Source organism: Falco punctatus (genome assembly GCF_963210335.1).
Source record: "Falco punctatus genome assembly, chromosome: 4".
In the NCBI taxonomy this organism is placed as follows: domain Eukaryota; kingdom Metazoa; phylum Chordata; class Aves; order Falconiformes; family Falconidae; genus Falco; species Falco punctatus.
In genome coordinates this window covers 2,536,750-2,825,107 of record NC_137583.1, presented here as the reverse complement: position 1 = coordinate 2,825,107, position 288,358 = coordinate 2,536,750, and the positions used below count along the sequence as shown (strand labels likewise).

Here is a 288,358-nt window from a genome sequence, read left to right as displayed (position 1 = left end):
AGAGCATGAGCCTGGCTGTGATGTCCCTTCTTTGAGCATCTAGGCTGCTTTGCATTTAATATTTCCACACAACCTCTGGCTGTCTGGGTGAGTCACACGGCTGCTGTCAGCTCCTGCTCTCCTTCCACCTTATTTTATGGCGAGTTGAGTGGGGTAATAGCAAGAAGACGGTTGGATTATAGCTCTCCCTGCTCACCCAGACCAGGTGGCTTGGAGAAAAGAGGAATATATATAATATAGGCAGGGATATGGTGATTTATTCTGTGCAACGAGTATCTACTCTTAGCTGGGAGTCTCTTTAGCTGCTTCTGGGCAGCTCTGCCTCTCACAACAGGCTGTAGCTACCAGGACAACTAAGTACAGCAGCTCCTTGGAATTTGGTTATAAGCAGTATTAAAATTTAACAGAATACTTAGCTTTGATCCGGTCCTGCAACATTTCATGTAGGACTCAGTTTCACCAAAGAGGCTTGTCTCTAGCTGGGGTGGAGAGCAGCAGTGTGGAAGGGTTTGATGTCTGGGCATGAGAGGTGACTGCTGCTAGCACAGGAGTAAAAAACAGTCAGGAAAAAGAAACAGATCTTAACAGAGATCCCCTGCCACGTCTATGTGCAATCCCAGGAAAAATGAACTTAGACCTTGTCAAAGTATAGAGGGCCCCAACAGAAACTGGGAAGTGCCCCACGTATATATATATATATTTAACATTTAGTCACAAAATCTTAAATACTAGAAGAACGGTTCAAAAAGAACGCCATTCACCTTTAGGACCACACAAATGGTGGGTGAGGAAAGCCAATGTCTATTTGCATGGAGTACATAGCAACATATCCCAGTAAAATAGCCTTGTACTAGAAGTACCAAGTCACTCGTGCAGGATGCTTCTAAGGAAAACTGAAAAGATTTCCCTGTAATATACGGCAGCACAATCATTCTCTGATTACGGCTGGTGACTCAACTCTGCTCAAAGATATGTGACTGTTTTAACTCAGCTATAGATCGTTCCATTGTTGACAAATTAAAAATTGCCAGTTGACTTATAAAACCATTTGTCTCAGCCATGTCCTGTGGCTGTGACTACCACAGGATCTTAGGCTCTATGCATAGCCTCTGATGTATCTGTTTTTATTCTCCTTTCTGATCCATTTCCAGCCTGTTTAAGCTTTTCCCAAATGAAAGTTATCATTACATTTTACCAATGTTTACGTATTATTTTGGAACACTGATAATTTTTACTAAATTGAATTGTTATACAGAATATGAAAGTCTGTGCCTGCTGAAAAAGATAGTTTGGCAAATCCAGCCCACTTTCCTTGAATGATGTTTTGATGAAAGAAGTACTAACACTGTTGAAATGTCATTTTCTTACAGAAATATCCTATTATTACTATTTATTATGGCAGAATAGGCCTAAACATATGAATAAGGCAAGGCATGCCGGGAGACTTAATATCTTCTTTTATTAGACCAGATGATGCATCTGGAAAGGAGTCAAAGATTGTTTCTGTTTCAGACCTGAAGCAGGAGCTGCGCATTCCAAAACCTGACTTGTTTACCAATAATAGCAGCTGGTATAATAAAAAATATTGACATTTCCTCCAAAGCTTGCATGGATTTTTATTTCATAGTTTGCAAAGGCTTGCTGCTTTGAATTTTTCCTATTTTTTTAGTTGAATTAGAAGAGAATAGGCATTTAAAAAATTCAGAATATGATTTTCAAAATTTGACAATTTTGTTCCATTTAGAAATATAGCTGAAGTTTTGAAATCTTGTTATCCTTCAAAGCAGAAGATCTTAAGTCCTGCTCCTTTCACCTCATTACCTGATTTCATAGTGGAAGAATCTCTAATACTGTCTTTGATGTATCTTTACTGGAAACTAGGTCCACGCTAATGGTCCAGGCTATAGATAATGGTGTTAGCTCTGTTAAAAGAGCTGAGTCCAACAGCATGGAGATGGGATAACGCTCAATCTCCTGGAAGGAATGTTCTTGCTCAGGTTGATCAGAGCGACACCAGATGAGCGCCAGGAAATGCATAGTGGGCAGTTAGGCCATGCAGCCTGTTTTCTCCTAAGGCACCAGGTAAGACCTTTGAACACAGTGACCCAAGCTCATCCATAATGTTCTCCTATCAGTGGTGTTATACAAAGTCAGTCTCACCCTTTTATGGAGAGTATTAAGATGAAAGAAAGCTGGAGAAGCTTTAGAAAAAGAACACCTAGCAGGCTTGTTTGTTTAATTCAGTAATGCTTTCTTAAACTTGCCACTTAATGAGAGTTTGCTGACATGTTGTTGTATAATGGAGTTGTAATGCAGTAGTGGGATGCTGTGTTTGAAATAGCGAGTTGCAGCACTGTAATGAAAGGATGCTTTTGCTGTGGTAGGGGACTGTTTGTGCAGTGGTGGGATGAGAAACACCCTATTTGCTTAATGGTAGGGTGCTGTTTGTGTAGTGATACAACTGCTTTGGCAATGGAGGAGATTGCAGAGCGCCGACAAGGTTTGAGAAGCACTGGCAAGATTTGAGGAATCCCAGCTGCCAAGTGACTTTGTTGTTCTTCTCATTCTTTTCACTGACACATGGAGAGAGACAGCCTAACCTTTTGTTCCAGTTGCATTTTTTACATTTTATGTTGTTTTGTATTATGTTTAACAAACTACTGACATCTGGAGTCACAGCAGTCCTTGGCCTTGAAGCACTGTTTCCATTACAACTTAGACCCCCCTCTTTGCCTTTTTATTTGCACAATAATACAACACCCTAATTCTGCATCCCTCTGTGCAATAGCTTAGTCGTGTGAAACCACAATCACTTTATGTTCTCCCCAGTCCTCTGGTCCTTTCATTTATTTTTCCATTTGCATAATGGATTGACAATGCCTTACTTTCAGCTAGCTTCTGTCTTTTCAAGAACTGAATTTAGAAAATACTGTAATGTATATGACAGGATAGATGGAACCCCCAAGAAAGAGATTTCTATTTTGCCCGTTTTGGTGCAGTCATGTCCCATTCCTTGGACCTGATCCAGCTAAATTTGGTATCCCTGTGTTGTACAGTTTGGGAAACTGAGGCACTGAGGTATTAAGAAGACGTGGAAAAGTGTACAGCAGAGTCCCTGTCCCTTAGTTCTTGTTCAGATTCTTATCCTTACAGCCAGTTTTCCTTTCCCAGGGACATCTGGTCACATTTGAGTTCTGCTTTGATAGGAACGGCAGAATCAGCATATCCTTACATGAGTTCTCCAGCAAATGTAATATCAACGATTTCTTGTTATGGTTTTTTAAAATAATTTTTAAATAATATAAAACTCTAATAACTTTGACTTACTGTTTTCAAATAAGCTCTGAATTTTAGATCTATGACTTGGGATTTTTAATTAGCACAAAAATTAGGCTTAAGGAGTCAGCAACCTATGAATTTGCATAGGGTAAACTAATTAAGTCATTGTAAACCTAAAAACCAGGATCCTGGAAAGAAATTTGCTGAGGAGGTCAGACTTGAAGAAGTTCAGGCATTTTCATGGAGGAGAAGCTGTGTTTTGGGCACAGCTAGGAAGGCAGGAGAAGGAGCTGTCTGTCACCAAGCACAAGGCCATGCTATGTAGCATATTCTATACAGGGTCAGCTCTCCATTAACCCTGCTGGCTGCCAAGCTGTGAAGGAAATGACAACAGCCAGTGGCTGCCAGGATGGTGCAGTGCAGGGACTACTGTGTGTGCCACAGTGGCCAGGAAGGCCAGATCCCCTGGGCGTACGCGTGCTCTGCTTGAACACATAGCCCCACGCATATCTGTGGATCTGATATCCAAAGCCTCAGAAAAAGACTGTTTTTCATGCATTACACAGAAGTCTTCATTCCCTTTTGGACTCTCAGTGTGTCAAAATAGATGATTCAAAGAAGAAATAGAGTAAAGCCATTTTGTCAGATGAAGAGATGTGAAATTCTGGTTCTTGGGGTTGTGTTCTCATCTTCCCTGAAATGACGTGATACAGAGAAGGATTTGGCCATTAGTTTGAAGGGCCTGAATTAGTTCTACCCACTAATTTCCCTGGAAGCAATAAGTCTCTGTCACCCTTGACATTGGCATAAACTGGTGCATGGCGTCTTCATCCCTTGTAGATTGCTAACACTAAGTCAGCTAGGTCAGATTCAGATTTTAATTATATATCCAGCATTTTGACTTCCCTCAATTTTAACAGCAGGAGCTCTGTGGGACTGGTGAATGCACACAGGCTTTACAACCCAAGGTAAATTACACCTGTTCTAAATACAGGTCAGAAATGTGGAGGTTAGACAATATAGTTCTCCCAGGTTGGAAATGGAGACAGTCAGTCAGAGTGATCTAGGGCAGATGAGAGCAAAGATCAAGTGTACCTCAGAGTAATGCACTCAGCACGTATCTCTTGTATCTAGCAAGTAGCACTGAAGACACAGATCTCTTTAAAGGATAAACCACTACTTATGTTCTCCCACAAATACAGCTAATGAAACCTCACTGTTTCTTTCTTCTTCTGTTTCTTTTTTTCCCCTACAGCTGCATTTTGTGAATAGTTCTGAATTCATTTTTGCTACTTGCAATATGTTCTCCCAATTAGAATAACACAATCATTTAGATTGGAAAGACCCTTAAACCTAACACTACCAACTTCACCTCAAAACCATGTCCCTAAGCGCCACGCCTACACGTTATTTAAATTCCCCCAGGGATGGTAACTCAACCACTCCCCTGGGCAGCCTGTTCCAATGATTGAAAACACTTTTGGTGAAGAAACACTTCCTCATATCCAGTCTAAACCTCCCCTGTCACAACTTGAGGCCATTTGCACTTGTCCTATTGCTTGTTACCTGGGAGAAGAGACAGACCCTCGCCTGCCTACAGCGCCTGTCAGGCAGTTGTAGAGAGCGATAAAGTCTCTCCACAGCCTCCTTTTCCTCAGGCCAAATCCCCCCCGTTCCCTCAGCTGCTCTCATAAGACTTGTGCCCCAGCCCCTTCCCCAGCTCCGCTGCCCGTCTCTGGACACGCTCCAGCCCCTCAATGTCTGTCTTGCAGTGAGGGGCCCAAAACCCAACACAGGATTCGAGGGGCGGCCGCACCAGCGCCGAGCGCAGGGGGACGGTCACTGCCCTGGTCCTGCTGGCCGCACTGTTTCAGATACCAGCCAGGATGCTGTTGGCCTCCTTGGCCACCCGGCACACTGCTGGCTCATGTTCAGGTGGCTGTTGACCAACCCCCCAGGCCCTTTCCCCCCAGGCAGTTCCCAGCCCCCTGCCCCGGGGCTGTAGCGCTGCCTGGGGTTGTTGCGACAAACAAAAAAAGTGCAGGATCTGGCACTGAGCAGTGTTGAACCTCACACTGTTGACCTTGGCCCATCAGTCCATCCTGTCCAGATCCCTCTGCAGAGCCTTCTTACCCCCAGGCAGATCAACACTCCCACCCAACTTGGTGTCCCTGCAAACTGACTGAGGGTGCACTGGATCCCCTCATCCAGGTCACTGATAACGATACTAACCAGGACTGGCCCCAGCCCTGAGCCCTGGGGAACACCGCTTGTGACCAGCCACCAACTGGCTTTATCACCATTCACCACCACACTTTGGGCCTGGACAGCCAGCCAGCTTTTACCCAGTGAAGCATATGCCTGTCCAAGGCCTGAACAGCCAATTTCTCCAGGAGAATGCTGCAGAAAATGGTGTCACATGCTTAACTAAAGCACGTGTACTGCAAAGGTCTCACATAAAATGAGGCAGCTTCATTTTATGGTAAATTCATCCTTTCCTGTACTGCTATCAAATAATACTCCTGGTGGCTTTGATATTGACTCACTGTTAACAGGCAGAAGTGAGTCAAGAAAAAAACAAAACACAAAACCCCAAAACCATTTTCATGTATTGTGTCAGGAAGCGTAAGTGTTACCATGCGACTGCAACAGTGATGCTGGCAGTTTGACCATAGCCTATTTGAGAAGAATTATTTTTAATCTAGCAGACTAGGAAATAAAAATTAACTCATGCAATTTAAAATTGCATATGAGTTTATCATAATAGTCCCTCTGGTCCTATAAATTTAATAGAATTTTCTGACCAATCACAAGAACATAAGATTGGTGGAATGAAAGATGTAAAAAGACCTCAGTGTCTAAGAAACTATGCTCCTCCATGCCTATTCCATAGGAAAACAGGGAAAATAAAAGCATGACGATTTTATTTAACTAAATTTTCAAAATAGGTAATAACTTTTGAGGTTTAACATATTTTGATTTTGTTAATAGAGGAATACCCATAAATAGAAACTGTATTAGATTTCATTGCATTTATTTTATACTGGGTTTGGGGCTTTTGCCATTCTTTTTCTGTTTGCAATAGTCACCATATTTTCCCTCCCTAATGAAATTCAGGTGAGCAAAGAGCAGTTAATTACTCTTTGGCAGATAAATAGCTGCCTTTTTTTTCAAATATGGTAAGGTTTTATGTACAGAATTTCACTCCCAAATTGGTAGTGACAGAAACTAAACCATAAATGCAGCTGAAAGCACTCTTTGCCAACGGAGTGAATATATTGTAGTCTTGGTCTATTTTGGTGCCTGTTGGTTATGATCGTAACACAGACTTGCCAGACAGATGTACCCACTCTCACATCTAATCAGTTGTGTGTGCAGAAACAAACAGAAAATCCCTAACAAAATAAAAAAAAACCAAGGCTGGAGTAGTGGTCCTGGCTTTCTAACTAAAACAACAACTGCAAAGCACATTTTCCCTAATTGTGTCATTATAATTTGTAATTATTCTGAAATTGCATCTTGTGGCTATCACCTTGGTTTGAGGTAGCAATCTTTTCTGGTTTTGTAGGCTGGTGAGTTACAAGCATTTTTTTCTGAAATAATGACAGATGGCAAGCAAATGAGGGATAAACTAACCTGCTAAATAATATGACATGAAATTTAGCATTTAAATTCCCATCTGGAATGCCTTTACACTCAAATAGTCTTCCAGGGTTTGGGTGTGGATTTACTCAGTGTTGCACATTTCTGAGCCTGTAATGTAATTTTGAGTCCCTGGCAATAGGCTTGAGGAGCACACATGACTGCTCAACTGACACCAAAACCTCAGGGACCACAGAAGGTAGCAATTACATACCCTCACAGGGTGCTCATTGCTTGGGGCTTTTAGACAATATTATTACAGAAAGCTGCAAAGCACACTGCTTAATGGCTGTTTCCTGAAAGCTATCAGCCCTGATACTGTTATCACATTCTCATTCCTGCAGTCCCTGAAATTCCATGACTTACTATTCCCTTTTCCTTGACTGTAAGCAATTTAGACACACTTTAAAATAACACAGATCCTGGTAACTTTTCTCATAAATCCATTATCCTCTATGCTAATCTAATCAACGTGTATATTGACATATGTATGAGCTCCAAATGGCTTCATGGAAATCATAAACAAATACTCAAGACATCAACTGCTGAGTGATTCTGGATTATACCAATGGTAACATGCAAAAACCCCTAAAAATACCATTTTTAATGGAAATGGAAAGCATTTATAGATACAGTGATTCAAAGTATTATCATCTGACAGCCTCTCATTATTAGTACTAGTACCCAGGGCTTTGTTTCTGTAGATTTCAAACTTTTAAACACTGATTTATATATCAAAATTGTATTTCTTATGTGCAGTACTTTTCTTTTGGTAACACAGTAGGTTCAGACCTCTTCCTTCTAGGTTTTGGGTTTGTTGGTTTGGTTTTTTTTCATAACACTGGCAGCATTCCCTAAGCTATATGCTGCCATCAGGACTGACTGACTGGAAAAAAAAAAACAGTACACTGTATTTAACATGCACACATGCACACATGCACAGTGAGATTCATGCACAGAGCACGTCTTGCTTAGCCAGGTGTTTCTATATTGAACTAGCAAACAGTAAGCATAGTGGACTAAAACCCATTTAGGATTATCCGCTAGCAGAACTCCAAAATCCACTAGCACTTAGCATAAAAAAGGTGGTTCTAATACCTGATTTGTGATTTGTTTTAATTAGGTTGGACTTGGTAGTGTGTTTACATTTCGGATTTACTGTGGGAGATACTTGCACAGTGTCCAAGGTGTTGCTTTTTCTATTGTCATATTTTGTACAGAAAAGTAAAAATTAATAAATATCAGCTCAAACACCTCTGTTAGAAATATTGTATCTACATTAAATTATAAACCTGCAAAGTTCTTCAGGGCCAATTCTTCTAGCTTTTGAAATGTAATTTTTTAATTGGCTTAATAACTAAGATTTTACCATTAGCATCACATGATCAGTCAGCATTATATATAGATATAAAAGTGATATTCTTAATAGCATGTATTTGACATGGCTGTACCTTCATTTAGGTATCTTACATACATGTTTTCATCATACTTGGAAATTTTTGAAGGTCTGTGTGACTGCCAGGCTCTCCTTAGTGTTGCTGCAACAGTTACTGATGAGAATATTTTCAGCGGAGTTAATAATTTGCCAAGGAAAGGTAAGAGCCCACATCTGAGAACCCGAGACCAGACCTACAGCCTCATACATGATTGTCCCTAAAAAGAGACAGTGATTTACATGCACCCCTTCCTTAATCCCAGGACTAGTGAAGGGTGTCAGACTTCCAGTTCCTGAGTGTGTTTTTTACTAGTTTAAGCTGTCTCAAATGATTGTTTATATCTTTTTCTTATTTTACCTTTGTCCTTACTCCCCCTGATGCTGTTTCCTACACAGCAGCTGGTGAAGGACACAGCTGTATTGTCTTTATGAGGACAGAGAACTCCCTAGGGCCAAGTCTTTCCCACATTGACTATTAAGGCAAAGTCTTATCTTTAGGCTTCCTATAAAATGTCTAATTTGTAGATAAATAAATGAACAGAATATACCCTTTCTGTCTGCAGGATAATGTTTTAGTAAAGAATAAATAAAATTGGGATGATAGAGGCTGTATGCTTGGGTACTAATGGAAGGTTCATTCCCACTACGGAGCTCAAAGGAGTGAGGAATACAGTTCCCACGGGTGAGGATTCACGGCCATGTGTTGCATGTGGGACCAGTGGCCGGCAACTGCTCTCAGTTCTGCAGGGGTTCTGCCATTCATCAACTGAGAGGCTTCGACAAACCAGTCAGGATGGTTTGTGACCCAATTTTCAGGGTTGTGAAACTGAGATCTAATGCTTGTTCATGTGCCTTACAGGGAAGTTAGAGGATTCTTCCATTTCTAGGAGTGCTTTAAGATGTAAGGTGTGCTACAAAGTATTAATTCTGGTTAAGGGGGGATTAATATGACCGTCTTCTAGAGTCAGCTCCACTAACAGTGTCAGGTTGCTATACCGGTGCAAAACAACATGCTGAACAGCCTGCCCCAGTCATCTCTGAGGCAAACCTCTGCTGTAATTTTTTTCTAGAGCTCCTGTGAAGAATGACTCGGAGTCAGTTTACTGCTAGGTTCAACAGTGTGCTTGAAACCACTCAACGCACTGCATAATGCCTGCTGAGTTTTGAGAGCCCTTGTTTATTCTCCTGAGGGATAACTGTGATTTTTATATCTATTTCAAGAGCATAATTTGTGAATATCAAAGCAGTACGTACTACTGTGATTTAGATTCTCCCCTAGTTAAATCCACTGATTTTAAGGAAACTGTGTCAAGTTACAGCAAGATGAGCTCTCTACTCTGTTTAATCAGAAACTTTCTGAGAAAGTGTTACTTACAGGTAAACATTTCTGTATGCAGGGTCGGTAAAATCCTGTTCACAACTTTATGTGGACACTGGATGTCCATTGATTTATTTTGTACCTAGGACCTGCATTTCTTGTCCAGCTCACTCTCTCTGTTTGAAGCGGAAGACTTTCCCTCCTAAAAATGAACCAAGCAGGGCACTGACATTGACTTGTCACTGGAGTATTCAACAAGTCCCCTCATCTACCTGCTTTCTTTTCTTTCCATTATTATTACAGGAGATGATGTGAAACTGTCTAGAGAACTGGAAGAATATTGCAGCAAGACAGGAAGAATATTGCAAACAGCTACTTAAAATGTATCATGTGCTTAAATATAAATAGCATTAACTGTTGCTGAACTATGAAGAGTAGATATAATGCTAACTGTTTACGTAATGCTATGTTCAACTCTTAAGTGTGTTTCAGAAGGGCCTAAAAGTTAAATAAGACTAATTTTCATTTGGATTGCAAATTTATCCAAGTCCACCATAGGAATAAAGCTTATATGACCTTAAAAACAGAATCCTGGTGGCTGGTTTCTTTATAGATGCAATTGAAGCTTCCTTTACTGTGTAAGTGGTAAGACTGCAAGCCAATGTGACCTCCAAAATACGTAAATGAAAACGGAAAGTTAACACTTTCACAGAATAATAACGTGTCCATCCATTGATTCTTAATAGGGTATACTGCTCTTTCTACCCCTGAACAGCTGTGCCTGAAATGGGGTGGAGGACAGAGGGGACAGGAGGGGGCTGGCAGTTCGCTAGGAGGACCCAGGTGCTACACCTAGCCTAGAGGCACGGGTTGTCCAGCCAGCCAAGAGGGAAGTAGCGGTTCCTGTGAGACACAGCCGCTTCAAGCCTTGCTTTCCTACCCCAGCTACAAGCACCCTCTAGGAACAGGAGAAGGAAGTAGGTGTCCTACTGGTTTTTTAAACTATCTATGTTTTTTGAACTTGCACTAACAAGGCGTTTCAACGTCTAATTACGGACTGTAACAAAAAGGTATTCTTTCTGGTAGCTTTTAAATCTGCTTTCTGCTATTTGCCTTGGTTGCCCCCTGATTACATTATGGGAATGCTTATTTTTTGTCTCACTTGATCTCCACACCACCTGTAATTTTACTGATATGTCACACTTCTTTTTTCCCTTTTTTTCCAAGACTTTCCCAATCCTAGTTTATGACTTGTTCTCGCATGGAAGCCAAACCATATCTTTCACCATCATCGCCCTTCTTGTTAGCTGTTGTTGGCTACATTAATAGCATGAGTTTCGTCATGACTTCCATGGGCAAACAAGCCTCATTTTTAACTCACTTCTTAGCTCAAGCTGGTAAAGTACGTGCAGTGAGAATCAGATTAAGCCACAAAACCTAAGTAGACCTTGAACAGTGAGGGCAAGGGTGTAAGGACTTGAAGAGCTGCTTGCTAACAGTCCCTCATGTTTCCATTAGATGCCATTAAAGCCAAAATATTGCATGAGGAAGCAGTGTCATATGATTCATCGTTGGTGCATTTCTGCTGCTGCTAGCAGAGTTCAGTGAAACCCCACCATGTACTTCCACAGGGTATTCCACAGTGATTATTGGACTGAAGAAGTTTATTCTATAGTTTCAGTCTTAATAACAAACATGGCAACATATGGTGACAAAAATGACAAATGCTATGTTAAAGACCTTTCATGTCCCCATAGTTTTTCAACAGCATCTACAAGCAATAGCTTTAAAATAAGCCATATCAGTGTCTCAGCTCATTATCTGCTTAAGGACTGAAATTAATTCAGCCTGTAAATTAAAATCCTCAAGACAGTAGGATTTATGAATTAACCATCTTGCTAGCAAAATGGGCCTGTGTCACCAGACCTTTTGGACCCCATGCCTCTCTGAAAACAAAGCCTCTCCACTGTCCCTACAACTGCTAGCTGCTCAGCTAATCCAATCTTCAGCAAATCACTTCTTGGCAGAAGCTCTTGTGCCTCTCCCATACTCTCACCCTCAAGAAATCTGGGAGTGTTTTAAACTTCAAAATCCTTCCAGAAAGCCTGCTTCCTTGTAGCCCAGCATTTCACTGAGTAGTAGCTTTGTGCATCTGCATTTGTTTTTATACCTTTACCTTTTCTTCCTGACACAGCAGCCTGTAGCTGCAAATTAGTTCCCTTAATTTGTATATATATCACCTTGTTAGGGGCAATTATTAGAAATGGATGTTAGTGCACAGAACAAGAGCAGAACCCAGGCATTGCTTTCTGTCAAGTGTCGCTTCAGGAGATGTCAGAGACCTCAGCAACAAACTGCTGCATGATCTGCACTGGACTTTTGCTGGATGCCTTGAGCAAGAGCAACACTATTTTCTTCTTTCCTGCTTTTGCTTTTAGTACCACAGCAGAATAAACCTCTTCCTGCCTTCTCCACATGAGGTCAAAAGCTAGGTCTAACCTAAAGCTCCACTGACTGCAAGAAGGTTTCAGTCTTGTTGCAAAAGCATTTAATACATTAAAAAGATAGTGTAGCCATTTCTTTAAAAGGGCACTGGTGTTTGAGGCATGCACAGAACACAAAATGCTAGACTAAATGATCATGATTGAAGGATTCTTTTCAAAGATGTTTATAGATTTACTGCTTAACTATAGTTGTGCAGGTTAATGAAACATTGCTTTGTGTCAGTGGCTGTGAGAAGCATGTGTTAGCTGAAGTGCATATGGTACCCACATGAGATCATACAGCACAAAAGAATGTTTCTGTCCTTGATGAGTTTCTTATTGAAGGCTGGAGACTCATGGGTCCATTTTCTTTTGTCTCATTCTCCTCACAGGCACAGCTAAGACCTACAGCAACACACTTTTTAAAAAGTGTGCGTAATGAAGATTTTAAAAGCACTGAAGTATGCAACAGTCTAGAATGGGCTAATTTTCAATGACATGATGACTCAAGAACGGAAAAGGTATTCAAGCAGCTGAGTCTGCGCTCCTAAAGCACTTCTGGCTACCTGTCTCAGAGCACTATGAAAGCCACATACATATGGAGAGGTGTGTTTTGCAGCATGAGCTGAAAAAAAAGCTTAGGCACAGATCAAAAAAGGAGGAAGATTTTCAATGAACAATGGAGCAGAGCAAGGAGCTTTCCTAAGGCAGCTTGCCTGCAGCACAAACAGCTCATTCCTGCCCTACTCCTTGCCTGCACCAGCACTCGCTGCTCAGAGGAGCCACACAGTGTTAAGTTCCATGACACTTGGAGGAGACATATCCTCCTTGTCCCCTGTAATTTAATTTGAGGGGTTTCAGTCCCTTTTTGTGCAATATCATTCTCCTCTGCATAGCTCAGCTGGGGGGCCACAATTAACAGAATACCTTACAAACTGAAGCAGACCATAGGGAAATAAACCAGGCTAGCCATGCTTTGCGTCAAGTCTCTTGCAGCTGGGATCGGAGTTAAGGACTTGAGGAAGAAAGACTTCTGTAATTATTTTTTCCCAAGGAAAATGCATTCTTCGTCAGGGTTAAATATTTTTCTCCTTTTTTAATTCCCTGCCCCCAAATTGGCTCATCCATCACTAGAATCAATATGAATGCAAAGATTTTGGTTGGATTTGTTGCCATGGAAACCACTTCTCCTCTCTGATATCCCTCACAGGCTTTCCAGACCTTTTCTTGCCTTTAAATTACCATTCTGTCCTACATTCTGAACACACTATATTTTAATTCCACGTTGTGAACTTCATTTGAAAATAAACTGTGCACAATCACAGCAAAACCAACAGCCAAAAGATAAACCCTTCCCTGCTGGAAAACTGAAGTAGCTGTCTGAGTGAGTACCAGCCAGGGTCCCCAAATGGCCGCTCAGGACAGTAAGGCTAAAACCCTCTCCCTTGGAGGGCTGTCACTATGCAAGTTATGACTTCCACGAGACAGGCTTTATGTTTCTCTTTTCTCTCGGGAGCTGCTTTGTTGCCCAGAGAAAGGCTCATTTTGTGATTAAGGCAGTAAGGCATGAAATTAAGATCCAGACCAGCTAGAGTTACTCACATAAATAAAGTCTGCAGGATTTAATCTTTTGAGCCCCTTATCCTATTTCCTGGTGTCACAAATGGCTAGTCAAGTCACTTAGCTTTTTGCTAGCTTGGCTGTATAGAACACAAAGGTAGTCCATACATAGCTACCTATCAAATATGTAGAGAGACTGAGATACTGCAGAAGACACCAGGATCAGATAGAAAGCTTTTTATAAATATAAACCTGCTGTTCCTTGTAGTGCATTCATAACCAGCTGTCATGTTCAGGTTCCAAGCTAGCTGCACATTTCAATAGTAGATAATACAAAACTCTTAAATTTTTGTGCCAATTTAGAAGTTATATTGTAGGAAATTTTCCTAGAAAGCCCAAGATGTTTAGGGACACACAGTTCCTATTTAAAGCCAATGCAATCTGTGTTCTTAACATCATGGATACTTACAAAAACATCTACTCAGTAAGGAATCACCATCTAAAGCAATGTAATGCAAGAGAGAAGGAAGAAATGGAATATAAAAAAAGTAGTTTGTAGTAGTATGGAGACTTCAGGAGCTGTCAGAAAAATACAGTGTGAGAGGAGTTGGGGAAATAATTTAATTTTCAGTTTCTCTTTGCTTTGTTGTCCCCCTGTGTTACCCCCGCTAGACAGTTGCTTTCACTCAGCATAATTTGCTGTTGGTTGCTATTCATTTACATTATCAATGCTTTCAGTATAAAGGATTTAGCATCTTCCAAAATGGTGCTATATAAAGCAGGTGCTATATAAAGCAGGTGTTATATAAAGCATTATGAATCTGAAGTGGTCTTATCTGCTTACGGAGTCTGCAAGTCATCTCTGAGCGACATACCTGCACTACCCAGCAAAGTCTGTTCTGGGTCAAATTTATTTTTTTTTTTTTAGACCTGGGCAGGTCATCTTGTTTGCTTTTTGAGCTCCCTTTAACAAATCTAACTACAGCTTCTAACTGAAACCTTTTCAAAACAAAAGATCAAAATCAAACATTATGGCTTTGCCAGAATTCAATTCCTCTAAACTGTGGAAGAAAATATAATGTACTTGCCAAACGTTATGCAAAATTTACAAGTATCTTTAGAATAAGCAAGACACTAACAGGCAGATCATCTATTTAAAGTGTTTTGCCTCTCAATAGTTCTTGTACTCTGCCAGATGTGGTAAGGTCACAGCTAGAGCAGAGCTACTCCTAGGGGGGATGAGGAACTCAGGCAGAGGCAAGTGTATCTATTCCAGACAACAGCAGCTGCCTAAAAGCTAGATCTGTAACAGCTAGTTCAGTGGAAAGCTCAGCCACTGAGTCCCCTCCACCGTTCTGCTAGGAGCTATCTCGAGCGCTGACCTGAACCTGGCCCCGCTCTCAACAGCCTCATGACACCACACCAAACTTTCTTTGTACTTTAGTCTTTAAAGAAAGTTCTCTACTTTATCTAGAACATTCATAACTACAAATTACATGATGCTACTTGATTGGCAGCTGGCTAAGACCCAATGTGTGCTGCCAAGGGTTGTGGCTGAAAGACCTGGTTTGCATTCTTGCTCATAGAGTCCTAAAATAGGCACAATTTCCCCGCAAATAAACTCCAGCCTGGGGCCTGTAGAAGGTTTGCTGGCAATATGACTGGAGGATGCTTTAGCACTGGATCATTATCTTTTAAATAGTTGAAATCAGAAGTCTAACTAGCCTGTTAATCCTCTGAATTAATACTTTGGGAGAAAGAAACAAGCTGCAATTAGCAAGTCAGCAAGCTGCAGACATTTATTTTCTATGTATAAAACCATGAGGTTAAAACAACTAAAGTCAAGAATTCCTTTTTTTGGAGGAAAAAAAAAAGTAACAAGACATTAGCTTCAAATTCTGTGTTGTCTGTTGGAAGCATTATACTTTTCATGTCCTCCTGCTGAGTATTTGTTAACTATTGTTTAGTGCTTCTAAACTTATTTATTGGGTCAGTGATATGTGGTGCAGAAAGAAAGTGGGTTTGGCTCTTTCACTCTATAGTGAATATAAAGTGTGAAAAAAACAAAGTCACCCTGCTTGAACTTCTCGTTGGAAATTTATAGAGGACTTCTGCCTACATTTGCCTATTGGTTGACCCATAAAAGCATGGATCATCCTGAAGTAATGATAAGAAAATAAATCAGAAAAAAAAAAAACAAAAAAAAAAAAAACACCAAACTAGGAGAGGTGGGGGGAAGATAGCAGCAAATGCAAAAAGATTATTCTCCAAATAGAAGACAAAGTCTGTTCCAGTTATTTTTGTAAGGGATTGATTGCAATTTGCATCCTGCTCAACCAGCATCTGCCATCAGCAGTGCTCAGTAGCCTTTTTTTTTTTTTTTTTACTTTGTATTTTCCCTGTGAATATTGCATGATGAAATTTCCTTCCCAAATCCTTGCACAGTGATCATCCATCCTTCTCCTTAAACCTGAATATACCTTGCTACAAGGTACAAGTGATCTGCAGCTTGTATTCCAACCGTCACACAGTTATGGCCTCAGGTTGCTTTACCATGATGACCCCTCAGAGCTTGCTTGTATAGAATGTTATTGGTAAATTCTATTCACTATTATATATATTTATATATATAATAATACATTTGGGAATACATTTGGGATATGGGAGTTCTGTGAGACAGAATAGCATCTTCCAGTATCCTCTGCACTGAAAGAAAGACAACAGATGGGGAGTAAGAGAGAATAAATCCTTCTGAATCACATTTTTGCCTTCTCCACATTGCATACCAAGTTTACAGAGACACATCTGGAGTTAACAGAGAACAAAACACCGCTGTAGGACCTTCCAAAAATACCCCTAAGTCCTTCATGACAAAAGGGACATTGTTACATGGAAACTGCAGCAAGTCACCCATACAACCAAACAAAAATACAGTTTGACTGAAAGTGATGTTTGCATTTTCCATTCACTGTTGACAAGCAACATCAATCCCACAGCACTCAAATTGCCAGGAAACTATCTCCTCGCAGGGCAAACAGGGACAGAAAAGCATCATCCTGCCAATAGATTTGCTGTTCCTGTGCAGTTTGTTTTTTTAACTCTTCTTGCTTTCATAGAGTAATTAGGTACAGATGTTGTTTTTGTTTATCCATTTGCCTTTTAGTCTTGCTCAATATATTTTGATGACTGGCAAAGGGAAGTTCATATTTTATCAGTCATTAACGAAGGCGAACCTGTAATTTCTTTACCCACAACCCCCAGCATGAGGCATAATGTGCAGAAAGCTCCTTTGCCCACCTTTACTTGCTCAAACGCCAAAGAATTCTAGTTAGATAACAACATTGAAAACCTTCACAGATTTATCTTGAGAATTATATTGCTGGAAATTTATACTGCCTTGAAATTGCTGGCGAGAAAAGAAAACCACACAGTCGGTGTAAGTCAGCAGGTGTTAGATCAGTGCCTAATCTGTAAAACAGAAGGGTGTCTTCAAGCCACTTCCAACACTGGCTGCTAAATTAGAGAAATGGAGCTGGATTTAAGCAAATACTGCTCACAAGTGGTTATCCAAAGAGCCTGGCTGTGGAGAGACTGCTGCACTCAATTAAAAGGCAGTAAGCAAAAGTCCTGATAACCAGAACACAGTGCAGAACTAATTTCAGTCACTTACAGTCAGGTAATAACTGTGTTTATTTTAAATGGTAGCTGAAAATGTGAACAAACCTGATATCCTACCCATTTAAATGAATTGTGCTGCTGGGCAAACATTGCTTTATTCAGAAGAAGGAGTAGGAGATAAAAAACAGGCAGGGGGGCAATAAGCAGTATTAGCAAGAGTGACTGGTAGTATGACAGCAGGGATTTTACTAATGTAAGCAGAATATTATACCAAAGGAAGATAGCAGTATTCTGTGTACAAGACTGCAGTTCAGCTGACTACAAGCATGTATAGTTGCAAATTCAGTTTAGCTATGGCAAGTAAGCTAGTAAGCTTCAGGTAACTGTGTTTTGAAATGCTAAATAGTAAAGCAAAGAGTTTATGGACAGGAAGACTCAAAAGGACAGAGCAAATTGCAGCTTGATAGGAAAGGACACTAAGGTGTAAATTTTTCCATTAACATTAATGGGACTCTCCTGTCTAATTCTGCACACACTGAACCAGTACAGTTGAAGAAAGAAATAGTATTTGTAATTAGGTTTTCCTAGTAGGAATAATAAAAAAAACCCAACAAAACCCAAAAAAACCCACCTCAACTAAAAAACCAAACCTGAAATAAAATTAAAGCAAAAAAAGACAAATAGAGTGTTTCTAAACTTCCCTCATGACACAGAAGCAATGTTTATACAAAGGAACAGAAGACAAAGGTACAGGATTCTCTGTTTAAATAAAGAAAATTCACTGTCCCAAACAGTCAGGTCTATGGAAAATCTGGTACACAAAACAACTCTAGAAGCTGTTCCAAGAGGTGTTCTAGAAGAATATATTTTAAACTGCATTTCAGTTCAATTATGTACCAAAAGTATATACCACTTGTCAACTCTTGTATCAACTCAGCTGCAAACAGGAGCAGTAAAGAAATAATTGCGGAAGAACTGGCATTCTGCCCTAAGCGATGGTTTATATCAGCTAGAACTCAGACATGGGTAGCAACTGAAATAATATCTATTTAATGCAGCTAAACAGCTCTTCCTTGGTGTTCTGGCCACAGTTAAGGGAAGTGCAGAAATGCCGTGGGTAAGTCTCAGAGGTTTCTAATTCAAGCCCTAACTCAGACATAGTTGTATATCAGGGGTAGAGATGTGCTTGACTGGCATGTGGTTGGTTTTTTTTATCTCCTAGGAATTACATGTGCATCTGATGTCACTGTTCACAGCATATCTGACATTGCTCTGCTTTGCAGAGATGAAACCCTGAACTTGAGTTTCTACACATTCCTGAGGGGGCCTCTCCAAGCCAGCCTACGTACCTCTCCACGCTTCATCGGATTGTTCAGGCACAAGTATTTAAGGAGTGAATAAGGGGTGAATGTGCCAGTTGGTGTTCCCTTTAGTGTCAGTCACTATTATATGTGACTTTAACTAGTGTTAGCAGCTTAATATGGTTTAGGTTAATGAGCCATTCAGTGAGATCCAGCTTTCCAGTTTGTTGGGTTGATGAATTAATCACCATTACTTACAGCCCCTTGTTTGCATTGGAAGGCTGCCTGCTCCCCATAGAGGATCTGGAGAGCTGTCTACACTGTGTCATCATGGCTTTAAACTGTTTCCCAGGAACACGTAGATACATATGAATTACTGATACACACCAGCTCATATCTATTAAACACAACAAAATAATTCTTGCTCATCAAACTAACTTTCTTTGTAGAAAACTTCTGAAATTGCAGTGCAAGGCTTAGCAGCACAGTTTCAAATTCAGTATAGTATTCTTTCAGGTGGCTCTTTCCCTTTATTTTCCCCTGCCTCGCTCTCCTTTATTGAGTGCATTCCTCTCTCCTGTTTAATTTCTTCTCTAGTGGAAACAAACAATCCAACAAAGACGCACCCTCAAATACTTCAAATAGACCTGGTTTTGTTCTCCTTTTTTGTATATTCTGAGAAATCAAATACTGGAAAACTGTTAGATATAGCACAACACAGAAATCCCACAGAAAGTTAATATGAACCTTGTACATTAAAAGGAGGAAAGATAGAAAATCATCATTGGGCATCAAACTTTGGGAAAGTCTATTAAATTTATAATAATCTGAAAGATATGAGAAGTTTTAGAGCTGGACAGAAGAATCTAAGGAGTGGAATGCACTTCCAATAGAAAGTGAACTTCACCCTTGCCAACAGGTTTCCTCTTTTCCTCCTTCAAGCTCTCACTCCTTTCCACTGCCAGTAGTCTCCATCACAGTAACTGCTGATTATCTTCCAGACAACAAAAAACAAACTGAGGCAGTGCCACTCCATAGGCTTATAGCGAGTGCTTTTGAGATATCAGCAAACATCCTGCACGTTTCTGTGCTGCAGGAAGGCTAGAAAGCTGCCTCCCCTCAAGCAGAGCAGCTGCCTACCTTCAGGCACAGGGATCTCATGCTCAGACGCAGAGGGATAGTAAGCTCTAACTGCAGGCAGGTGAATACCTCCACCACACTGTGTTATCACTGAGAGAAACCTTTTCTTTCAGTAAGCCCGTATGTTCATATGTGATCAAACCAATTTGAATACTGAGGTTCCCCATTTAGACCTGGCCTACAGCCAGGGCGCACGGAGCATGGTCACCGAGGCTTCTTTCTCAGTGGTCTTGGGCTGGTCTGGATACACCAGACATATTCGCAATGGCAACATTATTTGGAATAGTTGCAGGAATTTCTGGCTTATCCTGTTAGGAACACACCAATATCCCTAAGACATGGCACTGAAAAATAACAGTTTATACGTATTGCTTCAAATCACATATGCATTAAGCTGAAACTACCTAGCCTTCACATAGTTTTACCCAAAAGATTTTTTGGGGTTTTTTTGGTCTTAGTAGAGCTTCTACTAGAAAGTTTCATGTATAGCTGTTGTCTGTGTCTTTCTGTTGTTCTAGAGAGGCAGCACTCAACATTCAGAGCATCGGTGCGCAGCAAGGTCCAGCTGCTCCCAAAGAGCTGGGAGCCACAGGGACAGCACAGCCAGCCAGGCAGGAGCCCCGCCACCCCCACAGTACCTGAGCAAGACAAGCAGGGCAGACCTGGGGATAGCATCCTGTCAGCCAAGAGACCAGGGAACCAGGTACATTCATGGTGAGGAGACAGGTCTGAGATCAAGCTGGGAAGTGAGCTTACCAGCAAAGAGCAACAGCTCCGTTGACTGGCACAGGCATTCCCAGACCGAGCTGGGAATTCATACTACTACAAGCTACAGCCACTATGCCTAAGCTGAGCTTAAATAGAATCATAGAATCATTTAGGTTAGGAAAGACCCTTAAGATCATCAAGTCCAACTGTTAAGCTAACACTGCCAAGTCCACCACTACACCATGTCCCACGTCACAGGGCTGCTGAGCCCGTGGGCAGAGGATGTGTGTGGAGGCTCCAGGTGAAGCTGGACAGGGCCATTAAAGCCTGAAGTGTATTGGCATAGGGAATAGTTTCTCCTTTCTCTGCACAGCTTAGGAAAAATGTGTAATAAATGTATTACTTAATTCAGGTGAAAATTTAAATGCTACTTTACATTAACGTACAATAAAATTCTAAGAACCCCCCTACCTTTCTAATTGAGGAAGATTGTGTTTGCTGGCTTGACAATTTACTTAGGGATAGGCAGTGAAAAGTGGTGTTTTCTGTGGGAGATGAAGGAGGATGCAGGAAACAGTTCTAGTGAAAGTTCCATCAGAGACTCAGCTAAAGGAAAAGGGAGATTTTAAAAATTTCTGTCTGAAACTGGTGCTTAAATCGTACTGTCCCTTCAGGACTGTAAACTGAGATATTTTTTATTTTATAGTATATCATTCAAGTTGCCACAAGATGAACTTTAATTGAACCGCTAGTGACTCTGCAGTATTTTAAGTGTTAGAGGTATTGTAATATATGCTGAACTCTGTATGGGTTCAGAGAGAATAGAATGGATGCTGCCTGGGGCAAGGCTGTTTCTCATGGCATGAAACAATTGTTCTTATGGTTCCTATTTTTGAGTACAATTTTCCTCTCTTCCATAAAAGGCTCTCTTGAACAAATTCAGACTCTGAACAAGTACATGAAATAGAGTTACAGAGGGCAGGATTTTGGATTAAGTGACCTGTGTTCTCTGAGAGCAGGCTGTACGTTAACTGGCAGCAGCCATGGCAATTGCATAGGCAAGTGTCATCAGTAAAAACAATAAAAGTGTTAGGTTATTACTCTCGTGCCAAAGACATTTCTCATTCATATATGCAGCAAAAATAATGCAAGATGCTACTTCTGAAACAAATGAGGGCACTGATTTGACTAAATGTAATAATCTTCATGAGAGGAATCACCCAGGACCCCTTTATAGTCAGTGGAAACCTAGTTTAAGTAGTCTCATAGAGCCTAGGAGCCACTTCATACCATCCTGATTTATGTCTAAAATAGGTCCAAAGAAAACCTGCCCTGAAAAAGACCATATATACCTTGCAAAGAAAGCCTTGTTGACTATCTGATACAGAAATATTCATGTTGTAAAACTGAGACAAATCTTACTCAGACTGGCCAAGACAATTTATTAATTTATTTCAGTAAATGAAAGAGGTCAGTTGTGACTCGACCTAATGGCACAACTGGCGCCAAGTCAAGCTGTGCTGACAGTAGATAACAGCTGCTGAAGCAATAGTTAGACCAGTATCAAGAGATAAATCCTTTGCTTTGTATCAATTGCATGTGATGAATATTCAGGTGGAAAAATAAAAGCAACCAAAGGTAAGGGAACATTTGTCTTACAGCAGTTCTTTCCTGAAATGGAAAAAGCCATGGCTGTATGGTCATAAGCAACTGCAAGACATCCTGCACCTAAACACTGAAGATTTTTCTGTGGTGCTAAGATGTGACAATTTATAGTTTTCTTAAAAATGCTATAGAACAGAAGTCCCTGGTCTGTTACAAGACTTATAAATCTGTTTAATAAATATTTAGACATATTTACACTGCCTAAGACAACACCATCCCTCAAAAATCAAAATGCATTCTGAATTTAACCTTACTTAATAACAAGTGGGAAGATGTTTTAAAAATTCTTCATGACTAATGTCGATCTACCTGGGCATTTCGTGTTGTCCAGCCAAACAGTAAACCATTAGGGGAGAAAGTACATGTTTGTAGTGGCAGGGAAAAAATATGTATCAATGTTACAGTTTGGTGTTTTTTTTTTTTTTCAGAAAATGCATTTTGAATGATATTAACACAGAGAAACGCTTACTACAAGCATGTCAACATTCTCAACTGCAGTCTTTAAATGTTGTTCTTTATCAGATATTTTACTCACAAATATTCCCCTCCTATCTTCAGATCATTTGTGTAAGATTTCTGTAAGCAGAGTAATTGTAACTGAAAATGACAATTATGAGATAAAATTCACTGTAGCAAACATATTTGATTCTAGAAAAACCCTACTGCTACTCATCATAACTGGGAAAGGACAGTTTGCTCTGCCCTACTACCCAAAGAGATGCTTGAAATTAATGTACAAGTTTGCACAATAGTAGCAACATAACCAACCCCCAGTGGCATTAACTATAAACAAAATAAGACAGTTATATGCAGAACTGAAGAAAGGGACATGAAGTTGGGGGAAATACATTTTGTTCAACAAATGTTCCCTAAACTTGGTAATATTTATCCTTTGGCATTGCTAAGCGTCAGCACACTGAGAAGTCAATAAACAAAGATGATCCTCCCCCACAGACTCTCCAGCTACCCACAGACATCTTCACTCGTTCTCAAAAGAAGGCTCCACATACCACTGAAAGGATACTATTGCACGTCAAAATGATGAATCTAGAACAAGTGTGTGGGAAAGTATTTTAACTTGGGTAAATGCTGTCAAACAGTAGGACACAGGTAAATCAGCTGTCAAATAGAGCAAGCATTTCTTGCTGGAGAGCAGTCACACACCCTTTCAAGCAATGGAAGTGGCTTCTGAGAGATACTTGCGTTGTTCTTTCCACATCATACCAGCAAATATTTCTGCCTGCTCTGTTCCTTGTATCCACAAGTTCCAAGAACCGTGGAATTTTTAAGCCTATATATGCACTTATGTGCGCACACACACACAGGGTCTGTGTTTTACACGCATGCCTAGACGCTGTCTCATATATACACACACACGCAGGTCTAGCCAGGAGCTGTTCTTTCGGCCACTGTGGCTGTAGCTAGAAGGTCTAAATTAGCATTGAGCCAGAATGGGCTATTACTGCTTCTGGCAGCAAGAATTAGACAGACTTTGAAAGCTCAAGGCACAACCACCACTCGTTTGATACACTATGTCAGTTAGTGCAAAAATCACTGTGAATTATGGGAGAAGAAGAAGATTCCTCCTGCTTTTTATTTTCTCAGTATTACTTTTGTTTGACACACCAGTTCATGCTGTGTAACGATGGGAAGGTATGTTCCCTGCTTGTTTTTCTATCTTTTCTCCTTATTTACTAAGTCAAAAGCTCAGGACATCATCTTAAGGGCACTTTCTGCATAAAGGCTATTCCCTTGGAATACCACCTGAAACACACATCCAGGTGAGGCGCTCTGTGTTACCCCGAGCCGCTGCCTGTTTCTGACCCCTTTGGATTGTATTTACCTTATTGGTTCCTTGCAGAACCACTGTTACATATAGTGCTCTGCACTATATGACCTATACGTACTGGTGTGAGAATGGAGGCATTCAGAGAAAAAAATGCTTTCCCTTTTCCTTTACTTCAAATACTTAAATAAGTCACCACGGGTTTGACATAGCCATAAACCCCAAATCCTCACTCAGTTTTTTAAAGGATTCTATGTGAATAAATCCTTCTATTTACATGTAGGGGTGGATGCAACCCCACTCGATCTGTAAGGGTGTAGTGTCCTGGGCTACTTAACTCAGTCCAAGGAGGGATATAAGTCCATTTCTGCCCTTTAGCCTCTGTCTTCTACTTCCCTTCACGGTGTTGAAACCACCTAAAATCCCATGGCTTCTCTCACACTTCAAAGAGAAGCCATAACAACTCTGTAATCCCTGGCTGGCTTAGGGAAGGGAATGGACTTCAGGAGGCAGTGAAGCATCCTAAGTGCCTAAGGCACAGTTTACCTGAGCAAAGTCACGACTGCGATACAGCACCTTGAGCCACTCACATGAAGGATGGTGTACAAATCAGTTATTCTATGCACATCACAAATTAAATCAAAGGTTATTTTAGTTATTTAGAAAATAAACTGACAGAATACGATTGGAATGTGTTTTTGTTAAGTTTTGTTTAAAGAACTGAGAGCCTTTAGTATTCTTCCCACGGGTGAAAAAACCCCAACTTATTTATAAAGCAAAATTTTCCAGTTGGAAAACATGTGCATATATACATGCAGATGCACACATGCCTGCTTACATTTATATGTATTTATACATACATATGCGTACACATTCATGGAAACATTTGCTAGAAGCATCAAAAATGGATTTGATTATGCAAAATTCTGAACATCCGCTAAAATTATTGAGTGTCTGTAACTTCCGTTGCCTTCAAGAGGGGAATAAAGATATTCAGCAGCTGCATGTAGGATGCAGCCTGCTGCCACTACTGCATAAAGCTTTAAGAAATGCGTCAATATACAGATCCCACAGTTTCTGCTGAAAGTGGTGAGAAAATCAATTCTAGACCAAAAGGACTAGAGGCAAAAGGATAAGATGAAATGTGACTGACAGAGAGATAGCATCCAGTAATGCTCAGTCAAGTGAAAAGGCAAAAGAACACAGGAATAGTAAAACCTATCCTTTTTTTGTTTTAATTGGGAGGGGACTTAACAGGCAGTTTTGGTGCTCTAGGCAGCCCGGGCTGGGCAAAGCCTATAAATGTTAACTCTGTTCTATTTTGAAGCAAAACATGCAAAACATATATAGGGCTCTTTATATCTAACACTACGCCACACAAGAATTGGACTCTGATTTCCTGTGACGTTAGGATGAAATGAGGCTGTCAAATCAAGTCAAAATGAAACAGCATGGAAATATTCTTCTGCTTTCTGGTGCTTAGGTGGTTTTTTAAGTGAATGTCCTGTGCCTTTGCTTCTTACTGTATTTTGCCCTGCATTGCCCTATTGTTTGTGGTCTTTAATATTAAAAATACTGGCTACCTCTGAAAGTGTAAAAGGCAAGGCTTTTTCCCTCGATCTAATTCATGCTCTGAAAAGGAATTGAAGTCCCAGAAAGGAGAAGGAACCTAAGACACTGGCATTTCAATCTCAACTGTACAGCTTGCCTTCCTTCTCCACAGCTTCAGTTTACCCATCCGTGAAACACATTGTCTGTGGCATCCCCTAAGGGCCTATGAGATTGGAGGATTTAATGCACACTAATGTATTTGGCTGAAAGGCTGAAATAACTCCATAATTACAAACTATTGTTACTGCCAGAATCAAAGTTGAAACATCTGAAAATCATGAGAGATGGAATGGGAAATCCCATTTTTTGTAGCTTTTTTCCTTCTCTAGTACTTTCAGCAGTTAGGAATGACTGAGGAAAAGAAGCAAGTGACAAAGACCTGATCAGTGTTAGATGATATCAAGCTGAAGAAGGAAAAAAATCGACCCACCCTCCATGATGGAAAATCTTGTCTTCTGAAGGCACTGTATCACAGTAAGCCCACATACCCTGACCACTGGCAGTTCACAGTCAAAATAATTTGGTTCTTCTTTTTTTTTCCTGTTCATTTGACTTTTCAATCACATTTCTTAGTGGTGATTTCAGAGGTAACAAGTGAGGAAGGCAACCTCTCATTCACGTCTGATAGCAATGAAATTGGCTCCTTAGTAAAGCATGCTCTTTTAAGGGATTGCCTGCTCTTTATGGCTCCTGAGGCTCTGAGGCAGCTTCCATCCCATGCAGATGAGTGCTGCAGGGAAGGCCAGAATAACAAAGGAAAGAATTAGGAAAGCTTAAGCATTACAGATGCAAGATGGAGAGAGCTGGAAGCAAAGCCAGAACAGCTTAGGAGGCAGGCAGCAGAAGAGAAAGCTTTGAATGTAAATCCTGTTAACTTTTACAGTAGAAGCAGTGGCCCTTTACATAGGAGTCAGCAAAGGAAATGCACAGAAATCTTCCTCTGTGTAGGTTAATTTAGTGTTCTAAGGATCACATGTTGAGGCCTTCACACCATGTGTGGCTTTCAAACCAGAATGCTTAATAGGCAGTCAGTGACTTAGGAATAGGAAACTCCCCAAAACCATAAAAGACTTAAAGTTTTAAACCAGGGATTTAATTTCTGTGTAACCATTGGCTTATAATCAGCCAAACAGCACCAGTCTCCTTGAATGGGTTCCACAGTCTGACCTAGTAGGACAGTCTTGGGGACATACACAACTGAAAGCAGCGAAATGCTGCTGGAAGCACTAGTGTGTTTCACATACTCACAAAACACTGTGCTGCACTCATGCCAGGGCAAAGCCAAGTTAAATGGGGGTTGGTATTCTGAGCGATACCAGCGCTGCCTGCTATGACATTGCCATCTGTTAGATGGTCTTTACCAGTTTTACAGTTCTCGGGTTTGCAGGTACTCTGCTGTAACGGTTTAGTCTACTGTAAAAAGGTGGAGGAGCTACAGAAAGCAAAGTAAAGCTCCTAAGGGTCCTCGTATAAAAGAAAAATACTCCCCGAACCCCCAGTTAAACCTATGGCACCTGCTGGGCACCAGAATTTGTGGTGTTCCTGGGCAATAGCTATTGTGAGCTCAGAGTTCCCACTCACAGCTATGGAAGTTCTGCTCATGAGCAGACGAGAATAGGAAAGGCAGTGTGCATGGGAGAAGGTACTTTCTTTTCCTGTCTTGTCTGTCCATAGCAAGATGGGATGTGCTATGTCTGTTGAGCGTATTTGTCCCTACAGGGCTCTCTTAGTTCTTGCTTTCTTTGCTGCAGGTGAAGAAAATGCTTCTTGATTGATGCTTTGCCCCAGACTTGTGTGCATGGCAGTTGTGGAAGTATGGGAGAAGTTGGCAGTGCCAGGGCAAACATTTGCTGTTTATTAATTCTCTTAAGTATTAGGGCATTTAAAGGAAATCCAGGAAATGTTTTTTAGATTAGTAAGTAAGGATAAATGAAATTGAAATGTGGAAGGAAAGGAGTTAATTTAGGTTTAGCAAGATGCCCTTAGAAACCTTATAGTATGATTTGTTTTCAGTAATTACTAGCATCAGTCTCTGACCATCCCCATGTCCCAAATCATACCCACCTGATTTTCTCCTGCCACCTCAGCTGGATTGGGTAGTTGCTACTGTTTGTTCTGAACAGTTCTTATCTGAGATGTCTGTGTGAGTGAAGTTATGCAAATGTAAGTTCTCCAAACGTTTGGCCTTACAGCAGTTAAGAAGAAAGCCACTGCTGGGGCGCAGTTTAATGAGATGTTAATAGAGTAGTGGGTGAATGTAAGTATAAGTGCAGCAGGGATTGTGCTGAGAAGTTCAGTTGACAAAAGAATTGTAAAAAAGTGGACCTTTCTGAACTGAATCAAAGGTTGAAATGAAAATTTTTGTTCACTGATGAAGGTATCATTAAGTAGCCATGTTTTCAAATAGATGCTTGCTGTGGAGAATAGCGTCCTGCTCTGTTCTTCAGTGTCTAGATTTCATAGTCACAAAGAAAAGGGATGAGGTGAACAAAGTCACGGTGTGGCTATGAAAGACAGATTGAAGTAGGAGTTATTCGGTATTAGAATGCTATACGACTTTCTAAAGCAGCAGCTTGTCACTTCATTTAATGCAGAATGAACTGAAAAGCACAGCAATTTGAAAGAGTCAAGGAGTTACCCTTGTAAAAAAATACAGGACTTGATTGACAAGCTTGCTTCTATACAACTGCTGTACTGTTTGAACATCAAACTTTACAAGCTCCATCAGTCCATGCGCAAATTGGGTAACTGTATCTACACAGTCATTTTAACACAGTTCACCTACCACTTCCCCATCCCTACCCAGTCATAGTGGAAGTTGCAAGAGGGAACACCAAGCAGGTACAAAAAGCAGGGCATAATTTTATCTTTGAGAGCTGTTAGGCACATGTGGGGGGCTTTGGTGATGGGGTCATGACACTGCTGTCATGTCTGGGACCTGATGGCACCTTGGGACCTGTGCTGCTTTAGCTGCTTCAGTCTGACAGTGTAACACTGATATTCTTACAGCTTCCAAAGTGCTCAAAACAGCCTGGGCAAGGATCTGTGTGATGTTTCCTTTTCAGAGGTGGAAAGCTGTTAACAACTTCAGTGCTTTTCCCAGCCCAGGTCTTTAGGTGTCCAGTCCCATACAGCCCCCTGGAACTTTTTTAAGCTTTTTTTTTTTTTTAGGGAGATTTTGACTGTAACCATGAAACATCATAGCACTGCAAGAACTAAGATAAAGGATACTGGTCTGAAGAAAGGAATAGATGTGGAGTGAGGAACCCAGGCTAGAAAATGAGCCAGTACTTGTAACAAAAAGGGAACTGCTCTAACCTCTTCGAGGTGACGGCGTCACCTTATGTCATGTGGTACCACTAGCTAGGATGCAGCTCAGGGTCGGGGCTGAATGACACCAGTACCCTTGAATCCTTTGCCTGCAGCGAGTGCCTCAATGTTCCTTCCTCCTGCCCCAGGAGACAGCCCTGCCTTGCCATCTGTATCCATGGGCCACCAAATACATTTCCAGAGACATCTCACCTGAGGAGAGCGATGCGGAGATGTCGGTGTTTAATTGTGCTTTCTGTGGAGCAAAGCTCAGTGAGCTGATGGTGGAGATGGTGACAGACACCACCAGGCACGGAGGAGCAGAGAGGTTACCCTTCCTGGGTGGCTGACTTCTGTCTAGGGTAAATGTCTGTAGTGGTGGGTCCACGTGGGGCACACACAGCTGTAGTCTCAGCAAGGACAAATTCCTGAAAGAGAAAACAAATGGAGAATAAAGCTGGATAAAAATGCAACTGACACCACATGAAGCTAATCACCCTCTGCAGCTGTTGTAGCTTGGAAGGCAACCAAATAAAAGGCTTTTAAGAGGTTTTACTTTTGGCATTTTCCTCCTCTAACACTAACCTGCTTCTGAAAGGAGGCCCCACTTTCTGTCAATCAGAAGGAAAAAAAAAATAGGTCTGTGAGCATATGTGCAAAGCAGGTATCTAATTTACATGCAAAATCAATATAATTGCAAATGCAAATTGAATCATTGCTGCTGAAGGTAGCTGAATTTAATCCTATGTATACACACATAAATATGTGTGATTTTGGAAAAATCTTTACAGTGCCCAGTCTGACCTTTTGAATATGTCAAGAGACCCCTTGGCCTGACTATCCCTTCAGTCTATGAACAGCAACCCATGGCAGACCTATATACATACACACACCAATACACACCCTAAATATATTTATATGCTTTGCTACCCAGAATCAGACCAAAGATCTCTCAAATCCAGTGGATATTTAAGACAGATACCTAAAATCAGTTTGGTACATCTTGAGCTGAAGGTTGTAAGAATCCAGTTTGTTCAATGGTCAGCAAATTTTCATTAGGAATTTAGCTAGTCCATTTGTGGCTCTATGAGGAGTCCTGTCCCAGCCTGCTCAGCCTCCCACAGCAGCAAGTGCCACTGCGGAGTTCTGCATTGTAGGAAATGGTCCTTTGGGTTCTCTGAACAGGGCACCCACTTTTTTGTCCCATTTGCCACTTTCCAGTCTTCTGACAGTTACTCAGCAGCATCATGCAATCCGTAAAACCATCTTATCAATACAAACCCTCCAGTGTGAGATAATTCCTTAAACAAGGAATCTCCCTACAAGCCTTGTTAGGAAAGGCTTGAGTCTGAGAACCTCAGGGAATGCCTCTTCAGTGAACAGCAGTGAACAGGGGGGCTTTAGCTTTTCTGTAATGGTTACTTTTACCCTTAACCTTTAGCCATAGTGGAAATTAGTCGCTAGTCACTGCGGCGAACGAAGAGACGGGACGCAGCTTGATGCAAGCAAATGTCAATTTATTGTACAGAAGCACGAGGTTTTACAGACTTTCAGAAGCTGCGCGTTTTAAACAGATTGGTTCTTGAAGCTAAGCCTTGCATACTAGGCAATCCCTGATTGGTGGTTAACTGCCAGCAATTAACAACAAGGTGTTATCTTTCCTTGGCGCCATCCGTTTCCCACTCCCCTGTGCTCTGTAAACATGCCTCATCATGTTAATTGTTGTCTAGACAAGCTCGAGCTCATCCCCCTCAGCTAACTGATCGCCACGCACGGTCCTAGTTTGCAGACCGCTCCTGCATCTCCCCCTTCCTGTTGCACAAAAAGAACCTTTGAAACCGAACAAGTAAAAACAATGTATAAGTAATAGAACAAATAAAAACCCAACTGAGACATTTTATCAATGTCAAAATAACCCACTGTCTCTGTTCCGTACAATTATACAATTTCCCCTTTTTGTTTTTGAACAGCTAGTACCAGGTTTGCCATGTTCTGCAGGGCCCTTGCAAACATGACAGCAACCAAGGTAACAGCAAACAAGCAATACTGCCAATTGAGTGAATGGATGCCAAAAAGGCTGAAATTTTCTCAGATTTTGATAACATGTTGCTGCAATGGGGCGCCTAAAATCCATTCAGCACATACCATCAAAATCCTCACAGCCGTGTCCTTGAAGCAACAACAAAAAGCAGTGGAAATTTTGACTCACATTCTTAACTGCCTACCAAACAAGGTGATTTAACTCTTTAATGCTTTCCCTGCTGTTACTCTGGGTAAGATAAGAACCGCTGCGACACGTTCCCATCATAGCCTCCTACTACATTAGCATCTACAGAAAGACAATTATCGACATTCAAAGTGTAAACAATATCATCTTTTGGATTAACATTATACATAGGTGGAAGGGCACACCAAACAAGAACTGGTTCAGTCAAAAAGTTCGAAACATAGCATGCCTTCTCTGAACATACCTCTGGGGTCATTCCCTTCATTCCCTCTCTTTTTTATGCAAAGAGAAACACTTTTACCGTAACAAAGAAGCCCCTATTTACATCTCTGAGCCCGGACACAAACCGCAGCTGTATGCGCCACCAGGCTCAGGGCAGAAATCATTCATGCAGTTACACAGCTATATATCACTACAAGCATGCAGACACCTATTAAACACTAGATAACCATGTTTATCTTTCCTGTTCTCCTTCACAATACCTAGCTGTTCTCTCATCTCTTGTTAGGTCAAATATTCTCCAGTTTCCTCTCCTGTATATCTCTTCAGACATTCTCTATCCTCCCCTTTTTTGCTTAATTGCGAGGAGGCAAAGGGTGTGTGTAGCTGGGTGACCATGACCTGCTTTACGTTACAATCAACTAAACACTGAATACAGGAAAAAAAAAGCATGGGAGACATAAGGCAAACATCAATAAGGTGGTTAAAGATAATTATAATAAATCCTGTAATACTTTTGAGTCATGGCCCAAAGTTTCCCAGCCGTGAGAAGAGACCAAAGGCATCCCGCCCCTGGCTCTGTTGCAGATCTTTGTTTTAAGGCTTTTGAGTTTTGTATACTTTTGTAAATTAATTCACAGTGGTCACTCAGATTCACGTAACACATCCTATCAAAGTCTTCACACTTGTGTCCCTGTGCTAATAATAAAAATCAATAGCAACTCGGTTCTGTAGCAACATATGATGGACAGAATCAACATCTGTTAATAAGCCAGAAAAAAAAGAACAGTATTTGTAGTATTACTTTGTTTAGCAAGCTAGCAGCCTAATTTACTAAGCAAGTTAAGAGCGTGTACTATTCTTACAGAAGAGATTAGAGAAGCAAAAATCTGTTATGCTGCATTCCAGAACTCAGCCTGAGAATTACAGTCTGCTGTGAGTTCTGCGTTACAATCATTTGACACATGTTGGGGTTGCGATTGTGAAAGTCGCCCATTTACAATTTTCATTGGCATTATCACAGCTAGTTGTTTTAAAAGCAACCCTTGAGCTTCCTGGTGTTCGACTTGTTGCAAAATATTCTGAAGCCGATCAATAGAGTTAGTATTACAGTTAGTGACTCTCTAGGACCCTGCAAGACTGTGGCAAGACTCCCGCATCCTGACTGCCTTAATAGCCATCTCATTCATTTGCAAACAGTTGTCCCTGGGATACCTTGCCTGAGTCACAGAATCGGCACAGTTAATTGCTCCAGCTAACTGCTCATAGTTAACAGCAATTCCCCGATTAAGGTTTTCAATCAAGGCCACTACACATAGCTCACAAAAATCAAATAACCACATCATATACTGTATCAGTTAGTACCATACAAAGCAATGACTTCCAATCATGCAGTGTGAGCGTATAAGGCTCTGCCATCACTTCAAGAAGGAACATAGCAAATGTATTATGAATCCTCCCTTCCCGCACTGCTTTGCTTAACTCTTTAACAGCCTCGTATTGCACAGGCTGCCACTCTGCAGGTTGATTTGTCTGACAAAATACTGAACATGCCATAGCGACTCCCAAAACCCATCACTGAAGTGTTTCCCACTTGCATTCCTGCCACCAATCCCTCAGACTCCCTTTCACCCTCCCCAAAAATACAATCAATGCATCAGGAGAGACGAGGGGGTGGGGGAAAGGTCTAGCTCCTTTTCCAGATCTATAGGACCTGGATCAAAAGGTTTATCAGTGTCAATGGAATCACTGTCCACGTTGTCTTGTTCCCGTGCTTGCTCCTGTGTTGTGAGGGTCGCTGCAATCAGTGACAGAAGCTTTGGGGGCAGAGGAGGCGTGGACAGAATCGCCATCGTTGACGGTGTCTTGAGAAGGGTCGCGTTGTCGGTGGAATTTACAGCTTCCTCTGGTTTAGCACCGTTAGTAGAATTAGTCCACACTTGGCAAAGAGTAGTCAGAATTTGCCACCAAGATGCTAAATGCATTCCCGACACGGAGTTCCCCTCCGCGGCAGCATCATACAACTGGCTGCTGTATGTGCACACTTTCATTCTTTCAAAGTCACTAAAGTTTCTTGGCTGCTCACCTGTCTCGATGAATACAGGTGTTATCCTCGGGGTTTAGGTTGTCCGCCTGGTCCAGACAGCCAGACGATCGTTCACAGCCAAGCCGTCTCCTCCGGAACGCAGCCCTCTTCCACGAGCTGTCTTTTTTCCGTCCTTATTCTTCCAAGGCTTCGGAACACCACCATAGGGGTCACCATTAGAGGAGACTGAGGCACGGACTCCCGGATCTGACTAGAAGACCCTTCATGAGTCCATAAACGTCTCTTTCTGGGGACGAAGCCTGGTTCCCCATTACGGATTTCCCACAGCTCACCTCTCAACTCCGGAGGGATTTCTGGCCGGCTCCTGCTTCCTTTCAGCAGATCATTCAAAGTTCTGTGGGATTCGCTGCATGTCGCTCAGATAGGCGATTCGAGAGCCCTTCACGTCAGATCCTTAAACGCATCACGTCGGGGTCACCAATTTGCGGCGAATGAAGAGACGGGACGCAGCTTGATGCAAGCAAATGTCAATTTATTGTACAGAAGCACGAGGTTTTACAGACTTTCAGAAGCTGCGCGTTTTAAACAGATTGGTTCTTGAAGCTAAGCCTTGCATACTAGGCAATCCCCGATTGGTGGTTAACTGCCAGCAATTAACAACAAGGTGTTACCTTTCCTTGGCGCCATCCGTCTCCCACGCCCCTGTGCTCTGTAAACACGCCTCATCATGTTAATTGTTGTCTAGACAAGCTCGAGCTCATCCCCCTCAGCTAACTGATCGCCACGCACGGTCCTAGTTTGCAGACCGCTCCTGCAAGTCACAACCAAGTAAGCAAGACTCATGATCAAACAAAGAAAACAAATCTCATGCTCTCAACCAGTGAGTGGATTCAGTTTGGGAATAAGCTTTCTCCCAAGGATCCTCATAGTCCTCTTTCTCAACTTCAATACTAGGACATGGTCATTCTGCTTCTAAAATGTCTCTTCAAACAATTGTGCAAAGGTATATTCAACCACAAAACTTCACAGCAACCCTGATTCCACGTGATAAATGTCCCGAGCAGAGTTCTTGTCAAAAAACCCAACTATAAAACAAAGTATATATTTTTATTTATATATATATATATGTATAGTGGGGATGCCTTTAGACAGTCACAGAAAAAATTGTTAGTTTTTATGGTTTAAACTACTTTGGTTTTCTTGTTTTCTTTTTAAAATGGATTATGCTCAGAAAACTTCTTAGGGTGCAACAAACAGTCCAAGGTTTTTCCTTTACCACAGCACACTGTCTTGACAAAGTCAAGATGCTTTGCAGTGCTACCCTTCCCCTCATATCCTTACAACTTCTTGATGTCCCAGCGCAAAGTCAGGAAACACCTGCCATGGTAAAGCGACAAGCTGGTCTCTGCTGGACTCTGCGTGTGACCTGCGTGTGCACTGCTGTGCTTTGCTGAGCTTCCCTGACCCAGTCCCCGCTGCCTGGCCACCCCAGGCAGCACTCGCCTGCATGCAGAGGCCGTGGCCTACCTTGTCCATCTAGCACTGCTCCACTCAGCATCCTGGGCAAGGATGGGCCTTTAACATGCATTGGCAAAGAGGTAAAGAAAGAGTAGAGAGAACGTCCTTCACAAAGCACCAATTCCTCAAAAGGGCTGCAGCACTCTTCCTGATATTGCTGAGATATTTTCCTAGTCTTCCAAAGGGCATGCTTGACCTTTCTGCCCCTCTTCCCCTCTCAGTTTTTAGGCAAAAAAACCGTGATGTAATTAAGACTTATCATTTGTGAAATGATAATTGTAAAACCACGAATCAATTAACAACCTTAAGGAACAACACCCATTAATTTAGTTTTGGGTCTATGGTTACTTTGTGCCTGGAGGCTGAGGATGTGAAGCCATTCATAACAGGATCAGTGCTAAATAGCACCAATTTTGCTTGGTGTTTACCCCTATCTAATTTAAAGAGTTCTTTAGAAATTAAGAATCATGCACCAAGAGTGTATTACAAAGGCAGCTGGTCATGTTCATCCCAGTATTCAAGCTGGAGTTATCGTTACTTTGCAAAAATTTTTAGAGAGTCCTTATACTCCAGTCCAAAGGAGGGTATTTTATCCTTAAGTGCTGGGCTCACACATTGCAGAATAGATTTTACTGAACAGAGGAGACCAGCTGTAACACCACAGCTCAGCATCAGAGACAGTATCAATGAATGCGTGTGTGTATGAACAAAGCTGTGTTGACACTCCTGAAATTATAGACGTAGGGCACTTCCAGAAAATAAGAACAGGTTTCCTGCAGCAACTTCTTGTGACTTAAAACAGGAAGCTAACTGATTGTGCTCCTCTGTAGTTTATGAATACTAGTGTGTAACTTGTAGAGCCATTTACCCTAGCTGTAGGCTTTGCTAAGGAGCCCAGCATTGTATTATGCTCACATGATACATGCAGCTCTGCATGGGTGCATCCGCATTGCTGTGCAGTTTTATAACTATGTAGTAGAAAACTTCAGAGACTCTGTGTAAACTTTCTTCTACTGCTCGTGGACCTATTGCTGTGTAACAGTATGGCTCAGAGTAAGGCTGGCCGGACTAGACGTGTGGGTGAGCTACTCTTTCATTTTCAGGGTTGAGGCTGTGGGTCTTGGCTGAGACACGGTTGCACACTGGAAGATTAACAGGTATAAGAGTAAAGGCCCTGCAGTCAGTACTGGCTCAGCCACGCTCCCAGCAGTTCCACTGGGACTCTGGAAGTTGCAGATACCAGGCTTCACTCTACAGTTACCAGGATAATACCTAGGAGTATCCATTAGTTCTTTAAAATTCACACAGCCTCCATGGAGGAGAGCTAGGAGTTCAGGTTCCTGCATTACCTACCGGCTGAGCACTCCACTCAGTACTTAACATACAAAAATGAAAGGAGTCTATTTACTACAAAAAACCAGAGAGTGTCTGTTTGCTACCATCAAACACATTTATTGATTGACAAATATATAAATTGAAAATCAAAATTTAATTTAGCTTGAGGAGCACAAGTGCACGTTTTCAATGCATGAGAAATACTAGTATAAATCAAACTTAAAACTGAACCCTGCTATTACTTGAAAATAGCTATCCAATATCTATTTGTTCTACCGTCAAGAAGCAGAAGGCAAACAAATGTGCCTCAGATAAATAAGGACATTCCTAATTATTTTCCTGTAAATAGTGTATTTCACTGCTATGCAAGTAGCTTGTTCAATAAAACAAAGAAGTGCAATAATTCAGAGCTCATTTGTTTATTTATTTTGGACTTATAAGCAGTATTTTGCAAAAATTATGGTAGGCTTTCATTTGTCAGGTTACCTGCATAGTCTCTTGAGTTAAAAACTTATTAGTATTAAAAAATGTCCAGAAAACATTAAACAATGCTTCTGAATGCAAATCATTTCATGAATATGTAAATCATGCTTCAATGTGACACTTAGCTTATCTGAGGAACACTGATAGACTAAAAAAAATTAAACTCCATCAAGGATGAGGACAATTTAATTTAATACTTTCCTAATGCTGAAGACAAAACTCTGAATTTTAATGGCTGTATAATACATTTCAATTCATAGATAAAACAAAATATCCATAACTCGCCATAAACAGAGTCAAGGGCAAATAGCTAGGGAAAAAGAAAAAAAAAATCAAGATCAAGGCAAGGAGCAGATCTAAACGAGGTTGGCACCCTCATTTCCAACAGTAAATAAACCAACTTTGCCTTTCGTGTCCCACCATGGTCTTTGGTGCTGAAACATGCTCAGCAGTTGCTGAGGCCTCCAGAGCACTGGGTGATTCTGCACGAGACTGCCCCAGTCAGAGCTCTGCTCTCCCAGACTGCTGCCCTGACCCGGTCAGAAGCTTTTCTGCTGGTGCAGCTACACTGCCTTGTTGCGAGGAGGCGGTCAGTGTGCTGCTCCTGCGCACAGACGAGCAGCAGCTTGAATCTAAAAGCTGTGCAATTGCATTAATGCAGTACAGGGCTCGAGCTAATAAGCCCAGTGCTTGGCAAGTGTAATTAGCTTGGATCCATGCTATGCTAACAGCAGCAACTCGGATTCCAATTACATCAGCGAATGTTCCCATCTGCCTCAAAGGCCGCTTAAATGTGCCTGTGTTGTCAAGCTCTGGCTTAGGTAGTTCAGGGAAAACCTGCTCTTGTAACTGCTTTGGGTTCCTAAGTATATTCAGTGCCAGAGCTTGTACAAGTCAGTAATCAGCACTCAGTCTGCTCCTTCTCTCTCCTCCCACCTTCCTCTGCCAATTGTATTACAACAATTTATAGGGTAGCAGTAAGGTTATCATCACAGATACTAATCAAATGCCGCAATCGGAAGAAGGAGAAAACTATCACACCAGGTAAGGAGGCAACAAGTCATCTAGATTAGGAGTATCAGTTTGGTCTGTTAGTTTGGAAATCGTGAGAGTGGATTTGTTTTCCTGAAGCTGGACACGGGCACTGCTTCAAACAGCTGAATGAATGTATTCTCCCAGGACAAACTGTTTTGGAACACAGGGGTAGTCGGCGATTAGCCCAACAGATCATAGCCTGCCTGTCAGACAGACTGACTTCAGAAAAAGAAGGGGGTGGAGGGAAAGAAAAACCTATACTCTTAAATTATTTTTCAGAAACTAATGGATCAGAACCAACTCAAGCTCAACTTCTCTCTCACTTACGTCCGCTTCATTGTCCAATATGCTCCTGTAGGAAGCAACTTCTGAGGCTTTCACATCCACAGAATCACTTTGGAAGTATCAGAAATGACATTTTCCTAGTCAATTCGTGTTGAACTGAGCCAGGTTCTTAACTTGGTCTTGGTGGATTATTTCTGTGCTCAAAGGCATTTGTATCTTTCTCAATTTACCGCTAGCTATGTAATTCTCTAATTCTCTTCATTTCATCTTGGGAGTCACTGCAGAGACACAGTAAGATGCAGATATATTTGCAAGAATTGACAGGAATAAAGGTCAGATAAGCAACGAAATGTCCTTTCTAGCTCCAAAAGACAGCTGAAACCTGATCTACATAGAACATTCACACAGAGGGCATATATTTAAACCAGATTATAGTCATGCCTAAAATAAATGAAAGCAAATTCAGACTACTTCCACCCTCAAATGAGCGTGTCCACAGAAGGCCCTAGCCTTGTGTAATCACTATGGAGCTCAAATACAGGAGCAAGTATGCTGACCAACAGTAAGCAACCAGGTTGATTTTCCTGATCTGGGGCTGCTATGAAGTAAAAGCCACCACAACCACCAAAAAACAGCTTCATGTTCTCTCACTGAGGTTTTATATAGCTGCATCTGCAAGCTCTGCATGGTTGTGAGAACTGGGGACTAAATGACTTGATTTTCTGTTTCTTGGCTTTTTTTGTAGCTATTTGTCTCTGAACACTGGCATCACATTATCATCTTGATCTGGACTTGTACCAGTGCCTGCAAAAGGCATAGCAGAACAAAGAAACAGGCCCAATAAGGTACGTACAGCTGGTGTTGGGTTATTACCCTAGACTGATACAGAAGTTGCAAACAAAGAGTCTTTCCAAAGATGTCCTGAAACATGACAGTGGCCGCTAATGGGAAAGTGTGATAGACAATTTTCCTCTTCATTAATTTTCCACATTGGTGTTTGGCAAATAAAAAGTGGAAATTCAACACATTAATCAAATCTTTGTGCTGAACATGTCAATTTAAGCTAGAGTAACACTTGCTGTGAATGAAATCAGAATCCACTGCCTTTTAGCACTCAATATTTTGTGCTTGGATTTCAGACCAAGTCACTGATCTTTTCCCTGGTACTGTATGAAGGTGCTTTGGTGCTAAACTGAACACGTGCAGATGTTCCTGTTTCTCTATTACCCCTTTGCTTTGGTGTTATAAATGCTTTTTGGTGTCTGTTACATTGACTTAACTTGTACAAAGGACAAACTTTAGATGCTCTAAGCAAAAGACACAAAAGGTAGCAATGCTGGTTCCCATCTCTAAAACGCAAGGGTCTTTACACTGATATTTTAGAGAGAGCTTCAGCAGCAAACAGGTGGAACTTGGAACTGAGCAAGGGATTCTTATTCAAACATGATCAAATAGCTCCATGCAATCAGAACATATAAACTGAACGCTGTGTTTGTGTAGATGGGAATGAATCAGAATGTTCAGGTGGTGAAATTAAGTCAGTGTAATATTTGGACTGGAGGATTGCTAAACAGAAACGTGCACAGCCTCCTGACACCTTCACCTTCCACAAGGGACTGCTGTCTCAGGTCTTGTCTGGTACCTAAGGAAACGAGAGGGAATGAATCCCACGGCAGCTCAGGTAATTTCCTAGACATGTGCCACTGTATAATGACTCAAAGCCAGGTCAGATAAGTGTACACCAGCGTGTAATATACAGCAAGATGTCTGAGGTGGATGGGAATATATTTCTTTTTCAACCTCAGTGTACCTGAATACTTTTCTCACAAAACACCATGAAGTCATTTAACAGTTTCAGAATTACAGACTGGTCAGGGTTGGAAGGGACCTCTGGACATCGTGTTGTCCAACCCCCTGCTAAAGTCTGTTCACCTACAGCAGGTTGCATGGGATTGTGTCCAGGCAGATTTTGAACGTCTCCAGGGAAGGAGACTCCGCAACCTCTCTGAGACCCCTGATCCAGTGCCATGTCACCCTCAAGTTGTTTTTCCTGATTTTTCAGAAGGAACTTCTTGTATCTCAGTTTGTGTCCATTGCCCCTTGTCCTGTCACTGGGGACTACTGAAAAGAGCCTGGCCCTGTCCTCTTGACACTCACCTTAAGATATTTGTAGGCATTGATAAGCTCCCCTCTCAGCCTTCTCTTCTCCAGGCTAGACAGGCTCCTCTCTCAGACTTTCTTCATAAGGGAGATGCTTCAGTCCCCTCATCATCTTCATAGCCCTCATCATCTTTGCAGTCCTCTGCTGGACCCTCTCCAGTAGTTCCCTGTCTCTCAGACTAGGGAGCCCAGCACTGGACACAGCACTCCAGATGTGCCTCACCCGGGCGGAGCAGAGGGGTAGGATCCCCTCCCTCTCCCTGCTGGCCACGCTCCTCCTCATGCACCGCAGGGTCCCACCGCCCCTTGGCCACACGGGCACACTGCTGCCACACGAGTAACTTGCTGCCCACCAGCGCTCCCAGGTCCTTCTCTGCAGAGCTGTTTTCCAGCAGGTCAGCCCCAGCCTGTGCTGGTGCCTGGGGTTGTTCCTCCCCAGGTGCCGGACCTTACACTTGCGCTTATTGAACTTAAGTAGATTCTTCACCCAACTCTCCAGCCTGTCCAGGTCTCACTAAATGACAGCACAGCCTTCTGGCAAATCAGCCACTCCTCCCAGTTTGGTATGCTCAGCAAACTTGCCAAGGGTACGCTCAGTCCCCTCATCCAGGTCACTGATGGATAAGTTGAGCAGGACTGGGCCCGGCACTGACCCCTGAACACTGCCAGCTACAAACCTCCAGCTCGGCTCCGCGCCGCTGATCACAGCTCCCCGAGCTCTGCTAGTCAGCCAGTTCTCAGCCCGTCCCACGGCTCACTCCTCTAGTCCTCTTCCTGAGAGTGCGTGTGAGGACGTTGTGGAAGACGGTGTCAGAAGCCTTGCTGAGATCAAGGTAGACAACATCCACTGCTCTCCCCTTGCCTACCCAGTCAGTCATTCCATCGTAGGAGACTATCAGGTTGGTCGGGCACGATCTCCCCATCGCATCATGCATCTTCTTCATTCTGGGAGTTATCCAGTGGCATTTCCTTCCTTGTCCTATCTTGTTTAAAATCTCAGCACAAACAGGACATTGAAAATTAATACAAAAGCTAACATTTTTATTCTCAGCATGCCTTAGTCATATGGTAATTGTACTTTTAGAAAAAGTTACACAAGAGCCTTAAAAGCAAAATGAAATTGGAAGTTTTTCCAATTGATAAGCTAGCATTTTCCTTTGCATTCATTTCAGTATAAGTGGAAAAAGACTTCATATGTATTGCTTTCAGTCTAGGTGACCAGAAAGCTTACACAGATAAAAGCTTATTGCTTTAAAATTACATTGCAGGTATATCTGATATTAGGTTGTGGGGGGTTTTTTTCAGTACGCTTTCTGTTGATTTAGTCAAGTCATTCTGAATCCTGCTTTTGATCCTGTAAATGTTGTGTCTTGAAGAGGAAAGACATGCATTTTCTCTCTAAATTATATGGCAGTGAAGAGCATTTTTAAAAATTATTTTTTGTCAAGGGCGATATCAGCCTATGAAAATTTTGGCAGGCCATGTATTAACCATATACCATAAAGTCACCTATTAATAATATGAATAAAGTTATGTGAGTATGAAGTCTCTTCCATCCTCGATAGAGACAAAGCCATCCTTATTTGTGGAAGTTCCTGCTGAAGCAGCTGAGATAAGTAGTCAATCTTCATAGCTTGTGACAACGTATAAATAATTAGTACAGCAAAAGCTGTTTATTTGGATCTGTGGGCCAAAGGAACATGTGTTGATTTATTACCTTTTTTTACGCTAAGAGCCACAAAATAAAGACATGGTGCAGAATGGCTCAAACAGTTTTTGAAATGAAAAACATGCTGATTACACTTGTGAGCAAACCTTTCCCTCAAAGCACCAACCTGTACAGTAATGCAGGTAGATTAAGGAAAGGCAGGAGAAAAAAAAAAGAATCCTGGAAGGATAATTGCTGAAGCATAGTGACAACCAAAAAAAAGCTCCCTCTTTGCTGAACCCCATGTATTTCAGAAACTGGTCAACTCAGGAGATTATTTTTTTTCCCCATTTTCTACAGTAGACCATCATCAGGCAAAACACATGCTAAATCTGCTACCTGGCAGAAGAAAACTAACCCTGCTGTTTGGAGAGATAGACACCAAGCTTAGAAAAGCTTTTACGAGTTTGAATCAGCCAAGATGCTCATGCAGTAATACAAACTTTTTTGACCTAGTATCAAAGACAAAATACATTTCAGGACCAAATTCCGGAGAAGTAGCTTCACCAGTCACCATATCACATGCAGTTAGAATTATACCAAATTGATTGTTGAGGGATTTGAGAACTAGGTGAGTGCAGGCAACAAAAAGGTACCGCTGGAATGAAACACGGGGCATTTTGGTGCTCATCAAATGCACGCCAGACTTAACTGAAGGACTTTGCTCTGTTTATCTCTTAAGACCACGCTTCCATGTTTTGTCTAGCTTTTCCTTTATAAAATCATCTCTTTAAAATGGGTCAACTGGACAAGACTCTGACCTAATAAATGCAGTATAAGTCTAATGCTTTTTAAAATCACTTTGGAAGAGTAGCTTGGATTTACACCAGCATGGCATCAAAGCAAGGATACAGCGCATGGTATTGGACATGGTAGTATTCTACAATAAACAAAGCACTACAGATATTTGTATAATCCAAAACCTATTCAAGATATTTTGGTATAGCGTTTCATGGCAGATAATTTAAAGAATTAAGACTGGCAAGTCAAATCATACACCACAACTAAAAAAATACCTCTACAAAAGGCATAAAATTTAATCAAATACTGGATGAGAAGTTTGTCTGAACTGAGGTACATCTTTCTCATTAGTCCATGCTTAAGAGAAAAAAGCATGCTACCTACAGAGCATCTACCAGTGTGTTTACATAAATGACTTCATTCTACTGCTACAGCAATTTATTTCTCACATGGCATTCCTGTATAACTCTAACTATAGAAGGATTCTTGTAAAATTAGTGAGAAACTGAGTGCTCTGAGGTTTGGTGGTTTTTTTTTTTTCTTTTTAGTCCTATTGCCATTTGTTGAAGAATGAATCCTGATTCAGATCAATCTAGGTGATGGAGAATGAAAGGGGGGAAAAAAAAAAAAAAAAAGAATGCATCACAGAAATAATTTTGAAAGCATAACCTGAGTAAGCAGTCCAGAACCCCTGAGACCATATTTTTATTCCCTTGGAGTATTGCCATTATAGTAGAAAGTATATATTTTGTGGATGCATATATAGTCCAGGGAGGGCAGAAGGAGGACAGGATTCAAGGTTTTAAAGTGAGAAATTGCATGTAAAATTGCAAACAGGTTATCTACACCAGCTGGATAATGCTTAGAAAAACCTTTGACTTTCTCAAATCCAAAGCATTAAAGAAATAGTCTGTAAAGGTGGCCAAAGATGATAGCTTACTAATTTCCTAGAGATATTTTTAGGATGATAGATTGAGACGTTTTACAGAAAAAGTGAGAGAGAGACTTTAGTTTCATTTGCAGTCATGCTGGGTTGTTATCTAAGGAGAAACAATACCTCATATGTGTAGCTTAGCTCTTCTCCTAATAAAACTGAAAATTAGAGACCTGAAGGCCACCACAGCAGAAGGGGTTTAATTTCATTATTAGATACAAATCCAAGTGCATTAGTAATTGCTTTTCATATGGTTGTTTCAGAATTAAACAAGTATAAAAAGAGAATGGCCTTGTAAAAGGTTTTAATTAAGAAGGCAAAGCATGAAAGAGGAGACTGGAAAGCAAATTTTGCTGAGTTCTCTGAAAAGAAGGAGTAGAACGTACATACCCTCAACAAAATGATCAAAGCAGAAAGGAAGCACTCTTTTACTGCGCTCTAAGTTGAAGTCACAAAGCATAAAGCCCTGGAAGAGTATGGGTCACAGGATAACCACGACAAACAGCATTTTAAGTCACTACCCTTGAGAGCTGCTGAAGGACTACAACCCTTCAAAGTCTCTGCAAAATTACAATATACTGCTCACTGTCATGACAGCGACAAAATGCAAAATTATCTTCAAACGATATAGCAAAAGCAGCAAAGGAATGTAAGATGGGTAATGCTGGATCTGAATATGATAGTGTGAAGCCCAGTATCCACAGCCTTTCTGACTGTTTAACAGAGAATTTGCGTCCAAAATGCCTCTGGCTCCAGTAAAGTTGTCCTAGTTTCTCCTTCAAGAACGTAGCCTCAGTTTATATATATATATATATATATATATATATAAAAGAATGCAGATTGTTGTTTCAGAAAATTAGTCTCTGAAAAATAAACAAAGCCATTTAAAGAGGTACTTGCTGATTTTACTTCTGGTGTTTCTAATGTATTCAGGGAAACAAATCAAGAAGTACTTTTCTTTCAGTTACCAAGTATCTGCTCTGTACAGCTCCTCCACTCCGAAATACCGAAACGCGTTCCCTTTTTAATAACCCTACGTGTACCCACAGCTCCTTGCAAATCCATTAATGTCAGTTTCAGCTGTTGAATAGCCAGTGGTGCTGTAACTAGTCTTACTAACATCACATAGATAATTAACCTCCAGGCTAGGAAAGCGCCTACATTTCCCCCCGCACACAGAGAGGCTGTTTTGAGCATAATTTAACAGAACATACATTTAAACCTGCTGTATTTTAACTCCTATCACCCTACAATTAATTTTGTGATTTCTGCCCATCTTCTGAGGGATGAATACATTTAGAATACAAAGTGATATCCTTCATTTGCCGTGGTTAAAAAGCTTTTGGAATGATGATGAATTAGCACATTGAACATACATCTGGGGATGATGAAGTGAGCTGCAAAAATTGCATAGAGAATTTTCTCTGTGCCAGTCTCCTCTCAGCTTTTCAGAAAACCTCACACCAGCAAATTCAGTGAGACTTTAACCAGTGCCTTCATCTCCACTGATCAATAATTCCTTATGGTGGTACCTCCCTTTTTAGGTTATTGATATAAACAAAGGGAACTGACCTCATTTGGTATCTGCTGGCATTTTCCTTGTTAAATAAGAATCTCTTTTGATGATAACCTAGTCTAGAACAATTCAACTTGAAGGAATTATTCAACTTCTGCTGAAAGCTCAGTGTAAAAATGGTAAGAGAAGTTGTATTTGTTTACCCACATCTAGTAACTGCACAAAAGTTCAAAGAACCCTTTCAGACACAAAGTTTGTCAGGATGGAGAAAAGTCCTCCCTTTTAGACTCAAAGAAGCACATTATATAAATATATATAACCGAACAAAACTGAAAAACACACAGCATGATCCTCTGTCCTATAGACAGACTGGAATCAGAGAAAGTTTAGGCTCTAGAAACTGTTATTAGATGTTAATGGCATCACTTAGCAGCCTTTTTGTTGCAGGGGAAGTTCTTTTCCATTGGTCTTTTTAATTTTGGTTCAAAATACTATCACTTTCATCTATATATGGAATATAAGAATTGCTTGCATACCTGAATTCCTAAACCTCCACCACCCACCCCCCCAAAAAAAAAAAAAAAAAAAAAATCTTGATTTCTAGTCAGTTTGATGGAAATTATACAAAAAATACACCTACATGAGTCAGATTTTTGTTTTGGAAAAAAAGTAAATTTTTCTTTTAACCTCAGATTTTTCCAGAAATTTCCATCCTAAAAAACTAGTCTGGTGTCTGTGTAATTAGAGCAGACTTGTGTAGCTTGAAATAAGGATAAGCCTGGACTCAGGAAACCTTTACTCTCTTGCTGGTGGTTCATATCTTACCCAGCTTAGACTGTCTGTACAATGAAGGGAGAGAGGATGCAGTTGAGTTTTATGCACTATAGGTTGATTCCCCCCCCGCCCCCCCCCCCCCCCCCCCCCCCCATTTACAAGTTACATTACATGATGTTTTTAACTATAACAGTACTCAAAACAAGAAATACTCCTACTTTTGGAATTTACTTCATTTCCCTCCTATGCTGATGTGTAGGAGAATTACACACTTGACATGCGACTGAGGGTGCAACTTCCCTGTATTGATTCAGCGCACCCAGAGATGACAGATGCTGATGAGATGGCACTGCTGAGGACAAGAGCAATGTGTAGATTCATACACTTCTCCCTCTCTGCTTCACTGTGTAAATTACTTTATAAATTAAAACAACTTTTAAACAACTGAAACATTAAGAAATAATGTTTATGTGCTTGATCTCCATTATAATATTTTGGAAGGCCTTATAAACTACTGCCTTTGCAAATAAAATGTGAATCACAGATATTGATCTTTAGTATTTATTTAGCACATGCAGTATGTTCTTTTTACTAGTCTGGAAAACAGACTGTGATTCTGAGTTGGAAGATACATAGATAAGGACTGTCAGCAGAAGAGAAGTCAAATCAGTGGAATCCACACAGCATATATCAAAAACAGCATTTGAAATCACTAACACAGAGCTTATTTAGCCACAGAAATTATTCCAATTTAATCTCTGTGTAGGAATAAAAACAAAGAGACTTCATTCCAGCTCTGAATATGGGCGTGTAAAATTACTATGTTACTAGAGAATGGTATGTTAAGACATAAAGCACTTTGGGATTGTTTATGTGGTGAAATGAACATAAGGTCCATTGTCCTTTCTCTATGACTTTAGCTCATACATTTGAATTATTTGTCCGATATTTTGCTACACTCTTCAAAATCCTTTGAAAGGAAGAACATTGTTGGAATATGCCAGATAATAATAGAATCACTAGCAACAGTCAGTGAAAGGGTTGCGGGTAGGCAGGAATAGAAAAATACCATTGTCTAATTATTAAATCTATTCACCAGACTTGGGAAGATGTCAGAATACTTTAAAAAACCTTCATCCTAACAGCAGTGCTGTAATTAGGGAGCTGCTGTAAGAATTGGAGAGAGAAGACAACAAAATGAGACTCACAGATGCTGGTGAAAAGGTCCATTTTAGGCTACCAAATACTTTTCCCCAACGTTCCCCAGCAGGGTTTCACAACTGCCTTGGTGGGAGCGGCTGCACAATGGACCAGAAAGAATTAGGAGAGGAGACCTCAGAAAAAGAAATATTTCAGAAAACTTAGATAGAGCTCAACCTGTTTCGAAGAGAAAGTAAGTAGGAGGCAGAGCATTATATTAGCTTTCTTGCAAGCAGAAAGAGTTCCTCAGGTAGCAAAGAAGTTTCTTCTGCCCTCCCATCAGGGTGAGGTTTTTTTTTCCCAGAAAAGAGGTAAACAATGATAAGATTCAGCAGTAGCAATCAGTTTGTCAGTGATCGCATTGATTAATTCCCAAGCCTTTCCAGGCTTCATGGTATACCATGAGTTTGGCATTTATGCTATAATTCCTAAAGCCCATCTACTGAAGCTAAGTGATTACATGGGAATCTCAGCTTTCATTAAAGGCTTTAAATTAATTTCTAACCATGATAATTGCAATTTTAAAAGTTTGCAAGCCCGATCTTTAGAAGTTGCACCCCCAACAAGTCAAATAATATCTTTAATAATATTAGCATCTAATTTCTGAGACATGCATGTTGGGGATTCAGTTCAGGATTTTAAAATTCAGATACTGATGCTCTTTTGCTGGATGACCCCATCTAAGATAATCTATTTTTTTTCCCTATGTCTAAATTTAAATTGAATTAAAGAATAGCAATTATAGAATTTATTTTTATTTTGGAAACAGTTTCATGCTTGTAAGTCTATTCACGATACTTAAAAAAAAATCAGTTAAAGCTAAATATAAATCAAAGAACCTTCTATAAGCATATAGATTATTGTGATGTCCTAGACAATATGTTACAGAGTGGCTGAATAGAATGCACTACTTTTTTAGTTTTAACTTCTACAATGTGCCTGCCACAGAAAGGAGTGCCCGAACACAAACGTGTATGACCATTAAAGGGCTTAAGACTGAATTCTGGCTCACAGGTCTGCCAGGTTACTGGTATAACCATGTGCAAGTTGCTGCTCATTCTTCAGCTTGAAAATGGAGTCACCTTTGTCTCGATTCCTGTTTAATCATTACAGTAATTTTAATCATTATATCATACATTCTCAGGGAAAAGTACTTTCTCCTGTCCATGCATGGCAGCTAAGAGGACATTAGTCCTTAGATATAGCTGCCATGCAAAGTGTAGAAATATGCTTGTATGGGCATTTCTATACATGTTACATTTGCTGATACAGGAACTGAATTCAGATTCACACATAATTTTGCCAGAAAGAAAAAAAAAAAGAAACCGGGGAGACTAGGTAGTGACTCAAGAGCCCATTCCTTGAATATTAACCATGATTTTGAATAATGCTTTTACAGTCTTCCAAAACTTTGTTTGCTATTGCTTAGAGCAAATATTTACAGAAATAATAGTAAGATCTGCTGGGAACAGCACAAAATATTCTCAGCATGATACTGCAAGAGCAGTAGGAACTTCCTCAAAGCATTTTTGTATGTACTTCCAGCTAAAGACAGATTGTTTACACTGGAAACAGCCTCATTTAAGATTTCAAAGAAAATTCATCATCACAAGGCAAAGCAGAAGAAATACTCACTTAAGCCTCCAATAAGCAGGCAAATGTCTCTATTTGTGTGCAGTTAGACGAGCACCCTATGCTGCATCATTCAGAAGGGCAGTGCCCAATGCATAACCCAGGGATGAAGCATTTATTATGGCAGTCTGGGCTGTAAATTAGACATCTTGCAGTACATGCAAATGGAAGGTAGAGAATTCCTGTTCCTGACACCCCTGGAACAAAGACACCACCCCCCATGCAATGAAGAACAGAAAAAGAAGTATTGAGAGAAGAATCAAATGCCACCCACCAGAGCAGCAGTTCCGCAGTTCTGCCGATCATGGGGAAACCTTCAGTGTGGTTTTGGCAGCGAACTATTGTGTTTTGGGACTGCGATGTTTGGGATTCTTGTTGTGGTCCCTTAGCCTTCTCCACTGGTCAGGGGAAATCACCATTTGCATTTCTGAATGCGAGTAGGCCACATTTCACAGGCCCTGCGTGGCTTTCACGAGGTCCAGGAAAGCTGGTTGGTAAAAAATGGGGACAGCTCTCAAAGTATATCAAAGTTATCAAAACACAAGGCCCAAGACCTAAGCGCAAAATAGGACTCTTAACAGGTTTGAGGACACTTTTCTACGGTGATTCTATCATTCCAATTCAAAGCCAGAACACAGACGGTTTCCAAATTTGCTGATCTTTTTCAGTCTGCCCGTTTCCATTCCTACCTTACTTATCAGTTATTCTGGTTAAGAAATTGATCCTTTGTCAGCTTTTCATGTGTGCCCTAAATAAGTTTTGTCCTCGTGGTGTTTGAAGTAATTAGGCTGAAAGTATTGTATGCTTTTCCGTGGGTCTCTGAGGGTGAGAGCTGCTGAAACCACCTAGCACAGTACATTTGGTAGGGCACATGGTCCACCGCTTTAAGGATGGTATTTTAGTGCAAAGGCTTCAGACAGAAAGTGTGATTCTGGAAATATTAAATATAAGCCTTTGGATATGACAACTGTGCATGTCCCTCAAAGTGGCAAAGAACGTAGGGCCCACTGTGCACCCATCATGATAATTTATAGACTGAAATTTTTTCTTTAAGAAAATGATTACTTTGAGGTTGACAGTTTCTAACTTCATTAGAAGTTGCAGCTGCTGCTGTCATTATTCTGATTAGTTACCTTGAATTGCTTTGCAAAAGACAATTATCATTACAGCTTCTCTATCACAAGGAGGAAGTGGCTCCTCATGGCAGAACTGAATTGGAAAACAAACTAGAGCATGAAATAAGAGGAAGAGAGCGAGTGTGTCAGATACTAGAGAGAAGCTGATCACACCTTCCTGGACTCAAGTATTTTAAATAGAGGCTATCACACTGAAAGGCAGGAAACAGTAGAACAACTGATGCAAGTAACCACTAATAGATGCTAATGCTAATCAAGTGAATGATCCTGTAGCTGGTAAGAAGGATTTATTTCTGATAAATTCCCTTTCTTTTGAACCCCCCACCAAAAAGAAAAAACGCTGTGAAGTACCTGTGGAGCTGCAGTGCTTTATCAGATCCCTGCATATTCTGCCCAGCTAGGACTTTGTGAATAAAACTGGACAATATCCAGATGCCTTTTCACCTAGGTCTTCACGAAGGAAACGGGAGGAGGTACATGGCAAGAAGGATACACGATCCGTGAAGCAAAAGGCTGTAGCTATCAGCAGTACATCTGTCACTGTGCATTTGTTTCCTCCTTGCCTTGTCCTTCTTATGCCTCATACTCTCCATCAAATCTGCATGCCTGAACCTGCTCCTCCATTCATTTCTTCTTCCCACTCCCAGTGTTTGACTCTGAGACAAAAAGGAAGAAGGAGATGCCTGGTTTCGTGAGGTTAGCATCTGTGTTGGAATAGAGATAACAATGAGTTATTTCAGTGGGAAGAGACACATAGTGAGAAGCTGAGCCATCGAGAGTATCAAGCCCCTTAATTCTTTGTGGCAAAGGCATGTTTTCTACTGGTGATATTAAAAAGCCAGCAATGCACATCTGGCCTTTGGCAAGAAAACTTCCCTGGACTGTAAGTTCCCGTAGGTGGAGACGAAGCTGTATGCCCAGTTCTGTGCCTCTCATCTTTCACCTGGACTCCTCCTTGCTAGGAGTAGGACCAGGCCTTCAGTATGACTTTGCAGTTCTTGGCTGTCACAATGGCTGTGGTTGTCACAGTGTGAACTAGAGTGCGTCTCTTTCCTGCCTCAGGCTATAGAGGACCACAAGCCTCCGTGAAGCAGGAGCGTAGAAGTGGCACAAAGCCATTCATTTCATCCCTGCATATCCATTTTGATGGGCAAGAGGTCTAGGCCTGGATGGGAATTTTGATGGAAGTGAAAAGAGAACATAAAGACAGGGGTTCTGTGGGTGAGCACAAAGAAAGATGGCATCATGGTCTGGGCAGTTATTGTGGACTACAATTTTACTGGACCCGCTTTTAAAACTCTTTTGTCTTCTCCTTTGCAGACATTGGAAGAGGTTTATTAATGAAGTAGGAGGAGATTATAGTAATTGGGGAGACATGAGGCTATAACACTCGACAACTGAGCACTTGGAAAGGAAGAATTGACTGTTATTTAGGTAAGAAGGTAGAAAGAACACTGTCATGGCATGAGTATATGAAGAGAGACAAAAATGGAAAAGATCACCTCTTTTGATGACATTTAATTGACTGACATGATTAACGTGTGATTAGGGACAAGAATAACAGAAGAAGTTTAAGAGGTTTATTCTCTAGGCTAGAGACTTGTGACACGTTCAGGTACTTCAGATGACATACTGGAAAAATGGAACATTACATCTGTGCAGAAAGGGTATAAGAGGAGGCAGCATATAGATCTAGAGATGTCATCGATTTAACAGTTACATATTCTATGTTAATTTAAAGTAAGAAGTATGCAAAATAGGAAGTTTTTGGTGTGGAGCATGCCCCCATGCTGTGGTCATTCCAGCTGATTTGCACATCAAAGAGACCCATCCAATCAAACAAAAAAACTGCAGCAGACTGCCACAGCATGTCATGAAATGCTGTAAACTACCAACATCACAAGCTGCTGCTTCACATCCAAGCACAATCAGAGGGAGAAATAGAGCTCCAGTCTTTACATTTTGGTCAACAAGTGCTTTTTGTTTGATGTTGCATCCCCAGAAGAGAGAGAAAAATACAAACAACTCATGACTTGCGTTTTGCTGTTTTAAGTACCTGATGCAGAAGTGCTCAGCAAACACCATAAACCTGTTGGTGAAAAATTGCTCAAATATCTCCCAAACGAGTATTAGCAACACATGATATACATCTGAAAGTCAAGTGACTTCTACAATTTTTCCAATTTTTCTTTTCTTTTATTATTTTTATATATATACAGATAATATATATAATTTCTACAACTTTAAATTAATATTTGAAATGGCCAATTCCAGCACAATTATCCTTCTTCAGATGAAATTCTGATCATTCATATTCCAAGTGGCAAACACTTCTCATCAAAGTGCATCTTTGGTCTGCTTTCAGCTGCTCCGACCCCAAGCTGACCAAGTTAGTTTTTGACATTGACATCATCTTTGATTAATGTTGATCTTATCTTCCACATTGCTTATGATTTCTCTAGCTACTTCCTTTCAATCTAGTCATTCAATTTCAACTCAAAGGAGTCAATTCAATTTCTATCCGACAATTTAATTCTTGTCTTAGCATCTAATTGATACCAAGCCGATGGAATTCTACAATTTGAAGCTAGCCTGCAGCTTTCTGATATCACAAAAAATACCCTGGTCCCAAAACTTCATTTGTTGTGCCTCTGACTGTATCATTTTGGAACAAACCCATTTTTTTATTTCCAGCAGGTTCCACAGCTCAGTCATACCTGTCTCAACCTGCCTTTCTTTTTCTGTCTTGCATATGCAACATTGCTGTATCTCAGTTTAATAGATGTGATTTTGTGTTGGGGTTGCAAGGCACCGAACTCACAGCCTGAAACAGTACTAGTCCTCAGTGGCTCACAATTAAAATCAGATGAAGAGCAAGCATGGAAGACAGCACAGCAGAGCAAAATCAGAGCTTGAGGCAGAATAAGACTGACCTAAGTAACTTTTTCAGTGAGGGCTGACCTCACTGATGCTATCCCCTCTCTTGATCTAGGCTTAATGCTTCCTCAGTCCCTACTTTGCTCTAACCCGACACTCTTTTGCCTCCTGGTGCTACCTCAGCCTCTCCCTCAGGCCCTGACAATGCCTTCTCACAGTTTCTATCCTGATACAGAGTTCATACTGAGAAAGTTCAGTAGTTTTTTTCTTCCCTTTCTGTGCTCCACCTTTAATGGGTGTGTGCCTTATTAATGAAAAATACCTCACCAGCTAGGAACTGAGACCACAGACAACTCTGCTTCTCAATCTTCTGTGGATATTATGAACAACGAAAAAAAAAAAAAAAAAGCATTACAAATCACTTTCAGGTTGCAAAGTCAAGCACTAAACAAAGAGGAAGTGCTGGAATTAAACTTGCCTGCAAAACTTTAATTTGGCCCTTTTGTGCATAAGTATTGTGATATAGACTTTAATTACATGAACACAGACTATTTTTTCCACATCTAAATGCATAGATGTGCAAATTCTCAAGCAGTTGACTTGATTACAAGTATGCATAATATAAAAGTTCAATAGTCTATTGATATTTAGTCAGATTGCAGAAATTCCACATATTCATTGCAGCAGCTGACTATATTAGGATACTACGCCAAGAGCTGAACAAATGAAATCAGATTACTGCAAATGACAAGGAACAAATAGCCAGGAAAAAAAAAAAAAAAGTAGGGCCACAGGAAAAAACAACATGGTGAATACTAGACAACTGAATTAGATTCAGCTGAAACAAAACAAGAATTCTAAAGCAGCCCGCCAATAATATTTAATCTTTCCTCTAGTACCAGTAAAACAGACTAATCAACACAGTGGCCACTTTATATTGGATAACTCCAAAGACTAAACCATAAAAATGGGGTCAAAGTATACGTTTGAAATACACACAAAAAATTAGAGCCGACATGTTGGCCTGTAGGTCTTCTTCTGGCTGAAAGAAAAAAAATAGAAAAAGGTTAATTTCAAGGTTAGAACTAACCTTGTTCTGTTTTTTTTCTCCAGAGCCCAAAGCAGAGCTCATGGCCAACATGTCACCTCTAATATTCTTTGCTATCTTAACTGTGAGTTTTATATTAACCTTTTCTCTTAAATTTTGCAGTCAAAATGCTAATGCACTGTAGATTTTGTTGCAGTGTGAAGAAGCTTGGCTTGATCTTTAAATCACTGGTCAACTAAGCACAGAGGCTGGAAAATGTTGATGGCAATGCTACCGCGTTTTTGCACTTCACAGGGAGTAAAGCAGGGCAGAGCTGAACTGATATGAGCTACCTCTGGACAGTAACAGAAGCAAAGCAGGGAAAGGCTTTATTATTGATCGATCTTTGTTTTTAATATCCGAGGGAAACACTTCGAGATACAGGAACATTTTCAGTTACTACCCGACAGGTGGATAGAGTTCTTTTTTGCTAGGTGCCGCATATATTATGCTCAGTAATTAATGCCAAAGTCTGGCCCTCTCTCAGTTTGCTGGAGAAAAGTTCGAGACCAGACCTCAAGATCTGGCCTGGCAAATTCTATACATTGTATAAATAATAGGATAAGATTGATTGAATCTTCAATCCAATTATGAACAAATCAGCTTTTCCCTTAATGTATTTCTTTCCTCTCAGTTCTTTTGTCACTTGAATCCCTCAGTTTATTCTCCCCAGCTTGCCCTGTTCACCCTACTTCCAGAAACAACCCCAGTGCTAGGAGGAGTCTTTTGGAAAAGTGCCGTGTTCCGGGGAAGTCATTGTATGCCCCTTTCCCAGGCATCTGCCTGCCAGCTTTGTACCTTCACCTAACCCGAAGTATTTCTGTGGGGGAAACTCCGAAGCGATAAGGCACACTGGTGCGTACGGCTTCTTCTGGAGGACAGGGGATGCTGGCTCAGCGGCTTACACAGAAGAGAAAGGGAACTACTCTCTAGTTTTATAGTCCAAATGAAAGTATACAGTAGGTTCTGCCTGCACACTAGCATAGAACATGGGTGAAGGTGGAGAACAAAGATTTCACAATTTGGTAGGAGCAAATTAGAAATATTCTGTAGGAGTGAGAAGAGAAAATTGTCCAAGTAGCATATGAAGGTAGCTTTAAAATACACTCTCTCCCATTAAACTCATCTGCCCCTACTCATACATTGGGACAAATTCTATTTATTCAATTTTCACTCTGTTCATATGATGATAAAACCTGAAATCAATCAGTGAGAGGCAATATCAGTTATCTTGCTGCTGCTCCAAAGTAGTTTCAAGCACCAGGAACAAATTAAAATTACATGTTGTAGCTGCATGGCTCGTATGAGTTCAGTTCCTGGCCATGTGATCTTCACACCAAATTCTTTTCATAACCAGTCTTCATAAAACCTGGAGAGGACACTACCTCCCTGAATATGCCGTTATACTGTACTGGGCTATGCTGAAGAAATGGGAGAGGGTTTTTGGGCGGCCCAGCAGTGTTGATTTCAGCGGCTCCAGCTACCTCAGGTTATTTTAATTCTGTTCATTCCTGGTCACATCCCTTTCAATCAGCAGGCATGCTCAAAGAGCTACTTCCAACTTAAAAGCTGCAAGTTGCTCTGACTTGGTTCACTGATATTAGAATCTAGCAAGGGTTTTAGTAGAGGTCCGTTGTGTTTTACTGAAGGTTTCTTCTATACTGTATCTTCAGTTATGTGAGGATATGTGGGAGTCTTTGTTTTCATTTCACACACAGAGCTCCCCATATCCCACCTCATTCAAAATCTGATATCCAGAGTGTCAATTTGAAAAGCATGGTGTCACTGAACCTTTTCCTTTAACAAGTGTCACTAGCATTTCCCATGGCATTTTACAGTACATCACACTGGCCTGAAACATTGCTTGAGCCAGCACCACTCATCTCTCATGACAGTATGCTGTGCTGTATATAAAAATTCAAAATATAATGCTGCGTGCATACCTGAGCCAGACAAACGGTTTGCTGTTGGAGTGTCTGCCTGCCTGAGTTTTCAAAGCATGGTGTGGGGTGCTCAGTCTTTATTTCAAATTGCTGAACTGAGATGTTAGCTAATTTTTCTGTTACATGAGAAAGTCATGGAGAATTTCATGTTGCAAATACTTCGCATGGCTTACAGACTACAGTGTACAAATATAGTCCACAGGAAAAAAATCCCACAGGGCGAAGCTGTCAAAAGCAGTGTCAATCCCCTGCTAGTAGCAGAGCCGTGTATGGGGAATGCCAAGGGCATAGCTGCGCCGCCATGTGCTACTAGGGGATTTTATCTGGTGCAATTAAAGCCAGGAAGAAAAGTGATGGTTAGGAAACAAACATTAAATTTTGCTATCTAACAATGTTCTTATCTTGTACAGAAATATCTCCTGGCTGTCCTTATGAAGCCTTACAGCTATGCTCTCTCTTGAAATGTCATGTGTTGGGAAGAGCAGCGTAAATCAGCTAACAGTAATCCACTGACAAACAGATTCTTTCTTTATAGGTGACAAAGCAAGAGCAGAAATTCCAGAAATGCAGCTGTATAACAGAAGAATCAGGTCCATGACATGGACGTAGAGCTAGATCTGTTCCATAAGCAGTCTGACACTCGTGAGTTTCTATGGTTTGAACCACAAATTTATGGCCCTTGGAAGGATTTTTTTTTTTTTTTTTTAAGGAAGTGCAGTGAAGAATTTCTTAAGGTTACAGAAGATGGGATGACTGTAAGCTTTTGCTACAGAGCTTCAGTTCTAACATATGTTTCTAGTAACTGAAAATTCACTACAGCAAAAGATCTCCAGCATTCAGTGGACAGATCTGTTTCAGTTAGGAGCAATCCTCTGTTCACATGTAAAGATCATTGCAGCAAATGGCATGGTGGCAATTAAAGACCATTAAAGACCTCTAGGAGCAAGCTGGCTGCAGACTTATGTCACAGCAGTTCCAAAGACTCACCAGCTCAAATTCCAAAGCACCATCCATAATGCAAAAAGAAAAAATGGATGCTCCTTTGATCACACTTTCCTTAAAAAGTGAAAAAATTAAAGCAGAATTAGCTTCCAATTTATTTCTTAGGTTGGTGACTTGTATTGTCCTGTTTCATTTGAGAGGGAACATCTGATATTATAACTGCCGCCTCTGATCATTTTCAATTCATGAATCACCAGGTAGGGAACAAAACGTTCATTGTTCTAGCAGCAGAAGAAGCCAACGGGGAAGATATTGTCTCTGCAGAGGAAGAGTGTGCAGAAGTAGCTTGGGTCTGTTCACTGCAATTTGCAAATCCCTTCATGTTTTCCAGTAAAAGGGTGTCTGTGTAGCAAATAGGGCTGAATTTAAAGACTTTGGGTTAAAAGGATGAAGATTACAACTTAAGTATGCCTGCGTGCTGTTAATCGTCACCTATGACTCAAATCTCCTGGCTTGTCCGTGATTCCAAGATTTCATCATGTGTGCCCAAGGGCTGACATACAGTCTTTTCTACATATTGCAGCAGGAAACCTATTTTATTATTGTTCCAAGACAACAGTTCACAGAGCTTTTCTAACTAGCAAAGGATGACATTTTTATGGGATTAACAGTTGCAATAAAATACACCCCCAGCTCTAAAACTCAGTTAAGAGGGCACCAAAAACGAGATGTGACAAAAGAAAATATGAGATCTTAAAAAGATGAAGGAAAAGGGCTGTTAATTAACTTAGCTTCAACTTTACCCTTCCAGAGTTTCATTCAACGTTGAGAGCAGTATGTTACTCTTGTGTAAGTGGAAGGTAGGCTGCAGTGATTACTTTGCCTGCAGTATACACTTCATGAGACTAGGACAAGTTACTACAGTCCAGAGCTGAATCACAATTTCACTGTGACCTAGCAATGACTGTTTGGAATAGTCTCCTCCATGAAGAGCACGTCTAGCTACAAGTATACGGCACCTTCAGTTTCTATTTGCACATCACTCTTGGTAAGAACAGCATAGTAACTAATAATATTCCTACATGGAAATAACTTGAAAGATTTATTTTTGAAAGCAGCAAAGTGGTCTTGTTTTCAATAGCATTCAGATGAGGACACGTCAAGGGCTGCAGACCAACTATTCCATAAAATATACTATGAACACAGACAGTTATGTTTCTTTTCAAGCCTTATATTTAGCTGCAGTACATACTAGATGGATCTCCTTATACCTCTCCCAACAAAACACCAACAAAGTTGTTCATTATTATCTTTTCTAAAGAAAGCAGCAAGTCTGATTTCTATCCCAGTCATATCACAGTGCAAGTGCCTTAAAGCTAACGTGAAGGGTTGCCTAGCAACAGCACAAGGCCTGCTGGGATCATCCTGCTACTGATTTTTGCATTGATATTTTGATTCCCAAGGATGCTTTGTAATAATGAAAGACACTATTAACCCTGTTTCCTTACCTCAGAATTTAATTAATGCTTTTACTGGTGTGAAAGTCACTGCTTTCCAAAATGTCTAACTATTTTGTCAGCTCTTAGGGAAACAAAAAAATTTGGGAGCAACACGTAGCAATGGGTCCATCAAAAGAACCACAGCTTTCCAACAAACAGCAGCTGCAGATCTTATCGATCCTCTTAATTCTACACAAAAGTCACTATTTGCAATGAAACTGTTGCTGGGTGTGACAAGAACAATTACATGCAATCTCCGCTGGTGGCTTTTGGAAAGTCTGTACTAACAACCAGTATGTGTAATAGTTGTGATCTGCATTTACTAGCTAAACAGAAGGCTGTTAAAAAAAGAATTATCACAACTCAGGGTATCCAAAACCAAACAAACAAGAAGTTGAACTAATTGGACAGCAAACAATACACTTACTTGGAGGAGGAAAGACTACACATTATTAAGCATTTAAGGTTAAGGGGATTGTTCCAAGAACACCTAAACTCAGTGGTGAAGTTGGCTTTTATCAGTATTTCCTCACAGTAAGCCTACAATCAGTGTAAGGCCCGAGAACTGCATATTGACATACAAATGGATTTACCTTAAATCTAGACTGAAGGCAAGAACAGAAATAATTTCTGTGTTTAAGAAAGCAGAATACTATTCTTGGGCTAAGTAGTAGCAAATCATGTTCCATCCTGCCTCAGTCCTAATGCAGCGCTGTCTCAAAGATGCTCATACCTTATTGAAAAGCCATCACTGAGTTAAGGAGGACACTTTATTCCTCTTTGTTTCTGCTGGAATGAATAGAAAAGTCACAGATGTTGAGACAAGAAGTATTTTTCTACCATTAATATCAAAATGTAAAACATGGGCAAAAATCCTGGTGCTCTCAGCTCCCATAGCCAACACAATAAGCACCAATGGGTTTCAGACAGAGACAGGTAAGTTATACATCTGCAAATAACCAGCAAGATGTGAAGTAGATCTTAGCACTGTGTCTTAACTTGTGCCATCTTCTAGTGACTGTTCTCGGAAGAAGCAGGCTCATTTGAGAAGTCAGGAGGCTTCTTTCTTTTTTGGAAGGTTAGAATCTGGTGATGTGCATCTCTTTCATCAACTACGAATTTTAAGTCCCTGTAACTGACAGCAGGTACTTGAATCCATGCACAGACAGGGCCTGAGAGCTAGGTATAGTATCTGAGTCCCCATGATAAGATCACTTGCTAGAGCTCCAACACAACATGCCAAAGGTAAAAGTTCATGTTACTTTGTGCTACCCCCTTGAATGCGGTTCCTGGGTGGCTACCATGCTCCTGACCCAAGACTAAGGCTAGGGATTAAAAAAAAAATAAAAATCACCAACATGTCCCTCTACAAGCTGACGTCAGATTGTGTGATTTAGACAGTATTGCAAACCCAAAAGCCCCAAAGATCTAGTCCAGATTGGCTTTGCAGTAGCAATGATGTAAGTTTGTTTGATGGGAAATAGAAGGAGGCTATCCCCTCATTCCACATGGGGATCAACTAGTTCCCATGGAGAATGACTGGCCATCCATGACCTTAAACCTGAACCACAGACACCGAAGTCATGATCTCCACACACAGGTTTCAGGCTCCCTCTCCTCAAATTCTGAAATTCATGGCAGGTTTTCCTTTCTGCCTTCCCACGCGGCGAGTAGGCCCATGGTGCCAAACGTTTTGGCTAGCTTTAGGGAAGGCGAGCAATCTCCCAGGTTGCAACCTGCAGCCCAAAGAAATCAACTGGCACTGTTCCCTCTATTTTCATAACAGAAGCAGCTCTCTTTAACAAATCAATTCCAAACAGAACAAGCTGTTTGACAATTATCAGTCTGAACAAATATTTCCAGCCACACGCAAAACACCGTGGCAAAAAAAGCAAACTTCCAATAAACAGAAAATAAATGATTGTTCTAAAATGACAGCTTTCATGCTGTTTATCCCTAAGGATCCTCAGAGCTTATGTAGTATGAAATAAATTTGCCACTGGTTAAAAATGCAAATTCTTTAAATACATAAGACCCTAATGAAAAGGCTTGTAACATTTCCCTTTTCCTGATTCCCACTTTTCTCTTTTTATCTTCCTAGAAGACGACATTGATTATAATTACAGTGGAGACTAAAATTTATGCCTGATTTTGTGTTTAAAAACTTATTTAGAAAGTAAAAAGGGCTCTTCGTGTGCGCATGATTGGGTGTATGCATGTGCTTCTACATGTATGCATATATGAATTGTTTCATGGCTTTTAAAGAATTTTCTTTTAATGCACTGAGTACCTTTCATATTTAAATGCACATAATTTTTAGAGAGCACACAGAAGAGAGTCTGCCTATGGAAACTGGAGTGAAAAGCTGCTTTGAGATTCCTCGTCTCTTTAATGCTTTCAAGATGCACAGTAATGCAAAACACGGGGACTGCCTGCCTGCCTAGTCAAGCAAGGAGGGCTGCAGGATCAGTGCCATAGTCCATCACTTTCTGCTCACGAGTAGCAGGAGCTTGTGATCAGCACTGCAGGGTCAGCTGCTGTCAGGTCAGAGCATGCTACGAGTAACGCTCAGCCTCCACGGCCCCGCAGGCACAGAAGGCAAGCTCAGGTCTGAAGGAACATGCTGTAGCACAAACCTCAGGCTTGCAAGGGGACCAAATGTTTGCTACTTAAGTGAACTGATTTCAGATTTTTTTATTTTTTTTTCAACAATGATTTCAAATTCAGCACGTTGCTTCTAGAGGTGAAGAACTAAAAGTGAAACTAACAGATAAACGAATAGTTTACTCCAGCGAGGGGAGATGTGTGGAAAGGCAGCAGTTTGGACCCCTCACACGTCAGTCCTCTACACCCAAACACAAACAAGCTCAGCTCCCTGCTTCACTTCACAGAGTGTCTACTTCTGTACAAAGGAACACGCACATGTGGATTTTATGGATACTGGATTAGACTTGAAAGCACTTGTTGCTCTCTCCCCTGACAATTATTCCTTTCTTTCCTTACAGATGCCATCAGCGCAGACCCTGCGGGCAGGCTGTGAGCGCTTTAACAAACAGCCACGGCACACATGCAAATTAAGTGTGCAACACACCAGCACCACCAAGACACTCACAGGTCGAGTAGCAGGTGCAACGTGCTGGACTTCGAACATCCACGCCACCAAGTCATACATACACAAGTCCAGCAGAGCCAGCACGTGCACCGCGTTTAGGCAGAGGTCTGGCACTATCAGGACACACCAGCCTTACTTATGTACGAGACAACAAATACATGATCCTGCCTGCTGTGATAATCCCAGTGTTACAGCAACATGGTAGACTTTGCTGGGTATCCTGAGATTATGTCTGCATCTGCCCCAACACATTACGATCTTTAGATGTACAACTAGTAGAACTCCACTGCATAGTTTCTTGGATCAGAGAGCAGATGATCCAGGTCCTACTCCCATTGCTCCTGTTCACTTGCTCTACAGCTGTGTGAATAGTAGTTCACATATCATTCTTTCTTGGAAAAACAAAACCATCCTTATTGCATACCGAGCTTCCCTTCTCACACTTAGCCAGGTCACATTCTCTTGGAATATATCTCAGCAAAGTAACTAAAATGGCTATTAGTTTGTTGTTTGTTTGTTTGTTTTAAATTATTATTCTCCTTTTCAGTTCACAGGGACCAAAATAACGGTGACTGCCATGCTTCTGCCTGGTGAAATGTCCTTTGACAGAGCAGTGCTGCGGGCGTACTGTGTGACACGGGTGCCATGCAGTGACCTAGAGACTTTTGGGATGTCAGATCGTTTGAGATGAAGCACTCAGAGCAGGGTATAAACTGTGTCCAGACCACTGGAGTAGTTTCTGGAAAAAGCTCTCCTGTGGTCTATGCCTGGGTCTCCTTTTGAATGGCAGCACTGAGCTCCTAGCAGATGGAATCCCAGGAGGAAGCAGGCAAGCAGTATTGACAGTCAGTTCTAGGGGACAGGGCTTGCCCTTGTTCTTGAAACTCACCTCAGACTCCTAATCCTGTCATATGTAAGGATGGAAGATTAGAAGACAAGACTGCCTTTGGGATCCTTTCCTAGCAGCAAAGCTGTAGGTACAGGCAATGAGTAGTTAGCTAGTTCATAGTGCAGAAGCTGCAGTCACACTGAACTCTGTTAGCCCACTCATGTTCTTGTTCCCACCCTTTTTGGTAATTATGCCCAATTCATTCAAGCAAAGGCTAATGATGAGAGAAAATTAGTTCTTATTCTTCTCATTTCATAATTAATGCTTTCTACTATCCTCGTCAGTAGGCGTCTATCACGGAATATCCTATACTTTGCTTTGCCCTAATAAATTAAGTAAATTACTGTTCTGCTCTAGTATGGACAACCCTACAGTGATGTATACAGCTAGTCTGAAGGCACAACAAGTAGCTGAATGACATCAGAAGTTTTCAGTACATTTTGGGTGACCATCTGTGCAGAATGTAATATTGTAGATGGTAGTCTCCTCTGGAGCGAGGAGAGCCAGGGTCCAGAGAACCCTTTATTAAGGAGGAGCTCAATTTTTTCTTTGAAGTTGGCAACCTAGATCCTTCTCTGTCTCTTTATGTTTTAGTGAAATTAGTCTATCAAGAACATTGTTTTTTATAGTGATATGTCTTGCAATCATTTTCTGTCTTTCCATCTTTTTCTAAAAACTTACTAGTTCTTGCAATCAAATGGACAAGCACCAGCATCACAAACAGTGGAAGTGTACCATCGCCTTCCTTTAGTTATGACAGATACAGAAGTATCAAAGGAGCTCTTGAATTAAACCCCATTTGAATGTTTATTTGAACTGCACTTTGTATTAACTTTAGACATTCTTCTTGGCCGTATGATTTAGTTTTAAGTAGTCCCGTGAGGAACAGGGAGTTGGATTTTATTATCCTTAGGTGTCCCTTCCAACTTGAGATATCCTATGATTCTCTTCTATGATTTACCTTTTTATAACTTCTTCACATGTGAACTTTGACTTGGTTGTCTAAATTTGCTCTGAGCATGTGGTTCATGCTGACTCTGAGATTATAAATCTAGCAACCAAACTAAAGCCTTAGTCAGACACTGCCCAAGGAGCCCGATAGGGAAGAAACAAAACACTTGAAAATACGAACCACAGTCACATTTCATTGCTAGATATGACTACATTAATGACAAAGGAATTTGAAAAAGTAAAATAATTTAAACCAAACTAGACCATTTGTAGCTCAGTCCACGTTTTTATGTATCCCTTGCGTATTAGAACTGGAGATGGTGAGAAGCCTTTTTAATTTTTTTTTCTTCTCCTAGAAGTGCTTTATGTATGTAAAAAATAAGAAGGAAGAGTTATTCAGTGGAACAGATATCCCCATTCCCCTACTGATACTATTGCATTGATTGAAACTGGTAGTAAATTAACATAAAAATATCTATTGCAAAGATGATAGTAATTCTAGGGATGTGATTTCCAAGGAGTTTGTTCCAGGGTTGGCTTTGATACCACAAAAGGATTCCAGAATTTCTCATGACTGGAAGCTTTTAATACTTTTTCCATGTCTGTTTCCGTATGTCAAACAGGACAGTGAAGCTTTTCAGTCTGTGAGTAGATTAAATTCTGTAAATATAGCATCTTTTTGAGGTTGGCTCTTCTCTCCTTGGCTACTTATTTTTGGGAACCTTATAGGAATTTAAAGTCTTAAGCCCTTTGTTTCTCTAACATATCTGCTTGAGCTTTACAGGATACAGTAAAGATTACTGAGGGCACAATGAGAAAGTAAGTGTCAAAATCTCATAAGACACATTTCCTTAGGAATCCAAGATAAAGACAATTATGTATCTTCTCAAATATTTTTAGAAAAACCCCTGGTTGGAGAACTTGGGAGGATACAACTTTGCAAGCTGGCCTCTGGGCTCAGCTAGGAAGTGTTCATGCAGGTTTTCTCGGGCTCTTTCTCCTCTTCCCACATCTCATTGTTTCTGTGCCAAAACAAAAGAACCAGATACCTATTTTTATAGTAGGTTGTTCTAGCTAAATACATCCATCATCTTCTGAAGACAGATGTGGGTGAACCTTCTCTTTTCATTCAAAACCAGGCTGCATTTTGCAAATACAATTTGTAGTTCAGGCAGAGACCAGCGAAGCTGACTCTATTCATGCTGCTGTCAGCTGCACACAAGATACTTAAGAGGCTTCAAGTTTCCTGACTTGCCCCTCCAGTTTCTAGTGTGGATTCACAGAAAAAATGCAGAGGGAACTGTGCAGCCTGCTTCTACTTCTTGGAAGTCTGTGTGATAGATTTGTCTAAGTTATTTCTGCTGAAAGCATCTATAAATACCTTGCATAACACCTCAAGTGTATTATGGAATTATTTGGAGTTTTGCCTGATTAGAAGAAATAAGTAAAAGCTCTGAGAAAGAAGCTCAAGATTTTACATAGTAATAAAGACCAATAATTGAAGGGCTATGGATCTATTCATGTACTTAAAATTAAGAACATACTCAAGTGTCTGCTCAGCTGGAGATACTTTGCCTGTGAAATAACGTCGGTCCTTATTTTCGCAATACAAAAAAGGCCACAAAACGTTTCATCTCACACAAAGTGTGTGTTAGATCAGAACTTTTTGTTATTATCAAATAATATATTTGCCAGTGTTCTCACAAAAACACTTGTTCATTCATTGTGTTTGGATGCCCTTCCTTTTCTCTTCATATCCAAGGTCTGGAAGGAATTTTTCAGTAGGTGCCTAGAGAAAAAAAGCAATTGTATGCCAGAGAACAGACTAGAGCATCCTTGGAGCAAAAGCGTCAAATTATAGTTTGTAAGTTGTGTAAGCTGTATGCACTTCCATGCCTAATGTCTGAAAGAGCTTATCAGGGTTTTGAATACACTATAGGGACAGCTACTCCTGCTTAGCCACTAAACAAAAAATGCAGCTAAACACCATTCAGTACTGGTTTTTGAAGGGCGAGGGGATAATAATAGGGAGCATCCCTCTTGTCATAGGTAAATGCACATTCCTTGTAACTAATGCAAGCCAGAACAAGCGACAGCTTTATTGGAAACTGTTTTCATGTTCAGGTCTTGCACTAAGGAATGCTCTACATTTCTTCTGGAACATGGAAGGAAATAGAACCATCATCTTGCTCAAGTTAGTTATGTCCATCCTTCACTATGTTCTCTTATGGATTCATTTTATGTATATATAACCATCTCTTCACTTCCAGATATCTAATAGAGTGCTCTCTTTGGGTGGTTCGGTTGCATACTTGCTTGCATGACTACCACGCCAAAAAAATATAAAGCCAAAAGAAGATACTTCCCTTATGCTGATTTCAATGTATTTTACCTAAGGCCTTGAGAATCAAAGTGCGTTCACCAGTGTGATTTACAGGCGAGGCAAGAAGGATATGTGCATGGCATCTTAGGCTACCATATATTCGGTTTTAGATGTGAATTGATTTACTACAGTAATAGATAGGCTAGCTTTTCTTCTAGTCTATCATAAGCTCTATCGCACATACACATCAAGACTGATGAGATGCTGGGTGAAGTGTTTCACTAAACTGGAATAGCTAACTCTGAACCATAAAAAGCTTGTGTACTGTTCTGTGTACATGGTATTTATACTACTTGTTGCAATGGGACAACAGCTCTGTGAAGCTCAGTTTTGCTTTTCCTCTGGAGTTGTAGGTGGCTGATGGTTTAGTTTGGTATACATACACTTAGGGGTGGACTCATGGCATGTCTTTGAAAACCTCTTACAGTTTCTTTTTAACCAGCAGAGTTAAAGCTCCTGACATTCCTTCTTTTTCACCTGTGTCTGATTCAGACATCAGAGTGGTATTGCAGGAGAAGATTTCAATCTGAGATAAAAGGATTAGATTTTACTCCTTTCCAGGAAACCTCAGTCTTTGATTCTCCTTTGCTGCAAAGTCAGTGCAACAGTAGAAGCTTTTATCACCTTGGGTAGTGAGCTGCTGTTCTACTTGGGATCTAAGTTATATTGGGTTTTGGTAAGGTGCCTACCTACCGGAATAGCTTCAGAAGTTACAGCTTTGCATTATATACCACAAACCCAGGAAATTTTCTCAGTTGAAAAGTTCTCTGCTAAAAATCCACAGACTGCCTTGACCTTTTGTAAATGGGGACCCTTAGGAAAAGCTGATGTGATGCCCACTAAAGTCACTGAATAATACCTGTGGGCTTTGGTGGATGTTTGTTAAGTCTAGCAATTGCAGAGGTGTCCTGCAAAGATGTAGAGATATCAGCTCCATCACACTGGTGCAGGAAGATGCCATATTATTCATAATCTATGGATGATGGTAAGAGAAATGTGTGTGTGTGGGTTCTGTATAGCCAAAGACGTTACAAATCTAAGCTAATCAAAAACTTCAAGCATTAATGACATCTGAAGAACATGATGGCTAGATTTACTCATCATCAGAGTTTTCTGAAGAAACGACCATTGTTTAACTATGGCCCAATACACATTTTCTAAACAAATGTGGAGAGCTTAACTACTCATCAACATGGTGAGTAAGAACTCTCATACTTTGCATGACTTCAGGCCAGAGTTCAAGAGCTAAAGAGCTATAGCAAGCAAAGAGGTGATGTTCCCAGCCTTTGTGAAGGCAGCACTGCCAGCTCTGCCTGGCACCCGGGACGTGCCCACAGAGACCACAGGGCACGACCACCAGCCTCTCGCAGGACTGCCTCCCTCCCAGCCCAGGGAGCACCATGCTTTCCTGGTGTCGGCGCTTAGTGTCAACCTGAACGATGTGTTATATACAGTATCTTAAACACGCTCAAAACACGTTATACTGATGTATATATAAACCCAGTTTTGTTTTCAGAGCAATAGGTTTTGGCTTCCCTCGCTACTACCCTCGTTAGAAAGGATGCCCGAGGCCGCAGTACAGAAGCCAGCAGTTCCTCAGCCAGACAATCCAGCTGCTCCCAGTCACTTGAGAGTCGAACATCTGTTACTTGGCAACTGGGGAGGCAGTTTGGGAGCCTACCACCCCTGCCACTCTCCTCTTGCAAACCTGTCACGAACCAGCCACGCTGTGCAAGTAATCCTTTCCAAAGCAGAAGGTTAGTGTAAGAAGATTATACATTTCCAGAAATAAAACTTTACTTCAACACTTCTCTAAACCATAGCTAGGGAATGTTTAGTATATCATTTTCTCCACAACCACGGGATACTTAATGCAACAACCGATCAGTCAAAAGCTGTTGCTAGGTCAGAGACACAGCCTGGGTAAAACATCAAAGTACCAGTGCACTCCTCTCTTGTCAACAGTTAGGCCTGCTTGCTTTTCCAGTTCAAATAGACCATGTCTGCATGGGGGTTCTGTTCTCTTGGAGGAACTAGTCCCCAAAGCCTTGAATTATCCATTTGCACACATTACATAGGCTCTCCGTGTTACATACCGAAGGATTTAAGGATCGGCTCACTCTGCATCTTTGTTTCCAGATACAGCAGGTAGTTATGACCTTGTGTTAATTTCTGCATTTACTCTTGGTGCTTTGTTGCTAGTTTCCTTCACCCTTAGCCTCGTGTGTTTTGAAAAGCATCTTTCTCAGTCCTCAACTCTATTTCTAGCTATGATTTAGAGGTGCAATTGAAGATCCTACCAACAGAATCATGACTTAGACTAACTGCTTTGGTTCTCTTGAAAAAAGGGCAAACCATCTTTACTTTGCATTGTGCAATTTTCTTCATGGGAAGAGGCACTGTGCACATTAAGTCATTTGGGTGGACTTTTTTGATCATCACATCAACTATAACTTCTGTTTTATACTTTCTTTTATTCTAGTTTTAATAACAGTTATTTTTCCTAAAGCAAAATAGATTTTGCTTGGCATTTTTGAACAATTCTGACAATTTTGAAGATTTCTCGAGATTCAAAGAACATTTATATAGGGAGGAGAGGTTTAAACCTGTTGAACATGTTACTAGATGAACCTTATTTTAAAATAACAGCCTTTTTGAAACAAACTATCATCATCAATAAGCAACGTATTTCCTGGGAGTTCCGTAATTCCTCGTACTAACAGCTGCTTCCCATGTGACTGAAGCTTGGCACATTCTGACATTTTATTATTGACTTGATATGCAGGACAAATCACAACCTTTCTTTTCCAAGTAGGACAGCCAGGTTTAAATACTCAGTCTCCTCTTCCCCCTAGATATCATCATCTACTTGGACAGAAAGATATTTATGTTCACTTCCTATGGAGAAAAAAAAAAAAAAAAGTATAACGAAATAAGCAATGACAGTAAGGAGTATGAAAACCCCAAAACATCTGCTCAACTATTTCATGAGCATTAACAATAGATTAACAACACATCTTAATTCTATGGACGGCTAATACAAGCAGACGAGTCTACTTTGAAAATAGGTATGTACGGCCTTAAGATATCAGTGCGTTACAATAGTGCATCAAGTCAGGAGAGCAGCCAGTTACATAGAAGAAACAATTAGTGCATAGGTTATCATCTTGTAAACAGAAGAACCAGACAACACGTAGCCAACCCCAGCGACTTACATGGTTTAATTATTCCTCTGACTTTATTGCTATGAACTATGCTGACTAAAACTTGAGTTAGATAAGGAGGCTACTAAATCTAGCGCTCTTTAGGCTCAAAATGAGGAAGAATGCAAAATTATTTTCCATTTAATTAATGTGTGTAAATGACCATACTTGGCACCTGAAGGCTGCTGCTACACACCTCCCATAATTTTTCCAGTGTTCATGGCCACCGTCTTTGGGATTTAAACCTGCTTCAACTGCATTTCTCAGCTGCAGCTGAGGTATGGTCCTAGGTTGTATTTCCTCCAAAAAAACTTTGGGCCCAAGTGCTCAGACTACTTCTGAGACTTCCTATCCCAGCCAAAACAGTACATTTGCAATCCTACTTTCATATGTGAATTTGAATTTTGTACTTTAGTGTGAGGGAAGAAGATGTTTCTGTGGTCTACACAATTTAGCTGCAGAAATTAACCTGCCTCATTGCAATAGGGGGCTTTTATGTTCTGCACGTGCGGTGTAGGCTTAGTTACCTAACTCTGTATTCAGGTTAACTATTATATCTCCTCTGAGCTCTCTGGCAAAGACTTCTGCAGTTAAGGGAGCATGGCTTACTTACTTTGTGTTGTCAGAAATTCATAGAAGATCCAACACAAACTCCTAAATGCTTCTAGGGTACAGCTGGTTGTTCCTATTGTGGCAGCTCAAGATTTAACCTATAGGCTGCAGTGGAGATGAATCAGTAAAACTGTGCATTATGCAGAAAGGGGTGCAAGTATTAATAGAGAGACAGCAAGCATTCTTTAATGAAGGCTTGCTTTGTTACTTTGGCCTTCAGAAATTAATAACTTCAGTTTTGGAAAACTAAAAAACTAGAACTAAAAAGCCAGTGGTAACAAGTGTGGCAAAATGAAAGGAAATGCAGTATCAGAAAATTATTTTCTCTTAGTTTTTCTGATGTCACCTTGAATCTTCCTGCATAAATCCTTAAAGCTTGTCTAGCATGTAAATGAGTTGGGTGGATGATGGTTTACCATCAGTAATGCTTTGAGCCTTTTAAACACATTAACAGTTAATGATTTCTAATTATGGTTTCTGTAGCAATTAAATTATTGGCTTCTTTTCAAGTATTGAATTAGGATTTTTGCTTCTCTTCTCCATGCTGACACACATTTGGTGTACTGGTAGGTAGCCTGAATACTGCAGCGGTGGCATTTATACATACAGAATGGCTCCTGTAACAGAGCTGGGAATGTATCGATGAAGTGAGAGTATTTGTTGCTGGAAAGCGATAAGTATTAGTTTTCTGTAAGACCTGCCACAAAGCAGGCCATTTAATCTCAAGTCAATTGCAATTTAAAATCTCAATGATTTTTAAAAAAATAATCAATACTTCTAATAGCAAAGAAATTTTATTTATGAGAAAGACTTTGAAGATCTATAAATGCTCCTTCCTATAATTAGGTTATGAGATGTAGCCACAACCGTATTACTTTACACTCTAAGATTATAGAAGAGTAATCAACTGTTAGATTAGTTTAGCAAGGGAAGTAATACACATTATCACTGGGGCCTTTAAATCAGCCTCACCATCTTTCTAAAGCATGCGTTAAAAGCTGTTAGACTTACTGAAGCAATCATTGCATGAAATATCTGGTTTGTGGTAGGCAGAGGCCAGGTGACGATTGCAACTGTCTTTTAATGGGAATCTATGGAAGATTTACGATAAGAAGGGAAGAAACCCCTCAAGTATTGCCGGTGAAAACTGCATGTAACTGCCTACACAGCAAAGCAGTGCTAACACTATCCCAGGTTGAGACACCCAAGGTTTCTGCAAACAGCTCTAACTTAAGCACTAATGTGAACGAGACATTAGAGGACTGATGGCACAGTGGTGAAAATGTGGGCTCAAACAAAGTGAAAAAACAAAATTTCTTTGGGTCATTAGACAGGTGAGCTTTTATTGATCCAGCATCCTTTTACCTAAGCAAAATTTGCATCTTATGTCAGAGCCAGGAGACTGGCTGAGCATGTTCTGGTATCACTAAATTTTCAACAGTTTAGTGTACCAAGACATGAAGATACCTAAACAGGTCACCACCAAAGGCTTGATTGTCAGGCAGCCTAAAGGGACTATGGCCTTCAGCTGTACAAAATAAAGTTACAGGTTGGTACAGGCTTCAGACAGCAAGCAGAAGTAAACTAAGGATTTAAATTCTACCATAATACACAGTCAATAGTTTAGTTTGGAGGTTTTCACTAAAGAAGTTCCAGAACAGGAGAAAAGGTGGCTACAATCTGTTTTCTTGTACCAGGAAGAGCAGCTCCAATTTGAAGTGTTACAACACAAACAACACAAAATGTTTTACCAAAAACAATATTTGTGCTCTGGAAGAGCCCAGTGTTCTATCTACGATTGCCAGCCTCTCACTGATAAGAGCTGTGTGAAATCTTCATCTAAACCCACAAATAACTTGAAACTTGTAATAATAATAATAAATCAGGCTAAATGCTTGCTTTCTGGACTGTTGTCAGGCATTCAGGGCCTAGACTTGCCTGGTTTTCCGTTTAAACATCGTGCTGCATAACCTCACATTTATTGTGCTGTGTCTCAGCACGTTTCCCATTTTATCACATCAGAGTGACAGGACAATTAGATATGAACACATGTGAGGACAAATACATTTCAACAAAACAAGAAACCAGCCAAAACCTCCCACCTATATTTACACTTCTGATACTCAGATAGATTTTAAAGGGGCAGTGTATTTTTCCATAGGTGTACACGGCAAAGCTCTAAAAATAGTATATTTCATATCCTAATGCCTGTCATTTTCTGCTTTTAACTGGAAATGGGATACATAAACACAGGAGACCTGTCCTTATCAGATTTGAAGCAACTCAGAAAAGTTCCAGTAAGTTCTTAAAGTGCTCACAGCTTCTGGGCTCACTGACCCTGGGCTACTCCTGAATGCACTCTGGGTATAGAGCAGATCTCACCCACGTGAGAATCATCAGAATCAAACCTTGAAGCAGCAAGTATAAGCTTTCGATTTTTGTGTTTAATGAAAAATAAAAAAGAAAACCAGAGTAGGAGATGTTTCAGTCCTGGCAACATTAAAGAGAAATAAAACAAGGATGGATAGGGAATTACCATATTTCCACCCAGCACATGCATACACACATGGCCATCTGTTCATATGCACACTCACACATACCTGTACATATGCATCCATAGGTATCTACAGAAAGTGCAGCTCAGTCCCCCACTCTTCCACAGCCTTGGTCCAAGCAGTGAAAGCCTACAAGCCATTTGCAAACCTAGCCCTCCATGGAAAAGGTTTTGTTCCATTTGTACAGCATTGTGGAACTGCCAGCCTGTCAGCCTCACCTCTGTGCCCGAGAGGATAACGGGCCAGACCCTCCCAGCAGCTCTGCCAAGGCCCATGGAGCACAGGGAGGAGATCCAAGACAGCCAGCATGGCTTCACCAAGGGCAAGTCCTACCTGACCAACCTAGTGACCTTCTGTGATGAAATGACTACATCAGTAGACAAAGAGCAACCTACAGATGTCATCTATCTAGACTTCTGTAAGGCCTTTGACACAGTCCCCCACAACATCCTTCTTAGCTGGAGAGATCAGGACTTGATGGTTGGATAAGGAATTGGCTGGGTGGTCACATCCAGAGAGAAGCTGTCAGCAACTCAATGTCTGGCTGGAGATTAGTGACAAGTGGTGTCCTTCAGGGGTCCGTACTGGGACCAATACTGTTTAATATCTTTGTCAGTGACACAGACAGGAGGATCGAGTGCACCCTCAGCAAGTTAGCAGGCAAGACCAAGCTGAGTGGTGCAGTTGACATGACTAACAGACCATTCAGGGGGATCTGGACAAGCTGGAGAGGTGGGCCCACGCGAACCGCATGAGGTTCAACAAGACCAGGTGCAAGGTCCTGCTCCTGGGTCAGGGTAACCCCTGGCATCAATAAAGGCTGGGGGAGGAAGGGACTGAGAAGCCCTGTGAAGGACACGGGGGTACTGGTGGATGAAAAGCTGGACATGAGCCGGCAATGTCTGCTCACAGCCAGAAAGCCAACCGTGTCCTGGGCTGCGTCAGAAGAAGAGTGGCCAGCAGGTTGGTTCTGCCCCAGGAAGACCCCACCTGGGGTGCTGTGTTCAGCTCTGGAACCCTCACCACTGGGAAGGCACGGACCTTTTGGAGCAGGTCCAGAGAAAGGCTACAAAAAGCAGTCAGAGGGATGGAACCCTCTCCTGTGAGGCAAGGCTGAGAGACCTGAGGCTGGTCAGCCTGGAGAACAGAGGGGTCTGGGTGGACCTTATAGCACCTTCCAGTACCTAAAGGGGGCTTATAAGAGTGTTTGGGGCAGTCTTTTTAGTAGGGCCTGTTGCAATAGGACAAGGAGTAACGTTTTAAACTAAAGGACAGTAGAGTAGATTCAGAATAGATAAGAAAGATTTTAATATTTTTTATTATGAGGGTGGTAAAACACCGGAACGGGTTGCCCGGAGGGGTTGTAGATACCCCATCCCTGGAAACATTCCAGGCCAGGGGGAATGGGGCTCTGAGCAATCTGGTCTAGTTGAACATGTCCCTGCCCAGGGAAGGGGGGTTGCACTAGATGGCCTTTAAAGGTCTCTTCCCACCCAAACCATTCTGCGATCCTGTGGCTCATTGTGCACAATAAGCTCATGATCTATGGATCTGACTGGACTTCTGACATTGCAGTGCAAGTTTAATAATCATAATAATCTCAGTCTACATGAGCACAAGTTTAATTTTGCACAAGAAATTGATCACCTGTTAACTACTTTGGGCTGAGGGCAGAGTTTGTAGCTCCACCTGCGTTCAGGAGAGCTCTCACTTGCAAACATTTTGCAGCCCACTGCAGACACAAAATTGAGCTTAGCTCAGAAGCACGATCTCACCATTTTGCTTTAAGAACCCTGCTAGATTAAGCAGGAAGAGTTTCATGAAATCTCTTAAGCAGATTTTCATGAAGTCGCCAGAAACTTTTCATGGAAAGCCTTTTAGACTACTCACCCTGCAAATTTCTTTTTCATCTGGATTTATGAGAGCTATGAAAATACATATATATGCATGAGGACAGGTATTGCTAACAGAGCGAGCAAAGCCACCGCTTAAAGTAGCAAGTAGCCTCATCTTGGTAGGAACCTTGGTTCCTTCCTGGCTTCATAATCCCAGCTCAGGGCATGTTTAGGAGAAATCTGTTTAGATAGAGCCGAAATGCTTTAAGCTACTTGCCCAGACCCAGGGCTCTGGCGTCACTACCAAGCTGATACAAGAAGCTAGATAAAAATCTCGGGTAGCACAATACACACCCCAGAACTCACAACTGAGCTACCTTCCCTGAGAGAAGATCAAGGACAAACCCCACTCAGTTGCATAAAGCCCTTTAAATAAGGCCTCCTAGGGTGAATGTGAGCTGGGCAATTCACACCCCAAAAAAATTTGTAAGTTAGTAAAAACTGTTTTAAGGAACAAGTCAGGCTGGACATTAGCATAGACCTGCCTTTCTGTTTTGTAGAACCAGGGTTTGTATTTACACCAGAAATTAAGCAATTTTCCAATCTAATGGATGTCACCTGCTTACACCAGACCTGAGGAGACCAAGCTTAAGACAAGGAGTCTGTCTCATGCTTCTTTTGCATCATTAAGACTTCAACCAGAGCGATGTCCCACATGGAACAACCCATCCTCTTTAAAATTTTGCACAGTGAGAATGGCAAAATAATGCAAAGCAGTTGATCCCTTTCCTAGAAGGGCTGTTAGTAAGGAGCTTCGTTACTGCTTCAAGCAGGTAACTTGGTAATGGCATTCATGGCCATTAGTTTGAGCCAGCTGTGCTTTGTAATACTTGCAGGCAAATGCACCAACAATCGGCCAATATAATCAAGCTTCTAATTAGGAAAGTAACCAAGATACCTTGAAATAGGCCACAACCACCTGTTACAAATTGATTTTTATTTTATTTTTGTTACTGTTTTAATCAAACTACAGTGAGGTGCAGTAAAAGAGAGAACCCTTTTAATGCCCTAGGGAGGAAGCTGTCAAAGTGAAGCAAGTTATTAATATATTTATGACTAAATGAGGCCAATATTATCTAGTGAATAAAACAGGACACCTCTGTGGTGTTGAGACGATCAGGGCTCCACTGCATCGTGTCTCTACTGCCGCGCAAAGACTTGTGTTTACCACCACCCTCAAGCCCCCAGCAGTTAAGTGTTCAAAAGAGAGTATCATAGAACACTGGGGGTGGGGGGTGGTAGAATAAAAAGCGTCACTAATATTTGACTCCTTTCAGAGGAGTTTGCCAGCAGCCTTTGCTTTTCCAGGTTAAATAGCTGAATCTCTCCCCACCTGGGGCAGAGGGTGATACCACATGCAATTCACGAGTCACAAAGCACATTTCTGCTCCGATTCACAAGACTGCAACGTGTGGATCTTACTCGGTTCTCAGCATTCCTTTATCATCACGTTCATCACAAACCTAAATTTGAAACAGAGCCTAACGTACGGGTGTAAATGCTGTTTTTCTAAAGAGTACCACATCAATCCAAATAGTTTCTTTAAAGGGCATCTCATTACCATGAGCTGACAGAATCTTAGTAATGAGAATTAATATTAAATATCAGTGGGGATATTTCAGGATAGCATGAGAGCCCCATCTTTGATGGCAGCCATCACCCATACGGGGGGGGGGGATACAAGTTGGGGTTTTGCCTGGGGAGAGAGGTCAGTGTCTTACATTTCTTATTAGTGAGGTTTTGGAAATCTGGAAGTGTCCGAGGACACTTTCTGCCCATTTCAGTGTATGATAAAGAGCGCATGGGGAAAATGAAGGGCCCTTCCTGACACTTATTAAAAGGGTTAAGCTCTTTATGTATCATCGGGGAACCGTTCATTGATTTCAGAGATGAGCTGGGTAATGGAATTCAGAGCTTTTCAGTTGTAACCACTAAGTCAACTGCAGGTCGTTAATGACAAAGGGAGACTTGCCTCGTTGCACTTTGGCAGTATATGTGAAGCTACCTTACATCGCGAATAGAAATCTCACCACGACCTCATTTTGTATCACCGCTTCAAAGAGTCCGAAACTACAATTTCTAGGATGGTCCTTCAGATTTCTAGTGATATCAGAATTCAGGAGGAACAAGCACCCAGATAAAGCTGTCCCAGGAAATAGTTTGCTACATGCCAAACCCATCTCTAGTAGGGCTGAAGTTAAAGGAGAAAAAGCTGTATGACTCAGTCAACTAATTATGTAATGAAAATTTTGTACAGTGCCTTGACATTCTGTTCTACTGTATGACATGTGAAAATTATCCAGCTTATGATAGCAAGTACATATTTTAGTAGTACTTACTGGGGTTTCTAGCTGTATTTGGTACTAGATATATTTTAGGAGAAATTAGTAAATCTGTTTAAATTTTACCAGTGGCTGCAGCCTCCGTGCAAACATTTCATGACTTTTTTTACACCAAGAGTAAAGAAGTAAAAAAAAAAAAGTAAAAGAGTGGAAGATAGCTACTTTGCCCCTGCTAAATTGGAAGAGGTAGGGACAGCTGTCCAATCTGTGTGAAAGTGAGCACAATCAGGGGTTTTGTACAGGTTATCCAGAATGTAGAGGGTGGTAGAATCGTAAGAAATGTGTTCAGCAGCAATCAAGATGTCACTGTGCCTCAAGGAAGGATCAGACGTACCTAGATAATTTAAAACCTAATCTAAATTATTCTTGCAGTCTTTCAGCAATGGAGATTCTCTACTGGTGTAATTTTAGTGCTTCTCTACCCTCCCTAGCATCTTGAGAAGATGCTTATCTATCTCTATTAAAAGCACCCACGCTCAATTTATCCATTTTGCTGATTTGTGACTCAAGATGTCCATTCAGGAACTCAACCACATTACTTGCCGTTCTGTCCTCAGATGAGTCCCTTCTCTGAGGCATTTTATGTATGAAGCTTATAATGGCAGCATTCTTGGTCCCTGGGCTAAATTATCCTTTGGCAGATTACTGACCTTCAACTTCTTGTCACTCTTGGACAAGTGGGAGTTGAGGAGAGGGCTGGATTCTATTGACTTTTAACCAGACTCAAACACTCAGCTTCCATGCTCTCTGTTGAAATTCTCAAATGTGTATGTACACGGGACAAAAATAGTCACAACTGACATTTGCCTTGCTTCCAAGCCCAGAACAACTCACGCAAAATAAGATTCTAGAAAAGAAATCCTGAAAAAGTCAAGGTGATGGATTCAATGTTGATTTGTCACCCCTAACGGTTTACTGAAAAAAAATTAAACCTAGTTGTCTTTTACGCCACGTAACACTTGAAATGTCAATGGCGTCTTCATGGGACAGCTAATATGGCAACTTCTGTATTATTTTGCTCTCTTTTTGCTGAGGAATCCAGAGTTTAACAGGCTACACACTGTTTTCTAATGGAAGTATAAATATTTGTACTGCCAAAGTACTTTGAGCTTTGTTAGAGTGACATCCAGTGGCACATAAAGCTTTCTTGCTTGTGGCGGCTTGTAGCGGATAAGTCTCTGTGTCGCATCTTTTAAAATATTTCTTTTCATGATCATGTAAGTAATTGAGGCATTAGAAGGAAATGCATCAGCTGAAGTCTTCAGACCGGGTGCCTGAAGTAGAATATGTAAATTGATTTTTAACGTATCTATATAAATGACCTGCTAGTGCAGAGGAAAGCAGAGCACTGCGCTTTGCTATGGAATCTGTGGACACCCAAAACTCCTGAAGAGCATGGATCTAGCACCCACTTCTGAAATTTCAAGCTCGCTGGTTTCAGAGACCACTTCAAGACAGTCATGTCACAAAATTCCTAACTGTATGAATTTATTTAACAACTGGATACCCTGCTGGGAATTGCAGAATTAAAACCTGACAAAACATTATCTCTTCAGGGACAGCATTTTTAATCCAGCTGTTCTGACATAAAAGACATTAAAACCTCAAAAATAGATCCCTGTACATGTTTTCCCTCAAGTCCTGCAAAAAGGAACCTAACAGAGCAAGTCAGGGGGTAGACTTAAAGGAGGGTTCAATGTCACAGGAAAAAAAGTGCTGGTGATTGCAAGCCAAGCTAATATTTATGAGTAGAAGGCAGCCACCATGTTTTGAGCAGCTGGGAAAGCCCACCTAAATTAATTTTTGCAGGTCAAAAAACCAAGGCTACACAAAACCAGTCCAAAGGCGTCTTTGCTTTTGTTGACACAGGGCACACAAACACGAAAGGCTCAAATTTAAGGTATAAGTCACATGAAAGAAAGGAGGTATTAGACCAATTTGGACACATTTTCCCATTCCAATAAAAATTGTAGCCTGTACTGCTCCTGCTTCTTCTGCACTCTTGTGTTTAAGATTTACTCATGGTCTTATTTAGTGACTATGAACAGACATGCCCCATTAGATCGTAATTTAAACATCCTTCTGTACACCAGGATGACAGAACCATGCTTTCTCCAGCAAATATTTTGCATTTGTGTCAAATTTTGCATTTGTATTGAGAATGTACTTCATCTGAGCCCAGACCTTCAGTGTAAACTGGCAGTCCAAAGAGCAACATAAGGACAGAAGAGGAGTATCTAGCTCAGTAGGCAAGACTGGCAGAGGTGACCCCATATTCACATACTGCCAACTTCTCTGATCTTTGTAATCAACTTCTCTCATTGAGAAGGTATTAAATCAGAGGAAACTACATCCTTCCTAGGTTTATGGGAGGACAATTTCCTCCTAGTTCAGTCTCCAAATGCTCTGAAAACATTTTTGCCAAGCAGCTAGAGAAACCAAAATGAGTCCTATACTTTGAGCAAGGACCCAGTTTTAAGGTCATAATGGAAAATGAGATGAAACAAATCCAATTGCACCTTGGCAGCAGCTGGAGACTCAGTCTACCATAGCAGAGGACTGATACATCTGCTGAACTGCATGGTGCTACTGAGAGGGAGGTCACTGAGGACCTAATCCTTAATGCAATTTCTTTTGTGGGGAGGAGAGGAAAAGTGTGCATGAGGTGAGCCCTAGGCCACATGAGCATACATCAGGCAGGAGAAAAGTTGAACATTTTGAGTATTGGCTTTACCCAAGAAAAAAGCCACTGAAGTGCAGAGACAGTTTGTATCAGAATAATTGGTGAGATAAACCCCTGAAAAGTAACAAAAGAGACCAACATATTTCTGTCTTCCTCCCTCCTTCCCCACACTGTTCTTAGCACAATGTAGGGAAAATGTAGAAAAGGTATCGGGGGCTCATAGACCTGTTCAGAATCGTTTAGGTTGGAAAAGACCTTTAAGATAGAGTCCAACCACTAACCCAGGACTGCCAAGCCCACCACCGAACCATGTCCCTAAACACCACATCTGTGTGTCTTTTAAACACCTCCAGGGATGGTGACGCCACCACCTCCCTGGGCAGCCTGTTCCCATGCTCGGCCACCCTTTCCGTGAAGACATTTTTCCTGACATCCCATCTAAACCTCCCCTGGCGCAACCTGAGGCCATTTCCTCTTGTCCTGTCACTTGTCACCTGGGAGAAGAGACCGACCCCCCCTGCCCACAGCCCCTGTCAGGTTGTTGCAGGGAGCGATAAGGTCCCCCCTGAGCCCCCTCCTCTCCCGGCTGAACACCCCCCGTTCCCTCAGCTGCTCCTCACAGGACTTGTGCCCCAGCCCCTTCCCCAGCTCCGCTGCCCGTCTCTGGACACGCTCCAGCCCCTCAATGTCTGTCTTGCAGTGAGGGGCCCAAAACCCAACACAGGATTCGAGGGGCGGCCGCACCAGCGCCGAGCGCAGGGGGACGGTCACTGCCCTGGTCCTGCTGGCCGCACTGTTTCAGATACCAGCCAGGATGCTGTTGGCCTCCTTGGCCACCCGGCACACTGCTGGCTCATGTTCAGGTGGCTGTTGACCAACCCCCCAGGCCCTTTCCCCCCAGGCAGTTCCCAGCCCCCTGCCCCGGGGCTGTAGCGCTGCCTGGGGTTGTTGCGACAAACGAAAAAAGTGCAGGACCTGGCACTGAGCAGCGTTGAACCTCACACTGTTGACCTTGGCCCATCAGTCCATCCTGTCCAGATCCCTCTGCAGAGCCTTCTTACCCCCAGGCAGATCAACACTCCCACCCAACTTGGTGTCCCTGCAAACTGACTGAGGGTGCACTGGATCCCCTCATCCAGGTCACTGATAACGATACTAACCAGGACTGGCCCCAGCCCTGAGCCCTGGGGAACACCGCTTGTGACCAGCCACCAACTGGCTTTATCACCATTCACCACCACGCTTTGGGCCTGGACAGCCAGCCAGCTTTTACCCAAAAGATAAGGTCTCAGTGCTGACAAATTTACAGCAGTTAAGTCCTAGAGTGCAGTATTTCCTTTCTTCTGGTAAATACGACCAACAGAGGAAAGGAACTACAAAGAGAGCTTTAAAGGCAAAGTAGTTATGCTTATGAGCATGTTGCCAAGCAAATTGGTTTCAATGAATAAGGTCATTGCTGATAGTTGCTTGGTTAATTTATAATTTCTGACATATTCACAAGTGTTCACATCTCATTCTTCTTGGCTTGCAGTTTATTCATAATATTTGCTACACAACATTACTCATGTGGTGGGAGATCAGCTGCAAAGAGACTCTAGCTGTAGACCAACCTCTTCATCCTGACAAAAAAAAAATAATCATAAATCCAGTGCAAGCCAAGATTTTGTGCTAGAACACTAATGGGCAGAACACGCCCTGGCTTCTAGCACTTTCATAACCTGCCACCATTCCTTCAGCATGCAGGCCTAACCAAAAAAAAAAATCTGAATTATAAGATGCCTAGGTAAGGTACTGTGCAGCATGCAGCAGTTCCACAGTAGTTAAGAGCTTCCTCTGCAAATTTTCTTACTGTAGCAGGAAAAGCACTACTGTGTACGCCAGCATCCCACAAGGAATCTGTAGCATAAATGGAGACTTGATTGAGTTGTCACTGTGTTCTGCATTACATACACAAAAGTATAGACATACATTACAAGAACAGAAACCTCTCCCCTTTATATACACTTTTATGTCTACAACCACTCCAGTCCCTTTCCCAGTGACAGCAGAACTCACCTCCAGCCTCCATCAGTCTGCAGCAAAGCTGCGCTGTATCAGCGGAAAGAAACTATCGCTGGGAAAACAGGTTCGGGATAACGTGACCCGGCTGGTGCTTTATGCACTGTCCTTTGTATCCTGCAAGTGTGCAACACAAACAGCTTAACATACAGTACAAAATTTGCTTTAAAAGACAAAATTGCTAAAGCAATTTTAAACATCTTTCAGGAGCAAAGGTTGCTCAGACAAACCTGGTTTGGACATGTGCCCCAAAAATAACCACGTCAGACTCAGAATTTACATCTACATGAAGAAGGTTAATGAACGAGACAAATTGTACTGCACAAGAAACAAATGCCAAATATTGCTTTTACCTTCTTCTTGTGAGTCAGTGACTGCTGTGGGAATGGGGGTACGAAAATAGTCCCACATACTTGGTGCAGTTGGAACATTCCAAAATGCCGTGAAGCTGCCAGTCTGCATGTCAGAATCGATGTGCAAGCTTGTCAGGAGAAAGGCAGGGTAAATTTGGAGCTTTAAATAGGCACCATCTTTTACAGTTGTTTATTAGCAGTAATGGAAGGAAGGCCTCCTTATGACTGCAAATCAGGCTCTTTATTCAGAACTGCACTGTAATTGCCTTTTCATGTGGAATTTGTAAGGAATACATATTTATTTACATCTGAAGAAGAAAAATCCTAGTCAGAGGTGACAAACCAATTCAGATTATTTGAAGATGCTCAGGGCTCCAGTCCAAAGATAAACCTGGAAGCATTAACAAGGTTTGGGGGAAGCGAGCAAGTGAGAAAGCAGAACAAGTTTTAACTGATATTGACAGCAGCTCAATGTAGCTGCACTGAAGAATCACATAATCCCTAGGGAAAACCCTGAGGATCCAAGCTCAGTTTTTAATCAGCGGTTGGAAAGGACTCATAAATTAAAGCTGAAGGACTTTGACAGACCACCAAAGGTCCAGCTGCTTGAATGAGAAACCTCCCACTAACTTTAATGGTGTCTCAGTTGAAGCCTCAATGTGAATTGCTCCTTGCTTGACATTTTTTTTTTTAACCAGTGTCCTGCCCAGTGGCTTTTCTCCTCTCAAACAGCTACTTTCCAGGTCTGTTCACAAAGAATTAAAGATACTGAACGCTTCACTTTACATACATACGCACACAATTAAATACACATCTATACCTTGTTCCCATTTTCCTTTGCCCGCTTATTAAGTACATCTCATCACCTTACATCTGTATACAAAACTGTGTCTACAGATACTAATTAAACCTTCTTCTAATTTAGTAAGAGGTAGGAGGTTTGCTTCAACCATTAATTCTTTGATTCCCAGACCCTCAATGAAGCATCTAGGAACCATAGTCATGGTTGAGGTTTGGCTGATAATGGCGACGTTTTAGTTGCACAAATTGTGTGTTCTGAGATATTCTTCAAAAGTCTTTGACAGGATTTAGACAGTGCCAGAATAACGTGAGAACTAAAAAATTCAAATTTGAATTTGACTTTCAAGGTTCAAGTAACTAGACCTGAGCAACAGATCCATACACCTAATTTATGTTGAAAGGGTGACCTGGAAACGAAACTGGGTTTACCAGGAAACTGGCTGTTGTGGTTTTTTGTTTTGTTTTGTTTTGTTTGTTTTTAAATGAAATATGGTTCATCTTAGAGCCACTAAGGATCCCTAAGACTTTCCTACAAATCTTCCCAAAGGTCTGAAGCAACTCTTACATTATTACATTTAGGAATATAACAACTTGAAAATCCAAATTAAGTTCCCTTCCACCTTGGTTGATACAGCCTAAAATTCACTTGTTACAGCTACTAACCAGAAAGCTGTGGTCTTGCAGTGTCCGTGAACTGCTGTAGACATCAACATTTGTAAGCATCTATGGGTATGTACAAACCTGAACCCAGTAATTGCTTTGGGATAAAACTAAATACGTTTAGGATGCAATTGATTCCATCAATTTTATATTTAGTACACATGAGAATTTTTGAGGACTACAAATAATGCTGTTGTCTCTGCATGTAATTTTTTACTCTTTGAGGGTTTGGGGAAGTGGAAATAAAAGAAAAATCTGCAACATTTAACACTGGTTAACACTTCCAGTTGACACCTGCATTTCAGGCATGCACAGCCATAGAAGCCAGGGTCTCTGGCAGCGTGCTTCGAAAAGGTACAGTTAGGAAGCACCAAGTAGCTCCTCACGCCCACAGAGTAGCTACAGAACCTACCTCCACGGCTTAGTGCAATGTGTGTCATACCACAAGTATTTACAAATACCTCCGTATTGTGGCCTTAAGATAGTTGTGAGAACTATTCATCAAAACTCTGATGAAGGTTAGTCGTGTTATGATCTAGAGCATCTCTCTGGCACAGGTACGAGCTTAAACACTTGAGTGATCACACAGGTAGTATTTCCCCATATGTTTTCAAGAAGCCACATCACTACTGACTCTTTGGTAAGTCACTTCCTTGCTTGATATTTTTTCACCAGAAAGCACGACACCCATATTTTCTTTGTCCTCTGTTTCACATGGAAATTACAATTTAACTCTGCTTCATAGAAAACTACATGAAGAGTTTTTTCTTGATAACACTACAACAACCATTCAAGGTAATAATTTGGATATGGCAGCAATGCTTTTCAGACACCAAGAAAAAAACCTCACTGCACACACCTGCTTTCTCTTTTGCGCAGGATATGTTGTCAGTCATCAGTTTTCCTTATACCACACATTATTTTCCATTATTTTCTCCATTTATACCGTTGCAGTTTCACTGACAACTCTAACACCACAATAGCAGCTTCAGTGTGAACCTTCGGGTATATTTAATGAAAAAAAGAAATTTTCTCGTGGCTCCTCTGTAAAGACTATAAATCCATTTTTGCGTGATGGTCAGGGTTAAGGAAACCTCTCCTGGCTCCACGTGCCCGGTTCAGTTGCCGAGCCATGGGGACAAACTGATTTTATGTTAGCACGTGCTGCCACCTAATGGGATGGAAGACAAATCTTTTGACAAAAAGACTCGGGACTGCATTAAAAAAAAAATAAATAAAAATTCCAACTGCAAGAAGCACTTGCAAATCTAATTACCTGAAATGGTGCATATCACGTGTGTGTAAAGAACCGGGAAAAGCTGGTGATAGAATTGACCTTTCGTTGCTTGCTGCGAACAGCAGCTCCGCAGATGAGTTGTAGAGATAAACACGGAGGTTCATCAAGTTTAAACCTATTGTAACCAAAAGGTGTCCCCAGCGCTCCGCAGGAATGCTGTGAAAAGGTACCTTTCTGGAGCACCTTGGAGCCAAGGAGCCTGCTGTCACCCCACACCTCAAGTCCCACCGAGTCCCAGCTCCACCGAGAAAGGGAACCTTTCCCGGGGACCCCGACACCATCGCACAGCACAGCGGGAGACCCCAGGCAGCACAGCCTCCCCTCCGAGGGCAGCTCTGAGGTGGGAGTTTCAGCTGAGGGAAAGCCAGGGTCTAAGTCAGAGGTTTCTGACTTCATTATTTCCACCTGAACAGGAAGAAACAGTCTCTCAGTGTCAGGCAATCACACGTAAATGAAGAATAGTAGCTGCCACCAGAAAGCAGCTTAGGAAGAGCACCAACTTTACTATGTTTAAGTGTTCCTCAGACAGTTCTGTCAGTCCATGAAGTCACCACAGTGGCTTTTATTTAGTAACCAATCCAGAGATGCAGTACCAAATTCACTGCCCTCAAAGGTTAAAAAGACGAAGGAACTGATCCTTTTAAAATAAAAGTCTGTGAACAGGGTGTGCAACTCTTCCCTCAGATTCTCAGTTCAAATCAGTACCCAAATCTTGGCCCCTTTTGCTGTATTACACTGGAATCACTAGTTTATATTTTAAGAGTGGCTTTAGAAGGAAGATCTGGAAACCGCCTTGCACTGTTAGCACCCACCCCTCGGGATTCATACGGGTCTGGGGAGGCTGAGCAGTTGCGCATTATGCCTCTCAAGCTTTTCAGCCTTCTCCAAAACCTTTCTAAGAGAATCCCAGACAATTTTCTCCTTTTTGTGTCTGCTTGTGCAAATTCTCACATCTTCTTCAGGCCAAATGTGCAAGTATATAATCCACAGGACGTTTTGGATATAGTCAGAAATTGGTGGTTTTAGAAGTCTTCACTAGTCTTGCTGCTGCCCTCTGGATGACCAAGCACAGGTATTCCTCTGAACGGGGACTCATCAACACCTGAGGCCAAATTTACTGGTATGTTCAGATTTATTCATTATTTAGTTTCAAGGTGGGGCCAAGAGCCCTGTAATGCTGGCTGGAGCCTGGCTCCGGGGCTGTGCTGAGGTGTAAGGCCATCAACCCTAGGAGAAGGGTGCACACCATTCCTGCTGTACCTTTGCTGCTGGGTAGAGTAGCTGGTACAGTCAGAGGAATTTGTCAAAGGCTTTGTCAAAATCCATAGCACATTTTCCTTATTACAATCACACTTTTTTAATAAAGGTGAGAAACAGCCTTTAAGAAAAGAGCTTCATTTCCTCTGTGGCAGGCTGCTGCACAATAGGGTAGAACATCAGGTTGATTCATCACTGCATCATGTACTAAAGCAAGTGGTTTTCACTGTACATGGGCCACTGATGTAAGAATCATGGAATCATAGACTGGTTTGGGCTGGAAGGGACCTTAAAGATCACCCAGTTCCACCCCCTGCCCTGGACAGGGCCACCTCCCCCCAGCCCAGGCTGCTCCCAGCCCCGTCCAGCCTGGCCTTGGGCACTGCCAGGGATGGGGCACCCACAGCTGCTCTGGGCAGCCTGGGCCAGCGCCTCGCCGCCCTCACGGGGAAGATTTCTTTCTGATAGCTCATCTATACCTACTGCCTTTGAATTTAAAGCCATTCCCCCTTGTTATGTCGCTACCTGCCCTTGTAGATAGTCCCTCCCCAGCTTCCCTGTGGCCCCCTTAGGTACTGGCAGGTGCTGTAAGGTCTCCCCGGAGCCTTCCCTTCTCCAGGCTGAACAGCCCCAACTTTCAGCCCATCTTCACAGGCGAGCTGCTCCAGCCCTCTGGTCATCTTCGTGGCCTTCTGTGGACTCGCTCCAACAGGTCCGTGTCCTTCTTGTGTTGGGAGCCCCAGAGCTGGATGCAGCGCTGTGGATGTTTTGAAGGGCATAAAAGCATAAAATCATAGTACAGAAGATCATCCAAGGGACAGAGCATTGGCCTGTGACTGAGGCTGTGGTTAGAAGGTTGTTTTAATCCAGCGTAACGTGTATCGCAGCTGGAAGATGTAATTCACCTTCCTGTGGTGCCTCCCTTCAGCACCAGCATTTGCATGGCCAGGCAGTAAGCTGGAGATGTCAAACTGACCACAGGTTTCTCCTGGTGGCATTTCTGAGGTGGCTCTAACACTCCAGCGGCACAAAGCAGGCCAAGCAAAACACCGCCAGAAGTGGAGAGGGGATGGGGCACGGGGAGGAAAGCGGCAGCAGGTCTGCACTTTTCCGTGGCAACATGGATTTCTTTTAAGTAACGGTGACATTAAGTTGTGAGGTCAGGAAACTTGAGGTTGTTTCAGCCAGATTTACTGGATGAGCTCAAACAAGTTGCAAAATTTTCTGTTGTTTCTAAGTTCCCCATTTAAGATCAAAGGACATATGTCTGCCCTAACAGGGTAGTTGTGATTGTTTGATTTGTTAGGTGAGAGTCATATAGAATGTTTAATATAAACCGAAATACACAGAATAGGTTTTGCCCGTTTCCTTTAATTTTTGAAAACAGGTAAGTAAACGAAATCTTGTGCCCTTCAAAACCAAACAGAATCTTTCTTTGTGTAAAATGTTACATAAACCTTAGTGGTTGTTCATTTTATTGTATTATTTTTAATAATATTGCAGATATTTCAGAAAAGGGCAATATTGTTTCTACTGCATAAAAAAATCATCATGATATAATTGTTTTTTGCATTTTCCCCTTCATATTGTTTTTAAAAAAACCAAACAAACCCAAAACACAAATGCTATTAGGAAATTTACCCTCCCACATCCCTCCCCACAAAAGAAAAATATTTTTTAAAAAATCAGTAAAGTGTTAAACAAGTCAGATATTAAATGCACACATTTACAAGCACAGCACATTAGTAATACTGTGTAATACTTTAGACCATGCCAAACCACATGTATGTGTATAAAGCTACAGGTGAAATGGTTCATAGCAGCAGAATAGGAAGCATGTTCCATACAAAGTACATAGTTCCTGTGGGGCTATTTGGATGAGTAGAGCAGTTCAAGGTACACTGAGCAGATACAACGCACAGGTCAAGTCTGCTGCCACAGGAGCGTGTGTTGCGGTTCAGAGGGCAATCTTGGCTGGGATTTTCATGTTGCGACAAATGGATGGCCAGCTGAGTGGTGTGGGTTCCACCTCTTGGCACACTCTATTGCAAATATTCATGAGGAGCCCTGATTGCTGAAGATAACTTCATTGAAATCAAGGCCAGGTTAACCTAACAGTGCATCTACATTTGCACGTCCTTCACTGGTAAGAAAATCAGTGCTGCCTGGGAGGGAACACACTCCACCCCAAGGCTCGTATGTGGCTTTGGGGCCTTAGTTCTGCAACTCTCATGCGTGGAGAGAGAGACCAGAAAGTGACACTGGGTTAGAAATATTTATGACTCATTAGAACTTCCAAAAATGTTAATTTCCAGGTTTTGGAGTGGGCATTTTCCCAGTGTGCACGTGTAGCTTTCAGTTGCTTTGCTGTATATAACTCAATCTGTGATTTCAGTTCTGGGAACATTTCTCTTCCAGAACTATCATTTTCCAAGGGGACTGTGATTTTCATTGGTAACCTCCAGTTCTGGATGCCAAGCTGAAGGCTCCCTCTGAGGGAGGCCAGCATTTACAAGATGAAAGTTCTGTACCTTCGTAAAGGCAGGCTCCTTCAGAATATCCTTTCCTAAGCACCTAATGATGGAGACAGGTAAAGGCAAGCAGGACTTAAAATATTTTGAAGTAAAACTGTGGTAGAGCTCTCTCTTAGCCTTCCACCTTACCATACAAAAATTAGAAAAACATAAAAAGACAAGAAAAAATAGAAAAAGATAAAAAATATTAAATAGATCGATTAGATTTAATGATGTGACTTGAGACAAAGTGATTCTATGAAAATGCTTTTTAAGAGGTAACGATAAAATCTCAAAGAAAGCTGACTACCTGTCCAGTTCCACGTAATATTAAGATATACTTAGTGACTTCTAGTGAAATCTTTTCCTTTGTAGAAGCCCAGCAGCCACTTCTGTCTCTTTAACAACTCCAGCTGCTGGTATCTGAGCTTTGGTGATTTTGAATTGCAGAGAAGACAGCAGATTTTATGACATTTCTTTTGAGCTGCCTTGGGCTGCCTCTCTCCATCAAATACTGTGCAATGTAGTACAGTATTGCTCCACAGGTTTCTCATACAACCATTACTAAATAAAAAAGAAAAAAAAAAAAAAAAAGTGTTCCAGAACAAATAGTAGTGTTTGGAATATTGGCAGGGGTAAAAAAAAAAACAAACAACAAACGACCCAAGAGACGGCCTAGAGATTTTGATACTGGGACCACCATTTGCATACCTCATAGTAACAACTATCCATCAGTTGAATTTACATACAAAATCTGTTTTAAAATGGAGGGAGTCAGTTCATACAACTGATGGAATAAAAAGATCTGATATCACAAACCCAGTACTGCTCCCTTTGTGAAACAGAGAAGTCACAACATCCCTGTCTTAATTCCTTCGCTGACATACATAAATGACCTCCGGGAACTCTTGTAGAGATTAAGGACCAAATACTCCAGCCTTCCCCCAAATGAGCTCCTGTTCTGCCCTCAGTGCAAACCTCAATACCATGCAGGGCAGAAGAATCAGTGCCTAATCTGAGAGTACTGACAAGTACCCCAAAGGTGGGAAAAGATATATAGTGCTACACGTTGTCAGTACAGGATCCTTGATCTCTTTTGAGGGGAACAAAGAGCTGTACAGACAGACAGAACGGCAAACAGATCAAGAGACAGAGGGGACAAGGTACTCAGAGCTCTAAACCTGCTCTTTCTTTCCTCAGAACATCTCCACATACATAAAGTGACTTTGATCTCATGTTGTACAAGCACAGATGAACGCATTTCACTTTGGGGGATGGGAAGAGTCAACCAAAATGAAGTACCGGCCACCCAGACACTTAAGAAAATGAAAAAGTTTCAGGGGTCTCCTGAAGCAGTACACATCATCTTAGAGACCATTAACGTACAAGAGCAGAAAAATTCATAGCTCGTAAGAAATATTCTCTACCCAATCTCCAGAAAAATGGTGACGTAGCAGGGGTCCCCTCCCAGCACGTTTTTGGCCCCGGTGGAGCGGAGCGGGGTGGAGGCATGGGGTAAGCGCGGCTGAGGTGGCGCTGGCGGCTGGTTCCACCGAACCCCCCTGGGAGAAAAACTTTGCCCCGTGCAGGCCTGGGCAGGGGGTGGCACACGGCCTGGTGCGAAACCCACCAGCCCCGGCCGGAAAGGCGTCCCCGGTCTCGGCGGGCTTTGGATACAGCCCACGTTTAGGCAGTAATAGGTGGCAGCAGTTACAAGTCATCCCCCCACCATCTCACAGTCCTTTCCAATACGAACAAAAAACCATCCTGGTCCCCTTTATATACATACATTAAAAGCTGAAATGGTCTGAAACGCTTACAGATTAGAATGCATATATCTATACAACATTACACCTGCCAGAAATCACAGTAGAAAAGTTTTACAGCACATTATACAGGTCCCTCTAACTTCTAAAAAAAACCATTTACCGAAATCACCATATTACAAGAAATCATTACTAACATACTATATAATACTATTTCTTTTTCTTTTACATAATCATTACTTATATAGTAATTTTAGAAAATCACTTTTAAACAAGTATACAATATTCACTTTAAAATTAACTGGTTAATAATTTTTGTGCAAAACAAGCGAGCCTCTATAATTAAGTGAATGTATTTATTTATTTATTTATTTATAAAAAAAAAAAGAAAAAAAAGATAGTTCATTCAGAAATGTGTCTCCTTTTCTGTAATGGTTGAAATGTTGCCGTCTCCTTTCAGTTTGGCATCGCAGTCATTTATTGCTGCAATGTAGGCTCCTCCTCCAAGTTTCCCTCTCATTTTCAGATCTGAGCTAGGTGTAATCAACTTCCTGAATTTCTAGAAAATTTGAGAAAAGGGAAATCATTATCTTTTTATTTGCCACAGACACGCATTTCTTAAACAGACTGGCTATAAACCCCTTTTCTCTTGCATGTCTGTTTCTCATGGTCCTGTTACAGGTACACCCGTAAAACCACATGCCATGCCATACAATTCTTTACAACTGCGCCAGACCAGATGCTAGACAATGAAGATGAAGACAAAGTGAATTTTCACGCTGCTTTTGAGTAGCATCCCTTTCCATAAAGACACTCAGCACAACACTTTGGGTAAGGCCTGTTATATGGGTATATTTTGTTTCTCATGGTATAGTCAAACGATTACGGACATTGGGGGGGGGGGGGGGGGGGGGGTGGGGAATTAAACCAGAGACTGCCAAAGTGTATTAAGCTACAATAAAGAACAAAAGAAAAATATATCTGTTCCTCTGAGGACTTCCTCTTTTCTAGCAATAACATCAGCAGTGACTTTGCTGCTTCCAGCTTGGGGAGCAGAGGTATTGGTGAAAGTTGGCTTCCTGAGAAGCTGCCAAATGTATAATTAAAAAACCCCTCTTGTCATTCATGTATGGAGAAGATAATGACCTGTCCGCAGTGCTTCAGACTATAAACAAAGGCTGTTTACCTGCAGAGACAGGGTAAGGTTGATGCATTAAGGAAATATTTATTGTTAAGATTTGTGTAAAACTTCCTTTCTTTGACATGCTAAGAAAACTGTATTATGGGTAATTCGGTTTTTGTTTATATACCCACAGCAAAGATTTCCTAGGTAGTCTCCAGGCCATATTTAATCAGCTTAATGGAGTTATTTCAATATGGACTGCCATCAGCCAGCACAACAAACGGCATGTCACCTTCTGCATTCCAGACAGCAGTACCTACTGCACCGAGATACCCTCAGGCACACGCAGATGTCACACCCTTCCACTGTGAGTGGGGGATAATCGTGGAAGTGTGGGTATGCACTGTGAGACAGGTCCTTCAAAAGTGCTGGGTAAATCAACGAGCCTCAGGCACCCTGGACACAGAAGTTCCTACTGTCTTGTTCTTCACGCTGGCCTTATCCCAGAGAACACCAGAAAGCATGAGAAAGCATGAAAGGGACCGAGTAAAGTCCCTTCCATGCATGTACTGAGACAGGAGGAGGAAACACTGGGATACCCACTTTTACTGACTACTATCTAAGGAACTCCAGATGACAGAACTAGGCTTTTCTGTAAGATGAGAAATCCTAAACAGCTGAATAAGGTTTATATTGTTGTTTCTTTCATCTTCACTGTCTTTCTTTGGAGAAACGGTCATATATTTAATAATCTTAACCTCAGCCTAGACGTGAGCTCACATGATACCACATGTTAGTAAGTGGCACTGGATGTTTCTTTTTGCCTGTCTGTCTCAGAGAACTGTTATCAGGAAAACTGTCCAGAAGACCTGTGTGAGTGTTTGCTACCCAGCTGCTGGAGGAACAGCATGGCAGCATGGACATCAGTCACCAAAGCCATGGAAAGAAGGTAGCCGACCTGCATGGATGGCTGGTTTCTTGAGGGATTTAGCCGATGTTACGGACATTTTAAGCTACAACTTGAGTAGGAACAGAGCATCTTAAAGTTATAGTATCAGTTAGTTTAACACAGGCTAAAGTCAGTGAAGGAAAAAAAAAAAAAATCAGAAGAAAACAGAGAAGAAAATACAGAAAATCCCTTTTTCCACCAGTGACTGAGAGGCCTAACCCGAGCTGCCACTGGAACGGGTATGTGGCATTGCTTTTTTGATTAAGTTGTGCTTAGTCTCATGCAGGTGAGGATTCACACTCCCTTCCCATTTCTTTTTTCAGTACCATCAACCTGAAAATCTGTCTTACCTCTATGAAAGTGCCTTCTGACTTCCACAACTTAATGCACATCCACAAAGGGATACAGATCATGGAAGAGAGAGCCATCATCCATCCTATGCCATAGCCCCAGTCAGGGTATATATATACATTGTTGTATTTCAAAGGCTTGTATTTCACCAGGAAAAAGATGAAGATTCCCTGAAATAAGCAGAGAAACATACTAGCAGTATTTGAAAAAACACTGCCTATGTAACAAGAAAATGATTGACTGTTTAGGCAAGGCCAGTTTCGCTAAAGATGGAAATTGGAGGTAAGCTTTTCAGTCAGAGCAAAAAAACAACCAGCAATATCTTCTTTCATGTACTGCTTAAATAACACGTCTCAGTAGCTTCCACAGAAATGAACAACCTTTCAGGTTTAAATCCTATTTACCTCTCGATGACAATAAAACCTGCACTTTGACGGCAAACAGTACCTGGGCAGGAAAGATTAAGTTTTGCTGCTGTGAACCTGCTGTGATTAAGTAACACAAGCTGCGTTCTCTCCAACCTGTCATGATGAAAAAGGAAAGCCAAAATTTTCAAAGTTGCCTTAATACACTGTCTATATCTGCAGTTCTGCAGGCCAACTCTTTCATCCTCACAAAAACTCAAATATATCTGTCTAAATTTGACAGGTTTCAAGCAGTTTGGACAACTTCAGTTTATGAAATAGAGAAAAGCTACTATGTACTTTTCTCTAAAGTGGTGAAAAAGAGTGTACAAGAGCAAGTGATATTAAGTTCATTTCAGCATTGGTGAAAATGAGTCAGAAAGTTTCCCAAGTTTGCAAATGAACTGGAAGAGTTCAAGGGAACCTGGATCTCCAGGTGCGCCAGCATCTGTGGGTTTGCAGTTGCTGTCATTTATGTATTGGGCAACCGGAAGGTTTTAGTCTGTAACCCTCAAGCACTTGTGCATCAAATTTATGGCCAATCTGGTCATGCTCCTGTTGTAATTTTATCCCTGTTATGTAGCCACAGCAGTTTGCCAGAGTTTGCACCAGTACTGCTAGCTTCTGGTAAGGCAAATTCCTTCCCCTTCTTCATATGAGATGTTCTATTGGCCTCTTCTGCTTTTGCTAGAAGAAAAAATGTCCTGTCTTCTTTGAAAAATGTCTACTTACCCAAAGACGGAAGGAAGTAGGAGGCTGGAGCAGCAAGGAAACCAGCACAAGTCTGGAGGAGCTTGAGTTAGACTGGGTAGACACAAGGTATACTAGCAACGCAGTGAAAAAAAAAAAGCCTCCATTGTACTGGCAATTGTTCATTTAGGGCCCTGAGTTAATTTTTTTTTCCAATTAGAAGGTTTCTCACAGTTCACAGAACATTTAATGATTTTTACAGATCCTGCAGAGTGGGTTTTTTGATTAAAACACATGCTACAAATCAACAGGCATTTTTTTCAACAATTGTGAACTACTAGCAGCAGCAAAATTCTAATAATATGCACAGAAAACCCTCTTTATGTCTAAAACAAGTTATTTGGATATTCTATACTTACTGCACAAATACCTGGAGTTAAGACCATCCAGCACCATTTAATCAATGACAGTGGTTTGTACCCAATCATATCTTCAATGTTTTCGTAAAAGCGATTGCTGCCTGCCCCAAAAAAAAACCAACAAAAAAAAACAAAAACCAAAGGAAAAGATGTAGGATGTACATGTAAGAGGCTGTATAGGTTAGTATTTAAAAGTCAGGAAAAAAACATAGGTTCTGACAGAGTTGCGGGCTGAAGCTGCTGTTGCCCTGACACAGACATCTGTCGTATGCTCCACACTTGTGGCAGAGATTGCTGCCCTCGTCTGTGTCTGAGCAATGTGGACAGAGCAGGGGTGGGTGGGCTGTCAGACAGAGATGGCTTCTGGTCAGCAAGTCCGGGCAAGCCCAGTTAAAGAGTACATATATATCTAGATATATGCATGCTGGTTTGGGTAGATAGCTGGGGACATGTGTGAACTGAAGTTCATGTGTTGTTTTACAAAGTAAAATTGTCAGTCACTTGTGTGCAAAAAAACGCTGGAAGATGTCACCGTGAGCACACCCCGCACTGGGATGGTTTTCTCTTGACTTTGCTGACCGACACAAATGGCAGAGCTAGGGACACTGCTGTGTCCCTTCTGGGTTAAGAAGGCATGAACGCCAGCTTCCCTGGATTTATCCGTGAGCGTTGAAAGTGGAAGGGAACACGCCCTGCACAGATGCTTTGTAAGAGAAGGAAGACTTAGTGCCAGCCCGCCTCCCTAAGGCAGCTGAGGCTTTCCTTGGGGAGGGGGGGTGGAGGTCCGTCTCAACAAGGACGAAGGGGGGAAAAAATCTTTTCCACTATCTTTGTTATTTAGAGTGGAAAAAAAGACATTTCTGACTTATGGTAGGGCAGGGGGATGTGGAGGGCGCTGCTCCATAAGGGTACAAGGCTTTCACATTGCTTTTATGCAAATAGAAAACTTTCATAAAAACTGAAAACTGCAGCAATTTTCAGAAACTCACCATAAACCCAGCCTATGCAGACACATTCAAATATAGCAACAAAAAGAAGACACATGCCACTAGCTGCATAAGAGTCAAATAACTGAAAGACGTACATCCCACCCTGAAAGACAAAAACAGAAAGAGGAAAAAAAATACTGTGTTGGCACCAGTAGGAGTATTTCGTAGCAAATCTGGCTTTAATTACACAGTCAGTCTCTTGGTTCCCTGGCAATCTTCCTACTAAAGTTCATTTCTTCTTGAACAAAGAATATTAATTTCTCAGTGATGTCTTATTGTGAAAGATTTTTGTCTTCCATAGCACTTAAGATTATTCCCTATGCCAGCTGAATACTGTGCATTTGCTTTTAGGTAGCAAATCCTGGAGTGGAGAGAACTGCAACTGTTTTGTTTCCAAAATGCTCTCCCAACTCCATGCTTTTTTTCAACTTCATTTGTTATCACATCAAGCTGTGGATGTCTACAGGTGCTTTTGGTCTCCAGATCACTGTGCATGAAAATTTTTAATTCTGTCTGTGCTATTAATATGTAAAAGAATTAGTTAAAATGTGAAGAAAGAAGGGAAAATGTAGCTACTAGAATCACCCTTCAATGACATGGGGACTGTAAAATGAGTAAAGTGACCTGTAAAGTTTAAACATAGCTCACAGCCTTTAAGCCACATTACTGAAATAAGTAATTATTATCTGACACACCAAAAATTAAAATAAATAAATAAATAAGTAAATAAATCACCCTGACTCCAAGCAAGCTTTTTAGAAGTGTTTTCCTAACAAATTAAAAATTGTTCTCCAAATGGCTTTAAAATAGCAACTTCTGCACTTCCGGAAAGGAGAGCAGCCAAAACTTAGCAGTGCCTTAAGCTGGCGCAGCATCTGTACGCAATGCACACAATGCTATCAGTGTGCTGTAATTCTCTGCATTCAACGGTGCCACAACACCAACCAGTATGAAAACGGTAAATGTGTTTAAGATGCCCTCACTTACTGTTTGACTATGACTCAACTATATCAAATGTCACATATATTAAAGACATTAATTTTTTTCTTCTTTTCCCGTATTTTTTCTCTTGCTTACAGTAGTCAGAGCTGTTCGGAGAACTGGCTGGCTTTCTAGAGCCTTTGCCTTCAGGCAAGATGGGAAGAAAACCTATGAAGTCCATTAAATAACATTATGGATAACCTGACTAATAAAATTATATGAATAATATTACACCACTTTCTATGCAAGATACTTCATCTTTTATGACATATGCATTCAATATTGAAATAATAATGAGGAGGAAATTCACAAAAGATCATTTCAGTAGAAAGGAATCCTAAGACTTCCCTCTTTGCAGAAAGCTATGTGAAGGAAATAAGGGTTTGAGATCATCTCTTCAGTTGAAATATAATGCTATTTGGGTAGTACATATGATCCATTACATCTCAGACAATTTCTGCAAATGGAAGAGAACCCTAAAAACATAAAGAAAACTAAATAAAAAACAATACCTAGGATTTCCCCCTTTTTTCTCTGCATTAACTGACTGGAGGTAAGTTAAGATAGCCTCTGTGAACTTGAAATCCTGGCTACATTTCACAGAACAGAAGAATGTTCTAAGGTTATTGTATATAAAACTGCATTGATGTTTAAGAATTTGGGGCAAAATCAATGCTTTTACCATATATATGAAAGAGATTTTTTTCCTATAAGATAAAATATCTTTTATGAATAAGCCAAAGCCTGAATAAAATCCAGGAATGTGTATTTAGGAATGCAAGAGAGGGTAGGACAGCGTTGGGATATCTATTTACCCTCGGAAGTCTCACTCAGGCATAATGCTTTGCTGCCTTGCTGAACGACCGTGGAGTGGAGGTTCTCCACCCCTATGCCAGTTCTGCATTGGATGACAGCCACTTAGATTGCCTAGTTGGTATAATTAAGTCACATCTCTCAGTAATAACTTATGTCTCTCTAGTGATACTGAGAAAAAAGTGTTTCTCTGTCCTTTAAGGTTTCTGTTCAGCAAAAAGTTATAGTAAAAGCACTGTGGAATGTCAGCCCTCCCAGACTGGAATGAATAAGTTGAAGGAATTTTTTTTTAATTAAATGAGATTTTTTTCCTTGTAATGCAGGTTCTTTTTTGATTATTAACTACACTGCTTTTAATCAGCTCTGCCAGCTGACTGCTTTCCAAAATCTCACAAGTGAACATCTTTATTGCAACGAGCTCATGGTGAGGTTCAGCAAATACCTGAGCAACCTGGAAACTAAGCAACTAAGAAAATACAATGTAAGGAAAACAAGTCCGCAAAACTCCTGCAAGAATATTCCTGTCATTTTGGAAAACTTCCTTCCCCTTCACTCTTCATGCTTATATTTCTTTTAGCCTGTACGTCTTGACATATCTCTCACTGCTCTGCTCAACACTTGCACTGTGGGAGGAATTATTCCAAAACTTCCCCATTTTACATAGCAAAGACAATTTATCTTACTGAGAGTACGAACGTTTACAAGCAAATTGATCCCTATAGGTTGCTCTGCTCCAATGCTCTACTTATAGGGACACACATCTGGAAGGAACTCCTAATCAGCCAGTGTAAATGCCTCTGTTCTCACAGGGAACTGTGTCACATAAGAGCTTTCATAAACTAACTGACAATCTGAATTCCAGTTTAGAGCCAGAACTGTTGTTCTTGGAAAACCTCCTAGAACCTCACTGTACTGATGGACAGATAGGTTTCTTAAATTTTCAGCCTAACTATTCATGGCCAGCTTATACACCCTGGATTGGCGATGAGGGAGGAGCCATTCTTTTTGCAGAAATAGTTTATGATTATACTCACTGATATATCTATGATGCATTTACAAAAAGCAATCATACACTCTTGCTAACGTTATCATTTTGCTACTTTCTGGTGTCATTGGCTCTATACTCCTAGGATCACCCTCACTGCTCTTCCTTTGCACGCTCTTCCCACCTGGATACAAGTACCCAAAGTCATACGAAATATTACAGTGGGACTACTACCTTGTCCTGTCACGGGACAACCTCTCAATTGGAAATACCTTCCTGAAACATCTAAGAAACATAGATTTATGTCTACAGCGTATTTGTAGTGCTTAGTTTCACATCCAGATACTTCTCTTCCCTAAAGTTTACTACTATATGGATGACTTTATACTTTGTGCTGCTACAGTCTACCCTATCTTTAATACTCTGGTCATCAAGTCCTTTCTCACCATCATGCCTTCTTCTGTGACCCAGGAACATCAGAGTTAATAAAGCCTGATTTGGACTTAAATCTTACATATAACTGTGAGCCCTTATTCTTCATGCAGTCATTAGGCTACAGCTTTTTAGTGAATTCTCTGGTTTTTAATAAAGACTGAACTTACGCATTGTTCTTCTGAACAGTAAGGACACCCCTACACCTTGTCTATCTGGCTGCCAACTTCCGTGAATGATGAACCTTCATGAAAAAAGTATTTATCTTTGAAACTTCTGTTAAATTGACTGAAATCTGCCAATAGGTTCAAAATTGCAAAATGAAGGAGGACTACATCGCCAGAAAGCTAGCTGTGTGTAGCCAATGACTATATGTGACTTGTTTTCACAGCAAGTCAACTACTTGATACTAGATAAAACTGCTACCAAGTGCTGTGTATCTTCAGTGAGAATCTCATTTCAGCTACTGTCTCTTTTAACACCAATAGTCGTCATCTCCTCTTTGCCCAGTTACTTGTTCCAGTCCTTTTCTTTTGAATAAAATCAATAATTTTTCTTGTGGAGAATTTTCAGTTCCTTCACTGCAATATATAAAACTTCTGCTCAACTGCATTTGCTTCATACAGTGTCATATCTATTATCAGAAGAAGAGATCTGATTAGTCTGGCATAAACTAAAATAAACATTAAAACTTTCGCGTTGTCCTAGTCTCCACCTTGCTTCCCACCTTTAGTTATTCTTTGCTTGAAAGGATATATAAAGCTAATATATTCTGATCAGTTTATTTATTCTATTTGTTGTAAAAACTTGCATACTGAGGACAACAGATCGATATGCTTACAATTGCGTAACACCTTTTTTGGGTGAAATTTGCTTATTTTCAGTAACAGTCATTTGCAAAGCACATAGTCTAAGGACTGTGGCTCTCTGTAGGGGGAATTTAAGCGACCTCAGGGGAGCTCCTGAAGCCCTGGGAGGCTGCCTCACTGGGACACCCAGCCTGAGATTGCTGCACGGCAGAGACACGTCGTGGCCCTGCATGGTTAATACAGCCAGGCTTCCCTGGAAAAACATTCCTCAGATGTGTAATTCTACAGCTCCTCAGACATGAAACTTTCCTTTCTCGCTCCCTGATATGGGGAGGCTCTAATGGCCCAGCAAGCAGAAAAATATGGGCAGAGAAAATTATGGGTTCTGCCCCTCTTCTTTCTGAGGGGTAAAGTGAAGGGGAGGAAGACTGTTGATGTAACTTATTCTGTAAAGCACTAAACTCCTGCCAAGTACCAAAGGAACCCAGAGACCCTCCCCAACCTGATACCAAACGCAGTAGTGGCAGACACGTTGTGCCATGAACTGATGGGATGGACTGACACCCTCAGGATTTTTTGCTTTAGAACATCCCAAAGCAAACACCCTGGTTTGGGGGTGGGGGTGGGGGGAAGTATCTTTTTTATTTCACACACACACACACACACACTCTTACTGAAGCAATTTCTGCTCAGAGATTGGCTGTATCGATTGACTTGGTCTATTGATAGAAAAATGAAAGATGTTTTAGTTATCTATTTTCACTTCATCTTTTTTATGGATCTAATAATACAAAATGTAGTTTTTTTCAGGGTGGTCTGCCCAGAGTAAGCAACCAGAAACTGTGACCAGTATATCTGGTTGGCTGGTGCTAAGCAGATGGAATTTCCTTGGCAACATAACTTTTATTAAAATATTACCTAAGCTCAACTGAAAAATATTAGGATACATTTCCATTTCAAAAGTTACACAGTAGTTGAAAAGAAAAGTCTCTCAAATATTTTGTAGTCATATTCATGACAGTGAAATTTGTCTATGACAAATGTTCTCATGTTTTATCTGTTACAATTATAAACAGGAACTCATTTCCTTTTTTCTGCAGTAGCACAACAAAGCACATCTTACCTCCGTTAACATTATTAGGCCAATGAAGTATGACACAATGGATAGGCCAAGAATCAACAGTTCTCTTCTGTAGCCCCTTCGGAATATCTTTGGGTACATATCTACAACAGCCGTCACGAGGCTTTCAACACACACGAACTAGAACAAATGATAGGAAAGGACAAATGAAATATGTGTCTCATCTGCTGTTGGGATTTGGATTTGCTACCAAACACTTCAAATATCCTTCTATGTTCTCATCACAGAGACTGAATGATCCCTGAAGACACTTTATAAGCAGAAGCTCAAACTGAGAGGAACATTATTTCAGAATTACAAAGTATGGATTTCCATTCAACTACTAAATTCAAATAGTTGAATCCACTAATATTATCTCAGAAGGTATTTGCCCTGTAGCAGATGGATTACATAAATACTAAAACTTTCAAATGTGCTTTGAATGGGACTTAAATGATGTCCAAACTGTTCATAGGATTGCAGCAGATCTTCACCCTAAGCATCCTGCACCTTGTCACTCAAAGGAGTGATACGCAGTGCCATGTACCTTCAAGCGCTGCTAAATGAACTGCAGGGTTTTTTGAGAAGTTCTTCCTATTTTACAGAAGAGGGAAGTTCCATAGAGCTATTAAGTGCCCAAGCCAACCAAGTACATCTCATGAAGGATGGAAGGAACATTCTTACTAACTTTAAAAATCAGCAGAAAGCAAGAGCCCTGAGCTTCTGAGTCAGGGCTCTGAAGCAAAGTTTCTAAAATAGGCACCAAATTTAATGCCCCAAAGTAGACAATATAAAGCCTGCTTCCTTGGAACATGTCAAGAGTGAAATTCAGGAATTGTTCATTTTTAAAGACCTTAAAAAAAGTCAGATCAGGAAAAAGAGCAGTTATGAAAACATTACGTTTAATGATTGGAAATGTCACGCAATATAAGCACTGAAGAGCTTTATTCGCAGTTTATAAACAAAAACTTTCTGAAACAAATCATGCTGAGAGCTGAACTGCATGCTAAAAATGCTAGCTACTTTACATTTTTCATCAAACGGCTTTCACAATTTTTATGGTCACATAGAAAGGACAACTTCTATACTGTCACTTTGCTGCAGAACATGACTACACATCTCTTGCTATGTTATCTTGAAGTATAAATACACTGTAGGAACTTACGTTATCACTATCAGATATTCAGTTTCAAAATTCATTGCAAAGTGCTTTAAAAATTGGAAAAGAAGACAGACTGGTATTTCACTGAACCGTGAATTTTAATCACCCATACTTAAGTTCAAACTGATTTCCATGTTAATAGTGAAAGCTGTAGTCAGGCTGAATCAGTGTTCGCAGTAAATCATAGCAGAATCTCTCACACCATGTAAATAAGATTTAAAATAAGGAACCTGAATCAATGGTTTTAAGCAAGAAATTAAGTTAGAGTTCATTCTTTCCTCAGATTACATGCTGTTTATATCAAGGATGCTGATATATAGATTCTAGGGAATCCACAAAATACTTGTTTCATACCTGGCTATCTAATCCAAGGAATATGAGCATCATGAAGAACAGAGTTGCCCACAGAGGAGAAAGAGGCATCATGGTAACAGCTTTAGGGTAAGCAATGAATGCAAGCCCTGGTCCTGAAAAGGAAGAAATGAAAGGAAATAGTTTGTACGTGTGTACTGAGTCTGGCTGAGATGGAGTTAACTTTCTTCATGACAGCCTGTACAGTGCTATGTTTTGGATTTCTGGGTAGAAGAACATTGCCAACACCAACATTGCGGCTACTGCTGAGCAGTGCTTGCACAGTATCACTTATTAAACTGTTTTTATCTGGACCCACCAGTTTTTTCCCTTTTTCTCTTTCTGTTCCCTTCCCCATCCCACTGGGGTGGGCGAGTGAGTGAACAGGAGTGCGAATGCTTAGCTGCTGGCGAGGGACAAACCGCCACAACTTGGTTCTCCTTTTATGGCAGACCAGAGGAGCTAAATACAAGATTGGCAACCTTAACAAACCCTACACCTCTAATAGTCTAAATATTTGGTGATGAGGCTAATTAGTAACGAAGACTTCCCTGGCACATCAACTCTTCCTATATCCTGTCCAAATGTTTGAAGGTCGAAACTTCTGTTAAGACATCACCACACTTTATGTTCTCCTTCTTCTTTGTGTGGATATATGACAAGATAACAAATAAATAACATGCAGTCTTGTGATTGCCTTACATAACTTAACATATTCTGGAATCTTTTTTTTTTTTCCCCAAGATGGTATGTATCTGACAATTTGTGCAAGAATGCAGTCAGTGGTAGGAGCTGCATCTTGGAAACCATACATGGTGCGAGCTAAATGTCTACTGGTTTGTTCAAAATCTGCTCTGCGTTTTTGAGTCCTGCTGCTGGTACATAACATTAATTCATTAGCTGCGTATTTACAGAAATCTTTACATTAGAACATTTTTGCAATAGCACTGGTAACTTCTCCAATCTGCTAAAATACCATCTCACCTAGCTCATATTTTCTTGTTCTTATTTACCGGTGCCCATTTTTCAGCTGCTGCAGACTCCCATGCTTAACAGTTTTTATTGAAGTTAGCCAGCTTTTAAAGCAGGGGTACAAAGGCAGTATCATAAGGCTGACAAGAGTACCTCTGTGCTCCTGCTGCTACAACTTCAGTGAAGACCTGTGAACATGCTATTGTTTTTTATTTAATGTGGTATTTACAAGCTCCTATAATTTCCAGAGTTTCTATAGTCTTTTAACCTTTTCCTATATAGTTTCTATAATAGTATTGGTGCCAGTTGTCTTGAGGGCTTTAAGAAAAGAGAAATATTTTCCGTGACAGCATTGGTGAAGCTCTACTTGCTCTGCGGTTTTCCTGCTAACCTTGACTAACTTCATGGGATTCATTTCTCCTCAACTGTTCAGCATTATACTGCTTTTCTTTCTGGGCAGCACTCCTGTTCTTTTTGTTCTGTTGAGTTTTAAGTGATGCTTAAAGATGTTACATCCACAAAGTTGTTAAAGAGCAATTAACTTTCATTGGATGCCTAACTCCAAGGGACAGTAATGAACATTAGATGGTTAACTTCTTGTAGAGCTGGGCCTTCGTGCCTTTCTCGACTCAAAACAAGAACTTTTATACTTAATCAACCAGAGTGAATGTGTCTCAGTGTATGTCCCTGGGAGAAAAACTTGCTGACATTAGGAGATGGCATTAGCCATCTGACTGTTGGAGATCTGTATCTGGATACTATACATTAAGCAAGACTTCAGAGGACTTCCAAACATTTCTCCTAAACAGTCGGTTTCTCAACTCTTTAATAGATATATCTTTTTTTTATTATTTTTTTTCCTTCTTTTTTTTCAGAAGGAACAAGTATTTCTGTGGATTGTCTAATTTAAAGAAAACAGTGCTCCTTTCATAATACTCAAGGGGCATAACTGAGCAACATAGCTCTTCTAAACAATCTTCTGGATGCTCAGCTGGAGTAAGTTTGTGTTACAATAGCTCCTTAACTTGATGAATTTGGTGCTATGCACTTAATATTTTTCACACATGAACGTATGACCATCAAAATAGCTGAGAACTCTGCCTCTAGCAGTTATTCTGATGAGTCAGGTAACAGGTTTTTAAGAGGAGCTTTGTAAAACTATTTGCAAAACTGTCAACTTATCCATAAGACATGGCACAGACTATGTATTCTGACAGCAACTTCTGGGCATTTTTTTTTTAACTCAGAAAACTGCTTTTGGAACTTACCTGACTCTGCAACTTCTGCAATGGGCACGCCTTGTTCATAAGCCATAAATCCAAGAACTGAAAAGATAGCAAAACCAGCAACAAAGCTTGTGCCACTGTTCAAGCAGCAGAGCATGATGCAGTCTCTGAAAATATAAATAAAAAACAGTGTAGTTGATCTCCAGAGCCTGGGTTTCTTTCATCTGCTGAGCCATAGGACTCATAGCAGAACCCCAAGCTGCAGGAATGGACATTAAATTGCTCATTAAGAGTAAGCTCCCAACTGATATTATGCCTGAGAGGAAATCAGTCAGGCGTAAGCATTTGCAGGAAGGTGCCATCATAATACCCTCGCTTGTGTTTTAACTGATTCAATTACCAACCTGTTGCTACTCACTTACTGTTTTCCAATAGAATCTTTAAAAAACATGAAAAAATACCATAAGAATGGTGTTAAAAAACATTTTTTCTACAGTAGTTGTAATAATGTATTCTAGAGGATATGAACTTATTTACAAACTATATAAAAATAGTAGTACTTTGTTTCCTGGAAAGAAGTCCTATGTTCGGATCTTAGTTAATTCTATTCCAATTACAGTGTATTGGCAATATATATCCATATAAAACTCCAGTTTGGTTCATAAACTTTTTTTAAGAAGCTATAGTAATGAAAAGCACCATACATAATCTAAGTAGTGTGTACATGCCTAAAAATGTGCCTAACAAGTAGGCAAAGACAGTGCAGGGACAGTGATCTCTCAGACCTATGTATCTTACACATCAAACAATGACAATTACAAGGCTGAGCTGAGGAAATGTTTCTTTCCCCAGATTGGAAATGTCACAATATTAAATTACTTAAAAAAAAAAAAGGGGGGGGGGGGAAATACTCTTGCAGAAAGGTGCGACCTTTCCCCAGAGCTCAGTGAAATATCATTGTTCACGCCGCTTTCAGGCAGCACTTCAGGCTTGACAGATGGTGAGGTAGGAATGATCTATCATGACAGGCAGGCTTTTAAAACTGTTTGCTGTGAGAGATACTTGCATACTTGAGAAAATAATAAGCTAATGTAGATGCCTGCAAGTAAATCAGGGTTCTAAACCACTGAAACACCAGGCAAGCCTGTAGTTCTGCCAGGGCTGTACCTTAGTCTCGTTTACTCCCATCCTACTACAGCTTCGAAGCACATTTTTGTGCAAGCTATCTACAGCAAGAACTGCCTCTGTAAAATCCAACAGGTTCTGAATCCAAATCCTCAGTAACAATTCCAATCTTTGTCACAGACATGTAGTGACTTTTTGAGATTCAGAGACAATTCATATTTTTGAATTCCGAGCATACATTCCACAAAACTCCTTTGGCAAGCTCTCTGTCCTGCTGCTTGTTTTGTGTGTTGTTTTTATCCTGTAACTTTATCTCGTATATTAAGTTGAAAGCGATGTGAACATTCCAGCATCTCATTCCTTCCCTAATGAGTCCTGCACTGTTGCCACCTCTGTTCAAAGCTCCCCCTGTTCCTGCCGCTGACTCGCTGCAGCGCTGGGCACACATATTCCCAACGGAGGACTCGGGTGTACGTGGCCATTCTGCAAAGGGATCAGCTCAACTATGGCCACTGGGCTACGGGAGGCTTTAGTTCGCTCATTACCTTATCTACAGTTGATTTTAACTACTGTTTTGAGAATGGCTTGATGTTTTCAGAACCATTTCATAGTAAAAAAAAATCTGCATGGCACATAATCTATAATAAAGTACCAAAATCTGTCCAGAAATAGAAAAGGATGAATGCGCGCATTTGTAGATCAAGACTCGAACATGGAGAAGTCCGGTGACATTCACACTTTCATGCATGGGCTCTCTCTAACACTGTTCATTAGCAAGGGTAAATAGGTCCCTTAAAATACTTTCTGAAAATTCTGAAAATGCTCATAATTCTAACCTGTTATTTATTTGCTTTTCATAAGAAATTGCTTCCTGCAGTTCTGCACAGCCACGCGAGTTATACACTTTGGCAGCTTTAAAGAAAAACAGCAATCTAAAAGAAAGCAACCAGGAGCACGGAGTTCTTTGTGCTTTGCTGAGAAATAAAAAAAAGATCATCTTCTGAACCATTCTTCTCAGTGTCTTTCAGCACTAAAGTAGCTCTGGAGAGATTCTTACCCCAGCCTATCTCACCTAAGGAACTGGTGAGTTCAGTGCCGAGAAATCAAAACAAAGTGTGATGAAACCCTGTAGATAAGTGATGTGAGAAAGATGTCGGGTTTAATCCATTGTGGGGGGGAAAAAAGGAGATAGTACTGTGGTGGGACGGACCTGGCGGCTCACCAGTCGTATGATGCCTCCGTTTGGAACAGTCTGTTTTCTGCAGATAAGATTCATTTTAGGCAATTCACAGGCTTCAACAGGCTTTAAATACCGTCTGAACAAAAAGGGGTTTTTTTCTGGTGGATGGTGTGGTACCAGCCATTGAGAGCTGCTGCTTCCTAATCATGAGCAAAAGGCTTGAGGTGGAGACACAACGTCCCCTGTGCACCTCCAGAGCCCCTGGCAGTTTCTGCTGCTGCCTCTCGAAGGCAGGTCCTAGGGCCGGGCTGGGGGGGTTTAAGCTGGACAACGCTGCACCACTAGACCAGCCCCGAGAGAAAAACCATTCCTCCCCTGGCACGGAGGACCCACAGACCACAGCGCCACCGTACAGACACTTAAGAGCAGGCATGCACCTCTCCAAGGAACCGGGCAGAAGTGAACCCAGGGGGATTCTCACCACCTCCAGCCGGTGAGGTACCTGTTCTCAGTAACACAGCCACAGCTCCAGCATTTGCTTCCTCAGACCGTCACAGACTGAACACTCAGTTCTCTGGGGTCCTCACAGTGTTTCCTGTCCTAATAAAAATATAACCTCGGATTTTAATTTCCATCCTTCCTTTTTCTTTGGAGGAATTCTACTAACCCCTCAACTCCTTCTGTTTTTTTCCCTTAGACAGAAGTGTGTAACCTGCAGTTCAGTCTTTTTTCTCCTCCTCTGGGAAGGAAAACTGAAAGTGGGATCTGGGTCCATTGATTGTGAAAACCATGAATTTTAAAACACAAATGCTCAAGAACCACTGGAAGGAGAACATGAAGATTATCTAACTTTCCACCAACTTTTAATAAGCATCCTTGGTAGGAAGGAATCAGAGCCTGACTGAAGCCCAAACTGATTTCAAATGAAAGGAATACTTCAGATTTTTAGGAAAATTTCACATTCTTCCGAATTAATGTCTTGCCAGTCACTTGAATAATTCAAGACATGCATCCCTTATCCTCCCCCTGCCTGACAGGCAGGATGCTGCTGAAAATTCATTCTGCCTTCTTTAGGGAGCTGCTTTGATTAAAGAGAAGGGCCCACAGAGCCTTTTGCATCCCTCTGATTACTTCCTTGCCATTATGGATTCCCTCGAGACCAATTCCCATTCCTTTTTTCCTTTTGGACTAGAAGTTTGATAAAAGACACATCTTCATTTCTTAAAAGTTCTGTCCATTTGTTGACAGTGTGTGAAATTACTCATTTATCTTCCGTACCACAGCAGCAACATGGCAGCTAACTCCTGATTTGTACAAGTTGCAATTGTTTTATTTGGTCTGAGAAAGTTTTTAAATGAAGATGCTGAAACCATGTATGGTTCTAGATTATTTCTTAGGAAATGGTCAGGTTTCTGCAGTGCCTGAGTGGCTGGTCCAAGTTACATGTGTTATATAACATCCATAGGATAAAGCACAATTAACTGCTTAGTGAGTTACACATTCATAATTAGTGCAGAATTAATTGGGTATTAATGGGGCTCACACATAACAGTTGTCCTGCTGAGGTGCAGCCCCGAGCACAAAGGAGTGGTGTGAAACCCAGCGGCATTTCGCCGGGTGGTCAAATGTGCAGTGCCCGGCAGGGAGCCGCACCAGTTCTGCCAAGCCACAGCACATGAAGCAGGAACAAGAACATTTCCCTCCTGTCTGCTGGGGTTGTCTGAAACGAATCCATCCCTTCAGGTCTGAATGGATTAGGAATTCGTACCTTGCTAAAAATTAGAGGAAACATCAGTACACCTTTCTTTTCTTTATATGGGGAAAACATTGACTGCTGATGGTGCTGCCAGTACATTCATCACTTTTGATATAAACTGTTGTAAATCCAGGGAGGATCTGTATGAATGTATTACAACAAAAGATAAGTAAAGATAATAAAAATTCGTTTCCTATTAAAAGGCGTGAAGTGACTTGTTTGCAAATCATTTATAACGTTAAGGAAATAGATCAGGTTGCTAATAAGAAAAACCCATATGCAGTTTAGATTTTCCCATTTCCCACTGAAATACCTCATATCATTATTTTCCACTGCAACTTTCCCTTTGAAAAAATATTTTAGCAAAACAGAGTGCAAAAAGAGTGGAAGTACATGTTACAATCAGACAATGCACTGTGGGTATTGTGAGAGGCAAATTCATGGCTTGATTTTAATTTTTTGAAGTACTAATTAGAATACAAATCTAATTCTGTTTTCCACTGCACAGCTGCTTTATATGTCTTGCTCTGTTAACAGCCCTGTTTAACTCAGCCGCTTTTCTGCAGTTAACTTCTGTCCTACTCCGTTCCTCAGATTCCTTGAGAACCATACTTCGGGACACAATAAAATCTGACCTATTCAGGAAATCTGTGAAAACATTTTGTTAGAGGAACTGTGAATCTTGGATTCAGTAAAAAGTATTTTGTTGCAGCATCTTGCTCGGGAGCTCTCAAAGACAGCTGCTGATGGGTTTTACCGGCTGTGCTGCTAGGGTCAGAGGGAAAGGAAAATTACATGAGCTCTCTGATCACACAGCAAATCTCCTGCTTTTTGTAATGAGTTACAAAACCACAGTAAAAAGATCGCTGCGGTCCTTGAGGCAGTGGCAGAATAGCTCCTAGATGGGATGCAACTGGAAAGCAATAAAATTAAATAAGAGAGAAATGGGGCAGCACCTTTGTTAAAGCATCCCTTATGCTAATTAGGGCAAACTTATTACCCACTGTTCTGTAGAGGCATTCATTACCCACTGCTGGGGTATCTTTTGTCATTATTCTGAAAATTATGTCAGTCAGCACTGAAGGTTTTAGGGGACTCGCACTACTTTACAGCAAAACATTTGGAATTTCGGCTGTCACAGCCAGGCAAAAAAGTAATTTATGTTGCTGCTAAGTTACTTTGCATATTTAGATGGCAAAGTACCCTTAGCTGCTGCTGAATAGCTTTGCAGATGTTCAGGTGGTGGACACACTCATGTGTCTATAGTTTCCAGTATCCCAGTTCCCTCGCTGGAGGGCCCTACTGGTTGGTGTTTCTCTGACAGAAGAGGAAATTGTTGCCAAGATGTTCAAAGAAGACATTTCCTAAAACTGTCTCCTGAACTCCCCAAGTAAAACTGTAACTCAGAATTTAAATAGTTACACTTTGAGGGGTTTGGGGGTGGTGTCTTTGGGGTTCTTTGCTTTTGGACAGTATTGTTTCCTTTGTTGAAAAATGAAATTTTAGTTCTCTGTCTGGAGACCATAATGGAGTCAGTACAATCAAACTGTCATTTACTGTCTTGTAATAAAGGCTGTTGAATAGTAGGAAAACTAATTCAATAACTCCTGATGCCAGAAGAAAAAAGTAGTGCTCATATTCCTGCCCAAGCCAGTAAAATGGAATGAGGATCTTGTGTGAGTCATATCCTTTCGACATTGATTCAGGGAAGATTGAAACTTACTGAAGTCATTAGCAATTTTCTTACTGATTTCTATAAAGATAAGCAATGAAATGTGATCCATTTCTACTGTGCTTTAGCTAGCAGCAAGTAGACTATGGGAAAAAGCAACATTCAGAGCATAGACCGAACGCAGGTGAGTTTTAATAACAGTTTTTTGTAGGAATTCTTTTAAAGCAGATATACGTTACATAGTCAAATATTACACACATATGCAATTATACTTGTATGAAATGCTGTATATTATACATGCAGCTGTGTATACCTGTGTGTACTGAGTAGCTTGTGGCTGTGCAAGGGTCAGATATGATCAAAATGGATGAAAACACCAAATTTTGGAAAGAGTTCCTCTGAAGCAATTATAAGAAAGACGATCAGAGGGCTGGAGCAGCTCTCCTGTGCAGACAGGCTGAGGGAGTTGGGGTTGCTCAGCCTGGAGAAGGGAAGGCTCCGGGGAGACACTGTAGCACCGGCCAGTACCTAAGGGGGCTTGCAAGGAAGATGGGGACAGACTTCTTACTAGGGCCTGTAGCAACAGGACAAGGGAGAATGGTTTTAAATTAAAAGAGGGCATATTTAGATGAGCTATTAGGAACAAATTCTTCACTGTGAGGGTGGTGAGGTGCTGGCACGGGCTGCCCAGAGCAGCTGTGGGTGCCCCATCCCTGGCAGGGCTCAGGGCCAGGCTGGATGGGGTTGGGAGCAACCTGGGCTGGTGGGAGATGGCCATGCCCAGGGCAGGGGGTGGAACTGGGTGATCTTTAAGGTCCCTTCCAGCCTAAACCAGCCTGGGTTTCTACAAATCTATGATTATAGATCTCTCTCCTACAAAAACATGTGCATGTGCTTATGATTACTCATGCAAATACCTAAAGGAAAAGGGAAGTACTTCCCAGTGACACTAAGCACGTGGACACGTCCATTGGTGAAACTAAATGTAAAAATAAAGCATGGAAGGTATTACCTGTAGCAGTTATTATTATAGTTGTTGTAACTTCCCAGGGCTGTCAAGCACCCCAAGCAGATCGCGTAAGAGAAAAATATCTGTGTGCCGGCATCCACCCACACCTGCAGACAAAAGAAATGGAGTGGTTAAAAAAGGTCAGGAAGGAAATCACCTTTATGCATTTATTTGCTGCAGATTTGCAGAAGCAACTGTATAGGGTATTTGGGACACCTTTTATAAGTCACAACCTTAAAAAAAATACACTGTGACTTAAATTCCCCCCTCCTTCCCAGTGGTATAAACAAGGAGTAACTCAGCTGGTCTTTACAGGTTCAACCTAATCAAAGTAGAAATAGAGACAGAATTTCTCAAGAACAACCTCACCCAGTATAAATTCTTTAATGGTTTTATTAAACTACAATCTGTTAGAAATTGGAATCTAAGCAGAATCATCTGCATTCATCTAATTCACATTTGATAAGTATTTATTCAAATTTAAAAAGTTTAGTGTGAAAAAATACTCTAAACACAAAATATGCCATTCATAGATAATATACAAATTAAGCTGGGGAAAGAGAAGAAACAATTTATCCATGCAAAGGTGTTTCTTGAGCAGTACATAATGGCCCCAGTTAGGCACGAGGACATGTTTTTTCTGGTCACTGTACAATTAATAAATGAAAGTTCTGTAAAGCTTAACAACTAAGTAGCTTTATACTATCACTATGGTAACATTTTGTATCCTAAAGTGAAAAAAAAAATATAGTCTAAATCAGAGGGGAGGGGAAAAAAAAAAAAAAAAAAAAGTATAAGCTGATACAGTGAGATTATTCTCCTCACAGCAATCTCAGAATTGAACTAATATAAAATGCAAATTTTTTTACTTTAAATATACTCCCAACAAAACAGTTTATTTTGTTCAGCAAGAGTCTGTATGTGTTATTACTGGAGGTAAATACATTCTTTTAACTCCTGCTTTTGCCATGAGAGCCATGTGAAGAACCCACATCTACCCAGCTAGACTATTCTTTCCAATCCAGTAAATTCTGACTCCTGGTTTTCTGGGATAAATGAGCTCTGTATGTTTGGGTTTTTTAAAGCAGAGCAACCAAAGTGCTTTTCAGAGAAGTAACAAAACACTGACTACATAACCAGAAGTAATAACTCCGTAGCCATTAGCTACTCTGAGACAGGGAAGAGGTAATACAGATAATTATTCCATGACTAATAATAGCAATAGTAATAATTGTAATCAAATACTCATAAATACATGAAGGGGATGCATTTGTCTTACATGCGATCAAGTGAGACCTCAGTCTCTGCAGTTGTTGAGAGTGTTTCTGTTTAGGAGTAACATTAAGATCACATTTGATTTGCATCAGTGGCTTAAATGCTTTCACTGCTGTCATACTGAATAAGACACAGCTGGTTACGTCTCGAAGTTTCACCACTTGGTAAGGAAAGAACCGCACCAAGAAAGCCTTTTGACAGACAGGCTCTTTAACAAGATCAGAAGCTCCCAAAAAGCTGCAAGTAGCATAGGTCAACTGAAAATGCACGGTCTTCTTAAGCACAAACAAAAGCTAGGAAACTGGATCAGGACATGCAGAATCTGCGGTTTCCTTCCATTTCAGTTTTTGCACAACCTACTGTTGCAATGCATTGTATAGCACTTAGACAAGCAACAGCCTTTCCTGTTGGCATACGCCAGCTCCACAGAAGTCTGATTATTCCCTGTACAGCAAGTCCTAGGGGAAATCGGGGCAAAGAAGAATTGTACTCTGAAGTGAGAACCTCCAGAGCTGCTTGAGAAGCGGAACAGAGAGCATATCCCTCTGGAGGTCCCGTGTACCTAGCTAGAAAAACGGATAAAATTCTGGCCATAAGTGATATTATTTCCTTCAAAGAAGTCTCCTCTAAAGACCGTGACATCTAAGTGATTCACCACAAAAAGTCACAAATACTTTATGAGAAACATGCTCTGTAAGCAAAAGTTGAATCAGAGTGAAGAGCCCTTTGTTTTTGTTGCACTATATGACATCAACCTAGAAATTCCATCAGAACCGCTGTTAATGTTTGAACAGGAAGGAAGGAATGTTATTTACTGAACGGAGTAACAGAATCAGCACAGCTTCTTTTGGGTTCCGTACTCAGAGAACCAGTGACATTTAATTTGTGATGACCATTAATATTTCAATTGCAGGTTTCTGAAATGGCAAAAACATCTACCACTGATCGAGGAAGTGGCAAATAGGGAATTAAAGGTAGAAACCACAGGCAGATTTTGGGTAGCTGGAAAAAACATGAGAGATGGGCAAACTGTTGCATGTTTGTCACAAGTCTAGACATGTCACCATGTTAAAGCTATGCAGTTGATATTACAGACCAGTTCTTCACGTTCTTGCCCCAACAGCTAGTGACCATTGGACATTTAGCGTCAGACTGCAGTACTTGTTTGTAGCTGGAGAATTTGTTGAGGTACACAAATGGTTTATTAGTCTAAGTCACACCCAGGCTTAGTCGGTCATAAACTGTACCTCAGGGGAAGTTGTTCTCATTAAAACTTCTAGTGGGTGCTGATGGGCTTTTGTAGATACCACCCACCAACCCAGGTGTCAGCTATCTGGCTTACGGCAACAAAAGCATTATGAATTATTTCTGAGTGCTAAATTTGCAGCGTCTGGCTTAGACTAGAAGTTGTAACATTTTCCAAGTACATGGAACAAATGTAGCACAATGCTGCAGAACAATGAAATACTGAAGGATAGAGACAAAGAAAACACTGCCAGTAAGCTGCAAACCAAGGGTTCTGGAGCCAGCAGCTGGTGAAAGGCTGGGACAAAAGGAGTACGCTTTTTTTCTGAAATGAGATAGGACTTGATACGTTTCTGGCATAAGTAAATTCCAGAGGAAAGGACGTGTACCAGAAAACATCCTGTTCATGCTTTATAAACTTTGCACCTTGAAAAATCTTTTGGTTAGAAATAATTAAGTCAATTTAGTGGTATGCACTCATAAATTTGGAGATTGAAAATGCCTTATAGTTTTCTATTAGCTCCTACTTTAAAAGATGGAACTAAGTTTTTCTTCTTACTTTTTTTTTTATCTCGTGTTTAAAATGTTTCCATGCCAAAACAAGATTAAACCTAAAGCACAAAACCTTTGTTTATTATACCTTAAAATTTTAAAAATCCAAATATAAAAAAAAGACAGAACCTCTATACCTATTGTGCTCCCATTTTTGCACCCATTTTGCACCATTGCAACCACTGCCCGGCCATGCTAGGCTCAGCACTACTTCAAAATGAGGAGAATGCTCAGAGCACAGGAGCACCACCACTGCTCTGACTCCTGCACGGGAATAATTCCTGCTGGCTACGAAGAAGGGGCTGTTCAATGAGTCCATGAGATGAAGCTCTGTTTCCAAAGGGAGAAGATAAATCAAACAAGCCTCAACTCTGTGGCACTGCCTGCTTTCTCCAAGTAGAAATGAGGCACGACAGTGAGAGACTGAGAGTCTCTCTGCTTCCCATTTTCCGAGTGGGAAGGGAAACAGGCAGAGCTGTCTGTGCCCTGATCCCCGTTTTGAGGATTTCTCACACTTCTCTGATTCACACCATTAGCTCACAAGTGTGGTCTCAGCTGCGTCCTGCTGATACCTAACTTATGTTGGTACAAACACAATTCCACAAAATGGAATAAACAAGAACGTTCTTTACTAAAAACAGAAAGCACTTTTTTTTGCAAAGTCCAGCTCTCAAAAGCTAGCAATACCTAGATATTAAGTCTGCCTGGGTAATCTTAATTTGACCTTCTTGTGTTTAGGTCTAGGACACAATCTTCTTTTACATGACTATTCATCTCTCTGCCCAGGGAGATGAATTGAGCTCGTCAAACAGAGAATCCTGTTGTCTGGAGGATCCTTTGCCTCTTTTGTTGCCGTGACTGTACCGCACGTAATGAATGAAGAAGCATAAAGAAGAAGGGGGATGTGCTGTAGTGAAGACAACAGAATACTGCTCTAGAGAATTAGGTTCTTTTCATGCCTCTGCTATAAAGTTTCTATGTGACATTATGTCCATAAATCACTCAAACCAACCCTTTCTCAAATGTTCATTAACTGGGTAATCCTCATTTAATGGGTGCCTGAAGTGAAGTACAAAATTACTGAGAATTCACAGTTGCAACTAAGGTGAATGAAAGACATGTCTGGAACAAGCGGAAAAAACCCACAGCATAAAAAGCCAGGTCTACAACTTCGGATTTTAAATCCCCAAAAGACCAATGGCGTCTCGGTTTAGCTTCACTATATATCACCCTATATCAGTGAGATGAGGTTATGCCATACATTGAAAACAAAATAACTGAGGTTTATGAAGCATGTGGACAGCGCAGAAATAAGTCACTTTGAAAGGCTGAGGCATTTTTTGTGATGAACAAGGTCTGAACAATATGCAGTATATTTACAGGGCCAAGCAACGCGTGAAAAGTCTGAAACAAAATGTTGCATAACTGTCCTGAAATGAGCTTAGCTGGAGCTGTGCCTGAATAAGGCAGAGGCCTTGGGGAAAACCTGTTATGTGTTGAAATTGATTATTTCCATAATGCATGGAATAAAAAAGAACATTGCTTACCTGAAGGACTAACATTAGATTCCAGGTTTTTCTCTAACTGTGTACCTTCCCTTCACTTCCCATATTCTCTGTATATATTTTCTATACACTGCTACACAGCTATTATGGAATCTTCCCGTTACTGCAGGAAATATAGGATAAACTGACTGGCACTTCCACAAACCTTTTGAGTCATGACAAACAGCTGAATGTAACTCATAAGGTGTAAAATTGTTTCATGGCTGGGGAACATGCAGCTATTTTCAGCCTGACCCTCCTGAAAGACATGTCGTTCAAAAAAATATATGTTGTCACCTGAAAAGCTTCCTTTTACACCTCAGCTAAAGGAAGCTATTAATGAAATTTCACTATTCTGCCGTGTTGTGCGTATCTCTAGGAGGAATGCAAGGTGCCTAAAATGCATGTTGAGGACATTTTGAGCCGAAGTGGGAGCGGTCTGTTAAAAATGTGATACTTGGAAATCATGTTTGTGGCAGGTTACATGTTCAAACCCACAGCCAAGCATCTCACCCCTCAGCACCTGGGCCCTGGAGGAAGACAGGACCTGGTCAGCCTACATTGCCTCTGCCTGTGAGGATCAAGTCTGTGGGCTGAGTAGAGAAGCTCTTGGGACAAACACCAGTTTATGGTTTAATTATTCAGTTTGTTGCTCAGATACTGGTAAAAAAGCAGAAAAGCAAACAAAAGAGAATATGATTTTTCATAAACGGCCCAGTGCAGCACTAAATCACCTCAGCCACTTCCTATGCTTATTCCTTGTTCAAATACCCATTGTGTTGTGTGCGTACGGGTACATCTTCACAAGCACCCTGCACGTGGTAACAGCGGCCCTCTAACTGTTGACTCACAGATCTGCCATGATTGAAAGGTGATTTTTTTCTCTCTACTTTAAGTCAACAGATGAGAATAACCAATGTGTAACACTAGTGCTATTGTCACAGTAGCATGAAGTAGGGAAGACCATACATGGGCCTGAACGATACGATGGAATTTAATACCAAAAAAACCCAGAAAAGCTCTAAAGAGCAGGCAGTGTCAACACAATAAAGTGTATGCCTAACAACACACAAGGAAAAGTAATAAATATGACTAAAGCTATGACAGAGTAAGGCTCATGGCATTTTTCCAGATGGGAACCCGCTACTGTCATTGTCATTACAACTAGTGCTGACCTAAGGGCTATACGTGACCTAGCGCAGGGGAGGTGCCATGATCTCCTCCCAGTGGCACTGCTCTCACACGTACAGAATCAACAAGCATGTTGAGGTAGTAGCTGTGGGTTCTTGATACTAGTCTGGACTGACACGTAGGCTTTAGGTGCCTGTGTATTCCAGTTTCAGAGACTGGTGGTGTGTGTAAAGAAAAACACACGTCACTCTTTCTTTTTTTGCAGTCTTCTAAATGATATTTCACAGATTTCTTAATGGTACTGAATCACTGTGATACCTTGCTCCAGGTGAAGGGTTCAGAGAGTTTTCAATGTAATGTCTCATCTAAAAGGACCGCAACATCCATGTTTCTCCGTACATAATTAGGACAACAATCAAGCACTATGAGGATTCTTCCATTAAACAAAATGTGTATATTGTTTATCTGTCTTTCCATGACCTCTCCTGTTGTCTACAGTTAACAGATCTGTTAAAAATGATAAACATGTAAGGGCTCCTACTATTTGTACCCACACACTTAAGTTTGCTTCCTTGAGTGTTTCTATTAAAATCAAGGGAATTGATTTCACATTAGTGTCTGAGTACTGGCTGACATATGCATCCCAGTGGTGTAGTTCCATAAATGCACTTTTTTTTTACATTCTTAACAGTGAGATTGAACCACCTCTTCAGCTGCAAAGCTCAAAGCATCCTTAAACACAGAGTGGTTAATGACAATTCCATGATGAAACACTCTGTCTGAGAATATGGGGGATCTCATAGGCCAGTTAAACGCTGTGCTCACTCTTTAAAACATGATGTTCCAAATGTTGATAATAATTTATTTTCCATTTTGTTATCAGAGAATAAGCAATCACTTTAGAATTTTATTTTAATTTAAATTATTCACTACTTTTTGATGAATCTCAGCAGTGTTTGTATTTTAAAAAGCAGTGTGCCTTTGGTTTCAAATAAGAATTTTAAAAGTATAGGCTTTGCTGTCAGGATATAATAAATGAATTTCAAAGTAAAGGCATAGAACAGCTGCAGATTTTTATAACAGGAAGAATGCTTGAATCAAATAACCTGTTGCCAAATAGACTTGAAAAGAGCATTACTGGAGTTTAAGTCCCACATGTCATGACAAGTTTAATGTTCATGTGCCAGTGTCCATCACAATATGTGGGGAGGGTGTGGAAAACGTCAAAAAAATCACGTCAGCTACAGAACTTCTCTAGCTGTACTAGATCACAAGGTTTAGCATTTTCAAGTTGGCTTCTAAAGCCCATGCTTTGTGAGTCTATATTCATAAAGCACCCAACCCAGCTGGGAGCCAGCTAACCTACCTGGATATTTCATGTACTGTAAAAGGCAGACAAATTCAATAAATGGAGAAGGCCACAAGAGGACTAAATGAAGATCAGAGGAAAAACGAACAAAAAACCCCAAAAGAACAACCCAAACAGAAATCCATGTGCAATGTAGAAAAAAAGAAAAGAAGATGGACAGCAAACAGAGACTGAAAACCAGTCATGGAGTTCGCACAGGGTGGTCAGGGTAAAGATCTTAGCTTTGTAGGAAAAAAATACTGTACATTCTTTCATTACTATATAGGTTTAGATGTGACAGGACTATAAGAACCTGCAGGCATGGTTTAGTGGTGGGCTTGGCAGTCCTGGGTGAACCGCTGGCCTTGATGATCTGAAAGGTCTTTTCCTACCTAAATAATTCTACGATTCTATAAAAATGTTGGGTCTTAACCCACTGCAGACATGAAGGAATTAACCACGTGCGTAATTATGAGCACTAATAGAAGCTTTTGGAGAATCAAACTACTTCAAAAGAATCTGCCAGCCAGCACCCCCAACACAGGCTTCCTTCCCCCCCGGTCAGACAGAGCTTCTACGGGACTGCGGCCTTCAGCAATGGCAGCTGCACTGCCACAACAGGTCAGAACAGGTCCAATACCTTCTGACATAAAACTGTAGGAAACCCCAAAATATATGCTTAGCAAGATATGATGAAAAAAATGCAGTTTCTAATGATTTGGGGGAAAAGCCAAAGTCCCTATTTCACCCCATCCTTTCACCTCAGATAGTCTAAGTACTTCTTTTCTATCAGTTCATCATTAAACCCTGTTTTCAGTTACTAGCTAACATACCCGACTGAACAGGAGATGAAATTGAAAACCAAGCTGACCCTTCTGCTGTAACCCCCAGAAAAACAGCAGGTGCTCACACCATGAACCTACAACTCGGAGGACAACTGGACAGACAGGTGCTACCAAGATACTCTGACCTTGTCGTGGGGCCAGACTGGAACCTTTCTCTCATCTGGTAACGCACCTTGGCTTCACACTAACACTACCAAAGAGATGCGATACACGTGAACACGTGGTACATGTGAAATGAACCTACCTCAGCTATGTTAAACAAAACAAACCATGCTCAGACCTAACGGAATGCTTTTCCTGCAGCCAAATCCTGCCTGTGCTGAGGCTCCTGACGGTCACGGTGCTGCTGTAGCAAACAGAACAGGGCCACTGGACTCTGCTGCTCAGAATAATACTTCAATATTAAGAACACAGAGCACATACTCTCTGTCACAAGGAAGTGCCATATAGCCTGAAGTTTCCTAGGCAGGGAGCTTTAACATTTTTTTTATTTACAAGACTGATTTTTCCAGTCTTAGTTCCTATGTCTCAAATAAATACAATCATTAATTTCTGAAGATACTAGGAAACTAAGGTTTATTCTACTGATTGAGGTGTGCCTACACAGTGTAGGTTAATGTGCAACTATAAGAATAATTTCCAGAACATTTCTTAAATTGCCATTTATTACATTCCTCAGTTAAATTTTAATATATTTATGAATGTATCTTCTAAGAAAAATGCTAAAATAGGCAGTAGCAGAGGACTGAGCATTCTACCTCTGATTTTATTCCAGTTAAAGTAATTTTTTTTCCAGCCTTCTCATTACGAAGAACATTCAACACCATCACAAACTATTATGTTTGGCTGGTAGCAGAGAACACCAGGAGAAGCAGACTGCTGTATAGGCTGGGTATATATATGTATCACTGGATACACTGGAAAGAAAGCAACAAAGTGTATGTGTGGCTTTTTTTTTCTTTTTTTTTTTTTTTCTTTTAACACTTTCTGTGTTCCTCACACACGAAAGATGAAAAATGCTCTACATTCATATGACACCCCACAAGAAAAGACAGAGATTCATTTTGGGGTATTTTAGGTTTCATTGCAGAGTGCTTTGCTAAATGAATAGAGAAGAGGCTGGAGCATCTACATCTGCCCCAGAGGCCACGCTGAACAGCAACACGCAGTATCTTTAGACACCTAGGTTACACCTAGGTTATACCTAGGTCACTGCCATCAACTGAAATCTCTGTTTAAAGGCATAAAAAAGAGAATTAACTGGTTTTCATTTACTCTGTAATCACTCTCTTGTAATCAACTGATTTTTTGTCTTCAATAGCAGCTGGCACAAAAATCTGCTGAATGTCTGTGCTATGCAACTATGCAAAATACATATTTCAGTTCAAAGTACTGTTCTACTCTCAAAAACAACCCAAACACTTAGAAGATGCAGACATTCAAAGTGAATAAATCCATTCCTTGGATCCATTCTGCTCTTTTCCTGATGAGCAGTACACTGATAATGTATCTTATTCTTACGAATCCTACAGGCAAAATCAAACAGGGGAGAATAAACTTTATTATTTTAATTTCCCCACATAATCAACAGTTATTATAGCTGCATAGTTTTTCATGTTTGACTATAAAATAACAAAAAATACTGATTTTCTTCTCTTGGTATATGTTTAGTTTTTTAAAGAAATCTACAAATCTTTTCAACAGAATTAATTAAAAGATGACACGTGTCTTTAGAAATAAAAAGAAATTTCGCAAAATTAAACTAGTTAGTCCCAGGGGTCACAATGAAAAGCTTTTTGCTGACTAGAAAAATACAGCTCCTTGCTTGAAACTGAAATCCTGGAACAAACGGAACAAAACACACTGCTAGAATGCAATTTTAAAGTGACTTCTCTGAGTAGAAGATTAACTAAAGACACAGATCAAAGTTTCTGAGAATTTACATGATGACCTTCACGATAAATCATTCTGAAAGTTGCTGCCTCAGCAAATATGCTTTCAATAGTAGTTCAACATACTTTTGGTACACTTACATTCCATTAAACAGTGTCCTTTAAAATTTTCCATGTCTGAAGTTATCAGTCTACATTTATTGAACTTACGCTAAAAGTGTGATGTGGAAAAAGAAGGTTATAAATCAGACTGTTCCCTGAAAATATGCCTGCCCTCAGGCTACTTGAAAGCCACAGCTGTCTGTTCCAACAGTCCTTGATGTAAGAAGAGTTTAGCATGATGTTTTACAAGAGAAGCACAGCTCCTGTAGGCTTATGCAGGTAGCAAGAACAGTACTGAAATGTCCCCTCTTCTCATCACGAAGCCTCAGTCAGCTCCAGGGGATCATGGCTGGCAGCAAGGCCAGGGCCCTCGTGTTCGGGAAAGTAAAGTAAAAAACCTGCTGGATCCAAGCACGCTGGCACCAACTGTGTTACCTAAAGTAAATAAGCTCTTTAGCCCCTGCCCCCTGTCCCCAAACGCCTTCTTTGGGAAAAAAAAAAGAAATTATCTTGCTACCCTCTCAACTTAATGGGAAATGTCATTAAATGGAAAACTAAACCAAAACAAAATATGTACTGTGTATTGTGAAGAGGCAGGGAAAAAGGAAAAAGGAAAAAAAAAAAAAAGGAAAAAAAAAAAGGAAAAAAAGTTGAGTTTTGGATACAGGACTTGGTTTGTTTCTGAAGTTTACTACCCAGGGGTTTTTAAACAACACAGCTTCTGAAAGCAGAGCCTTCATTAGAGCAGGAAAACACAACTTAAACGGCCAGGCAGAAAATGGCTGAATTAAGCTCTTTTTTGCCTCTCTTTAATGGTAGTGATTCTCAAAAGATTAAAAGTAGGTTAGGCGAATAATAAACCAGCTATGTTTCTAGTGTCTACCTGACAACAGCTTTTGTAGCAGTGAATAATTACATGAAAATCCCTTCCTCTCCGCCCCTCGGGATGGCTGCGGGTTGCTAGGCTGTCCCGCTCCCACCTCCCGCTAATGCTGCGCACGGGCGGGTGAATGCAGGGGATTCATCCTGAGAATGGTGAGCTGGGGGGGAAGGCCCTAAATGCCTGCAGGTCTTTTTATTCATTGCTGCCTTTGGAGACCAACACTATAGCTCAGCTTACACATATTTAAATGCTAATGTCCCAAGGCATAACTGTTAGCCAAGTACCACCCTGTTAAAATAGAACAGGACCTTCCTCAATAGGGGAGCCACACCAGTAGTATGTTTCTGTGTTGCCAGCCAGTGTTGAAAGTCAGGTGCTGGAGCAAAGCATGCTGAGGTTCCTTCTGGGACTCAGAGGAAGAATTCTTTCACTCACTCTGACTGCTTTTCATGACTCAAATAATGTTTGTTATGAGACTGGTTTACCTTCCTGAACTCCTTAACCCAAAACTTAGGAGAGATCTTGACTGCCTTGGCATGATTCCAAAACTAGCAGCCACGAGGTCCTGCTGTACTTCCCTGTCTGTATAATCATGAGCACCCTCATACAGGTTAGGGTATATGTTCGTTAAAAATTAATGTTATCTGAAAATCCCTCTCCTCTGCAGATTGCTAGCTGAGATAACCAGGGGCGTGAATGTGCATTTCAGGGTGGGTGGGTGGGTGGTGTTGTGGGAAGGGCAGTGAAACAAGTGCAAGGCTTCGTGGGTTTTTTAAAAAGTGTCTTTGATTTCCAAACTCCGATTTCAGTCTTCTGAGCCTGCAATTCACTTTGATTATGGACTTGTTGGTTGAAACCCTCCACGTTACCTCAGACGGCAACAGTGCTGTGGGAGACGGGAAAGAGACCAGTGGTTTGGATTCGCTGCCCAGTCAGCGTATTCTGACACAGGAGTCAAACACACAAACTAGCACCTCAATTAAGAGAAATCCCAACCTGGCAAGAACGCACGTGCTAAACATATTGCATTTTGCATCCTTATTTTACTATTGTCTTACCAACCGTCTCCTTGGCTAATTGCTGAGAACAGCCAGCAGCACACACCCCTGCCCCACACATCTACACAACTCTGCTTCCAAATTGAATGCCATTACAGAAACAACAGGAGGTAACAAGTCCCAGCAGTAAATCTGTTATTTCATTATTTCATTAATCTGCAGTACAGTAAACTAATATATTAAAAGAGCAACGCCTGCCTCCTACCTCACTCACAGTCTGAAAGGTACAAGGCTGATACATTTAATGCTGGGATGCTTGATTGTCTGCTTCCATTTCTAACCTTTACATTATCTCCATCTCTAATTGGCACCTCAGACCTCAAGAGGGCTCTGAATTCCAGGACACCGAATACTCAGGTGACCAGTTTTCCACAGTGACGGACCTGAAAGCCTGTTGTTTCTGCAGTTGTCACCACAAGGACACCTTGGAGACCTGGAGGCTCAGAAGAACGCCTGGGCAACTAGGAGTGGTAATGGAGGTAAAAGCATTCTGTAACCTCCGGGTTGTTCCACTGCCTTTCCACCCCCGACTTCACTCTGAAACAGCAATGCCTATGGGCAGCGCTGCCTGCAAGTGATGTAAAAGACTATTCCGGCTGTGAAAGTAGCTTTCCAGGTTACGTGCAGAGATTTGGTGTGTCACAAAGTCACATCACAAAGAGCAATTAGAGGTGTGTAAAACAGCATTATTAAGGCATAAGCCTTTGGAGCTGCTCTCTCCAACCAGTATTTGGATAACTATTACCTTGTCCTGACCATCCAAGAAATGTAAAGGTATGAAAGAAATAATAGATGGCTATCTGATATTCCTCCTCTTAAAGACCTTTGATTTAATAGCACTTATTGTCTTGCTTGATTTCTTCTGTGCAGATATGCAAAATCCCAGGAATAATTTTCATAGGACTTTTCCCCATATTTAGAAAGACTAAAAAAATCTAACACAAGAACAAATATTTGGCCAGGCCTATCTTTATCTGAAAGTCAATGCTAACATTCCAAGTTTGCCCAAAGGAAATATCCCATCTACAATAGTAATTATGAGTCCAAGATTTTCTCTAAACTATCTTTAAGATAAAACTTGCATGTTTTCATCTACAGCCAATAGTTACAACAGTTGCCTAGAATACATTTAAGGGGAAAGTTATCTCAGTATAGAATTTTCCTTTGAAATATATGCCAGCTTTCCATTATTTTAGCTCTGGAGCATAAGGTAAGGAGAAGGCTGACAGTGTAAGATACACAGAGTATTCAAGAGATATGACTCCTATAAAAACATTTACGTCCCTATGATGAACGTGATTTCGGGGGGGAAAAAAGGTCACTGAGTAGCTGGAACAGTTCTTTTATGTCTGAGTGGCATGACATGAAAATTGTCTTCAGTACATTGGTAGCTTAAATTTGCAAATCTGGCAGGCTGGAAACCTTTTTTAAAAGGTATTGATAAGAGGCAAAAATATCATAAAATCCCAGTATCTCTTGGGAGCAGAAACTGCTTTTTCACTGACTCATTTCTTGTAACTGCTTACCAAACGTACAGAGAATTCAGATCAGCAGGAGGCTCTGCATCATTCCTCTGTGATGAAGCCTGCTTGTATCGACAGTTCTTGGTTAATGAGGATTGTGCAGTGTTCTAGAAGGTAAAGTCATTGACTGATAGAGCTTCCACATACTCTGGTTGTGCTGTGTAGCTCTCCTGTAGCATGCCTTAAAAGCATAAAAAAATTTGCCTTCTCATACACTTGCACTATATAAAGCTTCATGCATTGGCAAACAAAAGAAATTTTTTTTTTTCATTCCGGACATGATACAAAAAAGCACAAAAAAAAGCTATTGGCTTTCTTTCGCTTTTCAATAGAGAGTGTATTTTTCTTGTCCTAGAGATACCAGACTTTACCAGGTCTTTTCAGGGGCATGTTTGGAAGTTGGGGCATGCTTAATGTCATTTCCTGTAAATTATAAATAAAGATGCTAAATTTTTTAAAACAAATGCAGGAAGTGCAGTTAACTAATTTCTAAAATGAGGGTGTTGATCAGTGTTCCTCTTTACTGACTAAGACACTATCACCAAATGCTCTCAGAACGAGATATTTGGCTGCTCCCACATACACTATAATGCTCATGGGCAGTCAGAAGTGTTTCAAAATATTTATGCCCAATTGCACTGAGGCACTGATGAGAGAGCTCGTCCTGACTAATTTCTGAAGTATTCTGAATCCAGACCAAGGTGGTTTTAAGGTCTTTTTTTCTTCAAATACTACATTTGTATAACATTGCCAGAAACCAGGGCTCTGGAGCTGGTTTCATTTTTAGGTTTTCCAAGGGGAGGAGGAGGCAGGAGTTCTAGCAAACGTAGCAGGTTTCCATATCCTCTCAGCAAGCTGATCATTTCAAGATACCTAATTGCTATTACAGAGATGCTTGACTGTAATATCAGAGTGACAAAACAAATCCTTCTCTGATAGCTTTTTGTTTACTCCTGTTACTTTTGTAAGATTCACCATCCTTGAAACCTGAGGGACACTGGAGACATTTAAACATAGTATTCAGCCCTGATTGCAAATACGCTAAAAAAGCGTAAATGTATCTGTCATGATTCATTATTCAAAAAATTCACTTCATTCAGAAATTAAAAGAAAACTATACTTAGGTCATATAACATTAGATTAAATGTTATCTAATCCAACTTCTTTAAAAACAATAATTCTCAAGGATTCTTCTTAAAAATCTTCTTAAGAATACTTAACCTTAGAAACTATTAACGAAGTATCTAAAAAGAACAGTTTGAAACAGAAGAAAACACAGTTATGGAAGCATAAGAATTATTTGATCTTAAATTCTTCCTTTTATTGAAGACAGCCTAAACCTCATGCTAAACTAAGTTTTCCACAAGGGAATCTCCACTCAATTCTGCAATTTAGACACTGTCCAAGTACCCAAAGATGAATGCTAAAATGATACACAAACACTGACTGAAGCAAAGTTTGACTGAGTAGTAAAATGTTAGGTATTGTGTATGTGGCTTTAAACAGTTATTGCTGTACAATGACGACCCAAAAGTTTCAGAGGTATTGATGAAGTAACACAGTGCCATGTATTAGTCATACCCAGTAATAAATAAAACACTAAATATTACTAAAAATAACTGACAATCATATCAAACTGTGTATGAACCACTCTTAAAATAGAGGCCAGATTTCTTGAAAGAAGTATTTCCTCATCTTTGAATACTATACAAACTGCCAAAAAGCCTTTTCGTTTGTATAAACCTGCAGCTCAGAGACAGGCAGAACTGACTGTAAAAATCACACCTTAAAGGTTATTTTCAAATAACACTATTTTTAATTTGGGCAGAAGTGGAACCATCGTGGTACCGAGAACATCGCAGCAGCATACTTGTGTTCTGTTCCATTGTCAGTGTTCATACCCCAGGCAGTTCCACAGCAAGGTTGTGCAGTACGGCTGTAACGGAGTCAAATCCATACCAGTTTGTTAAGCAGCCTCACAACCAAATAAAATTTTAAAACCACAATGACTATATGCTATATAGGCTGCAACTATTCTATCCGTGCAAAGAGGGCTGAATCCAGCTGTGCTGTGGAAGGAGAAGGTGTGCAGGCATGCCTGAACCAGAACAAAACTGAAATGCTGCTACCAGGAGCAGGTAAAAAGATGCCTGACAGTCCCTCTCCCCGTTCAGTAAAACGGTGCCTAATATGAGGCCCGAAAGATACTCCCAGAGTGGATTCAATTTACGATAAGAAAACAGAGCTTCTGCCTGTAGACTAAACTATCTGAACCACCGAAGCAGGCACCACGTCAAAAGCACCACTTTGCCCAGAAAAGCTGACACTATATTGGGAGTTTTTTCATGATTCTTGTTTCAGCCAATCCAGCTCCTGCCAACTAGCGATTATAATACAGTTATGATGCCAAAGGCCGCCTGCCACCTAGGTTAGAGTCTAATGAGGGTGTTTAAATTAAGAATGTACTTTCCTGAGTTCTCCTGTAGCCAAAGGAGAGAGATTGGCCCCTCCTCGAAAGTTACTCAATCATTAAGTGGGATAAATTACCCTTCAGAGGAGCCTGTTTTCCCTGTTACTTACTGGGAGAATTAAAAGCACTACATTAAGTTTCTTCAGTAGGGGACTGAATAGCAAACGGAGCAAACTCTGACCTTCAGGAGTCCCCAGGGATTTTCAGTGGGACCTGTGGGAACTGAAGATTCCAGACCACGATGAGTCCTGGAGGTTCTACCTGAGTTGTATATTTAGCCTCTAACATCTGCTTCGTAAAGTAAAAATTTATCTGTTTAAGAAAAATTTACATTTAGCACCATACAGTGTTTAAAAAAAGTAAAAGGAAAGGAAATTCAAAACACAAGGAAAAGAATGTGCTACCTCACTACTGAATACTTTAAAAATTTACAGTTCATTTTAAACAGGTAAAGTTTCTGCAGTATTAGGGACAAAATTTAACCGAAGTTTTTCCATTGATTTCCAGGAGCCAAGTTTTGACCTTGCTAGTTTTTATAGAATTGGAATTTGTGAAAACAAGAAATGCAACTAAAAGACTTGCTTATTGGCTTTTCGTCCTTGCAGAAATATTTATCCAAGTAAAGTTTGAAATATGTGAAGAGTTAATATATGTTCTACTACTCTAATGTAGCATTTTGCCAATTATGGGCTTGAGGACACTAGAAGCAGAGTAAAATAAAAAAAAGTACTCACGCCTTACAGTATAAAGACTTTAAAATGGAGCTGAGTTGGTATAATCAAATTTGTGATATAAATTCTCATCTAATAAAAAATATCCCTTAGGAGCACACTCAATTTTTCTAAGCAGTAGATAAAAGTTTATCTCAAAAAAGCTTATTTATGTTCATTATATTTTTGTTCACTTCAGAAATCCCTTCCATGACACAAAAGATTTTCATGACTGCCAATCTCTTGCAGAAGGATCCTTAAGGGTGGCATTTAGGTATTAGGACAACTGTAGTAAATATGGTAAAATAAGCATATGCAGAGATTCTACCCTTGCATACACTGTTGCAAAGACAAAGTTGTTCCCTGTTTAGGTCACTGCACTATCTGGTCGAGTCATTCTGAAAACACTGTTGTTTCACAGATCTGAGAGATCAAGATTTAGTAGATAATGCATACCCATGGTCTTTATTCTGTCTTTGCGTACTCACACAAAGTTCTCATTAACTCCTGATAAAAAGAACTGCCTTTGACTGGAGGGTTTGTATCAAGGGATATACTGAAGTGATTTAGCTCTGTGTACCAATACTATAATTTTTTCTCAGATTGCATTCTGCAATGATATCTAACAACTCTAATTTCTTCTGTAGAGCAGGGTGTGCAGAGATCGACAGGCACTGTCAGTACAGGGATAGAGCAGACAGAGTAGAAGCAGCTCCCTTAAAATGTGCTCTTCGGTATTTACACATTTTTTCTTGTTATTGCATTTTGTACAGTACCAGCACCAGCATTAGAGGCTGTTTAGGGCAATCAATACACTAAACATTTGATTCGCTTTCTCAGATTAGATCAGATTACATTACTGCCTTACTCCAGCCGTGTTGGGGAAGATGGCACTGAGTCTCAGTAATCTTTTTTATGGCTGTCTACTCAAACAACCTCATCTCACTGACTGCAGTCAGCAGGTGATTGTAAGAAAATGATCTGTCTCCATTGACTCTTCATGGAAAGCAGAGAGTAGCTGTCATAAGAGCATAGCTTCCGACCCACAGCATCGCCTTTCTCCAGCCACTGCCAAAAGCAGAAAAGCCCAAAGGCAAATGAAGCAGAAGTCTGCAGTCTTGACTTGCCCAGAGGTGAAGAATATATTTCCCCTTCTGAACTAAACTGGCAAAATGCCGCGGGTAGGCACCTCAACATTGGATTCTGGCCCAGCTGCTGGAATTGTGCCACTGGCAGCTGCACTTCAAAAATTAAGAAACCAATCAAGTGTCTGTAGCATTACCAGCACAGAATGCATCTCTATTTCCAGAGCCTGTTCCCTCTGCTCCTTCTGTTCCTCCTATACTTGGCATTGGAGACATGACAGAAGCTGCTGGTAAAGCTTAGAAATTGAAGAAAAGATAAACACCGAGAGAGATTATTGCTCTTAAAATTTTTGGAAGTGGTCAGCAACCATGTGATTGAAGGTGATATAAACCTATTTGATTTTCAAAAGCATTTTGGAAAAATCTGTCACCAAAAGCTCTTTAGGAAACTAAGCATCTGAGGTTTAAGAAAGAAACTAATTGCTGGAAAAATAACTGGTGAGAAGATGGGAAATGCCAAATTGTAAAGGAAATGCCAAATGTAAAGGAAAATCTTTTACAGCAGAGGAAGGCCACCAAAGGAATACTACAATGACCTGCACCTCTGCTGTTCAGTTTTTTCACAAGTCACTGAGAAAAAAGGGATGACACAAAGTTAATCAGACCAGCAAAGATGATTGTTAAAAAAGAAGTGACACCAAGCTAACCAGACTAGCAGGAATGACATCTAATTGGGATGATGGATCTTATGAGCTGCAGTGACTGAAACATAATTTTTTTTTAAAATGGCACAAAAATTTCAATTGCATTTCAGGTAACATATACAAGAAAAAGCAACTCTGATTTGACCTATGAAATGATGCACTCTTACCTGAAAATTTTGATTTGGAAGCATCATTTTGTAGTTATGTTAGATCGTTTCAACAGTACTCAGTAGTGGTCAAGAAAGCAAATTAAGTGCTAGACATTATTAAGGAATAAATATAAGAATACTAAGGAAGAGAACTGCATTATAACACTGATTAAATCCGTCATTTATCCACATCTTGAATACTCTATTCACTTCTTACTGTGGTCTCCTCACACAAAAAAGTTACAATGGAATTTGAAAGGGCTTAGAGAAAGATGAAACAAGTAACCAAAAATAGCTTTGTGTTTTACGGTATGAGCAACCCCATGCATACATGCAGGCTAGGGAACAGTGTCCTTGAGGCAAAGGCGACCAACAGCATCCCGGGCTAAGCATGAGGAAGAGTGTTAGCAGCACACTGAGGAAGGCTGGTGATTCTTTTTCTCTGCCAAGAACCGTTGAGGCCTGCCTAGATTGCTGCGTTCAGTGCTAGGGTCCCAGTTCTTGAGAGACACAGACTTACTGGAGTGAGTCTGATGAAGGGCTACAACTAGGATTAAGGGACTGTTGCACCTAACACGTGAGGAGAGGTTGAGAGAGCTGGGACTGTTCAGCTGGGAGAAGACTTGGGGGATTGTAACAATGTCTATCAATATTTGATGGGAGGGAATAAAGAAGAGGGAACCAGTGTCTTTTCAGTGGTGCCTGACAGAAGGACAAGAGGCAACGGGCAAAACCTGGAAATTAGGAAATCGCATTTAAACACAAGAAAAAACTTTTATTGTGGGAGTGGTCAAATACTGGAACAGGTTGCCCACAGAGAGCTTGTGGAGTCACCATCCTTGGAGGTACTCAGAACCCAACTGGACATGATCTTTGGTGGACTTGACAGTGTTAGGTTTGTGGTTGGACTCTATGATCTTAAAGGTCTCTTGCAACCTAAATGGTTCTACGATTTTATGGTCGCGAGCAACCTGTTCTGGTCAAACCTGCTCTAGGAAGGGAGGTTAGACTAGAAGATCTCCAAAGGTGTGTATATATATATACACACCAGCCTCAGCTGTACTCTGATTATGTATGCAAACAGATTGAGTGGACTAGGACTTTTTCAACTGAGGTGGCATATCAGTGCAGTTTAACAAGTCATGGATGAGAAGACAAGTAAGAGCAGGGATGCTTCGTTCACTCTTACTTCCAGTGCAAGAACTTTTGAATCATCAGATGAAGTTTCTAGAACTCCAGTTCAAAAAGAGTGAAAGAAGGTAAGCTCTTCCTGATACAACTAGCAGACCTGTGGAACTTGTTGCCAAGAAATGCTGGGGACACTGAAAGCCTTCTTGTGTTCTAGGCATTAGAAAATCACCTGAGCTGAAAACACCTGGCTGTCCAAAGAGTTCAAGGGACAAGTATCACATACTCCCCCAGGAACCCTCTTAGGTCCACTGGTGGAAACAGCATGCTGGGCTACATGATCTTTGTTCTAGGTAAGTTTTTATGTAAAGCATTATCTTATATACTATCAAGAAAATAACATTGTTTGATACTTACGATAATGCTCCCTGTTCTGCAGAAGAAATTATCATCTTGAGCTGTCTATTCCACTGACTAACATCATCTAGTGGTTTTCTCGCAGTCATTTCTATAGTTCTCTTGATGTCTCACCTGATAATACCAGTACCAAAACAAGAAGCATGATGCTTCCACGCCTATACAACTTCTGGCACAACTTTGCCCACCAATCCATGCATAGGATAATGAAAATGATGAATGATTGCTATCAAAGTATCAAAGTATCAAAGATATCAGTTAAACTATGAATCTGTAGCCGTCAGCCACCAATGTGTTATTTTCTATCCAAATAAGCACGCTCTGACTAGCTGGCACAAACTTCATCTTCTTTTATAGTAGGAACACAGGAGCCTGCACCTGCAGGGTGGACATCCCAGGACAGGGAAATTGCCAGTAGAAGCTGGACAGAAGTTCTCCAGCAGAAACAATCTGGAACCACAGGTTATACACGGACTCTTGTGTTTAACAGTTCACAATTGACCTATCCGTAATTAATTGAATTAATTCAAACGTTCAGCCTCCCACATCCTCTAGCAGTGAGTTCCACCATTTAGTCATTCATTGTGTGAAACAGCACATGCTTTTGTATTTTTCTAAACCCATTACATCTCCATTTTTATAGACTTTTGCCAAATCCAAGGCCAGGTTCCAGTAGGACCTCCTGAGTTACTGGCTGACTGCCACACAAACAGGGAACGGTGCCCTGGCTGCAGAACCAGGAGGCCTGTGCTCCAGTTTCAGTCTGACAGTGTGTAAAAGCTTTTTATGCCTTTTTTTTCTTTTTCCTTTTTTACAAAAACCCCACCAGTGACTGTTGGCTATATACTGCCCTATAAAGCTACCATGCTATTTAATGAGCAGATCAGTCTTCTAAGGAGCATTACAAATACAATATGGTTCTCTGAATTGCTACTCTTAACTATCTGATTGTCTAAAATACCACCAAAATTGTGGTCCAGCTTCCAGCTAATATCCACCAAGCACCTCTACTATAGTCTATTTATTTAAAACAAAAACAACAAACATTTATTGCCTAAAGATCAAAAGGAAAAGTGAAAAATGTTTTTTAAAGTTTAACAGGAATGTCTCTAGAAAATCCCTCAACCAAATTCAGTATTTAATAAACCAATTAAAGGTTCCAAGGTGCAATTTATTACCTATCATTCTGTTGCATAAATAAATGCTTCATTGAAAACAGCATTGATTTCACACTGTCTAGATAATAATCTAAACATTGTCCTTCACAAGCATAATAAAACCTGAATGCCTAGGCAGAATAAATAATAAAGACAATTAAAAGTTAATTATCTTTTTAAGATAGTATTCTCAAAACAGAGAACTGAAATCTCGTGCAACATACTCCTTCAGCTATTGGTATGACAATATAGGTCAACAATCCAAGATGACAGATGGGAAAGTATGTAATTTTATGATAATTTAATCACATTTTAGTTAGCTTTCAACAAAGCTATGGATGTGGATAATCCCATCCTAACTCAGCAAAAATCAACCCAGAAAATAAAGAAAAGCCATCCAGTTAATCTAGAGCATTAACCACTTTTAGTAAAACGTCTGAAAACCTCTTCTAAGAACTGTCACTTTCTGTTTAATATGGCTTAAGACAATTAGAACAGAAGGGATTGAAACTACTACAGCAGGACAAACACGTTTTTTCACTTTAGCTACATATGTACAGAGGATACAAATTTGGATATAAATATGTAACAAAAATATGGCTACATTCAATCAGCAACCAGTGCAAAGGTAGCCCGCTGTCCTCCTTTAATTTCACCAAAACCAGATGCTCACAGGACAGCAAACATTTACCAAAACAATAAATCCCAATTTTATTCTAGTTAATCTGTATCCAAAGGTTATATAATGTTATGTGTTCAAGTGACTTGAGTACAATGCAATGGAAAGGGTCTCCAAAGGTGACCCTCTTTCCATCGCCTGCACAGGGAGCCTGGGAGTCCCACCACCTCCCGTACCCTGCCGTGTACCTTCTGGCTGTGGGTCATGGGTAACCAACGGGCTTTAAACCATATCACTCTGCCCCAGGAGTTGTCTGCCAAACTCTCAGGGCCAGAGCATCTTGGCCCTTGCCTTTGGTGCAGCTTTGGCGTTTGGTGCTCTATTTTCTGCCATTTTGTATAATCGCGTTCAAACCACAAACAAATATTTTTATCTGGGTATTTCAATGTAGAAGTGAAGTAACAGGGATGAGTCAAGGATACACAGAACTGCCTGCACGAGAGCCCAAGGAAGCACATTAGAAAAGAAAAACCGATAAACATCTTTAAGCAACAATTAAGGCTGAATGGATGTGCCCCCACTGTGTACAGCAAATCTAAATGAGTTGAAACAAAAGGTTACTTATTGCTTATCTTTCTCAGGCAAAACAGAACGGCAATTCTAGGAAGCAAAAGAAAGAATCTGTTAAGGTTACCTGACAGCTAAACCTTCAGAAATATCTGTGGCAATGCTACCCAGGAGTAAATTTTTTTCAGAATACTGAGCATTACAGTTACCTCCTCAGTGAGTGTATACCATGAAACCATATGCACTTATTCACTGGAGTCTCAAAGACTCTGTATTCATGAACAGAAACTCTGCTTCTATGTCCTGTACCCTCTTCCTCATTGAACTTAATGGATTAAGTACTGAGCAAGTGATAGTTGTCAACTTGGGTATTTTATAGAATTATAGAATAACTAAAGCTTTAATTCCATCTCTCCCCACACCCTTAACCTGCATGCAAGTCAGAAGCTTCCAGCCCCAAATGCAATGGGCATCTAGAGGTGGGATGTCTTGCAGTCCCTGCAATAACCAGCACACACTGTCAAGGGTGTGTGGCCAAGACTCCTGGGGCGGATTCAGGCTGGTACGTGAGGGTGGGTAGGCCAGCCACTGACTTGTTCTGTGGGCTGGGACAAATCTGATTCTGTAGGTGTATGAGCATGGCTGTAGATCTGCAACGGGAAGGACACCATTGTATTGATGCAAAGATGATAACTTGACATGTACCGTCTGACCACGTCTCTCAGTTAATTACTGGTGAATGGTAGCTGGAATTTGCTTGGAACCAGACAAGAGCCTGGCACCTACCCAGGGTTATGTGCCAAGAATCTCTGAGATTCCTCTTAGAAGCTTACAGCAACAACTTATCCAATCAATCTCAGATCTCAAGAAATTATTTTTTCTTTGAAGGGGCATTTTGGGTTTTCTGGTTGTCCTCAGTTACCAGTCACTGAGACTCCAGCTAGCAGTTTAAAGAAGCGCACATCACTAGCTAAGAAGCTACTAACACCACCCAGCTCCAAAAGGGGCTCAACAGATACAAACATCAGAACGAGTTCCTTAGATGATTTTCATAATAAATGCAAGGGGGGAAGCGAAGAGGCAAAGGAATAAAGCTAATTTGTTTTAGCTCTTCAGGCATAAGCTTGTCATCTCTTCCTTGTGATGGATTCGTCTTGAAGAAGTTAATTTGGGAAACAAACATTGTACTGTTGATATCCTAGGCTTATTTTAAATGCTTGTCTGAAGTGTTCAAAGAACTGATGTGCTGGTAGGTGTTTTTCCTCATACATAGCCAGGACCATGGAGTGATGTATAGGTCATTCCAACCCACAAACATCTTTGATGCTGTGTCCATCCCTCAGAATAAGTTCTTGCATGTTCCTCCTCCGTCAAAGGAAGATTTGCTTCTGTCTGATACTTTCAATCTACAGTACTCAGTACAATAGGGTAAAAAGAAGATAAAAAGAGACTGCATTTTTGGTTCTTCCTTCCCCTTTCCCACTTGCTGTCAACTCATTTAGTCTTGCATTCTTCAACTCTGTATTTTGGTAATGCACACTCAGTTCTTACTTCTACTTGCACCTGTATGACAATGCAGCTAAAGTAAAAACTCAAGCCAGTGTATTACAAACAAACCAACCACCTTTCTTGGACCTAAAGAGAGCACAATATTAATGTTTTATTATTTGGAGTTTTGTTTGACAGGCTGGGTTCTTTAACAACTAACAGTCAGTGTCTATGCAAATCACCTTTTAGTCAGTGACTACCATATTACCTAAACTACTTAAAATCTGCAGGCAAGTGGTGTTATGGAAATAAAAAAAAATACAGTTATCAGTGATATACCAGTACTGAAAATCATTGCCTAGTCAGTCTCAAAACATCCAGGAGTGTAAATTAGTCCCTATGTTATTTAGCCTCTCCCTCATTCACTCAGCCTGAGGTACCTGCCTCTGCTCTGGCTGTAAGACTGTGGTCATTCCAAGTGCTCTACAGAAGTAGTGCAAAAGGAAATTAATAGGACTGATGCAAATGGTGGGTGACTGAACGACACTTCCAAGACACCTTTCCCTCTCCACTGATGAAAAAGGCAGCCATCTGTGAATTCAGAACCTTCCTTACACATGCCAGTTACACATATCATGTTAAATATGACCACCCTGGACCACCTTACCTACTTTGTTGTGAAGATCAAGATACAGAACAGATCATTTTGGTTTGTAATCCCTAATCATGTGCCACACTTTCTGCCTTGTTCCACAAGACAGTAACTCACTGAAGGCTAGTGCCCCAACTATATCTTTTTCAGTACTTTAACTGCTGCAATCATTTTCCACCTATGTTTTGCTCACCTTCATGGATGAATAAACAAGTTCATTTAGACCTCCAGGCTGGGAAAGTACCAGCTTTCACTATACCTTTTTGTGAACATCCCTCAGAGTCACCATGTTGTTTTATTGTTTTACACAGAAGGATTTAGAGTATTTTAAAAGCATGAGTTGTTTTCAGAGTGACAGGAACTGTACACCAAACTGGCAAATTTTAGTAAACAAGCCACTCAGCGTTCACTAAAATTCTGCTGTGAGCCTAGCCCTTTTTAAAGAGAGCTGGGCAACGGAAAACCTTTCATTTATGCCACAGAGCTGGCAGAAACTTAAAGTAAAACCAAGTTAAAGATAAAAAAAAACACTGGAATAATAAAACTCTATTTAGGAATTGTATTCAGGACCTGGCCTTCTTGACACTAAGGAGGGTACTGAAAGTATTGCTGTTGATCAAATGCTTAATTTTGCAGAAGAATGGAGATTCAGTTCAATTTACATTATTTGTAAATTTGTGTCAGACAGTAAAATCATTTGGTCAAAAAATGAAAGGTTATTTGGAGAAGTCAAATGTTATTTCCCTATTTTTAAATTAAGCATTTGATTTTTAATTCCTAAACAAGATTATTTTTTTTTCAGAATGTAATAGTAAAAAGAATAGCGGAAAACACCTTTTTAAAATGAGAATATTTTTTAAAGTTCTGGTCCGCGTGAAATGGTTTTTTTTTTCTGCTAAAATTTCAATATGCCAACGCAGAACTTAAGTTCAATATCACCAGGAACCAGATTCTGCCTCCAAATCTTTACAATTCATCTGCGCTTTCTTGAAGCAAATGTTCTCTAAAAAGTTCACATGGGTTGACAATAAACAAACAAATGAAAGATCGGTGAACCCGTGTCCCAAACTACATCAACATCTGATGATTTCCTGCCAAGTTTGTAACAGATTTACTCAATGCATTTTATTGCCTCTCTCTTTGTGCCAGTCATATGCTGTCTTTCCTTATCCTTATTTACAGTCCTAAATTGAAGTAGTAGTGTTTGGTTGGCACTGGTGCGACAAAATACGTTATTGCCTCTGTTGTCTGATGGCATAAAAAGATAATCTTGCAGCCAGGATTCTGTGCAAATGGTCACAGAATGCTCAGTCTATTTGAGCCTCAGTGTTTAAAGTAGCTGTCTGTAAACATCCATATGGGAAAATGTTAACATATGGAAACCTAAGACTGTGAACACAGTTGAGGAAGATATCTTTAAAAATATTAATGACCTTTGCAGGAATGCCTGTATTACAAAATTTTCTGGAATATGACATTCACACAGGAATAAATTTATTTCTTAAAAGACTCTTATTTCAGAGAAAGTAATATGAACTGTATCCCCAAGTCATGTAATGCGCCACAGCAGAAAAAGTTAAGAAAACATGTTGACTACCACATCCTGTCATTTGTCTTCATGGGCAATGTTGGTGATATAGCTTTAGTATGTATTTATGTCTGTGTGTGCATGTAAACATTTGATAAAGCATAAGGAAGAAACAATTATGCTATGCTAGGTTGTCAATCAATCAATCCAGCTTCAACAGTCTTAACAAAACTATACTAATACAATGGAGTTACTTTATCCATAAGGAAGGAAAAGACAATGATTTAGCACAGACATTCAGAGTAGAAAGCATCAGAAAGTCACAGCTGCCAACACACACATCTCCCCATCTTCCCAGTTTGCTCTTCTGGACCTGGGTCCTTGCTTTGAGCTGCCTGGCAGCTGGTGACAGTTCCTGATGGGAGAGGCAGCTTGTTTTCCCACATACATTAGGGCAGCGCGCCAGCAACCACCATCAGTCACCTCCCACCTTCCTTCTCATGCTTCTATCACTTTTTCCTTCCTTTCCCATGTTGCCCTTGCAGGTAAATCACATATGTATGCACAAGTGTCATGCAAACTATATGCTAGTGGATCCAAAAAGCATGGTAGGAGAAGGGAAGAGCAGCAGTAAGGTGCATGTAGTTGTAAGATGCCCACATAGCCCACAGCTCAGCGCAGTCCCCAGCTTACGCTGCGCTGAAGGAGGGCGCCTCATCTGATCCTTTCTGCCTCTTCCTCATTTTGTATTTCTGTTACTTCAGAGAATACTTTCAGGGAAGAACTTCAGTACCAGTCTCCTTTAAGCTACTTCTGAAGGGGAAAATGCATCCGCACCCAACTCCATTTACGGTGCAATCTGTAGGCAGAGACTTTTCCAGGCTCACAGCCAGCCCCTACAGCACGCTCTCCAGCGGTAGTTCCCAGATGTACACAATACACTTCAGCCATTACTACTTTTCCGCAGATGTTTGCCCAGCCTTGGTTTTGTTGGATTGTTTTGAGATTTCAACTGCTATTCCAGTTCTAGGATGGAGATAAAAAGTCTGAGAAATGTCTGGGGAATTAGAAAACATTTTTTTATATAGGTCTCCAAAGAATAATCTTTAGGAGCACTCAATTTTTTAAACAGTAAGTAACAGTTTTTCTGCAAGCTGCAGATCATTCCAGTAGTGTAGTAATCTTTTATTATTTTTTTGCTCATTCCTCTGGAATAACAGGATTAACAAGAATCCTGTTAGCAATTCTTAAAATAACTATATATTTCCAGTGCCTCTATTTATATGGCATCATATATCTACTTGTGACTATCCCAGAAATAGTGTGGGATATTTATTTGCTTCACTTACTGACTATCCTCACCGTGCACGAGGCACCTTATCATTATTCCCTCATTAACATCCATATATCACTTAGTATTTTTTTGTACCAATGTTTAATTTCAACTGAAATAAATGAATTTTTAACAAGATCTTTTCTTTTGCAGGGAGACTTGACTTCTAGAGCAGCCGACAGGCTGGAGTAATTGAGACAGTATTCACAATTCCTAAAGTGTTCCTGAGAATGTTAACTAATTTATACACAAAATGCTCTTCAAGTTTATCTAGCACTTCTTTTCAGGTGCCACTATGGTAAACAGTGAAAAACTCTCTCCCTGTTTTGCCGGTGCACCGAGCTACCATGTGGATCCTGTCTCCCTCCAGTGGCCTCTCACACCAGCCATAAAGCCTAATATCAAAGTACAATGACACTTTCCCTGAAGCTCAGATGATGTCTCTCCATTGCCAAGGTTGCTAAGGGTTTCAGGGATAGCTGGTAGAGATTTTGTGTGGCTTAGAAGCCCCAGGGAAATGACAAAATGACCCCATTCTTTCCGCAAGTCTCCTCTAAATGCCAAAATCTGCTGTTGCCTGCTCAGCTTGCTGTTGCTTGTGTAGCAATAGCAAGAAACACAAGAGGAGGTAGCAAACTATTTGTTCAGGACTTGAAATAACTCTTCCAAGCAATAACTGGACTTCTGAAACCACATTTGCTACATAAAAATTAAGTCACAATATTACGCTAGTGAAAAAAAAACCAAACAAACAGAGTTGCATATTGAGGCATAAAAAGGAATGTCATGTTCACTCATATACACCAACATCTCAGCAATGATGTATTCAATTGGATTGTGCCTTTCCCACAGCACAGGTAAATATACCCGAAACCTTTGCACAATGTAACGACCTGTGCAGTGAACAAATACTAAGCTGTTCCATCATTGCAGAGAGTAATTTTTGGTCAGAGAAGACCCTGAATGTCCAGCCCATGGCTTGTGAAATGTATGTGCCCAAACACTCAGTGCAGATTCACTGTGAGAGTGCAGTATGGATGTTCCTTGGAGCAGGGAAAATGAAATGTGGTCCCAGGGCTGCTTTCAATCTTTCTTTGGGCAAAGTGGGAATAGCATCTGTCCCAGGAATAATTTATGGCTTTGTTAAAACATCCCTGCCCTTTCATCAAGAACACTGCATTACAGCAATTTGTTGGTCTTCCTATTCTTTAAAACCACGTAAACAATTCGTAATGCAAAAGCTGTAGTACATAGCAAAATGAAATAGTTCCTCAATGTGGAGATCATAAACTGCATTGTAGGGCAAAAGGTTTCTAAACATCGTACCTTACAATTTAAAATCTCAGTAACTTGTAATGATGGTGTGAACTGCAGACTTTGAGAAGAAGTAATAATTTTTCAAGTTTAAATTTAAAAAGAGTTTGGGTAGGGGATTACTGCTTAACAGCAACATGAGTGCCTCACTTGTTCAAAGATACGTGTGTAAAGTGGGAGTTGAGTTACACAGATAGTAAATTCAGCTAAGGATTTTCATACCTATGCCCCTTGTACAAATTTCTGGCGTTTCACTCTTTTTTAAATTTACTGCAACTCACGTGTGTGTGCATCACAGCTACCTGGTTCAGAAACTGAATACCTGATGAAGCAAACAATACAGAGAACGGGAAGAAATCAGTAGAAGCGTGAATTCCATAGCTGTTAACAGAACCACATGAGTGTGGGTGGGAACTGGACATCTTCCTCCTCTTACTACTATTTTTTCCCCAGTTAATTGTCTGTTTCGTTTTTTTTTAAATAGCTGCACGATCTCTATAATGGTCAAAAAATGCAGAAAATTGCTGAAGGTATTACTAGGCTTAGCGGCACTAAAAGGCTGGTAAGATTTATGACCTGTGACCTGCCTCTGACCTCTTTCTCCAAGTACTATGCTTAAAAAACTAGGCTTACCATCCAGTATTCCACGCACCCTGGGAAGGCAGTTTCTCGTTAGACTGCAAGTTTCTGACTTGTCACGTTCCAAACAAATAAAAACATTAAAAAAACAAATCTCTGCCAATTCGGTATCATTTCATTGCCAATATATGAAAATTCCTCGGTTTTGATTTTAAGGATCAGTGTGCTTAGATACAGTACAGGTCTAAAACCCACTAGTCAGGAATCCATACAGTTCCCTTGATTTTCTGAGCATGAAACGAAATCACAATTTCTTCTACCTGTTTGTTTGTTCGTTTGTTTTTTTAAGAAAACAGAGCCCTAACACTTCTGTTTAAATGCAACTTTCCTCCACTTTCAAAGTTAGGAGAGAATTTTTTTTTTCTGCTCCTTTTTAAAACATAAATTTCATTCAGCCTCTAGGTGGCAATACAATTGTGATAGTTGCTGCTTCCAGGGCTGAATGTACTAAAATTTGAATCAATCTGGGTTGTTTCTTCTCTGCTAAGACAACAGTTTTTGGGAAAGAACAAGAGTGGCATTACTGCTGCAGCTCTCATTGCTAAAACAACTCTGAGTTATTAAACATTAGAAATAAAAAGTTAAGGGAAGATAAAATTCTCAAATACTTTCCTCCCAGTTTGGGTTTTCAGAACAGTATTTAAGAAGATACCAACTCCACACCTATACAGTAGACCCAAATGTCTCTCCCACATACGCATAGTATAATTAGCATAACTGGATAGCAACTGTTTACAGCTTTAGTGAGTACCCGCTTTTTAAAAAGTGTAATTTGATACATATGCTCAAATATATTACGATGATGATAAGGAAGGTGTGAATAACTAGCCAAATAAGGTCATACCAACCTTAAAATTAAGAAGCATGTAATGAAAATTACAATTTTCGGGGGGGGGGGAGGGGGGGGGGGAAGTGCATTCATTCTAGGTGATTTTCCACCAAAGAAAGTGTTTTCCTTAAAACAGATAACCAACATACCAAAAGGTTATTTTTCTCTATAAACAGACCATGAAAAAAGCTTAGCCTCAGTGCCACACATTAAAGTGCAGAAAGAAAGAAATTTGAGACAGAGGCCAATGTAAGGAAAAGAGTCACCTTTGTACTGCAAGACTCACCTAGTTTACACTAGGGGTTTTGGGGGGTTAAGTTGATGGTCGTTATGTCCATATTTTAGTACTTACTGGCAAGAAGGACAAGAAGGAAGCTCTAGTGAGTTACAAGCCAGTCAACCAAATTCCAGTGCCAGGGAAATTTACGGGAAAAGTCCTTCTGGAAGCCATTTTCAAATTGGGTGGAGTACTCATTGCAAGAGCACCCACAGAAAACACCTGAAAGCTCTGCACAGTCATGGCTACATAATAGTTAAACTCTCATAGCTGAGCTACAAGAGGTGAATTGTAGAATTGTTTCTGCTATCAGAAATTTTATTGAAATTTTAACACTTTCTCACTACAAATAAAAGATCAGAGAAATTTAAAATCAATTGCAACTGTGATGGCTCAGATTTTCCTGTAACTTTTATCTAATTTGCCCTGTCATTCATTCGTCATGCTTAACATTCACATGACAGTCTGTCAGAGATTAAGTACGACCTGTATTCTTTCCACATAGAAAAGTATTCTCATGTGTAATTCAGCTGCAAAACCCAGATTACTTGACCTTGTTCAAGATTTTTTATAAGCAGAGTGCAATTTTGACTATGTGGACATGTTCATCCCTACAGATGCTATAATGAGTATCTTCATTAAAACAATACATAAGTTTTAATTTAAAAAAAAAATGTAACTCAGCCAGTTATTAGCATATAAGTGCACAATAAACAGGAAGGCTTTAATTTGATTTTCCTCTTTATTCTAAAAATCCACTGCTACAGCAAGATTTAAATTTACATGTGTGTGTGTTCCAGATCATTGACCATAATATTAGTCATTGATCCATCAAACTGGTACGTCCGCTAGTCCCCAAGTGATTTAACCTCTTCTATGCACAAATGTTTGGAAAATCCCATCATGAAGAACCAAATGTTTTCCCCCAAAAGGAGCAGTGAGTACCACACACAAGCACAATGACATATTAAGCGACTTAAATCTTTTGAGGGAGGGACAAGAAGGACCATATCCTGAGTCAGACTTGCACACAAAAACCAACAATCGTAATAACTTTGTAAAATACTCCTTTTGTGAGAGTTATAACTCAGGAAAGACTTTGTTCATATTTGAGCTATAAACAGCACCTGTATCTTCCAAGATTGGTGTAAAGGGACATATATCAAACCAATTTGAGCATGAAGGCTATAGAGACCTTACTGTTGATGAAACAAAGCATTTCTGAAGCTTAAATATAGTACTCCATTATTGTAATGAAAAGCGATTGGTATGAGCTCTACAGATACACAGGACAAAAGATGGCATTTTCAGATGAAGAGGATTCAGTCTGCTGAAAAGATAGAATATAAAAATGAAATAGAGAACACAGCACTTGAAAGCTAAGAGGAACTGAAAAGACAGATGGATAGCTGCTTAGAAAATCATAATGAACCATGGAATGCAAATTGCTCAAAGACAAAAGATTCAAGAACTTCAAACTAAAGTGAGCCTTGAAGAGAAACTTATTTAATCCACAGCAAACATAGTTGGCACTGTGGTTCAAATACTGCTCTCCTAATACAGACACAGTAGTCTCCCTGGAACACTATTTAAACTGACCTCCAACTGAAGAGGAAAACAACTTCTGCTAGTACACATGCATTATGCTTTAATATTGTGGAGTAAATCCAATTAAACAAGAGTAAAGATGAAAACTGGAAGCACAAATGTCAAGATTACTTCAGTTGTTCTATACTTGCTTCTTGGCAAAATTATCTTAAGAATGAATTGAGAAGAGGCTTATGGAACTGGGTTTTCAAAATATCTCCATTTTAATGAAATGACAGTTTTTCTGCACCAAAATAATTTTCTAATACCATTCCATCACACATACTACAGTTAAATTACTTCTATTAGTGTTCACAGCCTCTATTACGGTCATTCTATTTCAGCTTCTTTCCTACAAAAAGATGCCTAAAATACTAAGGCTGAAGTATGGCAACACGTCAGTTAAAGCTCATTGAAATGGAGAAGAAAATTGGCTTGTTCAAGCAATCCATTACGCCTTCCCGAAAGACATTCTAGTATCAGCTGAGCTATACGTGTGGGACAAACAGACACACGCACACGTGTCTTAAGTGCTTTGTACTCCACAGACTGCTTAGACTAATAAGATGTGCTTTGGAAATTGTCATGGCAACAATGTGTTTCTTTACAAATGGGAACAGTATAGTAAATAGGCATATAAAACCCCCTTGTAGGCTGACAATCATGGTGCTTAAGCCTGCATGCCCTCCCTCAATGACAAACAGAGGCAAGGGTGTTAGCGGCATGTGAAAAATCCACACGCAGGGCAAAATCCTGTTAGCAGACAGCTCACACACCACTGGACAAGGGAAAGAATCCCCACTGAAACAGCAGGACTGCTTCCTGTTCCTACTGGGCCAGTACACCGTGCAGGTGGAGGAATCACGCTGTGGTACAAGAAGAGAGTACTCGGCCAGCACTTGTTGTTAAGGCAGTGGGTAACTCCAGTCGTCAGAACCACACAGTGGAGTGAAACACTAGTTAAAACTGGGCAAAATAAACAGGTGCCACCCATGTTCTCAGACAGGCATACAGCAGTCAAATTTCTTGTCTCTGCTAAAACAAATCGGGACTCATGGGGTTCACTTGAAATTGGACTGGGTTGCTATATTTATTTCAGCCTGAGTCTATTATATGTTGCAAAAAAACAACTGGGAGTGTGCCAGAGAATCCTGTTGTTTTTCTCTGTGGCCATGCCATTTTCAGGTGAACTGAGGCCACCTCCAAGCAAGCTAACCGTTGGAAATCTATAGCACATGGCTGACATTCTAACACCACTGCCACAAGTCATCTTTCACTTCCCATCTATGCTGAAAGAATGATGGAAACATTGTCAAGTCCAAAGGTGGCAACATGATTAAATTTTCATCTAAATTTTTCAATATTTTAAATTATTCTTTTTCTCGCTAACTTTTTTTCCTCCTGTATAAAATACTACTTGTTTAAAATTAATTTCACATGAGTCAGTCATCAAACACTTCAAGAAAATAACTTTAAGGGTCCTCTCTTTTGTCTTTTGCAACAAAATACGATTTCAATAAGCAGATTAAAAAAATACATTTTGAAAAATATTCCTAAACTTTCTATCTTCATCTCAGAATCCATTTTATATTCTAATAGCCTTTGGAGTAATACTGTGTAATGTCTTTTACATTGCCAGACCAGATAAGTAAAATGCTGTCTGCAACCTGCCAGGTTTTGTAGAGCTTGTGTCACTTTCCCTCTTCAATATCAGACACATTATATATCATAACTGCTTTATTGTTGTCATCTGTCACTTAAAAAAAAAAAAATAAAATCCACTTATTCCAGTATTCCCATGTTCAACTCTACTCTGGAAACAACACAGAGTTCCTGATTTGAATACTTCATTCCTACTTGATTGCGTCCAGAGATTTCTGCTTCAAAGACAATAATCATTTGAATGATTAATTTCTCTACTAATCTTGACTGAGATTTAGATATGGAATGAGCAAAGAACCATAAAATAGAAGTCTTGGTCAAAGTTGTTCCTGTGGAACCGGTGGCAATGCTCTTGCCCCTCACTGGTAGAAGCAGCAACTGCAACTGAACACTTCTGAAAATTCTGATTTATCAGCCAAGGTACTTTTCTACTAAAAGAATAATAATTCCAGTACATGTAAGCAGTGATGGCTTTAAAGCCCTATCTACAATTCCAAATTTCTGCCAGTGAACAACTATCCCAAAATCACCTGTATTCAAACTTCAAAATCAAGAAACTCCTGCAGTTTTTCCCAGTCAGAGAAGAAAATAAATACATGGATCATGATCCTACCTGTGGGTCAGACAGTCGAGAAAGGTCAGGGTACAAGTAGAATTTTATCCCCTCAGAAGCACCTGGTAACGTTACTCCACGAATCAGAAGAATCATCAACATGATATAGGGGAATGTGGCTGTTACATATACAACCTAGCAAGAAGAAGGAAACATTAGAAAAATATTTTCTTCCAACTGCAATGAAAGCACCCCATTTCCACATCCATTTTGCTATTACATAAAACCCAAATCCTTATCTGCCGGAAAAGTGCTTTTGATGCCTTTGTTTATGCAGGTGAATTTTGTCCCCCAGCTGTATTGCCCTCTAAACCTTTTATGTCTTGTAGGGAAGGTCAACACATTTTTATAGAGAGATTGGGAAGTTCTCTTTATTATTTACTCTCTGTGACAGGTAACCAGTCTCTGTACTATAGCATACCTGTACACCGTACTGCATCCTGTCCAAACACAGGTACAAGGCAATGGACTCATAATAGCAAGTAATTAATTCCATTATATTATATGTAATATGTAACAACATATGCAATGAATTCTCAGTCACCCAGTAATTACTAAACTTCCAGCTCATAAGACTGCTTTGCCTGCATGTCTCTATTTGAAGAATAAGCATTTCATGAAGCCTAAAGGTTAAATGCTACATGTAGCTCCTTGTGATTTGCTGTAGTACCCTTACCATGCAAAGCACCTTCCAGCAAAACTTCTGAAGTGCTCAAGCCCAGAAGTTTCTGCCCTCACATATGGCCATCTCCTGCCTGCTACCCCCCATCCCCGCAGAAATCGGTTTGGTTTGTGCATGGGGAACCACTGAGCTTTTCTAGAAACCTGCAAGGAGCATTTTCCAAAGGAAAAACTAAGCAGAATTGATCCCATTTTGTAATCACAAACCCGAGAGCAGTATATAGCTGTTAAAACTCAGAGATGGATTAAATTATGAATCCCATGTCTCTATAAAATATTTCCTTTACATAACATACCTTAAACTTAACTCTCCATAATTCTCTCTAGCCATTTCTGCCTGTGCAGAGTAGGTATAAAATATCCTAATATGGATGATACTCTTACACATCTGCCTTGCACAAGTCAAAATTACTTAACAAACTGCAAGAATGAGGAAAATCATTTGGTGAAAAACAACCTGTATAGCTCTCAAAAATACACATTTTAGATTCAAAAGTTCATTATCTGTCTCATGCCTATGTAAATCAAAGAGATACATCAGAGAACACACCCATGAAAGGATTCTCAAACACATTTTCCTAACTAATAACTGAAATTTGATTTTCAAACCATGCTGAGTGTTTAACCCCAAACACGAAATCATCTCATGTGTTCCTCAGCTGGTACACTCAGAAATGCAGGAACACAAAATCACCTGGCAGAGCCTCAGACACGTCCAGCTGCCTAAGCCCTATTTAGACACTTCAGTCTCGCTGACCTTGACAGGAGGTAAGCATCTATGTATCTTTTCTGTATCTTATCCCTTTTGAAAATACAAACCATGATTTTCCCAGGAAACAGAGACAAGCATTATATTTCTATAGGTCTCAGAAGCCTGAATTGATGAATCCATAGGTCAACCAAATGCAAAATAGAAAGCTCTATCCTCAGAGCTTATATTTATTATAATTGACTATGAGTGGACATGCAAACTGATATGACTGGCTGAGTTCAAACAGACCTTGTCTCAGAGAGACTGCTGTCCACATTTAGATTTCAAATAGAAATGGATCATCAGTTAATGAGAAGTAACAAAGAAACACACAGAATGGACATGGTCCTGCTCCAAGTCTTATATTGGGTGGAAAGGATGGAGTAACCAGCAACTCTTTTTCATGTTCCTGTATTTAATTCTGTGCCAGCTATTTTTCTCTACTTCTTTTAAACCAATGGTTGTTTTTAATAGAGGATAATCAGCAGACATACACATTTGATGACATGAAAGTACCTGAATATCTATGACAACATTAAAAAACATTTCATTGCATCATGCTTTATTAACTATAACGGTTTGCAGCCATCTAGCACATCCTGCCACTGCCTTCAAACATTTTACATCAGTAAACAGACTGTAATTTGGTAGGGGCAGATTTCTTCCCAGGTTCCTTTGGCTGTATTTCCTCATGCAGCTCCATCAAGGAAAAGCTGAAACCACTCTCTGCTCGAGAGGTCAGGTAAGAGGTACCGTACCTCGTACCACAGCCTGCAATTCCATGGCAGCTATCCCAGGCTTGTAGTGTTATACTTCATAGTTTTCTGTTTGCTTTTCCAAATGCCTTTCACAGCCCATCCTCACCTATTAACATTATGGCAACTACTAGAACCACAACTGCTAGCGTATTTATTTTTTTTTTTTATCGTGAGGGCAGCTGTGCCTCAGCTTTAGAGGGATGAGGACTCTCCTTCCTTTCTGGTTACCATGCAGAAAGAGAATATAAATAGAGCACAATTAGCTCCGTATTTCTGGCAATAAATACTAATGCAGATATCCAGAACAACAATGAAAGAGATAGCAAGGAAGCATGTGTGGAAAAAATAGACCCTTCTTGAGCCAATTGCCGCTGTTGACAACTTACCAGTGTTAGTGCTCGTACCGCTAAGGAAGCTGCTGGAACAGCAGGCTGCTCTGTCCTGCCACAGGTGTGGGCGCTGGGCTCAGAGAGGGGAGAGCAGGCCACCACCTGTAGGTGGGTGTTCCACTCTTTGAGTATGGGTTGAGCCACTTAATTCCACTGCATCGGTTCCTCATTTTATCATGCTCCTCAAGAGCTCATGAGGTGAGGGAGGATGGGACATTTTAGAAATCAAATGCCAGTATTAGTATCATCATCACATCTGTAGGCATTAAAAGTTTCCTGAATTGTTTTCTTCTCTTTCAACACATCAAACCTCTTTGAATATAAATGTGAACACAACTGTTTCTAATTACACTGCATCCTGTTTTAATTGACTTTAATTGCTTGGTATGTTAATTTGCATTCCAATGCTCAAAATGCTTTTTTTAAACCCTTGTCAGAGCAATGCCAATGTTTAAGCAGTTGGAAACAAAATAAAACTCTTTGGCATGCTAGTTTTTGCACCGAGTTCTTCTATTACAATATAACTGAAAGACAAAATTTAAAAGATATTTAGACATACAAGTATGTGGAAAGGCACCACTGAGACATTTAACAGCTCTTCAGCATACTTTGTGCTTCATGGAAAGCACATTAGTATCAAAGAACCTGAGAACAGGTACTTCATTGACTGCCGTGAGCTTTAAGTACCAAAGTACTGGAAGTGAGTTAAGGACTAGGTACTGGATTACCCAGGTATCTTTAAAGTGCAAACATACTACATAGGTTCCCATTTAGCTACTGGGACTGTTGAACTTCTTGTCCTAAATGAAAAGGTGCCTTTTCTGAACATTCAGGCCAGATCATGCCACAGAGGTTCAAGTGAAGGTGACCTGGCTTCTAAGAAACTGTAGAAGAAATACATGATAAATCTGTTGAGAATAAGAAAGAAGCCCCGCATGCAACAAATCAAGCCACAAACCCACAGAAATCTGACAGTCTAAAACCAGATTTCTCTGCCTACAGCTACTACAGAAACACCAGACTGATGTTCCCATACTACCTCACAGCTGCTTCTTAACGGGGTGAGTCATCACAAGGAAGCAGTGAACATCAATCCTTTGCTTGGCTCTTGCTGAGAACATAACTGAAGTAGAATTCAATGAAGAAAATAGAACTTTCTGAGGCTAGGAAGTCGAAGGAATACTTTCCTGCAAGATGTGGATGTTCGAGGTTGCTTTCAGTTATAATGAGCCAATTGCATTTTATAAATGGAACAGAAGTGTTTACTTGCACTTTATGTTTCAGAAAATTACTGGCTTGCTAATCCCCTTCCCCTAAAGTCCTCTACTGCTCCATTAGGCTACAAACACAAGTAGTTAAAACACAGGAATTACCAGCAATTTGCCCAAACTCAGTATTAGAAGTTACATGGAAAATAAGACCTGACCCCATGCCCTACTATCCTTATCTTTCACTTAATGTTTTCAGCCTATTGGTTGGTCATTTAGCCTATTTATGTCGTTGACACTGTAACCACAGAGAACCAGACTGACACCTTCAACTTCCTTTGTTAAGAGGAGACTGCCAGGCATACTCAGATCTCGGTGACATACAGGGTTTGTCTACACGGGACAAATAAAAGAAAGTTATGCCCACGGTGCAGTACACTCCTGTGTGGAGACTCAGCCTGGAAACTAAAATTTCACTACCTAAGTGATGTGACAGGGAGAAAAGTAATTTTTTTTATCCTGCTTTACAGTGTTGATGCAGAAGGGCATATTAGTACAACTGCGGAGATATAATTATCTTATCACTGTCTGACACCCCCAGTGTCTTTGTACACACACCCAGGTATTACCAATTTGTGCATGATTTGCATCAAAATTCTACAAAAGAGCTCTACATGCCACAGTTAACCCAGACATCTTGGCTCCACTAATATTTTTCCAGTTTCACAAATTTTAACAGCAGATGATAACACTATGAAAGATTTTCTTTTTCAGCCACCATGGTATACTACGAAATTTCCATACAGTTTTGTTTGAAAAAGTGTTTTGCTGATATGATACTATAGCATCTATGGACATACAAATGACAACCAAAAAAAAGATATTTTCAACAGTAATTGGATGAAAAATGATATAAAACAGCATAAAGGAGTGACAGCTGATTCACAAGTTTTTTTAAAAGTATGTCAAAGGGGGGAAAATGTTCTAGGATCTGCCTGTGTTTTAAAGCTAGAATTTCATATGCAGAAAAAGAAACCAAAACATAAACCCAACAGAATACCAGATGACTGGACTTGTATGATGTTTGACTGGGATGGGGCAGGGGGAGATAAAATTGTGAACCATCATTAACCAGATTGCTTACAAACTGCAGAATTTCTTCTAAGGTACTACTGAATCGTGTGAGTACAGACAGTTTGACTTGGAGTAGAAAGAAGTTCAAAAACCAACATGTAAGAAAATTTAATGAGATTTGAGAGCTGAGAAATTATTATCAAAGAAAAATTCACTGGGAATGCAAAATGAGCTACAAAATAGGGGCCAGGAGAGGACATTTAATAAAGGTATGTAAGAACCCTGTTAAATGTGCAGTGATCACAGGAAGCAGAAGATGCTACGTGACACAACAACAGAAAGAATAAACACTTCTAATACCACATCACACTGAGGTCATTCACTGGGAGACAGAAAAATCTCTATCTAGCAGACCTGTTCAAGACCAAAAAATACATATTATCCATGGGTGGTAAAGGCAATAAATAAGTAAATAAAAGTCTGAGTCAAGCTGAAACAGGTTCCTTTACAATTAAATGAAAACTCAACTCCAACATTTATTCTGAGCCAAAAAAAAAAATTTGCGTTCTATTCCATTTTGGTTGAGTACTCTTTTCACCAAATGGGTGGAAAGGAGGTCTCCCTTGGGATTCCACAAGCCAAATTAATTATTTATATACTTCATTTCAATAGTTTAAAAAGGGTGAAAAATGGGGGTGGGGTGGGGGGTGGAGGGGGGTGTTTTTTTTTTTTTTTTTAGCAAGAATTATTCTTTACATTGTGTCTGATTTTATAAACTTTTTAGTGTTTCCCAAATTCCATTCCAACAACATATTCTGTGTTCAAAAAAACACCTACCTGTAGTTAAAAGTTCCAAAAGAGGGGGAAGAAAAACATTGTGGAAGTTTTGACTCAGTGCTGAGGACTCTAGTGCTGTAATAGCCTCAACTAAGCCAATCCAGAAATACAGCTAAAATTGGAAAGCAATAGAGAAGTACCAAAGGCAGACAGTATCAATGCACTGCAGCAGCTCACACTCCTGGCTGAAGTGAACAATTCGCTTAAATTATAAGCTATTTCTCTCCATAAATATTCCTTAAGCAGTACCAAGTTTTCTAAATGTGTTACTTGAAATTATTTCCCAGCTAATTACCACAGCTGGTTTTGTTTCCAGATCACCCAGGACCATTAAAATCAAGATCTGACTTATTTCTGCTAAAACTGTTTTTCAAGTTTGTTGGGGTCTGCAGGCCTCATTTAATCAAAAAAAAAAAAAATGTACTGCCTAGATCAAATGCCGTGCTAGGTAACTGCTGCCCCAAAACATTCATTTGTTAGACTACCAAGACAAACCAAACAGAAATGTTCATAAACATGGCCTGAGAGACTTCAAGACAAATATCTTGGGCAACACCCCGGTTCCTTGGTTATCCCTGCTTCTCAACTTGGTGTTTGAACATAAAGAGAGGGTGCAAAACTCCCTGTACCTCCTTTAGAAAGAAACCTTGCTGTGGGAGTAGAAGGGAGTTTCAGTGATTCTACAGAGCCTGTCCACAGACTAAGAAATACTTTGCGGAGCAGAATTTCCCCTCTGTGCAGATATAATCAGTAAAACTCAGTCATGGGGACTGGAACACACAAAAGTGCCTATACAACATGTAGAAGCTGTTAATTTTATTACATATTTAATCAATTATGTGATCACCTGCATTTAAGCACTAAATGTTAAATGCAGATAACCAGATTCTTTCTTGAACTGACCATATGCATGCACAGCTTAATAATGACAAAATCATTTACAAAGAATGTGCCAACAGCTTCTTAAAAGTGGGACTGATCATAATAGATGGGGATCCCTTGAGATCCTGGAAGAATGTCCTTAAATCACAGCTCTATATATTTCAAGAATCCATTCCAGTCTGAATAGGCTGTGGGAGAATGCATAGTAAAATCTGATTCAGGGCATTAAGAGAACAGACTCACTCACCTTAATCTAGATTAAGGTTTATAGGAAACTATTTGCGTAGTTACCGTGTTTACAGAGTCTAAAAGTTGATACATGGGTCTATAGTAGTTTTCAGAGACCCTGCTCTGAAGTGTACAGAAAAATTCACTAGTGAATCTGTGCAATGCTAACTTTACTGGCACGAACAGGGACACAGCCTGAACTAAGAAACTGAGACTTTCAGTCATTGTGATTCATCAGTGCTACTACAGTTTTTGCCATCATTAAGTGCCAAAGGAGGAGAGCAGGAAGAATTACTTCCTAGATAAATACCTACAGTAAATACAATTCAGAGAAACCTCAGGAACTCAGTGCTATGACTTGCATTCTCCCAGTGCTACTGTTCCTCAGTCTCCAAGCTTGCATTGTGCAAAGTCAATATTCATCCTATAATTACCAACTGCCTGAGTGTCTTTAGAGGAGTTATGTTGGTAAAAAAAGTAAAGGACGCAGCAATTCTAATCACTAATGTGCCTAAGAGCGTGCTATCTATTTGTTAGAAAGCATGTTTTCAAATTGTTAATACATTGTGAATACACTGCCAATGCAAAAATTTCAACAGTTGTAAAACAGTATGCCCCAAATAATTCTGCAAAGCAAGAGGAAGTTTGTAGTGCAATTTTCAAATGTCGAAAGTTGCAGAAAATCTTTAGCGAAATGAGCACTACAATTTGGCAAGCAGATAGATACAGCTCTACCCATGTAAATACAAAAGCAGCAATCTGACGATAAAATCAGGGTATTATAGTCCTCCTAGTCCCTACACGGTGTGTGGGTTTCTTTTTTTTGTTTGCTTGGTTGGTTGAAGAGGATGGTTTGTTTTTTTTCTTTTTACCTTGAAGAGACTATTGATTTAAACTCATTATTTTATCTCCACCATAAATGGCCCAGCCTCAAACTAGAATGGCAAATGAAATAATGTTATCTTGTAACTACAAATATCTAAAAAGAATAACGTTAGTTTATTGTTTTGGTTACCATTCAAATGCACAAAGAGGAAGACCTGCCCTGCGGTTGTGGGCAGGGAGAGGACGGGCGATATGGGGGAAGCAAACTTTTCAGGATCTTGGCTAAGCTCATTACTGCAAGCGAAGAAAAGTGTTTATGTAGTGCTCCCATCAAGTAGGGAATTTGCAGAGCCACAAATATCTCAAAAATCAAAGACTGCTATTTAATCAAGTAAAAGTCAACTTTAAAAATCAGTCAGGAAGAATTTTAAATATAAATTAGGACTAATTAATCAGCTGAGGGGTTTTTTTTTTCATTTTGAAAAGGTCTTTAAAAAGTTCAAGCTTTTAAAAATCAAAGCTGTTCCTTTTCAGAACCTTCCAGGATTTCCAGACTTCTGAATGCTATCTAGTTTGCTTTAATAAACAACAACCCAGCTACTGATATTAGTTCCATATATGCACAGAAACCTGAATTTTGCCTAAAAACCATTTAATATGTGATTACTATTCCTAATATAGGACAACCCCATTTCTATGGAAATAATTTACGGTGAGTCAGAATCATCCCACACTAGCACCTGAATTTCCACTTTTGTTAACTGAGTTTACACAGGCAGAAACGGGGGACTGATAAGGCACTAAATTAATTTCATTTCTTAGCTACTCTAGACATGCCTTCCAGCTCTCACTAAGGCACCAGTCATTAGGTTCTGACATACTCTAAAAACGTTTAACCTGTAAAGCAGATAAAGATGCAAGGGTCAGAACAGGACAGGAGATGATTTTCCTGTCACACAGAAGTTTGTAAGATCTTAAAACTGCACTGGAACGAACTCGAAATTTTTGGCCAACTCATTCCTCCAACAAGACGACAGGAAGGGATTGTCCATTCTCTAACTGCTTACTAGAGAACATGAAACTGGGTTTTCCATACAAGTGTTGTCCACGTGTAATTACTAGGTGCTCTGAAGAATGACTAGTTTCACCAAATCAACATTTTCCAGTGAAATAAAGCTTTACCAGAACATTTCTTACCACCTCCAGCTTAGATTGCTTCCTCGTCCTCTCCATTTTCCTCACTTGTCTTAAAAACAAACAAACAAACAAACAAACAAACCAAAAAAACCGACCCCACACTCAAAAAACCAAACAAATGCACCCCCACTCGCAAAGTAACACCACCACTAAGAGCAAAAAGATGACTGCATGCAGTCAGGCAGGTGGATACAACACTACCTACCAAAAGGAGTAGCAGGTGAGGTTCCCTAGCTAGACCTCCTCCTTCCTCAGGTAGCCACAAAAGGTCAGCAAAGACCAAGATAGCAACTAGAGTACACCTGCACAGAGGCCTTGCGTGGGAAGGAGCTAAGAGAATCAGGCACTATAGCCAGCGTATGAGAAGTCATCAAATGCACGACCACATCAGAAATGTTAACATAACTGCAAATATTAAAACCATGAAACATCAATTTAATAGGAAATAAGAATTTCCCTAGAACTTTGCATCAAAACTAGTCCCACGTGAGCATCTTTTTGATATGTAGTCTAACAGTCTTCCAAGCACTCAAGCAGATATGCTAGTGGCCATCTTTAAATGATTTATAAGTCAATCCTGCACACTTTTCTGAAAGTACCACAGCATTATTTAATCTACAGTAAATGCTGGGGGGGGAAAAAAGGGATTTGTAAACAAGCAGGCAAAAGAGACATCCCTACAGCACACTCATACCTCTTCTTTCGTTTGACACTTTTCACAGTCATGAAACTCTCTTGTGTATTGGACTAGATGACCTTTAAAGATCCCTTCCAACCAAAACCATTCTATGATTCTATTGGGAGGTTCAGGACATTTATAGGATAATCAAGAGCTTATAATTTACTATTGAAAAAGGTGTGTGTTGGTCTACCCACAGGATGATAGACCAATTTATATCATCTACTGAAGAATATAGGCCCTTATCACCATGGTGACAGAGGAGATGTATCCATCATACAGCATTTGCAATGCTACTTGTGTATTAACTATAAAAATTGTAACAGAAATATAAACATAGCCTTACCACCTAAACCAACAAGTATCTTTATCATCCAGACGCTAATTTTCCACATTTCCATTCCCTATGGCTGTTACATCTATCATAACACAGTTAGACACATCGTTATTTTACTTAAAGGCTTTATTGCACTGTAACTTCCCTACTAAACAGCCTCTAAATCACCTCAAGGCTGACTTGTAGGACACTGATCTGACAGTGTGCTGCAATTTAAATGTGTTTTTGATCTGAGTTTCAGTCTGAGAAGAAGAGCTGATGAGATGCATAGGAGAAATGAGAGTCACCCAATAAAGACATTGGGCTGGAAGACAGTGTGACTGAAGAGTATGTTACTGCCACAGATTTGGTTTTTTCTGTCTTCAGCAGACGCTTTGATCTCTCCCTTCTCCCTCCAGTTCAACAGATCTCTGTCTGTGATGCGGCTGTAAAGGCAAGCTCTTTGGGGAATAGAGGCATCTCACTGCGTTCATCCAAGATTTGGCACACTGAGATTCTGACCTCAGTAAGGCACTCCAGGAACAAGCAACATACAAACTAAGCCACAAAACCACTTACTGACCTGAACTACGGTTAGTTCTCTTGGGTAGCAATGCACACATTTTATACCCACAGGAAATAAAGAAGTTTTCATTACAAGTAATTCTTTGTGTCAGACTCTTACAGCAGTGTCTTACATTTTCTACATATGCCACAATCAAGCTTATAAAGGATATTTTGAGGAGTTTTTTTCTTTTCTTTTTTAACCATACACATTTTTCAGTTGTCCAGCAGCAGAAGTGAATAGCAGGCACACAGCAGCCAACTCACTTCTTGGGGATGTGTTTTAGTTACCAGCATAGCACCAGCAGCTGCTTGAAACTGCCTTTGTTGCTTGTGTAGCAATTCATTTCATTAAGCTTTCCCATTCTTAAGACTGAGTCTGGATTAAATCCATGTTAGTTGAAACTGGGGTGGTATACAGAACTAAAGTTTGTAAGTCTCACAAGAACAGCCTTGTAAACAAAACTTCTACTACAAAGACATCTTCACATTGCAGATAAAGCCAAAAATCTAGCCTATGCTGACTGCAGAAACTGAAGAGACTGCCTTCCCTCTGGCAGGAATTTGATATAATACTTTGCATACAGTGCCATGGGGATGGATGGCTATAAACTGCTTTGTAAACTGTGAAGAATAGGCCAATCTTCAAGCTATACAGGTTAGCACTAGCTCAGGACAAGCTACCCGTGTGAGAATAGGGGATTATATCTGTTCTACTTCAGCTGAAGAAACATAAAACTGGTATCACTGAAAGAGTCAATGTGAGAAATTGACGTCAACCCTCATGTTTCTGTATTTGAGTTGAGGTACCAAGGACATACCTTACATAGCCTTGCTGAAGAAAAAGTGCAAGTAATATTCCAAGTACGCAAAATAAGATCCAACAAAAACAATATCTATAGTGATTTTTGTACACACATAAAGAGACTAGAACATGGGCAACCACACCAAGCTTTTTGTAAAACACAGCTTCATAAAACCTCGAGTTTTAAGTCAGATACAGGTGTTTCATGCACCTGAGGAATAACATTTTAGCCCTGACACATGCATCAGCAATGATCAAAGTAAAAAGAACTTGTATCTTGGCTCCTGTTTGATGTTCTTCTGTATGGCGTTGTTCACTAATTTATTTTATTGGGGCAGGGGATAAGGCAATTTGGTAAGGAAGGGCAGGTTCTGTGAAAGGAGAAGTGAAATATGAAGAGGTCATATAGAAATAGAATAGTTTGTCATCCGTTGCTGAAGTCTTCTTTTATTCCGTCAGTGTATTTTTGATAATGGGCTAAAAGTGCCTGGAATGGAAAAAAATAAACCTGGATGTTACCTTCAGCCAATCAATGCATTTCTCCTATAGAGATACCTCAATGTTAATCTGTGCCCTTTGGCTTCACCTTTAATTTTTCAGCAAATTTCATTGAATTACAGCTGCAAATACTACAACTGGCCTTCCATCCTCTGCCCACTTCCCCACCCCCCAGTGTCATACATTAGGTTGACAGATCAGGTGATTTTTCTGCGCCAAAACTCTCACATCTGCATGTGCCCTGAGCTGTCCTTCAGTGCACTGAAACACACTTTTGACTTGCTTGGGCTGTGATCCAGTCTAAGTAAGTATTCATATAAAAGTGGATCTCTCCTGTTAAGGTGCAGCTGGGAAAGAATGAAATCATGAAGATATGATTCTGATTTAAGTTTACCATTAATACTTTCCCAAGCTCCAAAACAGAAGTTTGGGAAAACCACCAAGAGGCACAAAAATCTTTAACAAACCCAAGGTGTCCTTAAATGCTCGGTGCACAGGAGAGGGAAAAAAATTTCACTGTAGCGGTTTTAAAACCTCACATAGAGGAGGCGGATAGCAGGAACTCTGCATGCATCTCATGAATGTTCTACTTTCCCCCTTTGAATACAGAGATCTGTCTTGGACAGAGTGTTAAAGCCTCTCCATGAAGGACTATTCTTCACTGTTACTTTAGGCTAAAACAAAAGACACTTCAGGAGATACAATCATTGCTGCCTAGTTCCTTTTCCTGGGCTCCTACAATGGGCCCCAGTTCTTTTTATTTTTTTTCCTTCCACACATCTTTCTCTAATTTTTTTTTTCCTTCTGTCCTTTTACTCTTTTTTTCTGCCTCATTGAATCCATTAAGGCCTTTATATAGCCTGCTATTGAGAAATAAATTTTCTTTGGGACTAGTGACTGAGTCTTAACTGCTGGCAAGCAAGGCTTAACTCCTGATGGGAGGGCAGAGAAAGTGATGGGTGAAAGGTATGGGAAGTCCATCTCTGAACCTGCGGTCTTCAAACACACTAGATACAATGCAGTGTCCTGCTGGCAATCAGCTCAAGGAAAAGGAACATCCTAATCCTAGCAGGTTTTCCACATCTTTCATGCATTAGTCTTGATACACTGCCTTTCTGCTTGTATTTTAAACCAGATCAATACACTCTTTTCATTTTTTTTTCTTGGTTTAGATCTATATGCCAGTCCTTTTTGCGCACCTGTAAATTAGAAGGCACTCTGATGTGAACAGAGTGCGCTACTATGAAAGAGATGTGAAACTGAGTCCTCTCTCAATTAACACAAATTTGTCCACAGTCAGAAATATAAACACTATTCAGGTCTGCCAACGGTGTGATAAACTATTTCAAAGACACTAAAGCCAGATTCAGACTGAGTGCATTGCAGTTTACCCAGAACAAACCTGCATGCAAGCTGAAAAACCTTATCACTCTGGGGTGAGACACTAGTTTTTGTATAGCAACATGAGAGAAACAAGGGGGCTACAGAGGGGCTGAGCAGAGACCTCTCTGAGGATAGACAATCAGCCCATGGCACTACCTAGCATGAGGAAAGGGGTCTGATGCAAACAGGCCAGCTCAAGCAGGCATACACAGGCTGGCACAGCAGCTGCTGGCCCTCCCTGCTTGCCCTGTGGTGGGCAGCTCCGTGGGGTCGGTCTTCTGCCACAGGGATCCATTCTAACAGTGATGGCCTTGGCAGATGATCCAAATCTATTGGAATGAAGGGGAAAAGCCTTCAAAATCCTGACATTCTGAGTAGCTGCTATGTAAAATTGAAAAAAACTCAACTATCTGAGAACCATATAAATCATTCACAAAATATAAACAAATATGAGCTGGGGCAAGGAGGCAAAAGGTTGAAATAATTTACTATTAGTGTGCCCTCTATTCTCTTCAGCCTGGATAATGAAGTTGTCCGGGGGGGATGAACAGTGAAGCGCTGCCAACCTATAAAAAGAGGTAAGAGTGGAACGTGTAGAGTTCAATAGTGAGAGATGACACCACACTCAGCCAGCCAAAGCCTGACGCTTACATCTTGCATTTTAAACTGTTCACATAAATTCTGCTGTTTTCCTCAATAACAGTAATATTAAAGAAAAAGTAATAATAAGATGTTAAGTACAGTTGCAGCCTTTTTTTTTTTTTTTCCCCTAGTAATGCATAGCAAGGAGTTTGATTTGTTAGAATAAACTCTCAATAAATAAGTTAGAATAAACTCTCAACAGCTCAGACATCTATTTTGTACTGAACTATTCAGGTCTATCAGAACTGCAGCCTGGGGCAGAAGGCCTTCAGCAGCACTATGGAGTGAAAAAAAAAATAAAAAAGGGCCCTACACCTTTATTTAAACCTTGCTAAAATGTGGATGCTAATTAAGTATATTTTAGTACATTTCATTGGCCGTCTTATTTATTCATTATAAATAGTCTTACAGTTTTCAGTGATTGTTTCCTGCCCATCACATTCACATATTAACAATAATGTCAGAACTACTTACCAAGCCATTTTTTATTATTCTTAATAGGCTTATGCCAAGGCGCCCCAATCAAACAGGCTGTGCCTTACTGTTTTCTCTTATCTCTGGTCTTTTAACACATAGAATTAGTATAGACTTCCATAACATTTCTTGACAATTTACACTTAAATGGCCCTTCACTGTGTTCAGCTCAGCAAATCAAACAGATCAGTGGAACTAAGTAATAAGGAACAGTGCAGCATTGGGAAGGACAAAAGCCATGCAGTTACAAAATAAATTTCATGAAGTCCAGCTTAAGATCCTCATACTGATCACAGCTAGTAAGGCTGCCAGGTGCATTTTAAGGACTCTTGCCTAAGTTTTACATGTAAAGCTGAAATAAAACACTCAAACCATGAAAAATCTGGGAGTCTACATGGAATCTAACCAAGTTTGCCAAATGTAACATTTAGAGTAAGACAGGCTCTCATCAGAACCATTAAGCAGAAAAGAACTATGGAGAACAATCACAGGTGAAGACACTATGCACACACAGGAAAAAGAAAAAAATCAATAGCATAAGAGTAAAATCACAAATTATGCCATCACACATATTCAACCCAATATCCTGCTTACTCATGATAGGTAAAATAGTAATGCTGCTCCTTTAAGAAAGTTCTCTGCTTTGCTAAGGTGTTTATAACTTTTGCAATGATGTCACGGTAGAAAGTAAAATACTTGAATCAATAATGAAAGTGACTACTGAAAAAATCAGAATGCCACATATTTTTATGTTTATATACATTAGCTATATCACTAAGAAAGCTTGCAAGGTCATTTCTAATAGTTTACAAAGATGAACTGCAAATTATTTTCTTAACCAAACAGTATCCTTTTTAGAGATGCAATGGATAGTATGAGGCCATTCAATGATAAATTAGGAGAGAAGTCATAAATGTTTCATGAGGAGATACTGTGTAATCATTAATCTATTATTTTAGGTTTTGGCTTGCAGGACTATTTAATCAAGCATCTTAGGCAGCTCATGTTTATGCAGACAGAATAGCTAAATCAGTTTTTTCTTATGTAGCACCGAGACGTGAACACAGCAATACCTTTCAGCAATGCGTTCTGTGCTATGGGTAAGAGAGTACCTACAGAGTAAAAAGGGTAGCAAGTGATAAAACAGAACCATATTCTACCATGTTTTCAGGTCAAAGCCTGATGAGACAGCATGCAAGACATTTTCCAAGTTGGTTATGATCCAAAAGAACAAGCAAATTTGTTTTAGAGCAACATCCACAGCTTTTTACAGGGGGGACACCCTTTTAGCTCTGGGTCTACTCCTCTAGTTTGTTTTATAATCACTTGATACCTGTGAAAAAGTTGATGCTTTCTGCACGTTCTTGTGTCAAGTTAGGACAACACTCCTGACCTTACCTCTAAGCACCACCCTCTGTTTTTATTAGCCTCTCCTTCTGTTGCAGTTTTAAAGTATATCAAGCGGAGAGAGCATAAAGACATTCTAAGATCAGGATAACGTTGAACTTCAGGGAACTCAACACAAAGAGCAGGAAAGGATCAAAAGATTGAAAAGTCAGAATCAGAATAAAATTCATTGATTACTGAAGCCTACATCTGTGAAACATAAATTAGTTTCAGAAAAATTAGAATAGACTTATGAGATTTGACCCCTTCCAGATGATCCTGCAACAATGTGAGAAGGATTTCTTATCACATATTGTCCAGCTGCTAATGGAGAAGTACAAAACAGTGTGGAAGAATATTTTGATTTGGCTCTGGCAAAAGAATAGAAGTATAGTCTTTACGATATTAATGAGAACTCAATCCAAAAAGATCCAAAACCTATGTAAGTGTTGGTCTTAGTGGTCACGCAAGCAGTATGATATCCTAATACTAAATGACACGAAACACTTGAAGGTAGACATTAATATTCTTCTAACACTTCATATCATATCAGAAAATGATGACTTTGAGTCATAAAATGAGAAAAACTGACCCATAGTTTTACAACAGGCAATTTTTTGTTTGCTAAAAGTTTCCCCAGACCAAAAGCAATTTTCCACTAGCTATCCAGATCCTTTTCAAGTTAGTGTTACCCAGACAAATTGTATCAGAAATAATTACACTTATTGCTGTCACCCAAATTTCTTTATGGAAAGGTTTCAGAGAATGAACTGGAACACACTGTAAATATGAATGCAGTTTACTATTTTGTAAGGAACAAGCTTTTTCTGTTGTCTCTTTTGTAACCATTATTTAATAATGTATTCTATCAAAATAGAATACATGGCAAAGAAAATGGTTTAGGGTATAAATTCATATAGCAAAATTGTAAGTTACAGCTTACTGTAAGATGGAAGCTTTTTGGCATTGTTTACCCATAATAACCTTTTGCAGTCTTTCAACCTTGTTGAAGTCTTTAGCAGACTTTGCATTATTTGTTGATTAGGTCCAACTCTTTGCAATACAACTGAAAAGGTCTTAGCTTGATTTTCCAAGAAATGCAAATTGCATGTGGACAAGGGGCAGTTTATGGCATTTATTACACATCAAATACTCACTGCCTAAACCAGCCCTTAGATCCAAATTTTTTGTCATTATTATATTAGTTTCCTTTTTACAAGTTTTGCTTTTCTCTTTGTGGCTTGCTTTCAAACATAATTTATCACAAATAAAATGTAAAGCTAGGGGTGTAGCATATACTTGCATTCTAATAACGATACTTGAAAACACTAGCAAGACTGCAGGGAGCTTTTTAACACTTTTGATTCAACCTTCCTGATTTACAGACTGAGCAGAAGTAGTAGCTCTTCTACACAGCACAGAGAACAGAAGCATATCGTGCAATGATATCACAAAGAAATGAGCAGGTTTGGTCAGTTGTCCCATGGCTGTGTGACATATTCTGTGCTAATTAGCTGCCACTCCCATTCATGAATAGGCCAGTGATGCTGACTAGGAGAGAAAGACTCAAGAAAAAAAAAATGCAGCTATTAACTTAGCCTAGAGCCCACCCGCAGTCCTGCATTCAGCGCTGCCCCGCCCCCCCCCCCCAAGAAGGACATAAACTTGTTGGAGCAAACCCAGAGGACCACCGTGAAGATGACCAGAGGGCTGGAGCAGCTCTCCTGTGCAGACAGGCTGAGGGAGTTGGGGTTGCTCAGCCTGGAGAAGGAAAGGCTCTGGGGAGACCTTGTAGCACCTGCCAGTACCCCAGGGGGCTTGCAAGAAAGCTGGGGAAGGATGTTTTACGAGGGCTGATAGTGATAGGACAAGGGGCAACGGCTTTAAGCTGAAAAGGCGCAGATTTAGATGAGCTATCAGGAAGAAATTCTTTACTGTGAGGGTGATGAGGCACTGGCAGAGGCTGCCCGGAGAACCTGTGGGTGCCCCATCCCTGGCAGTGCCCAAGGCCAGGCTGGATGGGGCTGGGAGCAACCTGGGCTGGTGGAGGGTGGCCCATGGCAGGGGGCTTGAAACGAGGTGATCTTTAATGTCCCTTCCAACCCAAACCATTCTATGGTTCTGTGATTTTATGTGCATGAGTAACTGCAGGCAAACTCATGCTATGTAGTAATGCAGATGACACAAAGGTGTTTTAATCAGGAGTGGATGACAGAAATACAATAAGCTAAGCAAGGGAAAAAAATTATAATTCTGTAACAAAATTAAATATTGGAACAAACCTACATGTAAGAAAAAATACAAGAAAAAAAAATCATGAAGACAATTAAGCACTGAAATAGGTTGCCCCAAGACAAGCAAAATCTCTGTCCTTGGAGATTTTTACAATGCAGCCAGTCAAAGCACAAAAAAAATAAATATCAAAACATTCTGAGTTCAGTGTTGATCTTTATTTGGCCAAGAGGCTGGACAAGTGACTTCTCAAGATGCCTTCTAACCCGTATAACTTCATGATTCTATGAATCCATGTACCAGACAGGGTTCAGGGTTCCAAACTAACAATATCAGTACCAGACACAGAAGTGCTGATGCATTTAAAAAGTAAGCAAGATGCTTGAATAGAAAAGGAATGGACTGATGAATAAGACGGAGATTACCATAATACCTTTATATAACTCTAGATCTACCAGCCTCCTCACTTCAAAAGGAATTGTGCAGAAGTTGCTAGAAGCAAGGAGACACTATGAGCTCGGAGGAGTGATATCTGAAAAATTCCCTTAGTCTCATCCAAAAAAAAAACCAAAACAAAAGAAAAAAAAAAGAAAAAAAAAAAAGGAAGCATTAAGATTACTTCCTTCAGCAAGCAATTTAGGACAAAAAGATTAGGAATTTCTGGTGTCCTTTGCTCAAAGTTTAAAGTACAAGGACATTTTGTCAAATTAATAAATGGATAGTCAAGATCCAAAAAAAGAACCAGTTCCCTGGTACGTGAAGAGTTCATTACTCTTATTTGAGGATCAAAAATTAGCAAGACTGAGCAACTAAGTAGGTGTATACATGACAGAAATGCTCAGAATTGTAATAATTAGCAATCAAAAATAGCTTGGAAAAACAAGACACTAAACCAAGTCCTAATAATCAGAGTCTCGATCAATATTTTAAATGTTTAGAAAATTAACTTCCTTCAGCATTCTACATAGTTCTTACCTGATCTTTGGAAATATTTGGTGCTCTCTAGTGAAAATACTTCTTCATAAGATGGCTATCAGATATTACCAAACTCGGCAACTTTCAAGTTACACATAACATTATGATGACATTACATTGTCTAATTTTCCCCTTTTGATTTTGAGTTTCTCATTCAAAGATCCCGTCTTTAGTATATATGCAACATTTTAAATGTTGCTAGCATACTTACAACTTCAGACCTAAGATTGAATAGTTAATGGCACGAACCTCAGAAAAGGCACAAATCTGCATTCTCCTGAAAGTCACCAGAACCACCTGAAATTATTTTGATATTACACCTCTGTTGGAATAGGAAACTAATATGTTTTGTGAGAAAGTAATGACTTTCAAGAACAGTAATGAGAGGGTTTGAAACTTCTTGTTAACACTGTCACAAGCACTTCATTTGCAGTTAAAGTTTGTTAGATTTAATGTATTTTATATCTTAAAATATTAAATATTCATAATCTAAGTAGATGAGTTCTGTGGTAGTGCTAGTTGGGGAATGATGTTTTTATTTTATGACAGCTTTTAAGGCTCGAATTTCTTTTTTCATCATGCATTAGGATGCATAGTAGAAAGAGGAAAAGAGTAAGCCAAGCTATTGAATATTTCACAGAACATAGCTGTATGACGATGCCAAGTCTCTCTCTCCCCTTCTCCATAGTATCTTTTTCTGCTTCCCCTGTCCTCATTCTTTCTAGCTATTCTGTCCCACAGATATCTTCCTTTGAAAATGTTTCCAAAGGAGATAAAACTTCAAGAAGTTTTCTGCTTTGAATAAACGTGTTATTTAATTGAAATTATTCAATCCAACTAGAGTGTATAGCAAAATTAACAGGCTAGCCTAAAACACACTTTTAACATTATGGTAAAAATCTAGAAGTCAATTCTAAAGGCTTCCTGGAAATGAGCATATAATGAATTCAATCTAGTGTGAAGTAGTATGGTCGGATGAGTTTAAATATGTACTATTCAAATGCCAATATATCAGAAATGGAAACTGCAGCACAGAAGTCTGCTCTGTCATCTATATTTCAGAGCACTTCAATGCTTTGTAGCATCCACAACACTTGGCTTCTATGTTTTTGTTTAGCTGGTCTGGGAAGATAGTGAGATGGCACAGATTTACAATGACTTTGGCTCTAATAAGTGGCAAGCATAAGAATATTAAAATTCTAAGTACATCCAAACAGTGAATTCATGTCCAGGAAAAAACGTATTACTGGAAACCAACTGCAGTATCACACATTCATCTAGTAAGAAGCTTTCCTTACTAATCACAAGAACAGAACTGGAAAAAGAAATCATCAATATTGGCTTTGAAAGATCCTTACTGCACGTTTCATGAGAAGCAATGGATCTTCTGCATAGGCAGGCTGCTGGATACAATGGTGTCTCCTGAGGAACACAGAAATCTACCAGCCTGCTTCCTCATGGGTTTGGAAACACAATTGCTGCTTGTGCTAAACCAAATTAAATAATGTAAATATACGATGAGTCTACTTCTTACAGGACCCTGATCTATTATTTTTAAACCTGAGGCCTATAAAGCTGAATACTGAGTATTAATTCCATCTTCTTTGCACTTCTGTTGCACAACTGCTAGTTATTTCTGCTTAGCTGGAAATCTTATCGTTCCATTTCAAATGGGCAAAACGCATCTCTGTCTCAGGCTGTTTCACCTAACGTCATCAGAAAGGTGGTTATCAAAAATCACACTGAAATAACATCAAATAAAATTTATTCCACCTACCAGTAAGTTGAGATTTTAGATAGGAAAAAAAAAAAGAAAAGAAAGAAAAAAAAAAAGAAAGGGGAAAAAAAAAAGTCAGACAAGTCAGTTTCACCTTCATTACTCCCAAAATGCAAGATCTGTTTTTGGGGTAATGATTTAAGCTGAAGGAATCCCATGTGATAAGTATATAAAGAACAATAAAAATCTGACTGTAAAACAGAGATGCAGAAAGGTAAAATACATCCTTTCCAAAATCACTAGAGCTTCTCCCTATCAGCCAACGATTTCTACCAATGCTATTTTTCTTCAGTACAGTGCAGTTTTTGCACAACCTCGCATGCACGCACGCATATGCATTCATAGTACATGTTTTTTCCTCCACCCTTGGGTCAGATTACACTATGGTAGAATAGATCTCCATCTTCAGACTTTCTTTCTGATGGAAAACAGAAAATTAGTTTTGCTCAGTTTAATTTCTTCACTGCCAGCTGTAGCTCCTCAGACAACTCTAAACCACTTCTGTACCTCCCTGGAGTACATGCTTCAAAGACATATGGACATTTATCTTGTCATTCCCTTGTATCACCTTTGCTTCTCTATATTTCTCTTTATGTTTTTTCTCCTTTTTCCTCTATTCAGGCTTATATGTATCCCTTGACAGTCTTAGCTTTTTTCCTGCAGTGAGTTGGTAAAAGTAGGAATGCATAAACCTGTGTGTGCAAATACTTAAATGAAAAATGCAGTACCACATTGACTGAAAAAGTTGGCAAATACAGACAGAATTCAGCAAATAATTTCAGTCAAAATTTTAATAGGGAGAAGGATGTGTGGTTGAGAAAGCTGAAAATATTCACTTTTACATTTTCTAAATTAAAGATAAGTAAACCACTCTATTTCAAACATTTCCTTTATAAATGTAGGCTACTAAAAAAAAAAAATCTAACCACACTTCCAAACTAATAAACAATTGAAAATTAAATGCACAAAATGTTTCAAACCACCAATTTTTTTCCATGTATTCTTTGGTTCCAACATGAGAAACCAGTGCTTCTTTTAGACCCCACCCCACCTCTGAACTATGGCTCTTTTCCTCTCTCTGTTTTGTTGATTAATCATATATTATAGTCAGAACTATATCTGCTGCTACTCTGGGGCAATCTCTCCATCGTGCTATGACTTGCTTAGGCTGTGAAATAGTGTCTCTCTACTGGGTGTCCAGTATGGAGTAGCATTCTCTCAGAAAGTCGTGAGTATTAGATATTTTTATTTTTTCCCCTAACATGTCCCTCTGTCTTTGCGGTTTTTTTTCATTATTTCTGCTTTTTTAAAAATTCCATTTACATTTGTTCACATCTGTTGTAGGTTGCTCATATTCCTAAATTCTCTCTGTTTATGTGTGTAATTTACCTGTGTCACTGAGTGTCTCAGCTCCTCTCTGTTTGGGACAAAATTCAAATTTTGGATACTTCATGCAGAGGAATCAACACAACCCAGTTACGATTTCAGGGTTCGAAGACTGGCCAGTATTGTAGTTTGCCAAACTAACAAAGCTGAACCAAAACATAAACAACCAGCTTCATCTAACAGAATTAAGGAAAAAGCAAATCATGACCAGCAAGAGGAACAAAACAATACAAAGTAAGACTGATTCTTAGTTACCTAGTATTACAATTTATACACCCACAAGTACAGTTAGTTTCAGCAATGCAAGGTGCACATGAAATTCTACTGCTGTGATTTAAAAAAATATAAATGACAATACAGGTATGGAGCATGACAATCATAATCGAGCTGATGCACAGAATTTTAACCTCACCTTTCCAGTAGACTTTGTTCCTTTCCAAATGCAAAAATAGCAGATAGTCCAAGCAGCAAGGAGGCACAGTGCAAGTTCCCAACGAAGATTCCCAATATGTTCAATTCCATCAGATATAGCTAGCACCCTTCGTCTTCCAAGAAAAGAAAGGAAAAAAAAAAAAAAAAAGGAAAAAAATAATATTGAAGTAAACCAGCACTACATATAAAACACTGGCCTAAAACCAAATCACCTTCAACCGAGGACTTTCCTAGTTACTGACTTCTGAAAATGTACCATATTAAGATAGAAGAGCCAGAAGGAAAAAAATACAGTATTCTCAATGGATTTTACATCTCCATAAAAATTAACAAATGATTAATTTTTCCAGGTCAGTAACAAAATAAAAAATGAAAATAGCTTTTGTATAAAGTAAAAAAAAAAAATAAATCCCAAATTTCTTTGAATAAATAACTGACATATATAAGCCCCAAATAAAACACTTAGTGTTTTTTGAATTTTACTGGGTTGTTGGGTTTTTTTTCCCTCAGAAAAAAGTTATAACCTTTATTTTTACCTCATAATATTTTTTTTCATACATTTCTTTTTGTACCTGAAATTATCATTTTAGAACATTATTTTCAATACTGTCAAACATCATGACATGTTCCAGATGGATTTTATTTAGGAAACACTAATCTTAAAACATTAATATATTACAAGCAAACTTTTTTTTGTGGTAAGTGATCAGCAAAAATATGTACTGCATTTACTATTTGAAAACTGTATCTCAAATTGTAGCTACTTGGCTCTAAAAAGGTAAGTCCTTGTATATTTTAGGAACATCCCTACGCCTTGCACCTCACACTTCAGAGCCAAAGTGTTGACTAACTTAGTAAACAGGACAAAGACTGAAGAAGTTTTGGAGTTTCTTGTTATCCCAACAAGAAACAGGGAACAGAAAAATCAAGTGAGTTCCGGGTATTCACACAGGAAACCTGCAGAACCAGGCTTCAGTGTTAGTTTCCAGAAATCTGGGCTTGCATTTTAGTCACAACAATGATTTTTTAAAAATAAAAAGTATGCTTTTATTTGGGAGATGCACTGTACTTTTTATTTTTACTTTAAGTAAACATTCAGTTTAAACAAAATGTAAATTATTTAGCAGCCTGTAAATAAAACATGGGTACTACTAGTTGTATGGATGAAGAAGTTAAAAGCAAGAGCAAGAATTTATTCCTATAATGCTCAATATTTTCATGAATTCTCTTGAGATTTTTCAATTGCTCTTGAGACTGAAATAAACCATTTAATTAAAATGTAATTTTTAGATTTTTAAAAGGTAATTACAAGACTATTTTTTCAGGAATCTAGAAGTATGATTTAACTGGTATGTGAGGTCAGAAGTTGATATGGATTTAAATTCTATATATTCAGAAATTTGGAAACACCTCATCATTTTTAAACAACTTCAAAGCAAGCAGTTAGTCATTTACTAATTATATACAAAGAATAATTCATTGCAGTCTCATTCATGCCTTTTATCAGCTTAAAGAAATCTCTATAGAGATTCTATATTTCATTTTATGTGTGTTTCCATAAATTTATTTGCACACCTGTATGCACATATACACATAAAAATTTCCATCATTCAACTTTACACAAATTATCACGAGCAAACTTTTCTCTAAAACCTGTATTACCTGGTATCTATACAACCACAGAAACCCAGACTTACACTACCACCCCTCCCAGAGACATCATGACTGAAAACAAATGACCTGAATTTCACAGGTACTCTGATGTAGTTAAAAGCCCTATAATAATCACTGTTATGTACATCATGACTGTGCGTATAGTTACACAGTATATAACATATAGTTATACAATAAAATGTATTTAGGTTGAGTTTAGTATTATTTTTTTTAAAAAAATCCAACCTATATTTACCCATAGGAAATAATTCCTCCTTTTGCATTTGATTCAGTCATTAGCCAAGGCGATCAATCCAGGGAATATAAAGTATGATCATGCAACTCAAGGCCATGCCTAAAATGAATAAATGTTGGGGCTACCTGGGGAGGAATCTGATCTAGTTCTTTCTGCTTTCACTAGCAGAAGGTTGATGAGGATGAAAGGAAGTTCCTTCACCTGCCACTAATGATGGAGTAGGAGGATGGAGACATCAACAGCTGGTGGTATGGTGGGAAAATGAAAAGATGTAACTTTCAGCAAGACTTTCAGATGGCCATACAGATGCTGCAGAACCTGTTCTGTCTTTCCCACATTTCAAGAGCTGCAGCTGCTGTTCCTGCTGTGGCCCTGGGGTAAACCCATTTACAACATATGTGCTAAAAGTTTATTGTTAGCTAAGGCAGGACAAAATTTAATAGGTTAAAGAAAAAACACAAAAACAATCCCCAAACCCCCAAAGCCTCAGGTTTGTCATCTCATTTTCCAATGAACAGAGAGGTAGAAAATCCTTCCACATTTAAGAAAAAAAAAAAAAAAAAAAAAAAAAGAGAGGAGGGAGAGAGGTTACACAAACTCTTTGCAATATAAAGTGTCACGTGCTTAAATGTAAAATTACTGCCACCTCATCCACATTTTCTGCTCACCCAGTAACTAGATTTATTCATCAAAGCTTCTGCCATCACTGGCTTAGGGAGAGAAGTGATCTATCATGGAACACCCTCAGCTAGCTAAGACCTGCAAAGAACCTGAAGAACTGTCATCAAAATGCGTTCAAAAATGAAGAGAGGTATAGCTTTTAACGAAGGATACGTTTTAATCAAGAGCGGGAAGCACACATTTTGTATCTACAGTCTAGATTTGAAAATAACATCACTGAGCCATAATTTTACAGAAAGGCTGATTAAATAGATACTTAAAATTCAAGTTGATCTAAGCAATTTGCCAGATGATATCATGTGGAATTCAACTTAGGGTGACACCCACCCTCTTTATAAATTCTCATTCAAAAAGCAGAAGAAATCCTTGAATTCTTAGCTCACCTTGAATATTAGGGTGTCACTTGCAAAAGAGCCAAGACAAAAAAGTGGTATAATATGATTAAACAGGGTCTAAGCAACAAAATACCAATGAGTGTGTGCTGACAACAGGCTATGGATAACCATGTTGAAAGACACATTAAGAATGAACAGTTCACCACAGAAACCTGATGGCAAAGCAAAGAACAAGTAGCAGAGATACCTATTTTGATTGCAGGTACTAAAAAGTCTCTTTTTAACCAAAAACATTTTATAGATGGACTAAAAAGCCTTAAACTATAAATTACTGTCGTGGAAAAGAACTAGCCAATAAATATCTTGGCTTTCCTGTTCCTCATCTGGGCACCAGTGTTTCCATGCAAAGCCTACCAGACTATCTTGACCCACCAGCAAGATTTCTGCCCTAGCAGGATTAAGGAGGAAGAGTTTTGACAGATGCAGCTACTAATATCAAGAAAACATGGTTGTAGAGTAAACACTCTGACCTTTTTCAACCCTATGAAAAGAAAGCAGCATATTATTAGCCTGTTGGCACATAGCATAATGTATGGTCAGCACATCTATATACTATATACCAGCAATATGGAAATCACAGTTTTGTTGTGAGACTATACATATCCAACCGTTCTACAGTAACACACAAGTGTATATTACCTATAATTTTCAGTTTATAGCTGCAATTGATTTTTTTTTTTTTAATATTACTATATTGATTTAAAGATGCAGGTTAGAAAGAGATTGGTCCAAGTTCAGTTTGAACTTCACAATCAGATTGAGAGAAAAATCACAAGACAAGCAGAGGCAGCCTAAAGATTTTTGTATTGCTTAGAAAGGTTCTAATTTTTATTTTCAAATTACATACTACATTTTAAATTATTTTTTAATGAAAAAGAAAACTAAACCAAAAAAATATGCAGAAAAAAAACCCACCAAAAACCAGCAAATTTTTTGTGTTTGGGCCACAATAATCATGAAATGCAAACTTTTTTCATTTAGCTTTATTTTCATTGAAAAATAATAATGAACAGATTTCCTTATGTTTCAACCAAATCATATATCTTTTTCTTTTTTTTTTCTGGCTATTCAGTTATTATTTATATACACATGCACCTAAACATAAGTAGCATTTGTTTCCCAAAACTGGGAGGTGTGAGCACATGTAAGACAGCTGCAGTAACAGAAAGCAATGCCATGGAGGAATCTGGAAGCTTACTCAGCTACTGGATGCCGTAGAGCCATGAAAGACAGCACTCTGCCTGCGCTAGGTATTACAAGTAGTTACTTGCCAGTAGCACACCACGGGTATCGCCATGCTGCGGTGGTACACGAGCCAGCCAGTTCAGACAGCTCTGAACCTCAGCAGCAGACCCTGTCTTCATGACAAAACCTGCTACAGGGCAAACCCCCAGCAACAGGAGCGGCTGCTGGAGGACTGGTAAATGTATTTAAGAGAGACTGGCAACCTCCTCACTTGAAAATTTGTGCATATCTATGTGGATGAAGAACTGCATCACATCCATCACTGGTTCCCCTGAATTCCACCTGCCTCGTCTCACAGTACCTCTCAATACTCACGTCCTGCAAACAGTTACACATAGGACTACAATCACTCCTCAACTTCCACACCTGTGAATGTGTCAATTGAGATATCAAACTTTATTCAGCTGTCTTGTAGCACAGTTGCAAACTGTGTGCTGTGGGAAAAAGGCATGGGGAGCTTTCAATAATGATTCCGCTGTGCTGCCACCACATTGCAAAATAGCAATCATGATGGAAGTGTACAACTGATCCATAGCGTACTCGGGACTCAAACAGAGCTTGCAGAATTATATTAGACTCGCACCATAATCCAAATCAAGCTGTCAAAGCAATCCATTTCAGCAGCCAGTCACTTGAATTACTACGCTGTTCTTCCCTAACTGCATAAGAACTTCTTAATAAATGTTATTACTCTCTCTCTCTCTCACACTTAGAATGCTTCACACACCAAAAGATACCTTTGTCTTAAGAACGCAATTCTCAGTGAAGATTCAAGATGAGGATTTTTAAAAGCAACCAGTTTCTGAAAGCGGTCTGAAGAAAGACAATGCTCAGCCTTTTCTGAATGCTCTGTGAGAAGTCTCAGATAGCTGAGACACCTCCCTTACCCAGCCAAAAAAATCTTGGCCTGATTCTTTTGCATGGAGTGTCATAGAAAGTAAATGGCAAATTAATGGCTCAACACAATTATCCCTGCTGCTCCCATTTAAAAAAGGCATGGTGCTAATCATCTTCAACTGTTAGCACCAGATTGAGTACTTAAATATACTGAAGTGCTGTAAATGGTTGTGTATTTTCTTTGTTCAAGCAGAACAAAGGTTTAGTGTTTCCCTTAGAAAGTAAGCACTAAGTCCAGAACCTATAATTAAACTATAACATACAAGGTATGCAATGAATAGATTCAAGGAAGAGAAAGTCTTGTGTAGAGGCTAGCAGTGATTTCCTCAGCAGGCACCACACAGCTCTCCCCAGTGCCAGGGCCTTAGCTCTCCTGAAACTACCTGAAACCGCCGCAGCAGCAGGAGGTTTTGAAAGGCGGTGGCACGCAGCACATGACGGTCTCACAAAGCCTCAGGTCAGTCTCACTGTAGATACCCGCATATCTACTCTTATTCAACATCAATAAAACAGAAAGGGGGAGCATTTTAAAAATACATGATTCTCCTCCTGCATCCAAAAAGTGAGGTTGATGTATTCAGGGGTCAGGAGAGTTGATCACAGCTTCTTGCTTCTCGGCAGTTTAGCTTCCATCTAAAAGCTGCCCTGACCTTGCATAAATCACACAAACAAAACCAGAAAGAGTGTAGCCTTCACTATAAGTCCCCTACACTACCTTCTTCTCCTTATCCCTTAATGCAGGGAAAGAGAATGAACAGCAGCAGTGAAAGTGATACTTTCAGTTTTGAGGTAACAAGCATTTGAAAAAGAGTAGTTCTATAGTAAGATCTATAGCTCAACTGGTTTAATTCATACTTGCATGGAGGGAAAAAAAATAATCTTTTTCCTTATATATGTATCAAGTCTTTTTAAACCTAAAGGTCTTTAAGAAAAATCCCCCAAAATTAAATGAGGGGAAATACTTTAACAGATATTTCATTGGAATGCCTTGAAACTTTATCATTAGAACTAACTACTAGTTAATTACTACTCTTAACTACTACTTTTTAACCACTGCCACTGTCTTAAGGCCTAAACATACTTACCTTCAAAAAAATACCGCAAACTCATCTACCTTGCAGGGCATTTAGGGGAAAGATAGTGCATTCAGGAAGGCTATCTAATGTTCTCTTAATAAATGAAAGTTTCCAGAAAGCATTGTACTTTTAAATAAATATATATAAAAAAAAAATCAACAATAATTCTGAACCTAGAGGACCACTGTAGCTGCCAGTATGACAAACTGGAGGTAGCTATACTGCATTTTCTGCCAACAACTTAAGACTATGTGCAACTTTGCTGAAAAAAGGTTTGTCTTTCACAGAGACCTGCAGATACAGATCATTAATGATTTTTTAATCTAATTGAAAGCAGAAATTGCTGAGAGTCTGAAAAGATTTGCTGCAGGTATTGTTTGCTTTCTTGTTGTAGCTGTTTTGGGATTTTTTGTTTTGTTGTTTAAAAATACGCAGCACTTCAGTTTCTTGAACTGGTCAATAGCCTGGGAAAGAAGCCAGGGGACTGGTGGCATTTCAGCATCTTGAACAGAATATTGAGGGAAATAAGCTACATTGATATTAGGGTTAGTTTGGAATGCAAAGGTTAACTCAAACCATAGTAATGTTTTTAATTCTGTAGTAGCAAATCATTAATTCTACACAGGATATTTTGATTGTAAATAGAAAGTTGTATTTAAACCAGAGTGAATTTTTATGTGTCTCACACCCAAAGACACACTGCGTTTGAAGGTTTCACTACCTCTAGTCACACATATAACTTGACTAAATATTATTGAAGGAAGATTTTTACTTTTCTTACATAATACAGAAGTGATAAAAGTTACAAGAATCTAACGAATAAAAGATAAATTTAAGTGTAATAACAGGACATATATCTTAAGGGTGGTTTTCTTTATGTTTCCCATTAGCCATTAGAAATGCTGATGTTTGGTCCCAAGTGTATTTACAACTAGACTGAACAAAATCATGACATTATTACTACAGTGTAGATTTATCCTGGTTACAGCTTATAGTACCAAATATTGTAAGCCTATTTTTAGCTTATAGTTTAACTTGAATTAAAATGTAAGCAAGGATTAAAAAAAAACAAACAAAAAACCATAGACAGAGTTGGTAAGAGACAAAAGAGCCATAGGAAAATTTCAGCATGCTTCAAGTACACATGAAATAACATACTTAGCAAAAACCAGACAGCATACAATGACCTTTTCCTACCTACATTCCAGGAACATACTGTTGCTAATGGTTACCTCTGTTCTTCCAATTAACATCATTATATGTATCTGCGCTAGCAAAATTTAGAACAATAAAATCCTGTGAAGAAATTATTTTTAGAAGTATTATATACTTAGCTGAAAATGTTTTTAATTTGTTTGAGAATGTACTAAACCACCTTTCAATTTAGTAGTTCAGTACATCTGACGGGAGGAATTCCTCTGTTGTTGGGATTGCTGTAGAGGGGCATATTATGAGATAACTGCTGCTTCTGACAACTCAATAGCTGAAAAGTAACCTTTCCATCCAAATTTGAAAACGAACATTTTGAAAGCTTACAATACTACGTTACTGGCTGGGAGAACACTACATTTTCCTGGGAAAGAGTGTCTTTAATAAAGTGTTCCAATGCACAGAGTTGTACTAGGCTCTTGAATAGAAAGAGGATTAACTGCTGCCAACACATTGTTGAAATGAATGTACCGGCGTACTTATTGCATTATTTCATGATTTGGAAAGCTGAAGAACAGATTCAATCTATTTGAAGAAGGTCCCTTCATGTTCCTTCTCTGATTTGGAGCAGTTTCCAAGACATTTTTCTTTAAACAAAAACCACCCAAACAGAGGCGGCAGCCTCTTGAGGTCACTTCTCCATCTGTATCTGTTCAGCCAGGAACATAGGTGGCAATGTTCCTTTTTACTCTGGGCCAGATTCTGTCCTCAGAGCATGCTGTGCGGAATGAAAGGAAAACAAAATGAAGTCACTAAGCAGCAGCAGTGCTACTGCACCGGGGTCTTTCTTATTACATGTTTTGGTATGCACCTTTCATCGTGCAGATTTTTCAGGCCCAGTCCATATTTACCTTGTGAACCTTGTTACCATGCTCCTTGTACAAAAAGCATAACATTTGAGTGACAGTGCTGCAGATTTCCCATCAGTTTATTAGAAAAGTGTCAGTACCTTTCAGACATCCTTTATTCCTGTGTTAGAGTTTAAATTTCTATCTGAAGACATGTTTTCCAAACTCTCATCTTTCTTTCTCTCATTGCATTCATGCAGTTAAAGGCCTTTATTTTTTTGTGAAAATACATTGGTTTGAGCATTTCATACACAAATTCAAGCATCATGTGCAAGTATACAGCTTCTGACACGCAGAAACTTGAGCAGATATTAACTGAATTCTGAAAATGGTGGGATTCAGTTTCCATGTACCAGAACCCTCTCTGGATCCTTGAACTGCTAGGCCAGGGAGCTACCAGCCTCCCAGGTTCTGGTAAACACCGCCATGAAGACAACCACAGCATGGATTGCTGCACTGCCAGAGGCTTATTCAACTAGTTCACAGTCATAAAACCTGACTCATTTGTAAGGCCATAATGATTGCAGTACTTCCAAAACTCTGGAAGGCTGAGATGTTTGCTGGGAACACACGAAAAAGCAAAAGGTGACATGATTTTTGTCAGAGATGAGAGGCAGCCACTTATTTAATGTTTGTGAAATGCTATTTACTAATGAGTGTGGCCAGCCACACAACTACAGGAATGGCTTAGAAACAGCTCTTTTGAGTTGTTTCACCACCAGCAGCATTTGTTCTCTCTTGTCTGAATCACTGTAGCTTTCCCACTCTGATAGAGAATCCTAAAAATTGCAGGCTCACCTGACCCTGCACCCTCCCTAGGCAGTGGTGCTGTGAGTTCTTGCTCAAGTCAGTGCTTCCTCAGCATTTATGACTGCAAGCAGTTTGAAAGGATCTCTCAGGTACTGAGATTGCTTCTTTCATTCTATGAAAACACTAAGCTCTGCCTAACAGCACGGAGTTTCCTGTACTGAAATCATCTCTCAGGGAGTTGCGACACTTCCCTGCGGCTGTCTAATCTGCACTAATTCTTGTCTAATTTGGAAGAGAGGATGATCCATGCATCTGGGCTGCATAACCTCAAAGGTGGAAAAGGAACAGCTTAAGAGGAACAAAAAGTTTTGAAAGAATGCTTATTTTATAATAATACATAAATATACAGGCAGTTATATTTCAGAGAAGGCTCTATTGCTTGAGTCAGTAGCCTCCAGTTTACCGACTAGACACTCTGAAACTCTCATAAATTAAGGAGTAACGGCTAAGAGAAGGCGAGTTCACCCACCTTTCTTTGAATATAGGGAAAGTAAAAAAAACAGTATTAAACAGCATGCAAGAAGCTAAAGATTTTCAACAGCCTTCTCCACTGCCTTAGACACTCATATGATAACGGTACTCATATGATAAACTTAAAAAATCTGTGCTGAATGCTAAAGGATATAGAACTATGAAACCAAAAGGCTAGCAGTTAAGTTTGTAAAATTCTCAGGGCTTTTCTCTAAATCTACATATACTATATATAGGACAAGGATTTTCCTTCAATAAAATGAACATTAAAAGGGTTTTCTTGTTACTTTTCTGCCCAGTTTATTACTGTATTTATTACTTGTACTGTTTTCCAAGGTTTCTCTTCTCTGGCATGGTTCATTACCTCTCAATACAAGAAAATGTAAAGAATGGTACAATATTGTCTTAGGCAATAGGTATAGCAACATTCTATGTGCTAGTGACATCAAATCTGTGAAACATTTTTCAGTTTTAAGATATAAATCATACATCCTGTTCTATACTTTACAGGACTATATATTATCAGGTAGCTGCCAAATAAAGTAAAGGAGGCTCTCTGAGCTCCACTTAGTGAACAACACTCAACAGAATAAAGAAAAAAAAAATCATAGAAGAGAACCTACCTGATGCAGGACTTAAGACAAAAATGTGTGGGAGGCCTCTCCCTTTTACAGGAAGGGAACACGTATTTTAACAGGGATAACCTTTATAATGGTAAGCCCTGGAGTACAATATATACTACATACTATTCCTATACTGCATATAATATACACTGCATTGCCCATATGAATATCAAAACTTAGCAACACGTGTGACTTGGGCTGCATGTTAATTTCATTCTGATTTCACTTGCATCCATGTTATACAGTCTCGAACCTCAGTAGGAATGAAGGAAACAAGCATTCAGAAGACACACTGCATGACTGGCTAGTGCATGAACCCTCCTTTGGCTTGCTAACCTGCAACGTGACAACAACGTGGGAAAAATGACATACTGAATGGCATGTCGATAATGTTAATACCATATAGTGGGGCATATCTTTGAGAAAGAGAATGCCTTAAAAAGAAAGGATCCTTTTCAGACTATCTTTTTTCCCTTCTAGATTCTAACATTTACAAAACTAGTCATGGTCTGGTTGTGTCAGGTTCTTACCCAGTGCAGAAGCACGGTACTCACTGAAGCACCTCCAGAATGAGCATGGATACAACCACAAAGTTGAACAAAGGTAATCTTCCAGTGAATTTGTAGCAGATGTAGTCACTAAAAGTTTATGATCTTTGAAATGAACAGAGAGAGGAGTACAGGTGCCAAACTACCACTGGAAGTCACTATGAGCTGACACTTTCACTTCCCTGAAAGTTACATATCCAGAACTGACGAAGGATACAGAATCTGTGCGTTGTACAAACCTCTCTTTTTAAGGTTTCATGTAAACTCTAAAATAGGAAATCTAACATATCCACAGATTTCTGAAAGTGCTACAAATAATCCTTGCCAGATATTGCTGGATACCCACTTGTAGTCTCCAACCATTGGTGCTCAATGATTAGAAAGATGCATTTCAGCTTTTAGCCTCTAAAACTATAAGAAAACTGCTGGAAATCCACTTAATCCATACTTGGCTATTTTAAAAAAGCCCAAAAAAACCCCACCCAAACCCAAAAAAACCAGCAGACAGACAATCCCCAGTGGTGACATTAGCAACTATCCCTCAGCTACAGCATTATACACAGCTCTAAAATATTTACCTCTTCAGCATACTTTCTGTGACCTACACATTCTTAGTTGAGCCACATTTGCTGCTGCTCAGCCTTGTTCATTGCTCTTAAAGGCCTGACAGGGCTGAATGTTGTTCCATTTATTATCCATTTTTACACTTCTTATCAAATTAAAAGGGAAGATTAATCTCCCCTCAGCAGATTTCTCTAACATTGCTAGTACTACTTGAAAATAATGACATGTATCAACCCCTGCCCCTCATTAAAGTCAATACTCAAGTAATGTGACACTACTCTAGCAACTACTGTATATATACACATATTGATTTTTTCATTTTTTTATGTATATGTGTGTTTGCATATATCCATAGCAAGAGACAGAGACAGTGATGAAAACACCCCACTTCTCTAGCCATTCCTGACCTAGTTTCCTCCAACCTCTTTCACTGAAGTCATGGCAACTTCTCCTTAACCAAGTCTGAGAGTTTAATCCTGTCGAATAATGTTTTTGTACTGTTCCACTCACCTCTGCTCTGTAGTTTCTAGGTAGTCTTAACATATCTAATGACTCCTTCAGTCTTTTTGCAGTTTTCCCCCACTCCTCTCTGAAGGTGTCATGCAGTGACAAAAATCTAATTTTTATTCACCTTCTGAGTGACATAAACTAGTTCAGCACACAGCAGCAGCTGTGAAATGAAAGCACCTAGCAACATAAGTCAACCTGATGGCTCCCAAAATTTGTGTTGAGCATTTTAGACAGTCTGTAGGCTTGTACTCAGTTGTTCATTCTTAACTAAAATGTTCATAAAATGGGAACTACAGACCACAGAAAATTGATAACTGTTCCATGATTTTTTAAAGTAGTCCTTCATAACAACCTCTTGGCTACAAACTCGTGTAAAAAATGAACGACGGTATGCTTTTATCGCTGTCATTACCCTAACATTACTCTCTGAAATTACTCTGTCAACATATTTTGTATACTCACTGGCCCTGTACTAAATCCTACCTACAAAAACACCCTAGAGTGGAAATGCAAAGGAATAGGGGGACAAGGCAGTGAAGAATGACTAATCGGTCAAAACGAGAAAAAAGGCAACTCCAAATGCACAGGAGCTATTTTGGGAGGTCGTAAGTCCTTTGCCCACATTTAGAGCTACTGGGTCTTCATAATAGCACTTGCAACTTACAGTACAATTCTTAATCAAATAAATTCAGATAAATTCTACTGACTCCATTTTTTATTTGTAAATGAAAACCAATAGTCAGCAGAGTTGAAATCATTAAAAATTAGCTGTTGAAGGGACTTTTTGGAGATATCAGCCATTTTCCTTTCCACACAGACAACTACACCTACATCGTTTCAAAGCCTGCACTGACTGATATTCTGTAACCTTCATATGAATTCCAAAGCAATATTTAGTAAGTCTTCCTCAAGAAGTCCTCCTGACACTGCAAATCAATTTCTTTGCAGCCATATAAGAATTTAGTGGAAAACAGTGAAAAATTTACCATTTTTTTTCCCCAGTCTGTGTTCACTATTGGGTTTTTTGCACAGCACGAACATCTCTTTTCAGCATTTAATTTGACTAAACAAAACCCTAAGCAACCACTCAACCACTCCTTTTGCTAATGCCCTGAATCTACAAAGTCATACTTTAAAAATATTTTTAGTGTCTAAACTTTTTTTTTTCCTTTTTTTCTTGCGATTATACTTTTTCAAGAGTCAAAAATAGATACAGGCTTGCTTAACTATTTGCTTTATGCAGTAGCCTGGCCAAGATAGCCAAGAAGTGGATGTGACTTGTTTAACATTGTTTTCAGTTACTTGAGCATCTTTAAAATTCTTTGCACCAAGGCCCTTAAGGTTCTCTAATTTCAAGACAGTAAGCAAATCTAATGGGCACATTCTTTGACAGTTGAAAGTGACAGCCTATTATTTACAAAACCACATGCATATTTAAAATATTCCAGAGGTATTGAAAAATATGGCTTGGGAGAGTTACATGCTATTTGTTTACACATCTAGACTTGCAAACAGAATTCCCATTGTAAACTGGTGGAGAGAACATTACTGGGGAGGGCAAAACACCAGTGTAACTTTTCGGCTTGTCCTATGCAAGACACCTCTCTTCTGTAAAGGAGCTACTGAGGTGGACTAATTGGTTTGAGGCAGCAATTGCCACGAACTGTATCTTGCTTTTAGTTTTCTATAGGATTTAAAAGTTTGTTTAGATACAAGTGTAGGAGGCTATGCATAATAATTCTTAATGAAGGGATGAGATCACTTTGGTATTTGTACAAAACCAGATGCAACTGAAAGGCAGCCTTTCAGCAGAGATCTTCTCTTTTATAAGTAACAAAACAAAACAAAAAAAAAACCACACCAAACATCCCCCCCCAAAAAAAACCAAAAACCCAGCACCTACAAGAAACCAATTAAAATCCTAGCAAAGCCAGAAGAAACATGCCTGGTTATTTTGGCATGTTCTGCAATTGACTGATTTGGCCAAGCCTGTCACGGCACAGCTAATGTTTTGCTATTTTAGACCTTTCGGGTTTTGTGTTTTTTGGTTGTTTGTTTTTTTTTTTTTTTTTTTTTTTTATTTCCCTACAAGCAAACTATGTTTCTAACAAATAATTCCTTCCCTGCAGTATCAAAAAGTGCATATATAGGTATATATGTCTTTAAACATACATTTCTAAATTAGCAACAACAATGAAAAAGCCCTTAATGCTACTAATTCTTAAAAAAAGTTTAGCATTCTTCAGCAAAACTGGGTATCTGAGCCAGCAGCTGCAAAAGGTCACAGTTTAAGCACGTCACTCAGATCCCTGTACATGTTTTCCAACTATTAGTAGGCAATAATATCATTGCTAGAACTTTTACAATTGTGTAATTAAGGGTTATTTTAAATAGCTCATGTATGATCCTTGCTACAAAAATGTAATTTCTATTTCTGCCAGCACTGCAGGCCAAAACTTTCCCATATTTTATTGTAGGAACCAACCAAATGCTACACATTCCCAAAAGACATTTTAAGTTGTAGATAGTGAAATAAATGTTTTATGAACTATATCTGAAATAACAGTATCATTCTAAATAACTAGGAAAATAAAAAATAAAAATTGTTCATGGTACCTTCACAACCAAAGAAATGGTTATTATTACCCTAAGTACCTACAACTACTGAAGAGGAGTTTGTAATGTTTTAAAGTTAGTTTTCCAAAACTTAAAAGCTGTGCCTCCTAACACCAAATTTTTATTATTTAAAACTTTCCATTACAAAATCTTGTTTTCAGATACAAATATATTTATTCAAACTCCTACGGTTTAAGCAAACTATTTTATGATGATTACTTTCAAAAATTTTAATGGTGATTTTTGGCTTCACCCAAAACACAGACATAGGAAAAAATACTTATTGCAATAACCTGACACTTGACTTACCATTGAAGAAAAATAGAAAAGTTCGCATTGCCAGACGTCATCAGGATACCGATAAAAACCTTCCTAGAATCCTCCATCAAAATACTTTAATGCTGCATACTTACTACTAACTTTGCACAATTTAAAGACATCTGGAAGAAAAAACCCACACACAGAGGACTGGGAGTTAGCGAGACTTGAAGATAAACTGGACTGAGAATGTCTGGACAAGGAGGCCAGTTTCTCACACTAACAGACAGGCATGAGGAGAGGAAGAGAAGCAATGGGCAGAAGGAAGAAAAGTCTTGTAGAGGAATGAAGCTGGGTTAATTAGCATTGATAATATACAGCTGTGGGCTGGCTTCAGGGGCAGTGGGTTGGCTGATGTAGACAAGGTGCAGCTGTGGCTGGTTCTGTTAAGGGGTTGAGAGCCAATGAAGAGAGAGCAGCCGAGGAAGAGAGGGGAGGAAGAAGCAGAGAGAAGAGAGTGGGCCCTGGATGAGGTGAGACGAGAAGGCAGCAGAGGGACTGTATGAAGAGTGTACTGGTATGAGATGGTAAAAGACCTTGTTGCAGCTTGATAATTTGGGGAGTGCTGCAACGCAGTCTGTGATTAGCTGGCCAATGAATTTAGGGAGCAGATGAAAAATGTTTAGGGAGTTATAAGACCATAGGTGGGTGAGCAACTATCCTGACACTAGATGCAAGTTTGGGGTGTGGACAACTGGCTGTATAAAGTGACTAGGACTAGCTGGCTAGAGGTGGAAAGCAGTAATACATCCAATTTGGAGACAAGTCAGAGGACAGTTTGAACTGCCCAAGAAGAGACTAGGATGAATTACAATCCAGAGAAAAGACAGCAGTAGGAAGTATACGTGGGAATATTAGGATTGGATGTAATTCTAGGGCAGGATACTAAACTAGATGGTTGTGGTGGGGATGCCAGGCAGACACTATCGTTGAGCAGGGAGTAACAAATCAACTGTGGAATTAAGATAAGAACTGCGATAGCGCACCAGTGTCCCAGAAGCATGCTGACATCTAGATTCCATCTGAACAGACCTTTCAAAGTTTCTGGAACTAAGATTAGAAACATGAGGAAAGAAGAGTTGATTTGCGCAAACAGAGGGAAGAGGTTAGGATAGGAAATGAACAATTTAAAAGCTACCCCATCATGCTGGAAACCCATATTCATAGCCCTTTCATACCCTAAAGCCTATAAAGTTTTCTACCAAGAGAACTCCCTAGCTATCACGTGTCCTGCTATTCTGCAGTAGGTGGATTCAGAAAAAGCTTTCACTCTCCTGTTAGCACTGTGTATAAACAATTAAATATTTATTGGCATAAAGACTGGAACTGGATAGTATAACTATTAACCTATAAAGTATCAGAACAGTTTCCCTCAGTCCTTCTTGTCCTTACATATCCCCTCCAATCTAAACCATCTAAACTAGTAGTGAGACAGTGGGAGAATAATCCTTCTGGCCAAGGCACCTGAGAAGCAAGATGTTAGCATCCCAGTTTATGCTCCACGATTACTTAACTTTTACACAAAGCAGAGCAAGATCAAGAAAAGACGGTGAGATTCCCACCCATACAGAAGAGTGGAATATATGTATTCAACTTCTTTCAAGCAAAATACAATGAAGAGAGTCTTCTAAATACTGACTAATTAGACTAAAGATTACAAAAAGTTATTTTTAAAAATAATTTTCTTGCAAGTGCTCAAAAAATATTTTGTTCGGAATGAAATTGCAATTACTTGTTTCAAGCAAATATTACTGTGTCTTTAACTTTTTTAAAATCTTCATCTTTGGACAAAGCTGACAAATATATTTTCTGGTTTGTTAATTGAAATAAAATGTGTGCAATCCTAATGCTAAATAGCATGAAAAAACATCTTGGGCTCCTTATACGTCTTCCTTTTACTCTCTCTGTAGCTCAGATCCCCTTCTGTAAAATAGGAATAATTTGAACTGATCAATATTTTTGTGAAGATCAGTGAAAGCGTAAATAATCATGAAAACTGTGACTGTAAAGACATTGACATCATGAGTACCCTAGAAAGCCTTGACTGAATTAATAACATTGTCAGCAGAACAGGAACCTAATAATAATGAGGATATAAACCAAAAGGAAATGAACAAATAGAAGAACAACAACATATTGAATACCTGCACAGTGTTTCCTCCCGATCCATACTCTAGCAAAACCAAAGCAGATCTATTGAAAAAATATTAAGTGGTTCTTCAACTAAAGAAATCTATACCCATAAAAGATGTGAACTTAAAACTGCACAGCCTTACTTCCAGTATTTCCTAATAATCAAATACTTGACTTTGCAACTTTTAAGGTCGTTTTGTCTCCATAGTAAAAACAATACATATAAAGTCCATCTGCCTGGTTTATTTATCCCTCAATATTAAGAAATCAGCTTAGCATTTTGACACCTATATCCCATTTACTTCTCTCAACCGAAACCAAAGTCAGTGGTTTTGGGGCAAAACCAGATGAAAAGCTCATGCGACTATAAACAAAAAGCAATTTTCACACGGCCTTTTATGAACCAAACAGAAATGAGCAAGTCTGGCACAACTCGATGTTCTACAAGACATGTACAAAGGCCCTAGTTCTGAGAGGTGCAGAAGGTCTCTGGGTACTGAGCACTGCAGGATCAGTCTCAACTTCCTAATGACTTTTCATAGGGTAGTGGGGATTAACCACAACGTGACTCCTGCAGTCATTTGCAGCCTGAATGAAACAGGAAAACTCTCCTTGACTTTGCAAGGAAAGGGATTGTGCCTTTTCCTTTTTGCTGAGAACAGCCCCTTTTCTTTTTCCCTAGACAAAAAAAATGTTTTTTTCTCACTATGCTTTTCTTGGAAATGCTAAGGAGGTGTCACCCCCTCAAGAGAATGACAGGCCAACAAGTTAGACCTTCTTTAACAGAGGACTAAATTGTTGTTACACAGCCAATAAAAAAAACCTATTGAGGTGGAATCAACCACAAAACCATGGGTCCTCTGTCTGTCCAGCTCCCTTCCCAGGCACTAGAAACCTCAAATTCCTGACCATGGTGACAGACTGGAGTAGCAGCCAAAAGAGCCCACAGACATAGCTGCTGCCCCCTGTACCTGCCAGACAATTTCCTCTCCTAGGAAAGCATCAGAACAACGGAGCAGAGTATCTTCTCCTCGCTATTCTGTTTCCCAGGCTATAAATATAGCCTCATCCATGGCCACAGCTCTTTCATGGGACTGCTTTAAATACATCCAAAATTGTCAACACCTCTGTTGCTATTAACAGTTTAAAGTTTGGACACTAGAAAATCCATGTGCCATACCCAGAAATTAGGATTACTATTTTTTTCTTAGAAAATCATTAATCAAGCTATATGATAAGGATGAGAGAAACACCATAAATGGTAGTTAACTTGACAGTCTCTGAATGCTGGGCACCGTTATGAAATGAAAAGTGAAGTTTCAGGCTCTTACCTGTCATTATTTCAGAGAAGCATAGACAGGTTTGGGCTTAAAGATCACCAAGTTCTACCCCCCCACCACGGACAGGGACACCTCCCACCAGCCCAGGTTGCTCCAAGCCCCGTCCAGCCTGGCCTTGAACACTGCTGGGGACGGGATATCCACAGCTTCTCTGGGCAACCCGTTCCAGTATCTTGCCACCCTCACAGTAAATAATTCCTTCCTAACATCTAATCTAGATCTATTCTCTTTCATCTTAAAACCATTCCAGCTTGTCCTATCACTACACACCCTTGTAAAAAGCCCCTCCCTTGGATTTGGCATTACAATTTGAAGAAAAAGTGAATTTCAGTTAATTCAACTGCTTACCTTAAAAACTGCATATGCAGATGGAATGTGAAACTTCTCAAGGCTATGGCTTGCAATGTCTTTGTAAGCAAGGTAAGAAATCCTTAACCTCCTAATTTTTCCCAGAGTTGTCAACAGTGGCAAGTCCGCTAACTCAAATGAAGTCTTAAAACCAACAGGGACAGACATTTCTAAGCAGGAAAAGAAGTAAAGAGGCCCCAAACTCCCAGATGTTGCCTGCTGCTCCTCCAGCAGGATCAGACCATTTTCACTGTATAGCTATAGGTAAGTATATGAATTATAGGCTCAAAAATTATATTAAGTTTTAAGGTCCTTGAACATACAATGAGATTCTCCTGAATGTACCAAAAGGAAAATAGGACCTACTGCAGTACTTACCTCTAATGTCTCCTTTTTCTTTTTTTTTTAAACAAACCAACAAACAATAAATAGGCCTTCACTGTCTGTGTAAGCCAGCTATCAAAGCTTGTAGAGAATGTTGCATTATCAGAGGAAGTGCGCATATACTTGCTTGTGTAGCAAGGAAACAGTATCCTCTGCAGAGACCTGAAGAAAGGTAAGTAGTCTGCATGCCAGAAAAGCTCCATAGTACTGCAAAGTTATCTTCCCAGTCATAACTGCAAGTTGGGCAAGTTGCTGTCTGACTTCAGCAATGGGTTTAGGAGTAGCCAAAGCCACAGAACCAATAAAAGCTAGAAATGTATCAGAGAGACTGAAGCCTTTATTTGCAGTCCTCAAACCAACTGAGGATTTTGATTTGCTTCCAGTCACAAATAAACAAAGGCTGAGCCTTCTAGCCTAGATGATGGAAAAGACCTAGTAGTACTAGTTAAATGGGGAGAAAAAGCAGACAGAAAGAGATTCTTTCTCAAAGCCAGCAGACATCCTTCTGAGCCTGGTGTATTCATTTACTCCCACGTGCCTGAACAAAACCAAATCCAGCTTGTGCCCCTGCTACTAACCTTTGCTGATATTTACATAATACCAGTCTAGTCTGGTGCATGATACATAGCAACCTGTATAGCCCTCAGCGTTATTAACTCTTAGACTGAGGGCACTAGGCTTGAAAGAAACACATAGCACTGCTAAAACGTGCATTTGTGTAAATACTGAGTCTTCCCCAAGCATTTTTATTGGGTTTTGGGTTTTCATAAATTAAAAAAAATTGCAGATATTGTGAATACTCTAAAAGGCTGCGGTAATGTGATATGATTATCAAAAGCAAGATAGAACATCAGGCTGACAGTTTACAAATGCAGTATTTAGTTCCACATGTAAATGAGATCATATGCAGTAAGCAAATAGGATCACTATTCACAATAATTGCCACTCCAATAACATCTACTCTTGAGATGATATGTATAACAGAAAAAAACAACACCCACACACAAAAAAAAACAAAACAAAAACCAAAACCCCAACCAAAAACACAAACCCCAAACTTTTTCCCCCAGATGACCCCTTACACAATAAATGGGCTTTAAGTGGCCACAACTTTGAGAAACTTCAATTGCAGACTTGACACTGCAGAGCAAAGCGTAAATGTTTTGAATGGTGTGGCTGTTCAGAAGAAATTTAAGAGCCTCCCCCTTCCCTTCACGGGCATCTACTTAATTAATTGTAAGGAACCTGGTCGTTATGCAAATGAATTCAGTCTTGTGATTGGACTGAAGATTCTCACACACTATCCACATGAGCTATGAAAATACCAAGAAGTATCTGCTCTGTGCAGACTACCCCATCAATTTTCCTTTTACTATTTGTTTCAAAAAGTGTCTTACAATAAATGACCCCAGAATTTATAAAGGAATAAAGCAACATGATGTGAACAAGACCTCTGGCTAAGTGAAATAACATCTACAGACTATAAGATTACTTGCTGGACAAATTAACTAGTTTAGTAATACATTTACTTCCTATTAACTACTCTGATCTGCACTGCATAATCTATACACAAAGAACTCTACTGTGCATTTGTCTAATATATTTAAGATATATAACTTCATTATAAACTTCTGTTCATTCCAATTAGTTATTTTAATGTAAAATCAGTCCTGATATTTAATAAAGCTCATTGTTCCACCTCTAAACTAGTTTGTTATGTCTATTTTGAATTTTGAAGCCATGTAACGTCATATCTACTTAAATTTTAACAAGGCAAATATCTTCCTCAGGAGGAAGAGAGTTTATCCATTTTCCAAGTGTGAAAAGCTATGCAACTTCAGTTTTGCTTAGACAGGGAAAGTAGTTAAGTTCAATGTTTTAAGCCATTTTGGCCAGTACGCTGTTAGGATTATGGAAAGTTTGTCCACAACACAACAAAGAAGTTTCAAATAAATAACTTTATTTATCTTCTCTCAGGTTTTGTGATTTTAAAAGTTCTGGAGCATGTCTTTTCAACTTTGTATACACAAGACTGTAAAACAAGTTATAGAAAAGGCTAAATCTGATTAGCTCTTCCAGTTTCATAATTCATTCCTAACTCAACCAAAATCAGGTAGGCAAATATTTTGTCCAAAATTTGAAGGATTTAAAGCCCACTGTGACTGGAATCCAAGTTCAACTATAGAATCTTTTTTTAGCTTCATTTTTAGAGAATTCTGAGAAGGGGACATGCTTAAAATGCACCCATGTGTGCATCAAAATAGCACTGACACGGGTACTTGGACAGTCTAAATATAAGCACTAACAAAAAAAACCAAAGTCCTAAAAACATGAGAATATAAAACTTAGTCTGCACCCTCCATATAATTCAACTGAATGTTGCCTGTTTCTCTGGATAACTGGAGTTACCATTAATTGCTGAGTTTTTAATATTGATGAATACACAAAGAAGCACAGCTAATAAACAAGGCCAGTACTGGAGAAAATACTTTGTTAATTTACTCTAATTATATGAAATCTTTGTTTTGGTTACCCCAAAGAACCGTAAGATCTCTTTGTTAAAATTATGAAGTCACAGCAATAAGAGATGCCACCTAAGAAATTCTTGTTTATTCTGTAATATTAACTGGGAAATGGGTAGAGCAGGTATATTTTGATTTGATGTGTTAGGTGTTACGATTATTGAGAATTTTAAGAGAAAATAAAATTACAATTTTAACCACATAATGTATGCATTTTCATGCCTTGTTCAGATTTATTTTGGCTTGGGGGGGGGGGGGGGGGGGGCAGGGGTGTGTGTATTTTTAAATAAAACATTATTTACTGAAGCAACAACTACCACCCATGAAGGCTAATGTAACTGATGTAGCAACAAAAAGAGGTTCAGAGGCAAAGACAATAGCATATGCTAACATTCAAGAAAAATATGTCAATGTAGAGTTGTCCCTTCAAGCACAGTCTTTATTTATGGCCCTTTCAAAGTGTAGCTAATGCTGTCCCAAACATAAAACAGAGCTCTGAACATACAGCCTCAGAATAAGGCTCTATCTTAATAATAAAACTAACAAGATTAGACTGGGCCTGCAAGAAATTTTAGTAAGCCAGAATTTTGTAACATACTTTGAATTGTGAGATGACTTAGTATTTAAAGTAACATTCCATTTCCATGACTGTCTTAACACACACTACACCCTGCAAGGCACAAATACGTGACTACACATGCACCAATTTAAATATTTATAGTAAGAAAAAATATGTGTCACCACAAAAGCAGACTGTATTTTGTAGACATATAATTGTCTTCTATTACTCTAACTGGAAATCTGAATCAAGGAGATGAGACAGTTAAACTCTCCTATTATTATACCTGAATAACTAACACATAGTCCTTTAAATCATAATGAGATACAGAAGTCAAAGTATTAGTTAGCTCAAGCAAGGATGAAGGTGCAACTCTCAAGCTCTTTAAAAGAAACATCCTGGGAAAAAAACCAAGAAATATTTAAAATCATCCTTTTCCTTTCACCTCTGCTTCCTCATTAGTATGAGTTTGAGGTTCTTCCCTCCAGCAGCAGGAGCCAAGCTCCTAAGTGGCACACTTTGTTCTATGTTCTTTCAGGATATGGAATTCCTTTCCTTGTACCCTCTAAAAAACAAAAAGAGTTAAAACTCTCATCCTGACTCTCTTTGGCTGTATGAGAAAATTCCCAGTTGAACTCATATCACTAAGTGCTATAGGGTTACAAGGTACCTAATCATGTGTAAATGATCAAATATTGGAAGATAACTTATAGTCTGGTCAAAAATAAATTTTATCTGCACTTACTCCCAGAATTCCATCACTGGAGAAGTGGCATTTTGTAAAGAGACTTGACTGCAGTTGCTCATATTAAGTTTTTGAAATTCCACACAGTTTTCTATAAAAGAACAAAAACAGAGTTTGCTATATTGACATGCAAGTACATTTCCTCTTGTCCATCATGTAAAGCTACTATTCTATAATACATTTTCTCTCTGTGGTTAAAGGATTTCTAGGTATGCTAAAATGCCACACCTCCCTCTGTAACACTAATTTGATCACCAGGATCCCAGGCCTATCCCATCCTACCCATGCAGTATGCTACATTCTGCTACAACGCTTGCGTTGCAATGGCAAGGACCCATAAAACATCTGAGGCAGAAGAAAGATGCTTTGAAAAACCAAAGCGATTGGGAATTACAACATACTCCTACTCCAACTGCTGGTTCAATGGCCAATGGTAACAATTGGCTCTTGAAACACTGCCAGCAACAAGTTCCCGCTTTGCCTTAATATGGCAAGTGAATAGTCACTCTGGCTTATTTTTATTATCTCCAATACAGAGAAAGGAGGTCAAGGCAGCTCAGCATTGTCGAGTTGACACTTACTATTTGAACAGCGATCAACATTGACTAAGCTGCTTTGCAGGGTTGCCAAAATTGATACTGAAGCCTTCCACATCTATTGGGCCCACGGCTAGCTCCCTGACATAACCTAAACTGCAAGATTTCAAATAGCTTTAGTTTGCTCAAAGAACACAATAATGACCAGTTATTTTTATTTGCTGGTTTTTTATAAAGCCATGAAAGACAGGACAACTGGTACATGATTTGAAATCAGACAGTAATATAGGAAACAAATGCAAAGACTTCAGGAATGCGGAAATAAGGGCATCAGTATGTATTCCTCCCCATAGATGTTTGTGATCTTCACATGCAGCAAGTAGAGCAGATAAAAATATCAATCAGGACAGATGCAGAGCCCTGTACTGCAAAACCTTATGAATACACACCTCATCTTTCATGTAACAGGCTACTTTGCATGCAGTAAGGATTATTTATGTGGCTAAATTTTCAGAAGTAGCTTGATGAACATTATCCCTCAACATCTGGCATTAAAAAAAGTGAATCCGAAGTTCCACATTTAATACTTTCCATTTAAACTCCTCCTGATTTCATTAGAGTGAAAAAGCAAGATTGTAACCTGTCATCAGGTCATCAGCTCGTCAGTAGAATTGACTTTATTCCAGGAGAATAGATATGATTGCCAATGACAGTCTTAGGATTTAGCCAGAATATCTTAAAAAATTAACAAGATCCGAAGTCTTCTGCTATCTGACATTGTATTTTGCAGGAACAAATGCTTATACAATGACTGAAAACAAAAAGGTGTGAATAAGTCTTCACTCCAGGATTCCTTTATCATGGTGCAGTGTGATGCGATTGGCCCATTTCCACAGATTTTCTACCAGAACAGGTTTTTTTCTGATGATTTAATATATTAACCAACCACTTGGAAGTATTTGTACAGCAATAATCTCTACTGAGGTCATCATACCTGTATTCCATTCATGCCCACAGGTAGCCCAAGGAAGCTCTGTAGTAAAGCAGTTAAACAAATAGAAGATAGCCCATGCTAAAATGATGATGTAATATACATTTAGATGTGCCTCTATAACTTGGGTAGCATATCCAATGCCTAGAGATAAAAAAGAAGTGAGACAAATAGAAAACAGTTACTTTTCAGGTACTTTAAAAACCAATGCTTACCACTTTATCTTAACTTCAATTTTGATACAATTTATTTTATTTTACTTCAAATTGAATGCATTCTTCTGCAGTAGAACACAGAACTGTTACCTTCAAATAGAGGGCAAACTTTCCTCCAGCATGTAATGCCTCCTTCACTTGTAAACTGCCCCAAGGCCGTCTCCAAAAAAAATACTGGTATTCCACAGCAAATAAAAAAAACCACATATGGAATGAGGAAAGCACCTACAAGTAAACATTGAGGGGGTATTAGTTACAGTGAATACAGTTCCTTGACAGCATAGTGAGAAATTAATTTTCTTAATAAAGTAAGGATCACCTATTAGCCACCACTCAGGCATGATGCTGAAAGTGCAGAAAGTGTTTACTCCTTGCCCCAATTATCAAAAGTTAACCTGTAAGCCAGTGTCTTGTACAAAAAAAGATCAGACCAAAGTTCCTCAGTATAGACTAAAGTCTGTTCATGTGTGTCTCAAACACAGAAAAGACCAGTGTTGCTCAGCCACATAGCTCCTCTGTGATCGTCACCAAGTCAGTCTACACGATCTTCTCTTCCTTGCCTTTCTCAGGAAAGCAGGGATGAAGAAGCATTGTGGAAATTAAAACCAAGAAGTCCTTTGTATGTTATTTGGGTAAGCCTGATGATAAGAATCACTGAAAGGGAATGATGAAGTAAACTTCAGAATTACTTACAAGAACAGGAAAGCAGGGCTTGGCCTTATCAGCTAGAAATATTAATATGAAATTGTAGCAAAATAAGACAGCATCAACATTTTTGTTAGATGCTGACAGTAAACTCCAGCATAGACACTGAATAGTACAATTCAGTGCTGAAGCATTGTATACAACAACAACAAATAATCCTTTTTTATCGATTAACACACAGTAGTAGTATTGTATTATTTAACGATTAATAGTGTTATTAGGTATGGCACCTAAAAAAACATGGCTGTGAAGTATGCCAAAGCAATGAGAGAAGGTACATATGTTAGGCATAATGTCACTTGCTAATAACGTAGATTTGGGGTATTCCGTTTAGAATTGAACCTAAATAATAACGAATAAAATACAGCCTTTTGACTACACAGAGAATCTGTTAACATATAAGGATTTGGTTTTCCTCATTCCCCCCAAATCCTCAGACTTTCTGATGAGTCAAAGGATGAGGTGGAAAGCAAGCAACTAAACCAATTGGTTTAGACTGAAACAAGGAAATAAATAAATAAATACTGAGAAGAAAGCAGAAAATAACTCATTCTGCCATTTTTACTTACACCAAGAAAGTTTTGCTGGTTTAACCAGGCAGACTAGCACAGCAAAGTGCTGTACAGAATAATTTACCTGAAATTGGATGAAAATTACAGTGTTAACTGCCTAAGTTATGAGAATAAAGCTTAGTACAACATATAAAATGTTTGTATCCAGGCCTCAACCTACTTGCTCACAAACAAATAATCCCACACCACTAAATAACTTCATTTAAAGCTCCCATGAAATGACGTAAGCATCCCATCATTCATTCCATTTTAAATCAACACAAGTTACGCTAAACACATGAAAGTTTTGGTGGATGCATTTTCTCCTAGGAAGATGTGTTTTACAATGGTGTCCATCACTGCATACATTGATCAGTTCTTTATGGCACTAGCAATAGTAGCATTTTCTTCCTTCAACAGGAGTCCTGAAGGTCAATTTGATCATTTATGAACGGCACCTTAATAGCTACCTCTCCAATATTAAATCTCCATCAGAATAGTAACTATGAACAAAGTGTTTCTGAATATACTTCAGGAAAATTTCTACAACTACAAGGCAAACAGGCATCCTGTTCATAATGTTTGCTAAAAAAAAGGCAACAAAAAAACCACACCAAAACCCAAACACCAGAACACACCCACAACCTGCAACAATCAGGTTTATGCAATTATTATGCTTTAGGCACTTTGATTAGAAAGGTGAGACAACTAAACACAGCTGCTTTGACTTGAAGTTTCTGTCTTCAGACCCAGCACATCAAAAGAGATCTCTTCACGAGTAGTGTCTTCCTTCAGCTAGGCAGTTTGCCTATAGATGAATCTCAGCTGCATCTCAAGCAACACAAGTGGATTTCACAAAGAATGGAATCCTTGCATCTAAAACATGCTTTCTCTGCATGATTTGCTGTGCAAACGGTTCAAACAAAATCTTAAATGCTGGGTGAACTGCTGACCAGTATCAAATCCCGCCTGGCCTGCTCATGCAAACAACCATTGCAAGTTAAGCATGGCAACTTGTTGAAATTACTAGCTTTAACTATTTTTCCAACACTGTTCTACAACAGGTATACATCACGAAAATTAGAGGACACCAGGTTTCCCAGCTTGGAAAGAGACCATATGCCAAGATATACCTAATTCCAAGCATGCAAAGAAATTAATTTTCCTAAAAAGACCCATTAAATATCCATAAGAACAAAGTAAATTTATAGAAGCTTATGCCTACACTACCTGTTATGACTTGGAGTAAGTACCAGAGAGACATCAGACCTCAGGAGTTCCATACTACTGCTTCTAGGTTTGTTCTGTATCTAGCAAGTTAGGAAATAACTAGCTCATATCTTACCATTGTCTTCACTTACCACACACTAAGTAGTTTTCAGTATTTACATCTGATGTATCAAACAAGTCCAACCCTGGTCTAATTCCAGCAGGGTGTTCCAGAGAGTTACAAAAACGCGGGTCATAGACCAAGTCTTCACTAAATAAAGTTGAAGTCAATGGCAAATTTCCCACGGTGCCAGGACATGACCAAATAAACCATACACACATTAATTCTATTCTTAAGGAATAGAGTGGTGATTAAGTATGATATTTAAGTAATTACTTTTTCACCAAATCACCAAAAAAAAAAATTTTAGAAATTTTTTTCCACTTAATGTTATAGCCTTAAAAATTATAGCTTCACATTTTGACAACCTAGCATATTTATATGCAAATGGGCATATAAAGGTTACTGTACGAACAAGGAAATCTTCATTATATACTGAAAAAATATTTCTATCTTTTTCTCTGCCAAAATTTCTCTGTGAAAGCTTTGACAATCAACAAGAAACTGTTCTGCATATCATATCCAGCATATTAATATTTATGTACTAACAGCAGTACTTGGTAGCATCATTCTGAAAACAGGTGAATTCTTGTCATCTTAGTTTTGCCAAAGCACAGCTATGCAATGAAAGGAGCCACAAACCATAAACAGATCTTCCACAGCAGTATTAGCCTTACAGAACCAGCAGACAAACTGGGCCAAAACTGCCCGAGTTCAGACAACCATGCCTAGTTTTTGAGGAACAAGGGAAAGATGTTTGACACAGAACTGTTAGCCCGCAAGCCCATTAGAGAACAGATCTTTGCATATCAGCCACTGAAAATACTGATTTTCTCCCAACCCATACACTGATACTAACACTTATTCAGGCCTTAAGGGAGGAGAACGTTGAATCCAGTCCACAGAATTCTAAACCAAATTTTTTATTTACTTTTCTTTCCTCCCCTCACTGCTTTGCAAATCACCGCTGATATGCTTATTCTTAACCATCACATACCTTTCATTGTGTATGCATAACTATAACCAATACATGCCACATGTTACACTTTTGTAGAAGTTAAGTCTGCTCTTTCTCTCTCAAATAACATTTGTATTCTAAATTTTATGGTGCTTTCTCTCTTCTTTGAGTAACAGGCAGCTTTTACATCTTCCCCTACCTCACTGTAGTGATTTAGGAAGAAATAAGAAAAAAAGTATGGTTGAATTAAAGAAATTTTCACATGACAAAGAAATGAAAGTATTTTTTGTAGCAGTATCAAAACCAACATTCATCCTCTCCAAAGTACACCATTGTGAAAAATAAACTGCTCCATTATTTTCTACATCAGACAAACTTATTAAAGTATGCTTGGGTCTATATTCATATGCAGAAGAAAACACACTACTACTATGATAGAACACTGGCTCCTTCCACATCAAAAATCTTAGAGAAAAAAAAGATGTAAATTTACTAACATAAAAGAAACTTGTGAAAGTAAGTCACACAATATTTGGGAGGAGAAAGAAAGAGAAACAAAACAATTTTTTCTTACTTGTCAGATGCTTAATACTGCTCTATCCACATATACACTGAAATCCTGAACACATATCTCTTATTCATTCAAGAAATCACTGTAAAACATTCTTAACTGTTTATTTCCCACATGTTTATAGCAAGCTGTAAATCAACATATGATGATGCCATCTTACCTCCTCCATTCTTGTAGCAAAGATATGGGAATCTCCAAACATTTCCCAACCCAATAATCTCCCCTGCCACAGAAAGCACAAATTCAACCTTATTGTTCCAGTGGCCTCTTTCATGAACTTTCTTATCATTACTGTGGACGAGGTTGGTACTTGAGGCTTCTGGGTCCAAAGCATCGTCGGGCTTGCCATTAATTATAGGAATAGTCTTTTCAGCTGTCATGACTGTTCAGCCTAGGGGAGAACAAAAGAAAAACATACAGATGTTTTGAGCCACTTGTTAGTAATAACCTTCAATGACTAAAGAAGCTCTGCAGCCTATTGTTGGCTTATTACCTATGTAAATTTGCAGGTGAAAGTGAAGGAGGCAACTCTGTAAGGCTGGAAAAGTTGTAAAAGAAAAAAGGAAAAGGAAGTATGAAAAAAATTTACAAGGTTATGGATAGGGAGGGAAGGAGACGAAGATTTCCAAGTGAAGACAGGTAACTTAGTAGAATGACGTTGTTTTAAGGAGCAGATAGTGAAGCCTTTCAAAAATCCCTCCCCAAGCCAGGATCCCAGCTTGACCAACCTACCAGAGGGCAGCGATCAGCTGCACCTTCCAGGCACACAACTGAGAGCAGAAGAAAGGGATGTGGAGAAAGGGGCCTGAATGGTTCTGCCCTGCCTGGAGGACTAGGGGAGCTGCCAGACTACTCACCCAGGGCTCTGCCAGTGCCTGCGCGGCTGGGCGAGGGACAGGGTCTGTGGCTCAGTGCCGGGCTCCCAGCGGACCTCCCCGCGCTCCGCTCCTCGCTCCTCGCACGGGAGGCGCGGGGCAGGGCAGGCGCCGGCGGGCAGCGGCCGCGGCGGGCAGGGGGAGGCGGGATACCGCGGGCAGCGGTAGGAGAGCAGGAGCCGGGAAGCGTCGTCCTGGTCTGCGGCTGCTGCCCTGCCGGCCGGCGGGGACAGGATGCTCCCCGCCTTGCGAAGCCGGAATTTGCAAATGCTCAGCCTTCCCCGGCGCGATGGTATAACACCGCCTCCCCCCTCCGCCCACCTCAGGCTGTCCCGCCAGCTCCCCCCTCCTCCTCCTCCACCCAGCATCACCGCCCGAGCCGCCCCCGCCCCGCGCCAGGCAACCAGGGCCAAGCACCGGGCGGTCCCCAGCCCCGCTCCTCGCACCCCCGCGGCTCCCCGCGACACGAGGGGGAGGCGACCTGCCAGCGGCTGGCGGAGGGCCGGCGGCGGCGGCGGCTGGGGATGGCTGCGCACCTGCCGCCCGCCCTGCTGCAGTGCCCGCCGCGGCGGGAGCCCGGCCCCGCGCCTGCCCGCCGCTCCCCCGCGCTGCTTGGGGGGCCGGGGCGCTCGCGGGGGGGGGGGGGGGGGGGGGCGCTCCGGGGGAGGGGGGGGGGGAGCCGGGGCTCTCGTGGGGCTGCAGCAAGGTCGGGCCTGGCAAGTCAAAGAAAGGAACCTGGCGAAAACATGACGTTAACTTCAGCCTGAAAGGGGGACGGGGACACGGGGACGCGGGCGGGGATGTGAGGGGAATAAAGAAAATGGGGGGGGGGAACAACAACATTTGGAAAGCGTGGAAACAATGTGGGCGCTTTCGAGTTACACTGGGAAAATGCAGAAACGGCCCACGTGGGCATTTCTAACTGCAGTTTTGCACAAAATTCAAGCTAAATAATTGTAAAATAGAAGCAAGAATAGGAGAAAAACAATACAAACTGTTTCCCGTTGAACAAAGTATTTCAAACACAGATTCTTTTTTCCATTTAATATAATACCCCCCTTTCTTCCTTTTTTTTTTTTTTTTTTTTTTTTTTTTTTTTTTTTTGTAGGTCAGTCATATCCACCCTGTGTTTCTCAACCTAAACTAAATACCTCTTCCATTATTCATCTCTGCAGCTTCTCCCTGGCAAATGGCAAGACCCAACTCAGGTTTTAGCTTCAAATCTTCCCTTGGACCCAAACTCCCCATTGCAGCTATGATCACGAGTGTTTTGCTCTGCAGCTACAGGAGATGTGCTGGGGAACAGTGTCTCCTAAATCCTGGATTACATTTAAGTGTGCTGGAGAATGATGTCCCAGAGACAGCATAGCATGCCCTTCCGTGTGAATTCACGCTCTCTTGCCCTCCAGCTCCATGGACTTCTCACACTTCCAGGAAAACTGTAATCCAGTGCTTACAGAAGACAATGGAAAGATGCCCATGGATAGATTTTACATTAACTTTAGCTGCCTTTGGAAGCTAGAGCCTGATCAAACCCTGCTTATACATGTAGCCTCAGTGTGTTTACACATTGAAGCTCCTACTGCAGTTAAAGTTTTTTAGAATTCTGCTTTTAAATCATGCATGCCGCAAGAGTGGGTGTGGGGGCCTCACCCTACATTCTCTGTCAACTATATATTCACATGAAGAGTTGCACCTAACAGGTGCAGGACAATGTCCTTTCTTATTGATACCAACATATATAGCGTCAGTCAAACCTATGTTGTGAAACAAAAAACTGGCAGTGTTAAAATGATGATAAAACTGCAGAACTCTGATTTTTTTTTTTTTTTTATTTATTATTATTAAAGTATCCTTCACACATATCATTACCAGAGCTGGGTTTGGTTTTGGGTGGCCTTTTTGTAGCTTGTTTTGTTTTTAATGCAGCTGGTATTCATTAACTGAGGATGGAATAGATCCATTTTTCCCAACCTGTCTTTGTACAAACCAAACTCAACTTGGAGGGTTTTTTGTTGTTTTATTTTTTCCCCACTTCTTCATCTAGTTTTCAGCAGGGATCAAAACAGGCATTGTCGTTCTGTATTCCAGCCAGGCTGAGCAGGCTCAACAGGATACACTTACACATCAAAGCTAAAACTGAATTCTTATTTCATTCCTGAGAGTCATTCTAAAAATGGAGGGAAGCTGAGGGACAGTAAACATCTTACTGATGATTCAATACATGGGAGATACCAGTCTTCTTCAAATAGACTGGTGACACAAAATTGCAGGGGCCTGCTCCAAAGGAGAGTCTACAGGATGCCTGGCAGATGCAAAAGTTAATTACTGCTGATTTGTTCAGTATTTTAAATTATTAATTCCTGGTGACCAGTATTGTATCCACTGCTGTATTCTTTCACTGATTCCCATTCAGTATCTTATCAATTGAAAGAATTGTGGAAGTAATTGGTAGCTGCTCATCTTTGTGAATACTTTACTTAAATGAAGCTCAGTGTTCACAACATAAAACTTCCCAAATTTTAAAACAGGTTGATAAACCTGGTTTTTTTTTAAATCTGGTGGAACCTCCTCTATTGCAATGAAAAAAGTTCTCTGTATTATAGGCTACATCTCAGTTCATGTACTAATGGGGTGTATCTCACGCTCCTCATCATGAATTTGTGCCTGCTTCTGTCAGTCTGTTGGGAGATCTGCCGGTGACAAGCAATCAGAGCTCAACTTGGTGACTGGCATGACAGCAAACCTTGCAACATGGCAGTGCTCTAAGACAAGAGACTGAGAGTCACCAAGATCAGAAGGCTGTTAGTAGTAAAGCCAGTATCTACTACTAAAACATTAGTTCATTAACTAAAACATTAATACATATTCTGTAGAAGGGCTAGCAGCATCACGCATCAAGTAATCCAGTTATGTCCAAGTAGATTTATTCTGCATTGTCTAATCCATTCCTGATAATGTAGCATCAGTTCTGCAGAAGCATTTAGAATTGTTGCCTCCAGCCCACTCAGCAGAAGTGTCCTGGCCATTCCTTTCAAGTGCCGCATTAAAATGGTATGACCTAATGAAGCAATTTGAGTTCTACCTTAGTCACATTTATCTCCACACTCCAAGGAAACCATTAAAACTGTGTAGAAAGTAGATAGGGTGGGAGTGGAAGTCAGATGTTTCTACTATCCAAATAAAGGTGCTGTGAAGTACCAAATATTCTAAGACTACATTTATTTAGATTTATAAACTAAAATAAATATGAAGAATTGATACCCAGAGTAACCTGAGAAAAGAACCTCCAAAAAAAAAAAAAGTCACAATCCACAAGATTCTGCCAGGATGCTGAAATACATGGCCTAGATGCACCGAGGAATATGCAGTGTACTCAAGCTTCTTCTTTTACTGCCAGAACTCATATTCAGCCTATTTTTCCATTTATTCTGTTCTGGGAATTCTACCTGGTCCAGTACTTCCAAAACACAAACACACAGAGTGTTAAGACATCCTACGAATCTGGAAGATTAACTCTTTTGCTTTTTTTTTTTTCCCTTAGTGCCCAACCCCTACACTATTCAGAAGGTATGTAAAGAAAACTGCACAATACAGTTGCACATGTTGCTTCTCATGCTTTGGATGTATAAATTATCTTGGAAATCTGGATGTTTTGCTTACCCCACACTTTGGATTCTCGTTAGACTGCCTTATTTTCTGTAGCACTACCGTTGGACAAGAGTAAAGCCTCTACTACACTGTAATCTTTTGGCCCACATACGTGCCTCTAGATTTTTGCATTTTTTCCTGAATAATAATAAAAAACCCAAACAAAACAAAACAAGAGGCAATAAATAGCTGTCCAAAAAAGAATTCTCATTAGGATTAAAGCTGCTATGAACAGAGCTAATTTCCTAATATATCAATGTAACATTTGTGAGAGTATTTAATGTGAGCAAAAGTCATGTTATATAGCTTTGACAATGAAAAGGCTTGAGCTCGGCTCCATTTGTTCTCCTTATTAATCCTCTGTAACTTGTTGATTTTTGCGTTGTTTCAACAGTACAGAGCCCTGGGTCCATATAATTGAAGGGAGGAGGGAACAACAGTGCTCTCCAGATTTAAGAGCTTTAACTTAGATTTGATATGAGCAAAATCTGCACAAGCCTTATGTAAAGATTTCACAAAGTTAAACTCTTCACAGGTAGATAGCTACACAAAAGCAAAGAAATACAGTAAGAATTTCATTAGTGATAGTGATCTGACAATATTTTGGATCAAAACCCTAAGATCACAAAGCAATTTGTGAACAAGTGGGACAACTTTAGCTATGCTATTACAGACTGGACTCAAGTCAAACAGCAATAGGCTGTCTGATTTGTGCCTAATCAGTTTTCTGCAATGGGAAAAAAAAAAGATTTATTTGTTGCAGATAACTTGAAGTTAAACAACAACTGACTGTTGGGCTTCTATTTAGAAAAGCTTAACAGCTATCATTGTAGATATCACTCTCAAATGTATTGCCCATGCCTCACAATGGTTGAGATGCTGAATGTAATGTTCAAGAGAGCTGTGAAAACCACTTTTTCATCTATTCATGTTGCCCTTTGGGGACCTTGTCTTGTCCCTTGCTGTCAGTTTCACATCCATATTTTCTTTTTTGTTACACACATTTTATCTCCCCGACCATTTTATCTTCTAAACAGGAGTGGGTGATATATCCCACAATATGGGTTTTCTGCTACAGACTTGTACTAACATGTCTTCATCTTTGGATCACCTCTGAGGGGTCTTGCTTTGAAAGGGTTAACTTCAGTTCCCTTCCAGGGTTCCTCGGTGCCTTTTGTCAGACAGACTTTTCTGACAGTTATTCAGTGACTGCTTGTGTTTTAACATATGACAAAGGCGATCTGATGTCTCATGAAAAAGGTGGTACACATCATGGGTTCTTCATGTCACACAAGTAAGCACCGTTCTCACAGTGTTCTGTGGAGACACCCCTCTGCTAATATGGCTAACAGTATCTTGAGCTTCCTAAACATGAATTTTAGACAGACAGCACTTGGAGGGAACCTGAAACAGTGAGGCTTATACACAACGTCCACAAGTTAGCAGTCATCTATCAGGATTGAACAGAGACCGTTTCTACATCACATCAGTCTTAGCTGCTGACTTTCACTAACAAAAGCACATTTTTACTTTTGCTAGCACTTCAAGCAGCAAGAAAAACAAACAATAAGCAAGAAGTTATTTTTCCAAAAAAGGCATCCTCATGCCTCTGACTGTAAACCTTGAGGCACTGTACTTCTGAATAAGACAATATGAAGTATATTTCTATGTATTGACAAAAAATAACCACCTTCCAGTAGTTTAGCAAATGCATGTAACCAAAGACGTCCAACAAAACAGAGATAAAAAGTAAAATGCACTAGTTTTTTTGTGAAGACAGGGAAATACCTAACCATAAATGACAGCACTAAAAAAGAACATACCTATGGAACTATGTTTTAATGTGACTTACAAGTGAGACCAAATAAAAGAAATACCAAATAGAGACCTCAGAAGAATTAGATACATAACATCACAACTTTCTTACCACTAGCAGTAACTAGTCAATCATTCTTCCAGATCAGAAACTGAACTTAATCTTCATGCATATCATCAGTATGGCAAACTCATACTTACTGAGAGGTACTACAACCTGGAAAAGGAATGAACTCTCAGGAAAGTTGGTACTTAGTTCCTATGGACATATTTTTAACTATACTAATATCACAGAATTTTCATTATTAAAGGTACTCGTTGAATATTAAAAAAAAAAAAAAAAGCAAAATCAGTTCAGATTGCAGATGCTCTCTGCAGGCACCTAAAGTCCATTATCTTATCTGAGACTTCCTTTTTGCTATAGAATAAAGTAGATAAGGACTTGCTTTGTGCACTGTAACACTCAAAGTTAATGTAGGGAGACTGTTAGGATTAATGAAGTTCAAAGAATTTTATGAGTCTACAGCTCAGGTGGGCAAGAGTGAGCGGGTTAAGAAGAAGCACCTCCCCTAAACCCTAGGTAGTGGTCCCATTGCACTTTTGCATGAACAGCCCACCTAGCCAAGCTTTGTGCTCCATGAATTTCACACAACTTGGCTTTCAGGCTTTAGACTGAGGCTATAGAACAGTAATTCAAAAAACATATTCCAGCTTATAAATGTAGCTAATCTTCCATAGTTAAAGTAAATAAACATGTAAGTGTAAATATCTTGCAATTATATGCTTTCATTTATTTATTTATTTACATGTACATGTCAAGGAACAGAAGCATTTCGTGATGGAAATCAATGTCTCCTGTTCTGTTTCACTAGCTTAGTACACTCATCTATATAACTTCCCTGCTGTAGTGGTTTTGGCTGAGATAGAGTTAATTTTCTTCATAGTAGCTGGTATAGAGCTATGTTTTGGATTTGTGACTAGAAGTGTGAATAACACACTGATATTTTAGCTATTAGTGAACAGTGCTTACACAGCACCAAGGCCTTTTCTACTTCTGTTGCTCCAGCAGCAAGTAGGCTGGGGGTGTACAGGAATTTGGGAGGGGACAGGACTGGGAAAGGTGAGCCCAACTGACCAAAGAGATATTCCATACCATACTTCATCATACTCAGCAGTAAAAGCCGGGGGAAAGAGGGAGGAAGGAAGAAGGATGACTTATGTTATAGTATTTGTCTTCCCAAGTAACAGTCACACACAATGATGCCATGCTTTCCTGGAAATGGCTAAAATCTACCCACTGATGGGAAATAGCAAATTATTTCCTTATTATGCTTTGTTTGCACATGCAGCTTTGCTTTACCTATTAAACTCTCTATCTCAACCCATGAGTTCTCACCTCTACTCTTTTGATTCTCTACCCCATCCCACCACGTAAGAGAGAAAGCAACTGTGTGGGGCTTAGCTGCCTGCGGGGGTTAAACCACACCAACTAGCCAGAAGAAAAACACCCAATGTTTAATCTTGAATTTACAGTGAAGTGTCTAATTGTCCCTCACAAACATGGTAACCTGTGCAATACTCACGTTGATTGAAGGGTGGCAGCAACACTGCACACAGTCTGCCAAAGGTAGTTTTGAAATACAGCAGAATGAACAACTGCAAGTTACCATAAGAAATGCAGTCACAAGATGAGAACAGAGGAGTAGTTTGGTTCTGTTTCAGATAGGAAATGGGAGAAAAGCTCCAAAAGCCAGGTCAACCTGTAAGGAAGATGATTTACTTTTCTCCATGATACAAAATAATAATACATTTGAAAGTTACCCCAAAAATTGTGTTCAACTCAATCACATGTTTTATTTTTGGTATTTTATATCTTTGAAAATGGAGTGCAACTTCAATACATTGCTCCAATATAATAATAAAAAAAAAGTATAATTTTCAGAACGTTTCCTTTATTGAATTCTTTTTGGCTGAAAATGCATGTTAGTAATATAAAGAAATTGCCTGGAAAATTTTGATCAGCTTTTATCAAACACACCCTGTCATATTCAGTATTTTTTTTACATTTTGGCACTGTAAGCACTTAAGCACTGGAACATCTAGAATTTTGGAGAAAGTAGTATGTGTTAAGCTCCCTAAAGCAGACCTAGTATACTCATACATACACTATGCTAATGCAACTGCTTTATCACATAAATTACATATGACAACTTGGACTAACTCCGCAAACAGTCCTTTCCTGAGCTGTCTGCTGGCACAGTGCTAATTAACAATTAATTGACTTCAATAAGATTCCTGCAGAGCAGATGATGTGATACCGCAGATGTTTCGGCCAAGTTGCATTTCTGTGCACTGTTGAAAAGTACCTAAAGATTTTTTACTGCTTAGCTTTTTGGCACTGTATTTTTAAAGGGAGATATATTCCTTTTGTCAAAGTGGGGGATTTTTTAAGATGTTGCAGTACTTGAGTACTGAAGAAACCCCTCTTTCTAAAATACTTCCTTTACAGCTGTGAAAAATCAGCTGTTAATTGACATCAAGCCAACAGCTGTAGATATATATTCTGTGATTGGGTCAAAATGGAACTTAGCTGGTAGACCAGAAAAAAAATAAAAAGTTTTAAAAACCCACTCCACTATGCCCAGAAATAGCAACATCTCAGTGTTTTAAGAGACAGAATAGAGAATACTCTCAAATTTTATGATATGCACTTACTAAAAAGTACAGCTGTGTGCCAGTCCTGGTGCATGGACTTTGTCTTTCACAGGTAAAAGAGGGAGTAACTCTTAATGCACACTCTAATCTAATCCACTGGAAAGGCAAATGGAGAAGTTAAAAGACTACTAGATTACACGTAATTTCATATATGCTGGACAATTATTTTCCCCAATGACTTGTTATAAGTGAACAAAGAAAATCAATGGCAGAAGAACCTTACAACAGAAAGGCATACAGCTCATTTACATGTATAAAGCTCTGTGTCTAGAGGAATGAAGAACAGTAGGTAGATTTCTACTTTGCTGGCCCAGATTTCAGAAGCCTGATAATGGGTATGGTGGGAGGGCAAGAGAAGACATGTATTAATTGCCACTGCACTCCTCCAGAAATGGATGGCGTCTATTTGTGTGCTGCAATTCAGACAAAATGGACAGATTCTTATGCGTGGGAAAAAGCTTTCCAGAAACTTTCAAGTCATGAGGGTGTTGTTTAAAGCAGAAGGGTAAAGAATATTATTTAGATTATTTAGAATATTTCTAACAGTTCCTACTCTATCTCATCCTCTATTCCTAGGCTATCTACAGGAAAGCTGAAACTGAGCCTACAATGTTTGACTACACTGAAAAGAGAAACTTAAAATACACTTGTCTCAATCTCTTTTCCAAATGCCTGGCATTGGGTAGAATCATACTACCAGAAACACTGAGCCTAATCCATGGAAAACCAAATGCATGAGAGAAGGCATTTTACAGAAGGTCATTTTATGCATAATTTGTGCTAAAGGCTTATGTTTGGCTTCCTCAACACCCTAGCGTTTATAGGCAAGTTGTTATAAATTATAGGCAACATATCTTGCAGAGAGGAGACATTTCATATTTTCTGAGACATGTTCTTCTGGCTTCAGAACAGGAGGAAGGAGATGTTTGGCTTATTTCTCTTTGTGGCCTGTAATAACAAAGATAGTAGTAGACTGCTCAGTGAAAGGAAATGACCAGCTGGTATTCTTCTGTTCCCCCACCGTTATGCTTTAGTTTAGGCACAGTCTGGTGAATGTAATCCCCAAAGTAGTACCCTATTGCTTAAACTCCTTCTCTAAACCAATTGCCACTGAAAATATGGAGCCAAATGGATCTTTCATGGCAGTTCTTACACTGTGAAAGCTCAGAAAAGCATCACAGTATTTGCAAGGTGCCTAAGCTAAGCTACAACTATAATCCTGGTTTAACAAAAGGGGTTGAATCCTCACTGAAGGTATATGCATCCTTTACTCAACTTCTTCTGACAACAGTTGTTAGCGTGACACTAGTAGGTGATACTGTGACAAACACGTTCAAAACTATGTTGAAGAGATCACAGCAGGAAATGTTTTGTGGTGTTGAAATGGAGAATCATTGGTCATTGATTTCTGAAATGAGGGAGCAATGTAAATGTTAGAACAAAATAAAGTACTATTCTGATTTATTAAATCCAGGAAATCCTTGAGAATAAGTAAGGTAATAGATGGACCTTTTAAATACTTTATATATATATAAGGTTAAAAGTTTGGAAATTTCACCTGATGCAGAAAGAACTAATGTCTTGCTAGTTTGTAATTCATCCTGGACTATAATGTAATTCTATTAGTTTCAGTAAAACTATGCCCTAAATTAACTTGTTCCCGTATCTGCAAGAGTAAAACCTGCTTTTTCTTTTTCTGTGGGGAAAAAATCCTTATGCTGAGGAATGCTAGGAACCATTTAAAAACAATTTTTTTTAAAGTTTAATTTTTTTCTCAATATTGTTCTTGTCATTTTCTGATGTCCAGTTAACTAAAACAGGAAGGATACTAATAAAACTGTCACCAGCAGCTTAAGGTCTCCTTACTAGATGTTATAGTCTCTACTTGCCCCACTGAAAAAGGAAGTCTTTGCTGATGGAGTCAAGGCAAATAGACTAATATGTCAAAGTGTAAGACCTTGAGTGACAGAGCGACATTCACAGAAAACTGGTTTTCATTAGCCCTGGTATCCTCAAGCATACAATTTTTAAGTGTATCTTTCTGTGTTTTGCAGTCATCTTCTCTACCTGTTACTGAGACTAAAAGTAATTTAGGAGTAGGAAATTTCATACTGAGGAGGAAAACTATCTTATCTGCAGAGGTATCCATAATCACCACCTTTCAACTTTTTACTGGCTACAGAATATGCTGCAGGTAAACTCTATGACATTTCGACCAGTGCATCGTTTACAAATCTTTCAGCACCTTCAACATCTATTGCCTGAAATTGGTTTCTTAATAGATACTTTGCAGATTTGGGGCCTAAAGGAAGTTTTCAGCAGCTAAATTTCCAAGATAATATTTTCTCTTCTGCTGAAGAGAACCAGAATATGGCACTTGATTAGCTATTTGTGGTTTGAAAGGGGTTTGTGCATCCTAAACGTTGACTTTGGGATGATTAAAGAAGCTGAGACTAAGGGGATATGGCTCGGCATGTCAAGGCTCTGTAAGTGCATTTATCTTTCCAGAGAGTGTGAGAGTTTCCTCAATTCTTTCCTAACATGACATACATAATAGAAAGACAGTTTTTTTAATCAGGGAAGGGATTCTCCTTTGAGGTTTGTTTTTAAAAGCAGCAGTAAGGGTTTGGAGCAGTTACCTATTAATGTAAGTTAATTTCAGGCCCTTATTAGTAATGGTAAGAAAGTATTGCTTTTCCGATGCTTATGTTAAATGGATCTTCAGTTGTACATTTATTTCAAGTCTGTTTAAGCTTATTAAGATTTACCAGTTCAGCCTTGGGTTTGACAAGAGCCTTGAACAAGGAACAGAACATAATGTCCACCTTGTACAGTTGAGCTAGTCAGCCCTCTGAGACAGAGTGATGGTTCTACCTGCTTTCAATAAAGAGAAAACTTCTGGTGTGATACATGTTATTAGACAGGCAGAGATAGAGTTTTCAAAGCAGCTGCTCTCTACTGTGCTGCTTGCACATTCAACTCAAAGGAATAATAATGTATGTTCATTAGCTGTATGGCCAATAAATCTGCAACACAGACTGCACCTATTAAACACCGATTTTGTGAACTGTAAAAGGAATCACTCTATACCAAATATAACTATATACTGAAAAGCATACAGGGTTTTTTTTGCACTGACCTTTATTGCGGGACTATGATTGTATCACAGCATATTAACCAGTGGAAGTGGAACGATGTCCTCCAGCAAGATATTGATTCACTTTTGTGTTGATTGCTACATGAGAGTTCTCATACTGTATACTCTCACGTGTCCGTAATTTTTTAAACACAGTGGCTCTACATGATTTCTTGAATTATTTGTTTCAGTGTAGTAGCACTGAAACACTGATGCTAACAGCATCCTGAAGTTCTAAGTCCCCTTTTATGCTTGCAAATCAGAATCCTGGCCAGACACAGAAAACCACCCCCATCTATGAGTCCATTTGATTAAAACAAAATTTGGCTGCTGCCTAATGGCTTGCTCAGGAAGCATTTGGATTGCATTAAAATGAAGAGGCCAAAGAAAGTTCCTGAGCTGCATTCAAAATCTGATGTTAAAGGTCAAAATACCGTAGTGAATGGCACCTAATCTGTATAATGCAGAGCAGAAGCTTTCAGGAGCTCCTTTACCACCTGCAAAAATTGCCACTCTGTTCCTAGGTAAAGCAGATATAAATTGCAGTTTCATGTTAACACAAATTAGACATTCCAGAAAACTCATTTGAAGAAATGGTAGTACCTAAATGCAGTAAGCCTACACACTTCAGTTCTGTGGGTCATATTATTTCTCCATAGATAGTTTACTCTTAATGAGGACTACTGTTTCACCAGACATGATTCTAACATAAATAATACCAGTTTTTGTCACGTAGGCTAAAATACCTGAAAATCTGTCCAAATCTACAATTTCCACTACACAAACATCTTCCTATTCTAATTCTTGACTGAAAGTTAATTCTCACTCTTTTACAACTATGAAGGAATTAAAATAATTAACGGCAACAGTCCTAAACCTCCATTCTCAAAATTTGCAAAAAGTTATTTAAACTTTTTTGTCCCAAGTTCTAATTTAGATCTTTTACAAGTAGATACATTTTACATTTATATTTTTATTAAATTCAAAAAAGGGTCACGTTATAATGCATTCTGCTTACATATAGTTTCTTCACATCCCTCTCTTACATTTTCAGTTCCTAAAATATTCTTAAAATGTCTTTTCCCAAATGATTCCTCATCAACTGTTCCTCACCCCGTTATATTCCCCCCTCCAAACTCTATATAGCAAAGCCATAACTAGATGGAAAGGACTTTCATGCAATTATAGTAGAGGGAGAATATAACACTAATTGGTTTATTTAATGATGAGGGTGCGGGGGGAAGGGGTGTGTCAAAAATAGCTTTTGATAAAATTCCCTTTCAATAACATTATAGTCATTCTTTTCTCACTGATGCATCTCTAAAGTATGGAAAAACTAGTGCCCGCAAATACCATCCCAGTTCTAAATATGACATGGAAAACTGGATAGCAATTGTAGAACATAATGGCCATTTAAAAATAATCCCAAAACTACAGTGTACTGCAGTCCCTACTGACATATGTCAAGCAATGTTTCCCAAGATTTTCTACAGCAATACATCAAAAAGCATGCACAACTAAAACTCACATGAAAAATTAAGGCACATCTTTCTTTCATTTTGAATATTCTATTCTTTTTCACTAGTTTTTCGTTTTTTTTTTTTTTTTTCAAGTAACATTCTCTTAAGATTTTTCAGTTCATCTTTTAAATAAAATAATTTGAATATTATGAAATTATTCCCAGATACATTAATATTTTTAGAGCTCATTTTAGTCAAATACAAAGATTTTCACAAGTATCAGAACACTTAGATCTTCAAAAAACTTTTAAAAAGACTGAATTTCAAAAGCTGCATAATAACAACTTCTGGAAAAACAGGTCCGTTCAAGAGGTGACAGTACAAGTACACACAGACACTGCTCATCTGTTAGCCTAGGTCAGCTGTCAACCCAAAAATGATAGCCAGTGCAGAGGGCATTCTATCATTCCAGCTTCAAAACACACACTCAGTTTTCCGAAATCAAAACAAAACCTTTTAATTAATTCCACAGAAAATATATGAGTGTTATCAGCCTAAATCAATTGTTAAAAATATTATTTTAAAGTGCCTAACATAGTATAATATTAAAAATTATAATATTAACAAATAAATGGGGGGAGGGGGGGATTGTTTGGGTTTGTGTGTTGGTTTTTTTGTTAGGTTTTTGGGGTGTTTTGTTGGTTGTTTTTTTTGCTTTTTAAACAGGCACCGTCATAAAACCTGCTCCCACAATCAGCAGGAATAAGTGCTGATCACTAGGTCAGCTTTCTCAGGCTGGATTGCCCTGTCAGCATTTTACCTTAATTTCAATTTATGCTTGATAATGCCCCTCAGAGAAGAATTTTGAATATTTATTTGCAGAGCAGGCTTACCTGAGTGTAATCAGATACATCTTTTCCATGAACTGATTTAAACACATCTCTGGGCCATAATTATTTCTGTATTATTTAATACAATTATACACCATTATTTTATTATTTAATATATTATTTAATATATTATTTAATATTATTTAACATTAAAATAATTTTACTTTTACATATAACCCTTAAATTATTTTTTCTGAAATTTTAACTCTAGCATTATATTAATAAAATTAATTGTTCAAGTTAATTTCAATACTAAGGACAAAACACTGTCACTTTGTCTATTACTTTGCATATTGGCATGAAGGGAATATCTTTCCTGTTAAATGTTTTGTATATGTTAGACTATTAAAATTAGGAAATATCTGAAATATGCTCAAAACCTTGTACTTTTCATTAGAAAAATATACTTCTCTTTTTCAGATGGATAATCAAGTTCCCATAGCAAATAGGCCAAAGCTGTATTCTGGAGAAACTAAGTGAAAGCTTGGATTTAAATTTTGCATTTAGTTTCTGCACTTGAGATTAGCTCAAAATATATTCACAAATACAAAAAAAAATAAATATCTACATTTGCGGGTATGGGAAAGGATGTTGGCATAAAGGTGTGTATTTAGACATGATAAATTCTGTAGCTCATGGCTTAAAATGGGCCTCTCATTTACACTGTCTTTTTTAATTAGTATTGACTTACTACAACATATTCTAGTTCAGACTGTGTATTTGCAACATTTTCTAAATGTAATATGTAACTATTTGCATATGGATTATTTCTTTAGTATTCTACACTATTCCACACTATTTTTACAGGTGCTCTCTAAAGAATGTAAACATGCTATAACTAGGAAGTCCATTCCTTATCAGTAAGATTTTGCTATGTTTATTTATGTTGTTAGCTTGGGAGCATTATGACTAATTGTTGTAAGGAACGATTCATAGAGCTGAACAAAACCTTGGCAGTTGCAAAACAAACCATGCCAAACCTGCCTGTTTTCGTTACCAGCTGTGAACTATGACCAGATGTGCTGTGATCTAATAAACCTTTCAAGGGAATGCATGCAGACAGTAAATTCTGTGTCAAAACCAGGCACACCTCAGTGGCTAAAGCTGAGTTTTCACATCACTGTTGGGATGCTATCAGATATCAAAATTAAACTGTTCTAAAAACCTCACCTAGACAGGAAACAAATGTAGAAACAGAACTCTTACTTCATCAAGGAAATATGCAACAGTAGATTAGCGAGAGACGTAGCAGCAAGGATGCTCAGGAGAGAGAAGTTCTCCATGCACAAGCATTCTTTACCTGGATGAACCACAAGAGCCTCATCATTACTTCCCTGTTATCTTTTCCATAGAGTCTGGTTAAATCTCTCACTGACTCTAGAAACAATGTTTTTTTTCTATGACTGTTCTCTTGAACGGTTGAGAGCTACAATTTATAGCTAAGTCTTCGTTTACCTAATCTGTTTTTTAAAAAAGAAAAGCCTCCTATTGTTAGGTTGTCATGTGTTGACAGAATGGAAAGGTACACTTCTTTTTAAGTGTGTGGTTTGCCGTGGTTGAAGTTCACAGCTATAAAAACAGGTCCTGTTTCCTTGAAAAACTGCTTGCTGCAATGCTGACATACTGCAGAGTGCTGGTAATATAGCAGAAGTTACTTGCTACATGCTCCTATTTAACACTGCTCCAGAGATAGACCTTTCTAAAAAGTAGCCTTCCTCCCACCCCCCTTCTACACTTGAGCGGTCACCGTATTATCTAGAAAATGGGTTTCTCAGCAGGAGGTGTATAGCCACAAAATGGTCCCTTGGCTCTGCAAGGCAGTGTTGTCAGAGCTGAATATCTGGCTGGAACAGGACTTGATATTCCTTAAAATAAGTTCATTAACTGTTTGACCTTTTCTACTTCCTAGGAAGATAAAAGTATCAATGCAAACCAAACGCAACACTGGACCACCTAGGATGCCACTGTATCCGTTTATAAACAGCAATGTGTGTAAAAGCACAAGCCAGCCTCCTCTTGCACACAGACCATAAAGCACATTGCATGCAACAAAACCAACTAAAAGTCATTAACATTCTCAAACACTTTTCTAGTAGGTACACTGCTACGGAAATACACTTTGTCTGCTGAGTTACGGTACAGACAGTCCCTTTGCCCAAACGTCCTCACCTCCTGCTGAATTCCCAAGCTGACAAGTGCTTCTATGTTTATCACTTTTTACAAGTAACAAAGTTACTGGGAAAGAGTAATAATTTTGCTTGTACTCCAATAACACAGGTTTTGCTGCTGCTGTTAATTTTAGGAACAGTCTAAACTGAGCAACCGCATAACTGTGGATTCCATTAACTAGGATGCAATAATGTCAGACTTCCCAGTGCTTTATGTTCATAACAACACAGTTCAACACTTTTTCAGATCCAATTACAGGGCTGATATATGAAGCAAAAAAAAAAAAAAAAAAAAAAAAAAAAAAGTATAAGAAGAAATTACTTTCACACTGACTGCTTTCTTGAATTATTTTCCAATGTTTTTTTCCTGAAGACCATCACAGATTTGTCAAGTATTTCAGAAACCAAAATATTCTGTGGCCACCTTGTGTATAAATCCCATCTTTCCTTTGCACTTTCACTATCATTGTGCCCCACGATATCGCTAACTGCAGCCTCAGGCCTCCAAGGCTAGAACACATGCCTAGCTACAAACATTTAAGAAATCTAAATGACAAGGTCTATTAACAACTTAAAAACAAGTCTCTTGTTATATAATGATTACCCACAGACATGACCTATTCTGAATGCCCATAGACAACTATTCCTACTCTAGCCTCTGGAATCACAATGCTAAAACAAATAGAAAATTAGTTTTTACTGGTAGCAAATCTGTGCCATTCTGTTCCCATTTGAAGTTGAGGAAGAGATTATTTGCTTCATCCTGTACCAGATGTGAATGACTGAATATTTACACAACACCAGAAAGACATCAAAATAACTTCTGGCATAACCAAAACCCAATCAATTTGTTGAATATGTGTCAGTTCAAATGACAATCAAAGGAATCCTTGAACTAAAGTTAGTTTGCATACAAATATTAAAGTTGTAATATGCACAGATTTTTCAGACTATTGTAACTAAATCCTTTCATAGAATCATTTAGGTTGGAAAAGACCTTTGAGATCATCGAGGCCAACCACTATCGCAGGACTGCCAAGTCCATCACTAAACCATGTCCCTCAGCACCGCATCTATACGTTTTTTAAACACCTCCAGGGATGGTGACTCCACCACCTCCCTGGGCAGCCTGTTCCCATGCTCGGCCTCCCTTTTCGTGAAGACATTTTTCCTGACATCCCATCTAAACCTCCCCTGGCGCAACCTGAGGCCATTTCCTCTTGTCCTGTCACTTGTCACCTGGGAGAAGAGACCAACGCCCCCCACACCCTCCCACCTACAGCCCCTGTCAGGTCGTTGCAGGGAGTGATAAGGTCCCCCCTGAGCCCCCTCCTCTCCCGGCTGAACACCCCCAGTTCCCTCAGCTGCTCCTCACAGGACTTGTGCCCCAGCCCCTTCCCCAGCTCCGTTGCCCATCTCTGGACATGCTCCAGAGTGAGTGGACCCAAAACTGAACACAAGATTCGAGGTGCAGCCAGCCTCACCAGTGCCAAGTACAGGGGGACGATTGCTTCCCTTGTCCTGCTGGCCACACTACTTCACATTCAAGCCAGGATGCTGTTGGCTGCCTTAGCCACCTGAACATGAGCCAACAGTGTGGCTGTCAACCAGCACCCCCAGGTCCTCTTCCACCAGGCAGCTTCCCAGCGGCTCTTCCCCAGGGCTGTAGCATTGCAAGGGGTGGTTGTGACCCAAGTGCAGGACCCGGCAATTTTCCTTGTTGAACCTCCTACAACTGGCCCAGTCTGTCCAGATCCCTCTGCAGAGCCTTCCTACTCTCAAGCACATCCACATTCCTCCCCAACTTGGTGGTGTCTGCAAACTTACTGAGGGTGCACTGAGTCCCCTTGTCCAGATCATTGATAAAGATATCAAACGGGGCTGGCCCCAGCCCTGAGCCCTGGGGACCATTGCTTGTGACTGCCACCAGTGGGATGTAACTGCATTTACTACCAGTCCTTGGGCTCAGCTGTTTGGCCAGCTTTTTACCTAGTGTAGAGTACAACTGTCCAAGCTCTGAGCAGGCAATTCCTCCAGCAGAATGCTGTGGGGGACTGTGTCAAAGGCTCTATTAAGGTCCAACTAAACAACACCCACAGACTTTCTCTCAGTCGCTAGGCAGGTCATCTGGTCATTGAAGGAGACCAGGTTCATCAAGCAGGACTTGCCTCTTGTAACTCCACGTTGTCTGGCCTTGATGCCCCTGTTGTCCTGCATGTGCCGCGTGATGGCACTCAGGATGATCTGTTACATATCAACCTATGGCAAGTTTGCATTGTGCAAATAATATTGACAAAAAAGGAAACATTTTTTAAGAATCCGTGTTGCTATTGATTTCAAATGCAATTACACAGAGATAAACTCAGACTAGAACTTAGGAATTCATATCTGGACTACACATTGCAAAACAAGTTTGAGAAGAGGTCAACTGGATAAAACTGTAATCTCCTAAAGTGCTTTCATCTCCAGTGCAAGGGGAGTTCTGCAGCATGTAACATCAACTGTCAGGTAACAGTTACAATACCAATAAATAACAGGGAACAAAATAATAAGAACGTGCCTATGTGTAAGAAACGTTTAGGAGAGTTCTTAACTCTGCTCTCAGACTGTTTATATAAAAATGAAAAAAAAACAATTTTAAACTATCTTGAAAAGAATAAGGAGTAATTTGGCAGCACTGTCAATGCTGCAATTGTTGGTGGCATCCCTGGTGCTGTGGGTTTCATTACAAGGAAAGTAGTTGGAGCAGGTAATCAAGAAAGTCCTGCTGGATTAATAGTTTACAGATTTAAATCAGGTGTGGTGGGTTGACTCCAGCTGGCAGATAAGCCCCCATCCAGTCCCTTACTCGCTTCTTCCCCAGGAGAAAGGGGGAGGAAACTGGAAGGGCAATAGCAAGAAAAAAACAACAAACCCTCATAGATCGAGATAAAGACAGTTTAATACCTGAAGGAAAACATAAACCACCACCAGGGGAGAAAAAGAAAACAACAAACAAAGACATGATGAAAAAGGAGCCCCTCAGCGCTATCAGCCTGATGCCCAGCCAGTCTACACGCAATGGTTACTGTAAGGAAAACACAGGTATGTTACCAGGACTATTCTGGTCACAAATGTAAAGCACAGCACCATACAAGCTGCTGTGAAGAAAAATTAACTGTGTCCCAGCTAGACCCAGTAGAATAAGCAATGTGTTATTCTCACTGTTCTTGCTTACAAAATTTGTAACACTTTGACAAGAAATGAACAGAAGAATGCTTTATATCTATACACAATTCACAAAGCTAGGAAGAGTAAGAGCTTACTGCTAAAGTACTAAAGGCAAAGTAAATACCTAACAAACCATCTTACTGAGAAGAAAAATCTTTTCAGAGGTTCATCAATTCATACATCATACTTCTCTTGAGAAATATTTCCTTAGCCATGACATATTTACCTGTGAGTAGCTGTTTGTTACTAAACACCAAGTATTATATTGCTATTTAACCTTGATAAACTTCATTTGCATCTCACAAAACATAATGGATTTCTTCTCAAGTGTTTCCACTACTCTCAGAAATTACATTTTTATAAACATATTTAAACTGATAAACAGAATAAGGCTATTTTACTTCTAGCAGGGTGAAAATATGTTTTCAGTCAGAAGAGGAGATAGCCAGAACAAGCTTAATTCTCAACCAGAAAATTGCTAGATCAAAAATGTCAAACAAGACCAACACTCAAAACATATGTACTTCAAGCATTGAGCAAATATCTTCTGATGGAAGGATGGGGATTTATAACCTCAACCAATTCTCCCAGTTTTACTTTCAGTTGAAGCATCTTATTTTCATTTGTTTCAACAAACAAAGAAAGCTCAAAGTTGTTACAGAAGGACTACATTAACTCCTGTAATAGTGGCTAGCTCAAGTGACTACTTTTATTCCTAATTTGTGAACACACACATCAACCTTTCCAACCTCTTTCTGATAGACAGGTTACCCAACTTATCATGAAGCAGACACATGGGAAGCACAATGGCAGAAAGTGGACAGGCTATAGGCAAGAAAACAGTGCAAGCTAAAAAACATGTAAGAATAAATGCTAGGAATTAAAAGCTGGGTAAAATCATTACAAAGTGGAGCAACGATACTATCAGGATCTATGGCACAGAAAGGGAGAAATCCAGTCTATTAGCATGTTAATGCCAGAAGAGTTTTCTAAAGGACTAAACAAAGCAGTGAGACCACTGTTAAAGAGTCTGCAGCAGAACAAGGACATCAACTAACAGGTGGAAGCCTCATGTCCTACTCTACCAACCAACAGGAGTTGTCTCCAACATGACCAACAGCTAGACACTGTGCTAAGCCCTGCTGAAAACAAAGTAAGGCTCACAGAAATCTCAGGGACAGCTACACACAACTGACTCTGTAAGCAGTCAGCGCTTCTGAAGACTCATGAGGAGTTCTGAAATGCAGTTTGAAAAAGGACATTCTTGCTCTGGCCATAGTGGATTTGCATGTACATCACAGAAGCAAGACCAGCAGTAACTACCAATCAAAGAAAACACCACTGTTGAAAATCATATATGACAGAGTCATTTAGTTTGATGCTTCTTCCTGCCAAAAGATGAAGAAGGAAAGAATTCTGTTTCCTGTAATCTTCTGAAACATGTACAACGCCAATCCTACTGAGCAGGACTCAAGGGATATTTTCTTTCTAAATCCATGCATTTGCTGTAATACTCTCAGCCTATTGTATATTTGAGTAGCTTGATGAGGTTTACAAGTAATTATTCCCTGGCCCAAACTGTATCAAGCTCAATTCTCCATAGAACAATAAGGGACTATTTTTGTACAATAAAAATCATTTGATGTATTTGTAATTTGTAATTTATCTACATACATCACAGCTAAGATTATTTGATTACGTTGAGTTTTGTGATTTATTTACTTATTTTGGTAATAGCCTTCCGAGTTACCAAAACTTATTTTTACACAGCACACTAACTTGAGATACACAGCAATCCTTAAGAATACACTCAGGTATTTTGTTATATGTATATAACATATTTTTTTATATATGTATAAAAAAAGCTGAAAACATACCAATATATGGATAAAGTATGCTTAAAGAAGAAATGGAAATTACTTTTTTTTCTAAACTAAATGTAACAATTGTTCAGTGCAGATTCACTAAATGTTGTGTCTACTAAGACACCAATTTTCCATCTACCTGATGGAGAAATTATATCAAAGGAACTGCTTAGAAAAATTTAGCTGGTGTATATCAAGCCAGTTGACTTGTATAGCTTGGATGATGAATACTTCACGAAAGATAGTGACCCTTGGCTATCTATAATAGAATACAGTCTAGATCTGCAACATCTCTTAAACTGCAGGAGAGATTTTTAATAACTCATCTGTAATTTCACATCACTACAGAAATATTTTTAAATTCTGGTGCTGGCAACAAAGAAAAATGTTATAACCAACATCATAATGTACTTTTCAAGTTGTAATTTTCCTTACAGCCAATAAATACTAGCTGAAATAAGTAGTAGGTCATTGGAAGACAGAGTAATCTGTTCAGATTTTTTTAAAAGCATTATTTAGAATGTGATTAGAGTAAACTAGGAAAGTATAATTTGGTAAGGACAATACCTTATCATAGGTAAACATTTTGGGAAGGAAGGAGAAGGTATATGAGATCATGTCGAGCTTCAGTCAAACGATATGTCCACTGAATCTGGTAGTACTGCTAAGTTTTAACAAGCAAAGTCAGACCACTATTGACTGCTTCAGAAATCCACAATACTCAATCGTAGTAACGTCAGAAAATCTGTGGGTGGAGATGCAATAAACTGGATTAAGAAAGAATAGCTACAACGAAAGTACACAGGAGATTCATAAGATATTATAAACCAAAGTCTGGTTAAATATTTGCACAGTGGAAGGAACTAGCAACCTCATTTCATGCTGTCTCTTTTGAGCACGTATATGTTGCTTTGAAATATTCAGCATGTTATGATTTCACCTGCAGCTTCTGCTATGAATCTCTACTAACTCTGACCTCAACCTGGGCTTGAGTGAGCAGCTTGCTTGTTTGATATTTTAATTCCCTCAAAAAATATTTTTTTAATCTTTCCTGACTAAAAAGAGCCTATTCCCTCCCTGTGTTGTTTTTCTGAAACTGCTGGTGCTTCCTTTAAGCATCCACTGTTACAATATCATTACAAAGTCTTTAAATTTTGTGATGCAGGCTTATTTTGTACACTGTGAACTGAGAAAAGAGCACACCATCCCTTGAGAAATATCCAGACTGTCCTGGTTCCAGCTGGGATGGAGTTAATTAACTTCTTAGGAGATAGTACTGTGCTGGGTTTTGGCCTTGGTGTGAGACATTTGAGTTCCTCAGGCCTTGTTATCAAAAAGGCTAGAGGGGCACAAGGAACTGGGAGGGGACACAGCCAGGCCAGATGACCTGAACTGGCTAGAGAGATATTCCATACCATGGGACAGCATGCCCAGTATACAGACCTGGGAGGTGGCTGGGCAGGCTCAGGGACTGGCTGGGCAGGCTCAGGGACTGGCTGGGCATCAATCGGCAGGTGATGAGCACGGCATTGTGCACCACGTGTTTCTTTTTTTTATTTTTTTATTCTTTCCCTCCCCCTTTTCATTGTAACTGTTAGTCATCGTTGTTATTGTTGTTCTTTCATTTTTATTCTATTTCAATTATTAAATTGTTCTTATCTCAGCTCTCTAGTTTTACATTCCATTCTGATTCTCCTCCCCATCCCTGGGGTGAGGAGGGAGTGAGCAAGCAGCTGTGTGGTACTTAATTACCAGCCAGGGGTAAACCATGACACAGATTTACACAGACAAACAATTTCTTTATATGCAACATTTTGCAAACTTCATTAACACAATTTTTGTCTGAGCATTTTGCAAGTCTGTAGTTTTTTTCATGGCAATTTCTCCTTGTGCCCAAGGAGGAACAGAATTTGCTTGCAGGACTACGCTATGGCAACAGTAGGTATGCAGACTAACTTTTGCAGACACATAAATGTTAATATTTTTTCCAGTTCTCTTCCACATACCTATCAGAAAAGTAGATTTTACACTATAGAAATGTTTCAACGTGATTTCATATATCTTTGATTCTGAGCACCAGCACCCCAAACCACACAGAGGTTCTCTAGAAGTAAAATATAGACCAGGAAAAGAGATGCTATGTTTCATAGAAATCTTCTCTGGAAGACCAAAGCAACATTATTCTTTCGAAAAACAATTTATTTTAAGTATACCCATAGACAGAAGAGTTTCGATTAATAAAAAAGGTTACCCACATTATAGTAATAAAAACACTTGGTAGCCTTATGGGGAAAATACACATATCTAGCACAAAAGACATATCTTGCAATATTCATTGTGATATAATCTGTCCTGTGAATGTGGAAGACATGGAAATCAAAAGTCACAGCCTTTAACAAAAAAATAATCTGAGAAATTAGAAATCACAGGGACAGGAAGAGATAGAAGTTTGTGAGAGAGTGTATTCACGAAGTCAAGGGAATTATTGCTTAGCCTTGGTATGCGTGGCTAGAGAATAGAAACATTAAATCCCAGTGTTTTAAATGCAGCATTAAGCCTTGCTACTTCTCCATAATTACAGGAAGCGTATGTGGAGACTTGTATTATCACAGTTAATATACATGTCCAAAGACACTGTCTGGAACAAACAAACAAAGAAGGAATGTATAGATACAATTACAGGCATCCGTTCACTGTGCCAAAATAAAGCTTGTTAGCATTGCTCATAACTTTGTGACTTCTGTTCCCAGACTGGTCAACAGTTTGTTTTATAGAGGTGAGATACAGGAATTAATCTGTATTACTTACACTCATTTAATGAAAAATTAATTGAGCCAAAGAGTTCATAAATACCTGTCACGAAGTTAAATACCTTTAAGGAAATGGTCTGAAGTTAAACAAAATCATTCTTCATCAAGAGGTTTGAGCAATATTGATTTTTATAATTTTTTCTTTCTTACATCTCTTTTTCCATAAAGAAGAAATGGAGTAGCTTTATAGGGAGCAAGTACATCATGTTACTATGTTTTACAGTTAGGTCTTGGAAAAAAACCTGCTAGCTACCTGATGTGTAGTTATTTTTAGATGGTGAACATACAATCAGAAAAGTCTGTTCTGCATTCCCAGAGCCAAGACAGTATGTCACACTCAGATTGGATGCATTTCTGAAGCCTGCAGGCAGGGATCCACTAGTGACGGTGCATATCACCACTGAAGCTGAACAGGAGGGCTATAGCGCAAAGTATAAAATCACTTCAGGCAGTTAGAAAACACACTGGAGAAAAGAAAATGTTGAAACTGTTTCCTTTGTATTCATTCCTGTACTTCTTACCAAGAAAGGCAAAATGGGAATACGCTACGAGTAGCTAGATCACTGAGGTAAAAGCAGAGAAGCTTAATATATGGCTTATTGTAAGAACAGAAGCTTAAACACAGTTCATCCTCTTAGCAGGAAGAGAAGTAATCATCTAGAGGATAGGCAGCTAGCATCATTGAAAAGGCATTCATTTAAAAGAAAATTAACTGTAACTACTGGAGGACCTTCCATTCACATTACAACTCAGGCACACAAAATGGTGCCCAGTGTGCAATTTCAGTCTTGGTTCCACTAGGAGAACTGCTTGAAGTGGAACAGAGATGCATTTGAATGCTACCACCAAGACACCAATTATAGCATCAGGCTAAATATTTGGACCTCAAAACTCCTTCCAGCACACTGACTTGCTAATTTAAGTGCATCTGTAACTCTTCTCTGTGACCTTTGGAAAGCTACCTTCTTCCCTCACCCCTGAGATTTTTGCTTTGGTTCTCAGTCAGTCCTGTTACAAGCAAACCCTTTCCCTTCTGTTGGAATCTCCCAGGCTGAAAGGGTTTGCTTCACAGCCCTAGCACTCCAGCTATAAGTTGCACAGTTGGTTTTGGAGATGAATCATCTCACTCTTTCAGCCTAACCTACAGGGTCATTAGTTGACAAAGAAATAAAAATTCCCAACATTATCCATGTGATTCTTTTAAACAGCCAATTGTGTAAGTGAAGTAAGTGGAATCAAACCAACACAGAATGAAAAACTAATTAGAAAAAATGTGAGCAATGATAGGAATTAGGGCATTTCACTACATTTCTGGAATCTAAGTTGGGAAAAAAGCTGCCATTGGGAAAAAAAACACACACAGAATGAGAAATATATTCTGTAACAACTGAAACTCAGGATGCTGTCACAGTTGCTAAATCAGAATTTTAAAGTCACCATGTCCAGTAAACTTAACACAGGAGTCTTAAAAGAGCTAAGAGAAGCCAAACTTTTAATGCACGTTTTCAATAACTCCAAAGACAGGAAAGGTCTAGATGACTGGGAAAAAAAGCTGTGATAATATTTTTTGAATAAAAAATGGAATACAACTGTAGAAACGATAGCCAGCAATCACTCCCAGTCAGAATAACCAAACAGCTCCTACCAGAACCCAATGCAAAAGAACTACAGAATGCAAACCCAATAAAATTACGTTTACAGAAAACAGGCTGTAAAACAATTGTTTTGATGCTTTTACAAGTTTGGGCAACAGTGACAATGTTTTTAATGCAGCGTATTAGGAAGAAAAAATTCTGCAGATTTAATACTCGGTCATACCTAAGAACCTCCCTTTTCTTTTTCAGTCTCACCCCACCCACCTGTTCATATTTTTATATCCTATTACTTTACTTCCCTAATGTGAAACAACATTCACATCATTCCTGGCTAAAGCAAACCCTTCAGATCACCATATGTCTGTGCCCAACCGTGCTTCTGCTTAGTCATGAAATTCATACTCTAATCCCGCATCAGTGTTTCCAGTCCCTAATTTGGTTCCTCAACTCCTTCCACTGCTACATTAATATTTCAGAATTTCTAACTTTACATATACAGACTGGTTTTTATTAGGTTGATCTGACCACTGTAATCACCAATATTATCACTTTCTCCTGCTGAGTCTGCCAGGTCTCCAGTGATACAAATATCCTCAGTGTTCTAATTTCACTTCTTATCATGTCTTTGTCCAGGTTATATAAACCTTTCCGAACATTTTCTTTCCATTTCTTTGCTGCTAGTTTATACCATATGGTTAATTAATGGAATCTATTAATTTCTGTCTTGATCGAGACTGTTTTAAGCGTAATTAATGTCCACAGCTTATAAATTCGCAGGTTTGTTGTTTTGATACAAGCAGCCAGGTTCTCCCATCCCCCCACTTACCTCAGTGATTCACAACCATCATCCAGCCACTTAAGTTACATGCACACAAGTGTGTAGCTCTTTGTATTACATTCTAGCCATTGGTCTTCCATTTGTTTTCAAGAAATTTACAAAAAACATAGCATTTTTTTTTACCTCAAAAGTTACACTGGTTTGAGTGTAGAAAATTGGTTTAAAACTATTGAGAAAATGGCAGACTCTTATCTAACATGATGGCAGACACCCGCTCTCCTTTGAAGACTGAAGTCTCCAGACTGAATAACTACCAAAATCATAATGCCTGTCAGCAGCTGTTGCCAAGTTGTTGCTCCTCTTTCATTGCAACTATCTCTAGTATGCTGTTTGCTTGCTGTGGATTGCTTGCTCTTAGGATATGCAGGTAGAAACAGAAACTAAAGGAATTAATTCTGGGAATCACTGCAGGCCCCCCAAAGGAAGCAGAGTAAAAGGAAACAGAGCACATACAGGGAAAAAGCATTGCCTCTGTGTTAGCGTCACAGGAGCACAGATGGTGGGTTAGCTGGAGGACTAGAAAGGAACATGTCTCCAGACTGCAGGATCAGAGATTGTGAGGATTATTGGACTGCACGGTGGCCCTCTGTTCCCCTGATTTTAGCATTGGAGCCCCCCACAAAACAGATGAAATATTGGCAGTGTTGGAATCAAAGGAGAATAGTGAAAGAAGAGTTAATGAGGTAGTAAAAGTGGGAATTTAAATTGCAAACCCATTTACTGAAGCTGACCTATAGATAAGGACAGTGCTATCCCATTCAGACAGCATACCAAAGAATAACAGACAATATGAGCAAAGATCAGTAAAAAATAATTTTCTGACTGCCCTCAGTCCTGCTGACAGCAATATTTCTTCTGCTCACCTGTGGCTCTAGGTCAGTTGCTTATACACAGCACATCTGCCAGTGTGTTAAAAACACTTAAAATGAACAATCCATTGGGTTTTGTTAAGTGTCTGTGATATTTAGATCTGTTAGTGACCTATTTATTATGCAGCCTTGCTGGACAGGATCATCTCCCATTTTACACCTAAGCAATGAAGGCCGAACCAGTTGTCAGAGGTACTGCGCATTACTGAATTATCAGAATCTTTCAAATTCTAAAAGATTATGAAGAACAAAAGACCTTTTTCACTCACAAAAAGATAGGCAGTCCTTGGCAAGTCCCTGCCATCATTTATGGCAGCAGCAGAATTCCGGTGGCCATGCATAGAAAACCATGCACTGAATTTAGCAAGGAGTTCAAGTATTATTTAAAGCTACTATAAAAATGGAAGGATTTATTAACTTCACTTGTACATGCAGTGAAACCTCAGCCGGTCTTCCTAGAAGAGGACAATTTTACCTGAACTTCAGCAGCATAAAACACCCAGAATTGCTCCTCTATCCCTCTTTTGACATTTGCAGTAGGGTATCAGCCTAGGAGATCCAGCATTTTCAGTTTCAGTGCTCAAGAGTGATGACCCATTGTTTATCTAGTCAGTCTAGGATCTTTGTTTGGTTTTGATGAATTACATAATAACTATAATCAAAAGTTGAGGATGTTTCAGAGACAGGAAAACACAGGCAAGAGCTTTTGTGTAGCAGTAAGTGCTGGTAATTAAGGATCACCCATTCTTCCCTTTATTTGGCAAAGCCGCACACAGAATAATAATGGAAATTCCCAAAGTAACCACCATGTGATCCAGTTCTCCTCATTTGACCAAGCTGAAGTGATTTGACTTACCTGCTAACACAGTTCTACCAATATAACCTCAACAGTGCAATCGAAGCTATACTGCAGGTGGGAGACAAAGAAGCGTCTATGTTCACACAGGAATGTGTATGAAATCCTAACATACCCGAGCCATTCACTGGTATTTTTCAACTGAATTAGGGAAGAAGCTGACTTATACAACTCATAGAAGTTGTATTTGCTGATCAAGATAAATGGGCCTGAGGGGCTGCTTGCCAAATGTAAAACTTTTGGAGTTTTGGAGCAGAGCTTTGGAAGTCTTTCTTTCCCCATTTTCTTTCATGTGCTAACAGGCCATCCCCACTCCCCAGCCCCTCAGGTGAACTACTCTGAGGTAAAATACCCTCTCGAGCCTACCTTAAGCAGACCCCACCAAGGGTGGCCACTGTAAACTGCCCGGCTGGGCTGTGCTGAACGAGCTACATAATGCACAGAGCTCCCAGCCGCCACCTTCTGAGGTGTGACAGGCGCGATCCAGCCAGAGCAGCGGCTCCCGGCCCAGCGCGGCCTGCCGGGGGAGCGGGGGCTGCGGCTGCCCCAGCTGCTGGGAAAGGGGGGGGGTGGAAACCCTCAGGAAAACATTGTTCAGGTACACTCTGGGTAAAATAACAGAGGGGAAAAAAATCAGTTTTACCAGAAGTCTACCATGGAAAAGGTCTCTGGGCATGAAAAGAAAGACTCCTTCTGTCACTTACTGGTTTCAATGTTTCCCCAGTCCATCTGCAGAGGTAATTTCCTGACAGCAGGCTTGGCTTGGGAAGCAGAACACTCACTTCCCTGTGCCTGATCTGCAGTTACAAGTTTTCTTTGTGGTAAAACTTTCTGTCGGCTCCTTCAGTCCTCCCTGCCATGGTGGCCAGCTCTCTGCAGGCTCACCCCCAACACGGCTGGGCAGAGCCCTCTCCCCAGGGCGGCCTGAGCTGGGGCAGGGAGGCGCTGGAGGCAGCTCCAGCTTTTCCTCTTCCCATTGCCCTGGCTGTTCCGGACATGTGTTGTGTGTTAAGGATAATGAGGAGCTGGCTACCTGCTCCCATTTGATGGTCCCTCCTGGTGCTCCATTATCACCCCTTTGATTGCAATTATACCAATTAACCCAAGGAATGGGGGGAAAGGATGATTTGGTGGGTTTGGTTTCAATTCTCCTCGTGATGTACAAACTCTGGTACTTTTTTAATAGTTGAGGTTTTCTTCTATATTCTTGGGATTTAATGAGTTTGCAGCATAGTAGTTTTGAGCAATGTTACTGAATGATGGGCAGTGGATGATCGTGGATGAAATATGCCCTTTAGAAAGACAGCCTCTTTCGCTGTAGTCTGTATTAAATGTAAGCTGTACAGCATGTGTCCTGGCCATATGAAGGCATTCCTGGACTGCACTCTTTCCCTTTATCCAAATGATGCCTCCAAAGAGCACGTGAGGCAGAGAAGGTTCCCCAAAGCCCTTCTGGTGTTGGTACTTGTCCCCAGCCGGTTTTCCACACTGCTTCCGAGCTGTTGGCTAAGGATCAGTGGGAGCAGCTCTGTGGCAGACAAGCAGCAAGCCCAGTGCCTGCAGGAAGCATTGGCCTTACTGCGTGGGGCAAGGGCTGGTACCCTGTGGAGGGACAGTGGAGTATGGCTTATTCCTGGTGTTGGTATTTGGTTTACCAGCCAAGCAAGGTAAAAGTCAAAATTAGTAATAGAGAAGGAACAGCTATTGAACTTTTACAAGCAAAAATAAACATTGTCCACTGCTGAAGTTGTCAGTTTGTAGCAGAGCTGTACAGTTAGTATGGAAAGCATATTTAACACACCTCAGTCTATCTGATAGCAAGAGGTTGTTTTGTGTGGGCTTTTATGGTTTGGGGTTTTTTTCGGGGGGGGGTGGGGGTGGGGTGGGGGGTGGGGGTGGTGCCCAGGAACACTCTGTATCAGCTCAGCAATGCAGGCGCCCTCTGGTGGCTGACTTCCATAATTGACAGGCTTTTTTTCCCCAGAAAAAACGATTCAGTGTAGTCCACCTGATTGCAGTTAGCCCGGTGAGGTAGAACCTCTGTTTGCGACCATGTAGGTTGACGAAGCTGTAAGTTTTCTGTAGAGCACTGATCAATAAATGCTGATACTCCGAATAACTAAAGACTCAGGGGCTGTACAGGCTTTATGTTGCTGCTATGCAAACTGTGACAGTGTACAGAAATGTTGTTTTTAAATAAAAGCCTTTAAAATAGTATATTCCCTATGAAATAATGTATTTCTATTTCATAATGTTAAAAAAATGCTGAATTTTAATTCCATCCCTGCTGCATTTGGAAAATTAAGATCCTTGTAATTACTTCTAAGCACTTTTAGAGATGGGGGAATAAAATGCGGCTTAAAATGTAAGATTAAAAGATTTTTTAAAAACAAACAAAAAGCATACATACTTGTAAAAGTTAATCTTGACATGCATCCGTGTTGAGCATAAGTCTTGTACCTCAACAAGGTCTCTAAATGAAACAAAAAGAATCCCCTCAAAACAAGCCCCCCCCCCCAAAAAAAAAAAAAAAAAAAAAAAAAACCCACCAAAAACCAAGCAAAAGCCCAGACGACTGTATAACTAACATGGTTCTAGAACTTCCAGCAGTTTGCTAGATTATTCAGCCTTAATTCCATGTGGACATTGGGATTAAGGTTGTGACTTAAATGGTTAACATTTCATAAAGAGCTAAATATAATTAGTTAGGAAATGTTATTTGTAATAGAACCTTCTAGCAGATGGGAAGCAAGCATTTAATTGCAATAGGTAACTTGAGTGCATCCAGTACATTTCACTTCAGACTGCAACTAACACTGGTGAAGTCTAACTTGGTCTGACAGCTCCTGGTGCCTACACCAACACAAGTGAGGCTTGATGAGGGAATGGTGTTTGTTAAGGTCATCTAAATGTTGTGTTGTTGATATAAATCTTATCAGAACTGCAAAAGCAATGAGGACTTCGATAGTACCCAATTTTGGCTGCAAATATTTTGCTACAGCAGAACAAACTCTGGTTTTCTATTTTCCAACCTTTTTTTTTTTTTTTTTTTCTTGAAGATTTCATCTCACCAAATACTGTGTTAGAGGACTTGTCCCTGAGTCATTGCAGGGGATGTTTCCTGGTTCTGAGGTAACCCTTTGTGAAGCTTAAGCCCTTATCCCACCTAATATTTCATCGCGTGACAAACTGTTAAAAGTTATTTCAAGGTTGTTTCTTTGCTTCTTGTCCCCTCTCCCTTAAAATGTCTTGGAATTGTCAGAATATCATTAAAGTAAGTCGTGCCTTTAAGAAATGTTCTTCTGTCAGTTTGGTTTAGATTTTAGGCCAGTGTCTTTGGAATCCTTACCTAACCTTTACCATGCTGGAGAAAGGGGGGTGGGGGGTGGGGTGGGGGTGGATTGTTGCTAGGATACTTGCAAAAAAACAAATTAGCTGCACTAGAAATAAAACAAAAGCAATAAAAAACTGTAACCTTTTGAGTTAAACACCCAGTTTCAACAACTGCCAAAATTCTGGGATTTTCTCTTTGAGACAAAGAAATACAAAATATTAATAGAACCCCAATTTCACAGGCATACAGGATTTTAAAATATTGCCTAGTGAACCAAGTTTAATATATGCCAAACTACGTTTCTCTTGCTGTTTTCAGAACATTTGATCATTATTTATAAGTCTCTTGATATTTTTATTTTTCTCTCCATATTTGGGATGGGGAGCTTCGGAATTCTAGGTCTTCCAAAAAACACTGAGCTCCCAGCTGAACAAAGCTGAGTCCTTGAAACCAAGTAGAATCTAAGGCTTCAATGAAAGACTTACTTTTTGACAGTGTTGTTTAATTCTCATTTAACATAATGTTAGTTCTGCTGAGCTTTTCTCCGTTTATAGCTTTACCAGCAAAAAATCAGCAAGAAAAATAAAGCTGAAGAACTAGCTGCTTTTCCTTCATTAAATTATATATTGTCTTGATTCAAACTCAGACAAGAAATCTATCGTTTAATATTTTTCTACATCTTTACTGTAGTAAAATTCCTGCTTATTTCAAGAAAATATCTTCTAAATACTCAAATCCATTGCAACAGAAAGCTCTCTGTAACTGTCAGTCCTATACATTAACTCGAGGTAGAGCAAGTACTCACAGAAAGCTATTAGAATTATTACAGCAAGGCCTTTTTAGGGCTCCCTATTCCACCGAGGCATGCAGGTTTTGATCAGATCAATGCAAAGAATGAAGCCATCATTACTCTTTATAGTCATCTACCATCATCTGGCCCTTACAGACTTTGCATGCAATCATGCTTTGTAGACTAGCAAGTACATCTACATTAACAGCCCTTTCTTCTTTCCTTTTTACCCTGAATAATGCCTGAAGCATAACCCTTGCATTTACTATGTATGTGGGAGATCTTCCATAACATACGGCAGCTTGGGCATTTTCTGTGTTTAAGTCCAGAGAAATGACTACAAAATATTTATTCTGAAGATGTTAATGGTCAGCTAGGGGAAATAGAAGACACAGTAAAGCTTCAGCAGGTCAATATTCTTCATGAAAATGTAGCAGGAAGGAGCTCCTTGCTGCTAAAGTTGCAGATGGAAGGAATTGCTGGCCCCAGCGCATGATTAAAGAGAGATGAATTCATGCCAGCTGTCTACACTGCAGATGCTATATAATAAAATGTACCTTTGTTTTTTCACTTTGTCAAAAACTGTCAGAATTCACTTTTCCTGAGTAGCTAGGGATAACTTTAAAAACTTTAAGGGAAGAAGAATATTGCCAGTTTCATAATCCATTTCCATGACTCTTCCATTCTCATGTCTAATACCAGCGGAAATTTGTTCTGCACCTGTTCTGATGCCACATAAGTCACAGATGAAAGGTTAAGAATTCCTTAATTAAAAAAAGGAGTGAAGATTATTATATTGCTCTGGCTTGACTACTTCCTTGCTCCAGCTGAGTCAATACACAGTATTTCACGTAAGAAAGTTGTATACCAGGAACCTTCCTTGAGCTATTTTCTTATTTAGCTCTTTGAATCTTTTTCAGCCATACATTTTTCTTTCTCTTCTGTTTACCCTTATATGAGTTGCAAGAATAAGCTTGCAGGTTTTGTTATTTTCTTTTAAATTAAAAAAAAAAACCCAAAACCAAAAAAAAAAACCCCAAACACAAACAACAAAACGTAATCACTGCCTGCATAAATGGAACTGGGCTATTCACAATCTGAGATAGTAAATTGGTAAGAATCCAAATGCAGCTGCATAAAGACAGCAAACAGCAAATTGAAATGGAAACACATTTGGATAATTACAAACATGCCAAATCAGGAAATGAGAATACGTGTTTTTAAAAAAGTAATATCATTGCCTTTCTACAGTACCTGCTGAATTTAAAATGCAGAGGCTATAATACTACAAACCTCAAGATTTACAGAGGAAAGTAGGTTGCATGAGTTAAGAAGTACTGTGGTCTAACAGGTAAGTCATTTTACAATATTCCAGAAAACGCAGCATCAAGGCACTGCAAGGGCTGACTGCTCCCTGAGGGATGGGAAGCCCACAGTGCCTGAGCAAGGCGAGCAGACCAACCCAGAGATGGTCGTCAGGGTCAGCCCAAAGCCCAGATCTTCAGACATGTCCATGGCACAGAAGTGTGTTCAGGATCGGGCCAGGAACACAAGTTCCCACGTCAGGGTCAGAATCAGCTCTAATGATGGTAAACAGAGTCAGGCATAAGCAGTAATTGGCAGGCACATCCATAGTGAATTAGGCAGGTCCTGGGTCAAGCTGAGAAGTCAATCTGCAGGTTAAGGATTTAGATCTGCAGCATCTCTATCCATGCACGACTGCAACAGAGCTAGAGACAAAGACCCCTGCAGCACAGCTCAGGGTAAAGCTGAGAGCTGAGCCCCAGCTTAAATGGAGCTCCCAGTCCTATGGACAGGGGGTGTCAACAGGGGCCTCTGGTGAGGCTCGTTAGGGGAATTAAACCATACTTGAGCACTTAAACTGAAGAGCTCTGGGTTATTCAATATTATTAAATTCATACTATCTTAGAAGTAAGCATGAATGATGGAGAAAAATAAACATGCTTGGGAGCTAGTGATACTACAGCCTAATACTATTGAAATACTTGAACTAAAACTTGGCTGACAACGCAATATCAGTATAGCAGATGCTGTGGACACAACCCTGTTTTAACAATGTAGAATCACAGATAACAGAGGTTACAATAAATCACATCTGTCTGGGTTCACACACTGCCAGATGAATAACATTTTCATTAGAACTGAATCAGATGCTCAAATTCTGCCACCATCTAAACTTGAATTTCAGAACTAGCAAAAGCTTTCCTGAATTACTGATAACTGTATTTTTTAGTCTGCTTGAACTTGTGTTTAATACATGCAGCATTAAAAAAATAATGTTAAAATAAAAGCTTAAGATATTTAACAAATAATATACTGTACCTCAGGATCTCAAAAATCTTAGGAAAAATGTTAAGGCTATTTAGAAACTATAATGTATAAAGCAAAATTTAATTAAATTTTCTATTCTGAGAATCCATTAAATGTCTTTTTCTTAAAGAGGGTAGGTATGGTAATCTGTGCAAGATGCTAGTTCCTGAAATATTTGGTTTAATTTTTTTTCTGTAGTGATCCTCATTTCATTTAGCATGCATTTTAGAAGGCATTAAATAGAATACATATTCTTTATGGGGCGAGTAGACTTTTGATGTGCTAGACTTTTTTTCTTTTTTTAAAAATATTAATAATTCAGGTAACATAGTACTTGATTAAGCCTCTATGAATTTCAAGTTATTTGTTAGATAACTAGAGTACTTTTTCAGAATATCTATTTTTGGTTTAGAATCATAAGAACCAAATGGCTGGTATCTGTCTTGTTCAGTCAAAAAGGTTGAAACACAGCAAATGAACTTGAATTAATTTAGCCTTATTTAAACATGTGGGTCCTCTCCTGGGGAAGAGAAAAAACTTGAAAATATAGTAGTCGTGGCCATAGATGAATTTCTATTAATAATTTGTGTTTGGTAGAAATAATTTCAAAATCAGATGTGTTTTGGGGTGTGTGTGGGAAATGCATTTATAGCATGAACCTATTGTCCAGAACTGAACTCCTGGCGCTATGGTTTTATGGTACACTATCACTACAGTGAAATCCAGCATAGTTACATTGTTCTGTATACACGTGTGTTATAAGGTTTGGGAGGATCTAGCAGTTTTCAGCCAGATAATGGATTTCAGTATAAATAAGAAAATTATAAATCTAGTAGGAAATATAACTTGGGAACACTTTTTTTTTTTTTTTTCCCTCTTGAAACTTCTTTAGTTTTTAATCACACTATAAATCTCCAAGCAGTGTTATTAGTGTGTGTATTGAACCATAAGGGAAGTAGTTTGCAGTCAGGCTGAATATATACAGAGGTATAATCATTCCTATAGATTATTTGATGTGGTATTCTTGATTTCTATGTTTAACCATTGTCTTAAAACAGATTTAGGTTTAATAGAAATCGAAGAATGAAACTAATTTACACCTAAATAGTCTGTTAGAAGGTCATTACTTTCTATTACTTAAAAATGGTGTGCAATGCAGATATTAAGAGTCATTTAACTTGTAAACCGTAGTCTAAGAATTTTAAGTACAGCCTCATGAAAAAGCATTGACATGCTAATAATGAGTATATCCTCCCCTAAGAAGGTTGTAATACTTTTCAGGATATTGAAAATCTGGTGATTCACACTTCAGTATTTAATAAAAAGTAATACCTGGATTTCTCTGAGGATGGTACTTTTGTAGTCAGAAAACAGCACATGCAGAAGCTATGCATTAAACCATTTAAAAATATGGATACCACCACTGTACACTTATTCAAGGGCTTTTCACCTGTAATCGGAATGTGACGCAAAGGAACAATTTCAGTGATATTTGTGTGATTATTGGCAGAGATTTTTAAAGAGATGCTAATAAAACATTTTCCCTAGATCCAGTAATGTGCTGACACAGTCCAGAGTCACAATAAAAAGGGAAAACACTCGTGATTTTATAATTTATATCACAATTTAAAAAAATATCGCATACAAATTGTCTGAAAGAATCAACTATGGTATTCCTACTAAGATGATACCTTCCCATTCCTCAGAACACAGATAAGCTGCTAAACATATAGCATTTTTAGAAACAGGGGAAAAAAAAAATTAATCTGGCCTCAGTGTTGCACATTTCTACAGGAATTAATTTCATTTTTACCCTATATAGAAACTGGCATTAGAACTTCACAAAGAAGGTCTGAAAAGGGCCTGTAATACTGAAGTGTTTTCAGGGATTTCTTAAGGGATGAAAACATTGGGTTTTTTTTCCTGTATGACCAAATAGACGTTTTCTCTATGGTTTTTTTCTGGAACAGGAGGACTGTAATATGCAAATGCATTCAAGCTATCACCTTGCTGCTCTATCTGTATTGCGTGTCCTGTCCACTTAAAACAAAAATGAAATCTGCACTTTGAGAAGTCTGTTCAACCATTTTGTTGCTAGTTGCTATGCTTGCAACTGCCAGCACCTGCAGTCTTGGTTCCCCTGTGCTCCTAATCCCTCTCCTGTGAGGTTTATCACAGGAGATGTTTCCCTGCTAAAGTACTCCTTCCTAAAATGTCATGCTTACGTGATGTTTCTTATCCCACTGTAAGCACACAACGGCAACAGAATAAAATACCTTAACCACTTTCTTGTTTAAGACATGGAGCTACACAGCAAAATATAAAATAATTTTTTCAGAGGTACGATTAAGAGGCAGAGTATGTAAGAATTGAAATTTCCGTTGAACTTATTCCAGAGACTTAAAAACATCCTTTCTCCTTTAACATACTTAACTTGTTCCTCCCCCCTGTATTTGTTGAAGATTTTGCATAATTCAGTGGTTACTAGAAACTTTCTATCTGAATTAGGAACTACCAAAAGCCTCTCTAGAACAGAGTTTCTGAGTGAAACTGAAAGGACTAAGTGGCTGAATAATAACTTCAAAAAAGGAGGATATGGCCAGTTGCTTTGGAAAAAGGTCCATTCAGTTGCCAGAGGACTTGGAGATGCTAAGACCACCCAGAAGGCAGGTAGCCTGCCAAATCAAAATCGAAAGTACATCATGCATAAAGGACTGCAGTTCACTTCGAGTACTCTCAGGGCTATTGTGATTTTACCGTTTGTGCCTCAGTATTCAGAGCCATAAAGGAGATCCTGTAGCTGAAATGTTATATTTTATTACTTAATCCCACCTGTTTGAAAAAGTAATAGATAGTAATTATAGCAGAAGCAGAGGTGAGGTGAAAAGTGCCTCCACTGTGAAACTAGGCACTGAGAGTTGTAGTTATGGTAATATCAATGAGGCTGAGTTTTCCTGCTCCAGTGTGCACTTACTTTATGCAGCATTCAGCTGAAACAGAAGCAGGTGGAAGAAAAGGTACTAGTAATAACAGAAACAGTGTTCTATCAGAACAGGATGATGACAGCATCACTAGCGCCATTCAGTAAAGATTTTGAGAGCAGCTAGATGAACTCTACCCAGAGTTGAGAATTGTGCTCCGGGTTTTTGCACTTGTAATCCCTAAATTTCCAGCTATGTCATTACTCAGATTCTCGATTCCCCCAAACTGGACACTAATTCACACAAAGCAAGGCAAATTATTAATATTTTCCAGTCTTCAGAGACATGTATTAATTGTATGTGTCAAGAAACAGGGGAACAGTGCTATTAGAAATGCTGCAAGGTAAATAGTGGTGGCAGTAGTGGTTGTGTTTGGGATTGTCTTCCGAGTTCCCCTTCTCTTAAAATGAATTTTTAAATTGAAGACTATAATAACACAATTCACACTTCTACTTTAAGATGTGATAATCTGATAAAATATTCTGTTACGTTTATAAATGAGCATTCATTCTAAAAGTGTTTAATACTTCACCGGTATAACTAAGGCAGCAGTTTCCATTGCCGCACTGTGCTAATACAAACTGCGTTAGCCGAGGCTGGCGGTTCAGAGGGTTGTTGATTATGCAGCAGCACCTGCTTAGCAGCACAAAGCTTCCAAATGCCAGTGACAGTTTATGTCATGTGCTTGAATCTTAATTATTTCAATTTGTATTGGAATAAGAACAGTAACTAGTGATGAGAATACCACTAGAAATGCAATTGTTACCCATTTGTAGGGTGCTGGTAACAACACAGAATTACAAATGACTTTATAATAATTAAAAAGGTAGCTGTGTATTAACTTGGAGCACAGTAAGGTCATGGCAACAAAATACATTACTCTGATGAATGACTGTAGCCTTCACCATCTGCACGGTACTTCAGTCAGTCATATTAGGAGCAAGGCCAGGCATGCACCAAGATAAAATTATAATTCTTTACCAAAATATATCTGGAAGATTTCCAAGGATTAAAACATTCCTCCCCAAATTTTGTTATTTGAATGCTGTATTTATATTGTGAAATGTTAAATAATAGATTTTTTGGCCAGGGTATGATAAACTATTCTGAGAACCTAAGTGGGTAGCACAGCTATATATTTTTCCTGGTAACTGCTGCATCAAAGTGAAAAACTGATGGTTGAGTTATTATAGACCAGCTTTAGAAAAAAAATTCTATTCCAGTTAAAACATGCAAGTGTAAGACAGGTAGAACTTAATAAATTTGTCACAGATTGGTTGATATGTCACTGCCAAGTGACACCTTCTTTATTTGAGAGTGATTTTTTTTGCAACATTAATACATTAGTACATATTTTTCTGCAGTAGTAGGTTCCAGGGTAATATTTCTGACTGCAGGGAAAGACCGACCACCCTAAAAAGACCAAGGAGGAAGGAAAGATTAAGTTTCTATGTGAAACAGATGGGAGATAACTTTTAATTTTTTTTTATTTTTTTTTTTGGGGGGGAGGTGTATAGTCTTTTTCCAAGTACATAAACAATGCTTCTTCCATTTTTTTCAGAGTTTTTGATGACCTGACCTGTCAAGGTTATTTTTTGCTAGTTCTCATCCAAAATTTTTACCTTTAGTCTGAGCATTCAGTAAAATACAGAAATACAGGCATTTTTTGTAAGATATATAGAAGCATAAGTTTGAAGAGAAGATAAGCAAAAGAGAAGTATAGCTCAAGTGGAGCAGAGAATATATTCATAAACTGAGGCAGATAGAAGAGGCAGATCTGCACGATTTCCAGAGGTGGTCGTAAGTCTGATCCCTGCATTTCATGCAGTGGTGTTCTGTAGGATTTAGAGATGAATGAACAGCACAATAATTGAAAAAACGATTGTTCAATATGTTTTTTTATGAAGTGGAGAAGCAAAGGTGTTAGAGAGGCAGCTAAGAATTACTACACCATGTAAGAACCTGTGTTTTTTGTTTGGGCATAATACTTCCAGGAAAGATCATTTCATCATGAAAGAAATGTGTTTCATCTCCTTCTGTACATTAGGTTTTGAGCTTGATAACACGAATATTTGGGGGATATATCTCTGTATCTGCCAGCCATATATATTTGATCTGCATCCCAGTGACATTGAATCTGTATCCTGTATCTGATTTTTCACTCTCTTGGCTAGAAAGGCTTGATATTTGACACTGACAGAATAGTTGACATTGACAGATATTTGCCGCTCCTGCTCCCATAAAATTACTTTCTGAATGATTCAAATTTACAAATTTTTTAATCATGTCCATACTTCATTAAGTTAGTCAAGCCACTTATAGGCTATTTATGATTCCCACCTTTTTGGATTTTAATGGTTTGTCAGTAATAAGTAACAAATACTTCGGACATTTGCCAGAGTTGTTCCTAAAATGGTGAGTCTGAACCTGAGATAAGTTATTTTGACTTAGGTAACATCGACTCCAGTCCAGCACTAGCCAGCGGCAGATCTGCCTGGCACTAGCAGAACTGAGTACAGTGAAACCTAGATCCAAGGAAGAGCAGTCCAATTTGCCACCATTTAGTCATACCACTATGTTGCCTCTACAGAATGCTTTTTCTTACTATATTTCAAGATGATTTACAAGGAAAATACTGCTGTCATTCACTTTGAAAAGGCAGCAAAGCTTTATATATGTATTGTGCTCAGATATATGGACAACTTCCTTGAGAAGATACGCTAGTAATCCCTCACTCCTGAAGCCCCCTAAAAACTTCATGAGCAACAACTACCGTCTACTTTGTATTAAAGATACTGTTCAAGTTAGAAAACCACATCAGAACTATAAAAAGGTTCTCTTCATAGCACCGGTAGGTTGTAGCAACTTAAAAAAAGAACAAAAATTGTGCAAAAATGGAAATTGACTTGCACAAAGCATATTTTATTTTAAATTATGTTATATTACCTTTATTAATGCAGGTACTAATTCCATTGTTATTTAGTGTAAAACTGGGTACTTTGGATAAAACCAGGTAAAGAAAAAAGTCACTTAGCTTTAACAGCTGAATTATTCTTCTTGAACACTTGATTAAAAAAGCACAAAAGACTAAACTATTACATGAAAATTGAAAATGTTTGATTCTGCAGTTGGATAAATTATTTTATGCTGAGGCAAGAGTTAAATTAACTGCAGATTACACTAAAACTCATTGACAAAAAGCTATGACTGTTCCATTAACCAAATGGTTGTGTTGTTTATTTTAGACAATCTGTTTAATTTTCCTTTGCTTTTGTTTTGATATATTGAAGATCACAACCCTCCAATATGTGCAATTTAAGTTTTCGTTGCTGATGACAAGTTTAAATTGAAAATAGTTTTGTAAAATTACTGGTGTCGGTACAGATAGAACAGAACAATGTAATTACCTACAGAGCAAATCATTAAAGCTAGATAAGAAATGAAACCGAAAATCAGCTGCAAAAGCAGACGTGCTTTTTGAGCTTTGCAGACTCATGAATGGCTTCATATGTAGAGCTAAGCTGCTAGCATCACAAACTGTTAATTCATTATTAACATTGCTGTTATCAGTCTTTACGTGTTTTGTGGCCCTTGAGAATAGCAATGGAGCTTTGTGAGTTTGAGAAATGTAGAGCATCAGTAAGAGTACCTTTATTATTATTATTATTATTTATTGATACAGGGCTATATTCTCCACTCAGTTTTACCCTTTGGATGATTAGTTTTGTAGGACCACTGCATAAATTCACAGAAGGCAGCTGTTGCAAACTGCATGTAGCAAATCCTTAAATATGGTAGGGAAGTGTCTCAAGCCATCATGGGTGAAATTTTTTTGAGAGCAATTACAATTTCTATTTAAAGTTATGGGACTGTATAACTAAGGCAATAATTCTTTTTTTTATTACTTTTTTTTTTTTTTTACTTATGGACATGAACAGAGAGAAAACAAAGCAAATTTTAAAATCTGGTTCCTTATTGGAAAAAGAAAAATTTAAAAATATCTGGTTCTGACCTTAAACAGTTCATGTCAATAAAATATTTCATAAGAATGGGAAATAAGGACATTAAGGGAATCGTCGTCTCCCTTCACAGTGGTTACAGAATTTGCCAAGGACAGAAGGACAGTTTCAAATCCCTCTACCTGAGATGAATTACACTTCCATAAACTCTAATCTGTAAGCTAGAGTGCATTCTGAAGGGCTAGGGAGAAAGGGCTAGCAGGAGGCTATTCATTGACATTACTGTACTTTGTGCAAACAGACATAGACTGCATTCGGGGCCACAAAAAAGGCAGATTTCACCTGGCAGCTGAAAGTCTCACCAGAAAGGCTGGAAGGGCTTTCTGCATTTGCTTGTGGCCAAGATGGTCTTAAGAATTTTACACAACCTGAGACCACTTCAGCAGAAAGAATTTCAGCAGTTTCTTCTCTCAACATTTACAGCCTGCTTTGTAACAAGAAAAAGTCTGAATTACAGCACCCACAAGAGGAGGCTGTGGGGGAATTGCAGTATCCACGTTTGTGATTGATATACTTATTCCTTCCTTACTCAGTAATTCTATTTTCTTTTTCTTGTTTGTTTGTTTTGGGGGGTGGGGGTTGTGTGCTTGGGTTTTTTTATGGTGGAGGGAGTACAACCTCTTTTTTTAAGCTGAAGTTTATTAAGAAACGTGAGTCTGGAAACAATTTTAGAATAAGTATTTTTTTCTTACAAACATTACCATTGGCCCTAAAATGCTTCTTCTAGCTCCATTTTTACTTTTGAGATATTTTTGGCCATGTTTTGGGTTATGCTGGTCAGTATAGGATATGCAAAGAGTTATGATGGTTCTTGACCTTTCTAATATGCATTTGGCTGTTGCCAGGCTCTACAGTATAGCAGCTGTCTTTAGTTTCCTGTACTTTCAATCAAAACATCACAGCATTGATTTTGATTAAGACATAGCTTAATGAGACGCAGCCATTCTGTCCACTATATCTGTCATGGCTGCTTACAGAATAGAAAGAAATACATGGGACGGTAAAAGCCAATGTCTGTGATGAACTTTGTGTGGGCTGGTTGGTGTGACAAATCTAAAATCACTTTCCTCCATTCATTTCATTTAGATGACGCCTTGGCCCAGCAGTGAGCAAGGCTGTTGGGCCAATATGGCTCATCAAGTTGGGACTACAATGTCAGACAAAAAAGGAAATGCGACTTCTCTTAGCGGTTCATGGTGCTCCCCAGTTTACACTATAAACTCGCTGTGCTGTAAATGCCACCAATGGCTACAGCTTGTACTACAAAATGGGGACCCCCGTGAAGCAAGTACATAGACGTCTGATGAATTGTCACTACACTGAGCCTTGTAACCTTCTTGTAAGTCCCTCTTTTGTGGGTATTATGCAATACTAAACTTTCCAGTTTTTCTCTTTCTCCGCATGTTCAATAGCCTTTGAATATGAAAGCCCTCATGGTCAGGTTGCAGGGGATAGGAAGAAAGACACAAAAAGTTTTCTCCTATGAATTTACTTCTGAAGTCTAATTTATCTATAAAACTATGCACATTGCATGCAGTTGGAGAGCATCTACTTTTAAGCTCTAAGGAAGAGCTAAACAACAAAAAGTTCAAGAATAGCGGTAATTGTTTTTCAAAGAAAACAAAAGTCTTTCAGGAGTTCCTTCTTAGCTTCCTTACTACGATCCAAGCATATGGTATGGCAGTGTTAAGAATGATGGAAGACGAGCCCAGCAACACTACTAATCATGAACAGGGACAAAGGAATTCTAACCTCAATCCTATGGGGTTTTTAAAAATATATATTTTTTCTATATGTGTGTATATAAAACCATATAAAAATAATTTATATATACATACATAGGGTCCCAGTCTTGGCTATTTCTAAAGAACTGTCAGAAACATCTACCTCAGTTTAGCAAGGGAAAACAAGTGTGATTCAAGTGAGCTCCAACAGAGGTCTTATTCTTTAGGGAAATCAGATTGGGTATGGACCTGAATAAATTCAGATTTTAAACTCATCAGCCTGTGGGAGTCTGTGAATGGCTCATCATGTATTCAAGACACACTGTTAGGTACAAAATGCCAACCAACAGAGCTGCAGCACAGAGATCAGATTCTTTTTCCATCTTAAAGCAGTGATTTCCTTTCTAAAAACATACTAAAAAAATCTTGCAGAGTATTTTGTGAATTTTTCCTCATCTAATCGTTGGGGATTTTTTCTTCTTTCAATTAAAGTACTGTCAGAATGCTCAGGCTATAAACAAGGGAAAATAAATGGTTCACAAACAATTGAAACTATGGAGAAAAATTCTAGTTTATCTGTTTTGACAGATAATAGCTTGCTGCTGTGATCTGTCATTTGGCTAATTTTTCCGTTCTAACTGGGTGAAATTCATTTTGCTGAGATTTCTTTTGAAAGTCTACATGCAGGGAGGCTGAACTTTCCCACAGGAAAAAGGACATGTTGTTTTGTTCCACATTAATCAAGATTTTAGCACCAGCGGTACACAACACTGCCAATCACCTGTACCGTGCTTTTACATATAAGGCAAATTAAGCAGCTTTCAGTGCTGCAGTTGACAGCAGGAAATCTAGGGTAGATTTCAGAACAAAAGAAGAAAAATTAGCCTCATTTATTTATGCATTGAGCATGCTCCACTAACACTGTGCACCATGTGATTCCTTGTTTCTAAGGAAACATCTATGATGCTGAGCACATACTCTCCTATCATGAACTGCAGGATTATTTTTTTTGTCCTCTGAGAAATTTTTTAAGACATAAATCTGAAATAATTTGCTGCACTTGATTGGCATTGATTTATATTTACAAATATAAATTTTTTAACATAGGATGAGTAGAAGGGATGATAAATCTATGCTGGAATTAACTATAATAAATATATAGCACAGTCAAATTAATTTGGGATGGAATTGCCCCAGTTTACAAAGGAACAAAGATGTTATACAGTTGCTGTCCCTAGATGGTGCTTGTACTTTGATTCTTTGCATTCTTTGAAGGGATAATTTGCGTTATGGGTGATTTATCATTTTTTTAAAAAATCAGTGACTATTCAAATTCTTCTGCTTTCAGCAGCAACCACTTCCAAACATGTTTAGATCACACAGACATTGCATATACCTAGAGTAGCAACGTGGTAATGTTGAGAAGATGGGAACAAACTTGATAGAAATAATAGTGCACCTGAAGAAAATGGTGGTTTTATCTGTCAGCATGGACTGCTAAAAAAATGATGAAAGGATTTACAGTGCATTACAGTGTCACAGCACAAACAAGCTATCAAACTGCAACAAGGTCTTTTACCATCTCATAGCAGCACACTCTTCATACAGTCCCTCTGCTACCTTTTCCTCGTCTCACCTCATCCAGGGCATGTGTTCTCTCTCCTTTTGCTTCTTCCTCTCTCTCCTTCTTTCTCAGCCATTCATCCCTTCCTTGGCTCTCAACCACTTAACCAGCCACAGCTGCACCTTATCTACATCGGCCAAACTGCCGCCCCTGAAGCCAACCCACAGTTGTATATTATCAATGCTAATTAACCCAGCTTCATTCCACTACACTTCCCAACCCCCCTTTTTTTTTAACGTTTTTAACAGAAATTACAACCTTTTAACAAATAAATTTTTCACACAGTCCTCTAATTCCTCTGCATTACAGTACAGTACATTACAAAGTAGCTACAGAAAACATTTCAGTACAATGATGAAGGTATTCTTGAAGGATGCTCTCCCCATTTGCCAGTAAGCTACCCACTTACTAAGCAGCTATAAAATGTTCAGGTCTGGAATCTGACTCAAAGGGTAACTTTTACAGTGTTAAAACTTGCTTAAATGTGATTTTAGAATTGCAGTAGTTAAGTTGGCTAAGTTACCTATTGAGTTATTCAAAGCTATGGACTGTGGTTTTTCATTTATTTGTTTCCAGCATGCTTGGGTTTTTCCCTTTGTGTAAATGTCACTAGTACAATAAATGACATTATTGAATTCTCCACAGAGTATCAAATTAAAGTGTAATTAAGGGGAAGAAATCCACTCAAACAGAAATAAATAGAAAGTGCAAATAAACCTTAATATGTCTATAAATCTGAAAAGAAACAAATATAGGTCATTTATAAATTTTAATGTTAGGAGCACTTTTAGGAGGGCTCTGAGATATTCAGGCACTTACTTTTTTTTAACAGAGGATCTGTTTACACCCTGGAAACAAATATTCAGGAAATCAACAAACCACCAAGACAGAAGTAGAAACTAACCCAACAAACTAGGAATATTTCCATGCAGAGGTAGACAGAAACTAGGATGCCTTTTGCTGTATCTTCCTTCTTAATGTAGTTGTTTGGGCTTTAAGAAGTTTCTGCCTGAACAATGTTTTTCTTCAGCATGTGTAGCCTGCAGTTCTGACAGCTGTTTGCGTGGCCCTAGAGGTGCAGATGCTACTAACAGTCAGCATCAGCTGGTCAGGGCACTGAAGGAAGTAGCACTTGGGTGTTACCAGATGTGGCCAGCAAGTACCACTATTAGGTGTAATAGCTACCAAAACTTATGAAAGAAATGGAGTTCAGTGAACATATTCAGATCTAGATATAGCGTTGACTTCCCTGTAAGATTAAGCCTGAAGGAAAAGCGTACTATATTTTTCCTAATTCAGCCAAAAGAGACGCGTTAGTGAGTGCAGAGCCACATCTGATTGCATGGTTAGCACTCAGAATTAAACGCAAAAAGAAATTATTGGTACAGCCTGGAAATCAGGTCTTTGACTCATCTCAAACTGACAACAGAAAGAACAGTAAAGTGGGCAATCACCTCATTTGTAAGAACAGTCTAGCATCTCCATGTGAAGGGACAGACAAAAGCCAGCTGTTTCATTTCTGCACAGCCTGAGCTTTGTTGAAGACATCTGGGTGTCACCAAACCCTGCAATACGTGGCCAGGATACAGGGAGGGCCACGGTGAAAAGGTGGGTTATGCCTTTATATGTAACATGGTGTAAAGAAGACTTACTTCTATTTTAGCTGTGAAATCAGGAATGTCTATTAAAGGAGTCTCACCAGCATAAAATTACCATTACTAGAATAGTTTAATACCCCATGGCAATAACCTGACAAGAACCGATTGGAACTCATGAACCAGGCTGATGACGTATGTATATTGCCGTGAAGTTAGTACCATAGCTCCTTGAAGAGAGTTTAGCTCTGTGTTTAACATCTATACCAAAAAATACCTGTTCAGGTTCCCAGGAGGTATGCTTTTTCCTAGTTTCCTGAGAAGGGTGTTTTACAGCCTCTGGATATACTTTTCTTTTCCCCTTTTCCCTTTGTCTTTAGGGGAATACTTCTTGGTAATGTATTTTATAGCAGCTGGGAGTTTAATAGGCAGAGTTGGTTATGTGTGTACGCTTAATGAAAAGGAACATAATTTCTTCTGGTACATTAAAAATCAAGCAAGACATTGCACAGCTTGTAGACATTTAGTTTTATCCTTTTTAATACTTATAGCCTTTAGCCTTAAATTCTCTCTTTTTTTTTTAAAAATACTTTAAAGAAGATGAATACTGCACAAGAGGCTTTAAATAAGTTAATATATGTCAAGCCTTAGATTGAATTTTCATTTTTATAAATGGCACAGTTATTGTATATCCCATTTGACTGCAAATACTTCCCAGCTTATCTCCAATTTGAAAGCTGATATTGTAGTTGATATTAACTGGCCCCTATTAACTAGCAGTCAGGGAAGAAGAGAATTATGTCTGTGCTTTAGGAAGGGACATACAAGCCGCAGGACTTAAGGATGTAATTTACTTTAAACACACACTTTGTTTGTCATTCTGAATACAGATGTTTGCTTGAATCAGGATACAAGTAGGCCATCTAGTTAAATATCTTTCTATTCTGAAAAAAGAATCTCTCAGCAAGACTTTTGTCTATTTTAAAGCATGTGTGATGAAGATTAGAAAACCTTTTACAAATAAAGTCTTGCTTTATCGTGTTCTATTCAGCAGAGAAACACACACAAAATGGGAGTATCTCTGTGGAGGTGTTCAGCCAAATATTAGTCAAGCCTTGTTCATCTTGTTTTCCTGGAGGTTGAAAGTAAGAGTGAGCCTCAGCAGTAGAGGCACTCCAAAACTCAATTTACTGGCAAAACACTTTAAAAACTTCACATGAAGGGAAAGCAAAACTCAACAGTAATTTTCTATGTTCAAACTGTCAACAGATCATTTCTTCAGACTATGAAAGTAAATAGGTGGAATTTCCATTGTTTTTCCAGGTATTAGCAACATTTTAAGACCAGACCCAAGGCCAGAGTCCATCCCTTTGTGTTGAGTTGCCTGCTCTGTTCATTAGTTAATCGGTTAGAACGGGTAGGATTGATGGGCTTTTGCTATGAATTCTTTCCTATTTCTTCCAATTTAAAATAGAATAAAAAGGGATCAACATTGCTAATCACATTTGTATATATACACATTTAATTGAAAGAGGAAAATTTTTTTATACAGTGGCATGGTAATCAGAAAACTCTTCAAAGTTTGAAAACTTTTTACAGCTTTTATCATGCTTACAAACTCACAAATAGATACTTGCAGATTGATAACTCCATGGAAAACCTTTTGGGTTTTAGGATGCTCAAAACTGATTTTGTGGGGGAAACAAACACTGCTTTACCTGTCTGTGTACGATGTAATATTTTAAAATTATTTTATTTCCTTTAGAAAAATCTTATGCATGGATGTAACACAATAAAGACTGAACTTGAAAAATCTAAAACTCTTTTCCTTCTAGGACACGTATTTTGTTTTGTCTTCCCCTTTTCTTCTGATACTCAATTAACTGTACTTAATTTGAAGTCAGTAAGAACAAAACACTATCCTGCATATGTGTAATCAAAGATGAGCCTTAGTAAGCAAAAAGCAATGAACTGCTGCAAGAATAAACATTTTAAACCATAATATCTGCACTTAGGATCTCTGATCAGTTTATTTAATAAAATACTGAATAGTTCCTTTTTCAGTACTGAAGACAATAGAATTAGTTCAGGTTTATAGTATCACCACAACCAACAAATTATTCGTGTTAGCAGCACAAACTAGCAGGCCACAACAAGGCTTTACCATTGGTCAGACTCTACTGTCCATGCTGTTTGTCCTTCCTCCAGAGGTCAGACCACACTGCTCCTCCTCCATCCAACCCCCTCTCCCACCATCCTCAGAGCTATTTAACCACTTAGCGGAATGAGCTACAGCTGCGCATCATCCATGTCAATCAACCCACTGCCTCGGGCAAGGCCACAGCTGCATGTTATCAATGCTAATCAACCCACTGCCTTCATTCCTCTACATATTCTCATTTTAGTTTTGCAAGGACCCTCTGCCAAAAAGATTATCCTGTTGAGTGCTGTCTTGAATGGGGCCTAGATCTCTAGACTACCCAGTTTTGAAAAATATACTGAACCTAGATCGATTTTAAAACACAGGGAAGGCATGGAGAAACTGGCAGGAAAACAGTGCTTCAAAGCAATCTTTCCCTTGAAGTTTACAACTTTTGGACATTGATCTTGCCAGAAAGCTGCTAATCCATTTTGTGTGTGTGTCTTTAATGTCTTTAATACTTTTTTCTTAAACATAAATGAATAGAGTATTAAAAAAAAAAAATCACTCATCTTTAGTCTTTCTTATAGCATTTTCCTGTTTGGAAACATTCCAAACTTCCTTTTTTTTAATGCATTTTTCTGTTTTAATCGTACCTTTCAAATAAGCTGAATAAGCCAAACCCCAAATATTCCAGGTTTTCTGCTTTATTTCCTCTTGTACATCATCTGTAACAAGGATCCCTAGAACTAGTGATGAATTACCAGAAAGCCCCAGGAGAGCACCAAGTGGGGGCTTTGATTACTTCCCAATCCCACTCAAATCAAATAATCCTGCAAGACAGGAAGCTGCTTCGTTCTCCTGTAAGCGCTAGTCCTGCTGTATGGTATGCTAGATAAGAACAGAAATGCTCAGATTGCCTTGTTTTCATTGCATTCTGAAAGAAACATGTATAAAATATCTTATTCTATGTTTTGTAGCTATTCTGTTTTCTTATGTGTGTATATGTTTAAGGTATGTTTTAATCATAGTAGATAATTTTCAGGCTTTCCTTCCATTATTTGCAACTGTTACTCTGAGACGTCTTAGAAGGAGGCTTCATTTTAAAATAATAAAATAAATAGAAAAGAGGGTAATGTTTTACTGTTCATACAATAAGATTTCATTTTAGGAGTTCCAGCTGTTTAGGAAAAGTAATTTTGAGATTTCTGCTTTTTCCAGAATTTTCTCCCAATAGTGAGGTTTTCTTACTTGTTTTTACTAAATGACCTTTCTTGGTGTGTATATTAATTACAGATCAGGGGTGCTCAGTCTCTTGTCTGGACAGGCTGCAAAAGAACTAAACCAAATCAGTCTGAAGACAGTAGCTTAAGCACTGCAGCAATTTAGGAAAAGCCAACAGATAAGAAGAGGGAGTCAGTATGAAAGCTAACAGCCTCCATGCTCGTTGCTTGGAGGCAGAAATATGGGAAAATAAAAATAAACAGACATTTATTATTTATAATGAAATTTTTCACAATGAATAGTGAAAAAAAGCTTAGACAACCATTACCAAAGCTAGTTCATTTATTTAACCAAAGCACACCCTGAAACCTTTCTTTGTAAGCAATAGCACTCCTACCAAATACTGTGAGTATAGGTCTAATTTATACAAGATACTGGTTTCATGTTATTTGAAACTTGTCCTGGTAACGAACTATACTCGTTCCTTGCATATGACACTTATAGTGACATTTTAAATCTTAATCTTCTAGGGGAGTTCTGAGCTGCTGAACGGGCTTCGGGACATGCATGCCTCTCGGTACTAGAAACGTATGCTCAGTTTCCCTCCATGCTTCACATCTTACAAGTATTTATTAGTTTCTAGGTGAACTCAATAGCCTGTTTATTGGTGTATCTGAGCCATAAACTTTCAGACACTGGCCAACCCATAATGATTGAAGTCTTACGTAACTACATTTTTTAAAAATGTGTTTATTTAGAATCAAGAGACTAGAAGAATGCAAGGATATCCCGTGAAGGTAGGTTCTGCAGTCAGGAGGTGACAGTCGCGAGGGCAGGATCTCTGGGGACGAGCCACCTGTGCAGGGGTGCCTGCGCGGCTCCCCGCCTGCTCTTCATGCTTTGCACACACGGTTCCCAGCAATCTCAGTGTGGGTAGAACTTACCAAAGGACTTTTTAAAGAGCCATTTTCAACAGCAGCCCAACCCCGCCCCTGAAAAAAAGGGGGGCTGGTGTGAACTTCAGGAAGCAACTAAGCAACCAAGAGCTGGGTGAAGGCACATGGAGGCAAGGAGGAGCAGGTTCTGCGGTGAGCTGGGAAAGGCGGCTGGTCGGATAAGGGTGTAGGATGGAAGCAGAGCAGGCACTTCAGAGGTAATGAGAAGACAAGAAGTTGGTGGGACTGACAGCACATAGAGGAAGATAAGAAACTTTTCATGGTAATTTGGAGCTTTTCTAGTTTTCCAAGTATGTTTTTCAGAGTTGAACTCCATGTCAACAGACTTCAAGAATATATGGTGTGTGCATTAGTAGTGCAGTTCACCATTATTCACTGGTCTTTTGCCCTTGCAAACTCAATATACAGGTGATTCCTTTCACCAAAAATATCCCATCTTGGGGGTGTGTGTGTGGTAAGAATCCAATACCTAAAAAAAACAAACCCACTTAACGAAACCCAACAAATTAAAAAAAATCCAGCATGCAAAATCCTTACATTCTTCTTTCATCCAATTCCACAGGCTAATCCCCAAGGAAAAAGATCTATGACAAGTAAATCTGAATTTTGCAGTGGGCTTCTGATCAATTAATTTTGGAACCTCTGGGATAATCCAGTAGTTATAATCTCATTTTCATGTAAAGCACAGTTCATCAGCCCAGTAGCTGACTATTTTTCTGCCTCTTGGCTTTGACATCTCTTGCACTTTGTTAGGAGCAATTAGAACTGCTAATGTAAACATGGTAACATGGTTGTTAATGAACAGAGCGGTTTTATTGCTGAAAAGAGAAAAAAAAGTTCTATTTAAATCTAGCTATCATTGCTATCGATCTTTCTCTAAGGGAAAGCAGCCCAAAATATCAAGATAAAGGTGACTTCATATCTCCATGGTATCATTATTTCACTAACATTTGTAAAAATGAATAAACAGGTTAACAGAACTTTCTCTAACTCAACCCAAACAGACTGAACCAATTTCGTTATTTCCTTGAGCTTATAGCCAATAATTAAAGGAACATTTAGCAAAATCCAGAATTTTTAAAACTATTGGGAAGTATTTTGAGGGAGCAAGGTGCACATCACACTCATAGTCTGGAACCCCTGAGTCAGATATATTCTCAACTAATCTATTTTAAAGTAGCACTGTTTATCAAAAGATTGAACTTGTCCAAAATATAAGGTGAGGCTTGGTGAACTCTTTTTTATAAATATCATTCAGTTCTAAGTTTTCCCTTCACTTCGTATCTTGGTAGCGAGTAACAACTTTGAATGGGACCCTGCAATGTAAAATGCCAAGAGTTTAGTATCAAGAATTGTTCCTCAGGAGATCCACGTCACTCTGGAAGAAGTTACAGGCTGGAGCTTCTGTTCTCCGGTACAATCACTGTACTGGACGTGAAATACAATGCTCTGTGTGATCATGCATGGTGGGGAAACAGGGTCCAGATAAATCTTAGTCCTAGAATTCCCCCATTACTAACAACATTCTGATTTTCTTACTGTGGTTGGCTGGAGTCCTTGGGCATTGAAATCTGCTCCTGTGTGTCTCCTTGCCAGACTATGATGATAGTTTTAATCTTATTTAAAATTTAAAATATAGCCGATGCAACAGGTCACAAATGAAATATGATCAAAACCACCATCTTAAATTAAAAAAAAAACCAAACAACTGGTGATTGTTTGTTATCAGCTATTGCTATCAAGAGTTACCTATTATGCATCAGTTACCTTAATAATGAGCATCTATTACTTTTTATAAGCACTATCTCTTGTTTTTAAGTTTTTAATAATTAGTCTGCTGTGGAGAGTATGGATAGGCTTTGAACATCATTTATTCCACATCCAGATGTCCCTAACCTTCCATCTGCAGCTGGATTTTAATGCTGCTATAAGTTTTGGAGGAAGCTTTTCTGGTATTTTTGGATATAGGTCTTACGAGTTGGAACTAGATGAGCATTAAGGACCCTTCCTTCCCAAACCATTCTATGATCTCAAACATGCTCTGTAACTTTGCTTTATGTTTAAAAAAAATCTGTACTTTAAAAATTATCACTTTCAAGACTTCTCTGTTAACTAGGTCAAAATCTGGACATTACAAACTTCATTTAAAATTAAAGCCATATGGGGTAAATGTAAGCCCAGGAATATAAATCAATTTCTATTCCAAATACTTTCAGAAACCAAGGAGAAGGAAGTAAAATATGAGGATTTTCTTTGGGAGCCCTTTTGAAGCGTCACTGGAGGAACTTAGTGGAGTAAACCTAAATACTTACACTTTTTCTGAAACATATGTATGCCTTTAGAATCTAAATTAAATTTTAGAAGTCTGGAAAAAATATGCTTTTGACATATAAATATTAGAAATCGGAAACACTAAAGTTAGCACTTTCTCTTTAAATATGGAAAGTGTAGAGACCAAGATAAGCAGCAAGGAACTACCAGAATATGCTTTTCTGATGACAATTAGCCTAAGGCACTGCAGATGGCTCTTGTCCAAATTTCAGGAAGGAACCTGAAGACAGCCAGATTCTGGCTACAGATGTGTCATACAGGAAAAAAAACAGATATCCCCTGAGAAGTTTGTTAATTTATTTAGAAGCAGTAATATTTCTCCAGACTATTTCCAGTACAACTTCTCAAAGCTAATGATTAGGCAGAATGCCTTTTATTAGACTTTTTGATGGTCTAGGGTGACACTATGTGGCTAATCTGAGCACTGAAATATCAATTGCCAGTTATCTCTCGGAATAACTCAGAATGAAACTGATCTAACCTCTTAATTCTAATGCTAAACAGGCAACTTTAGAGCATATCAGGCATTATGAATGTATGGTATGAAATGGTGAGCATGTCTGAACTTTTTGTTCTTAATTGTAACCTTCCCAGAGAACCACTTGACATAAATGTGATCATTCTTTCATTGTTGCACACTTATCACACTGAAAGTATACATATTCTGCCTTACAAAGGATGGAAGAGTCAAACTGTTGTGCAACCTTCTCAGAAAGAGAAAAAATATTTAATGAATTTCTTTGATACTGTCCTCTCTATCAGCAGCTTATGTTTTCTTAAGGCTATTAGGAAAAAAAACAGCCGACAATATTCCTAGTCCAACATCTTGATCTCTTTCCTGTTAGCTTGAAGTTCATTTTGGTTTCTTTGTCCCTGCTCCCCCACCCCCCACCCCCGAATGACTGCTTCTGTCTCATCCAGTTACATGGATGTGTACACTCACAATCTAAGTCTGCAAATAATACCAGCCCTCTGTATTTGCATGGGTAATTGTCAAATTTCTTTATCCCTACAGTTCATGGCTGGCCTCACACATTTGCATGGCTGTCTGTTTCAGCCCATGTATCTTGAATGAAATGTAGCTCATAATTCCACAGATTTCAACAAGGCTTCACCAGTTCTACCTCTTAAAATTCAAAGCCATCATCTTGTAAACTTATCCCACGTCCAAGGAAAACTCCCCTTGTATGACACTGAATGCAGAGTGGCAGCCATAAGCTATTGGTATTCTAAACATATCGGTTCTTGTTTAAAGCTTATCAGCATGCACCACCATGTCATCTGGGAAAACCAGTCTGAGTGTGGCATATTGTGCAGCACCCCCCAAGTGAATGTCTCAGTCTGACAGATAACCATCACTTTAAATTGCATCAGGCCTTATCTCGCTATGAAAGCAACTGTCTTTTGTTGTCCTTCAGATGCAGCTCCATTTTCAGGTATCCACTTCTAAAATTTGGGGTAGAAACCAGCCAGAGCCTGCTACAATGACCAGGTATCATCTTTTGGAGCCATGAGTAAGGACTTTCATAATTAGTTCAAGCAGTTTTGTATAATCTCCACATAATCAGATCCTGCTCTTCCTTCAGGCCCCCTCTTCTCTTGATTTAAATTATAAGTGCAGCAATTTTAATAGTATTTCTATTTCTTTGATGCAATTTCTCCAAGGGCTAGTCCAGAGCTCTCGCCAATTTGCTGAAGTGTTTCCCTCAGAACCAACATAAATCTGTTTTGGATTCAGAGATGGTCTAAACCAGATTGTCTCCTCAGCTGCTGTACTTGTCCCATATTTAAACCCACAGCAGGAACTGTGTATATATCTGATAATACTTCTGGGAACGGAGCTTCACGTCGTCCCTTTTGTGTACCAACTTTTACCACATCCACTGATGCAGTTTGTGAGCATGGTTCCCTGTCTCACTATTTTCAGCTTGTCAGAGACACTCAGCAACCACAAGTCTATCCCTCCTTCAGAGACATGAAAATTTTGCTGGTTAAGGATCACCTGAAGTCATAGACTCATTTAGGTTGGAAAAGACCTTTAAGATAGAGTCCAACCACTAACCCAGGACTGCCAAGCCCACCACCGAACCATGTCCCTAAACACCACATCTGTGTGTCTTTTAAACACCTCCGGGGACGGTGACTCCACCACCTCCCTGGGCAGCCTGTTCCCATGCTCGGCCACCCTTTCCGTGAAGACATTTTTCCTGACATCCCATCTAAACCTCCCCTGGCGCAACCTGAGGCCATTTCCTCTTGTCCTGTCACTTGTCACCTGGGAGAAGAGACCGACCCCCCCTGCCCACAGCCCCTGTCAGGTCGTTGCAGAGAGCGATAAGGTCCCCCCCGAGCCCCCTCCTCTCCCGGCTGAACACCCCCCGTTCCCTCAGCTGCTCCTCACAGGACTTGTGCCCCAGCCCCTTCCCCAGCTCCGCTGCCCATCTCTGGACACGCTCCAGCCCCTCTACGTCTCTCAAACCAGATTTCAGTCACTTCCTTAGCTATAACTGCTAGAATTTCTATTCCTGGGTAATATTTTTATGATAATGATAATATTTTTACAGCAGAACAGTTCCTTTTCAAACCATTTGTTTATCCAAAGGGAATTTCTGCAGCTAGTTTGCTAGACATATGTCCTTGCATTGATTACGTAGTAGAAATCAACCTGAGCATTTTGGTTGTCTATAACTCTCACTGACTTTTAACACTGATCCCCCAAAACTCTAAGTCATCATCATATTACAATTAGGTTTAAGACAACCTAGGTATTTCTGATGGGAGCTGCGGGAGCAGGGCAGGTAGAAGTAATGCCTAACTTTTTTGAAGTAGGTCTGACCTAACATTGTCTTAGCTGGTCTGAAACATTTCTATGTATTTCACTGACCCAAGGCATAAGGAAAAGGTAGACCTCCCGTTTTCCCCCTAAAGCTTAGCCTCCTAAATCTCTGGCAGATGGGCTTTCACTAACACCATAAAAGAGCATCCAAGCACTGTCTTACAATAGGAAGGATTCTTGCTGTCCAGTTCCCTTCAGTAGCATCACTTCATAATGTTCCCCACTACTGTTCTAGAAATTGAAGTGATCCTGCTTATTAGTCATTCAGCCAGGTAGAATTATCATTTAATCTACTTCTGTGGTTAAGGAAATATGCAGAGCGTATAGTATTCAGTATCTGTCTTCCCCACAGACATTTTTTGCTATTGTAAGGACAGATTCAAATTCCGACACAATTTTGATAAACTCTTGGAACATTATTGACCTCAAATCTCTCTGTTGATCATGATTTGTAAGTCACAGGCCAAGTACATTCATTGGCTATCATATTGTCTTTTAAGTCATTATTATATGGTTGACAGCCTCTTCTAGAAGGTTTCATCTCAACCTACAGCAAACCCAGGTATTCACTACCTACACTGACAATAGGCTTTGCAATGACATTTCAAGTCCTAGAAGTAAATGTAGCTAATTCAAGCCCTTCTCAGGATGCACGTTCCACTGCATTTTCAGAGCTTTAACTTTAAGCTGTATGCTAGAAGCCCAACAATTCATTTTCCAACATTTTCACATGGACTGTATTGCTAATGAGACAAATAAGTATCCTACCGAGTTTTCCACTTGAAGGAAGCTGTATTGTCCCTCTGTTTCCTTGTCACAATGGTTTCAACAAACTATTCCACAAAACAAGCAACCTGATGGTTTTTTTTAAAGGTGGGAAATCAAAAGTGTAGCTGTTAAATGAAGCTTTGACAATCTGTGTAACTAATGGGTAGATTTGAAGATTTGTGTTTAAAAATATGATAAGAAAATACAATTAAAAGACGATCAGAAGAGAGCTAGTCTGTTTAAATGATTAGAAATTAATTTAGACCTGTTGGGGGGTTTGTTAATCCCTGCTTTGAAAGGGATCAGAAGAGTTCTTACTCTGAGCTTATAGCTCAAACCCATACATTTATAGGTATGTAGAAACATTGCATCTTGTACCTGGGGCACAAAGTTTTGGCTATAGGAACGCAATTTACAATCTCAAGTCCTGTACACTCTGCAAGCCAATAAAGAACTCACTTTGACAAAGATCCTTCGCCTGAACAACTTGCAGCTCCACAAATTTCTTAGCCCATCCTTGTTTTCATACCTCTGAATGTTCTTCTGTCATTTGTCCTATGCATTCAGTGCAGGAGTAAAGGCATTTCCTCCTTGGGAGTTGGGTGATGTGTATTGTGCTCATCTATGTTACCAGCAGATCAAGTGCTCCTGCAAAGGAGTGTGAGTCACAGCCAGGAATTGCTGGATATGAAGAAGGCTTGTCTTTCAGCTCAACATAAAACAGTTTTAGAAGTCTGGTGAACTTGTTTGTTTGTTCATCTTTCTTATCCTCAAGATGGATGCATTAATTTTTGTCTAGAAAAGTTTTAAGTATTATTCCTAAAGATTTAAAAGTACATTACTGAGTCATTAGATTATTATCAGCCTTTTCTGCAGCCATATTTAAGCCAAATGGAAAAGAAGAATCTCCCTCCCCCCCCAAAAAAAAAAAAAAAAATATCAAAGAATTTTATATCACCATCTGCATTGCTATCAAGCATTGTTTTAAAAACAACCAACCCCCCAAAAAAATCCTGAAAAGGTGCATGATCTAATGATCTAATATTTGGTTATTTTTGATAATCCAGCTGCCATAAACAAAATACCCCCACAGCACTTCAGAAACAAAACCAAAACACAGGTAGAAGGAAATGAAAAAAAGAAAAGCTTATCAGAAAGCAAGAGCAGTTCTTACAAGCAGTTCCTCCTTTTGATCAGAATAACAACATATAAAGGACTGCTTCAAAGCTCAGCAGTTTTCTGAGAATTATTGAAGCTTGAAGAGAGTGTTTCAAGTGTTAATCTGCTGTTTTCATGGTGGCAGTGGTCTGCACAAATGACGTTAATGAGATTCAGTTCTAATGTCGTATGTCTTATATAGCTGTATTTTAATCTATGCACGGCATAGATTAATCCTTGGAGGGCAGCCAGAATGGGTGAATGAACACAATTTCTATTCTATAGAAATAAGAATTCATTTTGAAGATGAAGTTTAGATAATTTTTAAATTATTCATTCTCCATACAAAAGTGCCGATGTGATGGAAGTAACTGTTTTGTGTAGGGTGTTCATTAAACCCACAGAGGAACAGACAGAAATATTTACACGTTGGTGATACTACGCGGTACCCTTGTGTAGCGTGAGCTGTAGGACCTGTGGAGAATTTGAGACCTGCTGATTTTACACCGTTGCTCTCTATTGTCAAGATGTTCTTCAAATCTGGGTTGTATCAGCTCTATTTTCAACTGAATTGGAAAGAAAGTATTTCTTACAGCGTGACCATTAACATGGTGGAGAATGCCCTCACCGCCCTGGGGGCTGCTGCCAGAGGATTGCATCTGCATCATGAGAATTGGGTGTGGGGAATCATTACAGTTACCACATGCATTACGACAGTTCCTAGATCCTGGAGCATTCAGGCTGTGTTATACTGTACAACACCTAAAAGCAGTCTACAAATTTTAAAATTTCATCATTCAGGCCTTGTTCTTCCAACGCAGCAAAACGTTCTTTGCCTGTGACTCAAATGCAAAGCACAGCCTTTCTAAATGTTAGAAACCAATGCAACCCAAATCTTGCAAGAACAAGTTTCTAGGAGGTCCTGTTCTAATTTATATTCTGTCCAGTGTCCTTTCCCTCATCCCTGTGTGGCAACTGTTCCTCTGTACGGATGTGTTATGAAGGTTAATAGCTATTGCACAAATCTGACAGATTTACAAGCCTTTGTGTGACACTGTACATGTACAATATCAGGTTTTTCAATCACAAATCTCTGAGGGTTTGTCAGAGATTTTAGGCAGAACAGCAGATCACCACAGTTTCGGGAATGTAACGCTACTATTTATTTTTTCAGCTTTCCATATCAAAAAGCACATCTGTGTATTCTGACTGGAAATGAGCTGTTTTTAATTCAAAGACCTGTTCCTGGCATTTCCCTATGTCTGAAATGAAAACGTAATTTTGCAGCCCCAATTCACTGTGTTGCTGTATTGTTACCTCAGCCTTTAACATCATAGGAAGCACATAAAAACAAATTGCATATTTTCTTAATTTCAGTATCGTAGTTTGAAGAATAGGTTGAAAAACCTTACACACAAGTTACTTCAAGAAACAGAATACAACTTGATAGACTGAAATTGAAAATTATCACTGCAAAGGGAAATGGAGATTACTATGCAAGAGGAGGTTCTAAAAAAACCCCAAACCCTACAACAAAACAAAACACACCACACACACCCCCAAAAAACCCAGTCCCTTAAAACTAAACCAGTATATTAGTGTCCTTTCTCTGCATCAATACCAAACACACTACTGCTTGCATTGTTACTTCTTGAGATTGGCAGATTAAGATAAAGCACCGGAATGAACAGTAGGAGCCTGATGAAGTTTAATTTTTCAATGCATTTTAAGATATGTAAGAAGGATCCTTAAAATGTGAGTGATTTCCAGTGTAGATAATTCCTCTCGTAATTCTGCCTCTCTATTTAGACAGTGATACATCATAACGCTCATTTATGCCTTGCTTATAACCAAGTATTGGTTTTAATCACAGAACACGGCTTCTCACACTGAGATACTCTGTGCTTTCACATCAATGAAGATATCCTAAAAAGGAAGCAACTACAAAATTAAAGTGCAAGTCCATAATTCTGCACCCTTAATTGGCCTTCTATCTGTCAATCAACATAGAGACAGCACCAATAGCCACTGGTAGCACTAATGAGAAAGCTTATGCTCTGGTGAACTCACAGCAAGGAGGAGATGGCTACTGAAATAAGTAAAAGATATCTGTGGTCTATCAGTTCAAATATGAAATGAAGAGTAATAGTAATAGCTTTGAGATATTGAAAGTTAGAGAAAAATATATTAAAATGTGGAACATTGTAATTTTTCATTATTTCTAGAAATTACTTCAATTATAACTCTCCAAATGAGATTGCAAAGCATAACAGATTAGACCAGAAGTGAAAAGCAATGACAACAAATAAAATTGCATCCCAAAGAATTGAAATATGTTTTGCCAAGCCACACTTGTAGGTTGCAAATGCCCCTTATTGCCATCAAAGGTAATCATGATTTTGGAATGAGAGAATAAAAGCAGCATTTCCTCAGTGGACCTTTGCTGCACTATTCTGACCCATAAAAGCCCAAATCTCACCGCAAAGTTTCTGAAAGTCTCTAATGGTAAGCAGCAGCATAAGAGACAAACAAAAAAGCATGATTATGACAGACTATAAATCAAAGTGGGGACGGAGAGAGGGTGGCTATTGATGCAGTAGACAACACTTCATAATTTCACCAGGAATGTCCATTAGCCTCTTCCAAACTTGCTTAATAGCACAATGCAGGTCAAAATAACCTTGAAGGATGTAATATTTGAACGAAAGTTAATTACTCCACTGACCTTTTCCAAGAAATAAAGTGTTGTACTCTGTCCTTTACCACATTCTCAACTCATCACCTTGCCAGCAAGCCAGTGCATAGATGTTCAAGCTGCAGTTTGTCCCATAAGACCATCACACAACCAGGTGTTTCTCCCCTCCTTCCCCTATGAAGTATTCTCCCCTGCTAATGAGCTTGTTTGCTATTACAGCAATACTTCATCTCAAGAAGCTCACACACCTGCTACTACTACATCTGTTCAAACTGACCTTCAATTTTTGGTTTTGATACTCATTATTCCTGCAAATCAGATAAATCTATGATAGTAGTAGAAATAATACAGCTCTGAGGTTTGATTTTAATAACTGCTTAGATACATTATACTTGCTGGATACCTAGTGCTTCAGCAGAACAGGGCTGTCAAGATTTCCTTTTTGCACCTGCTTGTTTTGTTGGTTTGCAAATGCCAACAGTTCCTCTCATCGCAAAATTTCAAACACTTGTATTTTTTGGCTTAGCCTGTAATTGAACTTCAGCCAACTTAAGTCTTGAAAAAGTATGAACGTTTTTACTGTGTTGAAATTATCTTGATCAGTGTTTGAGCTTTAGTGGCTTTGAAATAACACAGGACTTTTTTTGAGAGGACGGTTGTTTAAACCAGTGGAAAAATTTGCTTTTCAATTTTGCAAGCTTAATAACCATAGTAAAACTGTATGTGTTGTAAGGGAGGACATTCTCGTTTCATTCTTGGTTCAGTATGCCTGCCTGCATGTAGTCTTTGAAATTATAAAGTCTGTGAATATGTTATTAAAAAAGACTTCTCAGAAATGAATAAAGGGCAAGAGACCAATCTTTTCAATAAAATTAATTTTCAAATAAAGCATACAGAGTTTTGATTTCTTTTTTCTTAAAACAGACTTGCATATTATTTTAGGAATTTTGTAATTATTTACTAAAATTATCTTAACCGAAATTTTCTCAAAGCATTCTTCAGGTGACATTTTCAAAGGTCATTTTCATAGGGCCATAGTAATGAGAACAAATGGGGAGAGCTATACTGACTGCTTTGCCATTTGGACACCGTTTTGTTGCAGCCTCAGGAACACACTCAGTATTTTGTTAAAGTGGCCACCTTAGTAAAAGCAGGATTTCTTCTCTTCTCCTTTGTGATACTGCCTGGAAAGCAGCAACACCAAAAGCAGGTGTTTTCTGAGCCCAGGATAATTCAAAAACTAGTTACTGTTTTCTAAAATCAGGCTCGATTTTTTTCTACTTTGATAACATTTTTTGAATGATGTTTTGTGGAGATGATTTATAAGAAGAGATCATTCAGTATGAAGTTTAACTACCTGAGTTCCCTACCCAATCTCAGATTGCTGGGGAACCTAGAGAATGTTTCTTTTGAATTTTTTTATAAAGGCATGGTTTGTACAATGTAGCATGTGCATTACGTGAACAAAGGACTCTCAAACTGTAACTACAGTTTCGTTCAATTTCAGGATTCAAGAATACAAATTGAACATTTAAGTATGGCGAGTCTGCTGGGGTTCTCTATTGATAAAGAATGTAAATCTTAAGCAACTATTTTATTGACTATAACTAGGCAGCAAAGCATTCCGGTGATGTGAGGTAATCCAAAGTTGTATCAGAAGATTTGTATCAGCTATTATTTTTAGTGCCTGGTGTTTGAAGGGATGGCAGATTTCCACTCTGCTGTATTAGCTCACTATTTGCGTAAGGATGCTCTGCCAGTGGCAAATCATAGATCAGCCTGCAAATTTTCAGGAACAAAACGTACTGGCAGCATCAGACGGGCAGGAACACTGAGGAGACAAAGTGCTTTGTCATCATCAGGTAGTGCTTCTCTCCTTAAACAGGGAAATGAAAAGCAAGGCAACTGAACCGACCCTACAGCGTACTCAACCCATGTGATTGATCTCTGTGTTTTCTCATACAGTGAAAATACAATTATATACAGGAGTCATGGGGTATAGGTGGCTATTGACATTAATACAAGGCAATAGATAAAAAGACATATTTCACTAAGACCATTTTTATCACCTCAGGCTTAGAGGTTATAGCACAGAAGATGTAATAGAAAAATACTGTAAATATCCAAATCTCTCACAAGTGGAGAAAATAGGATAATAAAACCAACTAGAAGTGATTTTAATTCTTGATGGTAGATTCAACTCCACCCAAAAGGTACATGTGTGATCAGACATGGCTTCCCTAGGCACAGCCAATGTCGTACATCCTACAGCTCTGTAAAGAAATCACGTCTCCCCAGCCTTGCTCGTACTTCCAGCAAGAACGTCCATTCGTGTGAAGTGTGCTGGTGTTCCCTCAGCTGTAAGCATCTGTCTGGCCGAAAATCACCCTGCCCTTCAGCAGCCACTGAGCAGATGTTTGTGACTCTGCAGTTCTGCTTCTGAAACCATAATACTCTATGATAGCCTTGGTACCTTAGCAGTAAGACAGAATGACAATTAAAAAGCACTGAATGCTCTGTCGTGGGGGGATGGGGAGCTCTAGAGGCAGCTGTTCAGCCCACTTTGTTGTAAGCTTGGTAGAGCAGCCATTTTAATCAAAAATAATTATGGCTTGATTCTCTGATGGGTTGTTGCTGCTGTTGTCTCTGCCCCAGCATTAGCCCCCACCAAATCCTATGGTGGGACCAGTCATGGAACTGGCAAGAAAACAACCAAAATTCTCCAGCACCAATAACAAAAAATGTAGATAACCAGCCTATTCTAGACTATGTAACTACATAACCACTCGTGCTGGCCCACCAAAGAGTGCATGATGCTTTTCGGTAGAACAGCCAGTTGGTCACAGGCAGCAATGCAATAGTGTTAGGCATTTGGCACGTTCACTTGTGACAGAAAGCATTCCGTTCGGTTGAGTTACTTCCCACAGGTCAAGCACTACTTATGTACACAATGGCAGGCAGCCATCTTCTGTAATTCCTTGAATCTTTGTCTCTTTTATAGAAGAATTTCAAACATTGGTCAAATTAACAATTATAATTAATTATACCTATGAAAGCAAGCATAAGAAAGATTTCCTAGTTGACATGCTTTAATGAGGCAGTATCAATAACTTATTCATGTGATTTCTCATCAAATAATGCTTATGTTTTTCTTCAACCTTTCTAAAAAGTAATTTAAAATGCCTCTCACCAAATTGAATCTTGACTCTAAAATAATCTGAAATAATCCACTGATGAAAGCACTGGGCTTTACAAATACATAGAGCGTCATCTTAAACAGGTGCTGTAAATATTCTATAAAGTTTTTTCAAGAAAGCTAGATAATTTTTTTTTTTTATTTATTTTTTTTTTTTTTTTTTTTTTTTTTTGCAATTGTAGACTATCTTGTAAAAATTGAAGTAGTTCATTGCCTGTGCACTAAGACTACTTGGACCAGTTCAACTCCTAACGATTCCTAAATGCACACATACAAGGGGGAGAGGGAGGCGCTTTATAATTTAATTGAAAAGTGAACAAATCCATCACAGACAGAATCGAGTCCCTTACTCGATTTAACACATCAGTGGGTACCAGGCAAACATGGTCTCCCAGACACACAGATAATCAGTTTATTTGAACACATGGAAGAAAATGTTTGTTGTAAATATTTCCTTTGATTTGTGTTTTTCAACATTCTGCCTTGTTTAACAAATAAGTTGTTTAATCATACTTCTCTTCAGTTTCCATCAGGTTAGATCAGAATATGCCTGTTAATACCTGTTCGTAAAAAGAAAAACAAAATCAGACACTTCTCTGTCTTACTCAGTACCTCCTACATCAACGTGTAGGTGAACAAAACTGAGCACTACCTAAACAGATTTAATGTACTGATCAAATCAGAAATATGGATTTAGAGTTTATCATCTGGGGGAATTTACATGTGGACCCTAGTCTGGATCTGGGCCATGAATAAAAATTTTTAATGTGCGTTCACTGCTGCAGGAATATAGACATAAACAGGGAACATCTATGGCTTACCTTTTTGTGGTTCCTCAAAAGCAACTACAATAACCCTGCAAAACCAACAGGAAATCTTAAGTGTTGAACCCCGGTCCACTCACAGCCTCTGTAAGTAGTGCGCTACTACGCTGAAGTAAAGCAATACTACAACTTGTGTCATTTATTTTCATATCATAGACTAGCAGAAAAAATATTAAATTGGAAGGAGATGCTGGAGCTCATCTGCTTCTGGTCAGGGAGACATCAGGTCCGGGGTAACAGCTAAGCAAGAGCTTTGTAAATCAGCGTTTTCCAGCTAGAGGCCTAGACCTCACTTTGGGAACCTCAGCCTACCCAGGAATTCGGACTTCAGCTGGAAAAGGCTGGTAGACAAAGAATACGATTTGAGTGTCTCTTGTATCAGAACTCCATGCCTAGACCAAGCCAATAATAAACAATTTGGATTTTATTTTATTTCCGTACACAGCGAACTATATGTGCACCTGCATTTTCTTCCTCTTTCTCCCAACTTTTTTTACCTCTCCTTCATCCACATTCATCAAAGCAGAAAACTTTAATTCCAAAGTAGTTGTAGGGCTCAATTAAGCCAAGAAATCTGCTAACAACTGTTTTCTGTAGGGGTTTTCTTGAATTTACTGTGTTGAATACATTTGTATTTACTGGTAACTCTTCTCCCAATGTGGCACTATGTCACTGTAGTTTTGGCCATTATCAGATATTTCTTGTCATACAGAATTTGGAGGTAAAAGTTTGAAATCTAGGTAAGAAGACAGGAAGATCTGTAATTTGAAGCATTTTACCTTTAAAAATGAGATTATATGACAGTTACTCACCTCACACCTTGTGTGAGAAGTTCAGCCTAGTATGTCTGTTAGCTAACTTCTCAACCTAGCTGTTGCTAGTGCAATACTACCGTACACTCAGCAGCTGTATTGCACCTTATGGAACAACTGCATCAGCCTAACCTGAAAAAAAAAAAAAAAAAAAAAAAGAAAGAAAAAAAAAAAAGAAAAAAAAAAAAAAGGAACTTCTGGGCTGAGGGTCTGAGCACCAGAATGGGAATTCCCTGATTTTTCCCTGGCACTGCCTACGGACAGTTTTTAAGGTTTTAAGTGACAGGACATGAGTCCTAGGCTGAACTCCCCAGTTCTAGAAAGTTTCAACAATCATTTTCCTGATTGTAAGAGACAGGGGAAGAGATGAAAAGATGTATATAAATGGAGGGATACATCCTATGGACATATGTTTGTTATCTGATCGCATGTAAAGTGATAGGAAAAGAGACTTCAAAGTCTATTGGTGTTAGGACCAAGATTAAACAAATTGTTTCATATGCAAATTCACAGGGGCTTCATCCATTTTACTTATTCTGTTCTTAGTGATTTCAGCTGACTTCACTGCAGAATTCCCACCAGCCATTCCCACCACCGTGCACCACCACAGCACGGACCAAGTTACCTTCCTGGGCGTCACACAGACCCGAAGCAGCCAGGAATTAAAAGCCCTCTGGGCTGACTGACTCATTTCTGGGTGTAAGGAGAGTGTAACCACTGACAGGTGAGCAGGCTTCTTACTGCCAATCCAGAAGATTTACATACACCTTTACATTAAAATATCCCAGTGGGAATCCAGAGCTAGATCTAATGACTTCAGGTGAAAAGAAAGAAAGCTGTTGCATTCAGACCATTATTGTTCATGCTGCTTTGTGAATTTATTTCTTTAAATTTTCCACTTGTGCTCCTGCCAAGAGAGATCTATTAGACAGAAAGCAGCAAGAGTAAAACTTTATCATTTTGTTTCAAACTATAAAATAATTTACATCACATATTTTACTTACTTTTGTCTTTTTTTTTTTTTTTGAAACCACAAACATTCCAGCATCACACTGTAGGAATAAGAATAACAATAGAAAGCATAACCTTTTGCATAGTATTAAATGAACAGACAGAGTAAGTTCTTTATTTACAATTATTGTCTAGATAAAAAAATTCATAAAAACAGATGAATGAACATATATTAATAACCCCTAGTGGGATGGATTGCCAATGTACCACTGTATTGTTGTCCACAAATCTCATGCTGCTAAGTACAGTACGTAGAGAGCGAGCATTTATATATTGCAGGGAATTTTAACAAACTGATCATTTTGGTTTTTGATCCATTGTTCCCATCACAGAGAGGTCAAGCAATAAAAGAAAGGAATTGTGATGCACGACTTGTAGTTGAAAGGTCATAGCTATTCTGCTTTAAAAAAAAATGTCTATCATTTATCATATACATAAAGCACAGTCTCTGCTCACAAAAGCCCAAGTTTTCTATGCATCTCAGTTTATATATGTTTTACTATATATACACAGAATGCAGTGTTCATTTTCTTAACTGTTTTCAAGTCTGCAAATGGTACCTTAGGGAGGGGTACTCCTACAGGAAATTTTTTAAAAAAATGAAACCAAGAAAACATATGAAGAGCGTTTGAAAATAAAAAGGCAAACAGTCAGTGTTAAGATGCTGAAAATAAATTGTTCCAGTATTAATCGCTTCTGTAGATGTTCAAGTCCAAAGCTAGAGGCTTCCCTGTAAATAGGTAACACTTTTTTTTCTTCCGAATACGATATCCCAAATAGGCCATAGAAACCCAACACATGTTATACAAAGGTTAATCACCATATTTACAAAGCGAACAATCCTGACTGAGTTTCAATCACTTTGCTGCTAGGAGTTAGCTGAAATAATTATATTTTCATGCTAGCTTTTTACTGTTAAGAAACGGGTCACACTACCTGTTGAAAAGAGAGCTGTATATGCCTTCAAAGACCTGTCCCGCTGTTCAGTGAAAAGTTTGGATCAGATAACGAACTAAGAGTTTGAGCCAAAAAACATTCAAGCTTCTACCCAAAGTCCGGAAGCTGGCAATTAGAGCTTTACCTGGCTGAATAGTCTTGATGCACCCTGAAAACCTTTTAGCCAGTTCAGTCTGCAGTTTGGCCATGAGTCTAATCTTGTTTTGGAGAGTTCTGGCTTGGTTTAGTTCTCGTGACTGCAGAGATGCACCACTTTATGAGCCAACTTTAAGACAACCAGTAATACCTTAACAAATCAATTTATCAAGCTAGTTTGAGAGTGTTTTTCAACACATCTGGCATAATCAATTGTGTAATTCAAAATGTCTTTTGCACTGTACAGTTATGGAAAAGATCGTATGCTGAAAAGTCTCCAAGCAAACTTTATATTAAATACAAAAATTATTTATGAAAAATCTGTGATCCACAAAGTGCTTAGCATTCAAGTGGTTGACATAGCAATTATATAAGATCATAAACTTTAAGTTACCAGGGCTGTTACCATCTTGAAAAATATTTTTCACCCTCCATACTGCAGGTTTTCAAAATAGCTTTCTTCGTAGAAAGCTCAAGGTAAAATAACGCCTTACTGTGTTGCAGTATACCTTGTGACTACAGGAAGACAAGCTTGGTTTAAAAAAAAAAAGTATCACACGAAGCACATCTCAATATACAATTAATAAAGTTTCATTCAGACCTAATAGAGCAGAAATTATATTTTTCTTTAAAATAAAAGTAAAAATCAAAGCAACAACCTACAGTGATTTTCATCCAAAATGCCAACAGCCCATACTTTGCAAGTAATAAGGAAATAAATGCCTAAATTACTAACTGAAAAGGTTTAACACAATATATCACAATATTTTAACATTAGTTTTATCTCCATATAGACAAACCAAATATAACTTATTTTAAATTATATTTATAAACTCATATAATATCTGTCAAAATATTTTTGGAAGCCATTGCCATATGTTTAAAGAATGAAATAGCCTCCAATATTGTACGTTGCACCAAAACAAATTTGAGCAGATTATCAGAGAGGGGGGGGGAAAAAAAGAGAGAACCTGATCATTTTGATTTTTATTTGAAACAAAGGAAGCCTGTTTTACCTCCCTGTATATAGGATCACAATGCTACATCCAATGTGTTATATTTTGGCTTCTTTTGTTATTTACTAGCAGTATCTACATTATTTAACAAAACAAAACAAAAAAAAAATCAGGCAGAAATCAGAACACGGTTGTAATAAAATATCCAGGGTGCGATATTACAGACATTTTCAATGAGCTGAGCTGAGCCATTTTTATACTACTTCGGCAGGAAGTGCTTTCTTAACCCTACAAATAGTTAAGGATATTATCTACAGGTTTGTAAACAAATTACATTCTTTTTTAGGACATAAATAAGTTAAAATAGTCAGAGCAATTTGAGCAGAAACAAGGCAACATGCCAACAAAGAAACTTTATATATATATAACTATATATATATAGATAGATATATACATATATATAATTAATTATGTATATACTTATATGTATATATCTCTATATATAGTCTCATAAATGTTTAAGTTCCTCTGTCCAACTGGTGCAAATCTACTGTGCAAGTTAAGCTTTGCAACTTCAAAAAAGTTATTTAAATTAATCTATACAATTGAGTCCATGCCACACAAGCATTTCAAAAAACTCACAGACCAGTGAATTGGATAAATAGCCTCAGAAAGAAGTCCTCTGCAGTTCCTGCTTAAGGAGGAAAAAAAAAAAGAAATCAAAAGAAACAAAAAGAGAGAAAGAAGGGCCAGAAGTGTACAGTACATTCATGCAGGAGGATTTTTTTTGTTTGTTTTTGTTTTTCTGAAAGGGAACAAGGGGGGGTATGTAAATCAGCCATTCATTCTTTCCCCAAAACCATTGTGATCAACAATTCATTCACTTGTCTCAGAGTGAATAAGAGTTCAAACAGCTTTTCAGCCAGCAATGTTTTTAATATATATATTTATATATTTCGGTTGCTGTGGGTTTTTTATTTTATTTTATTTTAATTTATATTTTTTTTTGCAGTGACCTTTTCAGCTAAAGTGATGTCTCCAGGCTATGTATTGGGCTTCCTGGACTAGAAGAGGTAGCTGATTTACTTGTATCAGTTGTAAGATTTATTCCACTGTCGATAGCACTGTTGTTCTTGTTCAGCGAAGACGGTGGACTCGAGTTTTTCTTGAGAGCAGAGTCTTCTTCTAGGTCTGTGTCATCAATGAGTGGGATGTGGGGCTGGGAATCTTCTATCCTAAATTCAGGATGAGTCATAAAGTTGTGAATAGAGGTTCTAGATTCTGGTTTTTCTAAACCTTCATAGAGAGAGCTACGGAATGCCTTCACGACGCGGATCTGGGGGGAGAAAAGGAAAGAGGTGTCAGAGGTAGCCCTCTGGAAAGACAACACTGTGTTAGAGAATACTTTGTGAAAAATGTAGCATATGGTTAGGGCAGTGCAGGCAGCTGAAGTCCATAGTCTCTGGATGTTATATGCATAAACGAGTGGCTCAGTTATGTGCATTTTGAATATCTGTATCAACTGCAATATTAAAATAAATCAAGTTTAAAGCCATCAAAGAACTGATGGGAAGTACTGGTTAAAGAAAGCGAACATCCACTCGTGTGGTACATCCCTAGTAAAAGACAAGCCATGTTAATTGTAATGCAAATGTAAAACCATGCATGTTGATAGTTTTGCAGTGAGTAAGTAGGAAGGCTTTTTTAATTAAAAAAGTCTCTTTTGTATTGTTAAAAAACCATTACACATAACATATCACACTTCACAAACAGAAAAGCACAGAACACAGACACAGTTGGATGGGTACGTATGAGACACACACAGGAGCCAAGTGTAAAAACTATAAGTAATATCAATGTTTTAAAGCAAAATCTAAATGAATGCAGCCAAGAGCACAAAAAGCCAAGCAGACGAAATACTAAGCATAATCATGCTACCACAGGGAAAAAAAAAATAAAAAATTCACAGTTACCACATGAACATAGATAACTTGCACACAACAACTACACTTGGAAGCCTGGATAATGTGAACATAGTATTGTTGAACCAACTTTTGTTTTTTCCTTCATGCATATGTGAGGTAAACACTCGAGTATAGACCCACTGTTCTAGCCATTTAGTTTTAATATGTATAAAGCATGTAATCAAATAATGCATTGATTGTTGGGTTGAATTGAATGACATTGTTAAACAACGAGCTTTTTCATTTTCTGTGTCTCAGTTGCAAAACTGTATAGTTAAATGCTGAAAGCGACACAATTTATGCCATATATGCAGTCTTTGAACTAGGTCAGCTGACTTATGCCACGGTCAGTCCAATGTCATTAACCACCTGACAGTAAGAACACAGGTGAAAATAAACTACAAGACTCAGCCCATTAGACTGCCAGGGACAGTGCAAATAGCTTTGCCAGGAGGAAAGGAGAGGAACAGCATGAGGAGCGTTGCAGAGAGGGTGGCTGAGCCCTCTGTGGGTGGGCAAAGGGGGGAGGCTCTCTATGTTCCAGTGACCTACGAGTTCTGAAAAGAAGTGAAGGTTTGTGCTGACTTACTGCTGAAAAAAACGGTACTTTTTGGAAGGGGGTGGGAGGGCAGAGAGGATAAAACAGAATGGCAAAATGTGGTCTGTTGGCAAATGTTTTATGACTAAGTATGAGTTCAATCCTTCTACTTCCATGTAGTCCATGAGTGAATTTTTAGCATTTCGTATACGGGAGACCAAAACACAGGCAGAGGCAGAAAAGGTGCATGCAGGCATGGTGAAAGCTTCTCCACACACATTTGAAATGGTTTGCTGGGTGGCATGTATATCTTTTTACATGTAAAAAATATGCTGCACATAATTGGGTGGCCTAATACACCACTAAGTTCTTAAGCTTTATTTCCTCTTTAAATTGGCAGACTGCATTTTAGTAACGGCAGGGGCCCACAGTGTTACAGCTGAGGGATCTAGCTGATCCTGTGGTTGGAGTTGTCCAAGTTTTACAGGTCTTCAGCACTTTTGGGAAAGCGATTGACTTGTATTTTGATCTCTTTGACCTTTGTCTTTGTTTATGTTCTCTAGATTGGGGCATTCATCATCTTCCAAAAACCCTACTAGAAGAAGTCTATCTTCAGATACGTGGCCTTCAGTCAGTGCAAATACTCTCCTTTCTCTCGATACGTACACGTGGGAACTGCTGGTCACAACACAGAAAGTAGCTCAGGTGGCTGCTTATGCTCAAACTGAGGGGGCCGGAGTGGTACAAAACGGCTTGTCCAGATCTTAGGATACTAGAAGATCTGAGGACGTTTGCAGAGGTGCAAGACAAAAAAAAGAGAAAAAGAAGAAATGTGACACCAGAGAATCATATAGCGTACCTCTTTGACAGAGCACCTGGCATTCTAACCCAGCGTTTTATGAGAGCCAAGTGTCTTTGAATTGTCCTGTGCTATGTGATGGTTCTGTATAGTGAACACACGGGTAAAAGAGTCATTTGCGTTACTCAAGCTAGGATTTGAACTCATGGGGAAGAGGTGACATACTAATTCCCTCATCATCTATGCCTTTCTATCTTTTGTTTTAAAGTGCAAAGTAATTAGTCTCAATGATGAAAAAATAGTGTGGTTTGTCAAGGCAATCTTAAAAAAATGTTACTATTTGTCCTATTTTAAATCAGGGAACTTTTTGCAATATGCTTACTTTATAGTATGGGCTGATATGTTGACACTTTCTGCAAACCTACCTATTATTTCTACTATCTAAATCAAAGTAAGTCGTTCACTGCAGCTGTTTGCTGCATCAACTAACAAAATAATTTCATTCTCTTGAATACAGCCATTTCTTATTGCCAGTTCTATTTGCCAGCTGGATTCTTTGTAATAAAGGTAAAGTTTATTTTTACTTAAATAAAAAAGTTCACAATTTCATAGTATGCTTGAACAGATCCAGCAGAATCTAGTTAAAGCTTTTCTTCAAATTGCACAAACTGTATTTCAGCCTCTGTGGGTTAGCAATGGCTGAACTGATTTCAATTTATGAGGCTGCAAGTTGTGCTGTAGGGAAAGAATCTATATTGCATTTCATACCAAAATTTGGCATCTAATTTGCATTTAATAGCAAGCTTTTAGTCAATTGAGCCAGCTGACTAACATCTTACCCGGCTGAGGGAAAACTACAGATTTAGGTTGTATTTGAAAGCTGGTTATGAAAACCTGCCTGACATGACCCGAATTTAGTGCTCTGCAGTGACGGCTTGAACTAGTGATCCGCTGAAAGAAAACACGGCACTGACAGCTTTTGCTTCCATGTGTTTACACAACAATCTGAAGATATAACTGCAGAACATACAACCAGCCAGCAGTCATATCACTTGGTGTGACCTGAGGCAACGTTTTGGCATGAACTGTTCAAGTCTTGCAAGAACATTTAGGTGTTACTGAAATAGCTTCTACTTGTTCATTGTGATTTTTACTAAAAATATTAACTTAGAACTAGTTCAGATCTGCTGATACCTAAAGTAGTTAATCTTCTGAATGCAGGGCCAAGCTTGGGCAAATCCCTAAATCTGAGAATACATACAGTTAGCTTTCTAATAAGTTTTCTTCACTAAGGAGCTGTAGAAAACAACCTTCTTAAAGTTTCTCTACAGTTTCAGAGATGATTCCATTCATTTTTCACTTTAGGAGAAACTCCCTTCCTAACTTGCAATTTTGCATATTTAGCTTAGCATTGAGAAGAAAATACTTAGGGTTTTTTTAGTGTCACTCATTCAGTGACAGAATTTCCGCATTAAAATCTAATCTTAAATCTTCATAGTCTCTCCCCCAATGTATCAAATTATTGCTTACAGGAACTAAATTTGCTTCTTTCATTAGGTTAGTGGAACCAAAGGTAGAGGGTTCATTGGCTATAAAGGTGGCGTTTCAATTTAGATATGATAATACTACCATATTTAAGCTAAGAACTGGAAAAATATTGTCTTCCCAGAGTTACATGGCCCAAGAGCAACCAATTCTTTTAGTGTGTGCTTAAGTTCCAGATTTGAACCATACAGCTGATGTAAAAATGTTTAGGAGCTGTGCTGAAACAAAGCCCAGGTTACTTTTTTGAAGATAAAATAAAGCAGATGAACTTCATATAATGTTGCTATGGTTGTACAGCATGTAAAAGCAGGGACGTACCCACGATGGATAGAACCTAAAAAGTGCTGGTTTATTATGGACTATGTAGAGTTCATGTAATGGTATTTCTTTATGATACTGACAATGCCAAGGGAAGACAAACAGTGCAATACAGCTCCCTTTTCTCACAGTAATGGAGACAACAGAAAAAAATAAATAAATAATGAACTTCTTTTAAACAAAAGACTGTGGGGACAACACTTCAGGACATTTTTGACATTGCTATAAGTTTCCACTTCTTTCTTCTCTGTAGCTGTAATAGAAAAAACTCTTCAGTTTCGTCCCACCTTGAAAGTTAGATTTATTATACTGCATCAGGCAAGAAAAATAAAAGAAATAGAATTTTAGATACTACAGATTTTTCCCATCAGAAGAAAAACATGAAGTTCAGAATCTCACCCCTGAGTATCACAATCTAGGCAAAATACACAAGGTCTGTTAAGCATCAACAGATGTCTTGTGGTTGGTAGTGTGTGGGCTTATACTCGAATGTTTACCTGGCTTCATATAAGCCAAGTATCTTGAGTTTGGTTCACATTCATTTCAGGCTCAAGGTTAAAGACTCACAACCTCTTTTTATTTCACTCTCTCCTGCTGAACCCTTTTGTCCAATGTTCTCTAGCCCTCTGGGAAAACAAACACATTTAATATTCAGACAGTAGAGAGTAGGGCACTGCAAAAGCAAATAAATTCAATACTGAAAGATCAGTAAGGTGATTAGTATAAAATTGTAAACAAGAGGTCAATTTTGCAAAGAGATGCCAACTCTTATGTGTAACTGATACTACTCTATATCAAGACTATAGCTATACAAAGGCAAATGAGTTTGGTCAAGTACTATTGCATATGTAAAGCTTTGAAATAGAAGGCATATCTTCAGTATATTTGGTTTAGGTTATTTTTGAATCCTCCCAGTTTTAGGTGAGTAGAATTAGATTAGGTATCCACGGGAGGAGATACTGCATGTATTGGAGTCACCTGTAAACGCTGTGGCTAGTATGTTCTGGAAGAAGTTGAGGGAAGTCAAAGATAAAATAAAAAAAAACCACTAAATTTTAGTAAAATTATAATTTCTAGGTTTCTGCTTTAGAGTGAAAGAGATGCATAACATTATCTGTTCTACTCTCCCTCTACATAAATATGCTGTAAATCCAGTAAGTGCTGCTAAAAAGTCAAACCACATGCAGCAAGAGGAAACAGAACCTACGTATTCTGCGAAATCCTCAGGCCTGAATCACATTTCACAAAAGGTTCACGTGACTATTATTCCCCTGAATTTTAAAGCATGAGATCAGAACCATATGCAGGGCTTTCACTTTCCATTGCATATCTCCTTTATTATTATTGTTGCAAAACTATGGAGTCTGACATTTTTTGTATCAAATTTGGCCAAGTTTAAATATATTATGCAACCCTTTGAAAGAATGTATTTCTGTTAGGAGTCTAAAGCTTCTTACCGTCCCAGACCTCCAGCTGAGGACTCGGTTTTATATTTAAGACTTCAAACCTAGTTAGCTTCCCTACAGGGAAGATATCAAGAAGTTGATTTTGATCTTGCATATCCAGCAGGATTGTGAATTCTTGGCTATAACCAGTAGGAACTCCTAAGCTCTAGTAGGATATCTCTGTCTCTAGTTTAATGATGTTCCCAAATAGTGCAATTTTTATAAACATGATTTTATATGTGGACTTTAAGTTCTGCTTGTTCCATTTCCTCATGTGATAGTTGTACCACGTTGCCACAAAAAGCAACTGACATTTTCCCATTTGCCCTAAGGCTAGAGCACCCGCTTGACTTGGTCTGAATATGGATCATTAATGGACAGCAATCTTTGCCTTAACATTTATCAAAACAGAGGATTTTTTTAAGTTGTTCTTATTTTTCTTCATGAGAAATTTTGACCCAAACTTAAGATTTTATCATAAGTTTTAGCTGTAAAGTCTGTCCACTTGAATGATGATTACATTTATACGAAACTAAAAATGTAAGATACACAAAAAAAGAAAAAGCTGCTCAAAAAGTAAATATTTTTTTCTTGATACAAAAGAATCTGATTTTCATATAGAACAGATTACAAGTGGTTAAACTAAGCTCTTTATAATTATCTATTGGTAAATGGACTGTAATAAGCACTAGAATTAGGCTCGCTGGAGGTCTTACATTAGTTTGACACAATCTGCAGATGCTTGTGCCCTTGTGCCACTCCGAAGCAAATGTTGCATGTATAAAGCTTCTACCTATAAATGCCAGTTTCTTAGCAAGTCTGGAATTTCAACTATTTTTTCAGTTAAAGGGAGAATGCAAAAAAGTTGTCTTTCCATGCAAATTACTGCCAATTTTGAAGATCGTAACCCCCTCCAAGAAGTGAATCAGGGCAAAAATACAGCCTTAGGGGTGCTATGCTCTTCTTTTGCTTGAAAACACTTTCTAAAAACCAACCAACCAACGAACAACATCAAAAAAAAAAACCCAACCAAAAACCTTCAGAAATCTGTATGATGGACAAATGCTACTGAGAATATTTCGTGATTTTTAGTAGGATTTTAATTGGCTGCTATAAAATTTGGAGTCATCATTGTGTATTTTTTGCTGTGTCATCCTTACAAGTGGCTTGTTTGAGGCCACTGTTGCTAGAGTTAATACAATAAAAAGTTGTGATTCCATGAAGCATTCACTTCTAAAAATCTCAGTCAAAAATGACAGACCTCAACAGAACAAAGGAAAAGGAATTTGCAAGTAAAGAATCAACAACAGATTCATCATCTGGGAGGCTGCCTTTTGGTGGGGTTTTTTTGGTTTGTTTCATTTGGTTTTCTTTTGTATGTTTGTTGCTCCCCCAATGTTTTCTACATTTAACAATATTTTTTAATTATAACCTTTTATGAAAGAAAGGAGTTATTTTATAAGGGACCTGCAGTTTCTGGCTGCTTCCACTTAGGAATAGTATTAACTATATATGAGAATGAGGGGAAGGAGGAAGAGTAAGTACAAGGGAATATTAAATGTGCATCTTTCTTGGAAAATTTACAGCCATGTTCTTTTGAAGTGCTACATACTGATAATATAAGCAACATCTGAGAACCAGATATAAATAGATTAGGATAAAGAATAACTTGTTTACTTTGTGTACAGCTAGATAGCCTCTACCTAATTAAGCAATGTAGCAAAGGCTTTAATCATATACTTAATTTTAAGCACAAGCCAACATTTTGTTTTCCTAATTCTGAGCTTCAAAAATAAAAAAGATGCTCCATTGCCCCACTGTATCTGATTTTGTTTTCCCAAAATAAAATGTAGAAAGAAATGCATATAAAATAAATATCCACTGGGTGGTGGGACAGCCCTGTATCTAAAACCACTTTTAACTCTGCAGTGTAACAGCTTTCCAGTGATGGAAGATTGTGTGTGTATATGTGTGTCTATATGTATAGGTGCTCAAGCACAACAGGACAAAACCTGAGAACCTGGCCAAGACCATATTGCAGACAAAGCCTTATTGTTCTGTATGTTTTTAAAAATTTTCTGTAGCTTAAATGTGTGCATATTAAACACATATGCGTTTAAACAAATTTTCTACTTTTCTCAGAGTATATAAAATTCCAGTTTTCAATTTGCAGAATTTTCCCTATGTTTACTTACAGCTGCAACGTTTTTCAAAAGAGGTAACAGACTAATAATACGGACCTCATTGTTATCAATTCATGCTGACATGCATAGGTTTGTAATTTGTTATTGGCAAAAACACTACGACAGCTAAAAATTATCACTAGGGAAACTTTAGTACTGTAGAAATTATTCCTTGGTATAAATTGCTTTTAATTAAGGTATTCCACAACTCTATGAAAGATCTGAATGTGCCATATTTATGAACAGCTGAAAATTTGGGGTAGTAACTTACTAATCTGTTTCACAAACTGCTTTAGATGTGGCTGCACTTGACAGGTAAATTTCTTTTTAAGTGTGCACTAACCTTTGAATCAAACATTAGTCTGCCCAAAAATACTAGAAAAAATACTTTTTTTCTAAAAATTCCAAAATGTTATTATGAATCTGCAAAAAAAAATATAATCTCACAGATTGGTGAGGTGTTACAATGAACTACTTATTAAAAAGCTATACAATTAGCAAAGAACTGCATAAATGCTCTATTAAATTAGACTTACATATTCTTATTGATAGAGCATCATGTGATTCTCATATTTTTTATTAGGTATTGATATCAGAACCTCTGCATTTTGGGCACCCAAAATGACACCTGAAATATCCTGATTGTTTCAACATGCTGAGCACCATTTCTTTGAAAATAAACCTCCCTGACAGTATCTCATATTGGGACCTTTCAAGTATTAGACCCTTTTGTCTTTGCTATACCCTCAAGATTTCCCCTTGATATTTCCCAGGATATATCTAAATTATCAGTATTTTTAAGATTCTTGAAGGGAGGCAAAGGCTTCAAAAGCAGAAGTGTGATTATTTCATTATTCCCTTGCCCCACATAGGAGGAAGGTAATGATTTAGAGTTTAATTCATTCTGAGCAACTAAGAGGAAAAAAGTCAGTCCTGCCCAACCACATACATTTTAAGCAATGAGCTGAAAAGCAGACCTAGGTGTGCATTTTGCAACTGCAATTTTCTCAGAAAGTGCTGCCAATTCACAAAAACATACCCTGTTGCTATGAAATTTGGATTAGGAAAGGTTTTCCAGGTTCTGGAAGATGAACAACCAACTGTAAATATGCAACTTAAAAATAAAACCCACTTCTTTTTCCTTTGGTTTTTCACTGTCATTCATTAGCTTTGCATCATTGTATTAATAAATCAAAACTTTCCCTAAGGGTTATAATTCAAAGCACACAGTGGGTTGATATTAAACAGACATTATATTGTGGTAATAAAATAGTAACAGTCCAGAGGAACCACTTTAAAAGGCCTAATCTCTGAATGTCCTCTGCAACAGAGATACATATCTCCAGGTAGTTTAACGAATCAATCGTCCGTTTTTTATTTTGCTGAGTAAATGTGGCCATAACTGATGAGTTCTGTAGACCTCATTTATTTCTCCAAATAAAAAAAGATACGTCAAAAACTAGCAGATTATGCTGTCTCCTATTAATTAACTTCAGCCCATAACCTAGTAAGGCCTTCATCAAGACACAAGACTATTCAATTCTTAGTCACTTTGGAGTGAAGAGAGGAAAGATAAATTGTCTCTTTTAATTTTATTAGATCTATCCTTTCAGGCTGCTGCCTACAGGATGTCGGTGAAACATTTCCCACAGCAGAGTGAGCTGCTGCCTGTTTTCTGCTCCAGTGTAGAAATGCTATCATGGAAATCGTTCCCTGAATGAAAGGCTGGTTTCTGTGTCGTGCTTTGTGTCCTGCTCAGTGTGCAACTGAGGGGACTTGGGCTCCGAGTTCTGTGAAGCAGGTTCCAGTGCCCGTGGCACAGCAGGGGTACGCAGCTCAGTGGCTTTGCCTCTCTTGATCATGCTGCTGCCCCAAAATGGTTGGTTCTGCAGGTGTAAAAGCCAGCAGGCCAAGTGGCCCAAGAAAAGACAGGAAAAGATACAAATTTTCTCCAAGAAGCAAATGCTGAAGTTGGAACCTTCATGGCTCCTTGGGTTCCTAGCAAAAGCAAAGTTTCTCCTTTGACCTTTAATTCCAACAAAACTTCTAATGCATGTCTAAATGCTCAATGTTCAGATACTGAGGGGGGTTGCACTCAAACTGAATGGAAAGGTCAAACTTCCATCTTTTCTGCAGGTGCTCTAAAACTTTACTTCCTTCCTTTGTCTGGCTTCCCTCTCTCTGTTGGCCAGACAGACGAGACTGGCTTCTTCTCTGTTCACCCAACTTTTCACTAAAACTTCAGCAAGGAATATACCGCAATATTTTGTAAAGTAACAAGCTTGTAAACTGCGTTCTATAAATTTTAATACTCTTAAACGCTGGCTATGCTGTAAAACAGAATAGCTACTTACAGGCCTGAATAAATAAAACTATGAAAACAAAGATTCGTGAGTCCCTGAGCAACTGGAATTTTACTGTCAGTGAAGCAGCCCTTTTTGAGTAGCCACTTCCAAGTTGTTACTTACTTCACTACCTCTTTAATAGATGCTTTGTTTGCACATAAAAGCAAGCTGTCAGCCTCACGATGTCAGTGTTTAGAAACTGGCTTCTTCTAACAAAGAAATCTGTTACCACATTTATTTTGTTCTTTTGGCGCTATCCTTTAACTTGTCTATTTCCCTCCTCCATTAACGCTTACCTCCCAGTGAATGTAGAGATAACAAATCTATTCTTCCATAATTCATGTAAATCTTAACCCCTTAGCCTTGCATCATAAACTACCTTCTCTTTCCTTGTTCCTTCCTGTACATGTGCAAGAGTACATCTCTCTTAGACATGAGTGACCTATATTACAGAGTCTTCCAGATGGAATGATCTTTTATCCGTCAAGCTGTATTGCTTAATATAAGATATTTGTAAAATCATTTAGAGTATATAATTTATAAGCAGTACGAATCGTACCCAATGAGATTGAGAAAAAATGACACCAAAGGCTCAAATAAAATCAAAATCTCCATACACGGGATAAAAAAATGTCTAGAAATTCCTGTCCTAACAGGAAGTTAAGAAAACTTGCAACAAATCATGGAGAGTATCTACTGTACACAAAGTAATCATGTTATGTGTTCCTGGGGATGGCAAACTAATAAACATAACAGGACAACATGGGAGAGGGCAAAGTAGCTTAGTCTGAAGTGACTGCTACGTAAGTTGGCATCTCTGTAGGTCTGATGCATTAAGAATACACACTCACGCCCAGCCGCAGCAGCAGATGTGCTGGTAGGAGAGGAAAGAGCATTGGATAACGATACGTGACTAGGGCTAGAAATATTGGTTACATCCTGGGTCTGGCTTGTGACGGAGGACTGTCTCCTTAGAGCCCCCTGAAAGGAAGTGCCACTCTTGAAAGTATTGACTACTTCGATCTGTAATGGAGGAAAGAATGAGACAGGTTGCTTAAAGTATGGATACAGTTGCATAACTGACAGGAATAATAATGAAAAACAATAAATAACCGTGCACACAGTTTTACTTCAAAGGGAATCAATACTTTTAAGTGTTCTTAGATATGAAATGATCCAAATTTTCTGCCTGGATAAAATGAAACAGCTCCATAGAGGCAGTGGAACTGCATCAGTTTAAACAACTAGAAGATTTGAAATGACAATCTTTAAAATTTAAATGATTTTGTTTATATGTAAATAAAGTAAATCCAACTGGAATACTTGATACAACTAATCTCCGCTTTTTTCCTACAGAGAATAAAATTACTTTGCTATTGCTCTCTAGGTATTCTTCCAGAGGGAAGAAAATCCAGTCACTTAATTGGAATTTGGGGGGGTGGGGACGACACCTCATCGAATCAAAAAAGCTTTAAAATACTCTAAATACGACTCCATTTTGTCTACAAAACCAGGGTTGTCAGAATACTAGCTTGATAAAATAGAAAGCATTCCAAAATGTTATCTGACTTTTTCTATAATTAGTTTGTATAAAGTAAGTACAGTGATAATGAATATTAGTCTTTTATAACTATATATTTTAAAAGATTCCTACTTTATACAGAGCACTTGAAATCACACAGAAAATCATGTGGAACTGGATTAACTATTGCAGCAAATATTATTGGAATTTTCTACTTGTTACTTCCATATGTCTACGGTATGCACTGTTTGATATATCCATCCTGATCGCCCACCACAGAGGATGAGTTAAAAAAAAGAGCTGAATATTTCGAGGCATTCTTTGTCACCGGTATAACCCAACAACAAGCAGGCTCTGTGTACAAATGTAAAGTCAGGGATGGCAGCTGATAATATCAAGGAGAAAATATCATCTGCAAAACCCTACACACCAAAACGTCCTCTTCGTTACATTAGTACAACCACAACATGACAAAGCAACAGCAGTAGTATCAGTTAGAAGAATTCAACCATTATTATTTGAAGTAACCCACTGTTATGAGATTTGTATCTTGCAACCCAGATTTCTGAAGATACACAGCCTAGATAGTAGCTGGGAGAAGGTATAGCAGTATATTTATCAATTAAAACAGCACAAATCTTGGCATAAGCCCTCCTGAATTTTCCAAGTTGAAAGCACTACAGTAAATTGGCTGACATTTTCTGCTGTGCCCAGTCTTAGGAATAAACAAATTTGTATGGCTTCATCTTTAATAACATGGATGTATTCCCTCCCATTATTTTATCTTGGGACATTATTTTCCTGCACATTTTTTCTAGGAATAAGCATACCACAGCCAGCTGTAAAAGGGATCAAAGGTTACGGCTTTAAAATTTTCACACTGAACTTTTACTATACAAATGTGAAACAGCTGATTTGTTCACTGACCCACTGTCTGAGAGTCCTGTTTACAACATGCTTTTCAATGTGCACACTCGTAACGTACAGTATTAAGCAGTCACCACAATGCTTTACAGCTTTGCTCTCAGGGTTTTCTGCAGCAGTCTAACTTTGAATTACATGTCCAATACAAATATCACAGTAAAAAAAAATACAATATAAGGTGATTAGCATATGCAACAGGGGTACATGTGGATCATTTCCTACGGTTCATATTGGCATTTAGGAAAAAAAAACCATATGGCTCAAACCATTGGGTATATATGAAGGCATATTAAATACTCACCTGAAATGTTCACTGTACAAAAGCAGAATTAAATACAGATCTTGGGTTTTCATGATCTAACACAGGTGACAGAGCACTCTTCAAAAGAGACCATTCAAAAAAGATTTTAAAGACTCTTACTGAGAGCATGAAGTGCGTATCACTGTGAAAGACACAGATGATAAATCCTAAGCCAATGGGCATTTCTAGGCATACAAGTGTCTTCCTAATAAACTGAAAGGGAAAACCTTCGTATAAGAATGAAAAGGTAAGGGAAGATCTGTACTTAATAGTTTCTCCAGAGAACGAGAATTACAGGCATGTAATTTACTTGTTCTCCTGAAGAAAGTAACTACAGATCTTCATGGATATGATTCACAGGGGGAGGATGACAACTTTTTCAGCATCTTTAAGGCTGAACATACAGGGCTGTGTTCTGCCTGAAGCCAAGAAAGAAGAGAAGAGCTTGGCCCAAAAGTTTATCTTCCAAAACGAGAAGACAATAAAGAAAGAGTTCATAGAAACAAATAATGCATTTTAAGTGAAGATGTAGTTTTTTAACTACAAAAGAATGCATTTATTTAGAACAACTCAAGTTGCTAAAAAGAAGAAAGGAAATTATGTCATACATCATAGAAAGTCTGAAAAATTTGAAACAAAATATAGGATGCAATCATGTGTTGACTATAGGACTTCAAGTAGAGAAAAAACATACTGTCCTATATTTGAGGCTTATTTGTAAGGTTGGAATTTTTCACCTATCTCATTTTTCTGGATGTTCTACACTCGAGAAGATCCATAGTTTTAAGGTACACACAGCAAATAAAAATATCAGTGAGCAGTTTGAAAAAGAAAAAAAAGAACCTTGTACTAGCAGAATAGTTCTGGCACAACAAATATTTTTCTGATGTTTAACACAGAACAGACTTTCAGCAAGCATTGCTGTTCTCATTAACATTAACAGGACTGAAGTCTCAGGCACCTAATCTACCAGGATGTTATTTAAAAACAAAACAAACAACCAACAACAACAACAACAAAAAAAACATTTCTGCATGAAATAAAACAGTTTTCATTCCACTTACACTGGGTTGTTGCAGTGTTTTCTATATTAGAAGCTATATGGAAAGCCAGAAATCAAGGTGCTAGTTTTTTACCTAACTTCAAAAGTACTTGCCAGGAGTAACTTCCATTGCTACAGGGTTTGCACTGGTTTGAGAGAAAAGTTTAAATGCAGGAAAAGAAGGGAAAGAAAAGTACTCTATGTACTTTTTAGTATCTAAAGAGAAATTGTCCTTTTCCAGTAGCACCCGTCACCTGTATATTTTTGAGTTTTTGCTTTTATTCTAAGAATATTTATATACACTTATTTCCCACCTTAAGCAGATAAAGCAAACTGAATCATGGGATAAATGAAGCAGAGGAGGAAAGAATCAGGCCTGGTGGTGTAAAAATCTCTCATGTAGCCTGAAAAGTTTTCAAATCCTCACACTTTGCATTTTTCCATACTCAAATGTGAGGCAAGTAGAATGATTTTTTGATAGACAATTAAAAAAAGATGCCATGAGGTTTGGTTGTTGCTCAGATTATGCAGTTTTGCCTGAAAGTGAACTTGCCAAACTTCACATAGGCTACTAGATCTGTCAAGATAGCATGATCAGTCTTGTCTCTTCCTTCAGAATGAAGAATTTGTGAGAACTGCAGCAAAGGCTTGGAAAAAAATGATGAAAACTAGCAGAGGTTGCAAAGTCCTGTCTTTGACACAACTTGAGACCACCTTTATATCTTTCTGAAAGTCGCATGACTAGGATGGGTCCTTTGTGAAACCTGCTGTGCCAGTGGGCTTCTGAGAGAGGACCCCATCAGGAAACACTCTTCCATTCAGAGAAGGAGAACATGCATCCATCCAGAGAAGCCCTATAGTATATTGTTATGGCAACAAAATATCTAAATGAACAAAAGTAGGAAAAAAAACCCCAATAAAATCAGAAGTAGATATCAAGTCTCTTTGACTTGGTTATGTGCATTTTTCACACACCTTTCTTTAAACTAAACTAATGCATATCTTCACAGAAATATGTCTGACATTGCAATATGAAGAATCAACAGCGCTTTGAATCCTCTGTTTTGAAAGAGGGTGTGAAAAAGAGAAAGATATCTTTAGTATTGCAAAGGTTTTGTCAGTTTGGATGAGTTTTTATTGGAGCATTATAAGGAAGACCTCTCAGTTATCTGAAAAAAAACCCCACCAAACCCCACTAATGCAGAATCTTTATAACTGTCTTAGGACTGAAGGCTTTTGTTGAGTGCTGTGGCTATCTGTCCAATAATGACTGAATAGAAAATAAACAAAAATAATCTAACATACATCACAAGTGCATGATGGTAGAAACGGGTCTTGTTAGGATCTGAGTGATCAATCCAGTTATGAGAGTCTAGAGTTTATTCCTAATCTTACTGTCATCCTGTTATATATATAAAGGGAGGGGATGCTCTACCTTCTTCTTCCGTATCTCCAGAAGTGCATTAGACATCAGAGGATTCTTGCAAATCCTCCAGCTCCCCAAGGATGCTACAGACATCCTCATCTTCTTCCATCAACTCTTCTTTAGCTGGCTTCCTGAGAAATGTAGTACAAGTGTATGAATTCATTTGGATGGGCCACAACACATAGAGCATCAAAATGCGCTCAACTCAAGGTCCATCCAACAGTGGATCTAATTTGACCTGTGTATAAATTCATCACTCTCCAGTGGATACCTTGGAACTATTTTTGAATCTGTTGGCCCATTTCCTTTTTTCATTATCATTCCACAGATGTGAAATGGATGTAAAAGTTAAAGTCACTGGATAAACAAAATGAGGAAAAAAAAATCACAGAGGCTTCTTGGCAGGAAAGAAATAACATATCCTACCGAAGATATTTCTACAACTAAGAGCAGAAAGGAAACTAAGAAGATGGATGTTAGCAAAGAAATGTAATTAATGTTCATTTTGTTTTAAAGAGTGTAAAAGAATAATTTATCTGTGAATTAAGTGGACAAAGATATGCAGAACTAAAAGCTACCTCTCAGACTAGAAAAAGAACTGAGAGAGTAATTTGCTTTTTTGTGCTCATAGTTGTTTACACTCACCACAACCAGTAAGACATCCTGACAGAAATGCCAACAGACAACACTCCTCCTACAGCCATCAGGAAGAAAAGAATGCACATTTAGAGGTCACCTTTTCATAAGGATCACCATTACCTGGGCACCTGCTTGTCACCTTTATACTGTGACAATTTGAATTTTCACTAATGATGAGTGCTCCTGACTCAATAGAGTCAAGACACACAACCTCAAAGCTGAAGATCCATATTTAATTAATTACCACAGAATCCTGGGAATTTACCCAAACCCTTCATCCCTCTGATGGCAGTTTCCACCCTCTTTATTGTTTGCTCTGTAGATGCACTAGAGAAACCTAAATGTCCTACTTTCTGTTAACTGCTTTCCCTCTTTTTTTTTCTAAAATGCATGGCTGCCTCTTTCTGCAGAAAAAAAGTACAAATTTGTAGATGGAAAAAGGGACAAAGTACTTGAATGAAGACAAAAATCAAAATCTTCTGAAATAAAAATGTTCTTCAAAAGATTCTTTAAAGAAAAAATATTTTCTTAATTATCCACGTATTTTTTCTTGTAAGCACCATGTAAAAAATTCACATCTGATATGGTGAGTACATATCTGTCTGTCAGAGCTGCTCTCTTCTGTAAGCTTGCACAAATACTTGATCTTAGAAAGATCAAGTAGAGAGGACTGGAGTGCTACAAAACATGCCACTTCACTGCAATGGGGAAGGCAAAATAGTTCAAATAATCTTTTAGCACTACAGGACAAACTTTACTAGATAACCTAATCTGTACTATATTTAGCACCATGATTCAGTGTAAATATTTAGTGTATTGAAAAATGCCTTTTTTTTTTTTGCATTTAGCAAAAGCTGGGGATTTTTAAAATGAAAAGATATTTCTAAGAAATCATCCATAGTAGCCAACACACACGTTTCAATAATTAATAGCTGCTTAGGCCATTACTACTAAAAATAAATCCAGAAACACATTTTTTGTTACCCAATAGGAAAGAAAATAAATTCCTTTTAATCATGAGATGTATATATATGGTAGTGCCAGAACTGAAAATATTTTTTTTTTTTTAATCAATCAAATGTCATTTTAGACTCAACATTTCATATTATCCTGTTATTGCAGAAGTGGCAACAACAATGTATTTTTGACAAAATAAACCAGTATGTTTCAGAAACCCTTCATAACATTTTGCTAAGCACTGTCAGAGCTATTTTATAGTAGCACTATTTTATTATTCTGTTTCATCTATATATTCTAATATTATGTTTATTATTCTACTTCATCACTGAAGTAGAAAAAGAATGTCTATTCACAGCAGTCACAAAAAGTAGTCCTATTTTTTGCGTATTATCATTTTATAATCTTTTCACTTTGTCTCTTGCACACACCCCTTTGTTCAGTTCACCTATTTCACTTTTTCATGTGTTCCTCCTTTGAAACAGTAAAGCAATTAACAAGTACCACCATTCGCACACACAAACACCCTGTGCCTTTCCTTATAACGTTATCTTGCCTTGATCAAGATTAAACATCTTTTTTTTTTTTTTGAGACCATGTGGGCATTCACTTTTAGCATACCTGGGTTTGGATTCTGTTGAGCCCTCTGAACCAGAGAATTTGTCCACGTCGAAGTTCTCTCTCTGCATGATCAATTTCTTCAACATCTTCATTGAGTTCTTCTTCAGGGACCTCCTCCTTCTCAGTGAGCCTCCCTGCCTCCTTTAAAAACTTTAGCCTACTTGTTGGGATGGTTGCAATGACCTAAAATTATAAACAAGTACTGAAAACATAAGCCTCATTCAATAACAATATCATAATAATCTGCTAATTACAAAAGACACTGACATTTTAATGGGCTCTATAATATTTCAGGAAACCTAAGATAAACATATTCATAACGGTACTTTACCCTTACGCAACTCAACTCCATTTTAGTAAAAAATACGATGTTTACTGTGTAAAGAATTAGCATTACTTGCATCATTAAACCACACAGGCAATACATAGCTATGGAGCAAGCTTAAGATCAGGGAAAATGTCCTTTTTAAAAAAACTGAAAGAAGATGGAAGCATTTGAATGTAATCGTTTAAAGAAAACTTAGGAAGACTGGCATGTCTGCAAGTTTGGGTACTTCTAACGACTGATAATAACCTCATGTATGTTAAAGTAAGCTTAAAACTAGTTGCAGCTCATGCTTTTAAATCTTTTCATGCTACATTGGTTCACGTATTCAGCTTCTCTCTGTTTCAGCAAGTTGAAATGCTTTTCTAAGCACATATAAAAAATGAAGTTTCTGAAAGGTGGGTTTGACTGTCTTCCTGTTGGACAACTTCTAGGGCTCTCTCTTACTATGTGTCCTTATTCCTAATAAATTCTGATTAACTCAGCCCCTCTTCTTATTCTGTTTGTTCACCAGAGTGGTCCTTGGAAGTAATTAATACAGGAGAGAGCTAATAATCTTAAAAATTGACTAATACTGCAGTTAGACAATTTTCTAACACAATTATTTTTAAATACATTTCAGCGTTACCCTCTTGGGCAGTCATTTTCTCTTTGTTCTGATGTCTTTTGTCAGCTTGAACAAAAACATGAGCAGATGGCTATTTAAACAAGACATTACCTGGAACATATTGAACACTTAAACAATATCTGCAAAGTTAACTACTAGACCCATTTAGCAAAAAAAAAAAAAAAAAAAAAAAAAGTGCTGCAATTTTTCTTTTGTTTGTCTTTGTTTCAGCAGTGAGGAATTACATCTCTGAAGGCCAAATGTGTGGAAAACAGAGAGAGAATCAGACAGTTGCACGAAACTTAGTGAGGATGCATCCTACAGTTTTGGAAAACTGGAATGGATATAGTGAAGACACGTGAAAAGGCACCAAACATTTTTGGGATGAAAATAAACTGCTGAGTTTCCCAAGGGTCTCCTTGAACTTCATGATCCACAACTCCATTTTTATGGTATAATTTATAAAGAAATATAAATGAAAAAAAAAACCAAACCCCAAACAAACAGCAATCTGCTTCTACCTTACTAGAGAACTTCTTTAAAATGCATTTTGGGGGTTGAAACGCAAGTTGTAAACTTGGAATATTAATAAATTGGTGTGACACGAGCAAAGACAGAACAAGAGAAAAAAAGAAAAGGTAAATGCTAGTCATTTATAAATACTTACTGAAACTCCTTCAGCTTCTCAGCTTTCAAAACACTATAGTGCCAGCACTCTACAGAAAGAAGCTACTTGAGAGTCTCTCGTATCTGATGAAATTGATGGTGATGAAGGACTTGCAAGATAGTGCACACAGAAACAACTGTATTTGGTAGTGATTTTGTGCAATAGAACGTTCCTCTCCTTAACTTCTCTTAAGCTAGGCTGGTAGATTCTGCTCTAATTCTTTTCATTGGGTGTTTGCATGTCTTTTTGTTTGTTCGTTTGTTTTCTGTATCTGCAGGCACCAGCCCAGTTTAGGTAACAGCAGGCTCAGTAGACTGGATGTAGATTAAGGAACTAACTAACATTCCCAGGAAAAGTATTGCAGTTTTAAAGAGCGATCAATAATTCTGGGGATGTAACATGAAATACTTTGGAAAGAACTGGTTTTCAGAAGTGATGAGGGCCACCTTTTAGAAAACTGTTCCTCAAATGATTTTTTAAAGCGCCAACTTTAACATCCAAACTCAAAAATCTTAATTGGCTTTAGTGATTCACAAGAGCAGCAGGCTCAGGAAACTAATAAAACCAAGGGATAACCAATCTGCTTTGTGCTGAACTAGGATTAGTGACAGCAGGAGAGAAGAGGCTGAGAAAGGAGAGGAGCACCTCTTCCAAAGGGCAAGGGGTCTCTCCCACTGCGGAACTCCATGAAGAGAGGCCTTGCTACAAACTGTAAAGCATGGAAATATGTAAATAATACATTTTTTCAGCTTGTGTTTTTTTTTTTTTTTTCTGGTTTATCACTAAATACTGACCACAAGAACAAAGATTTTTTTCCTCTATATTTTCTCTGTGTGAAATTGTAATCTTTTCAGTGGTAAAATTGTTGAGGTATCCCAATCGCCATTTTAATTTAACGGTTAGGCTCTCACCATAAGGCTTGGGCAACTGTGCCCATCTTCAACCTGAAAACAGATGCTGATATTATTCTTAGTTTTCAAAGGTTATGTAATAACCATGTATAACACAATTTAGAAGTCAAATAGCACATTGATGAAAGGCTGTGGCAAATTCTTCCCAGCTGAATGAACTGGTAAAACAGCTAGGATTTTTCTCTCTTTCCCTACATTTCTTCCCCTCTCCCAAAGGTGGTATCTTCCCACGAGCTGAAAACAAATTTTTCTTTCCAAGAATTATCAAATAGATTTTAGCTCTTTGTCCTCCAAGGTCATAAATCAAATCCCATCTTCAGGTAATAATTACAGTACAACGATCTCATAGCGGTGGTTTCCAGCAAGATACGCCTTAAAAGCTGTAATAACTCTGAGCTTATTTCTTAAAAAAAATCTGAGGCCCAATTGTCCAAAACAGTAATTTTTTTTCCCTAAGAGAACAAATAATCAGTTTTGAAAGCTATCACCTATTCATCACACTTCCAACAGAACCATTCAGCGGTCACTTGCAGTTGGCAATTTCTTGCCTGTTTCTTCATAGGCAAACTAGTTGATATATACATATCTTTACATCTGAGAGGCAAAATGTAGCCTCACAGGTGGCATCAATTTAAATACATTAATAATGCAAAGATGAAAAAATTAACATTATTATTAACTTTGCAATACGTGTTCCTACATACAAGGCCAACGTAGCGTTTTAACAATACTGATTGTATCTGTAGTATTACTCCAGGACAGATAATAAAATAATTTAATTACCTCATTGACACTTGTTTTTACAGCTAGATGTGATTTTATATTAGCTAATGATGACAGAGGTTGCAGCAGAATTTTAAAATGACGCATGAATTAAACTGCACTTCTCTACAGCTATTCTAGGAAAAATTCCTTTTTCTTTCCCCCCCTCTTCCATCCACCGCCCACAGAAGCAGGCAGGGCAAAGGATCACTGCAGGCACCTATTAAATGCACTGGACTTCGTCCCACGCCAGCGATGAGGCTACTGGGGATTGACAGAGCAGCGGTTTCAGCAAGGGAATGAGCGGGCTGACATGGAAGTAGAATCTTTTCACTTCCAAAAATTTGGCATGGCTGAACATACCCGTGCTGCAATGGGTGCTCGGTTGCAGGAAAGGTTGCAGTGTGTCTGCCCTTACTATACTTCTTTTGTGACTAGAGGACTAGGTTATGAATCAAACATCTTTCATGAAAAAGCCTAACTGAAGAACACCTTGGTGAAAGCACACCCTGCTTAGGGAAAGAAAAGACAGGAAAATTAACAAAAATCAAAAGAAGCAGTGGGATAAGTTATCCTTACTACTGTATCTGTTCTTCAAGAACTTAGAGAGCACCCTGCATTTCAATGTGTGCTAAATACAACATCGTGAGAGATCAAGGAAACAACAGTATAGCAGGATTATGAACAATATCAGATCTTTGATTTATTTATAAAATCAAAAGAAAGAAACCTGCACATTCCTGAATGCTTACCTGACCCCATACAAGTTCTCCTAATCCAATAAATACACACCACATCCACTGGTCAAGCTGCAGGGGAGAGCAGCTAAATGGTTTTCCTCCAAACTGGACAATTACTATCTACAAAGAAAAGCAGAAGAGAAAGTTAAAACATTTTCTGGGAGAAAAAAAACCAAACCAAAATACTCCCTCCAAAAACAGCGAAACCCCACAAAAACCTCAACAACTTTCAGTCATATTTTACTTGAGATTTTACTTTGTCTTTCTACATATTACAGCTCTGCTGGTTTGATTCCAACATATTCTACCAGTAGAATGGTCAAACTTCCTAATAATCTCTTGCTCAGTGGACTGAATCTAAAGAGCACCCAAAATCAAAATACTGTCTTATATTCCAAATGCATCATTAGAACTCTCAGGTGGCGCTAAGTCGAGCTGCCAGAAGAACATATTTGGAAGCCATCCAGCAACAACTGCAGAATCTCAATCACTAAAAATCAAACCACACAAACGTCTGCACCCTGAAATAAAGGTCTGAAAAACCATACCAATTCCTGCTAAGGCTTCCTTAGCCTCACATCTAACAACAGTCACGTCTGGATTCCTAGGCAGAAGGGAAACAGGACTGTCCCCATTCTCCCAGCTTCTGAGTATTCTCAGCTGGGGATATGCTGACCCTGATGTTTATTTTGGATTGTCCGTTGCATGAGATGTTTTCCCTTCTACACTTACAGATGTGCTATCAAGGACAGACTGACAGCATACCAAAATCTAGTCCTGTTGGAGAAAGAGGGTGGGAAAACCACACGCTTGCAGCAGGATAACCAACTTGCATAGAATGTGAACAAGTTTCTAAGACTGGTTAGATTGAGAAGGGTTAACTAACTGGAAACCAGGTACTGTTCCTATCTTTTGTTTGCTGCAAAGCCAGGGACCTGAAATCACAAGCCAGAAATTTAAACTGTCAAAGGCTGCAGAACTGCAGTTTGAAGTAGTATGTCCAGTCTGAGACACAAAGTAACACTAATACATCAAGTGGCTGCTTGCCTGTGTGAGTGAATAAACACAAACTATGAACACAAAATCATTCCGTGCGAAGTGCAAATACGCAGGAGGAGAAAGTGACAGAGGATGGAAGGCAGTAGATAGGAAGTGGGGAAATGATTGCAAAGAGTAAGGAAAAAGGACGAGACAAAACAAAAATTATGAATGTGATGCTAAAATAATAAGAAAGAAATTACAGCTTGACATAGAAAAAATTCTAAATGCTGTATGGCAGATTTTAATGGATCTTCCTTCAGTGTGAAAATTAT

The 288,358-nt window shown here is 39.2% G+C and overlaps 2 protein-coding genes across 18 annotated transcripts in view; both read right to left on the bottom strand.

Moving 5' to 3' along the window:
- Nucleotides 1-63,435: 63,435 nt before the first annotated feature.
- Nucleotides 63,436-196,822, bottom strand: SLC6A11 (solute carrier family 6 member 11). 2 transcript variants are annotated; one of them, XM_080386163.1, is made up of 15 exons: nt 196,172-196,822; nt 195,475-195,705; nt 191,290-191,424; nt 190,988-191,128; nt 189,458-189,548; nt 166,687-166,819; nt 144,328-144,462; nt 110,005-110,108; nt 103,302-103,426; nt 101,065-101,177; nt 99,552-99,689; nt 94,409-94,511; nt 93,420-93,520; nt 91,906-92,076; nt 63,436-90,042 (listed from the first exon to the last, which is right to left on the bottom strand). In XM_080386163.1, exons 2-15 carry the CDS (start codon nt 195,692-195,694, stop codon nt 89,890-89,892), a joined length of 1,863 nt encoding a protein of 620 aa, XP_080242289.1. In that variant the 5' UTR covers nt 195,695-195,705; nt 196,172-196,822; the 3' UTR covers nt 63,436-89,889. The 2 variants fall into 2 exon arrangements, with proteins under 2 accessions (XP_080242289.1, XP_080242288.1); XM_080386162.1 differs by having other exon boundaries at nt 195,475-196,822.
- A 63,235-nt stretch (nt 196,823-260,057) lies between these two features.
- ATP2B2 (ATPase plasma membrane Ca2+ transporting 2) overlaps nt 260,058-288,358 on the bottom strand; it is a 434,838-nt gene continuing 406,537 nt past the window's right edge. For 9 of the 16 annotated variants that reach the window (XM_080385377.1, XM_080385386.1, XM_080385387.1 and 6 more), the window contains 3 exons: nt 287,058-287,165; nt 283,034-283,216; nt 260,058-265,800 (listed from right to left, as the gene is read on the bottom strand). In XM_080385377.1, coding sequence (XP_080241503.1) covers nt 265,489-265,800; nt 283,034-283,216; nt 287,058-287,165 — 603 coding nt within the window. In that variant the 3' untranslated portion in view covers nt 260,058-265,488. Of the gene's footprint in view, nt 265,801-270,125; nt 270,255-276,452; nt 276,625-283,033; nt 283,217-287,057; nt 287,166-288,358 lie in introns of all 16 variants that reach the window. The other 7 variants (XM_080385389.1, XM_080385380.1, XM_080385381.1 and 4 more) reach the window with 5 other exon arrangements.

What these genes read in the sequence shown, in the direction of transcription:
- SLC6A11 (XM_080386162.1), bottom strand. Translation starts at nt 195,694, where the DNA reads ATGACAGCTGAAAAGACTATTCCTATAATTAATGGCAAGCCCGACGAT. An exon ending in TGCAGAAGTTGCAGAGTCAG is followed by an intron (nt 101,178 to 103,301) that starts GTAAGTTCCAAA and finishes CTTCCTTTTCAG; the next exon opens with GACCAGGGCTTGCATTCATT. An exon ending in CTGCATAGGCTGGGTTTATG is followed by an intron (nt 93,521 to 94,408) that starts GTGAGTTTCTGA and finishes TTTTTGGGGCAG; the next exon opens with GCAGCAATCGCTTTTACGAA.